The sequence below is a fragment of the Mauremys mutica genome, unplaced genomic scaffold (assembly GCF_020497125.1).
Source record: "Mauremys mutica isolate MM-2020 ecotype Southern unplaced genomic scaffold, ASM2049712v1 Super-Scaffold_339, whole genome shotgun sequence".
NCBI lineage: Eukaryota > Metazoa > Chordata > Testudines > Geoemydidae > Mauremys > Mauremys mutica.
The window spans coordinates 201,581-472,424 of NW_025423358.1; the positions used below are offsets into that span (position 1 = coordinate 201,581).

Genomic DNA, 270,844 nt, shown 5'->3' on the forward strand with positions numbered 1-270,844 from the left:
TCACGCTGGGGGCTCCCGTGGTCTGCAGGGACGGCCTATGCCTGGGGGGCCCTGCCCGGGGCCGGGTTATAACACAATGGGGGGTGCAGGGGCAGGACCAGTCTCGGGTCTGTAATCGCTGGGCAGACGGGCCCACGGAGGCCGCGTGTGGGGCCTTTGCTCACTCTGCTCCCGCCCTCTCCCTGTGCCGGGCCTTGTGACACCTCCCAGGGTGCCGGGCTGCGAGGCCCCTCACGACCCCCCGGCCCGGCCCAAGAGCCTTGTCTGGTCCTGTTGGGGGTCAGATCCCAACCCCCCCCCCCGGCATCACAACCTCCCCTCAGCCCTGGGCAGCTCAGCGATGCCCCCCCGCCCAGCAGCCCCCTGGGGCACCCAGCCCCGGCACTGCCCACTGGCCGAGTTCCCTGCTCCCCCCCAGAGCCCAGAACCCCCAGCTGAGCAGTGACCCCCAACCAGCCCCGCTCGGCCCCGGCCCGGCCAGGGGTTACAGAGAAAACCAGGCTGAGCTCATTGCCCAGAGCTGGGAGAAGGAGCCGCTGGAGTTCACGGGACAACGGGTGCGATGGAGAATAAACTGGGAACGCGCTTCCCAGCGCCCCGACGTCCCGAACCCGCCCCGGCAGCTCCTGCGGGGTTCAGCCCCCCCAGTGTCCGGCTCCCCCAGGCTCCCAGCCGGCCGGGCTCCGACGCTCCCTGCAGGAGACAAACCCGCTGGCAGCTGCTCCCCTCGGGGCAGGACCCTGGGTGCCCCCCGCACCCCACGATACCTCCCCCCCCAACCAGTGTCTGCTCTCAGAAACACGCCTCCCCCCCAGGGCGCTTTTCCTTCCCGGCTGCTTCCCTGGGGCTGGTGCAGACGCTGCTGGGGCCTGGCGAGCTCAGCACCACCCAGCGCCCCTGGAGCCGGGACCCGCCGGGAGCTGCCGGGGCAGCAGAGACGCCTGGTTCCCGGCTGGGGGCAAAGGGCAGAGACGGGGAAGTGGGGGAGGGAGCGGAGCTGGCACGAAGCCCCTCCCTTGGCCGGCCCAGCGCAGGGACGGGGCAGGGGGTGCGGCCCCTTTGGCACCGTGACCCCCCCTTCCCGACAGCCCTGCCTGCCCCGGGGGGATGGGGACTCACCCACCCCACCCCCTGCCCCACCCAGACACCGGGGGACGGGGGGCGGGGTAGCAATCCGGTCGCTGCAGGCTCAGGGGAGCTCGAGACGGACTCTGTAGCAAAGGCATCTCTGCCCCCCCCCCCCCACTGCTTCTCCAGGGTGGTCTGGCCCTGGTGGGGATGGGGGGGGCTACATGGGGGAGAAATCGTCCCCTGGGGGGCTGGGGCATGGAGGCCGGCAGGGCCCTGTACGAATCCGGCCTCGTCTGCAGCCAGGTACAAAGAGCAGCCGAGAAGCAGCCATTAGCTGAGGAGCAGGAAGTCACATCCCCACGTTCCATCCACCTCCTTAAACCAGTAACACCCGGGGACACTGAGTCCCACCCCCTCTGCATGCAGCCCCCTGGGAAACACAGAAAAAACAAGAAAATCCCCCACTTCGTCACGTGTTTAAGATAAATTGGTTTGGTTTTGTATTTTAAATTAAAAAAACAAACCAATGCCACTAAAACTCCATTTAAACCTCTCGTTCAAAGTTACAACACTAACAGCCCCTTGTGCCAGTCGCCGGCAGCTAGTGCAAGGAGCCATTTAACCCTTTGGGTACTTCCATGTTTTCTTATAAAGTTTAATATCTTTAAATAAGGACCAGAGAATGTGTTCCTGGCTGGGGCAGCCAGGACTGGAGAAATTCTGCATCCTCTTTTGGTAATTAATAGCAGCTAAGAACTGCAGGAAACCCCCAAAGTGACCAGACTGTGCACCTCTGAAGGAAAGGCCAGGGGTGAAATGTACAAAAAAGCAACGTCAGAAACACCGAGTTTCAAGGTGGCTCTGAGTGACCTGACGGTCACAGTGTTAAACCTTGCGATAAATGCTAGTGAGTAACCCCATAACCACATATAATGTGTATAATTAATGCTAAAAATGGTAATTAAAAGCAACTTTCATGTCAAAAGTCTCATGGTAATGCTGCCTCTCCACCATTACCTGTGAATAAACTTAACGCTTGGCACAGCAGAGAAACCGTTACAAACCTGGGCTGTTGTACAAGAGGGGAAACTGAGGCACACAACCTCATGAATTTGATAAATGACCAGTAGAATAATTCACCCTTTCCCTTTAAGGGTAAAACCAAGCCTGCCTATAAAACACAACAAGGAAAGTATGGGCGTTATTCTTCTGTTTTTCCTGCAGTCAGCAGGGAGATTTGTAGAAGGAAGGGGTATTTCTAAGCAAAAATCTGTCCCTACCCAGGGGGCTGGGAAACTGTTTTTTTGTTTTTCAGACACTCTACAAGTAAGCTGGTGCCAGCGGAAAAATAACCCAGAACACCAGGGGTCCACTGGCACGACAAATACTGTGTTGTGTGGTTTGTGTGGTTTGCCTTGTTGTTACTGTTATTTTGGTGAATATTGTACAAGGCGGGTTAACGCAAACAGCAGCAAGGTCAGTGCGTGGTACAACCTGCCTGCAGAGCGCGGTCTGCCCACGGCGGGAATCGAGCGACGTTCCGCGTCCCAGGAGAACACCAGCCGTCCCAGCCCCTGAATGGAGGGGTCCTCACCTGGCTTTGGCCAGCTGGGGCCCAGCCTGCTGCTATGGGGAACAAAAAATACAGAATGAAAATGGGTTTATTGCACACAAATAAAAAGCACAAAATGGGGGGTTAAAATGGGAATTAATAAATTCTGTGGAGTTCATCTTACAGCTGGACCCACAAAGGGAAAACAAGGACGCCCCGGCCTAGAACAGAACCACCACCGGGGGTTGGTCCTGCTTTGAGCAGCGGGTGGGACTAGATACCTCCTGAGGTCCCTTCCCACCCTGAGAGTCTCTGAACCATTGCTGCTCTCGCGAGCCAAATCCCCGATGTGACAGGGCAAGGGGAGGAAACACATGGACCGTCACACCCCCCAGTGGTGGTAATGAGGCAAATAAGAACCTGAAGGATTTACCCCTAGAAAAGTGTCCTACGAGCCCCCATGGGAATCCGGCAGTGTCGGTATGTGGAGGGGGGAGCCTAACCCGGTGAAAACTATCAAATGTATCAGGAAGCATTGCTTGGTATTCCTCAAAACATGCCATAATGAATGATAGTGGGACACAGTCATCCAGAGAGATGGTTTATCATGAAGGGACCCAAAAATATAACTCTGGTCTCCTGGGGTGCTTGGGTTATGGGGTTGTGATGAAGTGGGGGATTTTCTTGTGTTTTCCTTGTTTTCACAATGGTTTGCGTGCACAGGGGGTGGGGCTCAGTGTCCCCAGGTGTTACTGGTTTAACGAAGAGGGGGGGGAGAGGGAGTTTGTTGGGACACAGTGTTGGAGTCATTAGGCATATCCCTAGATAATTCAGGAGGGTAGAAAACCACAGTATTAATGAAGTCTTTCTGTACTAGGCCTGAATTGAACCAAAGTTATTTTATGCTGGTCTAAGAGTCCCTTTCTGTTAAATTCTAGTTGAATTCCCAAGTTAGAAGTGAGAATGGAATGTGTAACTGTTTCTTATCAGTACAACACGGACAGCAGGAGATAGTAAAAAGAGGCCCCCTTTTATTACTTGTGTTTAGTTTATAAAGAGGGGAGACAAGATAATAAATCCAGGAGTAAACCAAGCTAACAGCCTTGAAAAGTTACGAGATAAATTGTTTGCTGTCAAGGATGATTTAATCTGTTTGATGTAATTGTTAACTATACAAAGTGCCTATTATATGGGAGGGGACTAGAAGGGAGAAGGGGGGTAGGTGGGCAATGGGGGGTAATGAGAATGCCTTGTTGAAATCATGTATAAGAAGGGACACACAGCTTGCATCTGTGTGCAGGATCTGAGATTGCAATATCTCCCTGGCACCTTACTTGAGCTCAAATAAACTTTTTCTGCATTCTCCACCCTGGTGTGATAATTAGTGCGACGCACACCGGGCAACGAACCACTGTTTGCTGCCTCAGGCCTTTTGGGCCGGCAACAGTCTTGGCGTCCCTGGGTGGGCTCGAGGCAAAATTATGCCTTGCCCGGACTCCTCCAATGGCCGGTGGACGACAGTCACAGCCGATGCCAGCGCGCACCGGTGCTTTTACCGGGGGCCTCGGCAGGGACGTGTCAGACCGACCTTGGAAGGCACAACGGTGCAACGCACTCAGATAGTGGAGAAGCAGCTGCGGGCGACGGTGAGGAACCGGTCCTGTGGAAAAGGTAGGAACAGTTCAGTGCTGTTAACCTTTTGTTTGCCTGTTAAGACCTGGGGACGCCCAGTGTCTTCCCATAGGTATGGGGCAGGGATGGAGTACAGGCAGGGCACGGTGTATGCCCCCAGAATGCATTCTAGCAAATTGGAAAGTGTTTGGTTTGGATCCAATGATTAAGGGTAAACTAAAAAGGTTCTGTACAGTAGACTGGCCTCAATATCAACTAGAGAGCCAGGAAAGGTGGCCACCAGAAGGATCACTTAATTACAACATGATCCTTCAATTACTTTTGTTTTGTTAGCGAATGGGTAGCTTCTGAAGCTGTTTGTATAAAGAGCTCTTGTAAAAATCCCCCATCATATGCCCCAGAGCTGCACTGGGAGGAGGATTGTCCGTGGGAATAATGGTCTTGGTGTGTGTGTGTGTGTGTGTGTATACCAGTGTGAGTGTCTGTTACTGGAAGACGCCTGTGAAGCAAATGCTAATGATCAGGAGTAGTCTAACGCAAGCCCAGTAACTAGTGGATCTTTAGGAGATCCGACCCACGGTGGGCTGACTCAGCCTGGCATCGTCCGGCGAGGAAGCTGCCTGGGTCTAGGAATGTGTGAACCTATCTTCCCTCCCCCCCCCCCTTCCTTTCCGTGTGGGCTACTGACAGTCTGATCATCTCATTGAATGCAATTAGAGTATACGGCGCTGTCTCCCCCAGAGACTAGCCGACGCTCTTTGCTGAAGGGAGATGTAGAAGAGTCAGTCATTCTCGTTAATCTCTTCTGTGTGAGTGTCCTGTAGGGAGAGATTCTTAGTTTATGAGCCGCTAGCGCGGACAGGGCCCCCTCTCTGTGTGTGTAAGTGGAAAAGGGGGGAAGGGACAGTCTAAACGTTCTACCTCACCCCCTAAGGGTACCCCAGCATAGTACATGTACGTACATTATGGTCCTGAAACCTGCAGGTATTTAGAGAATTGGAATCTTTACACGCGTGAAAATCCATCTAAACAATGTCCATTAGAAGGTATCTTCAATCTAGATAAGATCATATATCTCAGAGGAGCTTTTAATTACCAAAGGAAAAGCCTCTGACACAGTGTGAGCAATTCGTCTAGGAATGGGTTAATTTGAAACTCGGCTAAGGCCAGAGATAAAGAGAGAGCTGCTCTGCGTATTAGGTCAGACTATGTTAAGTACAAAGAAAAATTGCTTTTAGCCCCAGCTGGCTGTGGGAAAATATAGACAGAGGTAAATTAAAGGTAATCTAAGTTACAGAACTGAGATTGCATTTGCAAAGCTTAATTGTTCAGTGAGATTTAGCAGTCTTTGCAATCCCAGAGTTGGTATGGCTTGGTGACCTGAACTGGAATCTCTGAAAGAGACACTGCAGGAGATTCCAGGGTGTAAAAGAACAGCTCTCCCAAGAGTGGAAGCATGTTGGAAATACTGGACAAGCTATATACAGAATAATCTCCCGTCCACCTATTCCCCTTCTCTGAATGTTATATACAGACGTGGTCAGTCTGGATACGTGTGAGTATTAAAGTGGCTTAAGGCTTGGGGAAGCTTTGGGGTTTGGTTATATGGTGTGTTTTATCCTCCCCCAACGTCCTGCAGTAGATAAATTGGTAACAGATTTGTCACAGTTTGGTGAGTAATTGAGAATGGGGGAGCCCTATAGAATTTACACCATCTATTTGTTTTACCTTTGTTATGTTGTGTTTCTTTTGTTTGGAACTGTTGGTGTTATATGTTGAGGATTGCATGATTAAAGGTGAGCCTACTCTCAGCTGCAGTAAGTCTGAGAACTAGAAAGGGGTTCTACCCCCAGTTGCAGCAGGACTGGGCAATAGAGTAGTTGGAGAAAAAGAACAAATATGTACTTGATAACTAGAATTGAGCAATTAAGAGCATAGATCATGACCCAGACAGCAACTCAAACCTGCGCCCAGGGCAAGTTGCAGGCTTTGAGACAGGATTTTCAGTTAGAAAAGGAAGCCCTGGCTAAGCAAGTACCAGTCCTTCAGGGACTTGCCAAAATTTAACTATTTGTGCTCAGCATACACCGTAACAGCAGTGTGTTTGCTACAAGAGGAGATTAAATAATTAAACACCAGTGGGCCATGTGTTTTGCCCAGGTGGCAAGCCTCACAAGGGAAGACTCGGGTAGTCTTGTGAGTTAAAATGTTTTAGGGAAAGAACGGTTCAGCTAGAAAAGAAGGATCGGGCCCAGGCAGGCAGGTAACAGACGGAGAGATTGGAAAACAAGTTGGAAACTTTTGAGGGTCTAGTGGAAGAAAGGAGTAAATAGGTATAAACATGGGGATTTCAAATATCCAGGAGGATACTTGTCATAGTGATTTAAGTTGAGAAAAGTGGTTGTTGGAGAAAACAAGTGAGTGATTTAAGGCAGTGTGAAAAGTTAACTCCGTAGTTGCTGGAGGGAACAGAAGTTGAACTTTGTAAAAATGCTAAAGAGAAAAATTCTTGGTGTTTTTGAAATGTTTGTAAATAAATTCAGGCAAAGACATTATTAGATTGCAATCATTTGGTTATAACCCATTTAGTTGAATTATCTAAAAAAATGTTTATATAGTGCTATGTAATTGAAATCTTATTAGTTCTAAAGGCACTATAAGTGATGATGTTTTCTTTCAGTGTTTAAAAGCAGGAATTAAAAGTACAAAGCAAGTCAGGAAGCATCTGTATTGATGCAAGTTATCTAACTGATAAAGTAGAAGTCACTGAGACCTAAGCTGCCTATGAAACATATATATAAAAATATGGGGTAATTCCCCTGTTTTGCCTGAAATCAACGAAGGTACTTGTATATTTTCAGTGATGATTGACTACCCAGAAAAGGTAGACTTCTGTTTTTGTCTTTCAGATAATCAGAGAAAACTGATGCTAGCTGAACAGCATTCAACATACCATGCCTTTGATGGCACAGTAAAATTATGTTTTATGTTCTGTCTTGTGGTGTTCGTCTCGTGGCCAAAATTGTTTTGTTTATAGGATGGTCTGGATTGGAATACAGATACTTGTTTTGTTCAACTTGGAATACAAAGTGCTTGGATAAATTGGGAAAAATGTGATATACTAAAGTCTAATACATCTCCTTAAGTAAGAGAAAGAGAAATTTTATTGGCCAAATCTTTTAATTGAAAATTGTTAGTAAAACTTGCATACCAATAGTTTTTGGAAGCAAGGACATGGAAAGTTAACCCACTCCCCATATTGTATTTGGATCCTTCTGGCTATCTCAGATTTCTAGCCAGAGGGCTGGGGATGGTGGGAAACTATTGGACTAGAGGCTCTATGAAATAAACTCGTCAAAGTGGGTGTGCTTGTCCTAGCTTGTTGTCCTAAAGCTTTGACGAAAGTTATTTTAGTAAAAGGATAGATGTGACAAACTTTAAATAATAAGACTAATGTACTGTATAAAGGCAATGTATATGTGTTCATTGTTAGAAAAAGATGTATAAGTGAAGGCTAAGTTTCCTTTGTAGGTTAAAAGAAGCCAAACAGGAAAAAGGAAGAAGAACGAGTTAACTGAGGAAAAATAGCTAACATGCTGAGTTTAAAGATAGGGCATTAGCCCCATTTCAGGACACTGCTCTCAGCTAAGACTTAGCTAACAACCAAGACAAGGGGGGGGGGCTTAAATGTGCCCACACAGCTGTAAAGTCTGCAAATCGCTGACAGGCACTAATGAAATGTGTTAGGTTTCTTTTTTACAGGTAAAGACAAACTACACAAAGACCCTAGGAGGCCTGCCACTTCTTGGAACCAGGAAACTGGATTAATGTAAAGCTCCACCAGCGAAAGACTGCTTTTGCTCTATGCTGGAAAGACCCTTATTAAGCCCTGCTGACCACCAACAGCGTTGTGCAGTGTCAGAATTCAGGATTTCCTGACCAAAAAGGACATTAAGGACTGACCCTGGTGTAGAAACCAAGAATTATACACTGGCAGGAAGAAATTTGTGGGGCCCCTGTTTGGGACTGTGGTGTTGATTGGTTTTTGGGGTTTGTTCTGCAGGCTGCGTCCTGTGGTTTGGGTGAATCCTCCAGCATGTATTGCTCACAAGGGGCTGCCATACGATTAGCACAACAGAAAGCCTGGGTTGTTTCCTCTGCAAGAAGAGGGAATTGACCAGATCTCTGTGGACTCAGGCCAATAATATAGCAACCATTTGAAATATTTTTAAAAAGCTGGGAACATGATAAGAAATTGGGCCAATTAGAAGGGGCCACTAGCCTTATTTTTAGAGCTCAGCTATCCCAAGGACAGGCTGGAGTTGGTGGCTTACATGTCATTTCCGCCCTTGGTTCTATGACCCAGAAGTTGCTGACAGAGATGGTATTGAGAATCACTGAGACTGGGAAGGTATTGCAGTGGGATCTGGTATATTTAGATGGATCTTGAGCACCAGACTTGGCCCACTGCCCTTACAGACTATCAGGAACCATCTGATCTGTGGTCAGGGGGATGACATACTTGGACACTTTCTGGATGGAAGTATGCACATTCACAATGCTCCTTCCAGGCATGTGGACCGGTTAGGGTGGGTGTGGGCTTCCACATACCGAATCCTACCGGGTCCATAGGGAGAATGAATGTGGGACTGAATACCCCAGCTCCCTAGAGTTTAATTGTTTTTTGTCTTCAAAGTATGAGAAAACTCAGCCAAATGTTTGTTGAGTATTCTCAAAGGGGGGGATTGTTGGAGTCATTAGGCATATCCCTAGATAATTCAGGAGGGTAGAAAACCACAGTATTAATGAAGTCTTTCTGTACTAGGCCTGAATTGAACCAAAGTTATTTTATGCTGGTCTAAGAGTCCCTTTCTGTTAAATTCTAGTTGAATTCCCAAGTTAGAAGTGAGAATGGAATGTGTAACTGTTTCTTATCAGTACAACACGGACAGCAGGAGATAGTAAAAAGAGGCCCCCTTTTATTACTTGTGTTTAGTTTATAAAGAGGGGAGACAAGATAATAAATCCAGGAGTAAACCAAGCTAACAGCCTTGAAAAGTTACGAGATAAATTGTTTGCTGTCAAGGATGATTTAATCTGTTTGATGTAATTGTTAACTATACAAAGTGCCTATTATATGGGAGGGGACTAGAAGGGAGAAGGGGGGTAGGTGGGCAATGGGGGGTAATGAGAATGCCTTGTTGAAATCATGTATAAGAAGGGACACACAGCTTGCATCTGTGTGCAGGATCTGAGATTGCAATATCTCCCTGGCACCTTACTTGAGCTCAAATAAACTTTTTCTGCATTCTCCACCCTGGTGTGATAATTAGTGCGACGCACACCGGGCAACGAACCACTGTTTGCTGCCTCAGGCCTTTTGGGCCGGCAACAACAGGACCGGAGAGGGACTCGGGACCCCGGCCCGGCCTGGAGGATGGAGACCCCAGCGACCGGTGACCTGGGGACCCGGAGACCCAGCTCAGGAGTCGCAGCCGGTTCTGGCCAGTGGGGACAATGGGCTGCGGGGAGAGGACCCCGGTGACCTGCCCAGCCGGCTCCAGCCAGAGGGGCCAGAGGGGGGCGGAGAGGAGACCCAGGCCCCAGTTTACGACCCTGTTTCCCTGGAGAGAAGCCAATGGACAGAGGGGGCCTGGGGCCGGGGGTATCGGGGGCCCAGCTGGGAAGCAGGGGGGCTCGGGGCTGCAGGGGGACTGGGATGTGCTGGGCTGAGGGAGCCAGGCCTGAGGCTGGAGAGTTTCCTGTGCTGAGGTCAGATGCTCAATAAACCTCCTGTGTTACGCTGGGGGAGAGTCGCTCCGGGCTAGAGAACAGGGTGGGGGGAGGGGGGGATCGTCCCCTTCGGGGGTGAGGAGGCCCCGGGGGGCCCAGAGCAAGGGGACTCCCTGAGGGGCCCACGGCAGAGACAGACACGCTGAGGCTCCGAGAGGTGCGGCTCCAAGAGGTGGAGGGGCCTGACCCCGAGAGAGAGAGGGGACCCCCGAGAAGGGCTGTCACACTGAAAGGGGCACCCCCCACGGACCGCACGGGGCCACACATGGGCTCGACCTGTGAATCTGTGTCAGGTGCACAAAGAAGCAGTTTCTCCTTATGTAAAAATGGATATTGGTAATATGATGTAGAATTTTAGTTCTAAGCTGGGGACGCACCAGTTGGAAGTAACGGAGGAGGAGAAGGACCTCGGAATCCTGGTTGATCGCAGGATGACTATGAGTCGGCAATGTGATGTGGCCGTTAAAAAAGCTAATGCGGTCTTGGGATGCATTAGGCGAGGTATTTCTAGTAGAGATAAGGAGGTGCTAGTCCCGTTATACAAGGCGTTGGTGAGACCTCATTTGGAGTACTGTGTGCAGTTTTGGTCTCCCATGTTTAAGAAGAATGAATTCAAACTGGAACGGGTACAAAGAAGGGCCACTAGAATGATCCGAGGAATGGAAGGCCTGTCGTATGAAAGGAGACTTGAGGAGCTCGGTTTGTTTTCCTTAACCAAAAGAAGGATAAGAGGAGATATGATTGTTCTCTTTAAATATATCAGAGGGATAAATACCAGGGAAGGAGAGGAATTATTTCAGCTCAGTGCTAATGTGGACATGAGGACAAACGGATATAAATTGTCAGTCAGGAAATTTAGGCTTGTAATTAGACGAAGGTTTCTAACCATCAGAGGAGTGCAATTCTGGAACAGCCTACCGAGGGAAACAGTGGGGGCGAAGGACCTCCATGACTTTAAGATTAAGCTGGATAAGTTTATGGAGGGGATGGTATGATAGGATAACGGGATTAGTCAATAGGTCAATAACATGCCACAATGGTAATTAGTACAAAGGGTCAATGATAGGATATTGTTAGCCTTTTTCCAGAGGGTGTCAAGTATCAGAGGGGTAGCTGTGTTAGTCTGGTTCTGTAGAAGCAGCAAAGAGTCCTGTGGCACCTTATAGACTAACAGACGTTTTGCAGCATGAGCTTTCGTGGGTGAATACCCACTTCTTCAGATGCAAGAGGGTCTGCTGGAGAGTCTTGCCCGCATGCTTGGGGTTCAGCTGACCGCCATATTTGGGGTCGGGAAGGAATTTTCCTCCAGGGTAGATTGGCAGTGGCCCTGGAGGTTTTTCGCCTTCCTCCGAAGCATGGGGCAGGGGTCGCTTGCTGGTGGATTATCTGCTACTAGAAGTCTTTAAATCATGATTTGGAGCATTCAACAGCAGAGTCAAGGGAGAGAATTATTTCAGGAGTGGGTGGATCGGCTTATGTGGCCTGCATCTTGCAGGAGGTCAGACTAGATGATCATAATGGTCCCTTCTGATCTTGAATTCTATGATTCTATGTTATAGACGTTAAACTGTATTCACCCATGACAGCTCATGCTCCAATCCGTCTGTTAGTCTCTAAGGTGCCCCAGGATTCTTTGCTGCTTTTACAGATCCAGACTAACACGGCTCCCCTCTGATACTGTGGAAGGAAGGTGCGTTTCCCCAGGACATGTGCAGTGTGTATTGTAGAAGGGGGAAAAGAAATGCGAACCAAACATGCTACTTAATTCAAATCCTGCCCGGGCTCCAGAAAGGGGCCAGCACAGGCAGCGTTTTCTGTTTCAAATCGCTGGGTGCTTTGGAAGCAGGAGTGGAAAGAAATCACAACTCGGATGGAAAGGGATCGTGTCCCTTTTAAGGCAGAGCAGGGATCAGCAACCTTTGCACAGGCTGTCAGGGAAATCCGCTGGCGGCCGGGACGGTTTGTTTACCTGCTGCAGCCGATCGCGGCTCCCGCTGGCTGCGGTTCGCCGCTCCAGGCCAATGAGGGCCGAGGGATGTGGCTGAACCCGTGGACGCGGCAGGTAAACAACCCGGCCCGGCCTGTCTCTGAGCTGCCGATGGCTTTGGGCCCAAAAGCAAACCGGAAAGTGTCTGTGCTGACGCAAACCACCCAACTCGAGAGAACGGCCTGTAAATGGCAGCACAAAGGACAGACCTGGTCAGCAAACAAACTACCTGAAACCCAAAGGCTCCAATTCTGACCCTCCAGAGGAAGGTGGGAAAAGGAGCCAAAGCTAAGAATAAGAGGAACAGGTTAACGCTAAGTAAAAAAGAGAGAGAGAGAGAGTGTGTGCGTGTGTACACAGTGCTGAAATCTGAAAACAGGTACAAAAGGGGTCGGCATATACGTGTAAGCGGGGGATGGTCCCGCTATTGTGGGGAACTTTCCTGGCTTCTGCACCACGCCGGTGAGCTGGGCTGCGAAAGGACCTGAGTCCTCGCTCCCACTTCCTTTACCCAGAGACCTGCCTGCCCTCGAGGGCTCCCCTGCCACTCTCCTGTCGGGCAGAGTCCTCGTAACCCCAACCAGGCTGGGCCCAGGATTCCTGGGGGGCTCAACCCCCAACCCTGCTGTGGTCACCTATGACAGAGGCCTGCTGTCCCCACTCCAGGGTATCCTCTCTCTGCATGGGGCACCTCCCTGACCTACTGATCATTTCAAACAATTTAAAGCAAATGCAAGTTATTTAATTAACAATTAATTAAAAAAAAAAGGACTAAGGAGACACGGGGAAGGTTAAAGGAAAACCCATCACCCTGCTCTGGGGCAGGGACCATCACAGACAGTGTCTCTGGACGTCAGGGCACTTCACAGTCTGTTCCTTGTAGGTCCCAGGCCTCCTTCTCAGGCCCTGGCTGAGCTGCAGGGACGCTGCGGGTGGGACACTTGCAATGGTGGTGGCCACACGCCTCCGGGCTTTGGGACCCTTCCCAGCGTCAGCCTCCCGCCGGGCTAAGATCCCCCTCCCAGCCTGGCCTGCAGGGACCCTTGGCTGGGGGAGTCTTTCTGCGCTGGGCCCTTTGCCCAGGGTCCCCCCCATCGTCGCTCTCCCTAGCTGCTCACCACACCCGGCTCCAGACTGCTCCAGCCCCCGCCCCAGCCCCAGCCCCAGCCCCCGCCCCAGCCCCAGCCCCACTCCTCTGCCTCGCCCCAGCCCCAGCCCCCACCCCAGCCCCAGCCCCACTCCTCTACCTCAGCACGGCTGCTGCTGCTGCTCTGCCTCCAGCTCCCTGGGCTGCTGCTCTGGCCCCTCGGGCTCTGCTCCCAGCTCAGCTCGGGCCCCTGCTCTCTCCTTAGCTCGGCCCCACCCTGTCTGACCCAGGCAATTCCAGCTCACACAGAGGATGGGACCCCCCTGACTCCCTGCTGAGCCGGCCCGTCCTGTCAGTCAGGCTGACCTGGAGCACTGGCCTCTCCCCATTGTTCCTGGGGACTGTCAGTCTCAGGCTCCTGATTCCCCATCGACCCCTCCCCTTTTAGTGCTGGGAGCCACCAACCAAACACCCCCATTGAGTGTTAGTAAGGGGGCAACAGTCCCCTTCCATATGCCTGACACCCCTACCCTTTAATTCACCCGAACCCCAAGGATGTCATTACATTAAAGCCTATTCAAAGATTTCAAGAGGACATTGAACACACTGGCCTCAAAAAATTCAGGTAGAACAAACAGATTTATTAACCACAGAGAGAAGTTTTAAGTGATTCTAAGTCAAAGCACAAGTCAGCTTTGGTCAAATGAAATAAAAGCAAAACACATTCTAAGCTGAGCTTAACCCTTTCAGTGCCTTTACAAACCTAGCTGCTTCTCACCACGGGCTGGTCGCCCCTCAGCCAGCCTCTCCCCTTAGATCAGCGCTTCAGTCGCTTGGTGCCAGTGTCTGGGGATGGAGGTGGAAGCGAGAGAACATGGCAAACGTCTCCCTTTTATCCTGTTCTTTCTTCCCTCCTGGCTTTGCCCCCCCCCCCGAGTCAGGTGAGCGTCACCTCATCGCAGCCCCTGACTGACCCAGGGCAGGGGGGTGACTCACTGGAGAGTCCAACAGACCCTTTGTGGCTGCCTGGGCCAGTGTCCCTTGTTCCCGTGAGGCTGGGCTGGGTTTGTCCCATACCTGCCCTGATGAGGTGTGAACCGCCCCTCTGCTCCTGGAGGGTTTTGCCTGGGCGGCTTTAAGCCATGAGGACACATTTTCAGCCTCATAACGATCTACATGAAATTACAGCCTGTAACAGCCATGCTCAGGGCATCAGGAGCCTGCCGAAGACGCCCGACGTGACAAACTTCACACTGGACGTGGTTTGAGCATTGGCCTGCTAACCCCAAGGTTGTGAGTTCAATCCTTGAGGGGGCCACTTAGGGATCTGGGGCAAAAATGGGTCCTGCTAGTGAAGGCAGGGGCTGGACTCGATGACCTTTCAAGGTCCCTTCCAGTCCCAGGAGATTGGTATATCTCCAATTATTACAATCATGTTATAAGGATGAACATGGGGGTGCAGGGTGTCCCCCGAGGCTCAGAGCGTCACATCCCTGCCCTGGCACAAGGAGCCTTGTCAGATGCCCGACCCCTCCCTCCGGCCATGGGTGACACAACCCCCACTCAGCCCTTGGCAGGTCCACAATCGGCACCCTCCCTCCCCCACCCCAGCCCCTGGCACTGCCCATTGGCCGAGTTCCCAGCTCCCCCCAGAGCCCAGAACCCCCAGCTGAGCAGTGACCCCCAACCCGCCCCGCTCGGCCCCGGCCCGGCCAGGGGTTACAGAGAAAACCAGGCTGAGCTCATTGCCCAGAGCTGGGAGAAGGAGCCGCTGGAGTTCACGGGACAACGGGTGAGATGGAGAATAAACTGGGAACTCGCTTCCCAGTGCCCCGAACCTGCCCCGGCAGCTCCTGCGGGGTTCAGCCCCCCCAGTGTCCAGCTCCCCCCGGCTCCCAGCCGGCCGGGCTCCAACGCTCCCTGCAGGAGACAAACCCGCTGGCAGCTGCTCCCCTCGGGGCAGGACCCTGGGTGCCCCCCACACCCCACGATACCTCTCCCCCCAGCCAGCGTCTGTCCTCAGAAACCCCCTCCCCACCCCGCACTGGGCGCTTTTCCCTCCTGGCTGCTTCCCTGGGCCTGGTGCAGATGCTGCTGGGGCCTGGCTCCGGGTGGAACCAGCCGCCTGGCGAGCTCAGCACCACCCAGCGCCCCCGGAGCCGGGCACAGAGAACGGCCTGGTACCTCCTGTCTGCCGGGGACGGGCCTGGCGCCTCCCGCTGCCTGGCTGGAACCAGCCCCTGGGACACAGGCCAGACACAGCTCCGGACGTGCTCCCGGCACACGGCACACCGCGGTCACCGCGCCCAGCGCTGCCGGCTCCGGGCAAGGACCTCCCGAGCCCCTTTGGGGGCTGGTCTGGAGACGTCAGGGCCGGGGGCCCCGTGAACCCCTCAGTGCCCTGTGCCCTCCGCCAGGGGTCCCGGGTCCCGGCTGGGCGGGTGGGTCGGCGTCGCTGCTCACAGCTCTGCAGGGGAGAACGGCCCCCGGGAGGGGAAGACGTGGGGCCGGGCACTGGGGGGAGGGTGGGGGGAAGCCCTGGGCAGGGACCCCTGGCCCTGGTTTGGGCACCAGCCGGGCACTGCGGAGACCCGGGTCTGAGTCCCTGCAGCCCCACAGACTCCCCGTGGGACCAGGCCGGTCACTGAGCCGCCCGGGCCCCTCCGAGCAGTGGGGAGCTCCCACGGCCTGGTGTGGGACACAGAGCGCCAGGCCCAGGTCAGGCGGGCAGAGAACAGGGCACGTGCCCCAGGCCGGGGGGTGTTTGGTCGTGAGACGTCACCAGCCGAATCCTGTGCTGGGCACAACGGAGCCGGAGCCAGTCACAGGCGCCGACTTTCTGATTTCCTCGCAGGGGCCCAGACGCTGCGGTGATGGGCCCAGGGAGCAGCATGGACAGACGGACGGACGGACGGACCCACGGGCCGGGCGGTGACTGTTCCTGCCCTTTAACGCGTCATCGACGGGACGTCGGGACCCAGGCTCAGGGACGCGCCTTTCCCAGCATGCCCCGGGCCCCTCCCAGCAGGCCCCGGGGGCAGGAGGGGGCGTCACTTCTTCAGCTCCTCGTACACGTCCGGCTGTCGGGGCTGCAGCGTCTGGGGGAAACGGGGACGATTCAGCCAGAGATGCCCCAGGGGAGAGCTGGGGACCCCACCCTGCAGGACCCAGCCCCCCAGCTCCCCCCACGGGCCCCAACAGCCCCTCCCGTCCTGGGGGGCCCATCCCTCCCCCCCCCAGTGCTGGGCCCCCCCAGCCCCTCCCCTCAGCCCTGGGGCTCCCGGCTGGTCCCCCTCTGGCTCACTCTGCCCCCCCGGGGGATGTGATAACCAGCCCCATTCCCAGCCATAGGGCTTCTGGGGGGGCAGCTCCCTCCTCCCTCCACTGGGTCCTACCCCCCTACGGGGGAGGATACAGGGGCCGGCGCTCACCTGGTACATGGGGCTGGGGTCAGGGGGGCTCCCAGGCTGGGCCTGCAGGAGACAGAGGCAAGAGGGTCGTTAGCACCAGACCCCGGAGACCCCACAGCCGAGCTCGGGGGGGACACCCTGGGACAGTCAATGGGACCCCGGGTTTGTGTAACCTCCCCACCTCCGCCCAAAGGGGACAGGGTAAACTGGCTGGGGGCTGCAGGTCCAGACTGAGGGGCACCCGCAGAGGAGGGGAATAGCGGGGGGGGGGGGCTGAGCCCTTGTCACTCACCACTGGCCCCGCCCCAGCTGTAGGGGGCAGGTTCTCGTACACTGGGATGGGTGCCTCGTTCTCCCTGGGGGTCTCATTCCGGCAGCGAGAGTCTGGGAGGAATCATCAGAGATGCTGGAATTGGGGTCCTGGTCCCAGCACCCCCTGCTCTAACCACTAAACCCCACTCCCCTCCCAGAGCCAGGGAGAGAACCCAGGAGTCCTGGCTTTCCAGGGGGAGGGGTGCTCTTACTCACAGAGGAAATAGACCAAGACTCCGACCAGCGCCGCTCCCGCCAGTGACCCGATGACGATCCCAGCGACGGCCCCAGCAGAGAGACCCGGACGAGGGGCGTCTGGAGGAGAGACTGGAGGGGGGTTGGGTCAGATGTTCAGCCACAATCCCCCCATCCCGCTCCCTGCAGCCCGGGACCCCTAGCGCTGTGCTGGGGCGTTGGTGCCAGAACTGGGATCCCTGTGTCTGCAGCACGTTGCTTCATTCCAGGGACTCACCCGTCCCTGTCACCCGCACGGCGACAGACGCCCAGGCAGTGCGGCCGGAGACGGGGTTGTGAGTCTGGACACAGACCCGGTGCGCGGCTGGGGGCCTGGAGCCAGCCCTTGGCTGATAGTGGGTACAGACTGACCCCCCCTCCACCCTCCCGCCAGAGCCATGGCCACACGCCCGGCCCAGGTGGGAACCAGCCGGAGGCGCCAGGGGGGCAGGAATCTGCTGTCTGAGCTGCAGTGGGGTGTGATGGGGGCGTCCCACAGAGAACAGATGCCCCAGAGGGGCAGGGACAGGACGGAGCCGGGAGGGAGAGACGGGCACAGCGCAGGGCACTCGACCTGCTGATCGGACGGGTCGGGCGTCGCTTGGAAGGCGACAGGCAGCGTCCGGCCCAGCTGCAGCACGACTGGGAGCAGCCCCCACAGGACAGAGCCCACGGGGTGGAGCTGGGCCCTGGGCCGGACCAGAGGGCAGGGGGATGTGGCTGGAGAGACAGTGAACTAGCCGAGAGTCCCCAGCACGGGGATCAGGATCGGCGCAGACAGTGACAGGCGACAGGGGGTGTCTGATCCGGACTGGAGACAGATGGGAGCGTCCCCTGGAGAACAGAGCTCGAGGGGTGAATCCAGAACACACCTGGAGAAGCCAGCCCCCAGGCTTCAGAGCCGGGGAGAGCCCAGGGTGCAGGAACGGCGCTGACCCACGGGGTTGGTGCACGGAGTGACAGAGCACGTCCCATGCAGACAAGGCACCCGGCAGGAGACAGGACAGACCCGCTGTGGCCAGGACGCTGGCTGGACAGACAGCAACGGAGGCCCCTGTGCTCTGTGTGTCTGAGACAGAGGCGGGCGTGGGACGCGGTGCCCGGCTACTCACCCAGCACCTCGATCGCCGCGTTAGCCGTGAGGCCAGTGACAGGGTTGTAAGCCTGGCACTTGTACGTGCCCAGATTTAACGTCGTCAGGTCAAAGGTCAAGCTGCTCCCGGTCTGGGGTAATTTGTTGCCATTGAGAAACCAGGAATAGCTCGGGGCTGGGACAGAGTCGGCGACACATGTCAGGGTCAGACGGGTCCCAAGAGTCAGGCTGACGGGTCCTGGAGGGTCTATCCTGGCGGATTCTGGCCCATCTACACACAATGGGAGAGGATCGTTGGGAAGGAGGGGACAGCAGAACAAGGTATAAATAGGTGAGTCTGGGGCCACTGTCATGAATAGTTAGTTAAGGGTTAAGTTCACCTGTAAAGGGTTAACACATAGTACCTAGTGTTGTGGAAAAAAAATTGACCACACCTTTAAATTTAGAATCAGGCAGCCTGAGGCACTTTATTGGAGTACAAGCATGCATGCAGGGAGAGGGTTAAGCTCCCCTCTGCCTGTTACAAATTTTACCAAGCTTATAAAGGTTAAAACCGCAAATTAGCATTTACTTAAAAGTTCCTTATTTAGGAGTATCAATTGTACCATTAGCAAGCTACTTCAGTTTTCTTCCATATATGGTGTTTCCTTTTATTGTTTCTGGGCAGTTTTCGTTGGTGGTCTGCCAGTCTTAAGACCCTTTCTTTGTGGTTACATTATACAGGCTAAAATTCATAAAGCAATCTAAAAACAAGCTGAACACTCCTTTCTTATTTCCTTCTTTTGGTTCCTCATTTTCCCTGAATGCCCTCTGTACAGATAAACATATTAAAAGCAGAAATGCAAACCTTGGCTTTATATATAACAATTGTCTAGACTATAGGCCTTTGGGCCTAATACAATAAATGCTGCAAGCAAATAATAACCTAGGCTGGACAGGGGGGGCAAATTTTCCCTATCACTAGTGAACACATGACCTGAGGACCAATCAGGGAAGAGAATTTGAAATTCCTAGGAGGGAACTTTTTCTCTCTGTTCGTGTGTGTGTGTTGTTCTTAGCCCTTTGGAGTTACAAGGGTCCAGATGTTTAATCAAGTCTTCTACAAGTTTCCATCTTTCTGAACTAATTTCTTCTAGTCAAGATAGTGAGTATTAGAAAGGTATTTGTGTCCTCATCTAATAATCCTATGTTTGCAATTCTGTGTGGTTGTTATTGATCATTCTTAATTCTGCCTGTATTGTTTGTACTGAGAAGGAGAGAGGATTCTCTCTAGAAATTAGTAAGGTTATACCCTATGAGTGTCCAGCTTGGACTCATAGAGATTGTGTATTTTCTTGTTTTTCTTTTAATAAATTCTTTCTATAAAGATTTGATTACATCCCTTCTACTGTGGATACAGAGGGAGGGGGCTGAGAGACTCTCTCTCGGTGGTGAGACAAGCTTATCTCCGGCAGAGAGGGGAGGGGGGAGGCTTCTCCCTCTGTGAGTTGATCTGTGTTTCCCCAGGGAACGTCTTTGGAAAGAGGAGGGGGGGGGAAACAGGGGTGTCTCGGCCCACGTGAATCGACCGAGTGGTGGCAGCAAAAAGGAGACCTACCCTTGGATTTAGGGTGGGGGGATACATGCTGGTCCTCAACTTGAAACCCCCCAGTTTCAAGTGAGGGTAAAACCATGACAGCCACACACCACCCCAGAAGCAGCCGCATCTCCGTGGCTGGGTGACGCTGCCAGGGCAGGGGCAGGGCGGCCGGGGGACGGGGCTGCAGTTACTCACAGGCCAGCGTCACGGTGCTGGGCTCGCTGCGTTTAGTGCAGACGGGGTTCCCGACCTCGCACTGGTAGGTCCCGGCGTCGCCCCAGGTGAAATTCTGCACCGTGAGGGTCCGTTTGTCAGGGGACAGCCCCAGCTGCTTGTTGGGTGCGATGTACGACCCGTTCTGGAGCCAGAGCACGGTGTCGGCGCTGGGGGAAGTGTTGCACATGAGGGTGAGGGTCCCATTCTCGGGCACCTGGGTTTGGTTCGGCATCACCGTGGGGGGGCTCTTACTCACAGAGGAAATAGAGCAAGACTCCAAGACTCCGACCAGCGCCGCCCACGCCAGTGACCCGATGACGATCTCAGCGACGGCCCCAGCAGAGAGACCTGGACGAGGGGCGTCTGGAGGAGAGACTGGAGGGGGGTTGAATCAGACGTTCAGCCACAATCCCCTCACCCCGCTCCCTGCAGCCCGGGCCCCCTAGCGCTGTGCTGGGGCGTTGGTGCCAGCACTGGGATCCCTGTGTCTGCAGCGCGTTGCTTCATACCAGGGACTCACCCGTCCCTGTCACCCGCACGGCGACAGACGCCCAGGCAGTGCGGCTGGTGACGGGGTTGTGAGTCTGGACACAGACCCGGTGCGTGGCTGGGGGCCTGGAGCCAGCCCGTAGGGTGACAGCGGGTACAGACCAACACCCCCCGCCAGAGCCATGGCCACACGCCCGGCCCAGGTGGGAACCAGCCGGAGGCGCCAGGGGGGCAGAAATCTGCTGTCTGAGCTGCAGTGGGGTGTGATGGGGGCGTCCCACAGAGAACAGATGCCCCAGAGGGGCAGGGACAGGACGGAGCCGGGAGGGAGAGACGGGCACAGCGCAGGGCACTCGACGTGCTGATCGGACGGGTCGGGCATCACTTGGAAGGCGACAGGCAGCGTCCGGCCCAGCTGCAGCACAACTGGAGCAGCCCCCACAGGACAGAGCCCACGGGGTGGAGCTGGGCCCTGGGCCGGACCAGAGGGCAGGGGGATGTGGCTGGAGAGACAGTGAACTAGCCGAGAGTCCCCAGCACGGGGATCAGGATCGGCGCAGACAGTGACAGGCGACAGGGGGTGTCTGATCCGGACTGGAGACAGACGGGAGCGTCCCCTGGAGAACAGAGCTCGAGGGGTGAATCCAGAACACACCTGGAGAAGCCAGCCCCCAGGCTTCAGAGCCGGGGAGAGCCCAGGGTGCAGGAACGGCGCTGACCCACGGGGTTGGTGCACGGAGTGACAGGGCACGTCCCATGCAGACAAGGCACCCGGCAGGAGACAGGACAGACCCGCTGTGGCCAGAACGCTGGCTGGACAGACAGCAACAGAGGCCCCTGTGCTCTGTGTGTCTGAGACAGATGCGGGCGTAAGGCGCGGTGCCCGGCTGCTCACCCAGCACCTCGATCGCCGCGTTAGCCGTGAGGCCAGTGACAGGGTTGTCAGCCTGGCACTTGTATGTGCCCAGATTTAACGTTGTCAGGTCAAAGGTCAAGCTGCTCCCGGTCTGGGGTAATTTGTTGCCATTGAGAAACCAGGAATAGCTCGGGGCTGGGACAGAGTCGGCGACACATGTCAGGGTCAGACGGGACCCAAGGGTCAGGTTGACGGGTCCTGGAGGGTCTATCCTGGCGGATTCTGGCCCATCTACACACAATGGGAGAGGATCGTTGGGAAGGAGGGGACCAGCAGAACAAGGTATAAATAGGTGCCGCACCCCACCCCAGAGGCAGCCGCATCTCTGTGGCTGGGTGATGCTGCCAGGGCAGGGGCAGCGCGGCCGGGGGACGGGGCTGCAGTTACTCACAGGCCAGCGTCACGGTGCTGGGCTCGCTGCGTTCAGTGCTGACAGGGTTCCCGACCTCGCACTGGTAGGTCCCGGCGTCGCCCCAGGTGAAATTCTGCACCGTGAGGGTCCGGTTGTCAGGGGACAGCCCCAGCCGCTTGTTGGGTGCGAGGTACGACCCGTTCTGGAGCCAGAGCATGGTGTCGGCGCTGGGGGAAGTGTTGCACGTGAGGGTGAGGGTCCCATTCTCAGGCACCTGGGTTTTGCTGGCCGTCACCGTGGGCTTGGCAAGCTTTTCTGTGCAGGGAACAGAGAGAGCGTTACCGTGTGTCCTGCCCCTCCATCCACCTGGGATTGGGGCCACCGCCCCGCGGGACTGGGGTAAGTGTCCTGTTGCCATTGCCCTGTGGTGTCGTGGGAAGGGTCCTTCACCCTTTGCCCCTCAGAGCTGTGGAGACGGGCAGTCGCCTTCTGGGCTCCGGCAGAGGGTCCCTCCCCGGCGTTGAGTATCACAGTTATTGGTGCCTCCCTGAGGCTCTGGATCCCGGAGCCCCGTTATTTTTAAAAGACTCTCGGCTGTTGTTGTACCAGATCCCAGGCTGCGTCCCGACAGCAGGATTTTCAAGCCGATCCCGTGACGGTTTGGGCCCGACTCAAGGGTCACAACCCCACAGGTCGCCTGGTGCTGCTGGCATTGCCCCGTGGCCACGGCCCTGTGCCGGTTCCTTGCCGTCCCCACTGACCTGGACGGCGCTGCCCATCCCAGACCCAGGGCGGGGGTGGGGTGACCTCGCTGGTGCATCGTGGGCAGTCAGCCAGAACCGCTCACCGTCCCCAGGGAGATCGGGGTGATGTCGTGGTGGGGACAGCTGCCCAGCCTAGCACTGCTCCCCATTCCTACCCAGCCCCATAGCTCAGCAAGGGCCTTGCAGCCCCAGGCCCCCTGGGTTCTCCCCACGGCCCACGAGAGTCTGACTGGGGAGGGGGCGTCTGGACTCCAGCGACAGGGTCATGGAAACCCCTCCAGTCTGTACCCCCTTCCCCGGGGGGCTGGTAACGTCCCCTCCCGTCTGCTCCCTCAGGGCAGCCCCATCCCCCTGTCTCCCTCCGAGCTCCCTGTCCTGCCCGCTGGCTAATTCACTCTCCAGCTCCCCTTGCTGGGGGGCTCCGAGCAGCGCGGGGGCCGTGGGGGGCAGGCGCGCCAGGAAGGAGCTGGTGAGTCCCAGGAGAGAATCAACAGAGCAAAGGAAGAAACAGCGGCTCAGAGACATGGTGCTTCCCCGCCCACCCCCACCCCCCGATCTGCCCCATCCGCTAGCGGCGGCTACCCACCCCCAGGAGGCAGCGCCGGGGCCAGCAGTGCCCAGATCTCAGGCGGGGACACAGACCCGGTGCGTGGCTGGGGGCCTGGAGCCAGCCCGTAGGCTGATAGCGGGTACAGACCAACACCCCCCGCCAGAGCCATGGCCACAGGCCCGGCCCAGGTGGGACCCAGCCGGAGGCGCCAGGGGGGCAGGAATCTGCTGTCTGAGCTGCAGTGGGGTGTGATGGGGGCGTCCCACAGAGGACAGATGCCACATGGGGCAGAGACAGGACGGAGCTGGGAGGGAGAGACGGGCACAGCGCAGGGCACTCGACGTGCTGATCGGACGGGTCGGGCATCACTTGGAAGGCGACAGGCAGCATCCGGCCCAGCTGCAGCACGGCTGGGAGCAGCCCCCACAGGACAGAGCCCACGGGGTGGAGCTGGGCCCTGGGCCGGACCAGAGCGCAGGGGGATGTGGCTGGAGAGACAGTGAAATAGCCGAGAGCCCCCAGCACGGGGAGCGGGATCGGCGCAGACAGTGACAGGCGACAGGGGGTGTCTGATCCAGACTGGAGACAGACAGGAGCGTCCCCTGGAGAACAGAGCCCGAGGGCAGAATCCAGAACACACCTGGAGAAGCCAGCCCCCAGGCTTCAGAGCCGGGGAGAGCCCAGGGCGCAGGAACGGCGCTGACCCATGGGGTTGGTGCACGGAGTGACAGGGCACGTCCCATGCAGAGAAGGCACCCGGCGGGAGACAGGACAGACCCGCTCTGGCCAGGGCACTGGCTGGACAGACAGCAAGGGAGGCCCCTGTGCTCTGTGTATCTGAGACAGACGCGGGTGTGGGGCACGGTGCCCAGCTACTCACCCAGCACCGTGGTGCTGGCCTGTGAGTAACTGCAGTCCCACCCCCGGCCGCCCTGCCCCTGGCCCTGCCGGCATCAACCAGCCACGGAGATGCGGCTGCCTCTGGGGTGGGGTGCGGCACCTATTTATACCTTGCTCTGCTGGTCCCCTCCTTCCCAACGATCCTCTCCCATTGTGTGTAGATGGGCCAGAATCTGCCAGGATAGACCCTCCAGGACCCGTCAACTTGACTCTTAGGTCCTGAGATGAACTGGGACTGTTCTTAATGTTTGCTCTGAATAGGGTGTTGGTGCCTCAGTGTCCCCTCTGCAGTTCTTAAGTATCCAGGTGGTGTGATAAGGGGGTGTGATTGCTGCAGAGCAAGGGGCCAGTGCACCTAAATGCCTGACACTGTCTCCTGGCAACTGATGGCCTGGGCCCCTCCTCTGCAAAGGTGCCAACTGAAGGTGTTGGAGACAAAGGGGTCAGGTGACCTCCTGGCCTGGGAAAGGAACTGAGCAGAGGAGGGGCTGGAGGGGGGGTCAGTCTGGGGCTGGCTGGGGACGAGGAGTGAGGGCAGACGTGGGGGTCTGGCTCACTGCCCCCCAGAATGGACCCGGCCGAGGGGTCCGGTTCGCGGTACCTACAAGCTCTGTGTTAGACCCTGTTCCTGTCATTGAATAAACCTCTGTGTCACTGGCTGGCTGAGAGTCACGTCTGACTGCGCCGTGGGGGGGCAGGACCCTGTGGCCCCCCCAGGACCCCGCTGGGGCGACTCGCTGTGGGAAGCGCACGGAGGGGCAGAGGAGGCTGAATGCTCCCAGGAGAGACCCAGGAGGTGAAGCCGGGGGAGCTTCTTGCCCTGCAGACAGGCTGCTCCGAGGGAGAGGAGGCTCCCAGAGTCCTGCCTGGCTTTGTGGGGAGCAGCTCCAGAGCAGCGCCCGGGGACCCCGTGACACCCAGCCCCTTGATCTCTGCGCTAGCCATGAGGCCGGTGACGGGGTTGTGAGCCCGGCACTTGTACGTGCCCAGCTGATCCAAGGTTGTGGGGTTAACGTTCAAGCTGCTCCCAGTCTCGTTAGTGTCGGTGCCGTTGAGAACCCAGCGATAGCTCGGGGCTGGGACGGAGTCAGAGACACACGTCAGGGTCAGAGGGGACCCGAGGGTCAGGGTGATGGGTCCTGGGGGGTCTATCCTGGCAGGCTGTAGCCCATCTACACAGAGAGGGAGGGGATTGGGGGGAGGATTGGCACCAGCAGGGCAAGGTATAAACAGCCCCCTGCCACACCCCAGAGGCAGCCGCATCTCCGTGGCTGGGTGATGCCGGCAGGGCCAGAGGGGCCAGGGGCCGGGGCTGCAGTTACTCACAAGCCAGTGTCATGGTGCTGGGCTCGCTGCGGTTGGTGCTGACGGGGTTCCCGACCTCGGACTGGTAGGTGCCGGCGTCGCCCCGGGTGACACCCAGCACCGTGAGGGTCCGGTTGTCAGGGGACAGCCCCAGCCGCTCACTGGGCGCGAGGGACGCCCCGTCCCGGAGCCAGAGCTGAGCCTGCTAATGCCCGGGAGACACTGACAGGCAGAGCCCCCCCTTCACGCCCACGATGAGCTGCCCCCGCTGGGCCTCGCCGGGCGGCTGGGTCAGGACTCGCACGCAGCGCCCGGGCGTTCGCCAGCTGCCTGGGCAGGTGCCAGCCCCCAGCTCTGGCTCTGGCCGTCCGGCTCCTGGATGCCAGCAGGTCCCAGCGCTCCCCCCGCCAAGCCCTCCAGGGCCAGCGCTGACCCCCCTGGGCTGGATATCAGCCCCCAGTACCTCCCCCGAGTCCCCCAGGGCCAGCGCCCCCCACCCTGCTGGGTGCTCTGGGTCCAGTTTCACCTTCAGGGACCAGTGAGTGTGACCCCAACAGCGCCTGGCTCCCCCCCCCCCCGCTGCAGACAGCCCGGGGGGGGCTGGATCTGGGGAGCCCTGGTGCAAAGGGCCCCCAGTGACATCATGAGTCCCCCTCCCCTGCAGGCTCCAAAAGTTAGAAAAGCAGCAGTAAAAGAGCAGGCGGGTCTGACCCCCACCAGCAAAGACACCTCTCCCCCCCCCGGGATACAGGGGTCTTCCCAGCATGCACCAGGGCACCGGGGGGGGGGGCTTATCTCCGCAGCTGGTCGCACACACCCCGCTGCGCAGCCTGCAGCTCTGGGGAAACAGGGCGGGGTCAGAGATGCCCCGGGGGATCTGGGGACACCCCCGCCCTGGGGAGCCAGACCCCCCCCCAGGCCCCCGACAGCCCCTCACCAGCCGGGCTCATCCCCGGGGGAGACGCCCAGAGCCCCGTCGCTGGGGCGGGGATGGGGGGGGGGGGGGGGACACGGACGGGATCAGCGCAGCTCCGGGGGTGGCACTTACCAGAGACGCGCAGATGCACCGTGGCGAGGCCGGGGCTGGTCGGGCTCAGTATCTGCACCGTGTAGTTCCCGGTGTCGCTGAGCGTTAACCCCGCGATGTGCAGGACGCAGCCCGGCCCCGCTGTCTCCCGCCCCGTGTGGGCCGGGCCGTTCTGCTGAGCGGGGTTTGGAGCTGGGTAGTAGGTGAGGATCCGGCTGGGTTCAGCAGCGGTCGCTGATCGGTACCAGCTGCAGGACCGCATGTCCTGTGGCGTTGGCTGCGGGGCCAGGCTGACGCCCCCTCCCAGCGCGGGGCTCGGCGGGGAGAGGACGATGGTCACTGGGGTCTGGGCCGGCGCCGGCTGGAGGCAGGAGCCCAGGACGGAGGCTGCGGGGGGGGGGGGGAGACCAGAGAGACTGATCCTATCTGGTGCCCCTCACTCCCGACCTGCAGCCCCTCTGCTTTCACTTGCACTGTCCCCTGTTCCAGCCCCGTGTGTCCGGGACACCTGGGTCCCCCCACCCCGGCTCCACCCTCCCAGGGACAAGGGGCCCCTCGCCAGGTGCTGCCCCGACACCTCTTCCTGCAGCGCGACCTGCCTCGACCCAGGGGCGGCGTCTCTGGGCCGGGACCCTGGAGTCCGGACCCAGAGGCAGGGCAGCCCCACGGGGCCCCTCCCGCCTCAGACTCCCCCCCGCCGCCTCGTCCGCCCACTTCCCCTTCGCTTGGGAGGAAGGAACCAGTGAGGGGAGGGGGAGGGGAAGGGTCTTCTCCCTTCTCCCCCCGGCCCCCGTGGGGTGGTACCTGGTCCCTGGGTCGCTGTGTGGGGCTGGTCCCGCCTGCTAGATCTGGGGGAGGGAGTTCAGTGAGGGGGGGCTGGGTGTGTCCCCCCCAGTGCTCTGGGACAGAGACACAAACAGCTGATCCCTGCTAATCCCCCCATGCAAAGCAGAAGCTGCGGGGAACAATGGGGCTTCTATGGGGCCCCCCGGGGCTTTGGGGCGCAGCCTCGGGTGGGACCCAGCCTGGGGAAGGAAGCGTCAGAGCCCCCTCCTGCTACCCCAGCCCTGGGGTGCCCCCACCCAGCTCGGCCGGTGCCCCTCAGTCCGACCCGCAGCCCCTCTGCTTTCTCCTATTGGAGGCTGTTGTGTCCCGGACACCTGGGTCCCACGGTCTCCCCCTCTGACCTGCCAGGAGAATCCCCGGCCAAGGGCCGCCCGGTCTGTGGGGGATTCGTCCCATCGCCCGTCGCTGCTGCGGGACCCGCCGGGAGCTGCCGGGGCAGCAGAGACGCCTGGTTCCCGGTTGGGGGCAAAGGGCAGAGACGGGGGGGGGGGAGGGAGCGGAGCTGGCACGAAGCCCCTCCCTTGCCCGGCCCAGCGCGGGGACGGGGCGGGGGTGCGGCCCCTTTGGCACCGTGACCCCCCCTTCCCGACAGCCCTGCCTGCCCCGGGGGGAGGGGGACTCACCCGCCCCCCCGCCCCCACCCGGACACCGGGGGAGGCGCGGGGGGGCAGGGTAGCATCACGGGATCTCCAGACGGACTCTCCAGGCCCCCCCCCACACTGCTCCTTCGACGGGGGTGGGGGGCGTCCGGCCCTGGGGGGAGGGGGTGTCTCACGAGGGAGAAATCGTCCCCTGGGGGGCTGGGGCGTGGAAGAGGACAGGGCCCCACAGCCTCCAGGAATCTCCCCCCCCAGATATCGCCCCCCAGTGGAGGTTGTGCAGAGGGGGGGGGCTCATCCCTGGAGGCCGCCCGTGGGAAGTGGGGGGGGAGAGAGACAGACCCCCCCCCCGTTCCCTCACAAACACACTATACACACCCACTCCCAGCTCTGCCGGTGCCCCTCACTCCCGACCCGCAGCCCCCTGCTACTGTAGCCCTGGGCTCCCCGCACCTGTCAGGACCAGCCCCTCCCACCTGCTGACCACTGTGGGGCTGTCCCGGGGGGGGCAGCTCTGCCCCATGTCCCGTCCCTGGCAGGCGGGTGGATCCCTGGTGCCCGGCAGGGTGTGAAGGGGGCTGTGCTGGGACCCAGAGCCTGGAGTGACTGGGCTTCTCCGGGGGGGGGGGGGAGGGGGTGAGTCAGGGCCAGGGATTGACTGGTCACGGGGCCCCCACCCTCCCTGTGAAGATCCCCCCCCCTGTGCAGTCAGCCAGGGCACGGCCAGGAGGAAAGTCGGACTCACTGAAAAGAGAAGCGGCCCAGAGACAGGGCACGTGGGGAACAGGGACCAGCAGAAACAGGCGACAGATGGACACAGACACCCCCACCCAGACCCAGCCTGACGGACAAGCTGGGGCACAAAGTCCAACCCAGCGCTGCCCGTCGGCTCCAAACACCCACTAAACCCGTCTCCTGGGGCGCCGGAACCTGACACGGCTCCCTGGGCCCCACCCCCAGCCCGGCCCCCCTGCAGCGAGGGGCAAAGCCCAGAGGGTCCCAGCACAGGGGTGCAAATCAGGCCTGGGCTGATCCCCGGTTCAGCAGGAGGGGGGCAGAGAGCTCCCTCCCCGGGGCAGCCCCTGTCCGGCTGAGCCCTGCGGGGGGCTGGGCTGTGCTTCACCAGCAGGGGGCAGCAGTGAGGGCCCAGCCCGGCCGGGCTCCGGCCCAGATGCACCCGGGTTCGGGTTGCCAGGCGTCCGGTCAGCGCTGGTGACTGGGCCATTAACAGGCCGGTCGGCGGCACCGCGGGGCCCGGGGCTGAGGCAGGTTCACTGCATGTCTTGGCTCCACGCGGCTCCGGAAAGCGACCAACCTGTCCGGCTCCCAGGTGCTGCTCCCACCCCAAGCGCCAGCCTGGCCGCGCCTCTGCCTAGGAGCCGGAGAACATGCCGGCTGCTTCCAGGAGCTGACTACAGGCACAGGCTGAAGGTGAGCATTGAAACCACACTTGCATTTCCACAGATCTGCTGTGCAAGGGGTTATATTTCTGCCAAGGATTGTGATCATTTCTGCTTGTTTACTGGGGTGCATGAAGAGGTGGCTGTACCTGGCCAAAAGGAATAAGTGAATCTGCCCATTTCCATCAGGAGGTGAGGGATGTATCCGCGTGTTTGTTAGCCTGCGGGACTAACCCCTGCGGTGCCTCTTGCTGGTGTCCTGGGAATTAGCTCGTTTCCAGCCTTGGAGCTCCCTCTGCAGGCCGGTGTCCCACTGCCACTGGCCCCTGCACCCCTCCCTGGTCTCCGGTGCCCCGTTATCTGGGGTGCAGCCCCTTGGCAGTAACCCCTCACTCTCGGGGTCTCCCCTCCCCGGGAAACCCCCACCTCACCTCAGTCATAGGCTACTGCCAGCCACCAACCAGCCCCGCGCCCTGGGGCCGACTGCAGTGTCAGCCACTCATCACCGGCAAGGGGGGCTGGACCTGCCGCCTCTGCCTACCCGTGGGCTGCCCCCGGCACCCCCAGTACCTGTTTGGCCTTATGCTAGGCCGCAGCCTGGGGGGTTTCCAGGCCAGAGCTCCCCAGATCCCATGGCCTTCCCCAGCCCCGCTCCACCCAGGCACCTTCTCTGGATCCCTGCAGCCAGGCCCGTCTCCCCCCACAGCTAGAAGGGCCTGTGTCTGCCCCTGGCTTCCCTCACTTTTATATAGGGCCAGCTGGGTCTGCCTGGGGCATGGCCCCGCTGGGGCTGCCCCCCCCACCAGCCCAGCCCCCTCCAAGGGCGGCTTTTAACCCTTCCAGGCCCACCCCGCTCAGTAGGGCACCGGAGGGGCCGTGTCTTCCCTCAGTTGAGGAAACGCAGGTCTTGCCTCTCCAGATGTGACTGACTTCGGAAATAAAGTCCGACATGGGACGCTGCCCGTCCAGCGGGCAGGGGAGCATCTTCCAGCTCTAGCAAATACACACCAGGCTTCAAAGTCAGGGCCATGGACTCCGCAGAGCAGCTCTGACCAGCCCAGGGGCGGGCAAACTTTCTGGCCTGAGGGCCACACTGGGGTTACGAAACGGTATGAGAGCCGGGTAGGGAAGGCTGAGCCTCCCCAAACAGCCTGGCCCCGCCCTGCTCCCTATCCTCCCCCTCCCACTTCCCGCCCCCAGACTGCCCCCCTCAGAACCCCCGACCCATCCAACTCCCCCTGCTCCTTGTCCCCAACCACCCCGTCCTGGGACCCCCTGTCCCTAACCCCCCCCGGGACCCCACACCTTATCCAACCCCCCTGCTCCCAGCCCCCCGACTGCCCCCCTCAGAACCCCTGACCCATCCAACTGCCCCTGCTCCTTCTCCCCTGACCACCCCCTCCTGGGACCCCCTGCCCCTAACCGCCCCCCCCGGGACCCCACACCTTATCCAACCCCCCTGCTCCCAGCCCCCTGACTGCCCCCCTCAGAACCCCCGACCCATCCAACCACCCCTGCTCCTTCTCCCCAACCACCCACCTCCTGGGACCCCCTGCCCCTAACCGCCCCCCCGGGACCCCACACCTTATCCAACCCCCCTGCTCCCAGCCCCCTGACTGCCCCCCTCAGAACCCCCGACCCATCCAACCACCCCTGCTCCTTCTCCCCACCCCACCACCTCCTGGGCCCCCCTGCCCCTAACCGCCCCCCCCGGGACCCCACACCTTATCCAACCCCCCTGCTCCCAGCCCCCCGACTGCCCCCCTCAGAACCCCCGACCCATCCAACTCCCCCTGCTCCTTGTCCCCTGACCACCCACCTCCTGGGACCCCCCACCGCTAGCCACCCCCCTGGTACCCCACACCTTATCCAACCCCCCTGCTCCTTGTCCCCTGACCGCCCACCTCCTGGGACCCCCTGCCCCTAACCGCCCCCCCGGGACCCCACACCTTATCCAACCACCCTGCTCCCAGCCCCCTGACTGCCCCCCTCAGAACCCCGACCCATCCAACTCCCCCTGCTCCTTGTCCCCAACCACCCCGTCCCGGGACCCCCTGCCCCTAACCCCCCCCCGGGACCCCACACCTTATCCAACCCCCCTGCTCCCAGCCCCCCAACTGCCCCCCTCAGAACCCCCGACCCATCCAACTGCCCCTGCTCCTTCTCCCCTGACCACCCACCTCCTGGGACCCCCTGCCCCTAACCCCCCCCGGGACCCCACACCTTATCCAACCCCCCTGCTCCTTGTCCCCTCACTGCCCCATCCCAGAACCCCCTCCCCTAGCCACCCCCCTGCTCCTTGTCCCCAACCGCCCCCTCCCAGGACCCCCGCCCCTAGCCATCCCCCCTGGCTCCCCGCCCCCCGGCTCCCCACCCCCCAGCTCCCCCCCCAGTTCCCCGCCCCCTTACCACACCGCTCAGAGCACCAGGACCGGCAGCCGCGTCACCGCGCGGTGTAGAGCACCGGGGCAGGCCGACGGCTCTTGCAGCCCCTCCGCCCAGAGCGCTGGCGGCCGGGTGAGCTGAGGCTGCGGGGCCGGGCACAGCGGGGGAGGGGCCGGGGTAGCCTCCCGGGGCAGGAGCTCAGGGGCCGGGCAGGAGGGTCCCGCGGCCGGATGTGGCCCGTGGGCCGTAGTTTGCTCAGCTCTGGACTGGGAGGTGAGCAATTTAGACCTTCTGGAAGCCAAATGATACTTAGCAAAAGGCCATTTCCCTTTATGTCTCTGAATAACTTGAAAGCAAAAACTATAAATAAAATTCTGTCGAACAGACGATTGCAGATGATCCGAATGCAAAACGGGAGGAGACCAGAGGTGGCCTTTCCCACTGGGAAGAAATGAGTGAAGGTAACTGCCCTGGCAAGAGGCCCACAGCGTGACAGCAACCAAGTGGCTATTAGCAGGTCTGGTTTTCCTTGCAGGTAGAAGAACGGCCACTGGTCTTAGCTGAGAGAGGAGGTGGCGAGGGAATATCTTTCATTGGACCAACGTCCGAGCTTTCGAGCTCCACTGAGCCCTTCCTCGGGCCTGGGAACGGTGCTCTGGGCTTTTCTACAGCGGCACAACGGCACAGGGATTCTCCCGTTGCTGTGGTTAATCCACCTCCCTGGGAGGTGGAGCTGGGTTGATGGCAGAATCCTTCCACCGAGCCGAGCCCCGTCTCCGCAGGGTTTAGATTCGCTTTGCAGGGAAGTTCCCTGCATCACCTGGGGGGGTGGATTTCTCACACCCCTGAGGGACATAGCTGGGTTTACCTAACTGTTTAATGTAGACCTTGCCTCCGAGTGTCCCAGCTACGTACAAGATGCAACAGATTGTCGAGCACAAGTAGTTAACATATATTCTAAGGCAGCGGTTCTCAAACTTTTGTACTGGTGACTGTGACGAATTTTCCTCCAGGGCAGATTGGCCAGAGACCCTGGAGGTTTTTCACCTTCCTCTGGGGCATTGAGCAGGGACCAGCCCTTAGGGCCATTTAGAAACAGACAATAACAAATAATAGAAAGTGAATCTGTCCCCGTTCGTCACTGCCTCTGTGCTTCTTTAAAAAAAATCTGCCCTCCCCCTCCCCCATGCACACGACCCTTCCCCATCTCTCTGCACACGGGACCTTCCCACCATGAGCAGCGTCACCCTCCCCCCACCCCAATCTCCCCACTTGTTTCCTTCCTTTTCCCTCCTTTTCCTGGGGCTATTTCCAGCAGATCTTTTCTTGTCTTTTCTCTGCTGTCTTTTGTTTTCCATCTTTTCTCTCCATTTACTTCCTGCAACGGGGTGGACTAGGCCAGAGGGCCCCTGTGGGAGGACGTAGGGTCCTGCCGCATTCGGCCCAGGAAAGGAGCAGTGGAGCTGAGCCCTCCAGACAGCCTAGAGAGACTGTGCAGGAAGCGACCAATCAGGGACAGGCTGCGGAAAGCAGCCAATCAGGGCTCAAGAGGACCCTATAAAAGGAGCTGCAGGGCAGAGCCAGTCAGTTTCCTGCTGGAGCTAGAGGAGTGTAGGGGGCTCTTGGCTGGCCCAAGGGAATGGCAGCGCCATGGACAGGGCAGGGCAGGGCAGGTCAGGGCGGGCGGTGAGTGAGGAGGAGCTCCCGGCTGGCGGCTGGGCCTGAACGTGGAAGAGCCAGCGGTAAGGGTGAGGTGCTGGCCAAGGCTGGGGCTGTGGGGAAGTGGCCCAGGGACGTAGCTGCTGTTCTTAGGATCCCTGGGCTGGGACCTGGAGCAGTGGGTGGGCCTGGGTCCCCTCCCCTCCCATGGGCCCCTGGGGAAGTGGGCTTGTGGTTGAAGTGTGATGCACCCCCAGAAGGGGAACTGAACGGCTGAGGCTCAGCTGGGGCCAGAAGAGACCCAGAGGGTGGAAATGCTCCTCTCCAGGGAGGGAGGAAGGACTCCCTGGCCTGATACTGTTTGGAGGCTGCAGAGACACTTGACCAGGGGGTGCTCATGAGAGGTGGGTGCCCCCCTGTTATATTTCCCTCTTTCCCTGGCTGTTCCCTGGTTGCCTCCCCTCCTGGGCCAAAGCTTCCCAATCTTCTGCCCTACTCCCCGGCTGCTTCTAATCGGCTCCGGGTGCTAACAAAGAAGCAAAGTCAGATTCAGATACTGTAGGAAGGAGTCTTCTAAAAACCCCTGTAGTAAAGGGACACGGTCACGGAGTGTGGGGGAGTCTGGGCCCTGCACCCCCGGCTTCCTGCGATTCCCCGGGACTCTCAGCCAGCCAGGGACACAGAAGGTTTATTAGATGACAGGAACACAGTCCCGAGCGGAGCGTGTAGGTACAACCAGGACCCTTCAATCAAGTCCTGGGGGGTTCAGGGAGCTTAGACCCCAGCTTGGGGTTCCCTGTGCTGCACCCCCTGAGCCCCAGGCTGAAAACAAAACCTCCTCCAGCAGCTCTCTCCCCCCTCCCCCCGGGGGCTCCTCCTCTCCTTTGTTCAGTCTCGTGGGCAGAAGGTGTCACTTCTCCCCACCCCCCTCCTGGCTCAGGTCACAGCTCAGGGAGCCTCCTTCCAGGGAAGTTCCCCGTCCCCAATGTAACCCCCTGCGACATTCCCAGGTCAAATCCGCCCGGCTCCCTGCTCCGTCAGAGATACTGACAAGCTCCCCCCTCAGGTGAAATCCCCCATGGTGCAGAGAGATAAGCCAAGGCCTGTGCCCCAGGTAAACTGCAAACCAGGGTTTAGCTCACCGCCGTTCACGCCCGAGCTCGGAGCTGTGCGCTCCACGGTAATGCAGAGGGGGGGCATTTCCCCGGCTCACCCCCATCAGACTCTGCTGCAGTAAGACACGTCCCCGTCCTTCGTACCCCTTCCGAGGGAAGCTGTGTGACTGTTCCCAGCTGTGAGGGGGAAGGAGAACAGGGGAACGTTCTAGCCCCAGGGACGTCAATGGGACCCGTAGCCCTGCTGAGCACAGGTCAAACAGAAGCACGGAGACTCCTCTCAGTTCAGTGCACATGGGGGGTGTTAGTTAACCAAGAGGTGAACTGCTGCGGGAATGACCTGCAGCTGGGAATGCTGGGGGGGGGTCAGCCGGGAGCACGTGACGGCAGGTGCTTGGAGGCAGAGCCGGGGGCAGATGCAGAGGGAGGTTGAGTTGGGTGCATTTCTAGGGGCTCGGTAGCCTGGTGGGAGGTAGGAAGGGACAGGAGCATTAGGCATTACCAGAGGGTCGGTGTCCTTTGGGAGAAGGAATGAGAAGTGGGCACCAGAAGTGAATGTACTTGTCCCAGGGACCTGTGTGGAGGAGCTGAGGACTGAGCTGACGTGTGCTTGGAGCTCTAAGGGGGAAACAATAAATCTGAGCACACCAGTAACAGCAGGCGCTGCTGTTCCTGGCCAGGTGCTGGGAAAAAACTGCTGCACCAAGAGGCCATCCAGGTGGCAGGTGCTGGTACAGTGCCCCCCCCCCCGCCCCGCCCCATGCAGCTGCCAGCTGGGCTATTCTCTAATCCCATCGCGTGCGGCAGAGAAGGGCCAGTGAACGCTGGGTTCTATGTAGTGTTTTATTTGGGCTGAATCTGTGCATCGCACTGGGGAGAAATGACGCCGTGTTAATTTATGCAAATGACAGATGTGCACTGGTTGCTCAGGGCCCCAGAGACACATCTCCTCTTTAATTGAGACCCAATCGAAAGCCCAGCATGGGGGGCCCCTCCCCTGACTGTAACGGACTCGGGACTGAGCTCCAGATGTTTTGTTTGGCAGGTTAGATCATGTCCAAATCCCACTGCTGGGGAATGTTCTCTGCCTGGTCCCATAAAGGTTCACAGGCGACTACCCATTCGTCCCCTAGCTGTTTGCCTCACCAATTCCCCGTTGTCCTGCCCAGGTTCTCCCATCCCTGTAACGTTCCCATGGGCTGGAAACAAGCCATTCTGCACTGGACAGCGGCGTGACCGCAGTGTTGCAGCAGGACCCCTGCGGAGAGTTGGCTGGATGTGAGGACTGAGCTCTCGCATGAGTGGAAGGCAGCACAAAACCCAACAGCCCCTCAGCTGTCGATAACAGACTGCCCCGAACATGGAAAGTGGGGCATGGTCCTATTAATCACCAATTACCACCAATCTTCTCAGAGGCTGCTGGTGGTGGGCGGGGTCTGGGACCTCTGTCAGACCCAGCTCACCCCACGGCTGGAAGGAAAAGCCGTGCTGAAGAGCCCCTGACTGCTTATGGAGTGTCAGGGGCTGTACTAAAGACCACATCCGACCGGTGTCTGGTGACGTAACCCCTTGGAAAGGAAGGTCCCTGAATCTGGGGGGTTTAGGGCCAGGCTAAGTCGTTATACGGAGATAGGCCTCAAACAGACAGGGAAGGAAACGTTGGGTTTCTAGAGCTTGGTGAACTCATGGGGAAATGGCACAATAAGTGGGTAAATAAATACGACTGCAGCCCTTTTAACAGCATTGCTACAATCTCTGGCTTCCTTGCCACTCCCCCTCCCGCCCATAAATAAATCCTGGGGTGGTCAAGTCACCCTGGCCCACCAGGCAATCACCGGTGACGCTGGGAATTTTTCCCCACAAAAACCTCTGCTGAAAAGTTTTCCTTCCTGCTCAGATTTCTGTTTCTGAAACTTTTTTTAAATGGACACTCTGAAAAAGTTCCCATTTTGTCAAAGAAGCAGAGTTCTGTGTGAAATGTTTGGCTGGGGAATGTGATTGACCTTTGTCTTACGTTGCTGAAATGCTACAGGCTGAGGCGCTTGCAGTAGCCATGGGGATATTTTAACAGTGGAAGCCTTTAATTATGTTAATGATTAATATGATCAGTACAGTGTGCCCTGTGCTGCTCCGTTTTACTGTTTTTATGCTGTCTCCGTTTTTAATTGCGATTGTCTGGCAGAGTTTAGTATTAAAAATGCAAATGGAAATTGGGGAATTTTCTCACTAGTTCCCATTTGTGAGATAAATGCATCGGTTGGCTGTTAAAATGATCCACAATGAAATAGTTAACGTAGACATTCACAATTTGGTACAGAATTAACACTTATGTTAAGATGCATTGAGCAGTTCACATATCTGAGCTGTTTCTGCTGCCTGCAGGCTCAGGATGACGGTGCTGCAGTAGGCAGGGCTTTTCTGACACCACAAAGGCCAGACACTTAGGCTGGGATTGTTAAAGGCATCGGTGGCGCTGTGGTGGCGGTGGTGGCTGTGGCTGTGGCGCTGTGGTGGCTGTGGCACTGTGGCAGCGGTGGTGCTGTGGCGGTGGCGCTGTTCAGTGCTGTCTGAAGTCAGCGGTTGGGCCAGAGTCAATCCCAGGGCTGTGGAACAAAAGGCAGGGGGTGGCGGCGGTGGTGGCACTGGCGGCGCTGTGGTGGCAGCTGTGGTGCTGCGGTGGTGGTGGCGGCTGTGGCTGTGGTGGTGGTGTGGTGGTGGTGGTGGTGGCTGTGGCGGCAGTGGTGTGGCAGTTCTGTGGCGGTGGTGGCTGTGGCACTGTGGTGGTGCTGTGGTGGCAGTGCTTAGCTGATGGAGCTGCGTAACATCTGTGTTTCAGGCTGCCTGCGCGCCCATTGCCTGGGCTGGGAGGTGTGATCTCTGCTCCAGGTACCATGGTGACTGACAGACAAGGTAGGTGAGGCAGGTAATCGCTTAATGAACCAACTTTTCTGGCTTTCAAGCCCCACAGAGCCCTTCAGGTCACAAGAAGCTGGAAAGCTTGTCTCTTCTGCAGGGGCGGCTCTAGACATTTCACCGCCCCAAGCATGGCGTCATGCCGCGGGGGGCGCTCTGCCAGTCGCTGGTCCTGCAGCTCCGGTAGTGTGCCTGCGGGAGGTCCACCAGAGCCGCGGGACCAGCGGACCCTCCGCAGGCATGCTGCCGAAGGCTGCCTGCCTGCTGCCCTCCCGGTGACCGGCAGAGCGCCCCCGCGGCATGCCGCCCCAGGCACACGCTTGGCATGCTGGGGCCTGGAGCCGCCCCTGGTTCTATCCCAAGCTCTGGGAAGGGGGGGGGGGGGCGGAAGCTGTTCCCCGTATAGGCCCTGTGGCTGAGAATGGGGCTGATTATCACATCCCCAGAGCAGGAGGGACAGAATTGGCCAGGGGGTGGGGAGACCCCAAGGGACGAGCTGGGAGCCCCAAGGCTGGCAGAGGGGCTCTGGGGGTCCCCAGCTGGGGATGTGGAGGGATGGGCCCCGGGGGGAGGCTATAGGGTCCTGGGGGTGGAACATGAGGGGATGGGCCCCCAGGGCGGGAAGGGGCTGTTGGGGCCATGTGGGGCTTGGGGGTCTGGGTCCCCAGGGGGAGGGGCTGTTAGGGCCCTGTGATGTTGGGGGTTTGGGTCCCCAGGGTGGGGGTGTCCCCAGCATCCTCTGGGGCATCTCTGGCTGACGCCTCCCAGTTTCCTCAGAGGCTGCAGCCTGGACAGAGGGATGTGTGTGTACGACCAGCTGCGGAGATGATGCCCCCTCCCCTCTGATGCCCTGGTGCATGCTGGGAAGACCCTTATATCGCAGGGTGGGGGTCTCTGATGGAGAGGGGGTCAAACCCACCTGCTCTTTTACAGCTGCTTTGCTAAGATCACTACCCCCCCCCCCCACTGCTGTCTGCAGTGGAGAGAGGTGGGGGGAGTCTGAGGGTAAAACTGGACCCCAGAGCACCCAGCGGGGGGGGGGGGGAGCGCAGGGACCGGCTGGCATCCAGCCCAGGCGGGAGGGGGTGGGGGCGGTCAGTTCTGGTTACTCCTGGGGTAATTCTGCACCAAAACATTAAACATTCTGGGCACAATATTTTAAAATTCTGTAAAATTCTCTATATTGTATTTGTTAAAGTAACACAAAATAATCACACCCTTTCCAGCTCTTTTGTTATCTTCTTTCATAAAGATTCAGGAAATGTTTTTTTGACAAGTCAATTCCTTACTGGGCATATCAACACAGAGCGCTGAGTAGTAATTCATTGAAACTGCAATGCAGAGCTGTATTGCCACACTCCCCACAAGCACCCTGAGCGGCGGGAGGGGAGGGAGGTGCCATGATCCCCACGGGGGGGGGGGGGCTCCATAGGGTTGCCAGGCGTCTGGTTTTTGCTCAGATTACCCAGTTGAAAAGGGACCCTGGCAGTGCCAGTCAGCACTGCCAACTGGGCCATTGAAAGTCCGGTCGATGGCACAGTGAGGCTATGGGAGGCTCCCTGCCTGCCCTGGCTCTGCACGGCTCTTGGAAGCGGCCAGCATGTCCCTGCAGCCCCTAGCGCCAGGTGCAATCAGGTAATCTCCGTGCACCACCTCCATCCTGAAGGCCGGCTCCGCAGCTCCCATTGGTTGGGAACCGCAGCCAATGGGGACTGCAGGGGCAGTGCCTGCAGGTGCGGTTAGCGTGCTGTCACGGGGTCCCCGGGCGCTGCTCTGGAGCTGCTCCCCACCAAGCCAGGCAGGACTCTGGGAGCCTCCTCTCCCTCGGAGCAGCCTGTCTGCAGGGCAAGACGCTCCCACGGCTTCACCTCCTGGGTCTCTCCTTGGAGCATTCAGCATCCTCTGCCCCTCCGTGCGCTTCCCACAGCGAGTCGCCCAGGCGGGGTCCTGGGGGGGCCACAGGGTCCTGCCCCCCCACTGCGCAGTCAGACGTGACTCTCAGCCAGCCGGGGACACAGAGGTTTATTCGAGGACAGGAACAGGGGCTAACACAGAGCTTGTAGCCGAGAACTGGACCCCTCGGCCAGGTCCATTCTGGGGGGCAGTGAGCCAGACCCCCACATCTGCCCTCACTCCTCGTCCCCAGCCAGCTCCAGACTGACCCCCCCCTCCAGCCCCCCCTTCTCTGCTCAGCTCCTTCCCCGGGCCAGGAGGTCACCTGACACCCTTTGTTCTCCCCTCCCCTTTAGCATCCCCTTGCAGGGGGGAAGGGCCCCGGCCATTAGTTGCCAGGCGACAGTGTCGGCCATTTACACACACTGGCCTTTATCCCACCACCTAGAGACTTAAGAAATGCAGAGGGGAAACTGAGGCACCCACACAGTATTCAGAGGAAACATTAAGAACAGTCCCACTTCGTCACACGTGCACCTCGCAGATCCCCCTGGCTGCGCCTCCACCTAGGAGCCGGACATGCTGGCTGCTTCTGGGAGCAGCACAGAGCCAGGGCAGGCAGGGAACCTGCCTTAGTCCCGCAGTGCCACTGCCTGGGAGCCGCCTGAGGTAAGTGCTGCCTGGCCGGAGTCCGCACCCCAAATCCCCTGCCCCAGGCCGGAACCCCCTCCTGCACCCTAACTCCATCCCAGACCCTGCACCTGACACCCCCACCTGCACCCCAACCCCCTGCCCCAGACCTGAGCCCCTCCCGGAGCCCGCACCCGACACCGCCTTCTGCATCCCAACCCCCTGCCCCAGCCCGTAGCCCCCTCCCACACCCTGAGGCCTCATTTCTGGCCCCACCCAGAGCCCAGAACCCCAGCTGGAGCCTTCACCCCTCCCGCATCCTCAGTTAATCACCCTCCCCCCACAGCGGCCGAAGGGGAAATGGGCGGTTGCAGCTGGGAAGGGAAGTCTGAGCCGGGAGGGGCCCCGTGGGGCTGTTCTGCCTGTGGGACCTGCTCTCAGTGCAGCTGCCCCCTGCCCGGTTCAAGGCGGGTCCTGGTGCAGCAAAGGGCGATGGGGCAAACCCCCACCAGACCGGGTGGCCCCTGGAGAGGGATTCTCTTGGCAGGTGAGAAGGGGAGACCCAGGTGTCCAGGACACAAATGCATCCAATAGAGAACAGCAGAAACGAAGGTAGAGGGGCTGTGGGTTGGGAGGGAGGGAGGGGCTCTGGCAGAGGTGGGGGGGGAGACCAGGGCTGGGAGAGCAGGGGGCTGCGGGTCGGGAGTGAGGGTCGGATCGGACCACAGATGGGGGGGCCCATTGTGTTGTGCTGCACAGACCCCGACCCATATCAGGGACCTTTCTCGCTCTTGCTGATTTTCTGCTCATCTCCGTCTGTCCCCTTGCCTGGGCTGGGGTCCTGGGGAAGGTGTTTGGAATGATTCTGTCGCCAGCTGATGTCGCTGTCTGTGTCCCTGGTGCAGCCCCAGCCTGGGGGTCCCGTTCCCCAGGGGCAGGATCCCCCAGTCGGGGGCCGAGCTCTGGAAGGCCGGGCAGGGACCGGCCCAGGCAGGGCCGTTCTTAGGATTTATGGGGCCCTGTGCAGTGTTATTAAACTGGTGCCTGTGCCCGACGGCAGCCCGGGCTCACATGCGTATTTTAGATAAGGGCGGGGGGGGGGGGTCTTTTGAAGGATTTATTAGGAAAACTGTGTGTCTGAAGAGCCAAGCGTTTAAGGCTAACGGTGAATACACAGATTGTGCATCTAAACATCTCTGCAAGGATTTGTTAGAGGTGATTTTATAATCTTCTGCAACACACCAACGAAATGTCTTTAAAGCACATTTTAACCTCAGCTCCTGCAGAGTGACGTGTTCGGAGTGACTATGACGGTGACACACAGCTGGTTTTGTCAGTAAATTCAGAACCTGTCAGTGTATCCCTGGGGGTCGGCAATGGCTTCGTTACCCACACTGGCTCTTTAGCAGTTTCACTGTTGTGCTGATGGGCCCGGCAGGCTGGAGGCTTTTTCACTTTCAGTTCCTAGATCCCCTCGGAGGAACCTCACCAGGCTGCAGCGGCCGGGGATGGTGGTAAGCTGGTGCGTCCCGGTACGTCGTACCGGCAAGAGCCGGTGCACTCTACCAGGGCAGAGCGGCTCCCCCGGCAGCCATTTAAAGGGCTTGGGGCCCCTTTAAATCGCTCAGAAACCAGTGACTGGGCAGGATTTTTGCAGTTCCTTCTCAACTGCATGGAACTAGTCCCTAGATTGCTGGGGAGGGGGGGAACCCAAACACCTATGAAACATTTAAAGATTTTAACTCAAAAACCATCCCTATAGCTAGTGAGAGCAAACACCTTCCACTTCCTAGAGTTCTGAAATTTCCTATATTTCAAATTGCCTTGTGCTGCCCCACCAGCCGGTCCCCCTGCCCCGTGCCCCCAGCAGCGCCCCGCCAGCCGGTCCCCCTGCCCCGTGCCCCCAGCAGCGCCCCGCCAGCCGGTCCCCCTGCCCCGTGCCCCCAGCAGCGCCCCGCCAGCCGGTCCCCCTGCCCTGCGCCTCCAGCAGCGCCCCGCCAGCGGCCGGAGTCCCGGCCCTTTAAATAGCCACCAGGGTCCTGCTGCCGCCTCCTCAGGGATCCGGCAGCAGGGCTTGGGGATGATTTAAAGGGCCAGGGCTCTAGCCACTGGCGGGGTGCTGCTGGACGCACGAGGCAGAGGGGACCAGCAGGTGGGGCGCTGCTGGGGGCACGGGGCAGGGGGACCAGCAGGCGGGGCACTGCTGGAGGCGTGAGGCAGAGGGGACCAGCAGGCGGGGCGCTGCTGGGGGCACGGGGCAGGGGGACCGGCTGGCGGGGCGCTGCTGGGGGCACGGGGCAGGGGGACCGGCTGGCGGGGCGCTGCTGGGGGCACGGGGCAGGGGGACCGGCTGGCGGGGCGCTGCTGGGGGCATGGGGCAGGGGGACCGGCTGGCGGGGCAGCACAAGGCAATTTGAAATATAGGAAATTTCAGAACTCCAGAAAGTGGAAGGTGTTTGCTCTCACTAGCTATGGGGATGGTTTTTGAGTGAAAATCTTTAAATGTTTCATAGGCGTTTGGGTCCCCCCCCCTCCCCAGCAATCTAGGGACTAGTTCCATGCAGTTGAGAAGGAACTGCAAAAATCCTGCCCAGTTGGTGGTTTTTGAAGGATTTAAAGGGCTCCCACTGCTGCTACCTGCGGGGCCCTTTAAATCACCACCGGAGTCCGGCTGCTGGACTCCTGGGCAGGGCCGCCCAGAGGATTCTGGGGGCCCGGGGTCTTCAGCGGCGGGGGGCCCTTCCATTCCAGGACCCCCGCCGAAGTGCCCCGAAGACCCGCGGCGGGAGCCCCCCGCCGCCGAATTACCGCCGAAGCCGGACCCGCCGCCGAAGTGCAGCCCGGTCTTCGGCGGTAATTCGGCGGTGGCGGGGGAGTCCCGCCACGGGTCTTCAGGGCACTTTGGCTGCGGGTCCCGGAAGGGAAGGGCCCCCCCCGCCGCCGAATTACCGCCGAAGACCGGGCTGAACTTCGGCAGCGGGTCTCGCTCCGTCTTCGGCAGTAATTCGCCAGCAGGGGGTCCTTCCGCCCCGGAGTGGAAGGATCCCCCGCCGGCGAAGACCGGGAGCAGAAGAAGCTCCTGCACCCGGCCCTGCAAGAGTTTTCCGGGCCCCCTGGAGCGAGTGAGGGACCCCGCTCCAGGGCCCCCGAAAAACTCTCGTGGGGGCCCCTGTGGGGCCCGGGGCCTGGGGCAAATTGCCCCTCTTGCCCCCCCCCCCCTCTCTGGGCGGCCCTGCTCCTGGGTAGCCACAGTGGGGCTCCTGGCTGCTGCTACTGCAGCAGAGCCCAGGGGCCGTTAAAGCTCCACCAGAGCCTGGGGTGGCAGCTGGCAGCCCCACCCCCTCCGATGATGATGATTTAAAGTGCCTGGGGTAGGGCAGCTAGAGCCCCAAGCCCTTTAAACCACCCCAGCTCTGGGCCTCCCAGCCGCCTGCACAGCGAGTAGCTCCAGGTGATTTAAAGAGCCTGGGGATTTAAAGGCCCCGCCTCCTCCGGCTGAGGCCCCGCCCCCTCCCAATGACTCCGGGTACCAGCAAGTCCTTTAAGTTACTTTCACCCCTGGTGGGAGCCTGCGGGAAGGGTCGGAGCAGGGGTAGGAAGGGGGCCCTGACTGCGCCCCGGCCCCTCGCTGCCCCACTGAGACTCTCCTCCCCCCCACAGCCTCCGTCCTGGGCTCCTGCCTCCAGCCGGCGCCGGCCCAGACCCCAGTGACCATCGTCCTCACCCCGCCGAGCCCCGCGCTGGGAGGGGGCGTCAGCCTGGCCCCGCAGCCAACGCCACAGGACTTGCGGTCCTGCAGCTGGTACCGATCAGCGCCCGCTGCTGAACCCAGCCGGATCCTCACCTACTACCCAACCCCCCTGGTTCAGCAGAACGGCCCGGCCCACACGGGGCGGGAGACAGCGGGGCCGGGCTGCGTCCTGCACATCGCGGGGTTAACGCTCAGCGACACCGGGAACTACACGGTGCAGATACTGAGCCCGACCAGCCCCGGCCTCGGCTCGGTGCATCTGCGCGTCTCTGGTAAGTGCCACCCCCGGAGCTGCGCTGATCCCAGGTCGTGTCCCCCCCGCCATCCCCTCCCGAGCGACGGGGCTCTGGGCGTCTCCCCGGGGATGAGCCCGGCTGGTGAGGGGCTGTCGGGGGCCTGGGGGGGGGTCTGGCCCCCCAGGGCGGGGGTGTCCCCAGATCCCCCGGGGCATCTCTGACCCCTCCCTGTTTCCCCAGAGCTGCGCAGCGGGGTGTGTGCGGCCAGCTGCGGAGATGAGCCCCCCCCCCCCCCCAGGTGCCCTGGTGCATGCTGGGAAAAACCCTGTATCACCGGGGGGTCAGACCCACCTGCTCTTTCACAGCTGCTTTGCTCAGTTCACAAACCGCCCCGCCCCCATCGGCCTGGCGTTCCGGAGCCTGCGGGGGAGGGGGGCTCATGATGTCACTGTGGGGCCTTTGCACCAGGGCTCCCCAGACCCAGCCCCCCCCCCCCCGGGCTGTCTGCAGCCGGGGGGGGAGGGGGAGCCGGGCGCTGTTGGGGTCACACTCGCTGGTCCCTGAAGGTGAAACTGGACCCAGAGCACCCAGCATGGGGGGAAGGGTGGCCCCGGGGGTCTCAATGGGGGGCACTGGGGGCTGACATCCAGCCTGGAGGGCTCGGCTGGGGGCGAGGGGGCTGCTGGGACCAGCTGGCATCCAGCCATGGGGGGGCGCTGGCCCTGGGGGCTCGGGGGGGCACTGGGGGCTGACATCCAGCCCAGGTGTGGGGGGGTCAGCGCTTGTCCTGGGGACTGCGGGAGCTGGGCCAGGATGCTGGTTCTGGAGCAGGAACCGGGCAGCCAGAGCTGGGGGCTGGCACCTGCCCAGGGGGCTGGCACCTGCCCAGGCAGCTGGCGAACGCCCGGGCGCTGCGTGCGAGTCCTGACCCAGCCGCCCGGCGAGGCCCAGCGGGCGCAGCTCATTGTGGGGGCGAAGGGGGGGCTCTGCCTGACAGTGTCTCCCAGGCATTAGCAGGCTCAGCTCTGGCTCCGGGACGGGGCGTCCCTCGCGCCCAGAGAGCGGTTGGGGCTGTCCCCTGACATCCAGCCACTCCCCACAGTGACTCTCTCTGTTCCCAGAAATCCTGCCCAAGCCCACGGTGACGCCCGGCCAAATCCAGGTGCTGGAGGACGGGACCTTCACCCTCAGGTGTAACAGCTCCCCCAGCGCCGACACCGTGCTCTGGCTCCGGGACGGGGCGTCCCTCGCGCCCAGTGAGCGGCTGGGGCTGTCCGCTGACAACCGGACCCTCACGGTGCTGGGTGTCACCCGGGGCGACGCTGGCACCTACCAGTGCGAGGTCGGGAACCCCGTCAGCACTGAACGCAGCGAGCCCAGCACCGTGACGCTGGCCTGTGAGTAACTGCAGCCCTGGCCGCGCTGCCCCTGCCCTGGCAGCGTCACCCAGCCACGGAGATGCGGCTGCCTCTGGGGGGTGGTGGCTGTTATACAGGGATCCCAGTGCTGGCCCCAGAGCCCCCGAGTGGTGCTAGTGACTGTGCAGCGGGTGTGGGGCTCAGTAGGGGGCGCTCTCCCTCTGCAGGCCCCAGCACCGTGCTAGGGGGTGCTGGGCTGCAGGGAGTGGGGTGGGGGGATTGTGGCTGTAACGTGTGATCCAACCCCCCTCCAGTCTCTCCTCCAGACGCCCCTCGTCCAGGTCTCTCTACTGGGGCCGTTGCCGGGATCATCATCGGGTCACTGGCCGGGGTAGCGCTGGTCGGAACCGGGGTCTATTTCCTCTGTGAGTAACAGCTCCCTGCCTGCCGGAGAGCCAGGACTCCTGGGTTCTATCCCCAGCTCCGGGAGGGGAGGGTGGTCTGGTGGGTTAGAGTGGGGGGGGCTGGGAGCCAGCACCCCAATTCCAGCACCTTTGATGTCCCCCCCCCCCCTCAGGTTCAGGCCACCGGAGCAAGACCCCCAGGCGGAGCGAGATGACCCCCCCAGAGTACGAGAACCTGCCCCCTGCAGCCCGGGCGGGCCCAGTGGTGAGTGACAGGTGCTCAGGTCTCCTGCTGTCCCAGCCCTGGGGTCCCCCCTTCCCAGACCTGGGCGGGGGTGTCACAGCTCTGCAGGCCCAGTGCCCTCGCCCGGCTCTGGGACATTCCCTGGGGACCCCGTTAGCCTGTCAACCCTCCTTGGGGTCCCACTCTCCCTGGGGTCAGCCCCTCGGCTTCCCAGTGCCGACCCTCGGAGCCTGCAGCCCCTGGGTCGTGCCGGGAGCCCCGCAGCGAGTCCTGTGGGTAGGACACGGCGGTGCTGGAACAGTTTTTGGAGTGGGGGTGCTGAGCTGTCTCCCCCTCACCCCGTCCGTGCCCCTCATCACCCCCTGGAGCCGGGGTTGGGAGCAGGGCCATGGCTTGGGGAGTGGGGGTGGGGGACGCAGACAGGTGTGAGGTGGCAGAGGCTGGGGCCACAGCAGGGGGTGTGTGGAGCCCCTGGCATGGGGCTGACGGCTGGGTCCCCGCATGCAGGGCCGGTGGCTGAGCGGGACCCGGGGCCGGCAGCAGAGCCCCCGGGCAGCAGCAGGGCCAGTGGCCGGGACACAGGACGGCAGGGACACAGGGCGACAGGGCGCGGAGCCGGTGGCTGGGACGCCAGGCGCAAAGTCTGGTGCCCCTCCTGGTCCTGCCCTCCCCCAACGGGCTCCTAAGGGGGCCGGGACATCCCTGGGCATTTCTTGCTAGGCACCAAATGCCCAGGCAATGGGAGGGGCCGTTGTCTTCTGGGGCTCTCCATGGGCCCAGGCCCCAGGCAGCCTGGCGTGGGTCAGGCTGGTCTCTGCAAGGAGAGAAGAACCCTTCCCCCCACCTCATTAACCAGGCACCGCCTAGGGGAAACTGAGGCACACATAATCGTCATCCAAAATGTTACGATAAATTCCTGCTCTATCCCATGGGGCCCTCACTCCCAACCTGCAGCCCCTGCTAGCCCAGCCCTGCCCCCCACAGCTCTGCTGGTGCCCCTCACTCCCGACCCACAGCCCTCTCCCTTTTCCACTCTCTCTCCGTGGGGGTCAGGAGTGTCCCAGTTTCCTGGGGCTCATCAGCTCCCCTCTCCCCTGGGGTTGGCTCAGGGGGTCTCTCAGGTCCAGTGACCCACCTGCCTCATTCTCTTCCGCAGGCCCCACCTGGGAGCCCCCCTGACACCAGCCCCACGTATGAGGTAAGTGCCAGCCCGGGGGGGGTCCAAACTCAATGTGGGGAGAGGGGAGCTGCCCCCCATACAGGCCCTGTGGGAGGGAGGGAGCCCCGTGTTGGGGGGAGGCTATAGGGTACCAGGGGGAGGAATGTGGGGAGAGGGGCCCCCGGGGCTGTTGGGGCCGGAGGGGGTGGGCTCCATGGGGGAAGGGTCCCCAGCTCCCCCTGTAACATTCTCTGACCCCTCCCCATTCCCCCAGATGCTGCAGCCCGGACAGCGGGACGTGTACGACCAGCTGCGGAGATGAGCCCCCCAGTGCCCTGGTGCATGCTGGGAAGACCCCTGTATTGGGGGTGGGGGTGTCAGTCCCACCTGCTCTTTTACAGCCATTTTGCTAAGTTCCCTACCCCCCACCCCACCCTGGGGGGGTCACTAGTCCTGGGGGGCTCTGGGACAGGCTGGCATCCAGCCTGGGGGGGAGGGGCCCCCCCTCAGCCTTTGGACCCAGCCAAGGGCCAAGGAAGCGGCTGGAGGAGAGAGACGCTGGGGTCCCGCTGCGGGGGGGCTCCCCGAGGTCTCTCCCCAGGGGGCCCCTGGCTGACCCCAGAGCGGTTGCAGTGTCACAGGAACCCAGCGCAGCCCTGGCCATGTGCCCCCATGGGGGGGGGGGGCGAGCGCAGCCGTGGGGTCTGGGAGCGCAGGAGAGGGGGGCGAGCCAGGGGCTCTGCTGTCTGTGAGCCAGGCCGGATGGGACCAGTCCCTCAGTCTGAGCTTCTGTGTCCCACCAGCCCCCCAGCCCCCACTGGCTCCACCCAGCGCCCGAAGTCAGAGCAAAGTGTCACTGCCCCCAGGGCCCAGCCTGTTCTGTGCGACGGGCGGGGCCCGGAGGGAGCAGGTGCCGCAGGGCGGGGGATGGAGTGACAGAGACCCAGAGACCCCCGGCCAGTGACCCGCCCCCCCCCCCACGCTGCAGAGGGAGGGGAACCCCCCACGGGCCCTGCCAATCTGAGCGGGGGGAAAAACCTTCCTGAGCCCAGACATGGTGACCAGCTGGACACGACGTGTGAGCAAGGACCAGCGAACCCAGCACCGGTGAGAGATGCTCGGTGCCACGCAGAGCCCAGGCCCCCCAGGTCCGGTGCCGAGGCCAGGCCAGGCCACCTCCGTGCTTCGCAGGAAGGAGATGATAACCTCCCAGAATATATATATATATATATATATATATATAGAGAGAGAGAGAGAGAGAGATATAGAGATATAGAGAGAGAGAGAGAGAGAGAGAGCGCGTGTGTGTGTGCGTCCCCCTGCCTGACGAGACCCTGAAGCATGAGCATTAGCAACCTGAGACATAAACCAGACATGACCCCGGCGCTGCTCAGCCCAGCCCTTGGCCCGGCCCCATCACACGCTCCCCCCCCCCCCCCTGTCGGTTTGTCCAGCTCTCTGGTAACACTGATTATCGCCCTCTGATGGGTAGAAACCGTCTAGTGTCCGGCCTGGTCTGTGCCCCCAGGGTCCTTTGGCTGAACTATCCCCTCCACCCCCCCCCGGGGAGTTACACCCCCACGGCGGTTACTGCCAGCGCTCAGCCCCCCCGCCCCCCCCCACCAAACGCCCCAAGCTCCCAGGGCCCTCTCCTAGGACAGACCCTCCCGCCCAGCCCAGCAGCGCCTCTGCCCCGGCTCCCGGCCACGTTCCCCTTTCTCTGCACGGGGACAGAGCGGCCGCCCGGCTCCAAGCCGGGGGCTCACCAGGGCGTGGCCAGTGGGACTGATCCGGCCGCGCTGCAGGACAGACCTGAGCCATCCTCGGCCTGCCGGGCTTGCAGCCACATTGGGGGGGACTCTCCGTTATCCTGCGACTGCCCCGCACGCCCAGGGCTCCCGCGTCCTCTGTCCCGGCCCCGCTGAGCCCCCAGCTGGAGAGAAAATCTTGTTCTTTGCCCCTAAGCACGTGCCCGGGGGCCCTGCACGGTCGGCGTTCAGCCCGTGGCTGTCGCTCCAGCCGGCCGGGTCCTCCAGCTCCTCCTGGGTAAGGGTCCCGGCCCCCCCGCAGTGCCGCTGCCCCCAGCTTTGTATCACCAGCAAATGTTGGGTGCCCCCGCCCACGTCGTGCCCCACGGTCCTTAATAAACTAGTGACAGAGCCTGGTCCCCAGACGGAGCCGCACGGACGCCTGTAGCAACCTCCCTCCTGGCCAGTGAGTCTCCGCTCAGCACCTCCCACGGCTTTTGCCCATCACTGGCTCCTGACCCAGCACACGCAGCATGGGGGGGGTCCCCAGCGCCCCTCACTGGCTCCTGACCCAGCACACACAGCATGGGGGGGTCCCCAGCACCCCGACAGCGGGGAAGAATTCCCCACGGGGCTCCGTGGCAGATGCTTTACTGAACGCCAGGTGTGTGAGCTCCGCGGCTCGTCCCTTCGCCGACCAGTCGGTTATTGGCCCAAAGCAGAACCCGGGTGAGTCTGGGCGCCCGCGTCTGTCACGGAGTGTGGGGGAGTCCGGCCCTGCACCCCTCTTCCTGGGACTCCCAGTGACTCTCAGCCAGCCAGTAACACAGAAGGTTTATTGGACAACAGGAACACAGGATACAGCAGAGCTCGTGTTCAGAGCCAGGACCCCTCAATCTGGCCTTTCTGGGGGTTCAGGGTGTCTGGGTTCCAGCCTAGGTTCCCCTGCAAACCCACCACCCAGCTCCCAAACCGAAAACTGACCCAACCCTCCGCACTCAGCTCCTCTCCTTTGTCTAGCTCCCGGGCAGAGGTGTCGATCTCCCCTCCCCCCTGCCTAGCTCATGTTACAGGCTGAATAGCTGTCTCTCACCTAAATCCTCCCTGGCTCTCCCATCTCCCCCTGCAGACAGTCCCTACTCCATCACAGCGTCATGTTAGGGCCCCGTTCCCAGGTACCGCCGCGTGCGCTGTGTGTGGGCAGCCCGGCCGCTCAGTACCGGCCGGAGCCCCATTTCCCCTTTCTGTGCCAGGAGTGTATGTCCTGGGACCTCCAACTCGGCAAGTACCCAGGGCCCAACGCCAGCCTGGGGCATGTCCACCCGGCTGTGACAGGAGTTGTGGGAGCGCGAATAGAGACCCAGGCTCATGCCAAGGAGAGCCTGGGGCATGCTGGGAGCCCAGTGCATGCTGGGAGGCCTCACAAAAAACCCTGAAAATGTGACCCAGATATGACCAGTGCTGCCTGAGTCTGCAGAGGGCCTGAGCCGATCGCTCTGGGAGAGCCAACAGTTGCCCCATTCCTGGCTCTGTGATGTTAACTCTGGCCCCTACTGACAACAGGGCTGTGCTGTTAACACTTTGGTATCTGGTGACTTGGGAGCATCTAGCCAATGGGTCAACCTCCTAGCTCTGCCCCAGTGGTTTCCCCAGGAATTTAAATTAGGGGGGGGGGGTGTTCGAATTTACAGAGGGGGTGTCAGGACCAATGAGATATATAAAAGAGATACGAATAAAGTAAATGTTTTGTTAGGATTATGCAAATTTAACATAAGAATAATGCAAGTTAGACTAAAACACATAACAGGTCTAGATTTCTAAAAAAATATACATTTAAAAAAATATTTAATTTAAATTGACTTTTGAAAAGTAAGTCATGATGGGTTAAGAGGAAAGTCCTCTCATGGATCAGTAACTGGTTAAAAGATGGAAAACAAAGGGTAGGAATAACTGGTCAGTTTTCAGAATGGAGAGAGATAAATAGTGGTATCCCTGAGGGGTCGGTACTGGGACCAGCGCTGTTCAATATATTCATAAATAATCTGGAAAAATGGGTAAACAGTGAGGTGGCAAAATTTGCAGATGATACAAAACTATTCAAGATAGTTAAGTCCCAGGCAGACTGCGAAGAATTACAGAGGGATCTCATAAAACTGGGTGACTGGGCAACAAAAATGGCAGATGAAATTTAATGTTGATAAATGCAAAGTAATGTACATTGGAAAACAATCTCAACTATGCTTACAAAATGAAGGAGTCTGAATTAGCTGTTAACACTCAAGAAAGATCTTGCAGTCATTGTGGATAGTTCTCTGAAAATACTGACTGCCGCTGCACACTGAGTGGATGATTCCCAACATTCTGTTTGCTTTTTTAAAAAGAACTGGAGCACTTGTGGCACCTTAGAGACTAACAAATCTATTTGAGCATAAGCTTTCGTGGGCTACAGTCCACTTCATCGGATGTAGCCCACGAAAGCTTATGTTCTTTTTGCAATACAGACTAACACGGCTGCTACTCTGAAACCTTTGCTTTTTAAAGAAAGGGATAGATAAGAAGACAGAAAATATCATATTGCCTCTATATAAATCCATGGCACATGTACACCTTGAATACTGTGTGCAGATCTGGTTACCCCATCCCAAAAAAGACATACTGGAAATGCAAAAGGTACAGAGATGGGCAACTAAAATGATTAGGGGTATGAAACAGGAGAAGAAATTAAAATGACTGGGAATTTTCAGCTTAGAAAAGAGACGACTAAGGGGGGATATACTAGAGGTCTATAAAATCTTGACTGATGTGAAGAAAGTGAATAAAGTAAATGTTTTGTTAGGATAATGCAAATTTAACATAAGGAAAATGCAAGTTACACCAAAACACATAACAGATCTAGATTTCTAAAAATATATATATAATTTAAAAAAAATGTATTTAATTTAAATTGACTTTTGAAAAGTAAGCCATCATGGGGTAAGAGGGAAGATCCTCTCATGGATCAGTAACTGGTTAAAAGATTGGAAACAAAGGGTAGGAATAAATTATCAGTTTTCAGAATGGAGAGAGATAAATAGTGGTATCCTTGAGGGGTCAGTACTGGGACCAGTCCTATTCAACATATTCATCTGGAAAAATGGGTAAACAGTGAGGTGGCAAAATTTGAAGATGATACAAAACTATTCAAGATAGTTAAGTCCCAGGCAGACTGCGAAGAGCTACAAAGGGATCTCACAAAACTGGGTGACTGGGCAACAAAATGGCAAATTAAATTCAGTGTTGATAAATGCAAAGTACTGCACATTGGAAAGCAATCTCAACTATACATACAAAATGATGGCATCTGAATTAGCTGTTAACACTCAAGGAAGAGATCTTGGAGTCATTGTGGATAGTTCTCTGAAAACATCCACTCCATGTGCAGCAACAGTCACAAAAGCAAACAATGTTGGGAATCATTAAGAAAGGGGTCAAGTATCAGCGGGGTAGCCGTGTTAGTCTGGTTCTGTAGAAGCAGCAAAGAATCCTGTGGCACCTTATAGACTAACAGACGTTTTGCAGCATGAGCTTTCGTGGGTGAATACCCACTTCTTCGGATGCAAGTGCTCCTTGCATCCGAAGAAGTGGGTATTCACCCACGAAAGCTCATGCTGCAAAACGTCTGTTAGTCTATAAGGTGCCACAGGATTCTTTGCTGCTTCATTAAGAAAGGGATAGATAATAAGACAGAAAATATCATATTGCCTCTATATAAATCCATGGTACGTGCACACCTTGAATAGTGTGTGCAGATCTGGTCACCCATCCTAAAAATATATATATTGGAACTGGAAAAGGTACAGAGATGGGCAACTAAAATGATGAGGGGTATGAAACAGGAGGAGAGATTAAAGTGACTGGGAATTTTCAGCTTAGAAAAGAGATGACTAATGGGGATATGATAGAAGTCTACAAAATCTTGACTGGTGCGAAGAAAGTGAATAAGGAAATTTTATTTAATCCTTCACATAACACAAGAACTAGCAGTCACCCAATGAAATTAATAGGCAGCAGGTTTAAAAAAACAACAAAAGGAAGTATTTCTTCACACAATATAAAGTCAAGCCAGGGAACTCTTTGCCAGGGGATGCTGTGAAGACCAAAACTATAACAGGATTAAAAAAGAACTAGATAAATTCCTGGAGAACAGGTCCATGTGTGGCTATTAGCCAGGATGAGAGGGATGCAACGCCATGCTCTGAGTGTCCCTAGCCTGTTTGCCAGAAGCTGGGAATGGATCACTTGATGATTCCCTGTTCTATTCATTCCCTCTGAAGCACCTGGCCTTGACCACTGTTGTAAGACAGGGCACTGGGCTATATGGACCATGGGTCTGACCCAGTATGACCATTCTTATATAAAAATTAATTATAATAAAAATGTTTAGTACAGAAATTCCCCAACATAATGACCTCCCAAGATAGCAACAATGTGAGATAACAACCTTGGCAAATAATGCATTTTAAAAATCTTGACCTACTGGGAAACATATTTATATAAGTTTCCATTCCCAGTCACAAATCTAGCATTCTGGAGCAAAGTGACTAAAATATAGTCCAGCAAACAAATGTTTATTTAACATGCCCCTCACTTTTCCCTCCACCGCACCCCACTCACCGGTGTTGCCCTTGGCCAGTGGAGACTCAGAGTTCAGAGGTGCTTTCACGTGAGTACACCTTCCAGGTGGGGGACAAAAAGGCACAGTTTGCTCTGGCCACGGCTGTTCGTTGTGCCACCGTTCACTCCACCGCTCTGTTGCCAATGGCCCTGCACAGTCACCTTCTGCTGTCACCTACCACTGTGACCTCTGCGAGTTGGTCTCTTGAGGTTCCACCAGCTCTCAGTGATTTCAGCTGAGCCCTCAGTGCAGGAACTTCGCTGCTAGTGCAGTCTGGGCTGTCTCTTACACAAAAACACTGTACCCACAGGAACACTGTCCCCACAACAGGACTAAGCACTTAGACCTGATTGTCAGTGATTTTGGCTGCAGTGGTCACTTAACAGAACAAAAGACTTTCTATGGAGCCTAATCAGCTCTGTCTTTAAACAGTGGAGAGGGACAGGTCCCCACCCTCTCTCTTAATGCCTTCAAATCATCACAGGCTACAGTTCTACTGCCCTTTACTCATACAATAAGAACAACATTTCATCCCCCCTTCCCCCCCACATTCAAGTGGTTTGTAACCCAGCCAAAGTCTATCACTTGGCCAACACAGCTCTGTGTGCTGGATCCCTAGGTAGATTAGGTGTGAATGTAAATACAGTCTGGCCCTGAAGCCTTAGCCCCCAGCTCATCACTAGCTGTCAGGGAGAGCTCATTTAGCCTTTGCTTACAAATCATCATTTGAAATTATTAGGTTGGCCAACATCACCGAAATGAATGCACTGACACTGTCATAAAACCCAACAGCTATATAAGGAAGCAAGGAAGCTAGTCTATGTTCATACTTTTCAAATCTATGATACTTTTTCAGATACACATATTTTATCATACACTGTATAAGCTTTTAAAGTGTTTATTAATGTTTCAGTTCAAATTCAGATTTCTAAACAGTCACTAAATTGGTATGTAACTAGCTCACAAAACTGGGGGGGGTGGTTGGGAAAATTCAGGGGGGGTGAACCCCCCCCTGGGGGCAGTGTAGGGAAATGACTGCTGCTGGGGCCTGGCTCCAGGTGGAACCAACCGCCTGGCGAGCTCGGCACCACCCAGCGCCCCCGGAGCCTGGCACAGAGAGAACGGCCCGGTGCCTCCTGTCTGCCAGGGATGGGCCTGGTGCCTCCCACTGCCCAGCTGGAACCAGCCCCTGGGACCCAGGCCAGACACAGCTCCATCCGTGCCCCCGGCACATGGCTCGACATGGTCACCGCGCCCAGTGCTGCCGTCTTGGGGCAGGGACCTCCCGACCCCTCTGGGGGCTGGTCTGGAGACGTCAGAGCCAGGGTCCTGGGCACGGACCCCTGGCCCTGGTTTGGGCATCAGCTGGGCACTGGGGAGACCCGGGTCTGAGTCCCTGCAGCCCCACAGACTCCCCGTGGGACCAGGCCGGTCACTGAGCCGCCCGGGCCCCTCCGTGCAGTCAGTGGGGAGAATGGCCCAGCCCCACACCGGGTGGGGACAAGGCCTCGCAGGGGCCCAGACGCTGCGGTGATGGTGCCAGGGAAGCACCAGGCCGGGCGGTGACTGTTCCTGCCCTTTAACGCTTCATCGACGGGACGTCGGGACCCAGGCTCAGGGACGGGCCTTTCCCAGCAGGCCCCGGGCCCCTCCCAGCAGGCCCCGGGGGCAGGAGGGGGCGTCACTTCTTCAGCTCCTCGTACACGTCCGGCTGTCGGGGCTGCAGCGTCTGGGGGAAATAGGGACGATTCAGCCAGAGACGCCCCAGAGGAGAGTTGGGGACCCCACCCTGCAGGACCCAGCCCCCAGCTCCCCCCACGGGGCTACGACAGCCCCTCCCATCCTGGGGCCCCATCCCTCTCCCCCAGTGCTGGGCCCCCCCAGCCCCTCCCCTCAGCCCTGGGGCTCCCGGCTGGTCCCCCTCTGGCTCACTCTGCCCCCCCCCGCCCCCAGCTCTGGGATGTGATAACCAGGCCCATTCCCAGCGTTAGGGCTTGTTGGGGGGGCAGCTCCCCCCTCCCCCCGCTGGGTCCTACCCCCCTACGGGGGAGGATACAGGGGCCGGCGCTCACCTGGTACGTGGGGCTGGGGTCAGGGGGGCTCCTGGGCTTGGCCTGGGGGAGACAGAGGCAAGAGGGTCGTTAGCACCAGACCCCAGAGATGCCCCAGCTGAGCTTGGGAGGGAGGGAGGGGACGACCCTGGGACAGTCAATGGGACCCCGGGTTTGTGTAACCCCCCCACCCCCGCCCAAAGGGGACAGGGTAAGCTTGCTGGGGGCTGCGGGTCCAGATTGAGGGGCACCCGCAGAGGAGGGGGTGGGCCTGGAATAGCGGGGAGGGGCTGAGCCCTTGTCACTCACCACTGGCCCCGCCCAGGCTGTCGGGGGCTGGTTCTCGTACACTGGGACGGGTGCCTCGTTCTCCCTGGGGGTCTCGTTCCGGCAGCGAGAGTCTGGAACGAATCACCAGAGGTGCTGGAATTGGGGCCTTGACTTCCAGCCCCCCCTGCTCTAACCACTAAACCCCACTCCCCTCCCAGAGCCGGGGAGAGAACCCAGGAGTCCTGGCTCCCAGCCCCCCTGGTCTAACCACCAGCCCCCACTCCCCTCCCAGAGCCGGGGAGAGAACCCAGGAGTCCTGGCTCCCTGCCCTCCCGCTCTAACCCACCAGCCCCCACTCCCCTCCCAGAGCCGGGGAGAGAACCCAGGAGTCCTGGGTCCGGGGGGTGGGGTCTGTTACTCACAGAGGAAATAGGCCCCGACTCCGACCAGCGCCGTCCCCACCAATGACCCGATGACGATCCCAGCCATAGCCCCAGCAGAGAGACCTGAAGTAGCACCTGGGGGAGGGGGGTCAGGAGGAGAGACATGGGGGTGTGTTTGGATCAGTGGTTCAGCCACAATCCCCCCACGCGGCTCCCTGCAGCCCGGGCCCCCCAGCACCCATTGGGGGCAACACTGACTGCCAGGGGAGAGCGCCCCCTATTGAGCCACTGCCCTGCTCCCTGCAGCCCGGGCCCCCCTAGCGCTGTGCTGGGGCGTTGGTGCCAGAACTGGGATCCCTGTGTCTGCAGCACGTTGCTTCACACCAGGGACTCACCCGTCCCTGTCACCCGCACGGCGACAGACGCCCAGGCAGTGCGGCCGGTGACGGGGTTGTGAGCCCGGCACTCGTACGTGCCCTGCTGAGCCCAGATCGTGAGGTTAAAGGTCCAGCTGCTCCCGGTCTCCTTAGTGTCGGTGCCGTTGAGAACCCAGCGATAGCTCGGGCCTGGGACGGAGTCGGCGACGCACGTCAGGGTCAGAGGGGACCCGAGGGTCAGGTTGATGGGTCCTGGCGGGTCTATCCTGGCAGAGTCTGGCCCATCTGCAGGAAGAGAAGAGATCAGGGGATGGATTGCGGGTCCCGTGTAAATAGCCGCTGTGCCTCAAACCAGAGATGGCTGCATCTCAGCACTAGGCCAGAGAAGCTTGTATAAACAGCCCCCATTATCCACTCCAGAGGCAGCTGCATCTCAGCAGCAGGGAAGAGGCCCTCCATAAACTTGCCCTGTGCCCCATGCTGGGGCGGGGGTGCATCTCCGTGGCTGGGCGATGCCGGCAGGGCCAGGGGCAGGGCGGCCGGGGGACAGGGCTGCAGTTACTCACAGGCCAGTGTCACGTTGCTGGGCTCGCTGCGGTTGGTGCTGACGGGGTTCTTGACCTCGCACTGGTAGGTCCCGGCGTCGTCCCGGGTGACACCCAGCACCGTGAGGGTCCGGTTGTCAGGAGACAGCATCAGCCGCTCACTGGGCGCGAGGGACGCCCCGTCCCGGAGCCAGAGCACGGTGTCGGCGCTGGGGGAGCTGTTACACCTGAGGGTGAAGGTCCCGTTCTCCAGCACCTGGATTTGGCCGGGCGTCACCGTGGGCTTGGGCAGGATTTCTGGGAACAGAGAGAGTCACTGGGGGGAGCAGCACAATGGGATTCCTGCCCCACGGGGGATTCAGACCCAGCTGCCTGGCAGCAGTAGTGAGCTGTTACCCAGCCGCAAACTTTAGTGTAGGGCTACTTGGGAAAGACTCCTGGTTCGATCCCAGCTCTGGGAGGGGGAGGGGGGTCTGAGCCAGGACTCCTGGGTTCCTCTGTCCCAGCTCTGGGGGGTGGGGCGTGTGAGCTGTGTGGGGAGGTCTGTGTACCTGGCACAGGGGGGCCTGGAGGCCCATGCGATGCAGAGAATCAATCCCAACAGCGATCGCAGCGCCTGGGGTCGGGGTCACTCCCTGTCTATGTTCAGGTCCACGTAGGCTGGGGCAGGTTCTGGCTCCCAGTTCAGGGAGGGAAAAGGGGGGGCTGGGGGCCCAGAGCCCCACAGCTTGGGGGGGTCACCGTCTCTCAGGTGCTGGGGTACCTGGGTTGCCCCATGGTGTCTGAGTTTGGGGGAAGGTTCCCCCCGTGACCTAGCCGGGTTCTTCCCAAGGGGGAGACGCCCAGAGCCCCATCGCTGGGGCGGGGATTGGAAGGGGCAGGACCCGGGGTCAGTGCAGCTCCCGGGGTGACACTTACCAGAGCCGCGCAGAACCACCGTGGCGAGGACACGGCTAGTCGGGCTCCGTATCTGCACCGTGCTCGGCGGGATGATGGTCACTGGGGTCTGGGCCAGGGCCAGCTGGAGGCAGGAGCCCAGGACGGAGGCTGCGGGGGGAGACCAGAGAGACTGATACTAACTGGTGCCCCTCACTCCCGACCTGCAGCCCCTCTGCTTTCACTTGCACTGTCCCCTGTTCCAGCCCTGGGTGTCCGGGACACCTGAGTCCCATGGTCCCCCCTCCCCCCGGTCTCTCAGGGATTTGCCCCATTGCTGTTTGCTGCAGTGGGACCCGCCTGGGTCTGTGCGTGAGGCTGGATCTGGGGGGGGAGGGAGTTTGGGGAGGGAGCTGGGTGTGTCCCCCCCCCCCAGTGCTCTGGGACAGAGAGACACAAACAAACAGCTGATCCCTGCTAATCCCCTCATGCAAAGCAGGAGCTGTGGGAACAATGCAGCATCTGATGGGTCCCACCCCAGGGCTGTGGGGCGCAGCCTCGGGGAGCCCAGGGATGGAACCAGCCTGGGGCAGGAAGCATCGGACTCTGCTCCTGCCAGCCAAACCCTGGGCTCCCCCCCAGCTCTGCAAGTGCCCCTCAATCCTGACCCACAGACCCCTGCTAGCCTGGCTCCCCCCAGTTCTGCCGGTGCCCCTCACTCCTGACCTGCAGCCACTCTACTGTCATTTGAAATGGTGCCTGTTGGAGGCCTTTGTGTCCCGGACACCTGGGTCCCACAGTCTCCCCCTCTGACCTGCCAGGAGAATCCCTGTCCAAGGGCCGCCCGGTCTGTGGGGGATTCGCCCCATCGCCCGTCGCTGCTGCGGGACCCGCCGGGAGCTGCCAGGGCAGCAGAGACGCCTGGTTCCCAGGTGGAGTGGAGCTGGCACGAAGCACCTCCCTTGCCCAGCCCAGTGCAGGGGGTGCGGCCCCTTTGGCACCCTGCCCCCCCTTTCCGACAGCCCTGCCTGTCTCCACTGCTGGGGGGGGGTGACTCATCTTCCCCCCAGCTCACATGTGGGGGGGTAAATCCAGTCCCCACCGTGGGATGCAAACCTGATATGGGCTCTCCAGGGCAACTGCTCCCGTCCCCAGGGAGGGGGCTGGTCCTGGGAGGTGCGGGGGGGGGCGGTTCACACTGGTGGGGGATTGTCCCGGGGGGGTTAATGCCTGGCACAGGATAGGCCCCCCAGCCCCTGGGGATGTGCACTCCCCACCCTGGGTCCCCCCAGGTACCCCCCAGTAGGGGGAGTGTCGATGGAGGAATCATCCCTGGAGACCCCCAAGGAGGGGGGCAGAGCGAGACACCCCCTGGGGAGGGGGGCAGAGCGAGACACCCCCTGGGGAGGAGGGAGAGACACCAGGGATGGGGGGGGGAGCACAGACAGGGATCTGGGACAGCTGGGAGGTAAAGTTCCCCCCAGCTCCTGGATGGGACGGACCCGCTCGGGGGGGGGGGGGCGAGGTGCAGGACACAGAGCATAAGGCACCTGCACCCAGACAGACGCACAGAGGTGGGGGGAAGGGAACCAGCCTCCCCCCGCAACCTGGGGTGGGTGCGTATCTCACAGACTCACACAGAGCAGGGCCCCACCCCCACCCCCCGGCTCCCTGCACCCTTCGGTCCGTCGCTCGGGGAGTTCGCCCCAAGGCTGTACGTGGGGACGGGGGGCTCACCCCCCCGCCCCGATCGGGCACGGAAGCATTGGGGGAGGGGGGAGCCCCAAATCCCAAGTCAGTGTGTGTGTCCCCCCCAATCGCCAGAGCGGCTCAGCAGATCCCGAGATCTCACCCCGCAGCTCCTACCGGCGCTGGGGATTCAGCCCCACGTGTCCCGGGTCCCCCCGACGTGCTGTGATTTGTCCCCAGGCGCGGGGAGTCCCTGTGTTCCCTGCCCCCCTCCCAGTGTGGTGAGAGTTGGGACTGGGGTGAGCAGGCGGCCAGTGGCCAGACGGGGCCGGTGTCCTGGATGCTGCTGCCATGAATGGGAACCTGCCAAACCTGCGGAGATTGTCCATGGTTTATCGGCTGGTATCCCCAGCCCCCCCCCCCCCCCCATCACAGGTTCTCGCAGCCTCTCCTTCCCCACAGCCTCCAGCCGGTGCCGGCCCAGCCCCCGACCCCAGAACCCCAAGCTGGAGCGGACGCGGCCCCCTGGCCCAGCACCCCTGGGCTGCAGCCGGCACCGCTCAGCGACCGCTGCTGAAAACAGGGGCCTCAGTTACTGCCCCCGCAAGTCACCCTGCTCGGACCCACGGCCCCTGCGCATCGCAGGGTTAACGCGCCCCGCCCAGCCCCCCCGCACCGGACGGATCTGCCTGTCTATGGTGGTGCCTCCCCGCCCCCACTGCCCCATTGTTCTCCCGCCTGCCCCGGGGCCCATTCTGCCAGGCGCTGCACACGGGACAGAGCCTGCACCGAGTAGCTAAGGGGGATGGGGGGAATCCAGGACGCCAGGTCCCTTCCCACAGAAACATCGGTGAGTGCTGACTCCAATGCCCCAGTGTGACACTAGGGGGCGCTGGGCTGCAAGGAACGGGGGCACAGAGAGAACCCAGGAGTCCTGGCTCCCAGCCCTCCCCAGCTCTAACCCACTGGATAGATGTCTTCAGGTCACCAGGGCCTGATGAAATGCATCGGAGCATAGTCAAGGAGCTGACTGAGGAGATATCTGAGCCATTAGTGATTATCTTTGAAAAGTCCTGGGAGACGGGAGAGATTCCAGAAGACTGGAAAGGGGCAAATCTAGTGCTCATTATAACAAGGGAAATAAGGACCAACCAGGGAATTACAGATCAGTCAGCTTAACTTCTGTGCCAGGAAAGATAATGGAGCAAATAATTAAGCAATCAGTTTGCAAACACCTAGAAGATAATAAGGTGATAAGCAACAGTCAGGATGGATTTGTCCAGAACAAATCATGCCAAACCAACCTGAGAGCTTCCTCTGGCAGGGTAACAAGCTTGTGGATGGGGGAGGGCGGTACATGTGGTATATCCTGACTCTGTCTCGCAGGACCTTCTCCTAAACAAACTAGGGAAATGCAACCTAGATGGAGCTACTGTAAGGTGGGTGCAAACCTGGTTGGAAACCTGTTCCCAGAGAGTAGTGTGGCAAGGCACCTTCTCAGTCTCCCCAGCCTCTGCTGCTTTTAGCCCTGGTGAGACAGGCTTGGGTAATGCAGGCCCCCTTAGGACACAAGGGGAGTCTGCTACCCGTCTCTCCACCAGTCCTGTTTAAAGTATTTTTACTCCCTTGAGGGAGAGAGCACTGCCTCGCCTCCTGGTGAGGCTCACGGTCTTGCTGCTCCAGCACTCCTGGCAGCAGGGCTCTTTCTCTCTCTGCTTCCCCCAGGAGGGGTTTAAAAAGGTCTCAGGCAGCCCCAAGTTGGAATCAGCTGATCCTAATTAACCTCAGGCCGCTCCCCCTCAGCTGATTCTAATTTGCTACCTTGGTAACCCTTTCTCAGCTGAACCTGATTGACCTGTCCCAGTTGATAAGGAGGAGGGGCCTTTTAACCCTCTGGGACTGACTCCTACTCCCCCTCCCCTTGCAGCTCTCTGTCCTGAGTTTATCACAGTAGCTATCAGTGGTTCACAGTCAGGGCATCATGAGAGGGGTCCCGCAGGGACTGGTTCTGGGTCCAGTTCTGTTCAATATCTTCATCAATGATTTAGATAATGGCATAGAGAATACAGGACACTTATAAAGTTTGTGGATGATACCAAGCTGGGTGGGAGGGGTTGCAAATGCTTTGGAGGATAGGATTAAAATTCAAAATGATCTGGACAAAGTGGAGAAATGGTCTGAAGTCAATAGGATGAAATTCAATAAGGACAAATGCAAAGTGCTCCACGTAGGAAGGAACGATCAGTTGCACACGTACAAAATGGGAAATGACTGCCTAGGAGGGAGCACTGCGGAAAGGGATCTGGGCGTCAGAGTGGACCACAAGCTAAATACGAGTCAACAGTGTAACGCTGTTGCAAAAAAAGCCAACGTCATTCTGGGCTGTATTAGCAGGAGTGTTGTAAGCAAGACTCAAGCCGTAATTCCTCCATTCGACTCTGTGCTGATTAGGCCTCAGCTGCAGTATTGTGTCCAGGTCTGGGCGCCACATTTCAGGAAAGATGTGGACAAATTGGAGAAAGCCCAGAGAAGAGCAACAAAAATGATTAACGGTCTAGAAAACATGAGCTATGAGGGAAGATTATAAAAATTGGTTTTGTTTAGTCTGGAAAAGAGAGACTGAGAGGGGACATGAGAACAGTTTTCAAGTATGGAAAAGGTTGTTACAAGGAGGAGGAAGGAAAATTGTTTTTCTTCATCTCTGAGGACAGGACCAGAAGCAATGGGCTGAAATTGCAGCAAGGGCGGGTTAGGGTGAACGTTAGAAAAGACGCCCTGGCTGTCAGGGTGGCTCAGCCCTGGAACATGTAGCACGGGGTGGGGGGTGGAATCTCCCTCATTGGGGATTTTTAAGCGCAGGCTGGACGAACCCCTGTCAGGGCTGGTCTAGGTCAGGGATGGCCAACCGGAGCCTGAGAATGAGCAAGAATTTACCAACGTACATTGCCAAAGAGCCCCCCCATCAGCTCCCCCACCCAGCGCCTCCCACCGGCCGGCAGCCCCATGGATCAGCGCCTCCCCCTCCCACCCTGCACCTCCTGATCAGCTGCTTCATGGTGTGCAGGAGGCTGGGGGGGGGGAGCGAGAGCACGGCCGGCTCAGGGGAGGGGGCGGGAGGGGGGTGGGGGCGCAGGGCCTGTGGCAGGGGCAGGGGTTGAGCACTGAGCGCCCCCCCCCGCACATTGGAAAGTTGGCGCCTGTCGCTCCAGCCCCTACAAGCAGCCGCATATTCACTTCTGCAGCGTGAGCCGCACGCGGCTCCGGAGCCGCACGCTGGCCTCCCTGGTCTGATCATCCTCAGTCCTGCCACGAGGGCAGGGGACTCTCGAGGTCCCTTCCTGTCCTGTGATTCTGTGACCCCCCTGCCTGAGCCGGGGATGGAACCCAGGCCCCCGGTGTGGGGCAGTGTTTGGGGCTGGGGGACCCCGGCTCCTAGAGGTGTCACAAGGCCCCAGCTCCTCCCCCCCCCCCCGCTCCCCGGCAGGGCCCATCGGCCACTGGGGGAAGTGTCCCAAGAGCCAGTGGGGGAGGGGCAGCAAGTTGGGTAAGAAACTCACTGAGCAACAGCGGGGGGGTGGGGGGGGGATCATGGAGCCCTGAATCCTGGGGGGAGGAGGGGGCAACTCAGAGCCCTGAACCCGGGGGCGGTTGGGGGGGGCTGTTTCCATCTCCTGGCTCCTCCCCCCTCCCTTTTGCCGTCACATTCCTACCCCCCTCCCCCGCTGGGTGCGGGGCCTGGGGGGCAGGAGCAGCGAGGAGCCTGGGTATGGGGGCCGTGGGGGCCGTGGGGACGGGGGCGGGGTACAGAGTGGGGGGGGCAGGAGCCTGGGCGTGTTGCTGTGGGGACGGGGGCGGGGTACAGAGTGGGGGGGGGCAGGAGCCTGGGCGTGTGGCCGTGGGGGCTGTGGGGAGGGGGGCGGGGTACAGAGTGGGGGGGGCAGGAGCCTGGGTGTGTTGCCGGGGGGGCTGTGGGGACGGGGGCGGGGCACAGAGTGGGGGGGGCCGGAGCCTGGGCGTGGGGGCCGTGTTGCCGTGGGGACGGGGGCGGGGCACAGAGCGGGGGGGGGGCAGGAGCCTGGGCATGGGGGCCGGGGGGGCCGTGGGGACGGGGGCGGGGTACAGAGCGGGGGGGGGCAGGGCTCCGTTGCTCTGTGGGTTTCTTTCTTACCCAACATCCCTCCCCTGGGGCCTGTTGGGCAACCCCCCCCCCCCCGCCCATCCCTGCCCTTCCCCCACCCCGGGATTCCCCAGCCGGGCTCCCTCAGCCCAACCCGCCTGCTCAACCCCAGCACAGACGGGACATGGGGCATCTCCCAGGCGCCCCCCACGCCCACCCCTGGGCCAGCTCCTCGACAGGCCCAATGCTGGCAGGTGAGCGGGGGGGGGGGGGAGAACTGGGATAGGAAGGGGCTGCGGGTCAGGAGTGAGGGGCACCAGCAGAGCTGGGGGCGGGGGAGCCCATGGTTGGAATAGCCAGGGGCTGCGGGTCAGGAGTGAGGGGCACCAGCGGAGCTGAGGGCGGGGGAGCCCACGGTTGGAATAGCCAGGGGCTGCGGGTCAGGAGTGAGGGGCACCAGCGGAGCTGGGGGCGGGGGAGCCCACGGTTGGAATAGCCAGGGGCTGCGGGTCAGGAGTGAGGGGCACCAGCAGAGCTGGGGGCGGGGGAGCCCACGGTTGGAATAGCCAGGGGCTGCGGGTCAGGAGTGAGGGGCACCAGCAGAGCTGGGGGCGGGGGAGCCCACGGTTGGAATAGCCAGGGGCTGCGGGTCAGGAGTGAGGGGCACCAGCGGAGCTGAGGGGTTCCCATTTCTGACACCCTCCCCTCTCCCACAGTCTGTGTCCTGTTCTCCTGCCTCCCACTGGCCAGCGCTGTTGATTTTGGGGTGGCAGTGGTGCCCCCCCACCCCACGGTGGGGCAGACGGTGACCCTGCTGGTGGGGGGGGCCCGGGGAGTCGCCCAGAGCTGCACCTGGTACCGCAGAACCTCCACAGCCGAGTCCGCTCGGATCCTGACCTTCACCTCCCCAGACACGCGGAGCCAGGGACCGGCGTCCACGGGGCGCGAGACCCTGGGGGGTGACTGCTCCCTGCGCATCGCGGGGTTAACCCCCCAGGATGATGGGAGCTTCACCCTCGTCATCCGCGCCAGGGGCCGGTCCCACGCGCTCTTTGTGCGCCTGCAGCTCGCCGGTAAGAGCAAGAAGGGGCACCGTGGGGCGGGGGGCTCAGCAGGGGGCGCTGTGGGGTGGGGGGGCTCAGCAGGGGGCACCTTGGGGCGGGGAGCTGGGTGGGGGTGCTGCAGGTCAGGGTGGGGGGCTCAGCAGGGGGCACTGTGGGGCGGAGGGCTCAGCAGGGGGCACCATGGGGCAGGGAGCGGGGTGGGGGCGCTGTGGGGTAGGGGGCTCAGCAGGGGGCGCCGTGGGGCGGGGGGCTCAGCAGGGGGTGCCGTGGGGTGGGGGGCTCAGCAGGGGGCGCTGTGGGGCAGGGAGCGGGGTGGGGGCGCTGTGGGGTAGGGGGCTCAGCAGGGGGCGCCGTGGGGGGGGCTCAGCAGGGGGGGCCGTGGGGTGGGGGGCTCAGCAGGGGGCGCTGTGGGGCAGGGAGCGGGGTGGGGGCACTGTGGGGTGGGGGGCTCAGCAGGGGGCGCCGTGGGGCGGAGGGCTCAGCAGGGGGCGCTGTGGGGCAGGGAGCTGGGTGGGGGCGCTGTGGGGTGGGGGGCTCAGCAGGGGGCGCCGTGGGGTAGGGGGCTCAGCAGGGGGCACCGTGGGGCAGGGAGCTGGGTGGGGGCGCTGTGGGGCGGAGGGCTCAGCAGGGGGCGCCGTGGGGCGGAGGGCTCAGCAGGGGGTGCTGTGGGGTAGGGGTTCCGCATGGGGCGCCATGGGGCAGGGAGCTGGGTGGGGGCGCCGTGGGGTGGAGGGCTCAGCAGGGGGCGCCGTGGGGCAGGGAGCGGGGTGGGGGGCACCGTGGGGCAAGGGGGTGGGGCAGCGGGTTGCTCCATGGGGGGGGCTGTCTCCCACCGATGCTCTTTGTTCGCAGGGTGACCGGACGGTGTCTGGATTTGCTGCCCCCCACCAGGGGGTCCTGGGGCTGGTACCGGATCCCAGACCCCTCCCCCACATCCCCCAAGTGCCCCCTCCCCAGACCCTTCCCAAATCTGCCCCCCAACAACCTCAATAAAAGCCTGGGAACTGAGCCACAGCCTGGAGTTTGTGTCGGGGGGGGGGAATGGGGGGTGGGGGGCAGGGCCCAGCTGTAGGGGGGCCGGGTGCATGGGGTAGGTGGGGGGGCTGTGTGATGGGGGGTCCCGAGCCTCTCCCCCCCCCCCCGCCGTTGCCAGGTCCCTCTTGGCCCCCGGCAGGGAGTGGGTGACCCCCCCCGCTCCAGGGGCGCCGAGGGACCAGAGCGATGGAGCCGGGGGGCTGGAGACCCCCAAGGGGGAACCTCCCCTATCGCCCCCTCCCACCCGCAGACAAGGGCGGGGGGGGGCTCGTAGCGGCCCCAGGTCCCAGCCTTGCGCCTCTGCCCAAACTCCAGCCTGGGAGGGGGGGGGGCAGCGTTAACCCCTAGAACACGCCCCCCCCCCCCCGGCTACGCACTGACTGGGGGCGGGGGGGGCTCATTCGGCGTCCCGGCTCCGGAGTGGCTCCAGCCCCACCCAATCCGGTGTGTGCGCGGAGCGGGGGGAGGCGCCCACTGCCCCCCCCCCCGCTCACCTGCCAGTTCCCGCCCCTGCTACGAGCTGCCCCGTTGTGGCCCATTTCCTGGGGGGGGGCATATGGGGGAGGGGGTTAAGGACCCCCCAGATTGAGGGATTCCCGGCGGGGGGGGCATGGGGGAGGAGGGGCCGGCTGTGCTGCAGGGGTGGGGGGCAGAGACAGGCTGCCCACAGTGGGAGAGGGGGAGGGGCAGCAGGGGGGAAGATCTCTGGGGTGGGGGAGAGGAGAGGGGCCAGGGGGTGGGGGGGGGAGAAAGGGGGCAGGTTCCCAGGGCAGAGGGGGAAGGGCCGGGGGGGTGTCACAGGGTCTGGCCTATGCCCCAGCTTGCAAGCGGCCTCTTGGGCCCGACCCCTCACTGGGCCAGGGGCCCCTGGGTTGGACAGGGGCCCGTGGGCTCCAGGACTGGGCCACCAGCCCCAGCCCCCCTCCCCCTGAGGGTCTCTGCGGGGGGGAGGCGGGACCCTGCAGGCGTGAGGCCCCTGGGGCAGTGGCAGCGACCCAGCCCCTGCGCAGAGCCAGGGGCCCCACTCAGCCCGGAGAGGCAGCCGGTAGCCATGGCCCGGCCCGGCCCTGACCCAGTCCATGGCCGGCTCGTCCTGCCCCTCACGCGGCCCCTGTCTGGGGGCGTCCTGCTGCCGGGGTGGGGGGGCTTGGTCAGTCCTCAGGGCAGCGCTTTGCCGCCTGGACCAGCCCATTCCCCACAGACGCCCCACCTCCCGCACGGCTCATGTAGGGGACTGAGCCCTTTTTCCAGTCCAGAGGGAAACTGAGGCACAGGTAGGGCGACCAGATGTCCCGATTTTATAGGGACAGTCCTGATTTTTGGGTCTTTTTCTTATACAGGCAGGGCTGGGCTGGCAGGGGGCTGCGGGTCAGGAGTGAGGGGCACTGGCAGAGCTGGGGGCAGGGGCAGGGCTGGGCTGGCAGGGGGCTGCGGGTCAGGATTGAGGGGCACTGGCAGAGCTGGGGGCAGGGCTGGGCTGGGCTGGCAGGGGGCTGTGGGTCAGGATTGAGGGGCACTGGCAGAGCTGGGCAGGATCCCAGGGTTTGGCTGGCAGGGGCTGCGGGTCGGGAGTGAGGGGCATCAGCAGAGCTGGGGGGGATCCCAGGGCTGGGCTAGCAGGGGCTGCGGGTCGGGAGTGAGGGGCATCAGCAGAGCTGGGGGGGGGCAGGGCTGAGCTAGCAGGGGCTGTGGGTCAGGAGTGAGGGGTACCGGCAGAGCTGGGCATGTCCCACCTCTAACGTACTCTCCCCCACCCCCCAGTCTGTGTCTTGTTTTCCAGCCTCCTGCCAGCCGGGGCCAGTCCCCGTGGGAGCTGTGCTGGGGTCCGGCCTTCACTGGGGGGAGACGCCAGCCCCCGACTGCTCCCTGCGCATCACAGGGGTAACCCCCCAGGACAGCGGGGGCTACACCCTCATCTGCCAGGCCAGCGGGCGCGACGCCGAGGCCTTCGGGCACCTGTGGATCTCTGGTAAGAGCAACGGGGGCCGTGGAGGCAAGAACAGGGCAGGGGTCTCAGCAGGGGGCGCCCTGGGGCAGGGGGGGCTCAGCAGGGGGCGCCCTGGGGCAGGGGGGGCTCAGCAGGGGATTTGGGGGGGTCTGTGACCCTTCCCCCGCTGAAGTCTCATCTTTTCCAGGTTGACCGGATGGGGCCGGGATCCGCCCCCAATGGGGCCAGCAAGAATTGGGGTGGGAGTGACCAGGCTCCCAGCGACAGGGCCGGCTCCAGATACAGCCGCGATCGGCAGCACTTCGGGGGCAGCTCTACCGCCGGCTTCGTTCTTCGGTGGCAATTCAGCAGCGGGTCCTTCGCTCCAAGGGACTGAGGGACCCGCCCCCAAAGACCCGGACGTGCTGCCCTAGGGACCTGCTGCCTGCGCTGGTGCCTGGAGCCGGCCCTGACCAGCGACCCCCCTTATCCCCCCCTGAACCTCAATAAAAGTCTTTGGCAGCTGAGCTCGGCCTGGCACTGGGGGGGGGGTGTCTCTGTGTAATGGCAGCCCCCTAAGTCTCCATCCCACCCCCCCAAGCCAGAGCAGAGCAGAAGGGAGACTGTCTCAGAGGAACAAGGTTTAATAGTGGGGTGGGGGCGCCCCCCATCTGCTCCCAACACCGGCCTCCAGCTCTTCCTCCAGCGATTTGATCCTGGCTCCGGCGTCAGAGGGAGCCCAGGCAGGGCTCCGGGAGGCTGGGTTTGGGGGTGGGGGGGTCCCTGAAGATGCTGATGGGGGGGATCCCCAGGGTGCAAGGTCTGGCCCGGAGGCTGAGGGTGGGAGTTCTCCTGGGGGGTTATCACTGCTGGGGGGAGGGGGTGTCTCTAGGGGTTTCCATGGATGCTGGGAGGGGATCCCTTTGGGAGGGCCAAGGGTGCTGTGGAGGGTTCCCAGGTTTGCTGAGGGGTACCCCACTGGGGGGTGCTCAGGCTCTGTGTGGGTGCAGCTGCCCATTGGGGTCCCTGGAAGAGGACCGTACCCCAGTTTTTCTATGGGTGTTCCCCAGGGTAGGGGGTTCCCCATGGGTGGGGTCCTTGTGGTCAGGGATCCCAACTGTGGGGACCCTCAGGGAGTTCCCCATGGCAGGGGGTGTCCCTGGGTGGCTCCTCGTTGGGGGGATTTCCCATGGTGGGGGGCATCCCTGGGCGGTGCCCTGTTAGGGGGGTCCCCCCCTGTGGCCTCTGCGGCTGGCGTCACCTCTGGATCTGGGCATACACGGACTCGGCTCGCTTCAGCAGCTCCTGCCAGGGGAGAGGGGCCGTTAGGGACAGACAGACATGGGGGAGGATCCCGGACACACGGACCCTCCCAGCCCCTCATACCCCACTCCCAGGAGGCTGAACTGCGGGGACTCACCGTGTAGTTGGGGTCTGGCTGGGGAGGCAAGGGGATGGCCTGCAAGACAGACATGGGGGAGGGGAGAGAGATTCGTTATAACCGGCCTTTGACCCCAACCCTCTCCAGGATCCCCCCTGCCCCCAAGCAGGGAACAGACCCCAGGGGCAGGAGGCAGGGGGATGGGCAGGGTGGTACCTGGCAATGACCGGGGGCAGCATGCCAGGAGTTCAAGGGGGGCAGTGCCCATAGGGTCCCCAGGGGGGCAGTGCTTGGCCCAGCCTCACTCACCGGGGGAGCTTGGGGGTCAGTTTCAGGGTTTCTCCCCTCCGGCTGCGGCAACTCCAAGGGAGACTCCATCACCTCGTAAATCGGCTCCATGTCATCTGGAGAGAGAACGGGAGATAGAACCCAGGCGTCCGGGCTCTCAGCCCCACCCCCAAGCCCCACCCCCGGGCTGTGACTCACCCCTGGCAGATCTTTGTGGTTTCTTCCCTTTGGGATCCAGTTTTCCTGTGGAGCTAAACAGAGCCGGGAGCTGACATGACAATCCCAAGGGAATCCCCACCCCACCTCACCAGGTGTCCTAGCTTCCAGCACCCCTCCTCCCTCCCGCTCTAACCTACTACACCCCACTCCCCTCCCAGAGCCAGGGAGAGAACCCAGGAGTCCTGGCTCCCTGCCCTCCTCCCTCCCGCTCTAACCCACTACACCCCACTCCCCTCCCAGAGCCAGGGAGAGAACCCAGGAGTCCTGGCTCCCTGCCCTCCTCCCTCCCGCTCTAACCCACTACACCCCACTCCCCTCCCAGAGCCAGGGAGAGAACCCAGGCGTCCTGGTTCCCAGCCCTGCCTCACACCCTCCAACTGTAACCACTAGACCCCGCTCCCCTCCCAGAGCAGGGGGTCGGACCCAGGAGTCCTGGCTCCTAGCCCCCCCCAACCCACTAGACCCTGCTCCCCTCCCAGAGCTGGGGGTCGGACCCAGGAGTCCTGGCTCCTAGACCCCCCCCAACCCACTAGACCCCGCTCCCCTCCCAGAGCCAAAGAGAGAACCCAGGCATCCTACCCCCCTCCCCCGTGCTTACCCTCTGGCCAGGTCCGACCTGCGCAGGACGAGGTGGTAGATGACCACGGCTCCCAGAGCTCCGGTCAGCAAAATCCCAACCACGACCCCCGCCACCACCCAGCCCAGGACCTGCGGGGTGCTGGGGGCCGCTGTGGCCGGGGGAGGCCCTGTGCCTGAGCCCGGGGGGAGCAGTGTCCTTGGACCCAGGGTGGTCGCTGGTGCTGCAAGGAAGAGAATTGGGGAGAAGTTAGTGTTGGGGGGACCTGGGGCTTGGGGGGACCAAGCCCAGGGGGTCCCTGTGGACAGAGCAGAGTCCTGGGCTGGGGGAACGAGGGGGGCTAATGGGGTTTGGGGAGGGATCACCCTCTGGCTCCCCCTGGGGGCTGAAGGGTTGGGGGTCCCTGGGGCAGTCCATGCGGGGGATGGGGGGGTCTCCAAGACTGTCCCTGGGAGGTGGGGGAGTCTATGGGGGAGTCCCTGGAGGGATGGAGGCCATGGGGGGTATGGAGAGGGGGAAGGGGTGATGCGGGGGCTCTGGGGAGTCCCCGGGGGGGTCTCTAACCAGCCTGCAGTCAACACCCTCCCATGGACCAGGCCTCTCGGCCGCTCTCCGGAGCAGGACTCTGGGGAATGACCAGTGGCCGGGCCAGGCCCCACCGCCAGCGCCAGCCGAGTACCCTCGTGTGTGCTTTGGGCCTGGACACGGAGCAGACCCAGCGGCTGACAGGCGACCGAGCCGGTGCAGCTGGGGCTGAGGATCCGGAACCGGGACCTGTCCCCAGCATTCGCCAACAGCCCCTTCGGCTTGAGGCCCTATCGCTGCCCGGGGCGCCTGCCCGCAAGGGGCTGTGGACAGCTCCGAGCGCGCCGCCTGCCTGCAGCCATGATCTGCGGGGGGCCCACGGGGCTCTCGGCTGGCCCAGGGTTCTCTAGACAGGGGCTCGCTCCCGTGAGGAGAGTCTGACGCCTGTAAACCAGCCCGCCCAGCTCCGTGAATTTCCCCCCCCGAGCCAGGACCAGGGGCCCCGTGTGCACGCGGCTATGGCCACGGAAGAATTCTTCCCCTGACTCCACGGCTGCCGCTCCGGGGGCTGGGCTGACCAGGCTGACAGGAGCGAGCGTCTCTGCTACACACGGCAGGGCCTAGCCACGGCAGCACAGACCTGCCAAGGAGCTCACCCGACCCTGGTGTGACCCGTTCAGCACAGGCCACCCGCACGCTGCGCTGTTCTCAGCTTTACGGCCCAGCCACAGAAACGTCCCAGATAAACGGTTACACGCCCCACCCGGACAATGCCGGACGAGCTGGGGAACGGGCTGTTAACGAAGGCTACGTACAACCAGCGCGTTCTGGGCCAGAGGAGCCGACACGTTCCGTGGTGCCTTACGAAGCCATCGGGACGTGTAGCTCTGCTGTGCACGTCACCCCTAGGGCGACCCAGTGGCTGGTCCAGAGCCGACGAAGCCACAGCCAGAATTAAGCCAACCCAGCCCCTGGGACAGGCGCACTGAGCTAGCCACTGGCGCTTGGAGAGGTGGGTTGTGAACATGGATGGACCAGCCCCTTCCGGCACTGCAGGTCACGTCCGCACAATGGTGCCACGTCGCTCAGGTGACCCAGCCGTGCGGCACGAGTGGCAGCTGCACGCGGAGACCCTCACGTCCGAAGTTCCTACTGGACGTCTCGCAGCAGCGCGGGGATAACCCAGCGTGGGGATGGAGCCACGGGCCGCTGATTCCTTCGTTGCTGTCTCAGGCTGGCGACAGACCAAGCGAGTGAGTCGAACGGGTTTATATCACGGCAGTGCGATGAGCCACTAACGGAGGCCGGAGCCCTGCACGAGGGGAAGGGACGTGCCAGAGAGACTGCAGAGAGCGTGGCCTGCTGGTGGGGCAAGCACAGGCTGGGCAGAGAGCAGGCCATGGGAAGTCACTGCCCCAGCTGGCTGCAGCCTGGAACAGAGCCAGTGGGTGGCCAGTGCCTGGTCCCTCGTGCCCCACACAAAACGCGGTGGCTCATCGTGGCTCACCCCAGCCAGGAGGTTTTGCACCGAAACTCTGGAGTTTCCCACTATTGCAAGATGCCGTAGAGGAGACAACTTGTTTCCTGTCTGGCTGAGGAGAAGGCACAGCTCACACCCTGGCTGGATGCTTCCAACCTGGCTTTCCAGCTGGCCCCCGACGCTATGCTGGGCAGGGACCAGGCCAGACTGCCGAGCAGCACTCGATCGTATCCAACAGCCTGTGCCTCACTCCCCGCGACAGAGCATCTCGCGGAGAGCCTGGCCCAGGAGAACACCCCCCACGGGTCACTGCTAGCGCCGCTCCGCTGGGCAGGGCTCTGGGTAGAGACAGCAGCGAATCCAGAGACTAGAAAGGATCCAGCTGTTCTATACACAGCGCCCTGAGCGAGTCACCTGGTGACCGTCCGTCTATCGCCCCGGCGCTCTCCGGTCATTGCAGGAGTGAGGGCAGAACCCACCCATGCCAGGTCCAGCTGATCCGCGGCACAGGCTCAGGTCCGGAACGCGTGTAAGCGCCTCGCTCCCACTGATCAGGCAAGGTTTACTCTGGTACTGTCCCCTGCGAGGGCTGCCTGGGCTTCACGTCTCCAGCCGGGCGCGCCTGAGCGAAACCCTCTGACGGGCTGAGCTCCGTGCGGGCTGTTGGCATCGCGTCAGCGAGTTTAGTCGTAGTGGTGTAGACGCGACTCTGCGTCAGTAAGTACACGAGGGTGCTGAGGCGGGACAAGCTCAGCCCAGGCTGAGTCCGACAGGCAAAGCCACGGCAAGAATCCCAGTGTTTAACAGAACTGAGCCTGCCACACACACAGACTCTGCGGCTCCGGACGAAAGGTCCGAATTGGTTTGTGAGCCGCAGGTTGCACCACCAAGTGCACCATCCCTGGAGGCCTGCGGCCTCCCGCCCTGCCTGTTTCCTGGGGTTTAATGCGCAATAGCCCTGACGTGCACAACTGGCCCCTTGGCTCTGGCAACAGCCGACAAGGCCATGCAGTACCGTGGCTCCATTTCCAAACCCCACCGGAGCACTGGCTGCCTGACTTGCAGTCTCAGCCCAGACCCGTGTAGTGGGAGAGCAGCTGCCTCTGACTGAACGGAAGGGCCTGATTGTCCCTGATCATTGTCACACCTCTGCTGGGGCGCAGTGCGGGCCGTCCCGAACGCTGTCTGCCAGCTCTCCGTTGCTTTCAGTGTTTTGCTGCTAAACTCGTCCGCTTCTAGGAATTGTCTGGCCGAAGGGGACGGACGGAGCCAAAGCCCAGCAGAAAAATGAGCCGAGGTAACCGGCTCACTCTTTAGCCCATGTGAGTTTTAGAACCTAGCCTGCCCACCGGGTCGTGGAGGGGCCGTTGTGCTGGGTACCCTGGGGGACGGGTGGATCCCTGCAGAGGGTCCCAGAGGGTGGGGGTGTCTCTGGGATGTGATTTACCAACCACCTGCAGCCCCACCCTGTTCCTCTCACACCTCGGGGGGATGGACGTGTCGGGGGGGGCATGGGAGATTGGGGGTGTCTGGGGGAAGGCGCAGGCCGTGGAGGGGCCACTCACCGCTCACCCGCAGCTCCACGGTGCCCTTCTCGCTGGCCTGCGGCACCAGCTGCAGAGCGACCTGGTAGGTGCCGCTGTCATTGGCCTGGGCGCCCCGGAGGAGCAGAGACCCGTTGGGAAAGCCAACCTCGCGGCCCGTGAACTGCACCCCGTTGCGCTGGGGGCGCTCCTGCCCCGGGGAGTAGCTGAAGATGCGGGTGCTGCCATCAGCCAGCCGCCCCCGGTACCAGTCGAAGTGACGCAGGGGATCCAGGCCGGCTTCCACGGACAGAATGACGTTCTGCCCGACGGACGGAGCCTCCGGGATCACGTGCACCACAACAGTACAAACCACAGGGCGGGGACCCCAGCACAACAGGAGACAGCCTGGCGGGACAGGGAGAGGAAGAGAGATGGTGAAAGTGCCCCTCACTCCCGAACTGCAGCCCCTGCCAGCCCAGCCCTGAGCGCCCCCCACAGCTCTGCCAGTGCCCCTCACTCCCGACCCGCAGCCCCCTGCTAGCCCAGCCCAGGGCTCCCCCTACACAGCTCTGCTGGTGCCCCTCACTCCCAACCCGCAGCCCCTGCTAGCCCAGCCCTGAGCTCCCCCCACAGTTCTGCTGGTGCCCCTCACTCCCGAACCGCAGCCCCTGCCAGCCCAGCCCTGAGCTCCCCCCACAGCTCTGCCAGTGCCCCTCACTCCCAACCCGCAGCCCCCTGCTAGCCCAGCCCTGGGCTCCCCCTACACAGCTCTGCTGGTGCCCCTCACTCCCAACCCGCAGCCCCTGCTAGCCCAGCCCAGGGCTCCCCCTACACAGCTCTGCCGGTACCCCTCACTCCCGACCCGCAGCTCCTGCTAGCCCAGCCCTAAGCTCCCCCCACAGTTCTGCCGGTGCCCCTCACTCCCGACCCACAGACCCTGCTAGCCCAGCCCAGGGCTCCCCCTACACACTGCTCTGTGTCTCACCTGCAATCAGAACCCCCTTATATGGGGTGTTCCGGACACAAGGCCCTCCCATCCTCCCCGGAGGCAGGAGCAGAGGGGAGGGTCCCAGTCTGTGGAGAGAGGAGAAGGCACCTGAGGGAGGGTCCCAGTCGGATGCCTGGGTCCCTTTGCTGAAGTGCCTTTACCAAGGGTCCCAGGCTCAGCTCCTCTGATGGGCTTTGGATGTGGGATCTCTGCCGGCCTCCCGCGGGGGCGGCAGCAGCACGAGAGCTGCTCAACCCGTCTGGCCCTGAGTCACCCAGAGCCTGGAACGTGGGATGGGAGGCGGGTGCCCTGGTGCGGAGCCCAGGAAGGTGCCTGGGAAACAGACGGGGGGGGGGGGGGAGCACCCTGTGCATCAAAAATAAGGGGAGAGAACCCAGGAGTCCTGGCTCCCAGCCCCTTCCCTCCACTCTAGCCACTAGACCCCACTCTCCTCCCAGAGCTGAGAGAGAACCCAGGAGTCCTGGCCCCAGGCCCCCACCACCAGACCCCCTTCCTTTACCGGGGGGGGGGGGGGGAAAGAACCCAGGAGTCCTGGCCCCCAGCTGTAGGTGCCTGTGTCTTACCAGGTGCTGAGCCCACCCCCTCGGGTGGCCGGTGGGGCGGGCGGTAGGTCGGTCTCTCTGTCCGTCTCCTCCCGGCTCTGGCTCCCTCCCCCGCGGGGCCCAGGCGGGGCCGGACCTGCACCCTTCGCCTGTTCGCGGCGGCTCTGCGCTGCTCGGGGGGGGGGGTCGGTGCAATCAGACCCCCCCCGCCCGCATAACACGGACACGCCCCGCCCCCAGCGTCCGGTCCAACCCCCCCCCCCGCCGGTTCAGTCTATGGCGGTTCACTGGGGAGCAGAGATCTCGGGGGTGGGGGTCGGGCTCCAGCCACACCCCGGGGCCCCGCCCCCAACCCCGCTGAGGAATCCCGGCCCCTCCGGGCACCTAAGAAAGTGGGGGGGGCCTCCCCCCTCTCCATCCTACTGAGTCAAGCCCCCTCCTCCCAGCACAGCGCCCCCCGCTGAGCCCCTCCCCACGGAACAGCGCCCCCCGCCGAGCCCGCCCCACGGAACAGCGCCCCCCGCTGAGCCCCTCCCCACGGAACAGCGCCCCCCGCTGAGCCCCCCCCCCACGGAACAGCGCCCCCTGCCGAGCCCCCCCAGCACAGCGCCCCCCGCCGAGCCCCTCCCCACGGAACAGCGCCCCCCGCTGAGCCCCCCCCCCACCGCACAGCGCCCCCTGCCGAGCCCCCCGACAGCACCGCGCCCCCCGCCCAGCCCCCCCAGCACAGTGCCCCCCGCCGAGCCCCTCCCCACGGAACAGCGCCCCCCGCCGAGCCCCCCCCACAGCACAGCGCCCCTCGCTGAGCCCCCCCCACGGAACAGCGCCCCCTGCCGAGCCCCTCCCCAGCACAGCGCCCCCCGCCGAGCCCCCCCAGCACAGTGCCCCCCGCCGAGCCCCCCCACACAGCACAGCGCCCCCCGCTGAGCCCCCCCACGGAACAGCGCCCCCTGCCGAGCCCCCCCACAGCACAGCGCCCCCCGCCGAGCCCCCTCCCCACTGAACAGCGCCCCCTGGTGAGCCCCCCCAGCACAGCGCCTCCCGCTGAGCCCCCCCTCCCCACGGATCAGCGCCCCCTGCCGAGCCCCCCAGCACAGCGTCCCACACCAAGCCTACGTCCCCACAGCGCCCCCTACCGAGCCCCAACCCGTCCCCACAGCACAGCGCCCCCTGCCGAGTCCTCACCCCCCTGCCCGCAGCGCACCCTGCAGAGCCCCCCCCCCTCCCCACAGCACAGCCCCCCCCCCCGCCCTAGACCCATTCCCAGCCAGGGCGGCTTTAGGAAGTGCGGGGCCCAATTCAAACATTTCCCGCGGGGCCCCAGCAGGGATGACTAAAAAAAAAAAAAAGTAAAAAAAAGCCTTTCGTTTCCTAGCAACCGGTTCCCTATAAAAAGTTCTGATTTAAGGGATGTGCCACAGTAGGTATGTTTTGTACCAATAGGGTCACCGTACGTCTGGATGGCGATTTAAGAATAAAAAAGCCTGACATGTCCGGGAAGATACGGCTGCACGTTAACTCTACCTAAAGTTCTTTTTTAAAAGCTGGGCCTGACCTAGAACTGAGCTTCGTGTCACACGTGTGGGTCCCTGCCGCTCCCTGGGGGGGGGGGGGGTGCTAGGGTGACCCGATGCCCCGATTTTATAGGGACAGTCCTGATTTTTGGGTCTTTTTCTTATATAGGCTCCTATTACCCCCCACCCCTGTTCCAATTTTTCACACTTGCTGTCTGGTCACCCTAGGGTGTGCACATGGCTGGGTCCCAGCTGCTCCCTGGGAACTACAGGGCACCAGTGGACATGGGGCTGGCAGCAGGCAGGGCAGTGGGTGCGGGGCTGGAGCCAGGGCAGTGGGTGCAGGGCTGGCTGGAGACAGGGGCTGGCTGGAGACAAGGGCTGGCTGGAGACAGGGGCTGACTGCGGGCAGAGGGTGCAGGGCTGGCTGGAGACAGGGGCTGACTGCGGGCAGGGCAGGGGGTGCGGGGCTGGAGCCAGGGCAGTGGGTGCAGGGCTGGCTGGAGACAGGGGCTGACTGCGGGCAGGGCAGGGGGGGCAGGGCTGGAGACAGGGCAGTGGGTGCAGGGCTGGCTGCAGGCAGGGGCTGGTGCGGGCAGGGCAGGGGGTGCAGCAGGGGCTGGTGCAGGCAGGGCAGGGGGTGCGGGGCTGGAGCCAGGGCAGTGGGTGCAGGGCTGGCTGGAGACAGGGGCTGGTGCGGGCAGGGCAGGGGGTGCGGGGCTGGCTGCAGGCAGGGGCTGGTGCAGGCAGGGCAGGGGGTGCGGGGCTGGAGCCAGGGCAGTGGGTGCAGGGCTGGCTGGAGACAGGGGCTGGCTGGAGACAGGGGCTGGTGCAGGCAGGGCAGGGGGGGCAGGGCTGGAGCCAGGGCAGAGGGTGCAGGGCTGGCTGCAGGCAGGGGCTGGTGCAGGCAGGGCAGGGGGTGCGGGGCTGGAGCCAGGGCAGGGGGTGCAGGGCTGGCTGCAGGCAGGGGCTGGTGCAGGCAGGGCAGGGGGTGCGGGGCTGGAGCCAGGGCAGGGGGTGCAGGGCTGGCTGGAGACAGGGGCTGGTGTGGGCAGGGCAGGGGGTGCGGGGCTGGAGCCAGGGCAGGGGGTGCAGGGCTGGCTGGAGACAGGGGCTGGTGCGGGCAGGGCAGGGGGTGCGGGGCTGGAGCCAGGGCAGGGGGTGCAGGGCTGGCTGGAGACAGGGGCTGGGGTGGGCAGGGCAGGGGGTGCGGGGCTGGAGCCAGGGCAGGGGGTGCAGGGCTGGCTGGAGACAGGGGCTGGTGTGGGCAGGGCTGGCTGCAGGCAGGGGCTGGTGCAGCCAGGGCAGGGGGTGCGGGGCTGGAAACAGGGCAGTGGGTGCAGGGCTGGCTGCAGGCAGGGGCTGGTGCGGGCAGGGCAGGGGGTGCGGGGCTGGAGACAGGGCAGTGGGTGCAGGGCTGGCTGGAGACAGGGGCTGGTGCGGGCAGGGCAGGGGGTGCGGGGCTGGAGCCAGGGCAGTGGGTGCAGGGCTGGCTGCAGGCAGGGGCTGGTGCGGGCAGGGCAGGGGGTGCAGCAGGGGCTGGCTGCGGGCAGGGGGTGCGGGTACAGGGGGTACCGCCCACCCTGTACGGTAAGTGACCCTTCCTCCTTCCTCCCCCACCGGGGTAGCAGCAGCAGCCCGGGGCTCGGGGGCTATTTAAAGGGCCCGGGGCTCCCCTGCTTCCACCCCCCAGCCCTGTAAACAGCCGCGGGAGCCCTGGGGAAGCGGTGGGGCTCTGGTGGCAATTGAAAGGGCCTGGGGCTCCCACCCCGGTACAGGGCCCCGGCTCTTGCCGGTACCAGTCCCAGGGCTTGGGCGCGGGGCCCGATTCAGGGGAATTGGTTGAACTGGCCTAAAGCCGGCCCTGTCCCAGTGGCACAGCAGCGCCCGCCGCCCGCCCTGCTCCCTCCCCCTCTCCTGAGCACCCCGACACTGCTGCAGCCTGGCTCCACCTGAGACAAGCAGGAGCCCCCCTGTGGGCCCCCCCTCCCTGCAGTGCGGGGGGGTGGTCAGGCTGCACCTTGTCCCGCCTCCATCCAACCAGCCGCCCCGCCCGCTCCCACAGGGGCCCTCTACAGAGCCGGACAAATGCGCGTTTCCGCATTTCACCACCAGGGGTCCTCATGGGTCCATGGAGGAACTCACCCCCCAAGCTCGTCTGCATCCCTCGAGGCAGGGGCCGGCCAGAGAAGAGGGGGCGTGACGGCCCAAGCGGCCCGGACTCCTGGGTTCTATCCCAGCTACAGGCAGCGAGTGGAGGTATAGGGGGCTGGGAGCCAGGACTCCTGGGTTCTCTCCCCAGCTCTGGGAGGGGAGTGGGGGCTGGTGGTTAGAGCAGCAGGCATTGGGAACCAGGACTCCTGGGTTCTTCTCTCTCTGGCTTGGGGAGTGGGGTGGGGTCTGGTGGTTAGAGCAGGGGGGGCTGGGAGCCAGGACTCCTGGGTTCTATCCCTGGCTCTAGGAGGGGACTGGGAATCAGGACACTCCCAGCTGCCTTTTTGCATTCTCACCCACCAGGTCTTTGCACACTCACCACCATTCTCCTGTGGTCACACTCACCCTCCAGCACTCACCACCAATTTCTGTCAGCTGTCTGTCCTTGCACACACACACCCTTGTACCCTCACCACTGATCTTTGCACACTCATGCAAGGATGCACTCTCTGACCCTTCTTGCACTCGCACATACCCTGACACATCCACCACCCACTCCTTGCACACGTACCCACAGTGGTGCACTCACTGCACAGCTGTGTGCGCTGTCACCCCCCTTTGACACTGGTGCCTGCTCACACACTCATCCTTGTGCTCCCCTGCAGAACACGGCCTCTCGGGGATGGGTGGGGGGTCCCTGCTCACCCAACCTGACCCCCACTCCCAGCTCCTCCCCCCCCCAGTGGGGGATGCAGGATGCCGAGCAGGGACTTTCCAAACCCATCACTTCTGGTAAATCGGATCCTGCTTCCAGGGGCGGAGCCCGGGAGAAGGGGGGGCTGTTTGAAGGAGTTATGGGCGGGGGGTACATGGACGGGGGAAGCAGGGCAGAGGTGCACAGAGAGCTGAAAGATTGGTGGTTGGGCCCTGTCCCTCTGTGCTGGGCTGGGGACAGCCGGCTGTTCTCTCTGTTTGCAGGGTTTTCTGTGTTCTGCACCTCCACAGCCTGGCACTTCTCACTCACATGCACCCGTGGGACAAGGACCTGGCTGGGGGGGGACAACAGTGTCACTGCAGGGGTGCAGTGGGAGTGGGGGCAGGGGTCACTGAAGGGGAAGTAGGGAGGGGTCACTGCAGGGGGAGCAGTGGGAGTGGGGGCAGGGGCCACTGAAGGGGGAGCAGTGGGGATGCAGGGAGGGGTCACTGCAGTGGGGATGCAAAGCAGGTGTCACTGCAGGGTTGCCATGGGAGTGGGGGAAGAGGTCACTGCAGGGGTGCAGTGGGGATGCAGGATGGGGTCACTGCAGGGGTGCAGTGAGAGTGGGGGCAGGGGTCACTGCAGGTAGGAGCAGTGGAGATGCAGGGCAGAGTTCACTTCAGGAGGAGCAGTGGGGGTGGGGCAGGGTCACTGCACTGGGGAGTAGTGGAGATGTAGGGCAGGAGTCACTCCAGGGGGGAGCAGGGGAGATGTTGGGAGGGGTCACTGGAATGGGGATGCGGGCAGGGGTCACTGCAGGAGGAGCAGTGGGGGTGGGGCAGAGTCACTGCAATGGGGAGCAGTGGGAATGCAGGGCAGGGTCACTGCAGGGGTGCAATGGGAGTGGGGGCAGGGGGGAGCAGGGGAGATGCAGGGCAGGGTCACTGCAGGGGGAGCAGTGGGGGTGGGCAGGGTCACTGCAGGGGTGCAGTGGGAGTGGGGGCAGGCGTCACTGCAGGGGGGAGCAGGGGAGATGCAGGGCAGGGTCACTGCAGGGGGAGCAGTGGGGATGCAGGGAGGGGTCACTGGAATGGGGATGCAGGCAGGGGTTATTGCAGGGGGAGCAGTGGAGGTGGGGCAGGATCACTGCACTGGGGAGTAGTGGAGATGCAGGGCAGGAGTCACTCCAGGGGGGAGCAGGGGAGATGAAGGGAGGGGTCACTGCAGGAGGAGCAGTGGGGGTGGGGCAGAGTCACTGCAATGGGGAGCAGTGGGGATGCAGGGCAGGGTCACTGCAGGGGTGCAGTGGGAGTGGGGGCAGGGGGGAGCAGGGGAGATGCAGGGCAGGGTCACTGCAGGGGGAGTAGTGGGGGTGGGGGCAGGCATCACTGCAGGGGGGAGCAGGGGAGATGCAGGGCAGGGTCACTGCAGGGGGAGCAGTGGGGGTGGGCAGGGTCACTGCAGGGGTGCAGTGGGAGTGGGGGCAGGCGTCACTGCAGGGGGGAGCAGGGGAGATGCAGGGCAGGGTCACTGCAGGGGGAGCAGTGGGGATGCAGGGAGGGGTCACTGGAATGGGGATGCAGGCAGGGGTTATTGCAGGGGGAGCAGTGGGGGTGGGGCAGGATCACTGCACTGGGGAGCAGTGGGGATGCAGGGCAGGGGTCACTGCTGGGGGGAGTGGTGGAGCCGGGGGGGGGGAGGTAAATTATCTACCTCCCCACCCCAGGAAATTCCCTACTGGTTCAACAGGGCAAAGTCTTCCACGGGCCATCCCGCCCCTGTATACCCAACCACTGCTCCTAGAATCCCCTGCTTCCCCATCCCCCAGCCATGGGGTCCCCATGTCTCTGTTCTCCCCCCAGCCTCAGTGACTCAGCCCTTTGCAGTGGGCTCAGGACCCATCCCTGCCACCGGGGCAGGAGCAACACGGATGTGACAGAGTCCTTGGGGGAGGGGTGGGAGCCAGGACTCCTGGGTTCCATTCTCAGCTGTGCTGGTGACTCGCTGTGAGTTGTAGCTGAGTCACTCCCTCGGTTTCCCCAGCTGTATTTGGGGTCACAGCCTGAGCCAGGGGCTGGCAGTGGTGGGGGCCTGGCTGGGCCCAGGACATGGTCCCTCACACCCTGGCCATTTCTCAGGCTCTGGGAGGGGAGGCAGGGAGGGATGGGGGGGCGCAGAGGGGCCTGGAGGACTGTGGGGGAGAGATTGAAGGAGGGAGGGATGGGGCTGTGGGGGAGCTGGAGGGGGTGAGTGGGGATGGGAGGGGTGGAAGGAGGGAGGGATGGGGGTGTGGGGGAGCTGGAGGGGGTGAGTGGGGATGGGGAGGGGTGGAGGGAGGGGTGTGGGGGAGGAGTGGAAGGAGGGAGGGGCAGGGTGTGTGGGAGCTGGAGGGGGTGAGTGGAGATGGGGAGGGGTGGAAGGAGGGAGGGATGGGGCTGTGGGGGATCTGGAGGGGGTGAGTGGGAATGGGGAGGGGTGGAAGGAGGGAGGGATGGGGGTGTGGGGGAGCTGGAGGGGGTGAGTGGGGATGGGGAGGGGTGGAAGGAGGGAGGGATGGGGGTGTGGGGGAGTTGGAGGGGGTGAGTGGAGATGGGGAGGGATGGAAGGAGGGAGGGATGGGGGTGTGGGGGCGCTGGAGGGGGAGAGTGGTGATGGGGAGGGGTGGAAGGAGGGCGGGATGGGGTGTGGGGGAGTTGGAGGGGGTGAGTGGAGATGGGGAGGGGTGGAAGGAGGGGTGAGGGGGAGGGGTGGAAGGAGGGAGGGAAGCGCTGTGGGGGAGCTGGAGGGGTAGAGTGGGGATGGGGAGGGGTGGAAGGAGGGAGGGATGGGGGTGTGGGGGAGCTGGAGGGGGCGAGTGGAGATGGGGGGTGGAAGGAGGGAGGGGCAGGGTGTGGGGGAGTTGGAGGGGGTGAGTGGGGATGGGGAGGGGTGGAAGGAGGGAGGGATGGGGGTGTGGGGGAGCTGGAGGGGGTGAGTGGGGATGGTGCGGCGTGGGCAGAGCGGTGTGGGGGAGCTGGAGCTGGTGAGTGGGGATGGGGAGGGGTGGAAGGAGGGAGGGATGGGGATGTGGGGGAGCTGGAGGGGGTGAGTGGGGATGGGGCGGGGTGGGCAGAGGGGTGTGGGGGAGGGGTGGAAGGAGGGCGGGATGGGGGTGTGGGGGAGCTGGAGGGGGTGAGTGGGTATGGGGAGGGGTGGAAGGAGGGGTGTGGGGGAGGGGTGGAAGGAGGGAGGGATGGGGCTGTGGGGGAGCTGGAGGGGGTGAGTGGGGATGGGGAGGGATGGAAGGAGGGAGGGGCAGGGTGTGTGGGAGCTGGAGGGGGCGAGTGGAGATGGGGAGGGGTGGGCAGAGGGGTGTGGGGGAGGGATGGGGTTTGGGGGAGCTGGAGGGGGTGAGTGGGGATGGGGAGGGGTGGAAGGAGGGGTGTGGGGGAGGGGTGGAAGGAGGGAGGGATGGGGGTGTGGGGGCGCTGTAGGGGGTGACTGGAGAAGGGGAGGGGTGGAACGAGGGAGGGACGGGGTGTGGGGGAGCTGGAGGGGGTGAGTGGGGATGGGGAGGGGTGGGCAGAGGGGTGTAGGGGAGGGACGGGGGTGTGGGGGCGCTCGAGGGGGGTGGGTGGGGATGGGGAGGGGTGGGCAGAGGGGTGTGGGGGAGGGACGGGGGTGTGGGGGCGCTCGAGGGGGGTGAGTGGGGATGGGGAGCGGGGGAAGGAGAAGCGTGTTGGGGGAAGGTGGGGGAGGGCGGACTGAGACGCATCCACCCGCAGCTCCCTGGGGCTCTCCAGTGACTCTGGATTCACCCCGGGGTGACTCAGACCTGCCCCTGCCCCCAGCATCTCCCCTGGGAGCTCGTGTTCCCGGCCCTGCTGCTGCCCCCAGCCATGGTCCCCGAGGGAGAATCCACCCCCCGAGACCCCCTGGCTCCCCCCCCCCCCCCACTAAGCAAGGGGCCGCTTTGAGCGGCTGGGCCCTGGTCAATGGCTGAATCTGCGCATGGCTGGCGGGGGGGGGGGGGGGGGGCTGGCCCCAGGGCCCTGCTGCCCCGAGCCGGGCCCCGGAGCAGGGCCGGGGGCCGACGGGCCGGGCGCGCTCTGCGGGGGTGCCAGGGAGCCCTGCACGGAGGGCCCGCCCCGCAGCCCCCGTCTCTCCGTGCCAGGGGCGGGGCGTGGAAGGGGTTAACCGTGTCCCGAACGGGACCTCCCCGCTCCTCCCTCCTCCGCCGAGCCCGGGGCGTTCCCTGCTGCCCCCCCTTCCGGGGCGTTTCCGGTGGGGGGGGAGAGTCCGGGAAGCGGGCGGTGCGCCCTGGGCGCACTCTTGGCACGGGGCCCTGGGCGCACCGGGGCTCCCCTGCTGGCGCTGGCGCTGGCGCTGCCGCTCCTGGGGGCGGGCGAGGGGCGGGGCGGGGGCCGTAACTCTCCACCCCAAGCCCGGGGGGAGGCGGCTCTGAAAGTCCCTAGCGTTCAGCTGAGCGGCCGGGGAAGTCCCGGTGGCCCTTCCTCTACCCCGGCTGCCTGCTGCAGCCGCCCTGGCTTCAGTCGGGGGCTGTGGGCACCCACGGGGCAGCCAGGCCGCCCCCTCCCTGCGCGCCCGCTCCCTGGAGGTGCCCGGCGCTGCAGGGGGCACCTGCTGAGGCCATGAGCTCGCAAAAGGGCCGAACGGGGTTTGGCTGGTGACCTCTCGCCCACACGGGGGGCAAAGGACCCAGGAGACCGAGCGGCGTTTGGCTGGTGACCCCCCCTCACGCCCACCCCGGGGGCACAGGACCCAGGAGACCGAGCCGGTTGGGCTGGCGACCCCTCCCCCACTGTGGGGGCAAGGACCCCGGCGCCCGAGGAATGGCGGAGGAGATGCCCGTGGACCTGAGGACGTGGCGGAAGGGGGACAGCCCTGAGTGCCAGGGGAGCGGGGTTCCCCGTCCCAAAGACCCCGGGGGGCAGCGGGCTCCTCAGGGCAGCCGGCCATTCCCTGCACCCTGGCCCGGCGCCCCGGGGGGGCCAAGGACTCCTCCCCCCCACCTCGGGGCGCCGAGTCCGGGGCCCCCCGACGAGGGGGGCAGGAAAGCAGAGACCTCGCTGCCCCTGCGCAAACGCCGCTACGCAGTGCGGGGACCGGGCTGGGAGCGGCCGGGGCCCCCGGCCGGGAAGGTGCCCAAGACGGAGAGCGACGGGGGGCAGGAGGGCGCCTCCGGGGGGCAGCATCCCCCCTTCTGCAACGGCTACTGCCCCCCCTACGTGGCTGTGGAGTACGCCCGCCTGCCAGCTCCCTACCTCATAGGTGGGTGACCCCCGCCCCTGCGCCCCGCTCCCCGCCCCACATCGCCCCCGCGGGGGACCCCCGGCTCCTTCCTTTCCCTGCAGACATCCGGCGCCTCCCCAGATGCTGGCGGGTGGCCAGGACAGGTCCCACGGGCTGGAGACCCTCCCGCGCCCAGACGCCGGGGGCCCGGGAAATGGGCTGGGGGCGGTGGAGGAGAGTCCGTGTCCTTGGCCTCAGGGGCCGGGTGAGGATTTCAGTAACGCGATTGCTCAAACGTAGCACTGGCCCCGGACTCCTGGGTCCCTTGGGGGAGGGGTCATGGAGAGGAGCCCCAAGAGGTGCTGGTCCCGGACTCCTGGGTCCCTAGGGACCGGTTATGGGGGAGACCACAAGAGGTGCTGGCCCCGGACTCCTGGGTCCCTAAGGACGGGTTATGGGGGAGACCCCAGGAGGTGCTGGTCCCGGACTCCTGGGTCCCTAGGGACCGGTTATGGGGGAGACAACAAGAGGTGCTGGTCCCGGACTCCTGGGTCCCTAGGGACCGGTTATGGGGGAGACCTTAGGAGGTGCTGGCCCTGGACTCCTGGGTCCCTTGCGATGTCTAAGGGGGATCCCTTCTTTCGCTCACGCACCCCCATTCTTCTCCCCCCACCAGGTCTGACCGGACCCTTCCTGGTCCCGGAGCGGGCCCCCTTCTTCCACCCTGTGGCCCCCCACCCCCTACTGCCGGCCCCTCTGCTGGGGCGCCCCGCCACTCCCTACCCCCTTCTCTGCCCCCTGCAGACACAGATAGCTGCTGACATCGCTACGGCGACCAAGCAGGACGAGGATGGAGACACGTAAGTGTGTGGGGGGGTTGAAATAGGGGGTGAGTTTAAATAGCCCTGGGCCCCCAGCACGGACATGGGGGCAAGGGGCCCATCTGCGAGCCCAGACAGAGCGAGCCAGCCCGGCTGGGAAGGGGAATCCCCGGCCCGTCTGTGTAGCCCTCCCCCATCCCGGTCCCACCCCCTGCCGACGTTTTCTTCCTGCGTAATGGTCCCGTGGCTCAAACTTCTTACTGGAAGGGGAGGGGGATAGATTTCCTCCCCGGCTTCCTCTTCCTCCACCCCCCGCACCCCCCCCCCCGCGCCTGGCTGGGCACTGCTGCAGGGAAGATCACAGTGCTGGGTTCTTGGCTTGGCAGTGACAGGGCACTGTTCCTGGGGAAGCTCGCAGCACTGGGCAGGGCCGGCTTTAGGAAGTGCGGGGCCCAATTCGAACAGTTTTGACGGGGCCCCAGAAAGGATGACTTAAAACAACAACAACAAAAAACACGTAAAAAAACATGTGGGGCTTGTACTCACCGGGCGGTGCTCCGAGTCTTCGGTGCCACTTCGGCAGTGGGTCCTTCACTCTCTCCGGGTCTTCGGCGGCACTGAAGGACCCGCCGCCGAAGTGCTGCCGAAGACCCAGAGCGAGTGAAGGACCTGCCGCCGAAGTGCCGCTGAAGACCTGGAGCGCCGTCGGGTGAGTAAAAATTAAAAAGGTGCCTCTAGCCAGGGAAGGGATTCTCACTGGGTGCGGGGCCCTCTTAGGCGTGGGGCCCGATTCGGGGGAATTGGTGGAATAGGCATAAAGCCGGCCCTGGCACTGGGTTCCCAGCTGGGCAGTGACATGGCACTATTCCTGGGGAAGCTCGCAGCGCTGGGTTCCCGGCTGGGCACTGTGGTGGGGGAAGCTCGCAGCACTGGGTTCCTGGCTGGGCAGTGACAGGGCACTGTCACAGAGGAAGCTCACAGCACTGGGTTCCCAGCTGGGCAGTGACAGGGCACTGTTCCTGGGGAAGCTCGCAGCACTGGGTTCCCGACAGGGCACTGTGGTGAGGGAAGCTCACAGCTCTGGGTTCCTGGCTGAGCAGTGATAGGGCACTGTCATGGGGGGAAGCTCGCAGCACTGGGTGCCCGGCTGGGCAGTGACAGGGCACTGTCACAGAGGAAGCTCACAGCACTGGGTTACTGGCTTGGCAGTGACAGGGCACTGTTCCTGGGGCAGCTCGCAGCACTGGGTTCCCGACAGGGCACTGTGGCAGGGAAGCTCACAGCTCTGGGTTCCTGGCTGAGCAGTGACAGGGCACTGTCATGGGGGGAAGCTCGCAGCACTGGGTTCCCAGCTGGGCAGTGACAGGGCACTGTTCCTGGGGCAGCTCGCAGCACTGGGTTCCCGACAGGGCACTGTGGCAGGGAAGCTCACAGCGCTGGGTTCCCGGCTGGGCACTGTGGTGGGGGAAGCTCGCAGCGCTGGGTTCCTAGCTGAGCAGTGACAGGGCACTGTCATGGGGGGAAGCTCACAGCACTGGGTGCCCGGCTGGGCAGTGACAGGGCACTGTCACAGAGGAAGCTCACAGCACTGGGTGCCCGGCTGGGCAGTGACAGGGCACTGTCACAGAGGAAGCTCACAGCACTGGGTTCCCGACAGGGCACTGTGGCAGGGAAGCTCACAGCGCTGGGTTCCCGACAGGGCACTGTGGTGGGGGAAGCTTGCAGCACTCGGTTCCCAGTTGGGCAGGAACAGGGCACTGTCATGGGGGGAAGCTCGCAGCACTGGGTTCCCAGTTGGGCAGGAACAGGGCACTGTCGTGGAAAACCTCGCAGCGCTGGGTTCCCAGCTGGGCAGTGACAGGGCACTGTTCCCGGGGAAGCTCACAGCACTGGGTTCCCGACAGGGCACTGTGGCAGGGAAGCTCACAGCGCTGGGTTCCCGACAGGGCACTGTGGTGAGGGAAGCTCACAGCTCTGGGTTCCCAGTTGGGCAGTGACAGGGCACTGTTCCCGGGGAAGCTCACAGCACTGGGTTCCCGACAGGGCACTGTGGCAGGGAAGCTCACAGCGCTGGGTTCCCGACAGGGCACTGTGGTGAGGGAAGCTCACAGCTCTGGGTTCCCAGCTGGGCAGTGACAGGGCACTGTTCCTGGGGCAGCTCGCAGCGCTGCAGCCTCCCAAGCCTGAGCTGCCAGTGGATATCGAAAGTGGCCTGTTTGAGACAGGAAGTGGAGGTCAGCGGGCGGCTGGGAGCTTTTACTGGAAGCCCGGAGTCGAGGACCCCCCCCCCCCGTTCGGGGCGCGCTGATGAGAGGTTTCCTTTTATCGTAATTCGCTGCTGGAGCGATTCTCTGAAATCACCTGCGACCTTGGGGAGGGGGGGGCGGCAGAGAGGGGCCAGGGCTGGGGGGCAGAGCGGGGAGCGGCGGGAGGGGTGAGCTGGGGTGACCGGGCTCTGGGGGCAGGACATGGGATGGAGGGGGAGAGCTGGGCGAAGGGAGCCAAGGGGTGGGGAGGGTGAGGTGGAGGATGGGGGGGTCTCAGGCCCAGTGGGGACGATGTGGGGCAGGGCGGGGACCTGGCGAACATTGCAGCGCTTGTTCTAAGCGGCACCAGTAACAGATCGGGAAGGGCAGCGTCTCTGCGGGGTGGGGGGGGACTCCAGTAACTTGCTGCACCCGCGGATCTAGCTGGCGTCGGCCCGGGGTTACCAGGGAGCTGCTGGTGCGGGGGGGGGGCTCTCTGGGGCGCTGCCCGGGGCTGAGCCCCCAGCTGGGATGGGGCTGGGGGTTCCCGGGACACGGTTGCAGCTGCTGCTCTAGCCAGAACCTACCTGGGAGTTTCTGTGGCTGGGGGAGGGGAGAGGAACTTTCTGCGGAGCGGGGGGGGGAACCCTGAGGAGGTTCTACCCCCCCCCAGTGACGGTCTCCCCCCCCCCCCCCCCACAGGGCTCTGCACATCGCTGTGGCCCAGGGGAACCTGCCCGTTGCCCAGCGCCTGGTCAGCCTCTTCCTGCAGGGTCAGCGGGACCTGGACGTTTACAACAACCTGCGGCAGGTCAGTGCGGGGGGCGGGGGTCCCGGCGGGGCGGGCTGGGGGGCGGGTTGGGGGCTCTGATACCAGCGGGGCAGGATGGGGGGGCGGGTTGGGGGCTCTGATACCAGCGGGGCGGGCTGGGGGCCCGATACCAGGCTGGCCCCTGGCCGATGGGGGGTGGGGGAGGGGTCAGTGCGGGGGGCGGGGGTCCCAGCGGGGCAGGATGGGGGGGGGCGGGATGGGGGCCCCGATAGCAGCGGGGCGGGCTGGGGGGCTCCGATACCAGCGGGGCAGGATGGGGGGGCGGGGGTCCCGGCGGGGCGGGCTGGGGGCCCCGATACCAGCGGGGCAGGATGGGGGGGCGGGCTGGGGGCCCCGATACCAGCGGGGCAGGATGGGGGGGACGGGGGTCCCAGCGGGGCAGGATGGGGGGCGGGCTGGGGGCCCCGATACCAGCGGGGCAGGATGGGGGGGACGGGGGTCCCAGCGGGGCAGGATGGGGGGGCGGGCTGGGGGCTCTGATACCAGCGGGGCAGGATGGGGGGGCGGGAGTCCCGGGGGGCGGGCTGGGGGCCCCGATACCAGGCTGGCCCCTGGCCGATGGGGGGTGGGGGAGGGGTCAGTGCGGGGGGCGGGGGTCCCAGCGGGGCTGGATGGGGGGGCGGGGGCCCCGGGGGGGCGGGCTGGGGGCCCCGATACCAGCGGGGCTGGATGGGGGGGCGGGGGTCCCGGCGGGGCGGGCTGGATGCGGGGGCTGGGGGCCCCGATACCCGGCTGGCCCTGCCCGATGGGGGGAGCTGGGTATCGGGGAGGGGGGTGACCCCGACCTGCCCCTGGCAGGTGGCACCAGGCTGACGGGGGGGCGGGGCGGGGGGGGACCCGGGCGCGGCGTTCCCAGAACCCACGTGCCCAGCCCCGCCCCGCCCCAGCGCAGACGGGACTTTCCCCGACAACTTCCTCCCCCGTTGCCTGGGCGACGCCCCGGGTCAGAGCCTGAGTCACGGGGGCGGGGACGCGGACAGACGGACGGACAAACCCAGGCGCACCTGGCACCGGGAGCCCCGCAGGGACGGGACACAGAGCGGGTCGCAGGCAAACGCTGCAGCGCTGGCCCCTCTCCCTCCGGCTCCTTGCACCATTCCCAGGGCACTGGGGCACGCCGCCTTGCACACTCACCATGCACGGCTGAGACACACGCTCAGACACTCCCACTCCCTGCAACACGCTCATGCACCAGGGCATGCTGCATTCCACACTCACGGTGCACTGGTGTGACACACACACTGTGACACGCGCTCAGACACACTCGCTCCCTGCAACGAGCGTGTTCACGGACTTCCACAGGCATCGCACACTCCCACTGCGATGGCCCCACGCGCCGGTCACACACACACGCACGCACACTCGCTGCGGTGCACTTGCTGGCTCTCACAGAGACACGGCTTGCTGGGACGTGCTCACTCACACACACCATGGCACCTGTGCACACTCTTACACGCTCATCCCCCCACCCCATCCCCAGAGCCCAGAAGGAGCCGCCAGCTCCATCCTATGGACAGGTGGCCTCACTCCCGACCCGCTGCCCCCAGTTACCCCAGTCCTGGGCTCCCCCCAGTCCCATGTTGTGTGCCCCATTTCCCGTAAACCACCACCTGAGCCAGCTCCAGCCCCTTCTCAGAAGCGTCTGCGTCAACGTGGCTGGCGCCGGGGGCTGCGGTTAGCACCGTCGGGACCGGGCAGCTTCCTCTGGTTACAGGGTGTGCACCAGCCGCTCGCAGCTTGCATGTCTCCGTGCTGTAAGCTTTGCTGTGGCAATGCCCTGCCTGTGTCCCCGGCTGGGAAACCCCCTGGTGCTGCGAGCTTCCTTGTGTGTGCCCCCAGCTGGGACCCACTGCCAGACGTTGTGAGCTTCCCTGCAGCAGTGCCTTGTGCCTCTCCCCCCTCAGACTCCCTTGCACCTGGCGGTGATCACCACCCAGCCATCCCTGGTGAAGCTGCTGCTCTCGCACGGGGCGTCCCCGATGGCACTGGACCGACACGGACAAACGTCGGTGCACCTGGCCTGCGAGCACGGCAGCCCCCGATGCCTGCGTGAGCTGCTAGAGTGGGGCAGCAGCCGACCTGAGCTGGAGGCCCGGAACTACGAGGGTGAGAAGGCTGGGAGGGGATGGGGGGGGGGGCAGACTGGGGTTGGGAGGGGTGGATGCAGGGATGGGGGATACTGGGGTCAGGAGGGGGTGGGGGAGGGCGCTTGTGGTTTTGAGAATTTTTCCAAACAGCTGAGAACTGGGACCAGAATCTATGGAAAAGCCTAAAGGCCCCCCCCCAAGCCAGGCCAGCACCCCCCCACCGTCCCTCCTCCTTGTGCCTCTCTCACCCCCCCCCCCCATTCTCTCCCCCCAGGTCTCACCCCCCTGCACGTCTCTGTGGCCACCTCGAACCGGGACACGGTGCTGCTGCTGCTGGAGCACGGGGCGGACATCGATGCTGTGGTGAGCATGGGGGCGCCTACCCCCACCCCACAGACATGGTGCACGGGGGGCTGGGTACGGGGAAGCGCATCCCCTCCAACCCCCCCCCACCACACACACACAACTGGGGTTGGGTACAGTGGTTGGGAAGGGAATGCAGAGCTGGGAGAGAACTGTGCGAACTGAGGGGGGATTTCCGGGGGGGTTGTGTGTATGTGTGACTGGCGGGGGGGGGAACCTGTCTGTACCTGACGGGTCAGACCCTGCTGTGCACTCCACACAGGACATCAAGAGCGGCCGCTCCCCCTTGCTCCATGCCGTGGAGAACAACAGCCTGGACATGGTGGAGCTGCTAATACAGGTGAGGGCCAGCCCCCCTCCCCCCCCACATCTGGCCCCTGACCCCTCTCCCTCCCTTCAGCTCCCCCAAATGTCCCCTTGCCCCAACCAGATTCCTGTCACTGTCCCCCCAAACCCTGTCCCCTCCCAGCCACCTCACCTGGTGCCCTGCCCTCCCCTGGACAGGACACTCAGGGCAGGGGGGCGTTGTCTGTCCTGTCTCACCGCCCGTCTCTTCTCTCCCCGCCCTGGCAGAATGGGGCAAATGTCAACGCGCAGTCGTATGCGGGGTGCACGGCGCTGCACGTAGCCAGTGGGCGGGGGCTGCTGGACGCCCTGCGGCTGCTGGTGCGGAACGGGGCCGACTGCGGGATCAAGAACTATCACAACGACACGGCGCTCATGGTGGCCAAGAACCGGCGGGTGAGTGGGGGGACCCTGGGGGGCTGAGCAGGGGCTGGGGAGGGTTGGCAGGACGGGGGGGACCCTGGGGGGTGAGCAGAGGGCTGGGGTAGGTCGGCAGGACATGGGGGGAATGCTGGGGGGGTGAGAAGGGGGCTGGGGAGGGTCGGCAGGACATGGGGGGACCCTGCAGGGTGAGAAGGGGGCTGGGGAGGGTCGGCAGGAGGACACGGGGGGCTGCACAAAGAGGCCCCGGGGGGATTATGGGGAGGGAGAGGCTGGGGGTACGGAGGCTTGGAGGTAGGGAGAGTGGGGGCCATGGGGATGAAGGGAAGCAGGGATGGGAGGGGCCACTGCTGCCATGTGGGGATTGGGGGAGTTAAGGGGTCTTGGGGTGGGCCTGGGGGGGCTCCCAGCAGGACAGGGTAACACCCTCCATCCCCCGTTCCCAGGTGATTGACATCCTGAGGGGAAAGGCCTCCCGGCCTCCCCCAGCCTCCGACTGTACCCGGGACGGGGCCTCCCCGGCACCCAGTTCAGCCAGCTCCCCTGGCGCCCGCCTGACCCCCAATGGTGAGTGCTCCCCCCCAATGCCCCTGGCGCCCGCCTGACCCCCAACGGTGAGTGCTGCCCCCCAATGCCCCTGGCGCCCGCCTGACCCCCAACGGTGAGTGCTGCCCCCCCAATGCCCCTGGCGCCCGCCTGACCCCCAACGGTGAGTGCTGCCCCCCAATGCCCCTGGTGCCCGCCTGACCCCCAATGGTGAGTGCTGCCCCCCAATGCCCCTGGCGCCCGCCTGACCCCCAACGGTGAGTGCTGCCCCCCCAATGCCCCTGGCGCCCGCCTGACCCCCAACGGTGAGTGCTGCCCCCCAATGCCCCTGGCGCCCGCCTGACCCCCAGCAGTAACACCCCACTGGCCCCCTTAGCCCATGTGCCCCCCCCCGAGCTCCCGGAGCCCCCTGGGGAGTCCCCGTCTGAAGGTCACGCTCTGCTCCACCTGCCCATGACCCCTGGAGCCAGCCCCAGGGGGAGATGCACCGACCCCCTCCCAGCTGCGGGCTCCCTGGGGAGGGCCAAGAGTTTCCCAGGGGGCACTGGGAGGACCCAAGGGTTCTGGGGGGAGGGGTTGAGATCTCGGGGGGGGGGGGAGGTTCCAGGTTCCCCTTTGGGGGGGGTTCTGGGGCTGATTCCTGATGCCCCCTTTCTCTCCCCCCAGGTCTGCCCAGCGCCTCCCCTGGCTCCCCACCGTCTGCCCCAAGCCCTCCGCACACCCCAGGAGCCTGCAGAACTGCCCCAACCAATCAGAGACCAGAAACTGCTGAGCCAGCCAATGGGGCATCAACACCAGGCCCCCTCCATGGGGTGAAGCTGGAGGGAAACATGCCCCCGCCCACCCTGGGGCAGCCAATGGGCTCTGCCACTGCCCCCAAGCCCTTTCTGCGATTGGCCGAAAGCCTGCTGGAGCCTGCCCTCCATGGTGCCATCTACCCAATTGCGTCTCCTGGCCAGGACACCTCAACCAATCACCTCTCGCTGCTGCCTGGCGCCTTTCACCCGTCCATTGTCCAGGGGCTGCCACCCAATCGGATTCACCTGAGAGGTGTTGGGCTGGACCAGTCACGGACTCCGTGTGGGGCAGGGAGCCCACCCGCGGGTGTGGCCGAGGGGCAGTGGCTTCGCAGCAGGGACAGCGGGGGCAGCTGACAGCGGAGTCCTGGGGGCAGCCGCCCCTCCCAACCCAGGGACCCCAGGGGACTCGCCCTGGGGATGTAGCACTGGGATGACTGGCTCCTAGAGGACCCTGTGTCTCTGTTCCTGAGGGACCCAGGCATCCGGGCCTCCTGGGGGGACCCCCACGGCCAGCGACAGCTGCCTACTCTCCTATGGGACCCAGGAGTCCGGGCATCACCCCGTGTTCCTGTGAGACCCAGGTGTCTGGCTGTCTCCATGGAGGGGGAACCCATATGCTCCTATGGGGCCAAGCGGCCTGGCCAGCTCCGTGCCCGGGTCAAGGCCTGAAGAGAGGAGTGTCCGACAGGCCCCCTTGCATTCGCCTCCCCCCGCCTGGGGTGGGGGAAGGGGGCAGTGTCTCCTCTTTCTGCCCCCCCCCCCGGGAGCCAGCACAGGGTGGCGCTGCCAGGACCCCTGCCCCAAAACGGGGCCAGAGCCACAAGCAGCCCCTGGGGAGGTCGCAGCTAAAGCCGGGATGGAGTCAGCGGAACTCAGCTGGGGGGAACCTGGGGGGGGGGATTGGCTGCACTGAGACTGGACTCGCAGGGGCCCTGTATGCCCCCCGAAAGGCTGCTGGGAGCTAAGCCCAGCCCCCACCCCCCATTCACTAGCATTAACCCTCCTGCTCCCAGGCTGCCCCCTCGGTGCTCTCCTGGATGCAGAAGCAGGTGGGTGGGGGATCCGGCCCCCCCACCTCAGAGTTGCCGCCAGTCACTGATACTTGAATCTCCTGGGGTGGGGGGGGTGTTGTGGTTTGGGGGTAACTTATGAGGGTCTTTTCTAAGCCGCTAATAAAATATTTTTTGTATTTTTTATCCTGAGACTGAAAGACTTAGGGGGCGCTATGGGGCTGGGTGGGGCCGGTGGGGCTGATGGGGGGGCGCTATGGGGCTGGGTGGGGCCGGTGGGGCTGAGGGGGGGCGCTATGGGGCTGGACAGGCCCATGAGACTGATGGGGGGCGCTATGGGGCTGGATGGGCCCGTGGGGCTGATGGGGGGCGCTATGGGGCTGGACAGGGTGCATGGGGCTGATGGTGGGGGCTGGACAGGCCCGTGGGGCTAATGGGAGGTGCTGTGGAGCTGGACGGGGCCCTGGGGATGATGGGGGGGAGGCTATGGGGCTGGACGGGCCCATGGGGCTGATGGGGGCGGTGCTATGGGGCTGGATGGGGCCGGTGGGGCTGATGGGGGGTGCTATGGGGCTGGACAGGCCCATGAGACTGATGGGGGGCGCTATGGGGCTGGACAGGCCCGTGGGGCTGCTGGGGGGCGCTATGGGGCTGGATGGCCCCGTGGGGCTGATGGGGGGCGCTATGGGGCTGGAAGGGCCCGTGGGGCTTATGGGGGGGCGCAATGGGGCTGGACAGGTGCATGGGGCTGATGGGGGGTGCGATGGGGCTGGACGGGCCCATGGGGCTAATGGGGGCGGTGCTATGGGGCTGATGGGGGGGGCGCTATGGGGCTGGACAGGTGCATGGGGCTGATGGGGGGCGCTATGGGGCTGGATGGGCCCGTGGGGCTGATGGGGGTGCGATATGGGGCTGGACAGGTGCATGGGGCTGATGGGGGGCGCTATGGGGCTGGATGGGCCCGTGGGGCTGCTGGGGGCGCTGTGGGGATGGATGGGCCCGTGGGGCTGATGGGGGGGGCGCTATGGGGCTGGATGGGCCCGTGGGGCTGATGGGGGGGCGCTATGGGGCTGGACGGGCCCATGGGGCTAATGGGGGCGGTGCTATGGGGCTGATGGGGGGGGCGCTATGGGGCTGGACGGGCCTGTGGGGCTGGTACAATTGTTTCCAAGGATCATCCAGGCAGCGGCGCCACCTGGTGGCCGAAGGGAGGATTGCGGGCGGGTTCCAGCCTCGCCCCCGGGGCAGGGGCAGGCGAGGCCACAGGTGAGTCAGCGGCACCTGGAATTACAGGTAGGTTCAGGCCCGGGGCGGGTTCCCGGCTGCTCCCCCTCCCCCCCCCGCGACAGGAAATCACCCAGAGAGCTGCACAGGGTGTGACAGAACTGACAGCCAGTGCCCCTCACTCCCGACCCGCAGCCCCCCCAGGGCTCCTCCCTCCCCAGCTCTGCCGGTGCCCCTCACTCCCGACCCGCAGCCCCCTGCCAGCCCAGCCCTGGGCTCCCCCTAGCTCTGCCGGTGCCCCTCACTCCCGACCCGCAGCCCCCCAGCCACCCAGGGCTCCTCCCTCCCCAGCTCTGCCGGTGCCCCTCACTCCCGACCCGCAGCCACCCAGGGCTCCTCCCTCCCCAGCTCTGCCGGTGCCTCTCATTCCCGACCCACAGCCCCCTGCCAGCCCAGCCCTGGGCTCCCCTTAGCTCTGCCGGTGCCCCTCACTCCCGACCCGCAGCCCCCCGGCCACCCAGGGCTCCTCCCTCCCCAGCTCTGCCGGTGCCCCTCACTCCCGACCCGCAGCCACCCAGGGCTCCTCCCTCCCCAGCTCTGCCGGTGCCCCTCACTCCCGACCCGCAGCCCCCCAGCCACCCAGGGCTCCTCCCTCCCCAGCTCTGCCGGTGCCCCTCACCCCCGACCCGCAGCCCCCCGGCCACCCAGGGCTCCTCCCTCCCCAGCTCTGCCGGTGCCCCTCACCCCCGACCCGCAGCCCCCCGGCCACCCAGGGGCTCCTCCCTCCCCAGCTCTGCCGGTGCCCCTCACCCCCGACCCGCAGCCTCCCCAGGGCTCCTCCCTCCCCAGCTCTGCCAGTGCCCCTCAGCCCTGACCCGCAGCCCCTGCCAGCCCAGCCCCGGGCTCCCCAGCGCCCCTGACTCCTAGATCCAAATGCCCCAGAGCTGCAGGTTCACACTTGCTCTGACAGGTGCGTAGTGTGTAAAAACGCCCCCACACTCCCTCCCATCTCCTCAGTGGGGGGGAGGGGAGTGACCTGTCCGGATGTGACAGGAGGGGGGGCTCAAGGCCTTGCCTGTGGCCCTCTTCTGAAGCTGCTTGTTTGTGTCGCTTCCTCTACATTTTTCTCTCGCTTTGTCTTGTTCTTTTCTTCGTTCCCTCCTTCCCTCCCCCTCGGTCAGACCCGCCCTGCCCAACCCTGGGTGCAGGAAGCACCGTCTCTCCCCTCCGGCCTTTCGCCAGCTGCCATGGCTGCTGCAGGGGGACCAGGGGCCCGGCGGGGCCCCTTCGCCCTGGGCGCCGCCGCTCGGCGCTCGCTGGACAAGGCCCTACAGGGGCTGGAGAAGTTGCAGCGGCTGGTGGAGCAGCCGGGGCTGGGGCTGAGGAACAGCCCCCCCTGCCTGCTCCAGCTCCTGCCCCAGATGCGCCAGCACCTGCTGCTGATCCGGGGCCAGCCTGGGGCCAGCCTGAGCTGCCTCTGGGAGGCCGGCTACTTCCCTGTCTACATCAACAACCTGCAGCGCAAGGTCAAGCAGGCCACCAAGCTCTTCAAGGGAGACCCGGCCGGAATTTTCCAGGAGGGGTCGGCCTCCAGGTACTGGCCCCAAGGGGGCACCGTGGGGCAAGGAGGCAGGGAGAGATGGGAAGCCCAGGGCTGGGCTGGCAGGGGCTGCGGGTCGGGAGTGAGGGGCACCGGCAGGGCTGGGCTAGCAGGGGTCTGCGAGTCGGGAGTGAGGGGCACCGGCAGGGCTGGGCTAGCAGGGGTCTGCGAGTCGGGAGTGAGGGGCACTGGCAGAGGTGTGGGGATGTGGGGAGCCCAGAGCTGGGCTAGTGGGGGGCTGCGGGTCAGGAGTGAGGGGCACTGGCAGAGCTAGGTTGGGGGAGCCCAGGGCTGGGATAGCAGGGTGAGGGGAGCTGGCAGAGCTGAGGGAGGGACCCCAGAGCTGGGCTAGTGGGGGGCTGCGGGTCAGGAGTGAGGGGCACTGGCAGAGCTAGGTTGGGGGAGCCCAGGGCTGGGATAGCAGGGTGAGGGGAGCTGGCAGAGCTGAGGGAGGGACCCCAGAGCTGGGCTAGCGGGGGGCTGCGGGTTGGGAGTGAGGGGCACCTGCCCGTAGGGAGAGGCTGTCCACGCCTGTTGGACTCTGGTGAAAGGGTGCGGCCCCGAGTTACTGAGTAACCAGCTCCTATCGCAGCGGAAGCAGAAACAGAACCAACAACAGAAAACGCCCAGATCCAGGGGCCTGGCTCCCCGCACTGCCAACCCCCATCCTCCCCATCCCAGCCTGGGTTCCCCCCCCAGCTCTGCTGGTGCCCCTCACTCCTGACCCGCAGCCCCTGCATCCCAGCCTGGGTTCCCCCCCCAGCTCTGCTGGTGCCTCTCACTCCCGACCTCTCCCCAATGTACAAACCATCTTTCCTTCCCAGTGTCTGTTTCTGGGTGCCTGGAGTGGACATTGTGGGGTGGGGCAGGTGTCTGGGGTTGTCCGGCTCCAGTAGCATCTCTGGGCCTCTTTGATGCTACAGAGAAACTGCCCTCCTCCCCTTCCCGTCCGGCCGCACCCCAAGTGTTTCCTGTTGACTGTGGTGGGGGAGGGGAGAGTGGACCCCATTCTCCCCCCTGCTCCCATCTCTTCCCTCAGGAGGATGCTGACCAAGCTGTCGCTGATCTTCAGCCACATGCTGGGGGAGCTCCGAGCCCTGATCCCCAACGGGCAGGACGAGGGGCACCAGTACCAGCCCAGCCAGCCGCCCGCCAAGGCCTTCTGGAGAGGGACATGGGGGGCACGGTGAGATCCCTGATACCTCCATTCCCCAGCTACCCCCCACTATTCCTCTCCCAGCCCCCTGCTGAGACATGGACTCCCCGGTATCCCTGCCCCACTGCTCTCCTCCCCCCGCTTGCCCCCCAGGTAGCCCCTTCACCTCTCCCACCCGGATACCCCCTTCTTCCCCAGAGTCTCCCAACCCCCCATCAGCCCCATGGGCTCATCCCCCCTCACTGCCCCCTGCCCCCACAGGAGCCTGGTGTCGTGGAGCGAGTTCCAGGCAGGGCTGCAGCGGGTTCACCCCGTGGCGCCCGGCCCCATGGCCGCGGCCCTGAGAGCCACCATGGACCTGACCTGCAGCGACCATGTGTCCATCTTCGAGTTCGACATCTTCACTCGCCTCTTCCAGGTACAGGTGGGGGGAGGCAGGGCTGGGCACGGGGGGCCAAGCTGTGGAGATGAGGGCTAGGAGGGGTAGTCGTCCCCCGCACACCTGCTCCCTCCATCCTTCCCCTCCCCAGCACATCCTCCATCCCCCCACCTGTCCCTCCCCTGGGCTCCATGGCCCCAGATTGCGGGGGGCGGGGGCAGCTGCTGTGACCAATGCCCCGCCAGCCGGCTTCGCTCTAGTCTCGCCCCCACCCACCTTCGAGCAGGGCCCAGGAGCTGGCCTTGATCCCCAGCAGGATGTGGCGTGTCTATCCCCGCTCAAGCTGAGCTGACCCGTGGGCGGGGGGGTTTCCGGCTCAGCAGCAGCAGAGCTGCAGCAGGGTGGGGGTGGGGGGAGAGATGCAGGGCAGATGGGATGGAGGAGTTGCCCCCTGGCAGCACAGAAAGGCAATGGGGGTCTCGGGGGGAGGGGGGTGTGTGTGCAAGACCTCGGCATCCAGCGCGACCCTTGTGCCCCTGCAGCCCTGGCCCACGCTGCTAAAGAACTGGACCCACCTGGCAGTGACGCACCCGGGCTACGTGGCCTTCCTGACCTACGACGAAGTGAGGGCGCGGCTGCAAACCTACTGCAACAAGCCGGGCAGGTAGGGACTCCTGGGCGGGGGGGAGTGGGGAGCGCCCCCTGCTGGTCCCTGCCCCACTCCCTGCAGCCCAGACCCCCTAGTGCCGCCCTGGTGCCAGCATTGACTGCCGGGGGAAAGCGCCTCCTGCTGGGCCCCACCCCAGTCCCTGCAGCCCAGACCCCCTAGCGCCCACTGGGGCCAGCACTGACTGCCGGGGGAGAGCGCCCCCTGCTGGCCCCCACCCCACTCCCTGCAGCCCAGACCCCCTAGTGACCATTGGGGCCAGCACTGACTGCCGGGGGAGAGCGCCCCTGCTGGCCCCCACCCCACTCCCTGCAGCCCAGACCCCCTAGTGACCATTGGGGCCAGCACTGACTGCCGGGGGAGAGCGCCCCCTGCTGGCCCCCACCCCACTCCCTGAAGCCTCTACCCACTTGTGCCCCCCCCAGGCTTTGGGGTCACCCTCTGCCGCTGACCCTGTTTCCCCCCCAGCTATGTGTTTCGGCTCAGTTGCACGCGGCTGGGGCAGTGGGCCATCGGCTACGTGAGCCGGGACGGGAGCATCCTGCAGACCATCCCCCAGGACAGACCCCTCTTCCAGGCTCTGATCGAGGGGCACAAGGAGGGCTTGTGAGTGGGGGCCTGGCAGGGAGGGGGTGGCCGGGAGTGAGGCACAGCTCGGGGCCCTGCTGGGCAGATCAGGGCAGGGACCTGGGGGGGCAGAATCCAGTTATGTGCCCGGAGTCTGGTGTGGTCTGGAACTTGGGCCCGGGTCATTGTTTCTGCGTTGGGCAGGATGGGTCTGGATTTGGTGGGTCAGTTCTGGCCGGGCTGAGTTGGGTTGGTTCGAGTCGGCTCTGGCCAAGGTTGGTTCTGGTCAGGGCCGTGTGGGTTTCATTCTGTGTCGGTTCGGGCTCAGGTTACTCGGATTTAGAGAGCACGATACTGACCCGCTGGGTCCGGGTGTGGATCTGTGGGGGGTTCTGGTCAGACCAGGCTGGTTCTGACAGTTTCCGCCCCCCACAGTTACCTGTATCCAGATGGGAAGAACGTGAATCCGGACCTGACGGAGCTGACAGAACCGACGGCTCAGAACCGGATCGAGGTCTCACCGGTCAGTACCGGGCTGCTCCACCCCAGCCTTGTCCCCACCCCGAGCCCCCTGTCCTGGTGCCCTCCCAGCCCCCTGAGCCCAGCCCAGCCTCACCCTCCCTCTCCCCCAGGACCAAGCCCAGCTCTACTCCCAGATGGGATCCACCTTCCAGCTCTGTAAAATCTGCGCTGAGAACGACAAGGATGTTCGGCTCCAGCCATGTGGGCACCTGCTGTGCAGGGACTGCCTGAACGCCTGGCAGGTGAGTCTGACCCCTGACCCCTGCTGTGCAGGGACTGCCTAAACGCCTGGCAGGTGAGTCTGACCTCTGACCCCTGACCCCTGCTGTGCAGGGACTGCCTAAACGCCTGGCAGGTGAGTCTGACCCCTGACCCCTGACCCCTGCTGTGTGGGGACTGCCTGAACGCCTGGCAGGGGAGTCTGACCTCTGACCCCTGACCCCTGCTGTGCAGGGACAGCCTGAATGCCTGGCAGGTGAGTCTGACCTCTGACCCCTGACCCCTGCTGTGCAGGGACTGCCTAAACGCCTGGCAGGTGAGTCTGACCCTTGACCCCTGCTGTGTGGGGACTGCCTAAACACCTGGCAGGTGAGTCTGACCCTTGACCCCTGCTGTGTGGGGACTGCCTGAACGCCTGGCAGGTGAGTCTGACCCCTGACCCCTGACCCCTGCTGTGTGGGGACTGCCTGAATGCCTGGCAGGTGAGTCTGACCCCTGACCCCTGCTGTGCAGGGACAGCCTGAATGCCTGGCAGGTGAGTCTGACCCTTGACCCCTGCTGTGTGGGGACTGCCTAAACGCCTGGCAGATCAGTCTGACCCTTGACCTCTCACCCTGGTGTGACCCCTGACCCTGCAGTGTGGTGACTGCACAAGAACCAGGAAGGTCAGCCTGACCTCTGGCCCCTACCCCCACTGTATGACCCCTGACCTCTGACCCTGCTGTGCCTGAGCCCCCAGCAGGTCGCTGGGACCCCAGCCCCATTGTGGGGTGCCTGGGAGCCTGGCAGTTGTGAAAACCAGCCAGGCCTGTGACCTCTGACCCCTGACCCCAGCTCCCCACCCTCTGCCCCTGACACCCCCGTCTCCTCCCAGCAAGTGCAGACCCCGACCTGCCCCTTCTGCCGCCGGGAGATCCAGGGGCATGAGGAGATTCGCATCGACCCCGTCGGCGGGCAGGGGGCGGGGGCGGCTCCGGATGAGGATGACGACGACCTGGAGGATGTGGAGTCGGTGCTGCGGGAGCTGGCGGCCCTGAGGAAGGTGGGGGCTGGGGGAGGTGAGGGGCAGGGGATGGGGGATGAGGAGACAGGAGGAAGGTGGGGGGCTGGGGACACCGGAGGTGCGAGGGGGGCAGTGAGGGGAAGTACATGGGGGCGATGAGGAGACAGGAGGAAGGTGGGGGGCTGGGGACACCGGAGGGGTGCGGGGGGCAGTGAGGGGCAGGGGCTGGGGGGGATGAGGAGACAGGAGGAAGGTGGGGGGCTGGGGACACCGGAGGGGTGAGGGGGGCAGTGGGGGGCAGGGGAGGGGGGGGATGAGGAGACAGGAGGAAGGTGGGGGGCTGGGACACCGGAGGGGTGCGGGGGGCAGTGAGGGGCAGGGGATGGGGGGGATGAGGAGACAGGAGGAAGGTGGGGGGCTGGGGACACCGGAGGGGTGAGGGGGGCAGTGGGTGGCAGGGGATGGGGGGAAGAGGAGACAGGAGGAAGGTGGGGGGCTGGGGACACCGGAGGGGTGAGGGGGGCAGTGAGGGGCAGGGGCTGGGGGGGATGAGGAGACAGGAGGAAGGTGGGGGGCTGGGACACCGGAGGTGCGAGGGGGGCAGTGAGGGGCAGGGGATGGGGGGGGATGAGGAGACAGGAGGAAGGTGGGGGGCTGGGGACACCAGAGGGGTGAGGGGGGCAGTGAGGGGCAGGGGCTGGGGGGGATGAGGAGACAGGAGGAAGGTGGGGGGCTGGGGACACCGGAGGGGTGAGGGGGGCAGTGAGGGGCAGGGGATGGGGGGGATGAGGAGACAGGAGGAAGGTGGGGGGCTGGGACACCGGAGGGGGACAGTGGGTGGCAGGGGATGGGGGGGATGGAGGAAGGTGGGGGGCTGGGACACCGGGGGCAGGGGATGGGGGCCAAGGAGATGGGAGGCGTGGAGCAGGGGCGGGGAGGGGGCGGGGAGACAGAAGGGGGATGTAGGGGTTGCAGGAAGAGCTGGAGCGACCCTCACCTCTGTCTCCCGCCCACAGGCAGGGCATCCTGCATTCCCCCCCTGCCTGGACCCTGAGGTGCCTGGTCCTCCCGTCCCCCCCCGGCTGGATCTGCTCCAGCCCAGGGACCCGGACCCCACAGCCCAGGTGAGCGACGCTGGCTGGGAGGCAACCGGAGTGAGGGCACAAGGGGCAAGGGAATGTGGGTGAGTGTGCGACAGCGAGTGTGCAAGGTGCCTCCCCTCTAGTGTAACCGTGTCCCCCTCTATCTCCAGGACCTCCCACTGCCCCCCTTGGGCCACCCCAGCCAGAACCCCAGTGACTGGATCCGGCATCGGCCGCTGCCCCCCCGCCCCAGGCCCCGGGGGCCCCCTGCCCCGCCCCTCTCCCACGGGCCTGAGGAGCCCAGCTGATGGGGGGGCAGGTGGGGGGGGGTTGACAGCACCAGAGACACAGTGAGTCATGGGGGGGGCAGACGGACGTGGGAGGCAGATGGAAGGGGAAGAGGGGGTGGGACAGCCTCCGTTCTCCCTTCCTCGAACCACAGCTCTATCTTCAACCCCACCGACCCAGGTGACCAGAGAACCCAGGAGACCGGGTGACTCCAGCTCAGCTCCCCGCACAGCACAGCCAGGGTGAGTCTGTCCTGCTGCCCCGCAGCCCCCCTCCACTTGCTCCAGCCCCTGGTTCCCGCACCGACCCCCTCACTGCCCGTCTGTCTCTCTCTCATTCTAGGTCACCCCCCCAGGACTCCCAGCCAGACCCTTGCAGACCCCCCCAGGACCCACCGCCAGCGAGGGGGAGGGGTGACCCTGTACTGACCCTGGGGCCTCGACCCATGGCCTCCTATGGACGGCTGAGTCCCAGGCCCCCAGTCAGTACCGCACAGAGACCCCCCGACCGATGACCCAGAGACCAGCCAGACCCCAGAAAGACGCGACACTTGTGGGATCCACGGCTGGGGGGATTGAGCGGCACCGGGGTGGGGGCTGGGGATTGTTTAACTGGGGGGTGTCTGGACTCCTGCAACTCAAAGAGAAGCAATAAAACAGGTGAAAGGACGGGATGGCCCATCCGTCTGTCCCCTCTGGGTCTGGGCCCGTCTGCCCCCCCAGACCCCCTGTCTGCGCCACAGCCCTCCCCGGGGGCAGGGGGGGAAACGGCTGATGCCAGCTGCGGCCACCAGGTGTCACCAGCACCCCATGGCAGACCAGCTGCGGGATGAGGGACAGACAGACAGACCCTGCTGACCCCCGACCCCCTCTGCCCTTTCAGCCCTCCCCCACACCAACCCCAGCCCCCCACGTGGCCCCGTGCTCCTGCCCCCCTGCAGGAGGGGGTTAACCTTGGGGCTCCACATCTGGGGGTGGCCCTAGAACAGGGGGATGGAAGGCAGGTGACGCCCCCTCCTTGGGGGGGAGCAGGGGCTGTGCACAGCAGCTGGGGGTAGGGGTATCGCTGGGCAAGGCGGGGGGCGTTGAGCAGTGAGGAGGGGTGAAGGCGGGTGCAGCTGGGCCCATGGGGAGCTCCCAGCCCTGCCCCCCAGCAGGGATCGATTCCCTGCACCCCCCCACCCCCACCCCCCGGGGATGTGAGCTCATCTCAGTTCCAGGAACAGCTCGATCAACGAGCAGTGGAGCTGGAGGCTGGGGTGGGGGAGGGGTCCCTGTGGGGGCACAGATGGAGGATTCTGGGCTGCAGGTGGGAGATTTGGGGAGGCAGAGGTGGGGAGAACCCAAGCGCTGGAGGATGGGTCCCTGCAGGGCGGGGGGTGTGTGTGGCATGGGAGCCTAGGGCCAGAGCTATGGGGCTAAGACCCTCCCCCATGAGGGTCCACCCCCCACCTCTGACTTGCTTGGAGGGGCTGGTCCATGCTCTGCCCCACCCCCACTTCCCACCGCACACCCCTCAAGCCCCCTTTATCAGTCAGCCCCCTCCCCAGCTCCCCCAGAGCAGCCTCAGCTGGGTCCCCCATGGGAGGAAGCTGCACCCTGACAGGAACAACCCAGCCACTGCTGTTCCCCGGTATATTCCTCTCTTCCCCCTGCAGCATCTCTGCACTCTGCTCTCCCGCACTGGGAGCCCCAGCTTTCATCAGCATTTATAGCTGCAGCCGCTCTCCACTTCCCCCACCCCACCCAGCCCTGGCTGGGGAGAGCAGAGCCCACCCCCTTGTCCCCCCTTAGGGGCTGTGAGGGAGCCTCAGGGGGAAGGGGGAGGTTTATGCAGGGAGCCCAGATGGCTCATCCAGAGCAAGCCCCCCCATTGCTATAACCGCGGGGGTGGGGGGTGTCCCCAGGGCAGCAGGAGGCTGTTTCCCTGGGGTTGGCAGGAAGCAACTGGGCCAACCCATTGATTGTGGGGGAGGCAACATTGCTGGGGGGCGGGAGGGGGAAAGCGATAAGGAGTGACAGAGCCTGGGCTCCCCTCCCACAGCTCTGCCGGTGCCCCTCACTCCTGACCTGCAGCCCCTGCTAGCCCAGCCATGGGCTCCCCCCGCAGCCCTGCCAGTGCCCCTCACTCCTGACCCGCAGCCCCTGCTAGCCCAGCCATGGGCTCCCCTCCCACAGCTCTGCCGGTGCCCCTCACTCCCGACCCGCAGCCCCTGCTAGCCCAGCCATGGGCTCCCCTCCCACAGCTCTGCCGGTGCCCCTCACTCCTGACCCGCAGCCCCTGCTAGCCCAGCCACGGGCTCCCCCCGCAACCCTGCCAGTGCCTCTCACTCCCGACCCACAGCCCTCCCCCTGCTCCTGTTTTGTGGGGCTGGTGCTTGACTGGGTTTATGAGCCTGTTAATGACTTTGCTCTGTTTGTTGCTGACGGCAGCCTCCTGGCAGCCCATTAAATCTGCCTGGCTCATTAGCCAGCCTTGTGCCCACGTGCCCACAGGGCCGCCCAGAGGATTCCGGGGGCCCGGGGTCTTCGGCGGTGGGGGGCCCTTCCGTTCCGGGACCCGCCACCAAAGTGCCCTGAAGACCCGCGGCGGGGCCACCCCCCCCCGCCGAATTACCGCCGAAGCCGGACCCGCCGCCGAAGTGCAGCGGTAATTCGGAGGGGGGGCCCCGCCGCAGGTCTTCAGGGCACTTCGGCGGTGGGTCCCGGAACGGAAGGGCCCCCCCGCCGCCGAATTACCGCCGGAGCCGGACCCACCGCCGAAGTGCAGCGGTAATTCGGAGGGGGGCCCCCGCCGCAGGTCTTCAGGGCACTTGGGCAGCGGGTCCCGGAATGGAAGGGCCCCCCGCCGCCGAATTACCGCCGAAGACCGAGCTGAACTTCAGCGGCGGGTCCCGCTCCGTCTTCGGCGGTAATTCGCCAGCGGGGGGTCCTTCCGCCCCGGAGCGGAAGGACCCCCCCGCCGGCAAAGACCGGGAGCGGAGAAGCTCCTGCGCCCGGCCCCGCAAGAGTTTTCTGGCCCCCCCGGAGGGAGTGAAGGACCCCGCTCCAGGGGCCCCGAAAAACTCTGGTGGGGGCCCCTGTGGGGCTCGGGGCCTGGGGCAAATTGCCCTTCTTGGTCCCCCCTCTGGGCGGACCTGCGTGCCCATACCCCCATCTCCCCCCCTTCCCACAGGTTGCTCTGGCTCTGTGCCAGGGGGCTGCAGTGTTGGGGTGTCTGTGCTGTATACTGGTGAGGGGGCCATGCCAGCTGGTGGGGCTGGGTGTCCTTTACTGGGTGGGGCATGTGCCCTGTGCTGGGATTGGGGGGGAAATACTAGGTGGGGGCAGGGAGCCATAACCGGGGGTGGGGAGGGGATGCTGGGTGGCTTGTGGATTTGTCAGCAGGGTCTGGATGAGCTCCCTAGCTGGGGGAGCAGGGTCAGGCCCTACCCATGTTTGCACTGATGCTGGCTCTGCCTGGTGAGCCCACACGTTGGCCAAAGGATCTTGCAGGTTACAAGTCGCGCCACGTTTCAGAGTGGAGCCGTGTTAGTCTGGATCAGCAACAACAACAAGGAGCCCTTGTGGCACCTTAGAGACTAACACATTTATTTGGGCATAAGCTTTCGTGGGCTGGAACCCACTTCATCGGATGCATGGAGTGAAAAATTCAGTAGGCAGGTATGAATACACAGCACCTGAAACGCTGGGCGTTGCCTTACCAAGTCGGGGGTCAGTGCGAACGAGGCAAATTCACTCAGGGTGGATGTGGCCCACTCCCAACAGCTGACAAGGTGTGAGTGGGAAACGGAGGCCGTGCCAGGGTCATGGTGGGTGTTATCCTGATTGTACAGCACAGGGCAGCAGACCTGTGCTTAGCCTGCCCGACGGTGGGGAAGGGGTCACCCTAGATCAATGGTCCCCAGTGTGGGGCACGCCCATGTTCAAGGGGCACAGCAGGGCCAGGGCCAGCACCCACAGGTGCCAGGGAAGGGGAGCCCCTGGCTCCTGGGCGCATGGGCAGATTACATTACAGGTAAGGGGCTGTTTGGGGACCACTGCCCAGCCTGAGCCCCACTTGCTACCCGGCGGGGTTGGGGGAGGGGGGGGATAGTGGCCTGCCTAAAGCTGTCTAGGTGCTGTTTGAGTTTCTCCTCGCTGGTGTCCCAAGGCCAGAGCTGGCTAGAGGCCCTGGAGATCTGTTGTTTCTGGCTGGCGATTGCTAGAGGTGAGTCGCTGACGCTGACCAGGCCAGGGGTCAGACAGGCAGGGCTTAGCCCTGGTGTGGGGCCAGCGCTGACTCAAAGGCCGATGCCCAGGCTGTGCTGGCAGTGAGGTTCCTGCCAGCCGGTGTAGGCGCTGAGCTGCAATCCCTGCAGACCTGGGATCAACGGTTCGCCCTCCGAACGTGGCATCGCAGAGGCCATGAGCACCCCGGCAGCAGGGAAATGCAGCAGAGGGAGTTGCAAACAGCTGGGTGAGGAGGTGCACAGCGACCAGAGACACTGCGTGATGCCCCCCGCTTTCTGGGGTCGCAGGCACACCCCTGTGAACACCCCCCTGACCTCTGGGTTTCTCCGCTAGCCAAGGACAGCAGTGGTGAGTGTGTGTGAAAGGGGCAATCGTTCATCAGCCTTGCCCACCACAAGGTGGGAAACTGAGGCACAGGACCCTGCCCAACACACTGCGGGGCTGGGTTTGTGTAGTGACGCCTGCGTTTCACCTGCCGGTGTGTAGTTTTCCCTAACGCTGGGGTCCTGGCGCCTTTGAACGGAAGTTCTTTGTTGTGCATGTGAGGGAACGTGGGGCCGCAGTGCTGCCAGGGGGGTGCACACGTGTCCCAGGTTACTGACTGGGGGCTTGAGCCGGGTCAGTGCTGGATGCGTAAGAGAAGCCCTAGTTAGTGACCGGGCCCTGTTGCTGCCAACGCTGCGTGGCAGGAGGTTACAGAATTTTTATGGGGAATTCCCGCCCACTCTGGGCTTTGGGGTGCCTGTTCCTGCCTCCTCTGCAGGGCCCCCCTTCCAAGGCACAGGGGCTGTCCTGTTCCCTGTTCCTCCCGCGGGAGACTGGCTGGCACAGGCGACAATCCAGGCCCATTTGTGGCGGCTGCATCCGGAGCCACACATGGGGTCAAAGGGCAAATCACTGAGCCAGCACAAGGAAATGAGCAGCCTCTCCCCCCTTCTTCCACCCCCGCTAAACAACTTCAGCCCACTCCCCTCCTAGGAGGGGGTGTTAAACCCAGGAGTCCTGGCTCCCAGCCCCCCTGCTCTAACCCAGCAGCCCCCACTCCCCTCCTGGAGCAGGGAGAGAACCCAGGAGTCCTGGCTCCCAGCCCCCCTGCTCTAACCCAGCAGCCCCCACTCCCCTCCTGGAGCAGGGAGAGAACCCAGGAGTCCTGGCTCCCAGCCCCCCTGCTCTAACCCACTAGCCCCCACTCCCCTCCCAGAGCCAGGGAGAGAACCCAGGAGTCCTGGCTCCCAGCCCCACCCCTGCTCTAACCACTAGACCCCACTCCCCTCCCAGAGCCAGGGAGAGAACCCAGGAGTCCTGGCTCCCAGCCCCCCCTGATCTAACCACCAGCCCCCACTCCCCTCCTGGAGCAGGGAGAGAACCCAGGAGTCCTGGCTCCCAGCCCCCCCTGCTCTAACCACTAGACCCCACTCCCCTCCTGGAGCAGGGAGAGAACCCAGGAGTCCTGGCTCCCAGCGTCCCCTGCTCTAACCCACTAGCCCCCACTTCCCTCCTGGAGCAGGGAGAGAACCCAGGAGTCCTGGCTCCCAGCCTCCCCTGCTCTAACCCACTAGCCCCCACTCCCCTCCTGGAGCAGGGAGAGAACCCAGGAGTCCTGGCTCCCAGCCCCCCTGCTCTAACCCACCAGCCCCCACTCCCCTCCTGGAGCAGGGAGAGAACCCAGGAGTCCTGCTGCTCTTTTTCCAGTGCTGCTCCCGAGCTGCGCCCGCCGCTCCAAGCCTGTTGTGCGGATGCGGCGCTAACCGGCAGCTAATGCTTTAATTTCCTTCTCTGCCGTGGGAGGATGCGGCTGGGCGAAGCCTCCTCTGCATTCCCCACATCCCCGCACCCCCTAGCTAACCCCTGACATTGGCGCCCCGAGGGGGCCGGGCTCCCAGGCTGGGCAGCAGCTGGGGGGCGGGGGGAACTGGGCTGCGTCAGAAATAACCCAGGCTGTCAGGTGCCTGGCTCCAGCAGGATGCCTGGTTTCCTGCCCCATGCACTTCGCCCCCTGAGCTGTCGGACTAGGGGGTGACCACTCAGGAGCCCAGTTATCCACAGCCTGAGATCGGCTACACAGACCCTCCTGCCCCGCCCTGGCCGAGATCGGGGCCCCAGTCGCACCGGGTGCTGCACAGCCCAGGGCCAGCGCCTGGCACAGAGCGAGGGGGCAGGCGTGTGGGACAGAAACTAGATTGGCCCAGCTGCCCCCTCAGCAGTTGGCAACGCCCCCCCCCCCCACTAGTAGCTGGGTGTGCAGCTGGCATCGGCCAGCCCTGCCTCACTGACGTTTCGTACCGGGCACAGAAAGGTCAGCCCGAGGGGCTGCAGCACAGATCAGACACACACACGCCAAGGGGGGGCTGGGCCTAGTGGTTAGACCGGGGGAGGGGGGGTTGGGAGCCAGGACTCCTGGGTTCTATCGGGGCTCTGGGAGGGGAGTGGGGTCTAGTGGGTTAGAGCAGGGGGGCTGGGAGCCAGGACTCTTGGGTTCTCTCCCTGGCTGTACCAGTGGGGAGAAAGCCCAGCCCACATGGTGCTGCCTGGTCCCTGCATGTAGCTGCTGAGGTTTCCATAGCATGGGCTCCCCGGGGACAGGGGTGGGGGAGGAAATGCCTTTTCCAGCCCCTCTGCCAGGAAAACGGGGACTTGTGCAGGACAAAATCCCACAGGCGCCCCTTAGCCAACCTCCTTCCAGCACGCACGCCCGCGCGGGGGAAAGCCCCTGGCCCATGCCACACTCCCTGCCCAGATTAGCTGACTGGCTTTGGCCACAGCCCAACCTGCAGCCTTGTGTCGCCCTGGCCCTATCGGCATCTCTCAGCCCTCAGGGGCCCCAGTGTACCGGGGGGTGGGTGGGCTGCAAACCTGCCCAGCAGGGCTACAAGAAGGGGCCATGTCCCCCCTGCCTACAGCCATTGCACCCCCCCCCTTGGCTCATGCTGGCTGGCGCTGCTCTAAACGATGGCAGGAAGTTTACATGCGCCCTGCATCCAGGCAGAGGTTAGCACAGGTTTGTGGTGGGGTGTGGACTGGCCTGTCCTTGCACCTGCCTCAGGCCGTTCCCTCTCCCCTGGCACCCCCCCACGCAAGCCCGCTCCCCTGGCACCCCCCCCACGCAAGCCCGCTCCCCTGGCACCCCCCCCACGCAAGCCCGCTCCCCTGGCACCCCCCCCCCATGCTGTTCCCACTCATTCCGTGCCAGTCTCACGCCCGCGTTGCCGGCCTCGCACCGTTCCCGTCCCCACTCCCCGCGCACTGGTTTAAATGGCTTCGCTTTTCACCGGTTCTGCAACTGCAAGCGAACCCCCAGCGCCCGTGAGGCCCAGAGCCTAAAATCCCCCACCGCATCCCCCCTCCTTGGGAAATCCCCCTCGCTGGCCCAGGAGCAGCTCCCTGCAGGAGCTGGGACAAGGGGGTGGGGGCAGAGGCATCCTCTGTTTACACCCCCCCCAGGCACAGGGAGTTCAAAGGGGCCCAGCGCCAGGCGGGGGGGGGTGGGTGGGGTGGGGGCAGGAAATGCCTCTCCGAGCAGGAGAGGAAGCGCGGTACAGACAGGAGCCAGGTGGGGGGAGGCGTTACAATCTTTAATACCCAGCCTCAGTGTAAAGTGGGGGGGGGGCAGCAGGCAACAGGCAGAACAATGGGGGGGGCGCTGGAGCTGCAGGGGGGTAGGGTGACCAGATGTCCTGATATTCGGGGCTTTGTCTTACGTAGCTGCCTATGACCCCCTGCCCCCCTTGCTTGCTGGTCACCCTATGTGGGGGGCTTGGGGACTAGACAGACCAGCCCCAGGGGAGGGGGGGAAATTCACCCCTAGGGCTCTTCCTGGGAGGGCGGGTGGCCCATGCCGGGGGGCGGGGGGGGGGGTTGCTCAGAGGATGCTGCCCCCTGCTGGCAGGCTGGGAAAAGGGGGGCCGAGGCTCCTAGCCCCATCCCCTTCTGGGGGAGCTGTGAGGGTGCCCCTGAGACAGGGGGACAAGGGCGCTGGGATGGGGCATCGTCAGGCCTGGAATGATGGGGGGGCTGGATAATCCTGGTGGGGGGAGGGCCTGTGCTCCCCCCATGGTGGCCCCTAGGGCTGGGGGCAGGAAAGAGCCATAAATAGCCCCCAGTTGGGTTCAAGGGGGGGAGGGGTCAGCACAATGGACTGCAGCTCCGCAGGGTGGGGGATGGGGCAGGGCCCCCATGGCTGCAGCAGGGGCCCAGGTCTTTCATTGGGGGAGGGTCCCAGGCTCTGGGTGCCATGGGAGCAGGAAGGTGGAGGTCGGGGGGATCCCATGAAGGGGTTAGTAGAGCTGGGCTCCGGGGGGGGGCACCCCTTCTCAGGGCTTCCCCAGTTCCCCCCCAGCTCCACTGCCCCCAACAGACATTGCAGTAAAATAAACACCAGTGTCACGACTAGGGAAGGTCCTGGGGGGGGCACAGATAGGAACAGACCCCTTGGGGGGCAGCAGAACCACCCCCAAAACGCTGCTAAACAAACAGGTCTCGTAAAAAAAACATTCACAACCAGAGATAAATACAATATGGCGGGGGGGGGGGTAGGTGCTGGGGGACACAGGGAAGGGCAGAGATGGGGGGAGGGGTGTGTTCTGGGGTACCAATGCTGGAGGTGAGGGAGGGAAGGCGATGGGGGGCTGCTACCATGAGTGGTTGGACCCTAGGGGCATGTGCTGTGGGTAAGCGGGGGCCTGAGGGTGCCAGTGCTGGGGGGTCGCAGGGGATGTGGGTCAGGAGGTGCTGTGGGAGGGTTGGATGGAACATGCCCGCCTGGCCTTGACCCCCATAACTGGGGACAGGTGAGGGTCTCCCCTTTCTCCAGATGCTGTGGGGAGCAGGGAATCCATGAGAGTGGAGCCCATAGGCGGACAGTGTGCTGGGGGGCAGGGGAGTCCATGGGGGACAGGAGGGAGCCCCCCATGGCAGCTGAAAAGGTCTCTTGATATAAACCAGGCATTGAAACAAAAAGAACTCGGGGGATGGAGTAAATGTCCCCCGCAGCCCCTGGGGGGAAACAGAGGGGACAAAATCCATCTCTCCCAGCCGGCTGCCGTCCCAGCCTCCTCCTCCTCTGCGGGGGTTCCCAGTACAGCCATCTGCTGGGGCAGGGCTCAGCACTGGGGGAGGAGGGGAGAGTCACACACTGCCCCCATGTCCCAAACCCATCCCCCACCCCACCCCAGCCAGTCACAACCCCACTCTCCTTCTCCGCCTCCCCCCCGGAGGACAGCGACCCCCAACTCCGCCAGGGTCTCCACCCCAGCGCCCCAAGGGAGGGTCTCCCCCACCCTCCCCTCCATCTCCAAAGCCGCAGGCCCCCCACCTCAGGCCTCCCGCTGCCCATCCAGGGCCCTTCACCCATTTCACCTCATTCTGCCCCAGCAGCGCCCCCCAGCTCACCTCGTGACCCCCGTCGCCCCCCCCAGCGCCCCCGCTCGGGCTCAGCAGCCCCGTCTGCTCGTTCCGTTTGTCCGTCTTCATCTCCACAGCCGGGTCCTCCGCGCCGCCCTCCTTGGGTGTCCTGCGGGATGGAGGGGGGGTGAACCCCACGGGGTGCAGACAGACAGATGGGGGACAAGGGAAACAGAGGGGGTGGGCATGGGGGGACCTCACACAGGGATTTCTGCCACCCCCCAGGCAGGGGGAGGGGAGGGAGAGGAAGGTTCTCGACAATCTCTCCCCCTCCCCCCCGGGCAGGTGTCCCCGCGCTGCATGCAGTCGAGGGGGGAGGGGTGTTTTGGTTGGGGGGGTTGTGGGAGTTGGGGGGGGTCACTCACAGTGATCTCTTCTCCCCCGCCCCACAGGGCAGGTGTCCCCGCGCTGCATGCAGTCGAGGGGGGAGGGGTGTTTTGGTTGGGGGGGTTGTGGGAGTTGGGGGGGGTCACTCACAGTGATCTCTTCTCCCCCGCCCCACAGGGCAGGTGTCCCCGGCGCTGCATGCAGTCGAGGGGGGAGGGGTGTTTTGGTTGGGGGGGTTGTGGGAGTTGGGGGGGGTCACTCACAGTGATCTCTTCTCCCCCGCCCCACAGGGCAGGTGTCCCCGGCGCTGCATGCAGTAGAAGAAGCCAACGATGAGCAGGAGCAGCAGGACACAGACCACGACAGCCACAACCGCAGCGCCGCTGCCACCCTGGGGCTCAGGACCCCCCGCTGCAGGGAGAGAGGGGGTGGTGAGCCCGGACGCCTGGGTCCCTTATGCTCCCCCCCAGCACTGCTGCCCCCTGGGGCTCAGAACTCCCCACTGCGGGGAGAGACGGGGTGGTGAGCCCGGACGCCTGGGTCCCTTATGCTCCCCCCCAGCACTGCTGCCCCCTGGAGCTCAGAACCCCCCACTGCGGGGCGAGAGGGGGTGGTGAGCCCGGACGCCTGGGTCCCTTACGCTCCCCCCTCCAGCACTGCTGCCCCCTGGGGCTCAGAACCCCCCACTGTGGGGAGGGGATTGAGCCCAGATGCCTGGGTCCCCTACATTCCCCGCAAACCACTGCTACCCCCTGGGGCTCAGAGCCCCCCCCCACTGTGGGAAAGGGGGTGAGCCTGGACACCTGGGTCCCCTACACTCCCCCCCCAGCACTGCTGCCCCCTGGGGCTCAGAGCCCCCCCACTGTTGGAAACGGGGTGAGCCCGGACGCCTGGGTCCCTGTGATGGGGTGTCTGACCCAGGCTGGCAATGACAGGGGAGCCCAATTAGCCCATTCTGACACCAGGAGGGAGACGTGTGATTACGGATCAGACCCAGCTGGGGAGAAGCAGGCCAAGGAAGGCCTGAGGGCGGTGAGCAGGGGGCCGAAGGGTCTATGCAGCCCCATGTGCGGCCAATCCCCGAGAGAGGCCAGGCGAGCGCAGCCTGCGACGGACGCTGGGACCAGGCCAAGGTAGGAGTCGCAGGGGGATGTGACAGGCTGTGGCTGGAACACAGGCCTGGGGCTCCCTGACCATGCTCGTGAGGACGGTGGCTGGTGAGCCCAGATCGGGGTCACAGGCTTGGTCCTCGGGCCCCCCGACTTTGGGGTTTCGTTTGGACTCTGTTCCTGGGGAAGGAGCCAGGCGCCGAGTGCCCCGGCTGGACGGGGGGTGATGGAGACGGACCGGGATGCCCAGGTGCACAGCAGTGACTAAACTGTCTAGAGCCCCCCGCCCCAGGGATCAGAGACCCCCACTGCAGGGAGACAAAGGGGTCCCGCCTTTGCCCCACGCCCACCTGGGCAGGTCTGGGCTTGGCACCCAATAGGGTTAATCCCCCCCCACATCCCACCAACACCCACCTGTCCGGAGCACGGGGTCCCCTGGGCAGCATGAACCAGAGGGAGAAGGAGGTTAGTGGGAGCAGGACCCCCAGAACCCCCTGGGGCTCCACCCCCATGGTGCCAGACACTGCCTGGGGGGCACAGCTGCTCCTGGCATCACCCCCCCCACCCCCCAGCCCCATGGGAAAGGGGCACTCACCTGCCGGGGGGGAAGAGGAGGGGGTAGCTGCTGGGGGTTCTGCCACGGGAGGGAAAGACAGACAGACAGACAGGTCAGTGCCCAGATGGAGCGATGCCCCCACCTCCCAATTACCTCCTGCTCTGTTTCCCTGCTACCCCTTCCTGACCCCCACCCCAGTCCCCCCACCTACCTGCCCCCACTCAGAGCTCCCCCCTGCAGCCCCAATCCCACCCCCCACTCACCGATTTCCAGGGTGAAGTGCTGCGTGGCCTCCCCGAACCGGTTCCTGGCCTGGCACCAGATCCCGGACTTGGCCAGCGCCGCCGTCACCTCCACCGTCACCTCGCTCGTCACCCGGTTCCCCGTGCCGCTCACCACCGGCTGAGGGGAGACGGGGCGGTGAGGGACCCTCTCCCAGCTCTGGACACGGCCCTGTGGGGTTCCTGCCACTCTGGGGGTGTCTGTGCTGCTCGCTGGCACCAGACCTGTGGATTCGCTGTTTCCAAGCCCCGAGCGTCACAGCTGCACAGACTTTCTGCCTCGGGGCTGCAGCGTAACCTGCGTCCACACTACGGGGCTTGGACCCTCACAGCCCGCGCGGGGAGTTCTCCCCCACTCCTAGCAGGGTCCTAGGACCTGGGTCCCGAGCACTCGCTGGCCCGAGTCAGACCAGTGTGTGTGTGGACAGAAGCAGGGGCTTGGGCTCAAACCTGAGTCACAGCCTGGGCTCAGTGGGCCATGTAGACACACCTTTGGGGGCAGGTACACATCCCCGCACCAGGGCGCCCAGATCCTCCCTGCTGCCCCCCAGCTCTATGCACCTGCCCCAACTCCTCTGCCCCCCCAAGTGCCCCTCCCCTATGGGGCTCTTCCTGCCCTGTCTGGCTGTTCGGGGGGGCGAGGGAGGTGTCACTGGCAGTCACCCCAGGACAGAGCAGCAGATCAAGTCCCTGCCTCCAGCACATATGGCTGGGGGGGGGGGGGGGGGCTCGAATCGTGCTGCCTCACACGGCTGTGTGTGCAGCACAGGGGGCGTCACCCCCACACGTGCCCGCTGCACGAGGGGTCACTGCAAACACCCCCCCACCAGGCCGAGAGCCACTTCACAAGGCCTTTGCCGAGAGGCAGCGGGGGCTGGGGGGCTGCGCTGCAGCAGTGAGACCCAGGTCCTGGGGGTGAGGGGGAAGGTCATGACCGCCGTGTGGCCACCCAGTGCTGCCCCCCTCCCCCCCAGTTCCCAGGCCCAGCTCAGTCACGAAGGCTTGACTCCTCTGAAGCTGCCGACAGTGCAGCTGTCACTGGAGCAGCTGGGCCTTGGGGGCAGAGGGGAGCTCCCTGCCAGGGCGGGGAGCAGCCCAGGCTGGGTGGGGGGGTGCAGTGCAGGCACGCAGGAGGGGGCTGCTCTACAGGGACCTCCCCATCCTGTGCCCCCCTCCCCTCCCCACCACCCCGGGCCATGTGCCAAGACATCCCTGCAGCATCCAACTCCGCCCTCCCTAGGCCCCAGCCCCCTGAGCCCCCCGCTGCACCAGGTCCCCTCCCCCTGCCCCCTCACCTTCACCCCCGGCAGGCTCCAGCTGAGCTCTGGCTCAGGGTGTCCCACAGCGGAGCAGGTCAGCTGGATGTGCTGCCCCTCGCCTGGGAGCCGGTGCTGGGTCGGGCGCTCCTCCATCTCCGGCTTCCCTGGGGAAGGGGCAAAGTCAGAGAAGGGGGCATCCCCTGGGCCCCACGTCAACTCTGCCCCCCCAGCTCCCTGCACCCAGGGACCCCCAGCTGGCCCCAGAGACATGCCCCCTGCTCCCCTGCCACTGCTCCTCCCCAGGTACCAGCCCCCAGCTGCCCTGGCACAGACCCCCTCCCATGCTGCCACCAGGCATCCCCCAACCCCAGTTCCTGGCCCCAGGGAGCCCCACCCTGCATCCCCAGGTTCCTGGACACCCCCCACTCTGCCCCTCTCCCTGGGCATCACTGCCCCCTCTCTCATAAGGGGACACCCCAGAGCCCTGCGTCCCCCTAGCCTGGAATATCTCCGCCCCCCCCCCCACGGCACCCAGCCACTCCAGGGCTCCCCAGGCACAGCCCCCTGCTGTATGGTTCTGAGCCAGGGCCTGTCCACCACCTCTGCCCTGTCACCCCCCGGGGGATACAGGACAACCAGCTTTGTCCGGCACAGCAGGGCAGGCGGCGGGGGCGAGGAGAGGCTAGAACGGATAGGTCGGAATGGACGAGTCTGTGCCCACAATGCTCCATGGCCGGACAGGGAGGATCAGAAGTGGCGGAGATGCCGGAGCACGTCTGGAGGGTGGATTCTTGGTCTGATGCTCCTGCCCACGAGGGCTCTGCCAATGCTCGACGGTACCAGGCAACCCTCCGCATGTTCTCTGATGCTCTCACCCCCTGGGCCCCATCCTGTCCGTCAGGGGCATGAAAAATCCAGCTCCTCAGTGCATGGCTTTGCTGGCAAACGCCCCCATCCCCTGGTGTAGACGCAGCCGTGCCGCTGCCGGCATCACTAACGTCCTTGCAGGAGGTGGTGCGGCTCTGCCTTACGCTGCGTCCACACTGGGGGCTCTGCCCAGAAAGCGACGCAGGGCGGAGACGAGGCCTTGGGAATTCGACGTTGATTTCAATAGGTCGTGCTGCGTACACCCTACAGATCTGCCACCCTAGCCCCTGTACTGCCACCCCATGCCCTGTCCCAGCTGGGGGGCACCGGGGGGAGCTCCGTACCTTCCACGGTAACCTGGACGGTCTGGTCCCGCTGCAGCCCTGGCACGCTGGGCACGGAGGCCTCGCAGGTGTAAGTGCCGGCCACGTGGTATGAGACCGAGTGCAGGGTGTGGGTGCCACCGTGAGCCACTCGCTCCTTACCCTGCAATGAGAGCGGACACTAGGGGGCGCTGTGCTGCATGGAGCAGGGTGGGAGCTCAGTAGGGGGCGCTCTGCCCTGGCAGTCAGTGCTGGCTCCAATGCCCCCATATGGAACTAGCGGGGGCTGCATGGCAGGGAGTGGGATGGGGGCTCAGTAGGAGCAGGTTCCCCAAAATCAGCTATTATCCAGAAAAATCAGTTTGTGAGATTTCTGCCTCATTTCACCCCAGAGGTGGCTGCATCTCAGTGCCAGGCGAGGGATCCCTGTATAAACAGCCCCCACACCCCACCCCAGGGGTGGCTGCTGGGGGGAGGGTCCTTGTATAAACAGGCCCCTCTGTAGGGCCTGCCGATGCCTAGTCAAGCCCCGGTGGATCTCACCTTCCTCCACACCAGTTTCGGGGGCTGGGAGCCCTGTCCGGAGCAGGTGAGTGTGACGTCTCCACCCAGGGGCACTGTCACTCGTCTGCCTGGGTGCAGGGTCAGGGGGTCCAGGTCTGTTGGGGGAGAGAGAGGGGCAGGGATGCACTAAGCTGTATTGTAGAAGGCTCCTCAAAACATACCTGTGTGAGCATCCCAAGCCAGCTCCCTGGGGCACTCACCACCCCTCCCCTCCCACCCCCTGGGGCACTCACCCCCCCATGTCAACTGTGTCTCCCAGCAGCCCCTGGGGCACTCACCCCCCTGATGTCAACTGTATTTCCCAGCAGCCCATGGGGCACTCACCCCCCTGATGTCAACTGTATTTCCCAGCAGCCCATGGGGCACTCCCAGTGGGGTGCGGGGGAGAGGAGGGGATGGCGTATCTCCCAGCAGCCCCTGGGGCACTCACAGTGGGGGGGGGGGAAGGAGGGGATGGCGTATCTCCCAGCAGCCCCATGGGCACTCACAGTGGGGGGGGGGGGGACGGAGGGGATGGCGTATCTCCCAGCAGCCCCATGGGCACTCACAGTGGCGGAGGGGGAAGGAGGGGATGGCGTATCTCCCAGCAGCCCCTGGGGCACTCACAGTGTGGGGGGGAAGGAGGGGATGGCGTATCTCCCAGCAGCCCCTGGGACACTCACAGTGGGGGGGGGGAAGGAGGGGATGGCGTATCTCCCAGCAGCCCCTGGGACACTCACAGTGGGGCGGGGGAAGGGGGGGATGGCGTATCTCCCAGCAGCCCCTGGGGCACTCACAGTGGGGGGGGGGAAGGAGGGGATGGCGTATCTCCCAGCAGCCCCTGGGGCACTCACAGTGGGGGGGGGGGGGAAGGAGGGGATGGCGTATCTCCCCGCGGCCCCTGGGGCACTCACAGTGGCGGGGGGGGGAAGGAGGGGATGGCGTATCTCCCAGCAGCCCCTGGGGCACTCACAGTGGGGTGGGGGAAGGAGGGGATGGCGTATCTCCCAGCAGCCCCATGGGCACTCACAGTGGGGGGGGGACGGAGGGGATGGCGTATCTCCCAGCAGCCCCTGGGGCACTCACAGTGGGGGGGGGAGGGGATGGCGTATCTCCCAGCAGCCCCTGGGGCACTCACAGTGGGGGGGGGGAGGAGGGGATGGCGTATCTCCCAGCAGCCCCTGGGGCACTCACAGTGGGGGGCGGAAGGAGGGGATGGCGTATCTCCCAGCAGCCCCTGGGGCACTCACAGTGGGGGGGGGAAGGAGGGGATGGCGTATCTCCCAGCAGCCCCTCCGGCACTCACAGTGGGGGGGCGGAGGAGGGGATGGCGTATCTCCCAGCAGCCCCATGGGCACTCACAGTGGGGGGGGGAAGGAGGGGATGGCGTAAAACCCAGCAGCCCCAGGTGCCGACACAGGGGGGGGGGTGGCGAGGAGGGGATGGCGTATCTCCCAGCCGCCCCTGGGGCACTCACAGTGGGGGGGGGGAAGGAGGGGATGGCGTATCTCCCAGCAGCCCCTGGGGCACTCACAGTGGGGGGGGAGGAGAGGAGGGGATGGCGTATCTCCCAGCAGCCCCTGGGGCACTCACAGTGGGGGGGGGGAAGGAGTGGATGGCGTATCTCCCAGCAGCCCCTGGGGCACTCACAGGGGGGGGGGGAGGAGGGGATGGCGTATCTCCCAGCAGCCCCTGGGGCACTCACAGTTGACGTGGATGGTCACCTCCTTCTCCAGCTGCACCTCAGGGGGGCTGTCGAAGTCCAGCACCTGGCACCGGTAGGTCCCGCTGTTGGCCCTGGAAACGCTGGGCAGGGTCAGGACCCCGTCCTGCTTGGTGGCCAGTTCCATGACCTTGGAGGCCTGGGGGGATGGGGAGGTGTTCAGGGCAGTCCGGTAACCCTCCCTGGGCTCAGCCCCACGGGGCCCGGGCACCCTCACCACCCCCACAGGGCTCAGCTGCCCGGGGAAGCCTGGTATCTCCCACCCCTGGGGCCTGGGCGGCCTGGTATGCCCCTGTCCGAGGCTGGGCACCACCCATACCTGCACCCGGTAGAAGATGTACTCCGGCTCCGGCTGCCCATCCCCCCGGCACCGCAGCCTCACGTCGTCCCCCTCCTTGATCACCAGGGGAGACTCCAGCAGGAACTCCACGTTCTCCGTGAAATCTGGGGGCAAGGGGGGGCCAAAGGTCATGAGTTAACACCGCTACCCCCAGTGTGTGTGTGTGGGGGTTACAGAGCAGCAGCAGGAGTGTGAGTGTGTGACCGAGTGCATGCAAGGAAGGGTCTCTGCACAGGCAATAGCCTCTTTCACAGACCCCAAGGCCAGAAGGCGCCACTGTGACCATCTGGTCTGACCCCCGGCATAGTGCGGGCCAGAGACCTGCTCCCGAATCATTCCTGTGGCTGATCTCCCAGGAAACAGCCTGTCTTGGTTTAAAAATCAGCAGTAGCAGAGAATCCACCACGGCCCCTAGTAGGTTGTTCAATCCTGAACATTGCAAATTTCTGTCTGAATTTGTCTAGCTGCAGCTTCCAGCCGCTGGGGCGTGTCAGACCTTCCTCTGCCTGACTGAAGAGCCCGCTAGCAAATATTTGTTCCCCAGGTAGAGGCTTGGACTGGGATCACGTCACCCCTTTGCCTTCTCTCTGTGAGGCTAAATAGCCTTGAATTCTGAGGCAATCACTACAAGGCAGGTTTTCTGACATTTTCATCGTTCTCTGGCTGTTCTCTGACCCCTCCAATCGACCAACATCCTCCTGGACCCAGGATCCCAGCAGTGGTTAGAGGGAAAATAACCTCTCTGCTCCTACTGGCGGTTTCCCTTTTTACGCCTCCCAGGATTGCAGGACCTCTTTTGGCCACAGCTTTGCACCGGGAGCTCACATTCAGCTGCTTATCCGCCCCCAAAATCTTTTTCAGAGTTGTTGCTTCCCAGGACCCTCCCGTAAGGATGGCCGAGATTCCCAGATGTGTGCACTGACATTTTGCCATAGTTAAATGCTGGTGCCCAGCTTACCGAGTGAGCCGGATTTCTCTGACTCAGTGACTCGTCCTCTTCAGTATTTACCACTCCCCCAATTTTTGTGTCATCAGCAAACTTTATCCGGCAGGATTTTGTTTTATTCCAGGTCACTGACAAAAATGTGAAATAGCACAGACCTCTGCAGGCCTCACCGGAAACCCACCAGCTCGAGGACAATTCCCCGTTTAGTTACGTTTTGTGATCTATCAGTTAGCCAGTTTTTAATCCAGCTAATGTGCACTGTGTTCATTTCCTATCTTTCTAGATTTGTAATCAGAACATCCTGTGGTACCAAGCCAAAATCCTTACAGAAGTCTAAGTCCATCACGTCAACACTGTTATCTTGAGCAATCAAACTTGTCATCTCATCAAAAACAGGTACCAAGTTAGCTTGACAGGATCTATATTGCATAGACCCCTGATGATTCATATTAACTACATCACCCTCCTTTAATTCCTTGTTAATCGAGTCCTCTATCAGCCACTCTGTTATCTTGCCCAGGATCCAGGTCAGGCTGACAGGCCTATAACTACCTGGATCATCCTGTTTAAAAACTGGCACAACCTTTTCTTTCTTCCAGTCTTTTGGACCTTCCCTGGGGCTCCAGACTTCTTGAAAATCAGCATTAACAGCAGCTCCTTTAAACTCTGGGATGAGACTTATCTGGTTCTGCTGACTTAAAAGGTTTAACCTTAGTAGCTTTTGTTTAACATCCTTCAGAGATACTAGTGGAATGGAAAGAATGTTATTACCAAGTGATAAGATATAATCTGTTTTACCCCAAATACAGAGCAGAAATGTCTACCGAGCATGTCTGCGTTTTCTGCATTATTAGTGATAATTCTACCTTTTCCATATAGTAACAGACCAATACCACTGTCAGGATGAGTTTTAAAAAATGTATTAGGAACAAAACTCATAATCGTCCTTAACTCTACTGGCCACAGATGTCTCCTAGCATCCCTTTGCTTCCCCAATCAATTTCCTACAGTTCCTAACTTCTGATTTATATTCATTCCTATCAACTTCCCCTTTCTTCCATTTATATTTATATACATAAATTTTATAGTTGCCTTTCATTTTCCCTCTAAACAAGGTTGTTTTTTTAACCAGCACAGCTTTCTTCCTCAGTTGTGGAATTGTGGTTTTTGGGAATCACGTAAGGTGTTCTTAAATTATTCCCCTGTTTCTGTGCAGCAGTTGCAAGATGCTTGTGCAAAGGCTTTTGCACAAGAACCCCATGATGCACATACACCAGGAAGAGCCAATGACGTGTGTGAGTGGAGAGACTGCAGGCCAGGGCTGCACTCACAGCACTATGCCAGGCTGAACGTCTTACAGACGGTACTGGCTGAACTGGTGCTTCTGCACACAAGCGTGTGCAAGGTCTGTGTCCCTGCATATAGTTGTGCAAGGCCACGGGACGTTTCCAGTCTTGGTGCGTGTGTCAGGGTCAGTACCAATGGAAGCCTAGTGTCCCTGTGCATGCACACAAACACACTCGTGCAAGGCTAGCATCCTCGTGCACGTGCCATACCTGTGCCAGCGCACTCAGTACTGCCAGTGTCCTGGGGGTGCGAGGGTTACTCACAGTGCAGCACGAGGCTGAAGCGCTCTGAGGTGGTGTTGCCCACCTTCCCCTGGGGCAGCGGGTACTGGACCAGGCACTGGAACTGGGCATCCTTGTCGGCCTTGCTGGGGCGCAGATAGAGGGTGCTGGACACAGACTGCAGCCCTGAGGCCTCCTTCACGGAGCGAGACACCACGTACATGTCTGGGGGGAGAGCAGAGGGGTCAGCACAGGGGTCGGTGCGGGGGGGACAAGAACACAGCGCAGAGCACACAGGGGTCAGCATGTGGGGGGACGAGAGCACAGGGGTCGGTGCAGGAGGGGACGAGAACACAGGGGCCGGCGTGGGGCAGGGGGCGCAGAGATCAGGGCAGGGGGACATGGGAGCACAGGGGCCGGCGTGGGGCAGGGAGCGCAGAGCTCAGGGCGAGGGGCAGGAAGCGCAGATGTCAGGGCAGAGGGGACGAGAGTGTGGGAACACAGGGGTCAGAGTGTGGGGGGGTGAGAGCACAGGGGCTGGCGTGGGGCAGGGGGCGCAGAGGTCAGGGCAGGGGGCAGTGGGGAGAGCAGGGGTCAGAGTGTGGGGGGGTGAGAGCACAGGGGCCGGCGTGGGGCAGGGGGCGCAGAGGTCAGGGCAGGGGGACATGGGAGCGCAGGGCAGGGGGCGCAGATGTCAGGGCGGAGGGGACGAGAGTGTGGGAACACAGGGGTCAGAGTGTGGGGGGGTGAGAGCACAGGGGCTGGCGTGGGGCAGGGGGCGCAGATGTCAGGGCAGGGGGACATGGGAGCACAGGGGCCGGCGTGGGGCAGGGGGCGCAGAGCTCAGGGCGTGGGGCAGGGGGCGCAGATGTCAGGGCAGAGGGGATGAGAGTGTGGGAACACAGGGGTCAGAGTGTGGGGGGGTGAGAGCAGAGGGGCCGGCGTGGGGCAGGGGGCGCAGAGCTCAGGGCAGGGGGACATGGGAGCACAGGGGCCGGCGTGGGGCAGGGGGCGCAGAGCTCAGGGCGTGGGGCAGGGGGCGCAGAGATCAGGGCAGGGGGTCATGGGAGCACAGGGGCCGGCGTGGGGCAGGGGGCGCAGAGATCAGGGCCTGGGGCAGGGGAGAGAGCAGGGGTCAGAGTGTGGGGGGGTGAGAGCACAGGGGCCGGCGTGGGGCAGGGGGCGCAGAGCTCAGGGCAGGGGGACATGGGAGCACAGGGGCCGGCGTGGGGCAGGGGGCGCAGAGCTCAGGGCGTGGGGCAGGGGGCGCAGATGTCAGGGCGGAGGGGACGAGAGTGTGGGAACACAGGGGTCAGAGCGTGGGGGGGTGAGATCACAGGGGCCGGCGTGGGGCAGGGGGCGCAGAGCTCAGGGCGTGGGGCAGGGGGCGCAGAGATCAGGGCAGGGGGACATGGGAGCACAGGGGCCGGCGTGGGGCAGGGGGCGCAGAGCTCAGGGCGTGGGGCAGGGGGCGCAGAGATCAGGGCAGGGGGACATGGGAGCACAGGGGCCGGCGTGGGGCAGGGGGCGCAGAGCTCAGGGCGTGGGGCAGGGGGCGCAGATGTCAGGGCAGAGGGGACGAGAGTGTGGGAACACAGGGGTCAGAGCATGGGGGGGTGAGATCACAGGGGCCGGCGTGGGGCAGGGGGCGCAGAGCTCAGGGCAGGGGGACATGGGAGCACAGGGGCCGGCGTGGGGCAGGGGGCGCAGAGCTCAGGGCGGGGGGCAGTGGGAGCACAGGGGCCGGCGTGGGGCAGGGGGCGCAGAGCTCAGGGCGTGGGTCAGGGGGAGCAGATGTCAGGGCGGAGGGGACGAGAGTGTGGGAACACAGGGGTCAGAGCGTGGGGGGGTGAGATCACAGGGGCCGGCGTGGGGCAGGGGGCGCAGAGCTCAGGGCGTGGGGCAGGGGGCGCAGAGGTCAGGGCAGGGGGACATGGGAGCACAGGGGCCGGCGTGGGGCAGGGGGCGCAGAGCTCAGGGCGTGGGGCAGGGGGCGCAGAGATCAGGGCAGGGGGACATGGGAGCACAGGGGCCGGCGTGGGGCAGGGGGCGCAGAGCTCAGGGCGTGGGGCAGGGGGCGCAGATGTCAGGGCAGAGGGGACGAGAGTGTGGGAACACAGGGGTCAGAGCGTGGGGGGGTGAGATCACAGGGGCCGGCGTGGGGCAGGGGGCGCAGAGCTCAGGGCAGGGGGACATGGGAGCACAGGGGCCGGCGTGGGGCAGGGAGCGCAGAGATCAGGGCAGGGGGACGTGGGAGCACAGGGGCCGGCGTGGGGCAGGGGGCGCAGAGCTCAGGGCAGGGGGACATGGGAGCACAGGGGCCGGCGTGGGGCAGGGGGCGCAGAGCTCAGGGCGTGGGGCAGTGGAGAGAGCAGGGGCAGCACAAGTAGGCGTTTGGGGAACGCGGCTGTTGGGGAGGTGGGCGAGGGGCAAACGGGGGGGGTCCCGGCAATCAGGCAGGGGAGAGCCAGAGGGGCCCAGCAGCAGCGGGGAGGGGCCCGGGGTGGGGGGGGGGGGAGTTGTCTCTGTTACCGTCATTGCGTTCAGTGGGCGCTTCCAGGCGGGCCCCATCCTTGAACCAGCTGATGGTGGGGGAGGGGTTGGCGTTCCGGCTGCTGCAGGTGGCGATCTGGGCACAGGCACATGACATCACTCCCAGCACAGCCCCCCCTTACCCAGCCCCCCTCCCCCCTCACGCAGTGCAGGGACCCCCAGTCAGAGGGAGGTGCCAGGGGCTTGGGACCCCAGTTCCAGAGTGCTGGGTCTGAGTGACCCTCATGAACTGTGGGACCCGACTCCCACCCAGGGAAGGGCCCCCGCTCCCCCAGCTTGGCACCACCCCGTCCGCTCGGTCGCCTCACCTCGGACACCGACCGCTCCATCACGGACAGGATCCCGGGGTTAGCTGTGAGCTCCGGGGGTTCGGGGGGTTCTGCGGGGAGGAGAGCGCGCAAGCGTGAAAACAGAACCGAACCGCACCGGGCCAGGCTGCTGCACAGAACCGGGCCAGACCTGGCTAGGCCCAGCGTGCCCAGCGGGGAGCAATGCGGTGACAGTTACAGAGAACAGGTTCAGCGAGTGGGCGTGTGTGCACAGAACCCCGCCGGGGAGGGGGCTGCAGGGCGAGGGTCAATCGACTCCTGCCCCGTGGAGGCACGAGCAGCCTGGGCTGCAGGGTCACACGTGCAGATGGACGTGCAAGGGACCGGCGTGCAAGGCCCATTCCCTGTAGCATCCATGTCCCTGCACCCACACACAAGTGAGTGGGATCCCTGGGCCTGCCTCAGCGAGCTTGGCCAGAGGCAGCTGCACCCACGGAGCTAGCCCCAAGCTCGCAGGCAGGGGGCTTGCACAAGGAGGAGAGGCTGGCTGGGCCGGCGTGGGGGGCTGAGGGAAGAGGGTGCACTCCCAAGGAAGGGGTGTGGGGTGCAGCGAAGGAGGTGCAGTGCCAGCAGGGGGGAGGGTGTCTACCACCAGCCTGAGAGGGGAAGCTGCGGGGTGCCAGGGCACATGGGGGGGGTCTCTCTCACCGTACACCCGGAGCTGGGCCACCCCCTCGGCGCTGCCTGCGGCCCCTGCTGTCACCTGGCAGGAGAAGGCCCGCTCGTCGCTCACGTCGGCCTTCAGCAGGACCAGGCTGAGATCGGGGTCCATGTGGACACGGTCTGAGTACTCGGTGCCCTGGTCCACCTCCCCACGGTCCCCCTCGCTGTAAGCCACACGCCGCCTCTCCCCGTCCCGGTCCGTCTGGGGGGAGGGGAACAGAGTTAGTGACTCCCCCCTTGCACAAGCGTGTGTGGGATTCACCCCAATGCCCCCTCCTCGCATACATGTGTGAGAGAGTCACCCCCAACAGCTCCCTCGCACATGCATGTGTGGGACACCCCCTTCGCAGCCCTCTCTCTCTCTCTCACACACACACAGGATTCATCCCCGCACTCACGTCACATCCATCCTCCCCTATGGGATTCTCACACCCCCTTTGAGCACAATTGGATTCACACCCACAGCTCCCCCAGGCAGTAGCATAACCCCCACCACGTACAGCGAATCTCCCCGGCCCCCCAGGTGAGGATTCACACCAGCCTCCCCCATGACACCCTCCCTCCGCTGCTTGCACGTGCGTGCCAGGATACTCACGATGAACCATTCCACCAGGCGGGTGTCAGGTGACCCGGTGATACTGTGCGTGCAGGGGATGGTGACCGGGGATCCCAGCAGCACCTCGAGCTGCGCTGGCACTGAGATCTGCACCACAGCCAGGCAGCCTGGGGGGCAGGATGCGGAGAATGAGTGAGATAGGGCCCATAGTTCCCACAAGACCAAGAGCACCCCTGGATGCTCCCTATGGCCCAGTATGGCCAACCCCCCCCCCCCCCGTGGCTCCTTATCCCCCTCCTCCGGTCCCGGAGAATCAATAACCTCCCTCTGGCTTGGTATCCCCACGCCCTCTTCCGTCCCACACAGTCCTGCCCCTAGAGCTCTGCCGATCTTAGGAGCTGGGGGATGGGTGAGGGGCGGGGATGGGGTGAGAGGAGGGAGCGGGGGCAGAGGAAGTGGGAGACTGAAGGGGGTGAGGGGAGGTGGAGGTGGTGGAGGAGAAACCAAATCATAGAATCATAGAACTGGAAGGGACCTCGCGAGATCATCTAGTCCAGTCCCCTGCACTCAAGGCAGGACTAAGTATTATCTAGACCATCCCTGGGGCAGGGGTTTGTCTAACCTGCTCTTAAACATCTCCAAGGATGGAGATTCCACAACATGTTCCAGTGCTTAACCACCCTGACAGTTCCCTAATGTCCAACCTAAACCGCCCTTGCTGCAATTCAAGCCCATTGCTTCTTGTCCTGTCCTCAGAGGTTAAGAACAATTTTTCTCCCTCCTCCTTGTAACAACCTTTTATGTACTTGAAAACTGTTATCGTGTCCCCTCTCAGGCTTCTCTTCTCCAAACTAAACAAAACCAATTTTTTCAATCTTCCCTCATAGCTCATGTTTTCTAGACCGTTAATCATTTTTGTTGCTCTTCTCTGGACTTTCTCCAATTTGTCCACATCTTTCTTGAAATGTGGCACCCAGAACTGGACACAATACTCCAGCTGAGGCCTGATCAGTGCCAAGTAGAACGGAAGAATCACTGCTTGAGTCTTGCTTACAACACTCCTGTTAATACATCCCAAAACGATGTTTGCTTTTTTTGCAACAGTGTTACACTGTTGACTCATATTTAGCTTGTGGTCCACTATGACGCCCAGATCCCTTTCCGCAGTGCTCCTTCCTAGGCAGTCATTTCCCATTTTGTATGTGTGCAACTGATTGTTCCTTCCTACGTGGAGCACTTTGCATTTGTCCTTATTGAATTTCATCCTATTGACTTCAGACCATTTCTCTGGTTTGTCCAGATCATTTTGAATTTTAATCCTATCCTCCAAAGCACTTGCAATCCCTACCAGCTTGGTATCATCCACAAACTTTATAAGTGTACTGTATTCTCTATGCCATTATCTAAATCATTGATGAAGATATTGAACAGAACTGGACCAAGAACCCATCCCTATGGGACCCCAGTAGTTATGCCCCTTCAGCATGACTGCAAACCATCGATAACTACTCTCTGGGAATGGTTTTCCAGATAGTTCTGCATCCACCTTGTAGTAGCTCCATCTAGGTTGTATTTCCCTAGTTTGTTAATGAGAAGGTCATGTGAGACTGTATCAAAAGCCTGACTAAAGTCAAGATATAACACGTCTACCACTTCCCCCCATCCACAAGGCTTGTTTCACTGTCAAAGAAAACTATCAGGTTGGTTTGACATGATTTGTTCTTGACAACTCCATGCTGACTGTTATTTATCACCTCATTATCTTCTATGTGTTTGCAAATTGATTTCTTAATTATTTGCTCCATTATCTTTCCGGGCACAGAAGTTAAGCTCACTGGTCAGTAATTCCCCAGGTTGTCCTTATTTCCCTTGTTATAATGAGCACTAGATTTGCCCTTTTCCAGTCTTCTGGAATCTCTCCCATCTCCCAGGACTTTTCAAAGATAATTGCTAACGGCTCAGATATCTCCTCAGTCAGCTCCTTGACTATTCTAGGATGCATTTCATCAGGTCCTGGTGACTTGGAGACATCTAACTTGTCTAAGTAATTTTTGACTTGTTCTTTCCCTATTTTAGACTCTGATCCTACCTCATTTTCACTGACATTCACTATGTTAGACGTCCAATTGCCACCAACCTCCTTGGTGAAAACCAAAACAAAGACGTCATTAAGGACCTCTGCCATTTCCGCATTTTCTGTTACTGTCTTTCCCCCTCACTGAGTAACAGGCTCACTCTGTCCTTGATCTTCCTCTTGCTTCTCATGTATTTGTAGAGTTTCCTTGTTTCCTTTTATGTCCCTAGCTAGTTTGATCTTGTTTTGTGCCTTGGCCTTTCTAATTTTGTCCCTACATACTTGTGTTATTTGTTTATATTCATCCTTTGTAATTTGACCGAGTTCTCACTTTTTGTAGGACTCTTGTTTGAGTTTTAGATCATTGAAGATCTCCTGGTTAAGCCAGGTGGTCTTTTGCCAGACTTCATATCCTTCCTACACAGTGGGGTAGTTTCCTCTTCTGCCCTTAATAACGTCTCTTTGAAAAACTGCCAATTGTCTTCACTTGTTTCTCCCCTTAGACTTGCTTCCCTTGGGATTTTACCTACTAACTCCCTGAGTTTGCTAAAGTCGCCTTCTTGAAATCCATTGTCTTTATTGTGCTGTTCTCCCTCCTACCATTCCTTAGAATCATGAACTCTACCATTTCGTGATCACTTTCACCCAAGTTGCCTTCCACTTTCAAATTCTCAACCAGTTCCTCACTATTTGTCATAATCAAATCTAGAATAGCCTCCCCCCAGTAGTTTTCTCCATCTTCTGAAATATGGCCTTCTGTTAATTCGTTTAGCTAAGAACCGGAGACAGACCTCCTTCAAAGTCAGCCTGATTACCTTTTGTTCTGCAAGGAAATCCCAACTTGTCAAAGAGGACATGAAATTGTATAAAAGATACTTGGGTCCTTCATCGGGGAAGTTTGAGTGACAAGCCTGAGGTCCCAGTTATGCTGGTATGCCTTGAATATGATATTTAGACATTGGACTATAATCTATTAACTGAATTCTAAAGGAACTCTGCAACTACAAAGCTCACCATCTCTGCCATGAGTCTGAACCTCGGTGAATTGAACTCGGATCTGTATGTATATTGATCTTTTAGCCATACTCTCTCTCTCATTTTTTAATAAATTTTAGTTTAGTTAATAAGAATTGGCTGTAGCATGTGTTTGGGTAAGATCTGAAACATTCGTTAACCTGACAGGTGATGTGTCTGATCCTTTGGGATTGGTAGAATCTTTTCTTTTACATGATGAAATAAGATTTACAGAAATGTTCATCATATTTGACGTGGGTACCGGGATGGAGGCCTCAGGCTGGGCGCTTTAAGGGAACTGTGTGGTTTGGACTCCTGAGTAACCAGGCAGGTAATAAAGAAGCTGTTTTATGCTGGTTGGTGAATCTAAGTATTGGAATATCCACCAGCTTTTTGGGGGTTTGGCTGCCTCATTCTTTGCAGTTCACTCTGAGTGACCACAGCTGGCCCCCACTAGGACCCTGGTCACGAGGTGGAGTCATACTTGGATACACACTCCCACGGGTTAATTGGGTTTTTGGATAAGAACCACACACTTGTCAAAATTTAATTTTGATATTGGAGAGTTTAAGGGTTAAAAATCAGTTACAGTGAGTGACCCCTGATCAAGATCCTGACAGAAAAAGCCTGGAAGAATTGTGCTCACAGAGGGGGTTGTCTTTTAAGAAAAAGGCCCCAGAGCAGGAACTGAAAAATCTGTTACTAGCCAGTGATAAGGAATCAGACCCCGTGAAAATGCTTGCGGTGAGAAACCAGCACCTAGAACTTGAACATAAGCAAAAGATAGCTGATATGGAAGGAGAAGCTGCTGAAAGTGAACGCCTGTGTTTTGAACATGAACAGAGAATGGCAGATATTCGACTGCAGGAACTAGAAGCTAAGGCAAAAGTGAACAGACAAACTCCAACTCAAGAGAATAAAGGAACAACAGGAACTGTATCATCCTGGAAAGCCAGCTCCTCTCACCAGCAAAGATGGGGATAGAATCTCTCCAGTTTGTAGCGATGTTGGTAGGTTGTTTGACTCTAAGCAGTTGTCTGTGTGTAACCAAATATACCCCAAGACTGCCACCTTTTACTGGGAGCTCGGGTGAAGGTAACCCCATAACGTGTGCAGAGAATGTAAACGTCAATGGCAAAAGCTGTTTAGGGCAATGTACAGCTTCTAACATCACTCTTGTTAAAGCAGATCTTGTCAAAGAGGAAGATTATTTACCAAATCAGAGTGTGAATATTGTGATCCTCTATGAATTTATTGTACATGTGCCTTTAGCCAGAATCCATCGTGACTGGAATGGGGTTGAACGTGAAGTTATAGCTGGTGTAAGGAAGATATTGTTGATTGGGGATGATATTAACACTTTGTTCAGTCGAGCTGATGACATAAACCAGCCACAGGAAAGAACTAATCCTGAACCTGTGTCTACCGGGGCAAGGATTTGCCTATGGAGGGTTTCTCCAAGTGTTTGTCTGAGGAAGATGGCTGTTTATCTGTGCAAAGAAGCCGTGCATAGGTGGAAGAAATTTCGGAGTGTCTGTCTGGGCTCTCAGAAGTGAATCTGACATTAGATAGGACTCAGGAAGATGGTTCTCTAGAGCTAATTAAAGTTGGTGACCAGGTGAAAGCCGTAACTGAGGAAGGAAGGGGGACATGTTGGTGAGCAATACATTGCTGGCCAGTAAAGCTTGGGAAAGTCGGCCTGGCCCAGGTAACAGTGATGTGCTTAAAGCAGCTCAGTGGAATAAGACCATTTGTGGAAAACAGCCGTTCGTCTGTTAAGGGAGGGGACGGCAAAGAGAGTTTAGATGAGCACAATTCTCCACACTGGTCACAGGTAAGGGGTAGGTCTAGGGATACTCCTCTTCCACTAACCTGTTCTTCCCAAACGGCTGATTAGACAAAGCCGTCAGCTCAGAAGGCTGCCCCGGCTCATCGGGGTGGCTCCCCACTGGGACCCCGGGCACAGGGTGGGTAAAGCGGGGAGACGGGAGGAGTGATTGGAGTTGGGGGGGAAGTTAGGGGGAGAAGGGAGGGGGTGAAGGGAGTGGGGGGGTTAGGGGAGAAGGGAGGGTGTGGGGGGTTAGGGGGAGAAGGGAGGGGGTGATGGGAGTGGGGGAGAAGCAAGGGGGCGAAGGGAGTGACGGGTTAGGGGGAGAAGGGAGGGGTGTAGGGGGGATTAGGGGGAGAAGGGAGGTGTAGGGGGGGTAGGGGAGAAGGGAGGTGTGGGGGGGTTAGGGGGAGAAGGGAGGGGGTGAAGGGAGTGGCGGGTTAGGGGGAGAAGGAAGGTGGGGGGGGGTAGGGGGTGATGGGAGTGGCGGGTCAGGGGGAGAGGGGAGGTGTGTGGGGGGTTAGGGGGAGAAGGGAGGTGTGGGGGGGTAGAGGGAGAAGGGAGGTGTGGGGGGGGTTAGGGGGAGAAGGGAGGGGGTGAAGGGAGTGGCAGGTTAGGGGGAGAAGGAAGGGGTGTGGGCGGGTTAGGGGGAGAAGGGAGGGGGTGAAGGGAGTGGTGGGTTAGGGGGAGAAGGGAGGTGTGTGGGGGGGTTAGGGGGAGAAGGGAGGTGTGGGGGGGGTTCGGGGGCGATGGGCGGGGGGGAAGGGAGTGGCGGGTTCGGGGGAGAAGGGAGGGGTGGGGGAGGTTAGGGGGAGAAGGGAGGTGTGTGGGGGGGTTAGGGGGAGAAGGGAGGTGTGGGGGGGGTTAGGGGGAGAAGGGAGGGGGTGAAGGGAGTGGCGGGTTAGGGGGAGAAGGGAGGTGTGTGGGGGGGTTAGGGGGAGAAGGGAGGTGTGTGGGGGGTGAGGGGGACAAGGGAGGTGTGGGGGGGGTTAGGGGGAGAAGGGAGGGGGTGAAGGGAGTGGCACGTTAGGGCGCGAAGGTAGGTGAGAGTCACGCGGTTAGAGGGAGAAGGGAGGTGTGGGGGGGGTTAGGGGGAGAAGGGAGGGGGTGAAGGGAGTGGCAGGTTAGGGGGAGAAGGAAGGTGTGTGGGCGGGTTAGGGGGAGAAGGGAGGTGTGGGGGTGTTAGGGGGTGAAGGGAGGTGTGGGCGGGTTAGGGGGAGAAGGAAGGTGTGGGGGGGTTAGGGGGAGAAGGGAGGGGGTGAAGGGAGTGGTGGGTTAGGGGGAGAAGGGAGGTGTGTGGGGGGTTAGGGGGTGAAGGGAGGTGTGGGCGGGTTAGGGGGAGAAAGAAGGTGTGGGGGGGGTAGGGGGAGAAGGGAGGGGGTGAAGGGAGTGGCGGGTTAGGGGGAGAAGGGAGGTGTGTGGGGGGGGTTAGGGGGAGAAGGAAGGTGTGGGGGGGGTTAGGGGGAGAAGGGAGGTGTGGGCGGGTTAGGGGGAGAAGGGAGGTGTGTGGGGGGGTTAGGGGGAGAAAGAAGGTGTGTGGGGTTAGGGGGAGAAGGGAGGGGGTGAAGGGAGTGGTGGGTTAGGGGGAGAAGGGAGGTGTGGGCGGGTTAGGGGGAGAAGGGAGGTGTGTGGGGGGTTAGGGGGTGAAGGGAGGGGGTGAAGGGAGTGGTGGGTTAGGGGGAGAAGGGAGGTGTTGGGGGGGTTAGGGGGAGAAGGGAGGTGTGGGGGGGGTTAGGGGGAGAAGGGAGGTGTGGGGGGGTTAGGGGGTGAAGGGAGGTGTGTGGGGGGGTTAGGGGGAGAAGGGAGGGGGTGAAGGGAGTGGCGTGTTCGGGGAGAAGCGAAGGGGGCAGTGGGAGGAGCAGGGGAGGTGGGGAAGGAGCGTCAGCCGGCAGCAGCTGTTTGAGATTCCAGGCCGGTCCGGCTAAGCTGGGTCTTTGTTTCAGGGTCTTGTCGACACAGACAAGTGCCAGAAACACTCAGTGCCAGGGACACGCTGGGAGAGACCGACCCTGGGGGCGGGGGCCGGGGGGAGACCGACCCTGGGGGCGGGGGCCGGGGGGAGACCGACCCTGGGGGCGGGGGCTGGGGGGAGACAGACCCTGGGGGCAGGACAGACAGAAGGAAGAGACCCGGGTGGGACAGAGGTATCACTACGATGCAGGGAAGATTATGGACTGGAGAGGCAGGGAGCCCCCCACCCCCGGCACTGAGGTGGGCGGGGGGGGGGGCATGGGCAGGCACTTGGCACAGATGGGTGGGGGCATTCACTTGTTTTCCTTCCTGGAAGTAGCTGGGTGATGAGAGGCTTGCCTGGGGTGAGAGGCTGGGCGACAGGGGCCTCGCACTGGTTGGGTGTGTAACACACACAGGAACACTAACACACTCGCAGGTTTGCAGGCAGACACACACTGGCCTGCACACTCTGTGCCCTCCTAACCCTGTCACACACACAATTCAGCCGCACTTTGCTGGCAGGACACACTAGCCAAGCACCAGAGGGCCAGCTTCCCCCCCCCCCACACACACACACATACCAGCCATCACATACTCAAGCACTCACACGCCCACTCAAAGATTTGCACACACACACTCCCACGCACACCCCTCCGGCTGTAGACTCCCAGGTGTGTTTACACGCTCAGGCTTGCACAGGGAAACGCACCTGCATGCAGGCATTAAAACGCCCCCTGCTCGGATACAATTGCATGCACTCTTCCCAACTCCTCCTAAGAGCCCCACTCTGCACCCCCATCTCCAGAGACCGGCCCAGCTGGGACCCAGGCTCCCGGATCAGGGCTCGGACCCTGCCCCTGGTGTGCAGCTAGAACAGTGGGAAGAGCGAATCCCAGGGCATGGCTCTATGGGGACGCAGAGCCCACGGCACTCAGGGGCAGGGGGGCTAGGGGGACAAGTCCCGGTTCTAGTGGCTAGGGGGATGAACCCATAGCACTTGGGGGAAGGGGGGGCTGGATCTCAGTGCTAACGCGCGGGGGAGGGAAAGGGGGGGCTGGGAGGTAATTTTTGCTGCGCTGGCAAGGCGCCTGCAGGGGAGCGGAGCCGAGCTGGGCTGGTGCTTCGGTGCTGTTGGTGAGAAACGGGGGTGGGTGTTTTCCAGACACTTTATTTCTGTTCCCCTTTGTTCCCCTCCCCTGTCTGTCTCATCCCCACCAGCTGAGACCCGACCTCCATCCGTCTGGGCTCAGGCTGGGCGGCTGCTGGCGACTGGGAGGCCAGTGACAGATTAGCCTCGTTAGCAGAGCCCCCGCCGGGGGACAGGACGGTGACAGCTGGTACCATGGAGGCCATGAAGCAAAAGCCCTGGCCAATGCCAGACCCGAGCCATGGGGCCAGAGGAGGCTATGAGGTGGGGGCAGGGACACACCCACCCACCCCGCCCCTGCCCCACACAGTGAGGGGGTCTGAATAAATCCCAAACTTTGCCTAACCTATAACAAAGGGCATCAGGGATGGGAACCCAGGAGTCTTGGTTCCCAGCCCCTCCCCTCCCACTCTAACCCACTAGACCCCCAGCCTGGAAAGAACCCAGGAGTCCTGACTCCACCTCCCCAGCTCTCACCCACTAGGCCTCTGCTCTTACAGACACTTTCCCCAGCTGGTTTCAGAGCCCACCCCTGGCGGGGTTCTTCCCTTTAATCCCCAGAGAACGTGCTCCCCACGTTCCGTCTGGGCTCCAGACACTGGTGGATTAGGCCCCCTCCCAGGGGGACCACCCTGGGGCCCTGGCTGGGCCGATTGTTGGAGGGTCTATGGGCCCAGAGGATGGGACTCCAGACACCCTGCCTGTGGGGGCTCCCGTGTCTCCAGAGCACTGGGGAGGAAGGGGTTACAGGCCAGGCAGGAAGGAGCTGGGAGCAGATTAAACAGTAACAGGTGCTGCTGACCCAGGGAGCAGCTGTCACTGCCTGAACCCGAGCTGGGCAGCAGGAGCTGAGGTGGGGTGGGGAGCAGGAGCTGGGACCCTCCTGCCCCCTGCACACAGTGGGGCACATTCCCTCCACCACATACAGCCAGGGGACTGGGATGGGCGTCTACTCCCACACGCGTGCCAGGGGCCCAGCCAGCCTATCTACGCACATGCAAAGGGGCACATTGGTGCATGTGTGTGCGAAGGGCCCAGCCAGCCTAGTCACGTGTGTGCCAAGGGGAACAGAACACACTGGTGCATGTGTGCAAAGGGCCCAGCCAGCCTATTCACGTGTGCGCCAAGGGGAACAGAACACACTGGTGCATGTGTGTGCAAAGGGCCCAGCCAGCCTATTCACGTGTGTGCCAAGGGGAACAGAACACACTGGTGCATGTGTGTGCAAAGGGCCCAGCCAGCCTATTCACGTGTGTGCCACGGGGAACAGAACACACTGGTGCATGTGTGTGAAGGGCCCAGCCAGCCTATTCACGTGTGTGCCAAGGGGAACAGAACACACTGGTGCATGTGTGCGAAGGGCCCAGCCAGCCTATTCACGTGTGCGCCAAGGGGAACAGAACACACTGGTGCATGTGTGCGAAGGGCCCAGCCAGCCTATTCACGTGTGTGCCACGGGGAACAGAACACACTGGTGCATGTGTGTGCAAAGGGCCCAGCCAGCCTATTCACGTGTGTGCCAAGGGGAACAGAACACACTGGTGCATGTGTGTGCAAAGGGCCCAGCCAGTCCTATTCACGTGTGTGCCACGGGGAACAGAACACACTGGTGCATGTGTGTGCAAAGGGCCCAGCCAGCCTATTCACGTGTGTGCCAAGGGGAACAGAACACACTGGTGCATGTGTGTGAAGGGCCCAGCCAGCCTATTCACGTGTGTGCCACGGGGAACAGAACACACTGGTGCATGTGTGTGCAAAGGGCCCAGCCAGCCTATTCACGTGTGTGCCAAGGGGAACAGAACACACTGGTGCATGTGTGTGAAGGGCCCAGCCAGCCTATTCACGTGTGTGCCAAGGGGAACAGAACACACTGGTGCATGTGTGTGCAAAGGGCCCAGCCAGCCTATTCACGTGTGTGCCAAGGGGAACAGAACACACTGGTGCATGTGTGTGCAAAGGGCCCAGCCAGTCCTATTCACGTGTGTGCCAAGGGGAACAGAACACACTGGTGCATGTGTGTGAAGGGCCCAGCCAGCCTATTCACGTGTGTGCCAAGGGGAACAGAACACACTGGTGCATGTGTGTGCAAAGGGCCCAGCCAGTCCTATCCAGACATGCGCCGAGGGGCACAGGACATGCTCAGTGGTGCATGTGTGTGCACAGGACCCAGGGTGCACTCGACCCATCCGTGTGCAAGGGGCGGGCTCAGGACACGCTCCTGTGAGTACATACAGCCAAGGGCACAGCCTGCCATCCATGCCACCCACCCAGTGGCGCTGGCATCCTGGGAAGGATTCTCCGCTCCCTACTCTCCATGTCCGTTCATTGCACCAGCTCCACCCCCAGCCCGGGGTCTCCCCCCTACCCTGCTCCCCCACCCCCGGCCTGTGCTGCCGTGAGAAAGTCCAGGTCCAAGGCCTGGCTATGAATAGCATCGCCCAGCCCCGAAGTCCCAGAGCAGCTAGAAATAACCCCGGTGAAGGACTTTCCTACTATCTGTCCGGTGGGGGTGTGCAGAGCGGGACTGTTTATCTGCTGCTTCCCAGACCATGGACTGCCTGGCATGGCACGCAGCCCTGAGTCACGCCCAGCTACCCTGGCTAATTAACATGGGGAGCCCCGGGCGGGCGCCTCTGCCAGACAGAGCTCCAGACGTCCAGACCCATGGGGACAGGCAGCAAGGAGCAGAGGGAGGGGCTGGGGGCCAGGACTCCTGGGTTCTCTCCCTGGCTCTGGGAGGGGAGTGGGGTCTGGTGGTTAGAGCAGGGAGGGCTGGGGGCCAGGACTCCTGGGTTCTCTCCCTGGTTCTGGGAGGGGAGTGGGGTCTGGTGGGTTGGTGTGGGGCCAGGGCTGGGGACCGGGACTCTCCCCGACTGTTCAGAGGGGCTGTGTCCCGCACTGCAAAGACAACCAGGGAAAGATGAGAGCTGGGGAGAGGGAGCCAGGTGGGTAGGGGGGCAGGTGCTGAGCAGCGAAGGGTATCCCTTGTGCAATGGGACCATGCTGGCAGGCACCTGAAACCCTGTCTCCTACCCTCCCCCACATGCCCCAGGGCACAGAGCAGGGCAGGGAGGATGGCCCTGGGGGGCCTACAGCCGCCCCTGGGCAGTGCAGTGGTGGGGGTGTGGAGGAGACCGGCCGGCTCCACTCAGACACACCTGGGTGATGTTATCAGGGCGCAGGCTGGAATGTGCATGGCTGGGGGCGGGGAAGCGCCAGCTGGGGCAGAGACGTCGCCTGCCCCTGCCTGAGAGCACCGAGCGGAACCAGTCTCACCCCCCACCCCCGGCCAGGCTGATCTCGGTGCAGCCCCCCTGTGGAGCCCACTGCGACACTGAACCATGCAATGTGCCCCCCTTCCTGGGCCAATCTCCGGGTGCACAGGCCCCCTCACTCCACCATCTGCACCATGCAGCCACACTCCAATCCCTCCCCCGGCTCGGCCTGGCCAATCTCAGCATGCTTCCCCCCCCCCCCCCCGGCACTGGCTGTGCCAAGGCACGGGCCCCACCCGGCTGTGCCAAGGCAGCCGTCTCTCTCCCCCACTCCCCACCCGGAGGCCAGGTTGGTCTCCCTAGGCCACACTAAGTGTGGTTCTTCAGGGAGAGTCTCCCATTTTCCCAGCCCTGGGGCTGGGCTGGGACCCAACTGTTCTGTGCTGGGGCCAGGCTGGGGGAGAGGGGACCCCGTTTGTGCTGCGCCAGGGTGGGCGGAGTGGGGCTGCCAGGCGCAGAGCCCAGGAGGCTGGGAAAAGCTACCGCAGGGGCCAGGAATGCAGGCGGCAGGAGCAGAGCAAACAACGGGCTGGGGCATGTTTGGGTAGAGATGGGCGGGGGAGGCAGCTCCCAAACCCACCCCCCTCCAGGCATCCCTGCCTCATTCCAGCTCCCCCTCCCAGCACCCACCCATCCACCTCCCTGACAGCTGCCAACACTCATATCTGCCCACCCGTGCCAGCCCCCAGCGCCGCCAGCATCCACAGAGCCCTGAGCCAGGGGCGCGACCTCCAGCATTCCAGAAACCAGGGGGAGCCGGGACTGCCGGGTTCTACCTCCAGCTCTGGGAGGGGAGTGGGGTCTAGTGGTTAGAGGAGGCAGGGCTGGGAGCCAGGATTGCCGGGTTCTACCCCCAGCTCTGGGAGGGGGAGTGGGGTCTAGGGGTTAGAGGAGGCAGGGCTGGGAGCCAGGATTGCCGGGTTCTACCCCCAGCTCTGGGAGGGGAGTGGGGTCTAGGGGTTAGAGGAGGCAGGGCTGGGAGCCAGGATTGCCGGGTTCTACCCCCAGCTCTGGGAGGGGAGTGGGGTCTAGGGGTTAGAGGAGGCAGGGCTGGGAGCCAGGACTGCTGGGTTTTCTCCCAGCTCTGGTACAGGAGTTCATGCTGCACGCAGAGGGGAGAGCAGTACCCCCCCCCCCCCCCCCGCACACACACAAATAATTGCTGTGGCTTTTCTCATCTTGTCACCTGGCTGGTGAGTGACTGAACACAAAGTCACTGATCCCCAGAAATGTGCCAGGGTGTGTGTGGGGTGCTGGAGGGCAGGTGGGGAGAGGAGTGGGGAGGGGGTGAGGAAGGTTTGCAGCGGGAGAGGGGACAGGCTGAAGGGGCACAAGGGATGGGTGGGAGAGGGGGAGATCACACTAAATTCCCTTTGACCTTCCCAGACCCCTTTAAATCCCCCACTGCTTTTAAACCATTAATTAAAGGGGGGGTCTCTCTAACAAGGGGCTCTGCCCCCCCATCCAGACCCAGCTACAAAGATAATGGGGGGGGGGCTGAGCCATCAGCCCCCCAAACCCAGCCCCCCACCCTACACAGCGTCCCCTCCCTCTGCCCTCCCCGTACACCCAGCCCCCCAACCTACAGTTACCCCTGCCCCTGTCCTCCCCCCACACCGCAGCCCGCAACTACCCCTCCTCCCACACCAGCCCCCCACCCTACTCAGCTACAGCTCCCCTGCACCCCCCACTCTACACAGCTACCCCTCCCCCTGCCCTCCCCCCACCCTACACAGCCTCCCCTTCCCCGCATCCCCCCACACCAGCCCCCACCCTACACAGCTTCCCCTCCCCCTGCCCTCCCCAGCCCCCGCTCCTCTGCCCCGGCGAGGGGGAGAAGGGTCCTGCCAGGGGGCTCAGCCTGGCAGGTGACTGTTCCAGGGATGGGGATTGTGCCCCCTGGCCCCGGCAGGGAGGGGCGGAGACGAGACCCGGGGAGCCCCTGCCGGGTGAGGCGGGAGCAGCCCAGGGTCGGGGTGGGGGGGGGCAGAGGGGCTCGCAGATGCCCCCCCAATCCCAGACTAAAGTTCACATTGCGGGGGGGGGGGGGGGGCTCTGGGGCACGGGCTGGGCAGCGGAGGGGCCTGAGGGTCCAGCGCCTGGGGCGGCCGGGGCGCACGGTGAGGGGCGCCCGGTGCCTACCTGGGCGACCGATCAGAGCCAGAAGCAGGAGGCCCCGCAGCGGGCAGCCGGACTGGCCCATGGTGTCCGCGGCCGGGAGAAACTGTAAGTAACTCCCGGAGCCCGTCCCGGACTCCAGCCCCCCGAGCCCGGCTCGCCCCGCCCCCGAGCCCGGCTTGCTCCGCCCCCGACCCCCGGAGCCCGGCTCGCCCGGCCCCCAAACACCCCCTGCCCAGAGAGGGCGGGGACTACGGGCCGTGCGAGCCGGGACCCCTGCAGCCCTCACCCCACCAGGGACCCCCGCCCCCTAAAGCCCATTGGATCCCCTTCTCCCCGGCCAGCCCCACTCCCCGCCTTAGCCTGCCTCCCCCCTCGCCCCTGCAAGGCCCTGCCCCTGCCCTTCTCCCCATCTAACCCCGCAGCGCCTCCTGCTGAATCCCGGGGCAAGGGGTCCCTCCCGCTGTCGGGGTGATAGCCAAGGGTCAGGGTCTGCACCGGGGGAACCGACCGGCCACTGGAGCCCTGGGTTCTTCCCAGGCCCGTTGGGATCCGTTTACCACTCAGACAGGCCCAAGTAGGTCTGGTATCCAGACCCTGACAGGCCTGGGGAGAACCCAGGAGTCCTGGGTGCCAGCTCCCTCCTCCTCTAACCCACTGGACCCCACCCCACTCCCAGAGACAGAACCCAGGAGTCCTGGCTCCCAGCCCCCACAACACCCACAAGCCAGGGACAGAACCCAGGAGTCCTGGATCCCAGCCCCCACCCCACCCCACAGCCAGGGACAGAACCAGGAGTCCTGGCTCCCAGCCCCCACAACACCCACAAGCCAGGGACAGAACCCAGGAGTCCTGGATCCCAGCCCCCACCTCACCCCACCCCACAGCCAGGGACAGAACCAGGAGTCCTGGCTCCCAGCCCAACCCCACAGCCAGGGAAAGAACCAGGAGTCCTGGCTCCCAACCCCCACCCCACCCCACAGCCAGGGACAGAACCAGGAGTTCTGGCTCCCAGCCCCCACAACACCCACAAGCCAGGGACAGAACCCAGGAGTCCTGGATCCCAGCCCCCACCTCACCCCACCCCACAGCCAGGGACAGAACCAGGAGTCCTGGCTCCCAGCCCCCACCCCACAGCCAGGGACAGAACCCAGGAGTCCTGGCTCCCCCATCCCATCCATCCAAGACCACTTCCAGCCCAGGGCCTGACCTTTCTTTGCTCTCAACATGCTGCCACCTGCCCCTCACCTTCCCCTTCCAGAGGCTGCATATTCCACATTCCTGTCTCAGGGTCTGGGGGCATCCCCCAAACCTGGGTCAAAGGTCACCCCTGACTGGGGGAAAGGCCAGGATTGGTGACAGCGAGCGCAAAGGGAGGGGATGGAGAATGGGACATGGGGCCTTTCCCCTCTAGGAGGCGCCGGCGTCGATCTGGCCCCAGGGTGCTGGGAGGATGGGGGCACTGGCTGGGCTGGGGAGCTGATCCCCTGTAGTGCTGCTTAGCTGGGCCCGGAAGTGTGTTTCCACCTCCCCTGCCTGCTCTCTGCAGCCCTGGGCCAGGGCCAGGGGGTGGGGGGGCTGGGCTGCCAGCCCAGAGCTGGGGATTAATGGCAGCCTGGCTGGCAGCAGCCCCACAGCACACTGCAAATCACGAGCCTGGTGCATCAGAGACATCCCACCGGGCCCCCCAACCTGGTGCAGGGCACTGAGCATCATGGGAGCAGCCCCCTAGGGTACCCCAGCCCACCCTGCCCCCCTTCCCTGGATCTGCTCCCTCTGGTCTGGGAGCCCTTTGTTTCAGGGAGGTTGTAATCTGAGCCGGCTGAACCTGGCCGCCTGCGCTTTGCCTTGTAGGCTTGCGGGGTGTGTGACAGAGAGAGGGGGAGAGAGACACCAGGCAGGTAAGCATGAGGAATGGGTGAATGGGTGTGCATTCACAAATCCATGTGTGCAAGAAGCACACTCGCAAGTGTCCACAAAGAAGTGTTCACGAGTGTGCATGAGTGTGTGAAGCGGTAGGGAGCTGTGTGAGTGTGTACAAAGCTGGGGTAGTGTTCTGCACGGGGGGATGCCCAGGAGGCTCTGGCTGATGTGCAGAGGAGGGTGTATCAGGAACTAAGCTGCAGGCCCCGTGGTTAGGCCGGGCCTGAGGGATGGAGCCAGAGTTGGTCGTCAGGAACCGTGGCCAGGGCCAGGACACAGGAATCAGGAACAAAGCGAGGAAGCAGGAGCCAGGCACAGACAGGCCTCAGGCACCCAGCCAGCTGAAAGGGGAAAGGCTGACGCAGGGGCCCAGCCAGCACTGGTGTGCCCATTAACACACACACACACACACACACACACACACACACACACACACAAGCAAGCTGGGCTAAGTCAGACCCGGGTCACAGCCAGACACTAGCAGACACATCAATTAACACCTATGCGTGCACACACGCACACACACACACACACACAAACACACACACCCACAGACACACCCACAAACTGGGCTGAGTCAGACCCAGGGGCACAGCCGGACACTAGCACACACATCAATGAACACCTACATGTGCACACGCACACACACACACACACACACACACTGGGCTGGGTCAGACCCAAGGTCACAGTCAGACTCTAGCACACACATCAATGCACACCTATGCGCGCACACACACACATTGGGCTGGGTCAGACCCAGGGGCACAGCCAGCACTAGTGTGCCCATTCTCTCTCTCTCTCTCTCTCTCTCTCTCTCTCTCTCTCTCTCTCTCTCTCACACACACACACACACACACACACACAGGGCTGGCTCAGCCAGACACTGGTGTGCACACTAGCACATGCACTAGTGCACACGTGCACACACTGGGCTGGGTCAGAGCCAGGGGCCCAACAGCACCCGCAGCTCTTGCAGGGCCGAGCTGGGATCCTGCGGCTCCGTTGGTTCATCACAGGCAGCAGCGTCACCGTGTGGCCAGTCCAAGAAATGCGCAGGGATGGAGCCGCCGGGAAAGTCCCCCGGTTGTCGTTTTCCCAAAGGGGCTGGCGGGGGCAGCAGGAGCCAACCAGCGCTGCCCGGGGGGGGGGGGCATTTCCCCAGGCCCCACTGTGGGGCCCCCACGAGAATATCGTATTTTATAGTCTTGCAACTTTGTTTTATGGAACAGGGCCCCAAAATTGCTTTGCCCCAGGCCCCCTGAACCCTCTGGGCGGCCCTGGAGCCAGGCGCCTCTGCGAGTTGTGCCCAGTATTGGGGTGAAGGCTCAGGGCTGGGAGCCTCACATCCTGGGTTCTGTCCCCGGCTCCATGTCGGGTGACCACCTTGTACGTTGCCCAGGGCCTTTCAGCGGGGATAAGGCAAAGCGCCACATTGATTGGTAATACAGGTATCAGTCCACACTGTGTCCTACGCACAGGAGATAGAACTTGGGTCATGTTTTCACCCCTCTTAGCTCATAGAGCCGAGAAGCGATTACACTCACACTCACACACACACACACGCACACACACTCACACGCACACACACAAGCGCACACACTCACACTCTCACATGCGCACACACACGCGCACACACTCACACACACACACACACACACACACACTCCGTCTTGTTGTTGTTACCAAGTAGTTGCTCCCCTTAACTTCACTGGCCAGGTGAGTTAGATGGGGGAGGGGATGGAGCCGGGCTTCTGCCGATCCGGATCGATGCTCCCATGTTGACGAGACCCGGGGTCCTCTGCAAGACACCTCACATTTATAGCAGCTTCCCTCTCATGCAAATCTGTACCAGATTCAAAATCCATGTTTGTGTCCATTGGTCCTTTGTGCTGCTTCTCTCTGGGTGCTGTCCCAATGCTGTTCAAAGAGGGTGTTTTCAAAAGCAGGTGCTGGTGGCTTCTAACCCCCAAGGCCGTCAGTATGTCTGCTCTTCGCCAGTCAGCCCACTGGACAGGTTTTATTGTCCTGGGTCTGGCTTCCATCCCCTCTCCAAGGGCTGCAGCTGTCTGGAGATGCTGCCTTCCATGCCTTGCTCAGGCACACCTCGTTCATTCGACGGGGCAACTGATTAAAACGGGGGGTGGGAGGGGGGATCTTATTCTACTCTGAGCAAAAAGACATTTTTCTTCTACCTTGACTATCCTTAGGGGCGATAACATTGTACCCAGGCTCGATACAAAGTTTCTAGATAAGGATTTGATGCAAAGTTCCTATATCAAAGGACTTGATACCAAGTTGTTTGACAACAGAGGTTACGTACGGAAAGACTTAACGCAAGGTTCTATGAAGAGGCACAATGCAAAGTCACATGACAACGATACACACTTCTGTGAAGATGCTTCATGCAGAGATTTATCTACAGCCAGACAGCAAATGTGAAACAATCGGGACGGGGGTGGGGGGTAATAGGAGCCTATATAAGAAAAAGACCCAAAAACTGGGACTTTCCCTATAAAATCAGGACATCTGGTCACTCTAGTAGTGTGAGGGGAGTGGGGGCTGGTGGTTAGAGCGGGGGGGCTGGGAGCCAGGACTCCTGGGTTTTCTCCCCGGCTCTGGGAGGGGAGTGGGGGCTGGTACTTAGAGCAGGGGGGGCTGGGAGCCAGGACTCCTGGGTTCTGTCCCCGGCTCTGGGAGGGGAGTGGGGGCTGGTGGTTAGAGCGGGGGGGCTGGGAGCCAGGACTCCTGGGTTTTCTCCCCGGCTCTGGGAGGGGAGTGGGGGCTGGTACTTAGAGCAGGGGGGGCTGGGAGCCAGGACTCCTGGGTTCTGTCCCCGGCTCTGGGAGGGGAGTGGGGGCTGGTGGTTAGAGCAGGGGGGGCTGGGAGCCAGGACTCCTGGGTTTTCTCCCCAGCTCTGGGAGGGGAATGGGGGCTGGTGGTTAGAGCAGGGGGGGCTGGGAGCCAGGACTCCTGGGTTTTCTCCCCAGCTCTGGGAGGGGAATGGGGGCTGGTACGTAGAGCAGGGAGGGCTGGGAGCCAGGACTCCTGGGTTCTGTCCCTGGCTCTGGGAGGGGAGTGGGGGCTGGTGGGTTAGAGCAGGGGGGGCTGGGAGCCAGGACTCCTGGGTTTTCTCCCCAGCTCTGGGAGGGGAGTAGGGGCTGGTGGGTTAGAGCAGGGGGGGCTGGGAACCAGGACTCCTGGGTTCTCTCCCCAGCTCTGGGAGGGGAGTGGGGGGGCTGGTGGGTTAGAGCAGACAGGCTGGGAGCCAGGACTCCTGGGTTCTCTCCCTGGTTCTGCCACTAATGCTGTGTGCATCCCCGTTGAGCTGCCTCTATTAACCCAGTGGCAGCATGTCTATGATGCATTGGCATTGAGACAGTGGCAGGTGCTGTGAGTGGTGAGCCCAACGTGGAAGCCCACCGGAGCAGCGGGCGCCAGGGATAATTACCCTGATGATGAAGGAGAAGACACTTGTCTGCAGCAGGAGCCCTTTTCTAACTCGTCCCAAAGCCCCAGCATCTCCAGCACACCCACTTCGTCTCTCCCCCAGCACTGGGCACACTTGGTCCTGATCATGGGTCTGTCTACAAGGACCAACATGCGAGGGGGGTTTGCAAACAGAAGCTCTTGAATGTCACAGGCCAAGGCAGAGCTGGGAGCTGGAGCCTGAGAGTCTGACTGGGATAAGGGGCCATGTCTCAGTGAGACGGGCAGAGCTTCCCCATGGAGCAGCTGCCCCCCCGGGAGGGACCTCCAGCCTGCCTCTGTCTCCCTCTGCACTGGCCTGTGAAGCCAAAGAGACCCCGGCCCCATGCTGGCATCCTGGGACGTGCTGGTGGGGAAGCAAACCTGACAGGGCCTCCACGCTTGTCTCGGGGCTCGTCCACACTGGAACGTGAGTTCGGACTAAGGGAGGGTGAGGACTGAAAGTGCCACAACTGTTGCGGAATCACTTTAAACGTGGATTCAGATCCGTGGGGGCTGAGCAAGGGAAGGGGAGCGGCTCGGGGTTCACAGGCAGCGTCGCTTGGGACAGCAGCAAAAGCCACAAAGCCCAAGACTGAACTGAAATCAGTGGCTGTACCCCCCCGTCACTTCATACACACACCCTGTGTGTGTCCCACAATCCCCTCGCACACACACCCTGTGTGTCCCCCATCACAATCCCCTCATACACACACCCTGTGTGTCCCACAATCCCCTCGCACACACACCCTGTGTGTCCCACAATCCCCTCACACACACACCCTGTGTGTCCCCCATCACAATCCCCTCACACACACACCATGTCCCCCCCCACACAATCCCTCCCACAGACCCTGTGTCCCCCCAGCCCACTCTTCTCCCACCCCCACCCCATATATAAAAAGTTAAATTTCAGTGTCAGAAGGACCCAGCTGGTCCTCAGCTGGTGTAAACTGGTGACAGCCCCTTGGGCTGGATGGTCGTTTACTGATTGACCCCCCAGCTGGGCTCTGGGCCCACTGACTCCAATGGAGCCAAGGCCGATTTACACCAGCTGGGCTCTGGCCCAGGAAAGGAGCTCCCCCCGCAGGACTCCGGAAGCAGACACAGGCTCTGTGGTATCCCAGCTCATCCAGTGACGGGCCCACCAGCAAACCCTGAACTTGAGACAAAGCAATTAAGACTCAGAAGCAGGAACTGGCTGTAATGGCGTGGAAGAGGGGTACAGAGCCGTGTATCCTGGAGCTGGAAGTTGGGGTCCTGGTGACTGCTGCGGTGGGACCAGACCCCAAGGACTCTAGCTGGAAGCAAACCCAACCTGAGTGAAAGGGGCGGGGGGGAGGGGGATTTTGCTGGCCAGTGAAAGGTCTCTCATAGCTGGTAGCTGTGAGCCCACAGCTGGATCAGGGTCTCTTTCCCTTTTGGGGGACACAGGAGTGTCTGCCCCAGAGGGGAACCCAGAGAGGAATTTCAGGTATCCTGCCTCCACCATGGTCAGTGTTCAAGGCTCTGGCAGTAAGTTCAGGAGGCGGGTGTGACCTTGCAGCCCATATGGTTTTATAAAAATATGCTAATGAGTGAATATAGTGTAACTGGAATATGCTTCATGCAAAAGGTCTCTTGTAAGTCATCATTACAAAGCTTATAATCCACTGAGTGTGATCATCCTGTTACCCTGCCCATCAAGGCAGGAATGTAGCTGAGGTGCGAACCTGGCGTGTTTGTCTCTGACCCTGCCCATCCCCGGTGGTAGGCTCCCAAGGGGCCTTGCAGTGACCCCAACCCTAACTCTGCTCCTTTAACCAAGGTTAGGACACTGAGATTGGGGGACCCCTGTTGTGATAGGGGCTGCACAGACACTCGCTAACAGGGTGGTCTGCCCCCTTTAAGGAGGCAGGATCCCTGGGGTCAGCCATCCCTTTAAGCAACAGGTGTTCAAGGGAGCAGCTACCCAGGTGGGGAATGGTGCCAGATGTCAGTTAGGAGCCACCGGAACATGCAAAAACCCTCCTTTGGGCCCCTCCTCGGGGCTGAGTGCAGGCAGATATCTGGGGAGGGTCCCTGTCTGCATCATGCCCAGCCCCATGGAGGGGGGCTGTGGACCCTGAACCACAGGGTGGGGGTGTGAGTCCAGGCAGGAGGCCGGTAGGAAAATCTCTCCACTGAGGTCAGGGGCTGGCTGAGCTCCCTGGTGCAGAGGGACCCGGGAGCTGGGAACCAGGGTGAAGCAGCAGCCCAAGGGGGTTGGGGCCGGGCCTGAGAGGCTGTGCTGGGCTGAACTGACAGAACAAATCAGCCCCCAGAACGGGGGACGTTGTCCCAAGTGCTTCTGGCTGTGAGTGAGGAACTGACTGCAGGGGCCCTGCAGGGGCCCCTTGTGCCACAAGGGGGCGTGCTCTGGGTCAGCGCTGCCACCCCCTGGCTGAGATGGGCACTTGTGTTGTGCTGATCCTTGCAGAGACCCCCTGGAGCAGGGCACCCCTTTGTGCTGGGGGCTGCACAGAGCCCCTGAGATGGGGGTCCCCATGGTGCTCGGTGCTGCACAGAGCAGCCCCCCGTCGCTGCAGAGACACCGTGGGATGGCCCCTGCCTTGACCAGCTCACAGTCTCAAAGCCAAAGGCAGGATCACGCTCCAGCTGGGAGCGGAGGCCTGGACAGCAGCAGGGACTGGCCTGAGAGCTCCCAGGGAGTCATCAGCGGAGCTGGGAATTGAACCCAGGAGTCCGGGGGCCAGCCTGGAGCCTGAACCATCAGGGCAGCCTGGCCCCGCTTTGGATCCAGCCCAGGTGGGGCTTTTCCCCCAGGCAGCACTGACTGATCTGGCCCTGGGGCAGGGCTGTGGGGAAGGGACATGGGTCTTTTCTCTATCACCCCCCTGTTCCCTAACTGCCTAGCAGGAATGGGGGATTGGGCAAGTCACCCTGAGAGGGCTGCTGGCTCAGCAGGCACCCGATCAAGGGGCAGATGGGGGTCTGGGATATTGGGGTGTAGGTCTCCCAAGGAAGGTAACCAATCCACATTCAGTGAGTTGTGCAAGGAGAGGCCACACTCCTCCAGTCTCAGCTAGGGTGGGCACCATTCCCGGGGCCCCAGGACTCCTGGGTTCTATCCGTGGCTCTGGGAGGGGAGTGGGGTCTGGAGGGTTGAGGGGGGCATGCCCGGGAGCCAGGACTCCTGGGTTCTATCCCTGGCTCTGGGAGGGGAGTGGGGTCTGGAGAGTTGAGGGGGGCATGCCCGGGAGCCAGGACTCCTGGGTTCTATCCCTGGCTCTGGGAGGGGAGTGGGGTCTGGAGAGTTGAGGGGGGCATGCCCGGGAGCCAGGACTCCTGGGTTCTATCCCTGGCTCTGGGAGGGGAGTGGGGTCTGGAGAGTTGAGGGGGGCATGCCCGGGAGCCAGGACTCCTGGGTTCTATCCCTGGCTCTGGGAGGGGAGTAGGGTCTGGAGGGTTGAGGGGGGCATGCCCGGGAGCCAGGACTCCTGGGTTCTATCCATGGCTCTGGGAGGGGAGTGAGGTATGTCCGGGAGCCCGGACTCCTGGGTTCTCTCCCTGGCTCTGGGAGGGGAGTGGGGTCTGGAGGGTTGAGGGGGGCATGCCCGGGAGCCAGGACTCCTGGGTTCTATCCGTGGCTCTGGGAGGGGAGTGGGGTCTGGAGGGTTGAGGGGGGCATGCCCGGGAGCCAGGACTCCTGGGTTCTATCCGTGGCTCTGGGAGGGGAGTGGGGTCTGGAGGGTTGAGGGGGGCATGCCCGGGAGCCAGGACTCCTGGGTTCTCTCCCTGGCTCTGGGAGGGGAGTGGGGTCTGGAGGGTTGAGGGGGGCATGCCCGGGAGCCAGGACTCCTGGGTTCTCTCCCTTAGCTTGATACAGCCCCTTCCTGCTCAGCCCGGCCCTTGGGGACCCAGCCCCCCAGCTGTACAGGCTAGTCCCGGCTGATACTTATCCCGGCCGGCAGGGGGCTCCTGGGCCTGCCTGACGCCAGCGGACGGGGGGGGGGGGGGGGGGGGGGGGCGAGAGGGGTGCGGGCAGGGCCCGGATGCACCTGAGACGGGGGGGGGGGGAGTTCTCTGCCCCTGCCGGGGGTCTGGGGTGCGGCCCCCCCGGCGGTGCCCTGGTCCGCAGGCGCGTCTGGCACCGGCCCCTGAGCCGCGATTCCGCCGCGGGGGCCTTGGGTCCAGGCCTGACCGTGGAGGGGGGTTTAGGGGCAGGGCGGCGCCTGACCCCGGGGTGTCCCCGCCTGGGGACCCCCCCGTGCGGGCTGGGGGGAGGCAGGGGGCGGGTCCGCGCCGCTGAGCGCCGGGCTGGGGGGAGGGGGGACTGCGCCGCGGGTCCTAAGGCCCGGGGCCGGGTCGGAGCCCCCCGAGTCCCCAGGCCGGGCGGGGCCGCGGGCCGGAGCCCCCCGAGTCCCCAGGCCGGGCGGGGGCGCGGGCCGGAGCCCCCCGAGTCCCCAGGCTGGGCGGGGGCCGGGCCGGAGCCCCCCGAGTCCCCAGGCTGGGCGGGGGCCGGGCCGGAGCCCCCCGAGTCCCCAGGCCGGGCGGGGTCGAGCCGGCCCGGGCGGGGCGGGGCCAGCGCTGGGGCCGGGCCGGGCGCATGACGGGGCTGGGCACGGGCAGGAGGGCGCAGAGGGGAGCGGCGCCGGCAGGAGAGAGGGACGCGGCCGGACACCGAGCCGGGGTCGGGAGGGGCGAGCCGAGCTCGAGCCCAGCGGGGCCCCCCTGCGTCCCATGGGCTCGCCCGGCAGCCTTGTCTTCTGGAGCCTGCTGAGCGGTAAGGGCTGGCTGCGGGGGGAGGCGTCCTCCGCGGTCCCTCCTGCGCCCCCAGATCCCTCCTGCGCCTCCCATCCCTCGGCCCCCCTCCCTCCTGCACCCCCAGATCCCCCGAGCTCTCCGGCGTCCCCCCGAGCCCTCCTGCGCCCCCAGATCCCTCCTGCGTCTCCCATCCCTCGGCCCCCCATTCCTCCAGCTCTCCAGCACCCCCAGATCCCCCGAGCTCTCCGGCGTTTCCTATCCCTCGCCCCCATCCCTCCTGCGCCCCCAGATCCCCCGAGCTCTCCGGCGTCTCCTATCCCTCGCCCCCATCCCTCCAGCACCCCCAGATCCCTCCTGGGTCTCCCATCCCTCGGCCCCCCTCCCTCCTGCGTCCCCCCTCTACTCGCCCCGAGGCGCCCCAGTCCCGTCCCTGCATCTCCATCTCCAGGCTTTGCTATGCCCCCCCCCCCCCCGAGTTCTGCCGTCTCACCCCTGTCCCGCGGCCCCCTCGGTCCTGCTCCCACCCCCGAACTCCGGCCCTTGGCCTCTGCCCTCTCCAGCTCCCTCCGCCCCCCGATAAACTTTCTCAGTTCCCAAGATGGCGAGGTTCAGGGAACCTGTTTCTCTGGCTGGGTGCCGGGGGGGGGGCGTAGCCTTCGGACTCTGATCAACTGAAGGGGGGGGGGGGTCAGTGCCTATTATTCCCCTTCCGCCCTAAGGAATGCGGGGAATTTCAGCCCGTTTACCCGGCAGCTCCCCCGACTGGAGCATGGGGGCGGGGTCCTGCCCCCCCTTGTCCCGGGGCGCGTAGCGGCGGTGGGTGGGGTCCGGCCCCCCCCCCTTGTCCCGGGGCGCGTAGCGGCGGGGGGTGGGGTCCGGCCCCCCCCCTTGTCCCGGGGCGCGTAGCGGCGGGGGGTGGGGTCCGGCCCCCCCCCCTTGTCCCGGGGCGCGTAGCGGCGGGGGGTGGGGTCCGGCCCCCCCCCTTGTCCCGGGGCGCGTAGCGGCGGGGGGTGGGGTCCGGCCCCCCCCCCTTGTCCCGGGGCGCGTAGCGGCGGGGGGTGGGGTGAGGGTGCTTGTGTCTGTTCCAGACCTGGCTGTTGGGTGGTTGCTGGGATATCGCGTCCCGCCCCCCGTGAAAAGCGCTTTGCTCGCAGCCAGAGGGGCCGGACAGCGGCTGCTGGCGCAGGGGCCGGCTCCGCCTTGGCTCTGGGGGGTGGGTCCTGCGGGAACAGCTGTGAGAAGTCACCGGATCCCAGGCCAGCCCGGGGCGTTGGCGCAAGAGAAAAACGGTATCGCAGAAACTGTGGATCTAGGGAAAAGTGAACCTGAAACCAAAACTGGCCAACAGGGAGTGACTCCGCTAAACTCACTCTGCTTTCATCTCCGTGTAAACACCAGGCTAGCAGGGCCCCTAAACCTGACACCGACCCCTCCCCCGTGCTCTAGCTGGGATACCTGGGGTCGGTTGTTCTGCCCCTGTGACATAGGCCTTGTCCATATTCGTAGGTTTTGCCTCTGTCGCCAAACTGGTCTAGCTGACATGGCAACCAGGACTGGCGATTCCTTGGCCCCGCCCTGCGCTGGGTAGAGCCCGGTCCCTGTTCTGCTGGGCAATGGGACCCTGCAGTCCAGCTGTCTAGGACCCCAGATCCGGTCCCCCTGGAGCCTGCAGCTGTGTAAACGGGACCTGGGAATTCTGTTATAGGCGGTATCACCACTTCCTGTTCTGCGAAGCAGAATGAGCTGTGTGGGTGGCACCTTTATCCTGGTCCGTGTGCCTGCTAGGCCTTACTCTGGAGCAATTCACCAAGGAGTGTGCGGGGGTTTTAAATCAAGGTGGCAATTTTAAAATCTAGATGGGTTTAAACAATGGCTGTACTTCAATTGGAGTTATTGCGGGGCAGGTCTCTGGCCTGTGTCGGCCAGGAGGTCAGACCAGATGGTCCCAAGGGCCTTTCTGGCCTTGGGCTCTATTGTACCACTGGCTTCTAGTGGAGACCGAGTGTGTGGCACACCACAGACCTCTGCCAGCCTAGCCCTGCCACTCAGGGATGTGAAGAGGTCACTGTCCCGGTCCAGCCCACGCTGCCGCTCGCTCAGTGAAAGCTCTGCCTGTGTGTGCTGCAGTCACGCCCAGTTGCTGTGTAGACGCACCCCACACCCACGTCTCGGTCCCCCACCTGTAATATGGGGATGTGCTCTTTTCCCCAGCTCACGGGGCGTGGGGGATAAACGCGGCTAGGACAGCAAAGGAGGCTGTATAATGCCATAGCGCAGCCCTGTCCTTGTTTCCTATAGGGCTGCTCTGCCATTTTAGCCAGAAACAAATCTTGCCTCTGAAGTCTTTTTTTTTTTTTCTTAGTCTAAACAGCCCCCCGGCTTTCCAAGGGAAACGGGAACTCCTGGGAAAATTTCGTTTTCTTTGTGGGTTTTTGACAAAATGGATTGAAAATTTGCAATTTTTTTTGGATTTTTCTGGGTTGACCTGGAGGGAAAACAGCAAAACAACCCCTCCCCCCAAACCATAGACCCCAGGAAACTGGAATCTTAGCTTGGTTGGAAAATGCTTTAGAACATAAGAACCGCTGTATTGGGTCAGACCAAAAGTCCATCTAGTCCAGTGTCCTGTCTTCTGACAGCGGCCAGTGCCAGGTGCCCCAGAGGGAATGAACAGAACCGGGAATCAGCAAGTGATCCATCCCCTGTTGCCCATTCCCAGCTTCCGGCAAACTGAGGCCAAGGACACCATCCCTGCCCAGCCTGGCTTTGTGGAATGAAAACTCCTGACTGTTTTCCAGCACCCCCAGTTCCAGCACCTACGCATTGGTCTGACCCCGCTTGGCTGCTCCGAGCACCCCAGCTGTTCTTGTGGGAGACGTGCAGTGCTGCGGGTCCTGGCGTCGGTGTGTCCCTCGCTGCTGCTGGAAATGTCAGTCGCTGAAAGGGAGGGAGAGGAAGCCAAATGTAACTTGGGGGCTGAATTGTGTGATGTCTCCATCGCACTGCCGGCCCCTGTGTGTACAGGGGATGGACCCTACACACACACGGCTCCTTTCTGCAGCACCTGCATGTGCTCAGCTTCAGCCAGTGCGACTGTTGGCCTGAGGCAGGTCTAGCAGAGAGAGGCCCCCTGAGCCGAGCACACCCTACCCTGGACTGACCCTCTGCCAGCTGGCTGCCTGTTTCCCTGGTCTGGTGGCAGGCTGCCGGGTTGGGGGCCAGTACAGGTGCTGTCTAGGGACACTGGGCGCACCCCCTGCACAGGGCAGTTCTGCAGGAGGGTAGGGAGCTTTTGCAGTACACCCAGGGGCTCTAGATGTCAGATATTCTGCTGAGAGGAAGGCAGGGTGCGTGCAGTGTGTTTAGGGAACACTCTGCGGGCACAGGTCCTGCCGGGCAGTCACTGTGTGTACAGCTGTGCTGTAGGGAGACAGGTTGTGGGGAGGAGGGTGTGTAGGAATGGAGGGTGTGTACAGTTTGTATTGGGCACCGAGTGTGCCGGGGGTCACCCTGTGCTTAGGAAGTGCAGGTCTCCCTGCTCCAGGGGGCCCAGTGCGCTCTAGCCCACAGGTTCCCACACTCCTTTTGCTGCACCCTCTTTTGGAGTTTGGTGTCCCATGAAGGCCCCTGTCCCCCTGGGGAGGGAGACGCAGCCCCTGTGTGGCGAGGACAGCTGGAAAAGGAGGACAGCCAGGTGGGGGCGGGGGGCGGAGAGCGAGTCCCCACACACCCGCTGCGCCCACCAGGCAGCAGCTGCTCCAGTGGCCCACAGAGCTGGGCCCCACTGCTGGACTGGGATTTTGAGCTGCTGGGCCCGGTTGCAGCACGGCAGGGGTTTGGCACCGTGACGTGGGCAGCTGTGCCAAACCCAAGCCATGCTGAGCCCTGCGTGCCGCCTTGTCCTGCCCAGCCCCAGTCCGGTCCCTGGAAACCTCAGGTGCCTTGGTCATTGAAAACCCAGCAGCCCCACTCCCCTCCCCCTGAGCCCAGCACAGCCTGCCTGAGCCAGACACACAGGCCTGGCATTAGCATGAGAAAGGCAGGCTCAGGGCCCAGCCTGGGAGCATTAACCCCTTCCTCTCCTGCCGGCCACACTGGGAAACCCCTGGATGCTCAGGCAGTTGGAGCTCATGAAAAGCCCCTGGACTGCCCCTCTGGGCTCCTGTGACAGCACTCAGATTCATCCTGCTCCATGAATCACACCCCTCCGCCCCTTCTGTTGGGGGGGAGGGTGTCTGTATGCACTGGTGCGAACACTAGAGCCTGTCCTACAAGTAGCTGTTTTCCTTGGGAGATGTAAAAAAATAACCCCCTTCCAAATGTCTTATGAAAGTTTCCCCTGAAGAATGTTCGGGGTTTTGACAGAAAAATTAAATGTTTGGGAGGGATGGAGACTGGGCTCTGGGGCAGGGTTATAGAGAATGGGGCTTTTTGAAAATATATATATTTTTAATCTATTTTCACCAAAAGTGGAGAGGAATTGGTCAAACCCAGGCATCGCACTGGGCAGCTCCTTGTTTTCGGCAAAGCTGAGTTTGCAAAAATCACGTTTCAATGGGAAAACAGCAAAGAGTCTTGTGGCACCTTATAGACTAACAGACGTGTTGGAGCATGAGCTTTCATGGGTGAATACCCACTTCGTCGGATGCACCCACGAAAGCTCATGCTCCAAAACGTCTGTTAGTCTATAAGGTGCCACAAGACTCTTAGTCTGGATCTGTAAAAGCAGCAAACACAGCTCCCCCTCTGATACTTGTTTCAGTGGGAGAGAACTGCAGCACTAGAACCAGCTGCAAGGAATGGAGTGTCGACACCCCCGCCCCCAGTGCAGACTGGGTCAGAATCCCCATCAAGCAGCTCTGCACATCTGCCCCCTTCTGCCTGGGGTGACGGGGCCAATGTGTGCGGGGTGCTCAGGCTGTGGTCTCCTCGCTGAAGCTGCAGCTGGGCCATAGAAGGGTCCGTGTTGTCGCTGCTGCACAGCAGATTCCCCCCCCCCCCATGTTGAGCTGGAGTGAATCCCAGAGGTCCTGTCCACTGAGCAGGATTTGACATAAGAATGGCCACACTGGGTCAGACCAAAGGTCCATCAAGCCCAGTATCATGTCCTCTGACAGTGGCCAACGGCAGGTGCCCCAGATGGAATGAACAGAACAGGTAACCATCAAGTGACCCCTCCCCTGTCGCCCATTCCCAGCTTCTGGCAAACAAGGCTAGGGACCCTATCCCTGCCCATCCTGGCTAATAGCCATTGATGGACCTATCCTCCGTGAATCTATCTAGCTTAATTTTGAACCCCGTTATAGTATTGGCCTTCACAACACCCTCTGGCAAGGAGTTCCAGAGGTTGACAGTGTGTTGTGTGAATAAATAGTGTTTGTTTTAAACCTGCTACCTATTAATTTCATTTGGTGGCCCCTTGTTCTTGTATTATGAGAAGGAGTAAATAACACTTCCTTATTTACTTTCTCTACACCACTCATGATTTTATAGGGCTCTGTCATATCTCCCCTTAGTTGCCTCATTTCCAAGCTGAAAATTTGAGTCTGGAGCATCCAGGAGCTTGCAAAGATCTGTGGACTTGGCTGGCCTCTCTGCAGCCCTGTGAGGTTGGGAACTGCCCCAATCCACAGATGGGAAAACAGAGGGATGGGGAGATTCAGTGACTTGTACCAGACTAGAACCCAGGCTTGGCACCTCGCCTACGGGCAGAGCCGGTGAGCCTGGCGTCATTTGTATTGTGACAGCAGCACCTGTCCACCCCTATCGTGCTGGGTGCTGCAGGGGCCCCGGGGGTGGTCTCTACCCAAAGAGCTCAGTCTGAATAGCCAGAGGGGATCGCCCTCCCCTCGCTACCCGTGGGATCGTAGGCCCAGGAAGAGGCAGCGGCTGGCTGGTGACAGAGCTGGTATGTCACGGCCCAGACTATACCAATAGTTAGAAGCCAGCCACCAAAAAGACCACTGGTGCCAGGGACGGTGCGGGAGGTTGCGGGGCCATGGCAGAGATGTTGCCTGCTCTGGCCCCTTTGCACTGGGGCCCTGCTGCATTGGGACAAGCAGCCAATGCAAAGCCCATTGACTTTGTTTGCACTGACCGAAGGGAGTGGGAGAGGCTGCAGGGAGCAGCTGCATCCCAGTACTGTCCGTCCCTGGGTGGAGCCCACTCCATAGTTCCCCCTGCCCCTGTCCCCCTCCCACCCTCTGCCTTTCAGCAGCCACTCCCCCGCCTCCTTCTTCCAGCCCTAATCCCAGCTCCGCCCTGCCTTTGTCTCCAATGCACCAACATTCCTCAGATACCCTGGCCAGGGGACAGCATGCCCACCGCCTGCATTAGTGGGGAATGGGAGCTGGGAGCCCCGGGCTCCTGGGTTCTATCCCAGCTCTGGGAGGGGAGTAGGGTCTGGTGGGTTAGAGCAGGGGGGCTGGGAGCCCGGACTCCTGGGTTCTATCCCAGCTCTGGGAGGGGAGTAGGGTCTGGTGGGTTAGAGCAGGGGGGGCTGGGAGCCCGGACTCCTGGGTTCTATCCCAGCTCTGGGAGGGGAGTAGGGTCTGGTGGGTTCGAGCAGGGGGGCTGGGAGCCCGGACTCCTGGGTTCTATCCCAGCTCTGGGAGGGGAGTAGGGTCTGGTGGGTTCGAGCAGGGGGGCTGGGAGCCCGGACTCCTGGGTTCTATCCCAGCTCTGGGAGGGGAGTAGGGTCTGGTGGGTTCGAGCAGGGGGGCTGGGAGCCCGGACTCCTGGGTTCTCTCAGTGGGTTGGTGTTTAGAGTGGGGGTTGTGTTGTAGCTCTGTTTGCTGTGTCTGGCAGTGGCAGGCGTACAGGCCCTGGTGTGGGGGAGGGAGGAGGAGCGGGCTCCTCGATAATGAACTGAAGAGATGAGCTGTGAAGCGCTGTCTCTGCTTGTTGAGATCTCCCTGAACTGCATGGTCCCCCTGGGCCCTGCGGGACAGGGAGCGTAATCCTGGCGGACGTGCAACCCCCACCCCGCGCCTCAGCTGCGATGCTGCCTTCCTGGAAGTGACTCTTGGACAGAGATGGGGGCTCGTTGCAGCGGCAAGGCAAGGGACATGGCTGCATAATGTGGGGAGCCTGCTCTGTCCTCTGCAGCTACAGTCCTGAGCCAGGACTCCTGGGTTCTAACCCCAGCTCGGGGGTGGGGGGGGGTGTCTCGTGGTTAGAGCGGGGGGATGGGGGGTGAGAGCCAGGACTCCTGGGTTCTATCTGTAAGGTTAGCCAAGTGTCCTTCCTGCTTGTCCATCGGTTTTCTGTCTGTAAAATGGGGATACCTGCCCCCCCCCTTGCCATTGGGCACCTGCCTCTCTGAAGTGCAGAGTTGCGTCTCAGGGTATGGCTACATTGATCCTTCAGTGCTGGCCTTGGAGTGGTAGGGCTGTGACTGGCTTCCCAGGGAAGGGACTCAGGGAGCAGGGACAGGTCTGCCAGGGTGGTGGGTGCAGTTGTAGGGAGATTGCAGGGACCCCTCCCTTCTGTTACTCTCTCAAGGGCTCCTCTGCCCCCTGCTGACCTGCGGACAGCTCCACCTTCTCCCAACCTATCACCTGCCCCACAATCTCTGGTCTGCCTTCCAGCGGGTTCGTTCTCTCCCCCACCCTGTCCGCAGTCTGGCACCAGGCAATTAGGTGAATGGGTGTGGCTGCTGCCAGCCCCGCTCCATTGAAACGCTTTGTCTGCCTGCTGCAACTACATCAAACAGCACTTCCCTCTGCTCTGGCTGCACTGCTCCACCCTCACCATGCAGGGCAGCTTCCTGGTGGGTGACCTACTTCTCCCCTCCCCCATCATTTGCATGTATTTAAAAAACCAGGAAGAATCAAAATCTCCCCCTGTCCCAGGGGCCGCTTGCTGCATCTTGTGGGTTATATTTTATTGATTGGCCTGGGACAACCCCCCCCCCCCCCCCCCCCGTTCCCCTTCCCGGATTCCCCAGGGCTGCAGCCTCTCCTCCAGCCGATTGCACAGGACTGGATGGGCTTCACGGTTCAGACACTGGGTTCAGCAGGGTTCTCTCTGGGAGCGGAGTGGGGTCTAGTTAGGGTGACCAGATGGCAAGTGTGAAACATTGGGATGGGGTGGGGAGTAATAGATGCCTATGTAAGACAAAGCCCAGAATATCGGGACTGTCCCTCTGAAATCAGGACATCTGATCGCCCTCGGTCTAGTGGTTAGGGGAGGGAGAGTCAGGAGCCAGGACTCCTGGTTTCTTTCCCAGCTTTGGGCCACAGGGTGGCCATGGGCAAGTCACAATCCTCAGGTGTATAAATAGGGGAGCTGAGAGGAGGAGTCGGGAGGCGATTTTACCTCTGTCCTGGTGAGAGGGATCCTGGAATCCTGCGTCCCGTTCTGGGGGCGCATGTGGAAAAGCTGAAGAGGGGACAGAAGAGCCCCAGAAACGATCTGTGGCTGGAGGAAAAGGTCTGATGGGGAGAGATGGACGCCGCCCAGTCTCCTGAGCTTCTCAGATGAAGGTTGAGAGCTGACTTGGTTCTGGGGTCTGAGTGCCGCCCCGGGAAGAAATCCTGCGAGCTGAAGCCTCTGAGCTAGCGAAGAAAGGCGGAGGAGCCGGTGCTGGGGGCTGCAGGCAGACAGATCCCAGCTGAGACAGAGGGCACCAGTCTGACATTGAGGGGGCATCACTAGGGGAACAAACTCCCGAGGGCCGTGGCTCCATCTCGGACCCAGAACGGGGCCCTTTCTGGAAGGGGCTTTCACCGAATGCGGCTATTGGGCTCAGTGCAGGGTCACTGGGTGAAACTCGCTGGCCTGCGGTGGCCCCTCTGGGGATGGGGAATGGCCCCTCTGGCCTCAGAATCTATAAAAACGACAGTTGCTTCTGCGCGTGGTTTCCCCACCCGTTGGGTGTAAGGAAGGCAGCTCAGGCTGGCAGCTTGTATCCTGGAAAGGTTTCGAGCGTCGCCTGGGCATGAACTTCCGGTTAGCGAATCATAGAATCGTAGGGCTGGACGGGACCTCGCGAGATCATCTAGTCCAGTCCCTGCACTCAAGGCAGGACTAAGTATTATCCAGACCATCCCTGACAGGGGTTTGTCCAACCTGCTCTTAAAAATCCCCAGAGATGGAGATTCCACAACCTCCCTGGGCAGTTCATTCCAGTGCTTCACCCCCCGGACAGGTAGGGAGTTTTTCCTAATGCCCAACCTGACCCGCCCTGGCTGCAAGTCCATTGCTGCTTGTCCCAGCCTGAGAGGTTATGGACGATATCTTTTCTCCCTCCTCGAAAGCTGTTCTCCTGGCCCCTCTCAGGCTTCTCTTCTCCAGACCAAACAAACCCCATTTTTTTTCAATCTTCCCTCCTAGCTCATGTTCTCTAGACCTTTCATCATTTTTGTTGCTCTTCTCTGGGCTTTCTCCAATTTGTCCAGATCTTTCCTGAAATGTGGGACACGATCCTCCAGTTGAGGCCTAATCAGCACGGAGCAGAGCGGAAGAATCACTTCTCGTGTCTTGTTTACAACACTCCTGCTAAGACAGCCCAGAATGACGTTGGCTTTTTATGCAACTGTTACACGGTTGACTCATATTTAGCTTGTGGTCCACTATGGCCCCCAGATCCCTTTTCGCAGGACTCCTTCCTGGGCAGTCATTTCCCATTTATTGTGTATGCAACTGGTTGTTCCTAAGTGGAGGACTTTGCATTTGTCCTTGTTGAATTTCATCCTATTTACTTCAGACCATTTCTCTGGTTTGTCCAGATCATTGTGAATTTTAATCCTAGCCTCCAAAGCACTTGCAACCCCTCCCAGCTTGGTATCGTCCACATACTTTGTAAGTGTACTCTCTGTGCCATTATCTGAATGATTGAGGAAGAACATTGAACAGAACCTGACCCAGGACCGATCCCTGTGGATAGCTGGCAGTAAATCTGTATTCATTAAGGATTAGTGTGTCCTTTGTATAGTCGTGGCTGTGAGGGGCATTGCACAGACCAGTCTAAAGGCCACCTGAGCACAGTCGAGGCAGGGGAATGCGCTCAGGTCCCCAGAGCCCTTTGGGGTGACTCCCTGCCCCCATCCCAGATCGGAGATCACCCCCTTGAGACAGTTGGTGGCCAGGGAACTGCCTCCTGCCAGCCCACGGACGCTGCAAGTCTCGTGTTTGGTTCCCTGCATCCTGGCAGAGCTGGGGATGTGAAGGGCTTCTGTGTCGGGGCCTGTGTGGGCTGCTCACCCTCTGCAGTAGTGCCGAGAGGCTGCATTTGGGGGGAGAGACACATGATGAGACAGTCCCTGCCCCGCAGACCTGAGGGCCTCAGTGCGCGTTAGTGTCATCCCTGTGTTAACGCTCGGCTGCAGAGGATGAGTCGCTGTGTGTCGTTCCCTGGCCTGGGTTATTCATAGATCGTCCAAGCCAGAAGGGACTGTTGTGAATATCTTGTCTGACCTGCCGTGTGAGGCCAGCCAGGAGGGCAAACTAGTTAACAGTGGGCCCCTATCCATTCTTGTAGCTAGAGCTATTGGGCCCCTGCTCCTCCCAGAGGCAGGGAGGGAACCCAGGAGTCCTGGCTCCCAGCCCCCCTGCTCCAACCACTAGACCCAACTCCCCTCCCAGAGGTAGGGGGTAGAACCCAGGAGTCCTGGCTCCCAGCCCCCCTGCTCCAACCTCTAGACCCAACTCCCCTCCCAGAGGTGGGGGTAGAACCCAGGAGTCCTGGCTCCCAGCCCCTAACAATGGCTGGAGTGCCGCCTCCCCCACCTATGCATGGGTGTCTCTTGTCATCCTCTCTTCCCAATGCCTGTTTCCATCTGGCTGCTGTCCCACCCCACGCCCCTGCTGAACACCCAGAACTTCAGGGCCTTGTCAGTCCCCCTCCCCCTGGTTGGCCAAGACGGCCCCCCCAGTGCCTGAACTGCCCAGTGGGAAGGGGCCTTTTATATGTAACCTGCCTCTTCCTGCTGCTGGAGCCGAGCTGCTAGTGAGCCGTCCCCGTGCTGCGGTCCACAGAGCTCTGCAGCGAGCTGCTAGCCCCCTCCCTGGCTCGCCCACTGCGGGTGCATGCAGCTGCTGGGGCTGCTGCTGTCTGATCCTGTTGACTCAGCTGGAGGCCCCGTTCCTGCAGGGAGAGGGAAAATCAGAGACAGTCCTGGTCCCCCTTCTCTGTTCACTTCATCCTCCCCAAATGTTCCTGATGAGGAACAGGTGTCTCTTGCCACCACAGTTTGGGGGCGTGGGCATGGCTGGCAATACCAGCTGCTTGCCTTTACCTTGTACCTGCTGTGCTGAGATGCGGCTGCTTCTGGGGTGGGGCATGGGGGCTGCTTATACAGGGCTGTCTTGCCTGGCGCTGAGATCCCCCTCGGGGAGGGGGGGCATTTAATAGCAACACAACAGTGCTGTTTAGCAACGTAGACTTGAGAAGGGAAGAGAGAGGGAGGTTTGGGTTAGGGACTGTAGTTATAAAGCCAGGAAAAAGGGGTTAACCAAGCCCCTGCTAAGTCCAGGTTGATCTCAGCTCAGTCGGGGTCTCTGGGAGCTTCCCCGAGCACTGGAGGAGATAATGCAGCTCTGCAATTACCCTCTGCTGCCTCCTTTTCGGTTTCAGGTTTTTGTTTTCCCCCTCATGTAAAACTGAATTTTTAATGCTCCCGCCTCACGCTTGATCTGGTTTCTTATTAAATTAGGGGCCGCTTCATTCACGCTCTTCGAATTAGACTGACTGTGGCGCGCAGCTCGAGATGGCTCTGTCGCTTCCCATTACGGGCAGGGGGTCTGCGTGCCCGGCTCACTGGGATAATCGTCCTACAGAGGGACGAATCCTAAGAGAGGGCTCTGAAAGCCGGGGCGGAGCGGAGAGGGGCTTGGGGGTGGGAGTGTTTGCCAGGCTAGTCCCTCACCAGCTATGGCTATTTTTAAACTATCTGTGTGTCTGTCCCATTGGCCATGTGTCCTCTGTGTGCCTCTTTCTCTCTTGCAAAGATCCCTTAGCTGACTGGGAACAAAAAAAGCCTTTTCTTCTGCAGCAAAATCATCAGGCAAAAAATCTGCCTGGAGCCTTTTTCCTCTCTCGTTTCTCAAACTGATCTTAGTGGAGCACAGAGATGGTGCAATTAGGGTTTGTTTTTCCACAGGGCTAAGGGGCCCCACTCCCCCTGCCGCGCCGGGTGCTGCACAGACCTGGCCCTCCCAGCCGAAATGCAGTGGAGGGACTGGGCATGATTCTGGTGGGGGGGGGGGGGGGTTCCAGCTGTGTTGGGTGCTGTACTGGCTCCCACCAGCTGTGATCGAAATGGGTCCCCCCCATTGTGCCGGATGCTGTTCAGCCCCCCAAGTAGAGATCAGGGACCTCTATTGTGCTGGGTGTTAGCCCCCCCTGGCTGAGTTTGGGGGCCCCCCATTGTGCCTGGTGCTGCCCCCCTTGGCAGAGATCGGAAGGGCCCCCAATGAGGCTCGGTGCTGGGCAGACACATAGCTAGGCGCAATCCTTGGCCCAAAATGTTCGCAGTCGAAGTGGCCCAAGGCAGAATCATCTCCCCATGTTACAGCTGGGAAGTGAGGTTCTGGGAGCCACAGGGACTGGCCCTGGTCACACGGGGAGCTAGCAGCAGGGCTGGGGAAGTGAACCCAGGTGTCCTGAGCCCCAACCCACAATGCGAGTTCTCTTTGAAGGGGCTGAAGAGGGGAAATTGCAGCCCAAAATGTTATGGTTTGGCTGAGCTAGCGGAGGGAGGGAGTTGCGAGTGGCTCCCACAGCCAGCCTGAGAGAGGGGTGCTGGGAGGGGGGGTGGGGTCTAGTGGTTAGAGCCGGGGGGGAGGGGGCTGGGACTCAGGACTCCTGGGTTCTATCCAGGCTGTGGTGTGCTGAGTCAGGCCAGCCACAGTGATTAAAGTATGACCAATTCTTTCCCCGTCCCTGTTCAGGGAGTGGGAGCTTCCCTAGCTCTGATCTCTCTGTCCTTTACTCCCTGCTGACCCAGGCACGTTGCTTTCCCTTTTCTGCATTGGGTGTGTGTGTGTGCGCGTGTGTGCGCGGAAACAGTGTCCCATGTCCTCCCAGCCAAACAGGAAGGCTGCTGTGGCAGGGACAATAGGTTATTGTCTGTGAAGCAGAGGAGCTGACACCTTACCCAGCAGCCTGGAAATGCTGGGAGAACTGGGCTGCAGGGGATATGCGGCCTGTGTGTGTGTGTGTTGGATTTGCATCCATGTCCCCCAAATCCCTGCCCAGATACCACGCTCTGAGTGCCCCCAGCCTGGATGGACACCGGCTCACAGCTCTGCTGGAGGAGGAGAATGGGCCAGTCATTAATGGGGCTGGACTGGGAGTCAGGACTCCTGGGCTCTGTCCCCAGCTCTGGTGGGGTCTAGTGGTTAGAGCAGGGGGGCTGGGAGCCAGGACTCCTAGGTTCTCTCCTGGGCTCTGGGAGGGGAGTGGGGTCTGGTGCTTAGAGCAGGGGGCTGGGAGCCAGGGCTCGGGGGTCTGTGCCCTGCTCTGGGAGGGGAGTCATGTCTAGTGGTTAGAACGGGGCTGGGAGCTAGGACTCCTGGGTTCCATTCATAGCTTTGCTGCCAACTCACTATGTGATGGTGGTGAGTCATTTACCAGCTGTGTCTGGTGAGTAACAGGTTTTCTGAGGTATGAAGCATTTATTAGCAGTTTGTTTCCTCCCCCCGGGGCCAGCAGGGAGCTGCTGCCACTGACGGCACCAGGCCTGGGTCTGGCACACGGCTGTAGTACAAGGTGTTGGTTAGTTCCCGTGAGGTTGTGGGCCCGGTTGGGGCGGGAGCCGTGATCTCTCGGAGGATAGGTGGGGCTGTGTGTGAGAGTCTACCAAGGGGGAATCCCCATCTGGGAGCAGCGGGGCGGGGGGGGGAGGCACGGCTTTTCCTATGCATGGGGTATTCTAAGTCTTGCAGTGGTCTGGGACGGGGTGTGTGTGAGGGAGGTGGTGGCTGGCAGGCCTCGTACTGCTGTCTGCTCTGGGAACGGGTGTCAGGACAGGCGCAAGGAGATAAGCTGCAGCTCTGGGGCAAACCCAAACCCGTCCCAGGACACCCAGAGAGCTGGCACGACTTCAGCTGAAGGGAGGAAGCCTTTGTGTGAGAGCGTTGGACAGGTGTGTATCGGTGCATGCAGGTGTGGGGGTGTGGCTAGAACGTGTGTGTGTCCGTGTCGGAATACAATGGCACGTCGGACAGACAGATGGCCAAGGGAGCCAGGAGTCCTCGTTTCTCTCTCTGGGAGGGGAGTGGGGTCCAGTGGGTCAGATCAGGAGGGTCTGGGAGAGGAGACTCCTGAGTTCCATCCCAGCTCTGGGAGCGGCGTTGGGTCCAGCGGCTGGAGTAGGCCATTCCCTCCCCCCCGCTAACTGGCTCTCTCTCCCCCCACCCAGTGGTGCTGACCCAGCGGGTGAAGGTCCGGAATGAGGTCACGGGCTACGTGGGCGATGAGGCCATGCTGCAGTGCCTCTTCCCCGCCTCCAGCCCCGACATCAAGGTCAGCCAGGTTACCTGGATGAAGGAGATGGGCAGCAAGAAGCAGAACGTGGCTGTCTACCTCCCGGACCACAAGCCCAACTTCCCCTTGGACAACAGCGGCAGGATCCGGTTTCTGAACGTCTCCCTGCAGGACGCCACGCTGATCATCCAGCCCTTGCGCATGAGTGACGAGGGGACCTACGTCTGTGAATTCGCCACCTACCCTCATGGCAACGAGGACGGGGTCACCACGCTCAGCATCCTGGGTGAGGGGTGCACGGGGTCTGGCCCTGGGGGCGCCCAAGATGGGGAACTGGTTGTGGGGGGGAATGGCACATGGGGTCCTTCCCCTCTAGGGTGTGCCAATCCCGCCCCAGGCAGGGGACTGGCTGGGGGAGGAGGGGATGAGATACAGGCCTTCCCCTCTAGGGGGCGCGGGCTCTGATCTGGGGAAGGGCGTATGGGGCTGACGGTTTGGCCTGCGGGTCCCATCTTCTCAGTGAATGGTCTGTGAGGATGCCCCTGGGATCAGATGCAGCCTGTGCTGCTCCCAGGGCAGGGGAAGTGGTGAAATCGGTGCCTCGGGCCTCCTCATACCTGTGTCTGACGTGGGCAGAACTGCCTGTGCTAATTGCTTTAATTAACGATGGGGAAAGTATCATAAGGCATGGCTACCGAGGCGGGAAAGGGATTTTCAGGGACGGGATCGTGGCTAGGAGGGTCGGGCGGGGGGGCTCGGACTCGAGACTCCTGGTTCAGCTCCCATGGAGCTTGTCCCAGTCCAATCTCTGTGCAGCGCCCGGTGCGATGGGGCCCCCGATCTTGGCTGGAGGAGTCTGGGGAACCCCGCTGGCTAACCCTGCCTTCTGGTTCCCCCAGCCAGGCCCACCAACACGGCAGAGTCGCGGAAGGTGGTGGTGGGTAACACCACGATCCCGGTGGCTGTCTGCACCTCAGCCAACGGCAAACCCCCCGCCCACATCAAGTGGATCGCCAACCTCCCCGGCATCTACAATGCCTCCGAGGTGACCAACGGAGACGGCACCGTCACCGTCACCAGCCAGTTCAACATGGTGCCCACGGCGGCGTTAGACCAGCAGCAAATCACCTGCGTCATCAGCCAGAGGACACTGGCTGTGCCGGAGAACATCCCTGTCACGCTGTCTGTGCTGTGTGAGTGATGGGGCCAGGGCTCCTGGATCCCATCCCCAGCTCTGGGAGGGGAGTGCGGGCTGGTGGGTTGGAGGTGTGGGGGAGCTGGGAGCCAGGACTCCTGGGTTCTCTCCCAGCTCTGGGAGGGGAGTGGGGGCTGGTGGTTAGAGCAGGGGAGGCTGGGAGCCAGGACTCCTGGGTTCTCTCCCTGTCCCTGGTGGGGGAGTGGTGTCTAGCGGGATAGAGTGGGGGGAGGGGCTGGGAGCCAGGACTCCTGGGTTCTTTCCATGGCTGTGGGGCAGGCATAGCTTGGGCCCCAAAGGCAGCTGGCAGAGTCTGACCGACCCCTCTGCTCTCTCCACAGACCCGCCACAAGTCACTATTGATGGCTATGATGACAACTGGTACGTGAGCCGGAGTGAGGCCGTGCTGAGATGCGCCGCCAAAGGGAACCCCAAACCCACCCATTACTCCTGGAGCACGTGAGTCCCTGCACAGGCCCATGGGGGAGGAGATGCTGCTGTTAGACCCCCCCCACCCCCCAAACACACTGGCCGACTCCTAGATTGGGGTCTGGTGGGTTAGAGCAGGGGGGCTGGGAGCCAGGACTCCTGGGTTCTCTCCCTGGCTCTGGGAGGCGAGTGGAGCCTAGCGGATTAGAGCAGAGGGGCTGGGAGCCAGGACTCCTGGGTTCTCTCCCTGGCTCTGGGAGGGGAGTGGGGTCTGGTGGGTTAGAGCAGGGGGGCTGGGGGCCAGGACTCCTGGGTTCTCTCCCTGGCTCTGGGAGGGGAGTGGGGTCTGGTGGGTTAGAGCAGGGGGGCTGGGAGCCAGGACTCCTGGGTTCTCTCCCTGGCTCTGGGGCGGGGGAGTGGGGTCTAACGGGTTAGAGCAGGGGGGCTGGGAGCCAGGACTCCTGGGTTCTCTCCCTGGCTCTGGGAGGCGAGTGGAGCCTAGCGGATTAGAGCAGAGGGGCTGGAAGGCAGTGTTCCCTCTAATTTTTCCCACCCATGTGTGGAATGAATTTTGTTATGTACACAGATATGGAGGGGATGTGTGACACATCACCTCCATATTGGTGTATGGTACATAACAAAATTCGTGTGAGGGTGGGGCTGAGGGGTTCAGAGTTATGGGAGTGGGCTCAGGGCTGGGGGAGGTGAAGTCTCCAGCTGGGGGGGCAGGCTCTGGGGTGGGGCCGAGGATGAGGGGTTTGGGGTGCAGGCTGCCCTGGGGCTACGGCAAGGAGAGAGGACTCCCCCCAGCCCTCTCTCCCTGCAGCAGCACCTGGGCTTGGGGGAGCGGGGTGCCTTTCCCACAGCCGTGGCACGAGCTGGGACTGGGTTGGGACCGGGGGAGCGGTGCGTCTCCCTCAGCCACAGCAGGTCTGAGGCAGGGCTGGGTTGGGTCCAGGGCTGGGGGAGAGGAATCTCTCCCCGCTGCAGCAATGAGCACCTGCACAGTGCTTAATAGGGTGCTGCGTGGCTGCACAGCTCGGAGGGAACTTAGGCTGGGAGCCAGGACTCCTGGGTTCTGTCCTTGGCTCTGCGGAGTGGGGTCTAGCGGGTTAGAGCAGGGGGGCTGGGAGCCAGGACTCCTGGGTTCTGTCCTTGGCTCGGGGGGAGGGGAGTGGGGTCTAGCGGGTTAGAGCAGGGGGGCTGGGAGCCAGGACTCCTGGGTTCTGTCCTTGGCTCTGTGAAGGGAGTGGGGTCTATCGGGTCAGAGCAGGGGGGCTGGGAGCCAGGACTCCTGGGTTCTCTCCCTGGCTCGGGGGGGGGACGGGGGCAGTGGGGTCTAACGGGTGAGAGCAGGGGGGCTGGGAGCCAGGACTCCTGGGTTCTCTCCCGGCTCTGGGAGGGGAGTGGGGTCTGGTGGGTTAGAGCAGGGGGGCTGGGAGCCAGGACTCCTGGGTTCTCTCCCTGGCTCTGGGAGGGGAGTGGGGTCTGGTGGGTTAGACCAGGGGGGCTGGGAGCCAGGACTCCTGGGTTCTCTCCCTGGCTCTGGGGCGGGGGAGTGGGGTCTAACGGGTTAGAGCAGGGGGGCTGGGAGCCAGGACTCCTGGGTTCTCTCCCTGGCTCTGGGAGGCGAGTGGAGCCTAGCGGATTAGAGCAGAGGGGCTGGGAGCCAGGACTCCTGGGTTCTGTCCTTGGCTCTGTGAAGGGAGTGGGGTCTAGCGGGTCAGAGCAGGGGGGCTGGGAGCCAGGACTCCTGGGTTCTCTCCCTGGCTCGGGGGGGGGGGGGGAGTGGTGCCTAGCGGGTGAGAGCAGGGGGGCTGGGAGCCAGGACTCCTGGGTTCTGTCCTTGGCTCTGTGAAGGGAGTGGGGTCTAGCGGGTCAGAGCAGGGGGGCTGGGAGCCAGGACTCCTGGGTTCTGTCCTTGGCTCGGGGGGAGGGGAGTGGGGTCTAGCGGGTCAGAGCAGGGGGGCTGGGAGCCAGGACTCCTGGGTTCTCTCCCTGGCTCTGGGGGGGTGGGGGAGTGGGGTCTAACGGGTTAGAGCAGGGGGGCTGGGAGCCAGGACTCCTGGGTTCTCTCCCCGGCTCTGGGGGGGCGGGGGGGGGGAATGGGGTCTAGCGGGTTAGAGCAGGGGGGCTGGGAGCCAGGACTCCTGGGTTCTCTCCCCGGCTCTGGGAGGGGAGGGGGCTGGGAGCCAGGACTCCTGGGTTCTGCCCCCGTCGTGGAAGAAGGGATGGTCCAGGGTCCAAAGGGATTACATTGAAAGGTGGGGTGGCAGGTCCTGGGTCACGGTGCTGCTCCCATCGGGAGGAGGAAATGAAAACCTAAACCAGCTCGCAAACCTGTTTTTCTAGGTTGTGAGAGGCCTCAGGTCCTTTTCTGCTGGGTAGCGCCAGGCTAGCAAGGGGCGCTGGCAGTGTCTGTGGGCGGGCCCCTCACCCTGGGCTGGCCTGTCCCGTCCCTGTGGAAGTCTCGGCTGGCTGGGAGGGGGCTGTCTCTTTCTGTCCCTGCTTCTTCGAGGCCTGGGAAGCTGATGGGTCTGAACCAGTTCATCTCCCCCCCCCCGGGAGGAACAGCTGCACTCGACACCCCCCCCCCCCCCCCAGCCACTGCTAGGTCAGGGCACCCAGCTGCTGGGTCACTCGGAGGCCGGGCTGAAGGGAGAGTGGCTGGGGTGGGGGTCAGTGCCTGGCAGCCCATCAGAGGGGTTATCTGGGGGGCCCCACCTAGCCCCTGGCACAGAGCTCAGAACTGTTGTGCCAGTGGCTGCGCACCGCCCCCTGGGTCTCCCTCTGCCCCCTGCTCCTCATGGTGTGATGGCAGCAAGTATCTTAGGGGTTGTTCTTGCTTTGAATGCACACCTGGAGGAGTCAAATGGCTAGAGCAGGGGGTGGGGCGGCTGGGAGCCAGGACTCCTGGGTTCTATCCCAGCTCTGGGAGGGGAGTGGGGGCTGGTGGGTTAGAGCGGGGGAGGGGGGGCTGGGAGCCAGGACTCCTGGGTTCTATCCCAGCTCTGGGAGGGGAGTGGGGGCTGGTGGGGGGGCGGGGCTGGGAGCCAGGACTCCTAGGTTCTATCCCAGCTCTGGGAGGGGAGTGGGGGCTGGTGGGTTAGAGCGGGGGAGGGGGGGCTGGGAGCCAGGACTCCAGGGTTCTGTCCCAGCTCTGGGAGGGGAGTGGGGGCTGGTGGGGTGGCAGGGCTGGGAGCCAGGACTCCTGGGTTCTATCCCAGCTCTGGGAGGGGAGTGGGGGCTGGTGGGTTAGAGCGGGGGAGGGGGGGCTGGGAGCCAGGACTCCTGGGTTCTATCCCAGCTGTGGGAGGGGAGTGGGGGCTGGTGGGGGGGCGGGGCTGGGAGCCAGGACTCCTGGGTTCTATCCCAGCTCTGGGAGGGGAGTGGGGGCTGGTGGGTTAGAGCGGGGGAGGGGGGGCTGGGAGCCAGGACTCCTGGGTTCTCTCCCAGCTCTGGGAGGGGAGTGGGGGCTGGTGGGGGGGCGGGGCTGGGAGCCAGGACTCCTGGGTTCTATCCCAGCTCTGGCAGGGGAGTGGGGGCTGGTGGGTTAGAGCGGGGGAGGGGGGCTGGGAGCCAGGACTCCTGGGTTCTATCCCAGCTCTGGGAGGGGAGTGGTGGCTGGGGGGGGCTGGGAGCCAGGACTCCTGGGTTCTATCCCAGCTCTGGGAGGGGAGTGGTGGCTGGGGGGCTGGGAGCCAGGACTCCTGGGTTCTATCCCAGCTCTGGGAGGGGAGTGGTGGCTGGGGGGGGGGGGGGGGCTGGGGGGTGGGTTCTGTCCCCGGCTCTGGGAGGGAAGTGGGGTCTAGTACGTAGAGCATGGGAGGGGGCTGGGAGCCAGGACAAACCCCAGGTCTGAGAAGGATGTGGGGTGGGTATGCTGGGAGTCAGACCCCCTGCCCTGGTCTCTAACCAGTCTCTCCCCTCCCCTCCCTTCCCCCAGCCCCAGTGGGTCACTGCCCTCCACGGTGCAGGTACAGGGCGACCGGCTGGTGGTGCAGTCAGTGGATGTGGCGGTGAACACGACCTTCATCTGCCAGGTCACTAATAGTGTGGGGACGACACGGGTCGAGCAGACCGTCCTGGTGCGAGGTGAGTGTGCGGGGGTCCTTCCCCGGTGGCTGAGAATGGGCGGTGTCCCCTCCCCCAGCAGGGTGACTGGTGTGTGATCTGGGTCCAGGGTCTGTTCAAAGGGCTGGAGGAGCTCAGGGTGGGGGTGGGAGGCTTGTCCAGGGCTGGGGGGGGGTCTGTGCGCCAGGGGGTGGGGGGCTGCCAGGGGAAGGTGGCGGGGTCTCATGCGGGGATATTGGGGAAGTTCCAGGGCGTGGGGCTCCCAGGAGTGCGGGAAGGGTGTCTCTGTCATGCCCTGGGAGGCGAAGGGGCCCATCCTGTGGGGGAGAAGGTGTCCCTGCAAATGCCCCCCCCTTCACCCCTGCTTCATCCCCTCTCCCCACGGCATTGCTCTGGTTCCTGCTTGAGCCCATGCCCTGTGAGCGAAGGAGGGGCTGCGAGGGGGTGCAAAGACCCTGCTTAACGGGTGGAAGCTGCTTGGGGAACGTGTTACACCTCATGGTCTTTTCTGGGGGTGTGGTGGGCTCTCCCACACCCCTGCGGGAAGCTGCAGGCTCTTCTCCCCACTCCCTCACCTCCTCAGGGGTCCCACAGCCCGGGAGCTGGGGTAATCTCCCCCAATGAGTCGGGGCGAGGCTGGCCTCAGGACTCCTGGGTTCTCTCTCTGGTTCCTAGGGGTGGGAGGCAGGGTCTCGTAGATTAAGCTGGGGGCTGGGCTGGGCTGGCGTCAGGACTCCTGGGTCCTGTTCCTGGCCCCTCCCGCTGTTACTGCTCTGGTGGTGACTGGGCAGCATTGCGGGGATGGGGATGCCTGTGACTGTCCTGTGCCAAATAATTATCTGCCCTGAGGATTTGCACCCAGGTGCGAGGCTCCTGCAGCAGCCAGGCTTTGTGGGCCATGCAGCATGTGTGAGCGTTAGCATGGGGTCAAGGGGGGACAGTTAATACCCAAGTGCATTGTGGGAGGGCAGGGCAAACCAGGTGCATTGTGGGGGAGTGTGTGTGTGGCATATATCGCTAACCAGGTGCATTGTGGGGCAGGAGATGGGGGATGTGCCATTAGCCAGATGCAGGGGGGAGCAGAGGGTGAGGCATGTGCCAACCGCCGGTTGCATTATGGAGAGGGGGATGGGGGCTTGGTGTGTGCCAACAGCCAGGTGGGGTGGGGGTGGGGCATGTGCCAACAGCCAGGTGCATTGTGGGGGATGGGCATGCAGGGGCCCAGGTGCATTGTGGGCTTGGGCAGGGTGTGAGTTTGTGGACACTGGGCAGAGTGGGGAAGGGAGGGGAGACCCCGTCTTGGCCCCAGGAGGACCCGGCTCTGCATGGAAGCGCCGCCTCAGATGACAAAGGGGTCGCCACGACCCTCCCCCTCACCCCCAATGGCTCCATCCGCGGCTCTTCTGCCCAGCGGCACGTGGCGAGCAACACCCCCTCCCCCGAAGCTTGGAGAGTGACCCCCTGCCCCCATCTTTTCTCTACTCCAGAGCACCCCATGATGCTGCAGAGCAGCGCCGGAGCCGTTGCTGGGGGTCTCGTCGGGGGTATCCTGGCCCTCGCCCTGCTCGGGGCTCTGGTATTCTTCCTGCTCCGCCGGCGTCGCGCCCGACCCCCTGTCAAGGGTGCCTATGACCCCACCACCCGCGTCTTTGGCAATGGGGCTGCTCCGCCCCCCAACTTAATCTACCGCCCCAACTCGGAGCTGGACCGGCCCCTCAGGGCCACGCCGGGTGAGGGGGCCCCCGGGGAGTGGCCCGGCCCCTACAGCTACCCCGGCCAGCGGCACGAGGAGGAGGAGGAGCGGCTTGACGAGGTGGGGCCCATGGTGCGGCTCAGCGCCCACCCCGGGCAGGGCGCTCCGAGCGGCTACGAGGACGACGACATGGAGTCACAGCACGACGGGTCCATCATCTCCAAGACGGCTGTCTACGTGTGACCGCCCTGCCCTGGAGGGAGCCGAGACAATGGCGGGTGAACCCCTCGCAGGCGAGGATGAGAGAGTCTGGGGAGCAGAGACGGATTAACTCAGGGGGCTGCGGAAACTTCCAGGGGGCGACAGGCTGCTGGGGGGCCATGGATGCTGGACTCCTGACTCGTGATCCCGCCAGCCCCAGGCAGTAGGCGGGTCTCGGCTGCCTGGCCAGGTGGGGGGAGATGCGCCCTTGTGTTGGGGGAAAGGCTCCGTTGACACCCATGTGCTGGGATGCGGACGCTGTGCTCTAGGTGAACACATGGGGCGGGGGACCCTGGAGTGCTGGGGAGGGGGGCAGGAAGGTTCGTGCTGATGCCTTGGGTTTTGTACAATACAGTAGTTCCTGAGCCAGGGGGTGGGGGATGGGGGAACACAGACCCTCCCCCTTTAAAAGGGGACCCCTGCAGCTCCCTGGATTCAGGATGTGATTTGCCTGATTCTGCGCCACCTGGAATGAGAGCGGGAGAGTGGGTGTGATTCCCTCCCCGTTTGGGGGGCTTCCTCGAGGCGCACCCTATGTCGGTGACCTGGCCTAGCGAGTGCTGCTGCTCCATTGTCTGCCAGTGTCTGTGACACACACTGCTTACACCCCTCCCTGCACTGTTCTCCCCGTCCCCCCGCTGTCCCCCCGCTGTGTCTTACGGTGCCAGCTACTCCGCCCCCCCCGGTGTAAATATCCCGAGCCCCCGAGAGCGGTTATGTTCCCAGTGTACTGGTTGCTATGGCACCGTCACCGTCTGTCTCCATTTTGTGTGTAATAAAGTCTCCTTGGAGCCCAGGCCCAGCCCTGTCTCTTCTCATTGCTGGGCGGGACGGGGGCTGAAAAGAGTGTTGATGGGGGTGGGGCGCAGCACCAAGGGCTGCGCAGGTGGTGAGGGGAAGAGTCTGCGTTATTGGGGGGGTCATGTGCATAAAGGCAGGTGTGTGCGGGGCCAAGGCGGGCGTGCTGGGGGGGGCGCGGGGCCAAGGCGGGCGTGCTGGGGGGGTGCGGTGCCAAGGTGGGCGTGCTGGGGGGGCGCGGGGCCAAGGCGGGCGTGCTGGGGGGGCGCGGTGCCAAGGCGGGCGTGCTGGGGGGGCACGGTGCCAAGGCAGGTGTGCTGGGGGCTCATACAGGAGGTGAGTGGGGGAGGGCACGTGCCTTACTGCAGGGTGTGCTGGGGGGGTGCGGTGCCAAGGTGGGGGTGCTGGGGGGGTGCAGTGGCAAGGCGGGGGTGCTGGGGGGGCGTGGTGCCAAGGCGGGGGTGCTGGGGGGGTGCGGTGCCAAGGCAGGCGTGCTGGGGGGTGCAGTGGCAAGGCAGGTGTGCTGGGGGCTCATAGAGGAGGTGAGTGGGGGAGGGCGCGTGCCTTACTGCAGGGTGTGCTGGGGGGGCGCGGTGCCAAGGCGGGCGTGCTGGTGGGGTGCGGGGCCAAGGCGGGCGTGCTGGGGGGTGCAGTGGCAAGGCGGGGGTGCTGGGGGGGTGCGGGGCCAAGGCGGGCGTGCTGGGGGGGTGCAGTGCCAAGGCGGGTGTGCTGGGGGGGTCACGGTGCCATGGCAGGTGTGCTGGGGGCTCATAGAGGAGGTGAGTGGGGGAGGGCACGTGCCTTACTGCAGGGTGTGCTGGGGGGGTGCGGTGGCAAGGCGGGGGTGCTGGGGGGGTGCAGTGGCAAGGCGGGGGTGCTGGGGGGGTGCGGTGCCAAGGCAGGGGTGCTGGGGGGGTGCGGGGCCAAGGCAGGTGTGCTGGGGGCTCATACAGGAGGTGAGTGGGGGAGGGCGCGTGCCTTACTGCAGGGTGGGCGTGGGAGGGAGCCGGCCGGGGGCACACTGGAAATGCATTGTTAGCAGGATGAGGGGTGTCTATGGGGTATTGTGCTGGAGGGGTAAAGAAGCGGGGGGGGGGGTGTATATGGGGACAGCGAATCACCAACCATCTAGAAATGGCCAGAAACGACTTCTGTGGGCAAGAAAAAACCCAAACTTTCCAACTGAAACAGCTGGTGCTTTTCGTTGTGCGGTCACAGAAATTTCCTTTTTAATCAACACAAAACAAAAAATCCCCCCCCAGGGGGAGGGGTGGGAACATCAGACCCCCCACAGCTCCCACGCAGTGTCTGGGCCGACGGGAAGCGCCAGTGGGACCTGCTTCCCAAACCCAGCCTGCTGTGGGGCGGTTGGGAAACCCGAGAAGTGCCCGTTTTATTGGTGGTAGCCAGGTCGGTGGCCGGCTCTGGGGGTCGCCCGGCTCTGTCAGCACCGCACTCATTCTGCCGTTTGTCTTGTGCCCGGCTCCCTGTTGTGCCTTCCTAGAGTCTGGGCCGGGCGGGAGCTCGTCTGACGGGGGAAGGGTCGGCCTGGGGGCCCATTGCCTCTGGCTGGGGACTGGGCCCACCCTGGGGAACTGGGGAGGCCTGTGGGTGTCGCTGCAGGTGTCTGTGGTTTCAGGCCTGCGTCACCACAAGCAGCATCCGCTCAGGTGTGAAATGTGGTTTATGGTTCGAGCAGAGGAGCTGGGGCCAGGTGTCAGGGGTGGGGGAGCCGGGACACCAGTAAGGGGCCCCCAGACTGGCTTGCTCTCCTGGGTTCTGTATTGGGGCTCCTCCCCACACTCCTCCGTTTGAGGATCCCTCCCTAATTCTCTGCTGCCCCCCTCCCGCTGCCACCCCCCTCCCCCACTGCCGGGATCCCCCTAATGCTTTGTGACCTGGGCGGCGAGTGCCGCCCACCCAGGCTGGAGGAGCTGGGGAGACACGGGCTCTGTGATCTGTTGTGGGACCTGTCCCCCCCACCCCCCATGCTGCTCTCGCACGGCTTTGCAGGCCTGGGGCAGCCCCCCTCCAGCCCCCATGTCCCTTGGGAGCTTGTGGTGTCAGTTCAGCAGTTCTGCGGTTGGTTTTTGGCTGACCTGGTCCTGACCTGGCAGCTCCGGCTTTGAAGAGACAGTTCCCACAGCACTGGAAAGGCCTGGGACCTGCCCCCCAGCCCAGGGTCCGAGCTGCTGCCTTTGGGCTGAGGCTGAGGGCCCATCTAGCCCAGCGTCCTGTCTCCCATCTGGTGCTGTGTCAGAGGGGAGGTGCGAGAACCCTGCAGGGTGGTGACTGGCCACTCCCCCCACCCCTCAGGCAGGTCTCATCCTGACCCTCCCAGAGATCGGTGTCACACCCGCCCCGGGGTGTATAGGGGGGTTAGTACCTTGCCAGAAGCTGCTGGTGTTTTCCCTGGGTGACTCCCCATGTCTGGTAGCAGCGAGTTCCAAGTCGCTTCCTTTCATCCCCTGGGAATCTCCTGCCTGACGTCCCCTTGGCTAAGCCAGGGGTTGGGGCAGACAGGGACCCCACCCCCCGCAGGAGCCTCAGTCTTGCTGACTCACAGCAGGGGGCTGGGACACCTGTCTCGCCCGGCTGCAGCCCCAAGGGTAGAATGGGGCGGGGGGCTGAGGGCAGCTTTTGTAGGTGCCTAAAGACCAATTAACTGAAGCCCTCCCAAGGGCTGGGAGCTGAAGGGTAACAGCAGCCGTACTGGGGCCATTCCCCTTTTACATGAGTGCAGCCCCCCAATCCCTGCAGGGGACCGGCCCTGGGGAGCTGAGGCTGAAGCTGCCTGAGCTAAAAATAGCACCTGCCCCTCTCCCAGCCCTGGGCTGGGCTCTAGATCTGGGGGGATGGGCTGGTCACAGCCTGTGGGGTGGGTGCAGGCTGGGGGAGGGCATGCCAGGCAGGGTGCAGGGATGGAGTATATGCCAGGTAGGGGACTTTGTGTGGGATGAGGTCATGACAACAGGAGGGGTGCTTGCTTGCAGGGGGCCTCTGTGGGGTTGGTGGAGTGCATGCTAGGCAGGGGGTCTCTGGGGTTGGGGGGTGCATGCTAGGCAGGGGGTCTCTGGGGGGTTGGTAGGGGGTGCATGCTAGGCAGGGGGGTGGGGTGGGGTGCATGCTAGGCAGGGGGCCTCTGTGGGGTTGGTGGAGTGCATGCTAGGCAGGGGGTCTCTGTGGGGTTGGTAGGGTGCTGGCTAGGCAGGGGGTCTCTGGGGTTGGTGGAGTGCATGCTAGGCAGGGGGTCTCTGTGGGGTTGGTAGGGTGCTGGCTAGGCAGGGGGGTCTCTGGGGTTGGTGGAGTGCATGCTAGGCAGGGGGTCTCTGGGGGGTTGGTAGGGGGTGCATGCTAGGCAGGGGGTTGGGGTGGGGTGCATGCTAGGCAGGGGGTCTCTGGGGTTGGAGGGTGCATGCTAGGCAGGGGGTCTCGGGTTGGTGGAGTGCATGCTAGGCAGGGGGTCTCTGGGGGGTTGGTAGGGGGTGCATGCTAGGCAGGGGGTAGGGGTGGGGTGCATGCTAGGCAGGGGGTCTCTGGGGTTGGAGGGTGCATGCTAGGCAGGGGGTCTCTGGGGGGCTGGTGGAGTGCATGCTAGGCAGGGGGTCTCTGTGGGGTTGGTAGGGTGCTGGCTAGGCAGGGGGTCTCTGGGGTTGGTGGAGTGCATGCTAGGCAGGGGGTCTCTGTGGGGTTGGTAGGGTGCTAGCTAGGCAGGGGGTCTCTGGGGTTGGTGGAGTGCATGCTAGGCAGGAGGTCTCTGGGGGGTTGGTAGGGGGTGCATGCTAGGCAGGGGGTCTCTGGGGGGTTGGTAGGGGGTGCATGCTAGGCAGGGGGTTGGGGTGGGGTGCATGCTAGGCAGGGGGTCTCTGGGGGGTGGGGTGCATGCTAGGCAGGGGGTTGCTGTAGGGCAGGGGGAATGGCAGTCAGGTGCCGGGACTGTGCTCAGCTCCCTGCCTGCCGCTCTCTGCAGCCCAAGGGGAATCCCTTGGGGTGAAGGCAGAAGTGAAAGGGCGAGTCCTCAAGCACCGGTGGGTGACGCCATCCCCGTCTCTGCCCGTTCCTGGAAGTCCTGTGACTTCCTCTCTGCAGCTCTCCTGAGCTGCGGACTAGTGTGGTGTATAAATAGCCCATGTTTATTCCTGGCGGAGAAGTGGGACTGCAGGGAGAAGTGGGGATTTTCCAGGGCTCAACGGCAAGGGGAGGATGCCTGGAGGTTAGAGACACGTGTAGCCCACCTGTGTGTGTGCAGCGCCTGGCGCGGGGGGCTCCTGCTCTGTGACCTCTCTCTGGCATCTGTCTGAGCCTGTAGGGGTCGCACTCCATGTCGTGTAGCGTTTCTTCCAAAAAACCGCAGGCTACAACTTCCCTTTTGTAAAGTGCGCAAGCCGAGCCCCTCCCCTCCCATCAGCCCGTGACCCCGGGAGCTGGGGGTTATGGGGCATCCCCCCACCGTGGCCCATCTCTCCCAGGGGTTGTGGAGTTAGCAGGGAGCTGTTGGATTCTGCAGCTGCCTGTAGCAATTGCTCAGCTGCTGAAGGATCAGCAGATGGTTCAGTAATGTGTGGAGCCTTTGGATCCACCTGTAGCAAGCGCAGGTGGGGCTGACCAGGAGCGAATTCCTGTCCCGCCTGGGCTCTTCCCCAGTGACTGTAACTGCGGAGTCACACGGACAAGTTTGTTTTTCTGTTTATGCAGAGGGGGAAGCACCAAGCCGGAGCCTGGTGTCCTGTTTCGGTTTCATCAAAACATTTCTAGGGAAACACCATTTCCCTCCCCTCCCACCCTGGCTGTTTCCTGCCAAGAGAGGGGAGGGTGGGAGAAACTGTCCAGCCAGCTCCCACCTCGTGCTGCGCAGCCGGGGAGGAAACGCGCTTTGCTGTCCCGCTCCTCCCGCAGCGGCTGTCCCCACACAGAGCGCGAGCCCCCTGCAGCCTCACCCCTGCCGGGCCTTTGCCCCATGGGCCCACCCTAAGGGACATGAAGGCTGGCGGGGGGAGCAGGGGATGGAACTCTGGGCTCCTGGGCAAGGGCCTAACCATTGGACAATCCTGCCTTCCCTTTAGGAGAGGGTCACTAGCCTGGCATCCTATCACCCTCCCTGCCCAGTGCCTGTGGACTCTGGTAATGTGCCCCTCAAGGAAGTGTCCTCTGATCCCTGAATCTCAGGGTCGGGGAGCTGGGGGACTGGGGTTTGCAAAGTTGGAGGTCTCAGCTGGGGGAGTCTTGGGGCCCCACAGCCCAGGAGGGGACTGGGGGTCTCAGCTGGGGGAGTCTTGGGGCCCCACAGCCCAGGAGGGAGCTGGGGGGTCTCAGCTGGGGGAGTCTTGGGGCCCCACAGCCCAGGAGGGGACTGGGGGTCTCAGCTGGGGGAGTCTTGGGGCCCCACAGCCCAGGGGGAGCTGGGGGTTCTCAGCTGGGGGAGTCTTGGGGCCCCACAGCCCAGGAGGGGACTGGGGGTCTCAGCTGGGGGTGGTCTTGGCCCCAGAGCCCAGGAGGGAGGTGGGGTCCCAGGCCCATGGCACCCGTGGGGGCAGGGGCTGAGGGGCGGATGAGAGCTGGGCACACCCCAAGGCTGAGGGTGAAACCTGCAGTTCACCAGTCCATCTGCAGCTGTGCATGGCCACGCAGGGGGGTGCTGAGTCTGGGGTCACGTAAACACCAGTTTGGAGCCCATGGGGGGGGGCGCACTGATGCTTGGGGGGGGAAGAACCAGTGCTTGTCTGCAAGTGGGGGGGATGGGAGCTGTGGGGGGGCTGGCTGCGCGCCAAGGGAGTCGGACTTTGTTCCCACGGGGGAGGCGGCGAGATAAGATAAGGGGACTGCTGCATTCCCAGCCCTGGCGATGGGAGGAGGCGATGGGGGGCCCTGGGTGCGTGTTTCATTGCTTTGGTATTTCATCTGCACACAGTGAAACTTGGCTCCGATTCCCCCCACGTCAGCGGCGGGGGAGGGGGAACGCTGAGACGGCCCCTCCCCCGGGGAGAGCTGATGGGTTTGGGATCCCATGAGTCACCTGCTGCCATCCCGGCACAGGCACCAAAGGCCTCCCCCCCCCCCCCCCAGTGTCTCAGCAGAGACCTGGCTGTGCCCTCAGGAGTGGGGGCTAGTGGTTAGAGCCGGGAAGGGGGCTGGGAGCCAGGACTCCTGGGTTCTATCCTGGCTCTGGGAGGGGAGAGGTGCTAAGTACTGAGCATCTGCCCTGTGAAAAACCAGGCTCCTTTTTCAGGGGTGTTGAGGTGGGGGCCCAAAATTACCAGGCCCTTTTGGAAATCTCGGCCACTGTCTGTAACGTGGGGAGAGTGTTGTTCTTACTGACGTGTGTTGTGGGAGGCTCGAGAGGCGCAAGTGTGGGGGCCTCACGTGGTGCCAGGCACTGCACAGATCCCAGCTCAGACGGGGGCTCCCCGTCCGGCTGGGTACTGAATCGTTCCTGCTCGAAGTCGGGAAGACAGCAGAGCTCTTACCCCATTTCCCAGCTGAGAACTGGCTTCCGAGAGAGGCGGGGACTGGACCAAGGTTAGCCAGGGAGTCAGCGCCAGCTGGGAACAGCACCCAGGAGTCCTGAGACCCAGCCCTGTTGCTTACGCTCTACCTACCCTCCCCGGCAGAGGAGGAGACTCCACTGACATAAACCGCCCTGGGCAGCCCTAGGAGCTGGCAGAGTTCGAGTTACAAGTGCCGGTTAAACCCTCTGCCTTGGGTCATGTCAGCTCTCACCTGGTGAGAATTGAGGGGCTTCCCCATGGCCAGGGACCCCCATAATGGCAGGGTTTCCGGGGCAGCCTTTGGGGACGTCTCACTAAGGGAGCCTGACGCAGGGTTGCTGGATGGGGTGAGGCCAGGCCCAGGCCAGCCTGGCCCTCCTGGCTCTGAGATGCCTGGCTCCACGGGGGTTTCTGCAACATGGCAACTTGAAAGCCTCCCCCCCCACTGCCCCCCCCCCAACAAAATGAAACGGCCTGGCTGAGTTGCGGCAAAGCAGCCGGCGCTCCCAGCTGCTTGTGCATAATGCATGGGCCTGTGTGTAATTCTGGGTTCTCCCTGGAGAGCAGCGGGAAGGGGAGTTTGCAGGCTGGAGAACTGGGAGGTGGGGGGGTTCTGCACCCCCCCAAGCCTTGTGCTCAGGAACAGAACCCAGGAGTCCTGGCACCCAGCCCCGCCCCCCCTCTAACCCACTAGACCCCACTCCCTTCTCAGAGCTGGGAATGGGACCCAGGAGTCCCCACGGCGAGGGTAGAAGCCTGTTCCCAGCCCATCACGCTCATGCAATGAACCCCTCCTCCCCCGCCCCCGGCAGCCACACTCAGTGTAGCGGGGCTGGGGGGGGAGGGGGGGTCAGCTCCTTTGGGGAGGTCCCACCTGGTCCAGCGCCTGGTGCTGGGCCCACAGACTGGATAGTGCGGCCCGGCAGCGCCACCTGGTGGGCTCCTGAGGGCGGGGCCAGAGTGAGCAGCTGGGACCCTGGGGGCTGGGGGTGCCTGGCCCAATGGGTCAGGGGTTAGGGCTGGGAGGGGGACAGGGGCTGGCCTGAGGGAGGGGGGCTGGGGGGCACTGGAGGGTGGGTGAGGTCAGGGGCAGGTCTGTGATGCTGGGGCTGTGGAGGGGATGCAGGATCCTGAGGAAGGTTCCTTCATGCCCATGGGACGCCCTGGGGGGCCACATAGAGGCCAGGGGAGTGACAGCCCCCCCCCCCCCCGCTCACACTCCCTCTTCCTTTCTCTCCTAGCCCAGCCCAACATGGCTGGCGCGGGCACCACGGGGGGCATCATCGGCGGCATCATTGCTGCCATCGTGGCCGTGGCTGTGGTGGCCACTGGGGTCCTGATTTTCCGCCAGCAGCAGAAAAATCGCACAGAGCAGGACAACGAGGAGTGAGCGACTCGGGGCTCGGCGAGCAGGGCGGGCCTGGGGTGCAGGGGTTGGGGTTTGGGGAACAGGGTGGGTCTGGGGGTGCAGGGGTCAGGGTTTGGGGAACAGGGCAGTGTTTGGGGGTGCAGGGGTTGGGGTTAGAGGGGAACATAGTGGTGTCTGGAGGTGCAGGGGTCAGGGTTTGAGGGTTCGGGGAACAGGGCAGTGTCTGGGGGTGCAGGAGTCAGGGTTTGAGGGTTCAGGGAACATGGTGTCTGGGGGTGCAGGGTTTGGGGAACAGGGCAGTATCTGTAGGCGCAGGGGTTGGGGTTTGAGGGGAACATAGTGGTGTCTGGAGGTACAGGGGTCAGGGTTTGAGAGTTTGGGGAACATGATGGTTTCTGGGGGTGCAGGGGTCAGGGTTTGGGGAACAGGGCAGTGTTTGGGGGTGCAGGGGTTGGGGTTTGAGGGGAACATAGTGGTGTCTGGAGGTACAGGGGTCAGGGTTTGGGGAACAGGGCAGTGTCTGGGGGTGCAGAGGTCAGGGTTTGAGGGTTTGGGGAACACGGTGATTTCTGAGGGTGCAGGGGTCAGGGTTTGAGGGTTTGGGGAACAGGGCAGTGTCTGGGGGTGCAGGGGTCAGGGTTTGAGAGTTTGGGGAACACGATGGTTTCTGGGGGTGCAGGGGTCAGGGTTTGAGGGTTTGGGGAACACGGTGATTTCTGAGGGTGCAGGGGTCAGGGTTTGAGGGTTCGGGGAACACAATGGTTTCTGGGGGTGCAGGAGTCAGGGTTTGAGGGTTCAGGGAACATGGTGGTGTATGGGGGTGCAGGGGTCAGGGTTTGGGGGTTCAGGGAACATGGTGTCTGGGGGTGCAGGGTTTGGGGAACAGGGCAGTATCTGTGGGCACAGGGGTTGGGGCTCGGCAAACAGGGTGGTGTCTGGGGACATAGGGTTTGGGGTTCAGGGAACAGGGCAGTGTCTGGGGGTGCTGGGGTCAGGGAACAGGGCAAAATGGGGACCGAGGGGTCGGCATTCGGCGAACAGAGGAGGGTCTGGGGTGCAGGGGTTGGGGTTCAGGGAACAGGGCAGTGTCTGGGGGTGCAGGGATTGGGGTTCAGGGAACAGGGCAATGTCTGGGGGTGTAGGGGTTGGGGAAAAGGGTGATGTCTGGGGGTACAGGAGTTGGGGTTTGGGCAGGAAGATCAGGGGAGGGGGCTCGGAGAGTGTCCGAGAATCAGAGCTTGGGGGATGGAATCTGGGAGTCAGAGGTATAGGGGGGTTTGGGAGTTCTGAGGGGTGGAGGAGGAGAGGGGGTGGAAGTGAGGAAGGGGAGGGGGTCAGTGTGGGGGAAGGGTGATGAGGGTCAGGAAGGAAATTTGGGAAGGGGTTCAGGGACATGCTTTCCCCTCCCTGCCCTGACCCACACTAACCCCTCTGCCTCCGTCTCCCCCACCCCCCAGCCTGGATGGGCCTCCAGCCTACAAGCCGCCCCCGCCCCAGAAGAAGATTGAGGACCCTGAGGGGGTAGGTGCCACATCTCTGCTACCTCCAGGGAGCAGGGGGGATGTATCTAGCGGGGAGCAGGGTGGGGGCTGGGAGGCAGGACTCCTGGGTTCTCTCCCCGGCTCGGATGAGCAGCCCAGCACACTGCTGGCTCTGGCCTGGTTCAATGTGTCTGGTTCATTCCAGGTCTCTAATCCCCCCGAGGCTGAGAACATCCCACTGAAAGCCGCCTACTTCGAGCCCAGCATTGCAGCAGATCCCACAGAGCCGGTAATTACTGGGACAGGGTGCAGGGTCTTGGGGAGGGGAGTCAGGTGCCCAATCCTCTCAACTAGGATTACCCCTGACAAGAACAACCAGGTCGGACTGGAAACTCCTCTGGGAATCTCTGCCCCAGCTCTAACCAAAACATCCCTCTCCCCTTTCAGAGCTGGGGACAGAACCCAGGAGTTCTGGCTCACAGCCCCCACTGCTCTGACCCACCAGACCCCACTCCCCTCCCAGTGCCAGGGAGAGAATCCAGGAATCCTGGATCCCAGACACCCCCAACCCCTGCTCTAACCACAAGACCCCACTCTCCTCCAAAAGTCAGGGATAGAACCCCGGAGTCCTAGCTTCCAGCCCCTCTACTCTAACCCACTAGACTCCACTTCCCGCCCATAGCTGAGCATAAAACCCAGGAGTCCTGGCTCCCAGCCCCCACTGCTCTAACCCACTAGTCCATCCATCTGTCTGTGAGCCCAGAGGATCCCTTAGGGGTCGGTGACCCTGCTGCCCACCCCATCTGTCCATCCATCCATCTTGCAGGACCTACCGCGGTACCATGAGCTGCCTACGCTGGAGGACAAGGAGCCAGCGGCAACCAGGGGGCTCAGCCTGGAGGACGAATACCTGGACCAGATTAACCCAATCTATGATGCCCTGTCCTTCGCCTCTGGGGAGGGTGCCCCTGAGCAGGGATTCATTATGTCCCGGGCCTTGTACGTCTGACAGCCTGGCACAAATGGACACGTGTCTCCCTGGATAGACAGACAGCTCCCTTCCCCACTCCCTGCGGCTCCCCCGGCCCTGTACTTGAGACCCCAACCTAGGTGCTCCCTAGGGTTTTGGGGAAGTTCTCTGGCCTGTTATATGGGACATCAGGCTAGATGATCCCAATGGGCCCTTGAAATCTTAGTCCCCACCCCCACCACTCCCTGGGATCCCCAGTCGCGGAGAGACACATGGCTCTCCGGACAGCTGTACAGCTCCCTGCCTCACCCCCACTGCTCCCTGAGCCATGTATGTCTGAGATTGCCCCACCCAGTTGGACACAGGGGGCCCCCTTGAGACACCTGGCTCTGCCCACAGCTCCCTGGACTGACACTGGTGCCTGGCTCACCAACCCAGCTGGGCTCCTGTCCTGCCCTCAGCAGGTCTGGGCAGGGCCGCCCAGAGGATTCCGGGGGCCCGGGGTCTTCGGTGGCGGGGGGCCCTTCCGTTCCGGGACCCGCCGCCAAAGTGCCCCGAAGACCCGCGGCGGGAGCCCCCCGCCGCCGAATTACCGCCGAAGCGGGACCCGCCGCCGAAGCGCAGCCTGGTCTTCGGCGGTAATTCGGTGGCGGGGGGGGGTTCCCGCCGCGGGCCGTCGGGGCACTTCGGCGGCGGGTCCCGGAACAGAAGGGGCCCCCCACCGCCGAAGACCGGGCTGCGCTTCGACCGCGGCGGGTCCCGCTTCTTCTCCCCCCCCCCCCCCCCCGGCCGCCGCTTCGCCCCCCCCCCGCCTGGCCCCGGCCGCCGCGTCTCCCCCCCCACACCCGCCGCCTGGCCCCGGCCGCCTCTTCTCTCCCCCCCCCCCGCCCGGCCCCGGCCCCCGCTTCTCCCCCCCCGGCCCCAGCCTCGGCCCCGGCCCCCGCTTCTCCCCCCGGCCCCGGCCTCGGCCTCTTACCGAGCGCGTCGCCGGCAGGGCCTGAGCTCCGTCCCGCTCAGAGCCGCGTGGTGAGGGGGCGGGGCTGTGAGCTCCACGCCGAGCGGAGGCAGCTGCCCCGCCCCCTCCCCACGGCGCTCTGAGCGGGACGGGGCTCAGGCCCCGTTGGAGCTCCCAGCCCCGCCCCCTCACCACGCGGCTCGGATTGGGGCGGGGCTCAGGGGCTCGGCCGGAGTCTCGGCGCTTGATGCGCCGAGGCTCCAGGAGAGGGGCGGAGGCGGGAGCCTCCGCTCTTCTCTTGGGGGCCCCTGCGGAGCCCGGGGCCCGGGGCAAATTGCCCCCTTTGCCCCCCCCTCTGGGCGGCCCTGGGTCTGGGGGTCTGGCCTAAGGGGCAAAGCAGGGTGTTGGGGCCTGAGAGGGGTCTGGAGGCCTCAGTGCCAGAAGTCTGGATTTGCCCAAGCTCAGGACTCATCCTCCCCCTCTCCATGCCAGGGGAACGGTCTCTCCTTGCCTTGTGTCTGAGCCATGATGGGTGGGAGGCAGCATCTTCCCCTGGCCAGGCATGAGGGTGACTGGAGCTACTGTAGGAGCAGCTCCCTGCTTCTGCTGCTGCTAGCAGGACGGGGTAGGGGAGTAGAGTCGCTGTGGGGCTGGTTCCCTGTCCACACACCGGTGGGTCAGTCCATTCACTGCTGCGAGGAGCTGCCATTTATTGCAAGGAGCAAGTGTGGGGAGGATGCAACCCAGCCTGGAGTCTCTACTTGAATTTCATCATTGGCCCAGACAGGATCCCTGCCTCAGGGACTCCCCAGCCCAGCTGGGTTGGGGGCCCTGCCATCAGCTCCTCCTCCCTCCTGCTTCTGAGCCCTGTCCCGGTCCCTGCTGTACAGCCACCTTCCATGGGGGATCTGATAATGTGAAGGGGTTTTTGTGTTACTAACTTGATTGTCTCTAAATAAGGCTGCTGCTTTCTCCCTCCACACGGGTGTCAAATTAGAGATGGGGGGTTAGCAGCTTCTTTTTGTGCCTTTGCAGACACCCTGAGTGAACAGGGTGATTAGTGCCTTTGATACCACTACTGACCGACTGGGTTTGGGGTTTTAGCGGCTGCGCTGGTGCCTTCGGAACCACTACTGAGCAAATGGGCCTGGAGCTTTAGCTGCTGCCCTGGTGCCTTCAGAACCACTACTGACCGACTGGGTTTGGGGTTTTAGCGGCTGCCTTCGGAACCACTACTGAGCGACTGGGTTTGGGGTTTTAGCAGCTGCCTTCGATACCACTACTGAGCGACTGGGTTTGGGGTTTTAGCAGCTGCCTTCGGAACCACTACTGACCGACTGGGTTTGGGGTTTTAGCAGCTGCCTTCGATACCACTACTGAGCGACTGGGTTTGGGGTTTTAGCGGCTGCGCTGGTGCCTTCGGAACCACTACTGAGCAAATGGGCCTGGAGCTTTAGCTGCTGCCCTGGTGCCTTCAGAACCACTACTGAGCAACTGGGTTTGGGGTTTTAGCGGCTGCCTTCGGAACCACTACTGAGCGACTGGGTTTGGACTGGGATTTTGTTTTTTGTATTTGCTGTTTCTTAAAATAAATGTTTCTAAACCAGTGCTGGTGGCATTTCTCCCTCTTTGGCTGGGAACAGCCACAAGAGCTGCTGTCTTGGGGGAGGGGGAGAGCAGCAGGGAAGGCCTTGAAACTGACATCCAAGGGAGGGGGTAGCTATGGGTGGCTGGATGCTGCTGGGGGTGAGCCTAAAATCCACTGTCCCTCTGGAGGACCCCCTATGAATATTATGTGGAGGGGCTGGACACTGCCATGCTCTGGGGGGGAGGGGCTGCTGCACCTTGCTGTTTTAGGGCTCTGAGGGGGAGCTTGGACACTGCCGTCATCTGGGGAGGGGGCCCTGCCGTCCGGGGGAGGGCAGGGGCTGGACACTGCCAGCCTCTGGGGGAAAGGGGGGGGGCTGGACACTGCCAACATTGGGGGGAGCCTTGACACTGCCATCAGAGGGAAGGGGGCTGGACAATGACAGTCTCTGGGAGTCCCAGGGGGCTGAACACTGCTACCCTGGGGGGGGGGGGAAAGGGGGAGCTAGACATGGCTATTCCCTGGGGGAGCCTGGACACTGCCAATTTCCTGGGGGAAGGGGGGCCTGGACGCTGCCATTCCCGGCGGGGGGAGGGGCTGGACACTGCCAGCCTCTGGGGAGGACACTAGAATCCAGGCCCCGGGAGGTTCCCTCACTCCCGCCCCGATACCTATGGGGGGGCCTGGAAACCGCTCCCTTTCGGGGGGCGGGGCGGTATTTGGCTCCGCCTCCAAAATGGCGACGCCAGAGCCCGCACGCCCCCGCGGACTCTGGCTGCCGCGGTGCATGCTGGGACCATGCCGGCGCCCTGACCTTGCGGCCGCACCGTGCAACCGAACCTGCTGCCCTCGGGCCCCGCCTCTGGGGGGGCGGCCAATCAGGAGCAGCTCCTGGGCCTGGCCTCGCCTCCTATGGACTCCAGCCAACGGGAAGGCGGCCTGGGGAAGGGGCAAGGCACGGTGACACAGTGGCCAATAGAGATGTGATATCGCGGGGAGGGGCGGGACACACCCAGGTCTGTCCAATAGCGATGGCTCGTGGGGGCGGGACCCGTAGAGACTCTACCCAATGACGATCCATCATATGCCGGAACAGGCGGGACATGGAGGGGCAACAGTCCATGAGGTCAGGGAATTCCGGAAGAGAGCGGAACTTTATCCACCCTTAGCCAATGGATATACACGATAGAGGCGGAGGGGCGGAGTCTAGGTCAGAGCTGGCCAATGGCGGCGTAGAGGAGGCGGGGCTTAGGCAGCGGTGCAGGCGGGTTCGGGTGTCTCCCGGCTCCGGCTGCTGCTGCCGCCGCCTCGTGAGTCTGGGGCCAGGCGGGAATCAGGCCAGGCGGGCGCTGGAGGGGCGGTGTCGGGATAGGCGGCCCCCGGGAAGGTACCGGAGGGGCGATGGGGGCGGGGCCGGTGAACTCGGGGGGGGCGCGGGGCAGGTGAACTCGGGGGGGGGGGTCGAGGGGCAGGTGAACACGGGGGGGGGATCGAGGAGCAGGTGAACTCGGGGGGGGATCGAGGGGCGCGGGGCAGGTGAACTCGGGGGGGGGCGAGGGGCAGGTGAACTCGGGGGGGGTCGAGGGGCGCGGGGCAGGTGAACTGGGGGGGGTCGAGGGGAGCGGGGCAGGTGAACTCGGGGGGGTCGCAGGGCAGGTGAACTGGGGGGGATCGAGGGGCGGGGGCAGGTGAACTCGGGGGGGGGATAGAGGGGGGCGGGGACCGTGAACACGAGGTGTGGAAAGAAGGCCGCGCGGGCAGGTGAACTCGGGGGGGGATCGAGGGGCAGGTGAACTGGGGGGGATCGAGGGGCGGGGGCAGGTGAACTCGGGGGGGTCGCAGGGCAGGTGAACTCGGGGGGGGATCGAGGGGCCGGTGAACTGGGGGGGATCGAGGGGTGTGGGGCAGGTGAACTCGGGGGGGGGGGATCGACGAGCAGGTGAACTCGGGGGGGATCGAGGGGCACGGGGCAGGTGAACGCGGGGGGGGTCGAGGGGCAGGTGAACTCGGGGGGGGTCGAGGGGCAGGTGAACTCGGGGGGGGCGCGGGGCAGGTGAACTGGGGGGGGATTGAGGAGCAGGTGAACTCGGGGGGATCGAGGGGCGCGGGGCAGGTGAACTCGGGGGGGGGCTTGAGGAGCAGGTGAACTCGGGGGGGAGCGAGGGGCACGGGGCAGGTGAACTCACGGGGGGTCGAGGGGCAGGTGAACTCGGGGGGGGGCGCGGGGCAGGTGAACTGGGGGGGGATCGAGGAGCAGGTGAACTCGGGGGGATCGAGGGGCGCGGGGCAGGTGAACTCGGGGGGGGCGCGGGGCAGGTGAACTGGGGGGGGATCGAGGAGCAGGTGAACTCGGGGGGGGATTGAGGGGTGCGGGGCAGGTGAAATCGAGGGGCGCGGAGCAGGTGAAGTCGGGGGGATTGAGGGGCACAGGTCAGATGAACGTGGGGGGGGTTGTCGAGGGCCAGGTGGGGTCACGGTTGAGGCAGGGGGACCCTGGCAGTGTCTGGGGAGCAGGAAGCTGTTGGAACACGCCAGGGGGCATCAAACAGGATCGGCTGTTGGTGGGATAGATACACCCATGGGGGGTATTGGGGTGTTGCAATAGTCAGACCCCAATGGGGGCAGGGTGGGTGATGTGGGCCATGGGAAGCCAGTGTCAATAAGGGTATTGTGGCAAATGTCTCTGGAGCTTGGGGGTGTTGTGGGCAGGTGAACCCTGTTTGGGGAGGGGGTATTGAGGTTGACAGTCTCAGGAGGGAATATTGGAGGGTGGGGGGCAGATGGAGCTGGGGATACATGGAGACCAGTATCAGGGCAGACTGGGGGAGGTATCAGTTTGGGGTGCATATCCTGGACAGATGGGGTAGTATGGATTGGGGGGTATTCAGGGCATGGGAGGTATATTGAGAGGTATCTGGTGCTGCACACCCCTTCTCAACACTGCTCTCTGTTCTCTCCACAGCCCCCCACCATGGGTAACGTCCTGGCTGCCAGCTCCCCCACACCCTCCCCCACCATGCCGAGTCCTGGATCTGGGCTGGTGTCAGTGCCTCCTGGCTTCACCATGCCCCCCGTCAGCGGGCTGGGCCCTCCTGCGCAGGAGCAGCCGGAGGAGAAGGGGGATCGGCTGCCCAACCCAGGCACCTTTGAGGAATGTCACCGCAAGTGCAAAGGTGAAAGCCTAGCACCCATTGTCTGCGCGTGCACACACCCACACACACATCAGCCTCAGTCCTGGCACCTTCAAGGAATGTTACCCCAAGTGCAGCAGCCTCAGCCAGGTGGACAGGTCCCCGGGGGAGAGGGGAGGATACCAGGCTGGACAGCCCAAGGGTCTGATTGGGGGAAGGGAGTTACCAGCAGGCTGCAGGGGCCCATTGGGTGAAGGCATGCTGGGCTGGATGGGCTCAGTTCTGACTCTCGCAGTCTCTTCCCCAGAATTGTTCCCCATCCAGATGGAAGGTGTGAAACTGACACTGAATAAAGGTCTTAGCAACCATTTCCAGGTAAGGGCTGTGCCCTCTGGTGAGGCAGGGTTTGGGGTGGAGATTGAGGGGGGTGAGGCTGTAGCCCAGGAGGATGTGGGAGCTGAGGGGGCTGGGCAGAGATGTGCCCACTACGGGGGGGCGGGGGTGCAGATTGAGGGCAGCCGGCTTCAGCGATGTTACTGAGCATTCTCTGCAAGCCGAGCAGTAAACGTGGTGGGGCACGTGACCCCAAATCTCCTGATCCCATGTGTCGCGTCTGGGGCTGGGTGAGGTTGTGGGCTGGTGCTTTCTGTGTGAGGTACTTATCTGGCGCCCTTCATCGCTGTATCTGACCCCTTGCAGTCTAGTGCATTCATCCCCATGCGTCCTGGGAGGCAAGCAAGGTGACTGTCCGCATGTGAGATGGGAGCCAAGGCCCAGAGAGATGCAGTCACTTTAGGGACCTGAACCCGGGTCTCCCATGCCGGCGTCCCTGGGCTGCCCTACCCTCTGGCTGCAGGAATAGAACCATGGGGCTAGAAGGGACGTCGTCTAGTGCAGGGGTTCTCAACCTTTTTCTTTCTGAGGCCCCCCCGACAGGCTATAAAAATTCCATGGCCCGTCTGCCACAACCACTGGTTTTCTGCCTATAAAAGCCGGGGCCGGCGTTAGGGGGCCGCAAGCAGGGCAGTTGTCCTGGGTCCCATGCCACAGGGGGCCCCCTGAAGCTGAGTTGCTCGAGCTTCGACTTTCTGTCCTGGGCCCCAAGAAGTCTGAAGCCGGCCCTGCTTGGCGGACACCCTGAAACCAGCTCGCGGCCCGGCAGTGGGTCCCAGACCCCTGGCTGAGAACCACTAGTCTAGTGTAACCCCTGCCAAGATGCAGGATTTGGTGGGCCCTGCTTACTCTGCCTGCTCTCCCCAGGTGAATCACAGCGTCGCTCTCAGCACTGTGGGCGACTCCAACTACCACTTCGGGGTCACCTATGTGGGCACCAAGCAGCTCAGCCCCACAGAGGTGAGTGGGGGGGTGTGGACTTAGCCGGCCGGGAGCCAGTGCTGGGGTGGGGGGGGCCGTGTGTGTTGGGGGGAGAGTTGTTAATCTGGACGTGGGGCTAGGGGCTGTCGATTCAGACAGGACGGGCGAGGCAGGCGGCTCTGGGGGGGGCAGTGTGTGTTTGGGGGGGAGAGTTGTTAATCTGGACGGGGGGGTTGGGGCTGTCGATTCAGACAGTGGGGGCGAGGCAGGCGGCTCTGGGTGGGGGGGGCAGTGTGTGCTGGGGGGAGAGTTGGGGCTGTCGATTCAGACAGTGGGGACGAGGCAGGCGGCTGTGGGTGGGGGGGGCAGTGTGTGTTGGGGGGAGAGTTGTTAATCTGGACGTGGGGGTTGGGGCTGTCGATTCAGACAGTGGGGACGAGGCAGGCGGCTCTGGGTGGGGGGGGCAGTGTGTGTTGGCGGGAGAGTTGTTAATCTGGACGTGGGGGTTGGGGCTGTCGATTCAGACAGTGGGGGCGAGGCAGGCGGCTCTGGGTGGTGGGGAGGAGTGTGTGTTTGGGGGGGAGAGTTGTTAATCTGGACGTGGGGGTTGGGGCTGTCGATTCAGACAGTGGGGACGAGGCAGGCGGCTGTGGGTGGGGGGGGCAGTGTGTGTTGGGGGGAGAGTTGTTAATCTGGACGTGGGGGTTGGGGCTGTCGATTCAGACAGTGGGGACGAGGCAGGCGGCTCTGGGTGGGGGGGGGCAGTGTGTGTTGGGGGGAGAGTTGTTAATCTGGACGTGGGGGTTGGGGCTGTCGATTCAGACAGTGGGGGCGAGGCAGGCGGCTCTGGGTGGGGGTGGGGCAGAGGGATGCTGTTGCCCTGATATGGGGTGGGGCTGTTACTCGACTATATTTCACCCCCTTGTGCCCCTTCCAGGCCTTCCCGGTGCTGGTGGGCGACATGGACAACAGTGGCAGCCTCAATGCCCAGATCATCCACCAGCTCTCGACCCGGCTGCGCTCCAAGGTGGCCTTCCAGGTACGCTGCGCACCGTGGGTCCTTCTCTGAGCCCGCCCCTTCACGTATACGTGTGTGTGAGTGTGTGAGAGAGAGAGAGAGAGAGCGAGAGAGAGAGAGAGCATCTGTGTGCCACCCCCCCGTGGGGCCTTCTCTCAGCCCACCCCTTCATGTTCGTGTGTGTGTGTGTGTGTGACCATCTGTGTGCCCCCCCTGCCACCCTCCAGCACACGCACACCCGCCACAGGTCCTTCTCTCAGCCCACCCCTTCATGTACATGTGTGTGTGTGTGTGTGTGTCAGAGCATCTGTGTGTTCCCCCCGTGGGTCCTTCTCTCAGCCCACTCCTTCACGGGTGTGTGTGTGTGTGTGTCTCAGAGCATCTGTGTGTTTCCCCCCAACACACGCACCCTCCCACAGGTCCTTCTCTCAGCCCACCCCTTCACGGTGTGTGTGTGTGTGTGTGAGAGAGAGAGAGAGAGAGAAAGCATCTGTGTATTTCCCCCCCCCCCCTGATCCTTATCTCAGCCCGCCCCTTCACGGGTGTGTTTGTCAGAGCATCTGTGCCCCCCCACCAACACACGTACACCCCCCATGGGTCCTTCTCTCAGCCCGCCCCTTCACGGGGGTGTGTGTGTGTGTCAGAGCATCTGTGTGCCCCCCTCCCCCGAAGCACACGCACACCCCCCACGGGTCCTTCTCTCAGCCCGCCCCTTCACGGGGTGTGTGTGTGTGTGTGTGTCAAAGCGTTGTCTGTGTATTCCCTCCCCCCCGCCCCGTGGATCCTTATCTCAGCCTGCCCCGTTGCGAGGTGCATATGGGTGTGTGGGTGTCAGAGCATCTGTGTATTCTCCTCGCAGTTTAAGGTAGTGGTGTTACCTGGTAAAAGGCAGCGGGGACGTCAGTGGCGGGTTTAGAGTTAGTGGGGCCCTGTGCACAGCTTCATTTTGAGGGACCCAGCCAAGAGAGGGAACATTCTCTCTTATCTCCCCCCCATTTTTCATTTCTTTTTTTCTTCATCCTTCTCCTATATTATAACTAATAGGAAGTAAATGAAAATAAAGTGAGGTAGCTTGATTGGGCCAGGAGGTTGGGGTGCAGGAAGTGGTGCGGGGATCGGGCTCTGGGAGGGAGTTTGGGTGTGGGCTTGAGGCAGGGGGTTGGCGTGCGGGAGGGGTCGGGGGGATGGCGGCTCCCAAAGCAACTGGCACACTCCTCTGGCAGCGGCTCCTAGGCAGGGGGGCCAGGGGAATCTGCGCCACTGCCTGCAGGTGTGGCCCCTGCAGCTCCCATTGGCCGCAGTTCCTGGGAGTGGAGGGAGGGAGGCAGTGTGGGCAGGGAACCACCTTAGCCCTGCTGCATTGCTGCTGGCACATTTCTGTGTGCCCCTGGTCGGGGGGGTGGGGGCTGCAGGTCTCTGTGTGCTGGCGGGGGCAGGATGCAGAGCCACCCCCTCCCCCCCCGCCGACCAGGGGCACGCAAAGACGTGCCAGCAGCCGGGCGCTTCCGGGAGCGGCGTGGGGCCACTGGCCACAGAATGCAGGCAGCCTGGCTGCCTGAACTCTGCTGCGCTGCTGGCCAAGACTCGGGGGCAGGTTGTCAGAGGAGGTTTGTCCTGCATTGTGGGTACCCCCCATCATTGAGGGCCCCACTGTTTCTTTCATGGTAAATCCGCCTCTGGGGGATGTGCCTCCTGGGGGTTGCCCCAGTCTCATCATGTGCCCCCCACTCTCATTCCAGACACAGCAGTCCAAGTTCGTGAACTGGCAGGTGGATGGAGAGTATCGGGGGGAGGATTTCACGGCGGCAGTGACGCTGGGAAACCCCGACGTCCTGGTGGGCTCAGGTGAGAGCCCCATTCCCACCTCTGAAGCCCCTGCTCTGAAATTCTACCCAGTCTCTGCAGTCCCCCGCCAGCTTGGCTCCTGCCTCCCCTTCTCCATTCACAGCCCCTGACTCCTCCACTTCCCCTCCCTCCACCTCCCCAACCTGGCCCCTGCCTACATCACCACTAGTCTGAACCCTGCCCCTTGCAACCTCCTGGGCCCCGCCCCAGCTGACCAGTCTCTCTTCGCAGGGATCCTGGTAGCCCATTACCTACAGAGCATCACGCCCTGCCTGGCGCTGGGCGGCGAGCTGGTCTATCACCGCCGGCCAGGAGAGGAGGGCACCGTCATGTCTCTGGCTGGGAAATACACAGGTACTTGGGGGACGGGGGCAGGACGTAGCCAGGACTCCTGGGTTCTATCCCGAGCTCCAGCAGGGGAGTGGGGTGTAGTGAGTTAGAGCAGGGGGACTGGGAGTCGAGACTCCTGGGTTCTCTTCCCTAGCTCAGGGCTTCGGTGGGGGCCCCACTCGGACACTCACCCACTCGTCCCTTCTCCCCACAGCACCGAACTGGATTGGGACCTTGACGGTGGGACAAGCAGGGGCCCATGCAACCTACTACCATAAAGCCAATGACCAGGTATGTGGTGCTCAGAGGCTCCCGTTCCCGTCTGGCTCCCCCTTTGACGTGAGGGCGGGGCGTCGGCTCCCAGCCTGGGAGCAAGGGGTGGGGGCAGGGGCCGTGTGGAGCGCTAGGTATAACTGAGCTGCTGGGGTGCACAGCTGAGAGCCTGGGCAGGCAGGGAGTGGGGGGTGTCCTGCCCCAGGAACACTCGATGCTGCTCCAGATTGTCTGCAAGCCTGGAGGCTGCCATCCCATTGGGGAAGGCTGGGGCTGGGACTGGGTGGCGAGGGCTGGGATTACGTTGGGGGTGGGTGGTCTGGGATAGTGTTTGGGGAGGGTGGGGTCCCGTGGGGGAGGGGCGGAAGCTGGGGGGCTGGGGTCCTGTGGGGGAGGGGCGGAAGCCTGGGGGGCTGGGGTCCTGTGGGGGAGGGGCGGAAGCCGGGGGGGCTGGGGTCCCGTGGGGGAGGGGCGGAAGCCGGGGGCTGGGGTCCTGTGGGGGAGGGGCGGAAGCCGGGGGGCTGGGGTCCCACTGGGCGATTGGCAGCTCTGCTCCCCAGACTCTCCCTGCTCCCCTCAGCTGCAGGTGGGGGTGGAGTTTGAGGCCAGCACGCGCATGCAGGACACGAGCGTCTCCTTTGGCTACCAGCTCGACTTGCCCAAGGCCAACCTGCTCTTCAAAGGTACCGCGGCCCCGGGCTGCCCTCCCCCCCCCCCCCCCGGGCTGCCCTCCCCCCCCCCCACCGTGCCCCGGGCTGCCCCCCCCTCCCCCCCCGCGCCCCGGGCTGCCCCCCCCCCCCCCCCCGCGCCCCGGGCCGCCCCCCCCCCCCCCCCCCCCGCGCCCCGGGCCGCCCCCCCCCCCCCCCCCCCCCCCGCCCCGGGCTGCCCCCCTCCCCCCCCCGCGCCCCGGGCTGCCCTCCCCCCCCTGCACCTGGTGCCCCGGGCTGCCCTCCCTCCCCCCCCTCGTGCCCCGGGCTGCCCTCCCCCCCCCTGCACCTGGTGCCCCGGGCTGCCCTCCCCCCCCCCCGGGCCCCGGGCGGCCCGTCCCCCGCTGTGCCCCGCGCCCCAGCCTCTCCCAGTGCCACTAACGCCGCTCTCTGCCGCAGGCTCTGTGGACAGTAATTGGATCGTGGGTGCGGTGCTGGAGAAGAAGCTGCTGCCACTGCCCCTGACGCTGGCCATGGGGGCCTTCCTGAACCACCGCAAGAACAAGTTCCAGTGCGGCTTCGGCCTCACCATTGGCTAGAGCCCTCTCCTCCTCCTCCTCCACCAGCCCTCCTGCCCCCAGTCCCAGTGTCCCCCCCCCAATCTGCCCTGCGGTTTGAGCTGCCCTGGGACCCTTTGCCCCACCCACCCGTGCTGGTGCTGCCCAGTTCAGCCCTGGGGTGTGGGGCTCCAGCCCCTTTACTGCCCCATGCAGGCACCTCCCCCGAGGGCCCCGGGATAGGTCCTGACAGAGCCCAGGGGTCTGATCCCCAGGGCGAGCCCCTTAGTTTGGCGGATCTGGCACTGTCCTGTCCCAGTCACCTTGTCTGCTCCTCGGGACAGGTCCCTGGGGGCTGCTGAGCCCCCAACACAAGGTTCGACCCTCTGTCCCCAGGGGCTGCTGGAAAATGGGGAGCCGGCTGGTGCAGAGTCAGTGGCTGCTGGGGCGCTGAGGAGGTGCCTGGCCGCCATATCCCAGCAGCCCCTGGTGGGAGGGCAGGCGCAACCCTCCCTGCCTCGGGGCGGGGACCCAGTATCTTGGACTTGGGGCTGCGGGCTGTCCTGGGACAGCAGGTAGGGAGGGTGCGTGGGAATCCAGTGACAGGATAACCCCCCACCTGATTCCCTGTGCTGACATCCTTCCTCACCAGAGGGCGCTGTGACCTCAGGAACGGCCCTGCCCCGGAGCAGCGGGACGGGGGCTGGCTCTGTCCTGGGGCTGGGGTCGCTGGGCCTGTTGCACTGAGCGGGGAGCGGGGCTGGGTGGGTCTCGCCCTCAGCTGGTGGGGGTACACTGACCCTGCAGCTGCCCGCCAGGAGGGGTTGGATCCCTCCCCAAAGCCGCCCCCATCTCGGTGCAGCTGTGGGGAGATTCTCTCTCCCGCTCTCTGTGCCATCTACACCCCTCCCTTGCATCGCTGGGGTACCAGTGGCTCTGCAGCCTCTCACCTCACACCCCAGGGAGCTGTGGGGCAGACTCTATGCCTGGGGTGATGGGGCCACAACCTCTGGCTGCTGCACCCCAGCTCCCCTGCTCAATCCTACCCCGCCCCTCCCAGCCGATACTGATCCAGAGAGACACAAGGGACCTATGGAGTGCTCTCTGCACCCCCACGGATTGGGGGTCTGTGTCTGTGCCCCCCTGACAGGAGGAGCAGCAGTTTGGGGGGCGCTGCCTGCATCCCATCCCCACCCAGCAGCACTGAGGAAGACCAGCGCTTTGAGGGAGGGGTCCTGTCAGCCCCCCAAGCAGCACCAGGAGGAGCAGCAGATGTCGCGGGGGGGGGTGTCCCAGCAGCACCTGGAGGAGCAGTGCACTGGGGGATCCTCCTTAGCCCCACCAGGAGGAGCAGCAGATTGGGGAGGAATCCCCAGCAGCACCTGGAGGAGCAGTGGATTGGTGGGTCCCTCTCAGCCCCCCCACCAGTACCAGGAGGAGCAGCGGATCGGGGGATCCCACCACCAGTACCAGGAGGAGCAGCGGATCGGGGGATCCCCCCACCAGTACCAGGAGGAGCAGCGGATCGGGGGATCCCACCACTACCAGGACAAGCGGTGGATTGGGGGTTCCTCGACCCTGCCATTAGAGAGACTGCATGTAAATCATGTTTATAAGTTATGGGAACTGAAGGATCTTTTATAGAGAACCTCAAAACAGCGCCCCCTCCCCCCATGACTTTGGAAATGTCCAGTCTGAATAAACCTCCCAGCACTGGGCACCATCTTCAACTACTTCTGTCTCACAAAGGGGGGGGTGAAGCACTGCTGAAGACCTCCCCCTCCCATGGGGTGGGGGGGGGTTGCTGAGTCTTGAGTATGAACCCCCCAAACCCCTTGAGACATGGGCCCGAGGAGGGGCAGGCCGTGGAGTAGAGGTGGGGGTGGGGTGATAAGGAGAGCCTGGGGTGGGGGGGAGTCTGGACAGGGAGTGTGAAGGGGGAGGCTTGGGGAGGGGGGATTGAGATCTGGGGGGCAGTAGTAGGAGAGGAAGCCCAAGGAGGTGGGAACCAGGTCCAGTGTCCTTTTTGGAGGCCCGAAGGCTGGTATATCTGGCCCCAGCGCCCCATGGCAGGGATCCTCGTGGAAACGCGCCTGCGAGCACACACACCCTGGCTAATCGTGGATGCAGGCATTGGGACAGAGTCCTGGTGAGTAGGGGCAGGGCATCGACGAGATTGATACTGGCCACCATGTCCAGTTCTGGCGCTCGTGCTGCCCATAGGGGTTGGAGGAGAACCCCCCCGAACAAGCTGAGAGCTAAGCCAGCGGCCCCCAGCGAAGGGCTGTGGAGTTCTGCAAGGAGAAGGCTGGGCTAGAAGGATCAAGCTGAGGCCAGGGGTTTGGCCAGCAGTGGGCTGTCCAGGCTCGCTGGGCGAGGGCCTGGAGCTGGGGGAAAAGGCTAGAGCAAGGGGAAACCTCTCCTGGGGAGAAGTCGTCACTGGGGGGTTCTGAATCCAGATGGGAGCAGCGTGTGAGCAGTCTGCTCTGGCTCAGCCAGGTGCTGGCGTTGCTGGGGGGGGAGGCACCTGCCTGGGTTGTGCAGGGGTTCTCAGCCCGGTGGGTCAATGCGCCTGTCTGGACAGGCTGCCGTACAGCAAGGACTGCATGGCAATAGGGCTGGGGCACAGGAACACGGAGAGCAGAGGGGTCAGTGTGATGGGACTGTGCACCCCAGTGGTGAGGCTGGGAGGCAGCATTGGCAGGGCAAGCGATTCACCTATTGCTAGCGAGCGAAAAGTGCTGACGCTTGGCTCCGATGGGGCAGGTGAGAGCCACCCTCCAGCAAGGGTCATGTGCTGCCATTTGGGACTGAGCCCTGGGTTTCTATCAGTCATGTCTGTAGCTGAGGCCAGGCTGCTCCATGGCACAGGGCTTTCTTGGCATCTCCTGGGGCTGCCGCAGTTCCTCATTGACCAGACATTGGCCCTGAGAGTGGTGAGGCTTGGAGAGGGGAAGGGTTGCAGGAGAGGGCAGCAGGTAGTGCTAGGAATGGAGGGGTGCACGGGTTTAACGGGGAGTCTGGTGGTGGAGGATTGAAGCACATGGAGACCAGGGCCCCTGCAGCCTGGGCTCCCAGCACAATGGGCTCCGGGGCTGGATTTTATTACAAGGAATTTTTAAAAATGTATTTAATCAAAACCCCTTTTCCTGGCATGAGGTGCTTAGAATCCCCCACCCAGCTGTTGAAGCGAATGATTGGGGTGCTGCAGTCCTGCCCCAGGAATGGTACCACCTTAGCGCAGGGATTATGGCCGGGTTGCTGCATGCAGCAGAGATTCACCCCCTTCTCCCCGCCAGAATTGTGCAAGAAGCAGTGCAGAGCTGTTTTGCCATCAGAATGGTGAGGAAGCTGGTGCTGCTGCCTTGAACTTCCACGGCCCCGGTTTCCAGGCCGCCTCTCCCAAGTCCTGCCAGTAGCTCTCGCCAGCAGGGTAAGTGGCAGCACAAGGGGCAGGGCTTTGGTGTACGACCATTCCCAAGACCTGCCCTAGTGCTCCGATTGCATCTCCCCCCATTGGCTTCCAACTCTGCTTCCTGTCACAAGGTGAGGCTGTGGCCTGTCCCCACCCCAGAATTGGGTGCAGAGGGGTGACGAGGCGGAGGCATGGTGTGTGAGCGGATGGCCCTGACCAATGCCAGGCTTGATTGGTGGTCACCCCAAGAGCCCCTCCACATGCTCTCCCGGTGCAGTGCAGGTGCCAGTGTCTGACTGCTCACCTGCTATGTCAGGGAGCAGTCAGCCCCGGGGTACAGAGCAGCCTGGGCGCTACACATCCCTGCCGGGCCCTGCAGTGATGACAAGCTGCATGAGGCAGGGCTAGGTTGAATGGGGGTTATGAGTTTTTACTGGGGTGTCTCTCAGGGCCCAAGGCCCGGCCAGACTTTTCAAAGGGCTCTCTCAGCACGTCAGGTGCTGCACACATAAAATCCAACCCTTTGCCTAGCAAAACATGGGGATTCCCAGCTGTCGCAGCCAGAAAGGACTGGCTAACCCAGGCTGCAGAATCCCCACCCGGCAGCTGCTCTTGCAGCCAGCTCAGTGACTGGCGCCACCTCGCCATTTTAAGACTCCGAGTACTGGAGAACCTAACCCTAAGTCCCACAAGAGCTATGTGGGATACTCAGCCCCCAGTGCAGGAGTCATCCTGACCCCACTAGAAATCAGCTTGACCCTGGAATCAGGCAGATTTCTATTCTTGCCAAAATGAAGGCATTAGCCCAGGGGTAGGCGACCTATGACATGCGTGCCGAACGTGGCATGTGAGCTGATTTTCAGTGGCAGTGACACTACCCGCCTGGTTCATGGCCACCGGTCTGGGGGGGGCTCTGCATTTTAATTTATTTTTAAATGAAGCTTCTTAAACATTTTAAAGACCTTATTTACTTAACAAACAATAGTTCAGTTATATGTTATAGACGTGTTGAAAGAGACCTTCTAAAACGTTAAAACATATGACTGGCGTGCGAAACCTTAAATTAGAGTGAATAAATGAAGACTTGGCACAGCACTTCTGAAAGGTTGCTGACCCCTGCACTAGCCTAGCCCTGGCCAGCCCATCCAGCTGGGGAGTGAGCCAAACTTTTGGCCTCAATCACATCCTCTGGCAATGAGTTCCACAGTTAAACTAGGACAAGCCACTTTTCCATTTCCCCCCCCAACACCCACACACATACTCTGGTCTATCAGTCCTAAGAATGACCACACTGGGTCAGACCAAAGGCCCATCCAGCCCAGTGTCCTGTCTTCCGACAGTGGCCAGTGCCAGGTGGCCCAGAGGGAATGAACAGAACAGGGAACATCAAGTGACCCATCCCCTGTCGCCCATTCCCAGCTCCTGGCAAAGAGATGTTATGGCACCACCCCTGCCCATCCTGGCTAATAGCCACTGATGGACCTGTCCTCCATGAACGTATCTAGTTCTGCTTTGAACCCTGTTCAAAAAAGGCACTGGGGGTTTGCTGCAATCACAGCTAAGGGGCCTGGCCCTCGGGCCAAGCCCCTCATAGCAGCAGGCAAAGCCACAACTGGCACTAGCACCCTGGCCATGGTACCACGCCGGGCGGAGCGCCTTGGTACAAATTGCCGCTGGGCTGTGCACCGCAGACAGCAATGCCAAGGAGGCAGTGGGTGGGAGAACCTCTGGGAGGGCCGTGGAAACATGCTGCTGACAGGAGAGCAGTCACCCCACGCACCCGTCCAGTAACCACATCCTGTCGCCGGTTGTGTAACCAGCCAGCCTCGCTCCTCTTGGCGGGGCCGGGAAAGGGAAGTGAGAGGGTCACAGGGCAGCTGTGCAGTCCGCCCCCCTCCTCATGTCTGTATCTCTCCCTGCACTGCTGGCTCAGCCCAGCTCCCCAGAGCCAGCCGGCATCACAGCTCGGCCGTGCTCCTCCCTGCTGCAGCACTTTGACCCACTCAGCCTGGAGAACATGGCCCAGCCATGACTCCCCCGTGACCTGAGTGGGTAGCACGGGAGGTTACTGGCGGGTAAAGCCCTGTATCCCTGCTCCAGGCTGGGGGTGGCATGTGCTGAGCCCTGAGTGAGGGCAGCTGGGCCCCGGCCCTACTGGGGTCACGGGGTGAGACTCAGTGCTGGGTCAGACAGTCTGTGATAAGCCAGGGCCAGCGCTGCGGCAGGAGAGGGGTGGCCAGGGCTAATGGGGGAAGGAGGAGACACTTGTATCAGGGCCCTGAGCTTGGGGGAACCCCAAAATGTCTGCAATTGAGTGAAATGGATGGGGCCTCAGCCCGCATGCTGGGCCTGGCCAGACCGACACAGGCCAGGAAGGTGGGGGACGGGATCAGCCATCCCTGCGCCTTGGTGCCTCGCTGTTGCCATAATGCCGTAGCCTTGGCACTGCGCTGGCCCCTCCTGTGAGCTGGCAGAGCTGGGCCCGGTGGACTCTGGCCAGGCCAGGCTGTTTCAGTGCCACGTTGGAGGGTGATGTGGATGGGCCAGGAGGGAGCCAAAGGACACTTTGTGATAAGGTCCCGGGCAGGCAGGCAGGCAGGAGGGGAGGTGGAGCGAGGAAGGGGAGGGGTGGAGAGCTGGCTGTGGGGGGAGGGGGATACCAGGCCATGACAAGCTAATAGGAAAGGCTAGGAGTCTCCCCCCCCCCCCCCCCAGCCCTGAGACCAGCTGATGGAAAGGGGGGGGGGCTGGGAGCCAGGACTCCGGGGTTCTCGCCCTGGCTCTGGGCTGGGAGTGGGGACCAGTGGGTTTAAGCATGATGGTACTTTAAGATCTGACATTCCCATTCTCTCCACCTCAGTGGAGCTGGGCCAGTTTACACCAGCAGAGAATCTGGCCCAGGATGAACTGGCTGGAGGCAGCTGCTCTTCTCCCCAAGCCAGGCTAGGCTCGGTCTGGGGGCAGGACGGGGCTCCAAGGATGTCGCCCTGGATGGATGACAAACCGAGCAGAGGTACGCCCCAGGCCTTCGGGCTCTCCTCTGACTGGCTGCCCCTCCCTGGGGCTGGACGGGCCTTGAGAGGAGATAAGAGGGAATTCTCTGTGGTTATTGCCTGTCCCTGGGTTATAAATACGGGGAGCAGTGCGGCAGGAGGGCCTGCTGGAGGAGACGGGGACCTGGCAGCCGGCAGAGCAAGGTAAGGCCAGGCAGGGCTTGGAGAGGGGCTAAGCAGCTTGTCTGCTAGCGGCAGGGCTCATGGAGTCGCTGCTGGACTCAGGCAGGATATAAACGCTGTTGGTTTGTGTGGAGAACGGCTCCTGGTGGTGGGATGGGTCCCGCCAACCTCAAGCTGGGGCTCAGCCACCCTGTTCTTCAGCGCTGGCAATACAAGCGGCTGCGGATCCCAAACTGCTCAGCCTCTCGCATGCCATGGGCCCTTCTGAAAAGCCAGACACTTATTTTGGTGCCTAATCAGGGGCTGCACTTTCTGGGCATCCTGGCGCCCGAGGGCCCAATTCACCTCACACTGTTTGCATCAGGGTAGAATGCTGCCATCCCGGGTCGCGGCATTTCCCCCTGTGCACAGGTATAAATGGGTTTGATTTTAAAATATCCCCCTGAAAACTCAAAACACAGTGGTGCCTGGTGACCAAGGCCAGCCGCAGCAGAGAGAGTTGCTTTCACCCCCAGGCAGGGGGCTGGTTCCCTCTGGGTCCTTGTGACTCCAGTTTTACAAGGAGCTGCTGGGTGGGAGAAGGCCCCTGGAAAGATTTTAAAGCAACGTGTCTAAACCCAGCTATGATTGATTAACCACCCCGCCCCAATGAGTCTAATCAAGGCAGCACAGCTTTCGATTCAATTATTCACTGCCCATCATCACCCCCCTGGGACTGACTGTTCCCCCTCCTGCCGAGCCCAGGGTCTGCAGCCAGGGGTTCCTCGCAGTCACCTCCCGCACTGGACTAGGATGGCAGAAAGAGCTTGTGATCAGGTGCGAGGGTTAACGCGTGACAGGAGGTGCTGCTGGCAGGGCCGGAAGAACCCCCATCCCAGTCTGCTCCCCCTCTGCTCTAACCCTCTTTCCTCCATCGCACCAGGGTCTCAGGGAAGCTCCCAGCATGAAGCTTTTTGCCCTCGTCCTGACACTGGCCGTCCTGGCAGGTGAGTGCGTCTTGGTGCAGGCCTGCCCCTGCCCCGCTGGGGGATCCTCTGCCTGGGACCCTACACTGAGTTACACAGCGGCCTCGAGCCACAGACACACCTAGGCACACACGCACGCAGGTAGAGAATGGGCCGTGTTACAAGGGGGAGCTGGGACGTGTGGTAAACACACTGGGCTGGGGCTCAGGACTTCTTGGTTCAGTTCCCTGCTCTGCTGCAGACTCCCTGGGTAGCCCTGGAGATGCCCCTGAATCTCTCTGGGCCTCAGCTCCCATCTGTAAAATATGGAGAATAATCCTGCCTTCCTCTATTAGGGCAGCTATTCAGGACAGGGGCCATCTCTCACTGTGTGTGTGCAGCACCCGGCACAGTGGGAAGCTCCAGGCTTGGTCGGGGTCTTGGCAGTATTGGGCACAGTGGGGAGCCCCGGGCTCGGTCGGGGTCTGGGCCGCGCCCGGCACGGCGGGGAGCCCCGGGCTCGGTCAGAGTCTGGGCCGCACCCAGCACGGCGGGGAGCCCCGAGCTCGGTCGGGGTCTGGGCCGCGCCCGGCACGGCGGGGAGCCCCGGGCTCGGTCAGAGTCTGGGCCACGCCCGGCACGGCGGGGAGCCCCTGGCTTGGTCGGGGTCTGGGCCGTCCCCGGCACGGTGGGGAGCTCCGGGCTCGGTCGGGGTCTGGGCAGTGCCCAGCACAGTGGGGGCTCCTGATTTCCAACAAGAACCTGAAAATTTCCCAAAGTGACTCTCATAAAGCAACACAGGGAGTCGATTGCAGAGCCTGGAGTTGGCCCCAGGAATCCTGAGCCCCAGCCCAGAGTTGTAACTCCAGCCCCTCCTGGCAGAGACAGGTAGCTCTGTAGAGCCCCTTCTCTGAGTCTCTCCAGGGCGGGTCTGCGGCCTCCAGTGACAGGGTCTTGCTGGGGATTTCTGTCACCCCACAGGCAGCCAGGCCTCTCTCCTCAGCGATGAGCCCACACCGAGGTTGGAGCAGGTCCGGGAAGCCTTCTGGGAGTACGTGGCCAAAGCCACCAGTTCCACCGAGAAAACCATGGAGCTGATCCGTAAATCGGAGCTGGGCCAAGAGATCAAGTGAGAACCCTGCACTGACTTGTGGGGGGAGCCCTACCTTGGGGACTGGGAGCCTCCCATCCTCCCAATGGACCCAGAGCAGATGGGGGAGGTTAGTCACCCCCCTGACTGCAGCCCTCACACCTCGGCTTCTGGGCTCAGGAAACCCCTGGCCCTCACTGGGATCCAGCCTGGCCAGGAGATGCCCAGGGCGCTGGGGATTCAGCAGCAGCTGCTCTGCTCTTTGAGTCTGAACTGAGCCCATGTCCAGGATGACAGGGCCTCGCGTCTCCACCTGGCCACCCCTCTGAGCCAGCCAGTCCCCCCGACCCTGGGGCTGGATCGGAGCCAGAGCCCTATAGAGGGGAAAGGCCCCCATGACTCATTCCCCACCCTCTGAGTCAACCAGACCCCTGGCCTGGAGCCAGATCAGAGCCAGAGCCCCATAGAAGGAGAGGCCCCATGTCCCCTATTCCCCTGGGCCAGCCAGTCCCCCCGACCCTGGGGCTGGATCGGAGCCAGAGCCCCATAGAGGGGCAAGGCCCTGTCCCCCATTCCCTTCTCACCCGCTCACCCGTCCCCACAGCAGCCGCATCAGCCACAGCCTGGTGGCTGCCAACAGCTATGGCACAGAGCTGCAGAAGCAGCTGCCTCCTGGGGCCCAGGAGCTGGTGGCCAAGCTGAGCAAGGACACAGAGCTGCTGATGCAGAAGATTGCAGGGGACCTGCAGGAGCTGAACCAGAAGGTGCAGCCATACACTGAGGAGCTGCAGCAGAAGGTGCAGCAGAGCGTGGAGGAGCTGCAGGCTCGGCTGGCGCCCTATGCCGAGGGGCTGCTGGAGCAGGCAGAGCAGCGAGCTGAGACCCTGCGCCGCAGCTTGGTGGCTGGCACACAAGAGTTGAGCGAGAAGCTGCAGCAGAACGTGGAGGAGCTGCGCAGCCAGCTGGGTCCTTACACCCAGGAGCTGAGCGGGCGGCTGCAGCAGCACGTGCAGGAATTCCAGCAGGGGCTGGAGCCCTACGTGCAGAAGCTGCAGGGGAGCCTTAGCCAGGGCGTGCAGCACGTCCGTCGCAACCTGCACCCCTACGCCGAGGACCTGCGCCAGAAGCTCAACCCCTACGCCGAAGACCTGCAGGGGCGGCTGGGCTCCCTCTGGGCTTCCTTCCTGCAGCACTTCCAGTGAGGGGCCTGCGCTGGTGGGGAGATGAGAACACAGAGCCAGGTGGGCGGGGTTGAGACACGGACCCCATCCATCCATGGGACTGGGGGATGGGAGCACAGACCCCATCCGTGCATGGAGCCTTCAGAGGTCACAGGTGCTTGAGAGGGGACAGCCTCTCCTCTAAGAGCCCCTGACATGCCCAGGGTCCCTGTCCCATCACCCCTAGTCACTCCCTGTGTCTGTAACAACCTCCCGGGGCTCAATAAACCACCTGCTGATTAATCACCCCATGTGCTGCTGCTGTGGCTGCATCCTTGGGGGAGGGGATCAGCTGTTATAATCCAGCTCCGGTCCATGAGGCGCAAGCCAGGGGCATGATCATGGACATGTGACAGGGGAAATAGGGCTGTCTCCTGGGGGGAGGCTTTTCCCCTTCGAAACTCTCCCCACGGTGATCCCTGTAAACCTCTCCCCTAGGGCTTGCGCTATCCCTGCCCTGCTGTGACCTCCCGATAAACAGCTCTGCCCAGTGTTACTCACAAACTTTCCTCACCATGCTGTCTGCAGTGCAGGCCCACTGGGGCTGGCACTGCCTGTGAGTGGGGAGCCCCTCTCCCACTGAGCCTCCCCCCGCCCTGCAGCACAGGCCCCCGGCTCTGCATTGGAGCCAGCACTGCCTGTTGGGGGAGCACCTCCTACTGCCCCCACACATACACCCCACTCTGCAGCACCGGCCCCCAGCACTGCATTGGAGCCAGCACTGCCTGTGAGGGGGGAGCCCCTCTCCCACTGAGCCTCCCCACTGCTCTGCAGCACAGGCCCCTGGCACTGCCTTGGAGCCAGCACTGCCTGTTGGGGGAGCACCTCCTACTGCCCCCACACATACACCCCACTCTGCAGCACCGGCCCCCAGCACTGCATTGGAGCCAGCACTGCCTGTGAGGGGGGAGCCCCTCTCCCACTGAGCCTCCCCACTGCTCTGCAGCACAGGCCCCCAGCACTGCATTGGAGCCAGCACTGCCTGTGAGGGGGGAGCACCTCCTACTGCCCCCACACATACACCCCACTCTGCAGCACAGGTCCCCGGCACTGCATTGGAGCCAGCACTGCCTGTTGGGGGAGCACCTCCTACTGCCCCCACACATACACCCCACTCTGCAGCACAGGCCCCCGGCACTGCATTGGAGCCAGCACTGCCTGTGAGGGGGGAGCACCTCCTACTGAGCACCTCACACATACACCCCGCTCTGCAGCACTGGTCCCCTGGCGCTAGGGTTGCCAACTGTCTAATCACAGAAACCCAAACACCCTTGCCCTGCCCCGCCCCAGATCTGGGCTGGGGTCGAGGGGTTCGGAGTGTGGAAGGGGGCTCTGGGCTGAGCCTGGGGCAGGGGTTTGGGGTGCAAGCTCTGGGAGGGAGTTTGGGTGCTTGGAGGGGGCTCAGGGCTGGGGAAGGGGGTTGGGGGTGTGGGGTGCAGGCTCAGGGCTGGGGCAGGGAATTGGGGTACAGGAGGGGTGTAGCTGCTGGTGGGAGGCTGGCTGAACAGAGAGGGCTTCTGGCTCTGGTTGGCCATTGGGCACATCAGACACCACAATATTTACCTGGCAGCAGGGAGTGCCGGGTGCTGGGGGCTGTCGGGACCTTTATTTAAGGCACGACCGTGACTAGATGCTGCTGGCAGTCCTGCTCCGGGCCACGTGGACTCTGTGCAGCACCTTTTGCTGCCACAGGCAACAGTGTGGGGCTACTTTGTCATGACTTTTTTTTCCCCCTTTAACTTTGCAAATCTGTGGGCAGAGGGGGCGCGATGTCCCTGCTAACAGAGACGCTGCTATTCTGAGGCATCCTTGGAGGGGCGTGGGGGGGAATCATTGCTGCCAGTGGCACAGGTGGGAGGGGGAAGGGTGCACCAGCTCTGATCCAGCCCCAGGGCAGGGAAGTGGCTGGCTCAGGGTGGCAGCCTGGGCACTGAGCTGTCAGAAGGATGGGGACTGGCTGATGTGGGGGAGGGAATATGGCACCTTTGACATCCCGGGGGCTCCAGTGCTAAGCCTGCCCAAGGGCGGGGGATGGAGGCTGGGGAAGTGGGGGGTGTCACAGGATGTGGACACTGCGCAGACACCCGGGGTTGTGCCGTCCTCCATTTGCGCCAGCCCAGGCAGCACCAAGTGCGCGTCTCGGCCCTCTCCCCTGGACCGGAGGGGCGCAGAGGGCTCCCTCCCGTGAGGCCTCTGTGTTACTGGATCCCTCTCGTGGGGCTTCCTGCCTGCTCCTTGGCCCAGCCAGCCAGCCTGAGTGTCTCATTCCCGCCACCAGCCTTCTGAAGGGGAGCTAATTAACGCTGGCATGAGCAGAGCAAGGCCTCACGTGTTCACACACACCCTGTCCCAGGGGCTATAGGGCCTTATTTTCCCTCTGAACGGCACCATTGCACCAGGAGGGCGGCGGGGGGGGGGGGCCCTTCAAAAGGGGCGGCGACAGGGCTGTTACTGAACTTGAGGGAGCGTCTCGGGAAGTGGGGACTTGTTGCTACAGCTCTGTGCAGAACTCGACATGGTGGCCCGGGAACACTTTTTACAGTGGGGGTGCTGAAAGCCCCCCCTTACCTCTGGCTGTGTCCCCTCTCCCCAGAGCTGGGGCCAGGACCGGGCTGTGGCTCTGGGAAGGGTGGGTGGGTGGGGCTGAGGATGGGACCACAGCTGGGACTGGGAGCAGAGCCCCGGGTGTGGGGCCGGTGGCTGGGACCCCATGCAAAACCTGGGGGTGCTGCAGCACGCCTGCATCCCTAGTTCCTATGCCTATGGGCCAGGGTGGGGCAGTGTAGGGGAAGAGATGGAGCGAGAGCAATTTAGAATGTAAGCTGGGGGATGCACTGGGGTGGGGCAGTTTAAAGAGAGCACAGGGGTGGGGCATGTATAAGGGGGGGATGGTTCAGGGGGAACATTGCGGGGGAGGTTGAGCAGTTTGTGGGGAGTGGGTAATTGGGGCCTTGCCCCTCTACAGGCCTGGTGCCCTCCTGCGCTGTGGGGGATTGACACCCCAAGCCCCCATCCCCAGAGATGCAGCAGGACCACACATCACTGCATGATCAAACAGCCGGTTTATTGAGTGATGGACGGCCGTATGGGGCAGGGAGCCTTACAGAGGAGGTGTGCCCCCTCAATCCTGGGGGATTGCCTTGGGCTCCAGGTATGGACGAGGCCTATGAGGCACCCCCACTGGTCTCTTCACTGAAACACTGCATGAGGGCGTCCCAGCGGGAGTTCAGCCAGCCGTGCAAGTCCTCAGCATAGGGGCTGAGCTTCTGGTGCAGGTCCCTGGCGTAGGCTGCCAGGCCACCCTCGAACTCCTGCAGCCCCAGCTCCTGGGCATAGGAGCCCAGCTGCTCCTGCAGCTCCACCCTAGACGGGATGATGCTGGACACCTTGCTACCAAGCAGGGTCTTGCTATAGTGCTCCACCATCTCCAGTGGCCCCTCGGTATAGGACACCAGGACAGCATGCAGCTGCGTCTTGTAGGGCCGCACCATCCTATCCCATACCCAACGCACTGACCCTGACAAACTTTCTTCCACCTGCCCGCTCAGGTTCTTCAGCTGCTCCTTGGCCGTGGGGGGCACCTTACGGTCTAGGTCATCCAAGAAGTTAGAAATTTTCCTAGTGAGTCTCCATGCACTGCAAAGAAAGGGAAGCAGCTTAGAGTGACTCCCCCTCTGGGCTGCTGGCTCTGTCTGACCCCAAGGCAGAAGGTTTGGCTGGATTGGGAGGTGTCAGCAGGGGCGGCTCTATAAATTAGGGCGCCCCAAGCAGGGCGCCGCGCTGTGCCGCCCTTCCCCGGTCCCGCGGCCGGGGCAGAAGTGTCTGCGGCGGGTGCGCTGGTCCCGGCTCCAGTGGAGCTTCCGCAGGCATGCCTGCGGGAACTCCGTCGGAGCCGCGGGACCAGCGCACCCGCCGCAGTCATGCCTGCGGGAGCTCAACCGGAGCCGCGGGAAGAGGGGACCCACCGCAGTCATGCCTGCGGCAGGTCCGCTCGTCCCGGGCTCCGGTGGACCTCCCACAGGCATGACTGCGGAAGGTCCGCCGGAGCCAAGTGCCGCCCCCCCCCCCCCGGGAAAGGGCCGCCCCACGCGCCTGCTTGGCGCGCTGGGGTCTGGAGCCGGCCCTGGGTGTCAGGGAGGGGAATGTGGGCCCAGGGCAGGGGGACTGGCTGGCTCGTGGAGGTTGGGAATGTGATATGGGTCCTCCCCACCCCCAGTGTTGCTGGCTTTGATCTGGCCCCAGCCCCCAGGTCAAGGGTGCTGGTTGTCCCAGCGGCATTGGGCCCTGCCATGCCAAATAATGGACACAATTCTGCCTGAGAGAAAAAGCCCCCCTGCTGAATTGCCAGCGTCCCTGGGGTTGGCCTGGCTAATCCCTGCTGAGCTCGTGGGGCTTGCTGGGCCTGCAGCCAGGGGTGTGACACTAACCCCTCTGCGCTGGGCAAGGCCGGCTCCAGGGGTTTTGCTGCCCCAAGCAGCCAAAAAAACAAAAACAAAGCCGCGATCGCGCTCTGCGGCAATTCAGCGGGAGGCCCTTCGCTCCGAGCGGGAGTGAGGGACCCACCGCTGAATTGCCGCTGAATCCCTGAAAGTGCTGCCCTGCTCCGGAGTTGCCGCCCCAAGCACCTGCTTGATAAGCTGGTGCCTGGAGCCGGCCCTGGCTCTGGGTCCCAGGCATGGATGGGGGGGCTCCCAAACCCCGCCTCCAAGTCAGGGAAGGCGCCTCACTCGATCTCCTGGGCCAGCTCGGATTTCTGGCTCAGCTCCGCGAGCGTTCTGAGAAGTTGCTCCAGGTAACGTTCGATGGCGTCTGCAACCTGGTCCAGCCTTGGCCTGGGTTCCTCACCGAGGGGAGAGGCCTTGGCGCCTGGGAAAAGAAAGGGATCCCCAGTGAGACAGTGTCACTGCAGGCCCCAGGCTGCCTTGGCCTGGAGAGACCCACTGAGCTACCGCTCCCTGGAAGAAGGGACACATGGTAACTGCACTGGGATGCAGCTCAGGACTCCTGGGTTCCAACCAGCTCTGGGAGAGGAATGGGGTCTAGTGGTTACTGCAGAGGGGCTGGGAGCCCGGCCTCCTGGCTTCTATCCCAGCTTTGCCACAGACTCCTGATAAAGCATTGGGACACTGGGACTGGCAGACTGGATCAGCCCCATGGTTTGTCAAGGCCAGTATCTAGAAGCTGGCACCCAGTGGTTCAGGGGAATGTGCAAGAACCCCGCAGTAGCTGATATGGGTATTTTTCCTCCTCACCCTAATAGTTAGCACTGGGGCAGCCAGGTTTATGCGCCTCCCAAATCTCTAAGTATGGTCATTCTGGATACTCCCATTATCCATAGAAATGCCTCTGTGAATCCTGCGAAGATCTTGGCATCTGCAACTTCCTGTGACAGTCGTTCCACTGGTTCTGAATTCATCACCTGCACTGCCATTGATTGTCCCCCTGTCCTAATGGTAGGAGCTGGGGGAACAGAGTATCCTGATCCCCTGCAGTCGATCAGAGACCTGCTTATTGGAGATGAGTTCCCTGAGCACCCTTCACCTGCTGAGCACCTAGTGGATAATAGGCTTCTAAGGCAGAGGTTCTCAAACTGTGGTCCGTGGACCACCAGTGGTCCATGAGCTCCACTAATTAGGTGCCTGGACCCTGGAGAAGACGCACCTGTAAGGTGAGGGGGTGGCCTTGGGGGGAATAGGGGGTAGATGGGAGGGGTCAGTGGGGTCAGAAGAGGGGATGGGAGGAATTTGGGACATGCAGGGCTGCGGCGGCCAGAGCAAGAGGCGACTTTCCCCAGCTCCAGGGCTGTGGCTGCCGGGGAGAGACGTCCGTCTTTTCCAACCTCAGCTCGGGGGCTGGTGTGGGGGAAGATACACCCTCCTTCCCAGCCCCAGCTCAGAGGCTGCCGTGGCTCCCGAGACCCCCCCACCCTTCCCAGCCCCAACTTGGGGGCTGCCACGGCAGGGCTGAGAGGGCACATCTATCGCCTTAGACAGGTCAGACTACTGATGTTAAAATATGAGTTGTGTGCTTTTATTTGTAGAACAAAAAATTTATTGTTTATTTTTATATAGTGCTTTTATCCAAAGTGCTTTACAATGGTTAGCTAACAGTACAAACGACATTTGAAAAGAGCATTAAGTGGTCCGCTGAGACTCTCAGCAATTTTCAAGTGGTCAGTGAAAAAAAAAGTTGCGAACCACTGTTCTAAGCAATAGCCAACAGAGCTTTGTCAAGAAGAAATCATGCCCAGACAGTTCCTTCTTTGTCAGGGTTACTGGGCTAGTGGCCAGAGGGGAAGCTGTAGCTGTGATTATAGCTTGATTTTTTCATAAGGCTTTTGATACAGTCCCATGTGACAGTCTCAGAAGCAAACCAGGGAAGTGTGGTCTAGAGGAAATTGCTATAAGGTGGGTGCAAAAGTGGCTGACAGATCACCCTCAAAGGGTGGTTATCAATGATGCGCTTGTCAAACTGGAGGGGGGTCCCATAGGGTCCCAGTGGGGTCCCAAAGGGGGTCTGTCCTGGGTTCAGTACTAGTCAATATTTTCATTAATGACTTGGAGAATGGAGTGGGTAATATGCTTAAACATTTGCAGATGACACCAAGCTGGGAGGGGTTGCAAGCACTTTGGAGGACAGGATTAGAATTCAAAATGACCTTGTTGATTTCTGCCCAATTCTCCAATTTATCATGATTAAATTCAATAAAGGCAAGTGCAAAGTACTTAATTTAGGAAGGAAAAGTGAAATGAACAACAACAAAATGGGGAATAACTGGCTAGGCGGTAGTACTGCTGAAAATGATCTGGGGGTTAGCGTGGATCACAAATTGAATATGAGCCAACAATGTGATGCAGCTGCAAAAAAGGTTGATATCATTCTGGGGTGTATTAATAGGAGTGTGCAATGTAAGACATAGGAGGTGACTGTCCCACTCTATTTAGCACTGGTGAGCTCTAGGTTTACTTGGAGTTGCCTCGGAACAGGGGGCTGCACTAGATGAACTCCTGAGGTGCCTTCCAGGGTTCATTTCTCTGATTCATTCAGGCTGACTGAAAGAGCAATTAAATATCCCTTTTTGTAGTGAGAACTGATATCAGAGAAGCCACTGCCCAAGACACGCACCAGATGGGTAAGGCCTGAGCAGACACTTAGCTGTGTGGGCCAAGGGGTTTCCATAGTGACTGATTTCAAATGCAGGGGATGGGGCACTGGTTGGCAGCAGCGGTGTATGTCTGTGTGTATCAAAGGCACAAAGCTGGCAGACAGGGAGAGATGCTTGTTGTGAGCATTGGCCTGGGAGGGAACAGAGCTAGGGCTCCTTGGAGCACAGAGCTGGTGGACAGGCAAGCTTGGATTTCTGAAAAAGGAAACCGCCTGCTCTTGTATGTTCCTGCTGTGTTCAGGGAAAAGGAATTCTGTGCCCATTCTCTGTAAATCAAGAGGATTGTACCAAAAATGAGACCTGACTCTCACCATCGATTTGGAGCCTTGCCAGAGAGATATTGTCTGCCTGTTGTAGAAGGAGACAATACGTTTATCACATCCCCTTTTATCTGTCTCCTTTTTAGACAACATGCCCAGTGTTTTCATCCTCTCCTCCCAGACTCTGGCTCCCTCTCTTTGCCTGTCTTTGAGCCCCCACCGATTCTCCAATACCCTTTTTACACCAATGCAAAGTGTTTACACCGGGGTGTGTGCGTGGATTTTTCCGCTGCTCTGACAGTGTTCCAGTCAACCAGCGTTCACACCCGTGAGGCACATCACAGTTCTGATCTGGATGTGTCTTACACCGTATGCAAATTGTTTTACATACTAAAGGGTTAGACAACTGCCAGAAACATCCAAGTCCTGAGACTCCCCAGCGGGTGCTCTGCCTGATTGAATGGGTCAGGAAACAGAGCGCCTCGCTGAATGCTTAGCAAAGCAGGGTCTTCCCAGAGCTGGGAAAGGCTCAGTCGGCTACACTGTTTCTAATTCATGTTTCCTGCTCCCCCAAATCCAAGCTGCATTCCCTCCCCGTCTCCCCCGCTCCTGTGACCGAGTCTCTATCAGGTACTTTAGTGGTTTCCACTTGGAAAGTCAAAGTTGATTCCTGTGGGAGAAGGTACCCAAAAGATCTGGCTTCCAGGCAGAGGGATCCCCACACACACTGTCAGCCAGCGCCCCGTGGGGCTGCACCGAGACACACTCACCTAGCACGGCCAGGAACAGGACAGCAGCGAGAAGCTTCATGCTGGGAGTTTCCCGGAGAACCTGGCAGGATGGAGGAAAGAGACAAGTTAGAGCCAAGGGGGAGTGGATGGGGTAACAGCCCTGTCACCCACGCCTCCTCCTGTCACTCATTAACCTCAGCACCATCCCCAGATGACCTGGCCATGAGCTCTGTCTACAGTCCAATGCTGGGGGTAGGGCTTTGGGCTCCCAGCCCCCGAAATGAAACCGCCTGGGCTGGTGCTGCCCAGAAAGCCCTGATCTGAGACTAAAAGAACAGCAGGACTTGTGGACCTTAGAGACTAACAAATTTATTTGAGCACAAGCTTTCGTGGGCTGAGACTGTTCTCTCCATCCCCACAGCTAAAGCGCTCATCATCCCACGGTTCAATTGCTGCTGCAGCCTTCTCTCTGGCCTGACAAATACGGTCTGGCCCCACTCATATCCATTCAGAATGCTGCCTGCTGCAAAGATCATGTTCTTTTGGCCAAAACAATGGGCTATCTCTCCTCTCTGGCTGGCTCCTCTTCTCTATGGTAGTGTTACACCTCTGACCCAAGCAGCTAATCCAAGTTTGGGGCCCCGGCGATGTCCCAGCTGGGAGTACAAATTCATGATGGAGTCCGATATTGTCTTGAATGCAGCCTTGTTTATTCACAGAGCGTACAAAGTCCTGCTTCTGCAAACTAGAACTAGCAGGAGAAATGAAAACCCCAAACAATACTCAGAGCTTGTCTGCACTTCAAGCACTGCAGCTGCACCGCTGAAGCATGTAGTGAAGACACTATGTATGTCGGCGGTAGCGCTTCTCCCACCTGTGCAGGTACTCCACCTCCCCGAGAGGTGGTAGCTATGTCCACAGAAGAAGCCCTCCCATCGACATAGGGCTGTGTACAGGGGGAGTTCGGTCAGTATAACTGCATCATTCGGGTTTTCCACACTCCTGAGTGACGTAACTAGACTAACGTAAGTTCAGCATGTAGAGCAGGGCTCGGCCAAAGGCCCTTTCCCCATCCAGTTTAAAACTCTCTAGGGGGTTCACAACGCCGTGGTTTTAGGTGTGAGGGCTTGTAATTAATGTACCCTGACAGTTATATTAATTGAAGGTGAGTTCACACCCAGTCTCAGAGGTCTGTGACCCATGCAGTCCCCAGTTTCTCTCAGCATAACAATACGAAGCATAAGCTATTTATTTTCACTTCCATGGCCTTGTGACAGTTACTGGTGGCCCCCCTTAATAGCTTACAAGCGGCCAGTAGAGGGAAGCAGAAGCCTCACGTACACAGTAACCTAAACTTTTAAACTATCTTTCATTCTCTGCCTTAAAGCAAAAGAAACTAGCTCCAAACTGGTTTTCACTAACCAAATAACAAAAACATGGGGTCTGGCAACCACCAATCAAGTGTTAATACAGCAAAGGTCTTTGTCTAAATGTGTATAAAGGATCTGTAAAACTTGTGTAAAACAGAGTTTTTGTATTTTGATACAGAGCTCTCCTTTCTTCTGCAGAATAAAGCATCTTTTCCTGATCCCTGTCAGGCTGTTATTGGCTCTCGGCTAGGCAAACCCGGTATTTCAGTAACAGCCTTCCACATCATATCTTCACCCTACCTGTCCAGTTTCATTCAGTAGCAGATCATGAGTCCCCACCTCCACGGGCCTGTGCTGTCCACTTCCATCACTCGCCTGTCCTAATCCTAAGCACGTCCCCGGTGCTTTCTGCCATGGGCCCCTCACATGGGGGAGGCGAGCCCTATAAACACTCACAAAGCAAGTCTCAACCTCATTCTCCACCTTCACATCCCTCCTCAGCACTCACCTTCCCAATGAGGCCTACAGATGACACCAGCCAGGCCCAGACCACAGCCTGTCATGTTGACTCCTATTGTCTCGTTGTCTCCTTGTCCGGCTGTTTCCATTCGCTGTCCCTTGTCATGTATTGTAAACTCTGCGGGGCAGGGACTGTCCTCCTGTGCTGTGCTTGTCCTGCGCTAGCAGACAGGGTCCCGGTGCTACCGTAATACACCTAATGTACAGCGCTAGCACACTGTGGGCCTGGTGCACGAGGAAGCTCCTTGGCGCTACCATAATTCACCTATTAAAAATAATTATAAGAGACAGTCAAACACTGTCACTTGTATCAGCTGAATTCATTGTCCCCTCAGGGCTTCCTTGCGTCTTTCCATTCCTCACCCCCATGCCTCTAAGTGCCACCCTTGCAGCCGCCTCTGTTTCAGGGACACCCTGTATCTCTCCCCATTGCCCGCCTGGCAGGGCTTCTGTGAGACCTCCATTCTCCCCTCCTCCCACACCAGGGTCCCACATTCTCTCCCAAGTGCAAGGGCTGTGTGCATGCCACCCTTCCGGCTCCCCACCATCATCATTTGTCTGGAAAATAATTCATCCAAGTGTCACCATGTTCCATGCTATTGGGATGCTGGGCGGGGGGGTTGTTATGCTGGAAGGAGTTAATGGTACCGCCAACCAGCTGTTTAATCAACAGCCAGTTGCAGAGGCTTAGGCCTTGGCTTTGCTATTCAGATGGCAGGAGCTTCATATCTTCCCCGTTTCTCCCCCAGCCCCCAACCCCCCCACCCCACACCCATGCGCGCGCTTTTCACTTTTCCAATTTTCCATCCATGCCAAGAAATGCCCTGAAATTTTGGAAGCGATTGGGTGCAATGTTCAAAAGTTACCCTGTAACAGACTGACATGGAAATACCACCAAGTCACGCATCAGGTCTTTGCAAGGTCGCTAGCTCGCTGTTGCCCCTCTTGCAACCCCTTTTCACTGGCTCAGGAACTGTCCTTTTGTTCTATGTCTGCACTGTAGTGCTTGCCACATGGCTCCTGCACTACCAGTAACACAGAAATATAAGGATAATAACATCAGGCAAACACTAACGCAATGCACATGCTGCTGGCGGCCTCGCTGCAGGCCCATCTCCCTCCCAGCTCTGATCGGGTCTCATGATCGCTCGCTCACTATGAATCATCCTTGCTGACTTGTTTACTGGGACTGCTGAGCTCAGCTACAGGGTTCTCCCAAACTGCCTCCAGCTTGGAACCCAGGGCAGAAATCAGTTGCTGCTGCCAGAACTGGGCTCAGGCCCCCATGAGTGTCTGGACTTTGGAACTGGGACCTCCGAAAACGTGGCATGGAGCCAGGAGAACTATTACCCAGCTTTGCCACTGACCTGCTAATCCTTTCCCCTTCCTGGGCCTCAGTTTCGCCTCCTCCCACTGCGATTTTAAACTCTGTTAGGCAGGGCCCAGGGACCTTTGGTGTGTCTACGCTGCAGCTGGGAGGGTGCTTCCCAGCATGGGTACCCAGACACCTGCTAGCTGTGCTCAAGCTAACGCGCTAGCAGCACAAGCAGCGGCTCAGGCGAGCCACCTATGGAATGTGCCCAGGGGATCAGAGGTGGGTACTTGGGTAGCTAGCCCAAGCCACTGTCTGTGCCGCAGAGCCCACAAGGCTGTTTTTGGTGCACTAGCTCCAGCAGAGCTAGTGTTTGTCTGTCTACTTGTACTGGGAAGCAGACACCATCCCAGCTGCAGTGTAGAGTTACCCTGTGTGTCTTCGCAGAACCTGGCACAGGATGCTGGGAGTCAGGGCTCCTAGCTCTGGGAAGGGTGTGGGGGCTAGTGGGTTAGAACAGGACCGCCCGGAGGGGGCAAGTGGGGCAATTTGCCCCGGGCCCCACAGGGGCCCCGCGAGCCTTGGCCGAGAATCCCTTCCCTGCTAGAGGCGCCTTTTTAATTTTTACTCACCCAGTGGTGGTCCGGGTCTTTGGCAGCACTTTGGTGGTGGGTCCTTCAGTGCTGCCAAAGGACCCGCCGCCGCCACAGACTCGGAGCGCCGCCCGGTGAGTACAAGCGCCGCAGTGGGTGGTGCCTTTTTTCATGTCCACTCCCCCACTTTGCCCCAGGCCCCCTGAATCCTCTGGGCAGCCCTGGGATAGAATGAAGGTTGGTGACTGGCAGTCAGGACTCCTGGGTTCTGTCCCCAGCTCAGGGATAGGAGTGGGGGCTGGCAGTCAGGACTCCTGGGTTCTCTCCCCAGCTCTGGGATAGGAGTGGGGGCTGGCAGTCAGAACTCCTGGGTTCTGTGCCTGGCTCTGGGAGGGGCGTGGGGTCCAGTGGGTCAGAGTAGGGATAGGGATGGGAGCCAGGACTCCTGGGTTCTCCCTCTGGGAGGGAAGCAGGGGAGACATGGGAATCTGGCTCTGTGTGACTGAGCGAGTCACATCTGTCTGCCACTTGACAGACCCACCCTTTTAAAATGGGGGTGGTGATGCCAACTGGTGCCCCCCCCAGATCTGTGGGTGAAACATGCTACAAAACACATTCTCTGGTTATTTATTGTCTCCTCTCCGCTTGGGCACAGGGAAACCATGTTTCCAGGGAAGGGGGTTGTTGACACTAGCAGAGGATTTGCAGTCAGGTGGGGAAGCCTAAGGGAGATGGGGAATGTGGGAAGGAGATGAGGCTGCAGCTGGATCGAGGAATGCAGTTTAACAAGGGGGGCTCGAACGGGGTCAGGAGTTCAAGTGAAAGAGCTGCAGGGGCAGAAATGGGCTGGAAATCCTGGCTCCACACCACAAAGGAATGCGCAGAGGTTGGAGCCCAGTGATCTGTGATCAGAAGCAGAGTCCTCTGCTGACACAACAGCGCTGATAAGGCCTAGGCCACAGGGCCGTACTGACAGCAAACTGCAGCCTCAGGGACCTTCCCTCCCACTTTGCAGCTGGAGATATTTACTGGCCTGTAGTTTTCTTCCCAGCAAACCGGGAGGGTGCCACGTTGGGGCATCCAGCGATAGAGCCTGACTTCGGCCTGCCTGACACTGCATGTAATAATCCCTTGTGGAAAGGAAGGGCAAAGTCAGCCAGGCTCCTGCACAAATCTCTAACCCAGAAACCAACAGCATTTAATATAGAATCAGCCTTTGTTATGCAAATAAGGGTCTAGTACATAATTACAGCCCCAGGGCAGGTCCCAGTCAGGTGGGTCTGGAAACCAATTTTCTGTTTATCTGTTTGGAAAAACAAACCCTGGAGACATTTTGTCCATGTCACCGTGTGCGGTGACAGCATCACCCTGAACCTGGCTCGCACTGCTACGCAGGGTTACCCTGGGTCAGCAGCTGGATGGGAGACACGCTCAGGGAGTGGGTCGCTCTTCCCGGGCAGTCAGTGTTGGTTCGGATGCTCCAGCTTGGCGGCTGGGGGGGGGGGGGGTGCTTTCCTGTCTCAGTCAGTGCTGACCCCAGTGTGGCAGGCGGGGGTGGGGGGAAGGGCACTGTCTGTCACAGTGCAGGGCAATTGCAATTGGATGGAGACCCACCTCGCTCCCCTCTGAGCAGGAGATTCCCAGGGTGCACAGCTCCCTGCCTTCACCCCGTTCCCCCGCAAAGCCGGCTGCTTAGCACACCTTGTTTTCCCTTCGGAGCCGGGTAGCACAGGGATTCCTATGGAGCCACCCAGCTCTTTGTAAGCAGCCAACATTCGTCTTAAGGTACAAGCATTACGGAAAAAACCCAAAGAACCTACACGCATGCTAATGAGCTGAGCAGGAGCCCCCCCCCGAGGAACTCTGGCAGGAGCAGTGCATGTGGTTACCAGCTCAGAACGCTCCCAGTCTTAGGGGGCCTCATGCAGCCCAGTCCTTCCAACCTTTCCCAAAGGACTGGGGCCCCCCGTGCGGAGCAGGGTCCCCTCAGTTTGCTGGACCACGAAGATGCACTGGGAAAGGAGCAGATCTCCCAATCAGCAGCCACACCACAGTCTCTGGCTTTTTTTGAGATTTCATAATCTCACCAGTTCACTGTTCACCAGTGCTTCCAGCTGAAACTAAATAAATTCCTGCTTTGGGCACAAGGTACCAGGGGCCTTTTCTTCTTTATGACCTAAATTTATGCGACCTCCTCAATCCAGCATGAAGTCTCAGTGCCCCCCCAATCCAGCATGAGGTCTTAGCACCCCCATACACAGAGCACGTGGTCTCAGCACCCCCCCCACACCCAGCATGAGGTCTCAGCGCCCCCTACACATGGCACCACAGCACGAGGTCTCAGCACCCCCCCCCACACCCAGCATGAGGTCTCAGCGCCCCCTACACATGGCACCACAGCACGAGGTCTCAGCACCCCCCCCACACCCAGCATGAGGTCTCAGCGCCCCCTACACATGGCACCACAGCACGAGGTCTCAGCACCCCCCCCCCCCACACCCAGCATGAGGTCTCAGTGCCTCCCCCCCAGCCCCACGTCTCAGGCCCCACCGCCCCAGCCTGTGACACTTGGACACTTTGTATTCTCCTTTGCAACCAGGACAAAAATGCTGATGCGGGCTAGTGCCCTCGATGTCTGTCCCCGAGAGGGGGGGGGGGGGGGCTCTCTCCTCTCCCTCCTGCCCCCTCCCAGTGTGGGGGGGGTCTGCTCCCCGGGGGAGATAAGAGTCCTAGACCTGGTGGGGTGGGGCAGACTGCGCAGGGCGAGGGGAAGAGATTGTGTCTGTCTGTCGGTCTGTCTCCTTCCTCCTCCCCAGCAAGTAGAGGGTTAACACTTTCTCCAAAGGGGAAGCTGTCCGGGCCCCATGCAGGGTATGGGGGGGGGAGGGAGTAACCTTCGCCCCCTCCAGCTGCATTGGCGAGTTTGTGCTGGCTCGGTCCTCCCCTCCCCTCCCCCCCCTGTGGGTATTTAAGGCAGCGAGTGGGGCTGGTGGCACTTTAGAGCCCAGGACTAGGAGCTCATAGAGGTGAGGGCAGGGGGCAATGGAGATACACCCTAAGGAGTAATGGGGTGGTGCAGCCCAGAGGAGAAGGGTGAGGGGCAGGTGGGGTGCAGCCCAGAGGAGACGGGTGAGGGGCAGGTGGGGTGCAGCCCAGAGGAGAAGGGTGAGGGGCAGGTGGGGTGCAGCCCAGAGGAGAAGGGTGAGGGGCAGGTGGGGTGCAGCCCAGAGGAGAAGGGTGAGGGGCAGTGGTAGCAGTGGGTGGGGCTGGGGGTTGCAGCCTCGCAGAGGCTGGTGAGGGGCAGGCTTTGGGGCAGGCAGGGTGCAGCCCAGAGGAGTGGGAGGACGGATGGGGGGCAGCCCAGAGGTGAGGGCTGAGGGACAGGATTAAGGGTAGAAGTGGATGCAGCCCAGAGGGGCAAGGGCTTTCCTTGGGATAGGGTGGTTGGCCTAGCAGATGGACCTGGCTTCCTACATGCTGTGCACTCTAGCTTGTATCCGCTGTGGGGGACCCATGAGGGGTGTTAGGTCCCACCCTCCCTGCTGTCATTCACCCCAGCCCCTTCCTTCTCTCCCTGCAGGCAAAGCTGCAGCCATGAAGGTTTGGATTGTGCTGCTCGGGGCAACTCTGCTGGCAGGTAAATGGCTTGTTCAGTTCATCTCCCCACCAGGGCAGGGCTGGAAACTCCCCTTCGGGTGTCGATCAGGAGTAACCCCATTGGAGTCATGGGGACTGGTTCCCTTTTCATGCACCACGGTGTAAATCAGCAGTGTGACCCAGTGGGTAGGGGTCCTGCCTGGAGACTGCTGGTTTCTATCTCCAGCTCTGGGAGGGGAGTGGGGACTGATGGATTAGTGCTGGGAGCCAGGAGTCATGGGTTCTATCCCTAACTCTGCTACTGACTTGCCCATGACCCTGGGTGAGTTTCCCAATGGGCGACCCAACCCATGTTAGCTGTTACTATCAACTGTTACCAGGCAGTAAAGGCCAAGCCAAGACTGTAATTTTACCATGAGATCAACCAGCAGCAGGGTGCAGCGCTGACCTGCCTAGCTACCTCCTGGTAAACAGTCCGGCGCCTTGTCTCCAACAGGAGCGTCCAGCAGGCTGGTGATCCCTATTGTGTGTTAGTTATTGCATTGTAAAAACACCACCTGTTGCTATGAGGACACAGCCCCAACCCTTCCTCACAGCTCGTCTGGTCTCTTTCGACTGGTGACCCCCTTCGGGGAGGGACTGTCTCCTACTGTGTGTTTTGTACAATGCCTGGCACAACAAAGCCCCTGATCCCTGTCAGGATCTGCAGCGCCCGGCACGACGGGGCCCCTGATCTCGGCCGGGGGTCTGGGCGGCGTCCTGCACAATGGGGTCCCTGATCGCGGCGGGGGTCTGGGCGGTGCCCGGCATGACAAGGCCCCTGATCGCGGCGGCGGTCTGGGCGGTGCCTGGCATGACAGGGCCCCTGATCGCGCCGGGGGTCTGGGCGGCGTCCTGCACAATGGGGTCCCTGATCGCGGCGGGGGTCTGGGCGGTGCCCGGCATGACAAGGCCCCTGATCGCGGCGGGGGTCTGGGCGGTGCCTGGCATGACGGGGCCCCCGATCTCAGTGGGGGTCTGGGCGGTGCCTGGCATGACGGGGCCCCTGATCACGGCGGGGGTCTGGGCGGTGCCTGGCATGACGGGGCCCCTGATCACGGCGGGGGTCTGGGCGGTGCCTGGCATGACGGGGCCCCTGATCACGGCGGGGGTCTGGGCGGTGCCTGGCATGACGGGGGCCCTGATCTCAGTCAGTCTGGGTGACGCCCAGCACGACGGGGCACCTGATCACGGCGGGGGTCTGGGCGGTGCCCGGCATGACGAGGCCCCTGATCGCGGCGGGGGTCTGGGCGGTGCCTGGCATGACGGGGCCCCTGATCACGGTGGGGGTCTGGGCGGTGCCTGGCATGACGGGGTCCCCGATCTCAGTGGGGGTCTGGGCGGCGCCCGGCATGATGGGGCCCCTGATCACGGCGGGGGTCTGGGCGGCGCCCGGCATGACGGGGCCCCCGATCGCGGCGGGGGTCTGGGCGGTGCCTGGCATGATGGGGTCCCCGATCTCAGTGGGGGTCTGGGCGGTGCCTGACATGACGGGGCCCCTGATCGCGGTGGGGGTCTGGGCGGCGCCCGGCATGACGGGGCCCCCGATCTCAGTGGGGGTCTGGGCGGTGCCTGGCATGACGGGGCCCCTGATCACGGCGGGGGTCTGGGCGGTGCCTGGCATGACGGGGTCCCCGATCTCAGTGGGGGTCTGGGCGGTGCCTGGCATGACGGGGTCCCCGATCTCAGTGGGGGTCTGGGCGGTGCCCGGCATGACGGGGCCCCTGATCACGGCGGGGGTCTGGGCGGTGCCTGGCATGACGGGGCCCCTGATCGCGGCGGGGGTCTGGGCGGTGCCTGGCATGACGGGGCCCCCGATCTCAGTGGGGGTCTGGGCGGTGCCAGGCATGACGGGGCCCCTGATCACGGCGGGGGTCTGGGCGGTGCCTGGCATGACGGGGCCCCTGATCACGGCGGGGGTCTGGGCGGTGCCTGGCATGACGGGGCCCCTGATCACGGCGGGGGTCTGGGCGGTGCCTGGCATGACGGGGTCCCCGATCTCAGTGGGGGTCTGGGCGGTGCCCGGCATGACGGGGCCCCTGATCACGGCGGGGGTCTGGGCGGCGCCCGGCATGACGGGGCCCCCGATCTCAGTGGGGGTCTGGGCGGTGCCTGGCATGACGGGGCCCCTGATCACGGCGGGGGTCTGGGCGGTGCCTGGCATGACGGGGCCCCTGATCTCAGTCAGTCTGTGCAGGACTGGCAGGGATAAGAGGCTGGGTTACATGGACACCGGGTCTGACCCCCAGTGTGGCTCCAGGGTTACACAGGAGGTCAGACCCAACTCTTTACCTGCAAACTCTGCCCCTCCAGGCTGCCAGGCCAACCCAATCGTCCAGGATGAACCCAAGACTAAGTGGGAAGAGGCCGTGAACGTCTTCTGGAACTACCTTTCCAAGGTGGGACAAGCCGCAGACAATGTGACCGCCCAGATCAAGAGCTCCCAGCTCAGCAAGGAACTGGAGTGAGTGACCCTGCGGCTCAGAGTCAGATGGGTGGGGCCAGGACACAAAGCAGCAGGGGCCTGTGCCCCCTGGAGAGGCTGATATTTCTGCTGGGAACAATGCTGGGCTTTGGCTAAGTGCTGGGTGCCAGGCTGTGCTGAGAAGCACCAGGTTTGGCTGGTGCACACCATGCCCGTGGGTGTTGCTGCCGCTTTGCCATAATGGCGGGTTGGGAGCATTCCTAGCGGAGCGTATGAGGGGATGCCCAGTCAAGGGCCACAACCTGGGGCACAGAGGGGGTGATGTGGGGATCTTTGGGGAGCCCTCAGTGCCCTGATGGAGAGCGGGGTTTGGATGGGTGTCACCAGAGCCCTGCATGGGCTCATCACAGATACCATGGCCAGGGTGGGGGATGGTGCAAGCCAAGACGCCCCAGCTCTGACTCCCCGGTCCCTCCCCAGCGGGCTGATCACCGACACCATGGCTGAAGTGGAGGTGTACAGAGAACAGCTGCGGGCCCGGTTCGGCCCCTACGCCCAGGAGGCCCAGCAGCGCCTGGGCAGCGAGGTAGCGGCGCTGACGGGGAAGCTGCGGGCTGACATGGAGGAGGCCAAGGGCCGGTTGGTGCAGTACACGGGCGACGTGCGCTTGATGTTCGACCAGAACCTGGAGGAGGTGCGGGCCCGAGTTGGCATGTACCTGCGCAAGCTGCGCAAGCGCCTGGGCAAAGACACTGAGGAGCTGCGCCGCAAGATGGCCGCCTATGCTGGCGAGGTGCAGGCCCACACTGACCATCAGGTGGATGCTGTGCGCCAGGGCCTGCAGCCCCTAATCGACAGCATCCGTGACAAGGGACAGCAGCGTCTGGAAGCCCTGAGCCAGGCCCTGGGTGAGCAGAGCCAGAAGGTGCGCGATAGCCTGGGCCCCCGGGCCCAGGAGCTGCATGGGCACCTGCAGGAGAAGGCTGAGGAGGTGCGGAGCTCCGTAGAGCAGGCTGCTGAGCAGGTCCGCCAGTGGTTTGCACCCTTCCTGCAGGACGTCCGTGCCCAGTTACAGACCCTGGTGGAGAAGCTGCAAGGGAAACCCCAGCTGTAACAGCCTCTGCTCACCCCACACTGTGGCCCCCCGACAGCCCAGAACCCTGGCAATCCAGGGGCCTGCATTCCCAGGCCCCCACAGTACAGCGCTGCCCACTGACACCATGGAGCTAGCCATGGAGGTCTGTGACTCCCCAGCGAACAGGCATGAGTCACTTCACCTGCTAAGCCCGCTCCAGACCTCCCGCAGGGGCCCAGTTCTTCCTTGCCCCGTGCATGAACCCCAGTGCATAGCCATTGCCACTCCGACCCTGCACTCACACTTGGGACTGGTGGGACAACCATGGATCTGGCCCTGAGCTGCTTTTGTGCACGCCCTGGAGAAATGAGAGGGGCTAACCTCCACCCATCCCATTCTCCCCTCTCTAACCACAGCTGAACGTGATACCCCTATCCCACCCTGCTGTTAGATCTCCTGTGTTCACCAGTGCTTCCAGCTGAAACTAAATAAATTCCTGCTTTGGGCACAAGGTACCAGGGGCCTTTTCTTCTTTATGACCTAAATTTATGCGACACACACATTCAGATCCCCAGCTGCTGTCAATCAGCCATAGCTCCACTGAAGTCAGTGGGGCCAGACCCTGGCCAACTGGCATCGTTCCATGGGCCACAGGTACAAGAAGTCCTCCCATTGCTATCCCATATTGCATTGCTCCATTCAGAATTGACCAATCTGGCCCCCTTGCTGCTGTCCACTGTCTAGGCTGGTGTATGGATGTGAGCATGGCAGCAGGAGTGTTTACCTCTGTATTTGGCACAGGTATGATCGCTGCTGGAATCCTGTGTGCAGTTCTGGGGCCCATGATGCAAGAAGGATACTGATGAACTGGGGAGGGTTCAGTCCAGAGAAGCGCCATGAGAGTGATTAAAGAATTAGCAAAGCTGCCTTGTAGTGACAGACTCAGAGAGCTCAAGCTATTTAGCATAACAAACAGAAGGTTAAGGGGTGACTTGATCCCGGTCTGTACTAATGGGCTCCTCAGGTCTCACACACTCCAGTGGCTGGAAGTTGAAGCTAGATAACGTCAGACAGTAATAAACCACTGGAACAATTTACCAAGGGTCGTGCTGGATTCTCCGTCACTGGCAATTTTTTAACCAAGATGTTTTTCTAATAGTTCTGCTCTGGGAATCTCTGTGGGACAGGTCAGTGGCGTGTGCTATGCAAGCGGTCAGACTAGATGAGCTGAATGGTCCCGTCTGGCCTCAGAATCGATGAATTCGCTGCAAACATGGTATTGGTTCAACTAATCTGATGAGTTCAGCAGATCCTGGTGCCGCAGCAGGGTGTGACCAAGCCCCCAGCCTACCCGCCAACACTCATTGCTGCTTTCCCCTGCATCCCCCCTCCCAGCTGTGTGCGGGATCACAACAGATGCGCCCAACCCCCCATACACAGACACGGCCCTTAGCTTGGGGCCCTCTGGGTTCTGACTTGCCCCAGATGCTTATCTTCAGTGGGAAATGCTGCTAACCAGCCCCACCCCGATCCCTCCCTAAACGCCCACAACCAAGTCTGTTGGGTAAGGTCTCTCACCATTGGCTCCGGGGGAGTTACGTCAGCAGGAAATTTGGCCCATTGTGTTTCAAAGGACTTCCCCAGCTCTGCTCCAGCCCCACTGGAGAACACGCCCCCCCCCCCCCGATATCCCCACCGCAGCAGGTGTGTCTGATCCATGGATGGTTTCTTTGGGGTGTCAGGTGGAAGTTAAAATGGTTCCTTCTCCCTTCACCATAATAGCAAATAAACAAGCTGTTTTTGTGAAGCCAGAGGCCCGGAGAACGAGCACATGTAGGTTATAAACATCCCACGCTGTGCCCTGGAACACCGCTGTCCGTGGGCCTCTCAAGCCAAGCTGTGACTGTTCAACACACATTTATATTGGCTTCATCACAACCACAACTTTTCTAAGCACCAGGAAACTTCCTCAGGCAAAACAAAGTTCCACTCCTGCCTCAGCATTTCAGCCACAGCCTCTTTATTAGCCTTGTTATTCCAGCTAAACTCATGTCATTTGAGATGCAAATGTGAGCCAGTGGGGTGCCGAGTGCCTTTTACATTTCAGCCGGGGTTAAGTTCAGGTTGTCTCCCAAAGGGCTGGTGTTCTGTAGTGTTAAAGAGCCCCACGCCCCACCCCACAGGCAGCTCAGCTCAGGGCACAGGGCCTCTGTATAAAGAGCCCCCCCAAGCCCACCCCAGAGGCAGCTGAATTTTAGTGCCCCAAGAGGCGACCCTGGATGCCCTAGGCTTCATCTCAGTGCTGGAGGAGGGGGTCCCTGTGTAAACAGACCCTCTCATTTCTGGACTCCACATACAAGTTGGGGGTAAAATGTCTCTGTTGATGCTGGCGTGACCACTCAACCCCCATCATAGGCTGTGGCTCCATACAGACAGCAGCCTGCTCAATGGAGCAGGGTACAACCCCACCCCCACCTTTCCTGCCTTCCCCCCCTCCCCGTGCCCTCCCTCGGGAATAATTTGCCATTGCCCTGCACCATCCACAGTCACTCACACCACTGGCAATTGCTGCTGGTCTCACTTGGTGGTGCTTTGCACTTACTGTGCCCTGGCGGAGAAGACTGGACAGAAGTGACACCTTCAGAACAGGTTTCCAAGGGGCAGCCGTGCTAGTCTGTATCAGTAAACCCACAAGGACGCCTCATTGTTTTTACCTTCAGGCCAGGGGCTAGCTAAGCAGCATAGGCCTTAGTTTACACTAGTGAAAAGTGGATCCACTTCCTTTTTCTGGTGTGAGCAACCACACAGTGGGCAGGGAGCTGGGGAGCTGGGCACAGGCTGTTTTATCTTCCCCTGTTCTCAGCAGCTGCAAAGCCACCTCACAAATAGCTAATTCACAGTGGCTGATATTGCTAAGGCAGAGGCATCGCCAGGGGCCGCTGTCACACACACACGCTTCCAAGGGCTGAGGGTTGGAGCAAGGTTTGACTCTTGGGAAGCTAAGCCGTGTGGCTGTTAGTTTGCGACTATGCAAAGTTCTGCCTAGAGGAAGCTTTGGGAGCCAGGGAGCTGTGCAAGGCAGAGTGGTGCCAGGGGGACTGGTGGTGATTCCTGGGAGAAGGGCTTTCCCAACGTATTGTTTGCTCACCATTGTTCCAGGACTAGGTGTTGGTGGGTAAATAAAGCCGGTTCAAGTTAAACTATACTCAGGTTCTATGTCTACTAATAATCTGACATGCAGGGCCTGGGACACCTGCTGCCACTGTCTGGAAGTGATGCACCATACTGGGCTCAGTGCAGGGGGAACTGGGTGAAAGAATGTGGCCTGTTTTAGGCTGGATAGAATGGTCCCATCTCAGGCTCTGTGAGTGTAATGCTGACAGCTCCCGGTCATCAGCGGGCAGGATCAAACCTGGGACCTCAGTGCATGAGCCTCTACAGCAGTGGTCCCCAATGCGGTGCTCGTGTGTGCCACATTTATGTGTACTCACCGAGTGCCTAGCAGGGGAGAGAAGCTGCGGCCCCGTGCCTGCCAAGGACAGAGAACTCCGGGGCTGCAGGCTGCGGGCACCAGTGTTCTCGGTCTCTGGCAAGCGCAGGGCTGCAGCTTCTCTCTGGCTTCTCTCCGTGCTGCCCAGAACTGCCAAAAAAAAAAAAACCCCACCTGCTCAGACTCTGCCATCCCAGGAATGGACGGAATGCCACCCCAGGCACGTGCTTGCTCCGCTGGGGCCTGGAGCCGGCTCTGTATGTGAGTATTCTTCCACTGCACTGATGCTGCTGTTTTCTTGTGCTTTGCGATATACTGTTTTTTTAACATTTTGCCCCAAAATGAGTGGTTCAGATAAAAGACAATGTACATATTATTTCAACACCGAGTGGGAAGAATCCTACTGTTTTATTGAAAATAAAGGGAAATGTGTTTGCTTATTGTGTGGTGGTACTGTTGCAGTGCTGAAAAAACATAATTTCGAATGCCATTTCCAAACTAGTCACAGCTCTTTTGACATTAGCCATCCACTTAAATCTGAGCTGAGAAAGAAGAAAATTAATCAATTCAAATCAAACCTATCTGCCCAGCAATCTGTTTTTACTAGACAAGTGGTAAAGTCTAAAAGTGCTAAAATTACTCATCTGCTCTCAAAGAAGAAAAAACCCTTTCAAGATGGTGAATTGAGAAGCATTTTTGATTGGTGCTGATTGCCTGTTACAAAAATTTCCTAGTAAGTGTGAGATTTTGTCGGCAATACAAGACTTGCAGTTATCAGACAACACAGTTACAAGGAGGATACATGCAATTTCAAGTGACATGCAAACTCAGCTAACGGATGACTTGGAAATCTGTGACTGGTTTTCACTGCAGTTCGATGAGTCGACAGATATATCAGATACAGCGCAGTTGGCAATTATGGTGAGGATGGTATTTAGTGACTTCACCGTAAAAGAAGAGTTACTAAAAATATTGCCTATGAAAGGGTGAACAAAGGGTGAGGACATCTATAATTTATTCAAATCATACACAACCTCAATTAGTATGCCACTACACAAGCTGTCTGCGATCACCACTGATGGGCACCAGCGATGATGGGCAGCGCCAATGGATTCATTGCACTCTGCAAGAAGAATGAATCCTTTCCGAACTTTATGTCTTATCATTGCATTATCCACCAAGAAGCTTTGTGCTTCAAAGATCTTTCTTTTCAACATGTCATGAATGTCGTTATTAAAATAATTAACTCTATTCAATCAAAACCTTTGCAACACCGACTTTTTAAGGCCTTGTTGGAAGATGTTGATGATAAACAATCTGATCTTATCTTGCACACAGAAGTACAATGGCTGAACAAAGATAAAGTTCTTGCATGTTTTTTAAGCCTAATTGAAGAGATCAAAGAATTTCTGAAGTCCACAAATTAGAACTTTGAGCAACTAGAAGACTCCAGCTGGTTAATGGACTTGGCTTTTCTTGCCGACATCACTGACAAATTGAACATTTTAAATCTTGAGCTTCTGGGAAAAGATAAACATGTGGCTCAAATGATAGGTTCTGTAAAATAATTCAAAGCAAAACTGATCTTGTGGATGTCACATATGAAGACGAAGTCTCTCATACATTTCCCAAGCATGAAGAAAATGGTATGGGACAGTGATTTTAACCCTTCACCATTTGTTATCCACATTCAAACACGTCTGGAACAATTTGAAAAGAGATTTCAACAGTTCACAATCATTGAGCCTGTAGTTGCCTTTCTTGTGAATCCTTTTACTTGCCAAGTAGAGGTAACAGAAATGGCTACATCAATTGCAAGTCTCATTCAAGTAATAACAGAAGACGTGGAACTGGAGATTATGGACCTTCAAAATGATATTGTTCTAAAATCCTGCGCAACAGATGAAAACTTTTGGAATCTGGTTTACCAGAAAAAGTTTCCCGCCTTAAAAAATGTAGCATACAAAATAAAATCTTATTTTGGTTCCACTTATCTGTGCGAAGTTCTGTTTTCAACAATGAACATCATAAAATCATAATACAGATCTTGGCTTACAGAGGTCCATCTTGACGATTGCTAATATCATCCTACTCTCCCAACTACGAAAAATTGGCTGAAGAAATGCCGTGCCAAAAATCACTTTATTAGAAAAACCATGTGAATTAATGATACCTATTTTCCATTAAGTGCCGATGAGCGCGTATGGTTAACTTGTGTTTAACTTTTTTTCATATTTGTTTGTTTGTTTTTGAAATCCAGATACAAGTAACAATACAAAGAATATTTTTAATTAACCATAACTGGCTATCTATGTTAAAGTAAGAATAATAAATATATTTGGACCAGCAGTTCAACAATGTTTTACTTTTTTAAAATAAATAAGATGAAAACTGTTTGTGATATTTATTTTGTAAAAACTCCTTAATTTTTCTTACAGGTAGGTAAAAAAGAGCAAATTCACATGGTAAGGTGAAAGAGTAATTGCCAAATAATTTAATTAATAACATATACATGTAGAATTACCTTTTTAATTTTATGGATTCATATATTATATCATATTAAATATGATTTTTTAAAATTATTTAATGTACAAATACAAAATAAGCCTTGAAAAATTGTTGGTGCCCGCTGAGCTAAAATCCACCTGGCTGTTGGCTAAGGCCGTAGGGCAGACTCATTTTATCTCTCTAACCCTAACCCTAAGTGGTCTCAGTGCCATTAGATGGGACACAACACCACACACAGGAGGTGTGTGTGTTACACGAGCACCCAGCCTCTGCTGCAGTCTAGGGCTGTGGGTTTTCTTAGGAACACCAGGCGCTGGGGCCCATCTGGGGCATTTCTAGGCCAAGCCTTTGGAAAGTGCTGGTGCCATCTGACTTTGTTTTGCAACCAGCACTGGGGTTTGGCTTGTGAATGACTCAGCCACGGCCTGAGCTTTCACAATCCGAAACCTCAAGCTGAAAAAAGAAAACGCCAGGGAGGGGAGGACGGAATTGGGTTTCTCAGCAAAAACAAAGCCTTTGCCAATGTGGGCTGCTTATACGAAAACAAGGAGCTGGCGATACAGACTTTGCCAGGAGGGGTTACTAGCGGGCAGAGCTCAAGCAGCCTGGAGCAGAGTGTGTGGGACTGCAGGGGGATGAACCGAGCTTCAGAGCACTGAACGCAGATAACCCCCAGCTCTAGCAGGGCTCTTCCGAGCCAGACCCCACAGGGACCCCGTCAGCCTGGGGCGCCCATCCCAGTGGAGTTAGGCAGAGACAGCGATGGAGCCGAGCCGGCATCCCCTGGGTCTGAACAGTGCAAATGCCTGAGGGGGGAGGAAGGGGGAGGGGGAGGCAGCTGCAGAGGAGACAAAAAGGAGATTCCTTAGGGAAAGGCTATTGGGAAACAAGTCCTAACACTGGGTGGGGAGAGATTCGGGGAACGGGGGTGGGGGTGGGGGCTGGTCCTAGGTTTGCCAGTTTTGGTTGGACAAATCCCTGCAGATTTCCTCATGACACGATCTTTAATGAAAGATTAAGCTTTAATTCCTGGAATCTCCAGGACAATTCCTGGAGGGTCGACACCCTGGGGGGTCCCCTCCCAGGGAGGAGGGCTAGGGCTCTGTGAGCTGGGGGAGGGGGGAAATCCCCTCCTGGGGGAAGGCTGAGAGCCCTAGATCTGGGAGGGGGGGTGGGATCTGTGAGCTGGGGGGATCCTCTCCTGGGGGAAGGGCTGGGAGCCCCAGATTGGTGGGGGGGGGAGGTCTGTGAGCGCAGGGGAAGGACTGGGGGAAGGATTGGGAGCCCCAGATCTGGGGGGGGGGTCTGTGAGCTGGGGGGATCCTCTCCTGGGGGAAGGGCTGGGAGCCCCAGATCTGGGGAGGGGGGGCAGCGTGAGCGCAGGGAATCACTTGCCTGGGGGAAGTGTCAGGAGACCCATCACTCCAGCTTTGCTGGGCCACCCTGTGGACAGGTAGGAGGCTCCTGACAATGGAGTTTTCCAGCAGCGCCTCCAGCCAAACCACCTCCACTCCTGAACCAGGAGCAGCAGGAGCCTGGCTCAGTTCACACAGTCCTGGCAGGCACTGGACGCTCTTAGTGCAGCTCTGGCCAAATGGGTCTTTCCTCAAAGGTTCCAGGAAGCTCCAAGTCCACAGACCTTGGATCAGAGACAGCATCTGCAGGTGGGGCCGGCTGGGTCAGTCACAGCCTGGCCCTCCGCCCCGAGGGTGGGTAGACTAGAGGGGATGTCCCTGTTGGTGGCATCGACTGTCAGCAATAACAACAGCCCCACCCCAGGGCATGCGTGGCTTGTAGGGGATGAGCCCCCCTGCCCCAGAATCAGGGGCGGCTCTACGTTTTTGGCCGCCCCAAGCAGTCATGCGCGGGAGGCGCCCCGGAGCCGCGGGAGCAGCGGACCTCCCGCGGGCATGACTGCAGAGGGACCGCTGGTCCCGCGTGGCTCGGCTGGACCTCCCGCGGCTGCGGACGGTTCACGGGTCCGCAGCTCCGCTTGAGCTGCCGCACTCATGCCTGCGGGAGGTCCAGCCAAGCCGCGGGACGAGCGCCCCCTCCGCAGTCATGCCTGCGGCAGGTCCAGTCGTCCCGGGGCTCCGGTGGACCTCCTGCAGGCATGACTGCGGCAGGTCCGCCGGCCCAGCCTGCCGCCCCCCCCCCCCGGCCGCAGGGGACGCCCCCTAGATTTTGCCGCCCTAGGCACCAGCTTGTTTTGCTGGTGCCTAGAGCCGCCCCTGCCCAGAATAGACTGTAGGGGACCATCCCAGCCCCTTTCCCTCCCCTCCCCTGCACTTTTTAGAATCATAGAACATCAGGGTGGGAAGGGACCTCAGGAGGTATCTAGTCAAACCCCTGCTCAAAGCAGGACCAATCCCCAGACAGATTTTTGCCCCAAATTCCTAAGTGGCCCCCTCAAGGATTGAGCTCACAAGCCTGGGTTTAGCAGGCCAATGCTCAAATCACTGAGCTATCTCTCCCCCATCCTTTCACTTATCCAGTCCTGACTGACTTTCTTTAACCGCCCCGCCCCCCCCCCCCACTGTGTCCGTCTGTCTGTGTCCGTCTCGCTCGGCAGAAGTGGCATTAGTTTCACTGAAGCTGTGGTTTACAGTAGGTTTGTTTAAGGTGATAAAAATATGGATGAAGCTGAACTGAAATGACTCCTGAGCTTGCAACATTTGGGGTGTTTTCTTACATCTCCAGCTCCTGGAGTCCTGTGATGTATGGGAGACTCTTGGCTTTAATTTAAACAAATTCAGTACATTTCTGGCCCCCTGGCTTTGGAGAAAAACTGGAACGTGCTACCACGGCAGGCTCAGACACCAGAGGGCAAAGCAGGAGGCAGCGCTGGCGGAGGGGGGACTTGTGGAGGCTACAGCCACCCAAAACTTGCCTTAGACCCCATCCCTTGACCATAGCAGCTACCGCTCTCCAGCCACCCAGCTCTGAAGGCAGAGCAGTGAGAGTAGGGGCTGCTGACTGGGTGCCCAGTTCCAGCAGCAGCAGAGAAATGAGCCTGAGTGGTGGGCTGGGGTGCCCGAGAACAGCCCCCAGCCTGTGTCCCCACCCATAAGGGTGCGCTGTCCAGGGCAGGAGGGTCTGGGCTCCCCACAGAAGCCCAGACTGACCCGTTCTGGCCCAGGTTCCTGGGCCCCTCCCACTGCATTCGCTGCTCCCCAGGGCCCCGAAGCCAGGTCCCTCTGCCTGGGCAGCTCTTACTGGTTGTGAGCAGCCAGCACCCTGGTCTCTGAGCTGACGGGGGCAGGGCCATGGAGAGGGATGGGGGCCTCATGGCAAGGACGGGCACAGCGCCCCCAGTTTTGTCTGGCCCATCTCAGCCCCCCTCCCCCCACCAGGATGAGGCTGGTGCTGCACCATATTATCATTATTTTTATTACCACAGAGCACAGGGACCCTAGTGCCCCATTGCGTTAGGTGCTGCACAGACAGAGCAAAGAGCTGGTCCCTGCCCCACGGCGCTTACAGTCCTAGTATCAGAGCAGAGACGCTGCCTGGGGGAGCGCAAGGAAACACAGAGAGAGTAATGGAGCAGAGCCCAGCAGATTCTGGGTTTACAGCTTCAGGGCTTTTCAGCTGAGCTCCTGTTTCTTTGGGGTCTGGTGCATGCGATTAGCCTGGGGGGGCTGGCGATCCCGAGGGCAGGGGCGGCTCCAGGCACCAGCGCTCCAAGCCGTGGGGAGCGCGCTGCTGGTCGCCGCTAGGGCGGCAGGCAGGGTGCCTTCGGCGGCGTGCCTGCGGAGGGTCTGTTGGTCCTGCGGCACGCCTGCGGGAGGTCCGCCAAAGCCGTGGGACCAGCGGACCAGTGTAAGCCCCCCCCCAGCTAAATGGGCGCTTCTGGAGGATAACAACAGAGTCCCAGCGGGGGAGTAGCTGGATCTGCACCCCAAACAAGGTGCTGGAGGGGCGGGGCACACTGCCCCTTCCCTGCGCCATGCTCATTGTCTGTTTGCTCCACACCACACCCCCGAGCCCTCCCCCCCGGCCTTCCCGGCTTCACTCTGCCCCTGCTCCCTGCCCCTCACCTCCCCTGCCTTTGCCCCCTACCCCCTTCCCTTTTCTTCTCATTTAGTTGATCTCCTACGAAATCCAGCCAAGCCTAGACACCAAAACCATGCCATTTGCGGCTAGTGCGTTGGTCATGGGGCTGGGGTGTTCGACCCCCTTCCCACGCCCTGTGGCTGTCTGACAGGGCCTGTCCCCCATGCTGTTTGTGCAGAACCCGGCACCCCCCTGGTCTCGGGGGTCCTTAGGTATGGCCATGGGCCCTTGATTTGTAATAACAGCTCTTCCCCCACCCCAGGCTGCTCCCCAGCTGGGATTTCATTTCCCCATGGCACAGACTAATAATTAAGAGGCCTTGGAAGGGAGGGACGGGAGGGCTCAGGTTCCTCTCCACCAGGCAGAGGGGGCGGATGACGGAGGCAGGATGGTTTATAGGGAGCTGGAGCTCGGGAAGCTGCATCCCAGCTGCGGAGATTGCTTAATTCCAGCTGCAGTGAGTGGGGCTGGGCTGGTGTTTGGGGCTCAGTGGGGCTGTTGTGGCGTGTGGAGGCAGTGGGACTGGAGCGGTGTGCAAAGAGGGGAATGGGGGCTCGTTGGCCAAGATGGGGGACCTAGTGTGTAGAGGCGGGGGCTCGGTGGGGTTGGGAGGGGAATCTGGGGGACCTGGTGTGGAGAGGAGGTGGCTCAGTGGGATGAGGAGCGGGAGAGGGGCCTGGGGGATACAGTTGAGTAGATTGCAGGCTTGGGGCTGAAACTCCCTGAGTGGGGGAAGTGGGGTCTCTGTAGAAAGGAGGCAGTGGGCTCCATCTGGGGTGAGAGGGGTGTCTGTGTGTGGTGGGGGGGATCAGGGGTACTGGAACAATTTTTATACTGGGGGTGCTGAGAGACATTGAACCAAACTGCAAACACTGGATTTAATGGAAACCACTTCAAGCCAGGGGGTGCAGCAGCACCCCTAGTTCTAGCACCTATAGGGGGACCACTGTAGGATCAGGAGAGGAAGTGGCGTCTGTGGGGAGGAGGCAGTGGGGTCCATGTGGCGTGGGGGGGGGGGGTTGTGTGTGTGTGGACACTGTAGGATCAGGGGAGGAAGTGGGGGTCTGTGGGGAGGAGGCACTTGGGTCCATGTGGGGTGGGGGGGTGTCCATGTGGGGGGGCACTGCAGGATCAGGGGAGGAAGTGGGATCTGTGTGGGCCGAGGCGGTGTCCGTGTGGGGGGGCACTGTAGGATCAGGGAGGAAGTGGGGTCTGTGGGGAAGGAAGGCAGTGGGGTCCATGTGGGGCTGAGGGGGTGTCCGTGTGTGTGGGCACTGTAGGATCAGGGGAGGAAGTGGGGTCTGTGTGGGCCGAGGCAGAGGGAGCCATGTGGGATGGGGAGGTGTCCGTGTGGGGGGGCACTGAAGGATCGGGGAGGAGGTGGGGTCTGTGGGGAAGGAAGGCAGTGGGGTCCATGTGGGGCTGAGGGGGTGTCCGTGTGTGTGGGCACTGTAGGATCAGGGGAGGAAGTGGGGTCTGTGTGGGCCGAGGCAGAGGGAGCCATGTGGGATGGGGAGGTGTCCGTGTGGGGGGGCACTGTAGGATCGGGGAGGAAGTGGGGTCTGTGGGGAGGGAAGGCAGTGGGGTCCATGTGGGTCTGGGGGGGTTGTGTGTGTGTGGGCACTGTAGGATCAGGGGAGGAAGTGGGGTCTGTGGGCAGGAGGCAGTTGGGTCCATGTGGGGTGGGAGGTGTACATGTGGGGGGGCACTGCAGGATCAGGGGAGGAAGTGGGGTCCATGTGGGGTGGGGGGGTGTCCATGGGGGAGCATTTCAGGATCAGGGGAGGAAGTGGGGTCTGTGTGGGGCGAGACACTGGGGTCCATGTGGGGTGAGGGGTGTCCATGTGTGTGGGGGCACTGTAGCGGATCAGGGGAGGCAGTGGGGTCTGTGGGGAGGGGAGGCAGTGGGGTCCATGTGGGGCTGAGGGGGTGTCCATGGGGGGCACTGTAGAATCAGGGGAGGAAGTGGGGTCTGTGTGGGGCGAGGCAGTGGGGTCCATGTGGGGTGGGGGTGTGTCCATGTGTGTGGGGGCACTGTAGGATCAGGGGAGGCAGTTGGGTCCATGTGGTGCTGAGGGGGTGTCCATGGCAGGGCACTGTAGCGGATCAGGGGAGGAAGTGGGGGTCTGTGGGGAGGAGGCACTTGGGTCCATGTGGGGTGGGGGGGTGTCCATGTGGGGGGGCACTGCAGGATCAGGGGAGGCAGTGGGGTCCATGTGGCGGGGGGGGTGTCCATGCGGTGGCCAATGATGGATCAGGGGAGGAAGTGGAGTATGGGGGGGCAGTGGGGTCCATGTGGGGTGCGGGGGGTGTCCATGGGGGGGCACTGTAGCGGATCAGGGGAGGAAGTGGGGTCTGTGGGGAGGGGAGGCAGTGGGGTCCATGTGGGGTGGGGGGGTGTCCATGGGGGGGCACTGTAGCGGATCGGGGGAGGCAGTGGGGTCTGTGGGGAGGGGAGGCAGTGGGGTCCATGTGGCGCTGGAGGAGGTGTCTATGGGGGGCCATTGCAGGATCAGGGGAGGAAGTGGAGTATGGGGGGGCAGTGGGGTCCATGTGGGGTTGGGTGGGTGTCCATGGCAGGGCACTGTAGCGGATCAGGGGAGGAAGTGGGGTCTGTGGGGAGGGGAGGCAGTGGGGTCCATGTGGGGCTGAGGGGGTGTCCATGTGTGTGGGGGCACTGTAGGATCAGGGGAGGCAGTTGGGTCCATGTGGCGCTGAGGGGGTGTCCATGGGGGGGCACTGTAGCGGATCAGGGGAGGCAGTGGGGGTCTGTGGGCAGGAGGCAGTTGGGTCCATGTGGGGTGGGGGGTGTCCATGTGGGGGGCCATTGCAGGATCAGGGGAGGAAGTGGAGTATGGGGGGGCAGTGGGGTCCATGTGGGGTTGGGTGGGTGTCTCAGCAAGGGCTGTGTAACCCCCAGTCAGAGGCACTGGCTGGGTCCCTTCCCCAGGGTAGGTCGTGCATTTGGGACCAGTCTCGAGGTCACATCCACCTTCCCCGCCCCACCGCACAGGGACACCCCAAGCCCAGTGACCATGCGGCCCGCAGTGTCCATCGCTCTGATCCTCGTGGCTCTGACGGTCCTGGCAGGTAAGGGCCCCGATTCCTCAGGGAAGCAGAGCTGGGGGAGCGGGGGTCTCAGAGCCTGGGGGAGGCGATCCTGCATGTGAGAGGGGAGGGAGGGGCCGGGGAAGGGTGTGGGCCAGGGCGAGGGGGGAGCAGAGAGCATGTCAGACCAGTCTATCCTGTCTCTGCCTCGCCCATGGTGGGCAGGACTGATCTTTGCTGCGTGTTCATGCAGCGCCCGCCACCATGGGACCAACAGCTGCCCTGGCAACTCCTCAGTAGAGATTATAAATAAACGTGGCTCAGGGATGCCTGGGATCTTGTCTGCAACAGCTGGGCTCATTGAAACCAGGCCATGCATTTTGTGCCTGCAGTGTGCCAGGTGTGTGCGCACATGCGTGCAATGTGCCAGGGTGTGCGTGGATGTACAGTGTACTCTGTGTGTGTGGGCATGTACACTGTGCCGTGTGTGTGGGGGGGTGGGTGTAAAACCACAAATAGGAGCAGCTCCACATCTGAGGCAAATTACATCTCTGAGCTGCCAGAACCAAACAGTTGCCCTGAGACATCTGGCAAAAGCAAAAACCTCCACAGGCTGCTACTCAGCAATGCAGCTCCAAGCACCCCAGTGTCTGGCGGAGTCTGGGGTGGGCAGGGTAAGAGAGTGCGATGCCTGGTCTGGCATTTAAAGATGGTCAAGGGTCATTAATCTCAAGTAACACAAAGTCTCGCAGGGGCTTCAGAGCCAGGTACCAGAAGCAGAGAAGCTAACTGTGAAAAGGGCTGAGAGTTCGCCCTGTGACAAGCATGTTTCAGAGACTGTGGAGAAACACCTCCAAGGCACAGAATGACGAGATCAGGGCCCCATCATGCTGGGCACTGTACTGACCCAGGCAAAGAGCTGAGCATGTACATGCACACATGCCCCTGGCACATTGCACGCACATGCACACACGCACATGCACACACACATTGTACATGCACTCACACAAACACCCCTCCTCCTCCAGCACATTGCACACACATGCACACATGGAACATTGTATGTGCACGCACACAAACACATGCCCTGGCACATTGCACAGGTGTGGTGGGTTGAGTTTGGGCAGTAGGCAGTTGTTCTCCGTCTCCCTTTCAGACTCTGCTCAGGGTGAACCGACAGAGCCAACCCTGACCCAAAAGTTTGAGAAGTTCCAGAACAAGCTGCAGGCCTTTGCTGAGAGCATTGCAGATAAAACCAAAGCTGCCTTCCAAGAACTGCATCACAGCGAGTTCAGCGAAAAGACCCGGTGAGTCACTGGGGCCTCAGTGGGGAGGCAGGGCTCCTGCAGAAACCAGTGACACTGAGGCTATGGCTACACTTGCACGGCAGCGCTTTGAAGCACTAAGTGTAGTCAAAGCGCCAGCGCTGGGAGAGAGCTCTCCCAGCGCTGTCCGTACTCCACCTCCCTGTGGGGAATAACGTACAGCGGCTTTGACCACACTGGCGCTTTGCAGCACCGCAATTTGCAGCGCTGGAGAGGGTGTGTTTTCACACCCTGCTGCAGCGCTGCAAATTTGCAAGTGTAGCCAAGGCCTGACTGTCCCCTGGAGCTAAGCAGAGGTGGGGCCTGTTCCAGGATAGGCTGGGAGACTGAAGTGGCACACTGGGGATGCTTCAGGGTTAGGGTTTGCACGGGGGGGAAGGTGCTGCTGGAGACCCTCTTCCCAGCCCCACCCACACAATCAGCTACAGTCAATTGTGCAGTGCCATGACCCCACCCCGCTCTGGTCTCACAGGACAGATGACATTGTAAATGATGTTGACATTTAAATTAGCATTGCTGAGCACCAGAGTTAACTCCTCAGTGAGATCCCCTTCAGGCTATCTGCAGACTCAGGCAGATGTCACTGCATTGGTCACACTTGGGACAGATCCCCCCTCTTGGAGCTGAGGCAGGGACTGGCGCTCACGCTGTGTGTGCAGCACCTGGCACAACAGGAGCACCTGATCTCAGACAGGGCCAATGCGGTGCTGGCAGGATGGGAGCTTGATCTTGGTAAGGGTCTGTGCAGCCCTTGGTGGCACTATGGGGCCCAATAGCTAGTGAAATATGAATAATGTATCATGTGAAGCAATCCCATGGGAAGTGCTGTGAAATCCTGCTGGCTGAAAGGCGCAGCAGATACACTAGTATGATTTAGTTCACAGTTGGGTCTGAGCTGGCCTCATTATCCTCACAGCTCCCAGGAGAGGCCACTACACTAGAAAGGAAACACCCATTCCTTAGCCATGTGTGAAAATCAATGTAATTAACTATAATGACCAGGTGGCTGCTGAGATTTCCCAGCATCTACCAGGCTCTGTCCCCAGAGGGATGCTGGCTCTATGAGCCACCCCTAGCTGGTAAAGTGTCAGAAATCAGGGCAGCTTTGCACTGTTCACAACGGCAAAGCCCAGGGCTTCCCAGCCAGCCCCTTTACAAAGCCCCCAGTCATCCCCGTAGCAGCATCTATGGAGGTGAGAGTGTGGGAGGAAGTGCAGGATCCTAATACCACTGGCTGATGTTGCCTCTGCCTCCCCATGTCTTACAGGAACTGGTTCTCTGAGCAATTCCAGACCTTAAAGGAGAAGTTCAATGAGAAGTTTTCCAGGGACTGATCTGACTGAAAGGGTTTTTTTCTGCAAAGCTCACAGGCAATTCCTGGGGTACTGGTCCCCTTGAAGAGATCATGCTGGGAGGGGAACCCAGGGTTGGCACCCAAGTTCTTGTTTTCTATTGCTTTTGTTGTAGCCATGAATAAATGCTCATTGCCTTAGTGCTGGGTTTGTATCCAGGGGTTGCTTGGTCGTTCCTGCACAGAACACGCTCCTTATGTCTCAGCCTCACTTTGCTTTTTCCGTCCTGTTATTCTCAGCGCCCCCTCACGCTTGTCGCATGGATCACCTGAAATCATTCTCTGGTACCTGGTGTTCATGCAGTTGACGTTGCCTCTCATGTCAGCTCCCTTGCCCCTTACCTGTCCCTTATCCAAACTGAGCAGGTTTTGCCTTTTCAGTCTCTCCTAACAGCCCAAGTCCAGTGATTTCTGTGCCACTGTTCTGAATTCCCTCCAGTTTGTCACCGCTCTGGGCCTGAGACCAGGATTCTAACTGCAGGACACAGCAGAGGATTTGGGACCTTTCCTGCACATCCCTGTCACTGTCACAACCTTTATCGCATGTGCGGCTTATATAGTGCTGGCCTATAGAGAATAGATCCATATACATGTGTGGCCACCATTCTCCAGCTCTGGTAAAGGATGCAAAAAAACTGTAGAGGGTGCAAAAAATAGCTGCAAAAATTATCCGAATACACAAAACTCTTCCTAGAATAAAAGCCTCACAGGGAGCGACTGACGGGGCCAATCTGTTTCACTGATTAAAAAGACTAGCAAGGGATGACTTGATTGAGGTATAAAAGCACATTCACAGAGGCAGCAGGGAGAAAATAGCAGGTACTAAAGGGCTCTTTTACCCAGCGGAGAAAGACAGACCAAGACCCAGCAGCTGGAAGTTAAAGGCAGACACATTTAAATTAGAAACCAGGTGCAAATTTGAACAGTGAAGGTAGTTACCCTTTGGCACAAACTCCCAAGGGAAATGGTGGATTCTCCATCCCTTGATGGTGCCTTGGTGGAAGATGCTTTAGTCCAATGCAAGTTATTGAGCTCAGTGGAGGGGTAACTGGGTGCAGTTCTCTGACCTGTGTTATGCAGGAAGTCAGAGTAGATGATCTAATGGTCCCTTTGGGCTCAGTATTTATTCATTGAGCCAGAGGGTTATTTTTTTAAAGACTGACATTTAGGCAGAAGTGGCGAGGGGCGAGTGTGTTGGGAGTGAGGGTTGGGGTGTACAGTAACTCGTCACTTAACATCGTCCCATTACGTTGCTGATCAATTAGTGTTCGATGAGGCTGTCAGTCTGTGGGTTCGACGAGGCCATCAGTCTGTGGATGGTAGGCTGAGGTTCAAAGGGCCTGTATGTGGAGCATTGCACACAGGACCTTCATCATGTTTGACACAAAGCGGGTTCCTTGATCCGTTAAGATCTCTTTGGGTATCCTTACCCTAGAGAAAATTTGAATTATTCCTTCACTATGATCTTGGACATTGTGTTGCATAGGGGTATGGCTTCTGGGTATCAGGTGGCGTAGTCCAGACCAACAAGCACACACTGATGGCCTTGGGCCGGCTTCTCCAGTGGGCCTATCAGGTCCATGGCTATCCTCTCAAACGCGACTTCAGTAATTGGCAGAGGTAATAGAGGGGCCCTTAGTGCGGTTGTGGGCCATGTATTGATATTCTGGGCAGGAGGTGCAATATCGTCTGACCTCCATATACACTCCTGGTCAAAAGAACCTTCGTAGGATTCAGTCCAGGGTTTTATCTGTCCCTAGATGTCCTCCAAACAAATGGCTATGAGCTAGGCCCAACACTGCTCCCTGGTGTCTTTGAGGCACCAGGAGCTGCTTCACTTCTTGCTCTTGCATTTGGACTACTCTATATAACAGATCCCTTCCTATCACGAAGTATGCTTCGTGTTTCCCCTCCACTGGAACCCCATTCACCTCAACTATCACCCTTCTAATATTGTCATACAGCGGATCATGGGCTTGGTCTTGCCCCAAATTTCTAAATGAGGGCCCAATATGCTCAAAACCAAGGGGACCTATTTCTGTTTCCCCTCCAGGGTTGGCCTCAGTGGAACTGGGTCCAGCTTCTGGCTCGTCAACAACCTGAGTTGCCCCCATGCCAGCTGGACAAGATTGCCTCCTTACGAACGCAACCTTCTGGTCCTGGTTCCCAACCTTTTGTCCGCCCTTCTCTCTCGCCTAGTTTTCCGGGGCTTCCCAGTTTCAGAGAACAAGTCCTGGGCAAATTCAGAGAAAAATGGGAGATGACTACGTACCGAGGCCACAGTATCACTCCTGGGATCACTATCCTCCTTGCGGCCACCCCCCAGAAGTAGATTCCCAAACCCTGGGAAGTCTTGTCCTATGAGGACTGGATATGGGAGTTTAGGGACCACCCCCACCGTCACCCATGTGGTACTCCTCTGAACTTCAATTTGTACAGGGATGGTTGGATAGTAGTTGACAGTGCCATGTACACAGGTTATCCCTGTGTGTGTTTAGCCAAGACAATTGGTCCTGTCTGACTAGTTTCCTTGAGACCAGCGTGACGGCACTCCCGGAGTCCACCAATGCAATGGTCTTTATGCCATTCATCTATGCATCCGAAGAAGTGAGCTGCAGCTCACGAAAGCTCATGCTAAAATAAATTTGTTAGTCTTTAAGGTGCCACAAGTACTCCTATATTTTTACGGCGTGTGTGTGATTTACCCTGCCCTGGGATGGTTCTCAATGCCAATGCTATCTCACCCCTGACGCCATGTGTAGCCAGGCACCCCTTCTGCCTCGCCGGATTCAGCGCTCCCTCCTCTGGCATTGACAGGGCCTGGGGTCAATCGGCCCCACTCTGGAGCATGTCTGTCTTCCCTCTTCGGGGTTTGTTTCTCAGAGCCTTTGGGTAGGCCTTGGGACAGGCCTGAGGAGTGCTCCTCTGCCAAACAAAGGGGAAATGTCTATAATGCACTGAACAAAAGGGGAATACCTTTCCCTGGCCCCCTCACTGGGTCAGGTGTTGTCCTGTCGCTGGCCCCAGGGTGTCAGTCCCTCCCCTAAACAGGCACTGGGTTTTGGGGGTCTCCCATATGGGGAGGAGCGCAGTCTCGCACTGGAGAAGCTGATCCCCCTGCTGCCTCCAGCCTTGCAGCTGTTTGTCGCCCTCGCAAGGAGAGAGGTTTTAACAGGTTTCAGGCAGCCCTTACTTGGACTCAGGTGTCCCTAACTGACCTGAAGTAACCCCTTTCCCAGCTTGTAGGAAAAAGGGCCTTTAGCATTCTAGGGCTAACGTACCTGTTTTCCTGAAAAAAAAATTCCCTGGAACCTAACCCCCCATTTACATTAATTCTTCTGAGGAAATTGGATTAGCTCAACATTGTTTTACTTAAAGTAGCATTTTTCAAGACCGTAACTACCACGTTAAGCGAGAAGTTACTGTATGTGACTCTCACAGGAAAATCTTTAACACAATAAATACTGGTTTCAGAGTAGCAGCCGTGTTAGTCTGTAGCCGCAAAAAAACCCAAAAAAACCAGGAGTACTTGTGGCACCTTAAAGACTAACAAATTTATTTTAGCATGAGCTTTCGTGAGCTAAAGCTCACTTCTTCGGATGCATCCGAATTCTCATGAAAGCTCATGCTAAAATAAATTTGTTAGTCTTTAAGGCGCCACAAGTACTCCTGTTTTTTTTTTTTTTTACAATAAATACTGACACTAAAGGCAGAGACCGGCCACTAGGGGGCTCTCTAAACCCACCAATAAAGGCAGAACAAGATCTAATGGCAGAGAGTCAAGGTGGGGAAATTTGAAACTGGAAACACAGCCCGGATTTGTAACCGTGTGAGGAAACAGCCACTGGAACAACCTATCTGGGGTGTCACTTTAAATCAAGACGGGGGTGGGGAAGGGGTCTTTCTTAGCCCCAAACTGCACTACAAACTTATCAGCAGGGGTGAAAGTAACTTACAGGACTTACCGGTACTGCCGGAGTCCCGAGGGGGCGTGGCTTCATCTGGAAGAGGCGTGGCCTCAAGATTTAAAGGCCGTGGGGCACCAGCTGTGGCTGGGAGCCCCAGGGCATTTAAATCAATCTGGGGCTCCCAGCTGCAGAGGTGGCTGGGAGCCCCCACGGCTCAGGGGCAAATTAAAAGGCTGCCAGAGCTGCGGGCAGGATTTAAAGGGTCCAGAGCTCCTGCGTCTGTGGGGAACCCCGAGCCTTGCTGGGCTAGGGCTGGGATTTAAAGGGCCCAGAGCTCCTGCCGCTGCGGGAAGCTCTGAGCCCTTTAAATCCGGCCCCAGTCCAGCCGCGGGGCCGCGGAGCCGCGGGCAGGATTTAAAGGGCTCTGGGCTGCCTGCAGCCGCGGGAGCTCTGAGCCCTTTAAATCCCGGCCCCAGCCTGGCTGCCTGAGTCGCGGGCGGGATTCAAAGGGCTCTGGGCTACCTGCTGCAGCCGGGAGCCCAGAGCCCTTTAAATCCCTGCTGCGGAAGCTGGTGCGGTCCGGCACGGTGTACTGGCTCTTGCCGGTACGCCGTACCAGACCGTACCGGCTTACTTTCACCTCTGCTTATGAGCCACATCACGTAGCCGTGTTAGTCTAATCTGTAAAAGCAGCAAAGAGTCCTGTGGCACCTTATAGACTAACAGATGTATTGGAGCATGAGCTTTCATGGGTGAATACCCACTTTGTCAGACGTCACCCATGAAAGCTCATGCTCCAATACATCTGTTAGTTTATAAGGTGCCACACCACTCCTTGTTGCTATCACATAGTTAGACTGGCCTAATCCCTGGTGTAGACTATGTTGTCAGGCGGGGTTCTCCCACCCTGGGAGGTGGTGTCCCTGCATTGCCGCTGGCGTAGGTAACATAGAAGCTGCTAAGCACTGCAGAAGTGCAGGTGTAGACAAGCCCTTAGATCCAGCCCCAACATCTCGTCTCCATTGCCCTGCTGCATGCATTGACTGCAGGGAAGTGAATCTGGGTTTGCACTTTGCAGCAGCCTTCAGTTCACCCCCAAGACGGGCTGCCAACACTCCCTCATTACAAGGGGCAGCCCTTATTTTTCCATTTCTGTCCAACAAGATCGGGAGTTGCTGGGTGCTGCAAAAAAGCAGCAAGAAACACCCCTGGCGAATGGAGGTGAGCCGTGCTTAGTATTATTATTAGTAATAATGATGATAATATCAGGAGTGCGGGGAGCAGGCTAAGAAAACAGTCCCTTATTTTGGCAATATAGTGGTGGCACTCCTAACCACAAGTCGCTGAGGGTGGCCTAGGTTAAGCAGGGCTGGAGAGATGATCACAGGGCTCCTTTCAGAGGCTCAGCTCCTCAGCTGCTGTAAATCTCTTTGTGACCCACCCGATTGTGTTTTAAACTGCTCCAGAAAAGCTGGTTGATAAATTACCAGGAGCAAATATTGCAAAAGCTCTGAGCAAAGTGACCTTGGGAGCAGGAGTTTATCTCCCAGCAACCTCATCCTTTGGGACACTTAAATAAACAGCCCTTTGGACCCCCCAGAGGTCGGCAGCCTGTCGGAAAGCAGCTGACCTCGCTGTCTGTGCTTGGAGTGCCTGTTCCACACACAGATTCTGCACCAGTAGCTTTAATTTGGGGTTTTTAATGAGATAGTTACACCAGTACAACTCCTAATGTGGGTGCAGTTATATCAATATAACCGTGCCTTGTTCTGGGTTGGCTTATTCCCCTTCCCTAAGGGAGCAACTATACAGGCTCCTTTATGCTGCCAGACCTGCCTCCAGGGCAGGGGAGTTGTGCCACTTTCCATATACAGGCAGAGTTCAAGTGGTAGAACTTGTGTGTGCAGAGGAAGGCTCAGAGCAGCTGATGGATTGTCAGCTTTTTGGGGTGGGCCTGTCATCCTGGTCTGGGTGTGGAGGGCGTCCTGGACCGTGACTGCCACTCCCCCGCACACGGGCAATGCAGATAACAGGAGTTGGGCTGTACTGAGCATGCTGTGTTGAATTGCCCCTTTGGCTACAGGAGGGAGCTGTGGGGAGGGGATGGTGGGAGCATGAATCCTGATGGTGTTTGTGCGAGAGGCCACTCTTGTATGCAGCACAGGGATGGTTGATGGGTGAGAGCCCCATGCATAGGGGAAGCTCTAGGATGGGATGGTGGGAGGAACAGCCTTGCAGGGGGAGAGAGAGAGACCAATAATATTTCATAAAAGCAGCAAAGAGTCTTGTGGCACCTTATAGACTAACAGACGTTTTGGAGCATGAGCTTTCCTGGGTGAATACCCACTTCGTCGGATGCATGTAGTGGAAATTTCCAGGGGCAGGTATATATAAGCAAGCAAGAAGCAAGCTAGAGATAACGAGGTTAGTTCAATCAGGGAGAATGAGGCCCTCTTCTAGCAGCTGAGGTGTGAAAACCAAGAGAGAAGAAACTGGTTCTGTAGTTGGCAAGCCATTCACAGTCTTTGTTTAATCCTGAGCTGATGGTGTCAAATTTACAGATGAACTGAAGCTCAGCAGTTTCTCTTTGAAGTCTGGTCCTGAAGTTTTTTTTGCTGCAGGATGGCCACCTTAAGATCTGCTATTGTGTGTCCAGGGAGGCTGAAGTGCTCTCCTACAGGTTTTTGTATATTGCCATTCCTAATATCTGATTTCTGTCCATTTATCCTTTTCCTTAGAGACTGTCCAGTTTGGCCGATGTACATAGCAGAGGGGCATTGCTGGCATATGATGGCGTATATTACATTGGTGGACGTGCAGGTGAATGAACCGGTGATGGTGTGGCTGATCTGGTTAGGTTGGAAGAGACGCATAAGAGGAAGGCACTGGAGGCATAAGGCGATACAGCAACATGACTGGGACACAGAACGGAGACTAGCTGCTTGTCATCCTTTTTCTTAACACAAACTCTCGCTCTGCACATGGCTGGCAGTAAAAGGGACAGATTTACAAAGGTGCACAGCAGTTCCCAGGAGCATCCACTGTTCTCAACAAGGGCAGATCAATGGGGGATTCCCTGTAATGCTCAATGGGGAGGGGGAAACAGTCCCTTCCTGGGCAGATATCTGATAATATGATGCGAGGCAGCCAGAGAGGGAGGGAGGTAGCTAGCTAGCGAGACAGATAGATAGGTAGGTAGGTAGATGGGAGGTGGAGGTGTGTGTGGATGGATCATTCCCGTTAAGCTGCACCTTTCCATGCCCTCACCCTGCCAGTGGCATTGGTGCCGTCTCTGATCCATGCCCCCCCCCCCATGTATTGACACTGATCTGGCCCCGAGAGTGTTTGTGTTGCATGATTATTATTATTCCAGGTTTAGAAGCTGGGGAAGAGTCTGAAGGTTCCAGGACACCCCCTCTTCTCTGCAGCTTCGCCTCTGGCACAATGGGCCACCGCAGCCCCACCTGGGCTCTCCTGATGGCTCTGGCTACTGGTTTCAGGGAATGGCTACACTACACTCAGAGGTGTCGCGGCTGCTCTGGTAGAGCTACCTGCACGAGCTTTCATTCAGCTAGCCCAGCTCAACCAGCACCGGAGAAGCAGCCGTGTGCGCTACAAACATGACACTGTACCCGGGGCCCCCATTGAAGCCTGCACCCTACAGCTCATGCTGAAGCCCCTCACTGCATCTTGTAGCTAATGCTAGCTAGGCTGGCTATGCCTACCTGGCGCAAAGAAAAGCCCAGAGCCTTAACTGTCGAAGATGTCCTTTAAAAACAATGAGCATGCCCACCATCTGTGCAGCCTTTCTGGCTGGAGTTTAATTTCACGGGGACCCTGAGAAACAGGAAGCTGGAAGCTGGAATGACTGTCTTAGGATCATGCAGCATTGCTATAGCCATGTTGGTCCAGACTATTAGAGACACCGGGTGGGTGGCTTTTATTGGACCAACTTCTGCTGGTGAAAGAGACAAGCTTTTGAGCTTGCCCAGATCACTTACCTCACCCGCCCTGTCTCTCTCAAGGTCACAGAGTGAGCCAGGACAGCCCCTCCCCCACTCTAACCCACTAGACCCCCCCTCCCCTCCCAAAGCTGGGGATAGAACCCAGGAGTCCTGGCCCCCAGCCCATGCCGTGAGGCGGGATGCATTACTAAGGGCTTGTCTACATTGGCACTTTACAGCCCTGCAACTTTCTCACTCGGGGCCGTGAAAAAACACCCTCGAGTGCTGCAAGTTTCAGCCCTGTAAAGTGCAAGTGTAGACAGTGCCCCAGCGCTGGGAGCTTTTCCCCGGTGGAGGTGGTTTTTTTAGATTGCTTTAACGTTGCCAGTGCAGAGCCACCCAGAGGATTCAGGGGACCTGGGGCAAAGCAATTCCAGGGGCCCTTTCCATTAAAAAAAGTTGCAAAACTATAGAATATTATATTCTTGTGGGGGCCCCTGCGGGGCCTGGGGCAAATTTCCCCCCTGATCCCTCCCCGGGCGACCCTGTGCCAGTGAAGACGTGCCCTAAGTCAGCCATCTGTGCACACAAGCAGCATCTGCACGTCCATAACGTCCGTGCCAGGGAAATCCCCTAATTGGGCGACGTGGTGTGGGAACCAAATAGCCTCAGCCTCACTCAGCAGGAGGGAATGGGGACACCCCACCCAGGGCAGAGGCCCAGCACATGGGGCTGGAAGTGGGACATAAGGATTTCCTAGACTGTATGGGAGTTAATTGTGGCCTAGGCTGCTCCCTTGCACCAGGGTGAATTTCACCATGGAAGGCCTGGCTGGATCATCCTTGGGCTGCAGTCCCTGGGTGCTGGAATCTGTGCTGTTTGAGCCCCTCCGGGAGAGTGTAGGAAACTCTGTGCTTCCACTGAAGGGCCTGGGGGGTGTCTCTGATGTTTCATTGAGGGGCCAGGGAGAAGGAGCTGGGGTGGAGGGGCCTGGGGGTCTCTGACGTTCCATTGAAGGGGCCTGGAGTAGGGTCTTGGGGGTGGCAAGGTGCGGGGGAAAGGCAGGCTGAGGGGGTGGGGAAGTAGGGTGATGGACCTGGGGGGAGTGAGGGAGGGACAGGTCCCACAGGCTGCCTGCTGAGTGGTGGGGGGTTTCCCCACTCACTGAGTCAGTATAATTCTGACTCAGTCCCACCCTTAGGGACACGGGAGAAGGGTGCGGGGGGGGGGGGGGGTTATGTGCCCTTGGTCAGTCAGTTGCTCTCAGGTCAAAGGGCCAGGCCTGGCTGTGTTTGCTTGGAGTTTGACCTGGGATGGTGAGGTTGTGTCATTGATGGAGCTGCTTTTGGGAAAGGGGGGTTAAGAGATTTCACAAACACTCTATAAATGTGCTGGCCAGGCCCTTGGAGCCACAGTGAGCAGCAGCCTCCAGCCGCCCGTGAGTACCTCTCCTGTGGGGTCACACAGCCTGCCTGCCTCTCAGCTGGGCCGTAATGCCCTGGCTCCCAGAGTGCCTGGGGGCTGGAGCAACCTCTGCTGGATTGATATCTCCCCCTGATCCCTGCATCCTGACCTGGAAAAGCCACGAGGGAAGCAGCCGCCACTCAAGGCTGGGAGCCTGGGGCCCAACAGGGGATTTTCCTAGGAACAGGCAGCCCCGAGGGGGTTGCGTGGCTTCCCTGGCCTATGAGCCCAAGGTTCTGTTTCTCCTTTACCAGCTGTACATGTTTTATTTGGTTTGTAGGTTTCTGTACCTTGCTCGAGTCTCAGGAAGGAGCCACGTTCTCTACGACAGGTATGATCCCTAGTCACCCCAGGGCCTGGATCCCACTGCCAGCCCAATGGAAGTGGAAGCTAGATACATTCAGGCCAGTAACCATACAGCGAGAGGGACTGAGGACAGTTGTGGAGCTCCCCCTCCCTTGGTGTCTGTAAACAGAGCACAGGCATTTCAGCTAAACCATCTGCTCTGGCTTACCCAGGGCCAGGAGGATGCAGGAGTCACTGGGAGGGGCTCTGGCCGGGGTTATGCAGGATTTCACATCAATGAATGTCTGAATCTGCACCCCACGCCCTGTGTTGTGCTTTACAGGTGTGCAAAGTGTGTGTGCAAAGCTCCCATCCCAAGTCAGCAGGGTCAGCAGCTCCCACCCAAATGGCAGGACTGGACACAGGGCAGCACAGGGAATCAGCTCCCAGGAAGATGCTGGCACCTTGGTCTCTCCTGGTCACTGCCTTGAGCACACAACAATTTAGTCTCCTGAGGACTGAAATGCTTTGGTTTAACTAAAGTCTCTGGACTCAATAGACAAGTGTCTGGATTAAACTGAATGGAGCATGATATATAGGAGGTCAGATTGGATGATCTGATGGTCTCTTTTGGCCTTAAACTCTGCGAGACAGAGAACTACTGGGTGCACAATCAGCCTGTGGAACTCCCTGACACAAGAGGGCACTGAGGACAATTGCTCAGCAGGATTCTGACAAGGATGGGACATTCCTATGGAGAATATGAATATCCAGAGCTGTGATAAAGATTTAAAAAATGAGAGGTTTGGCACCCCCTGCTATGGGGCATGAGCCACCCCCTCTCTCACAGAGGTTGGGATGCCTACCAGGCGCGTGCTGCTGATGGAGGCAGGGGGCTGGGCTGGATGGATGTGACTCAGGTTGGGAATCCCAACAGTGTTTCAGGAACTATGCTGTACGGAACAACCCTGAGCCAGCTTTGTGGGCCTGGGATGTGGGCTGGATGGGAGCTACCATATTTCCCATTCTTGATGTCCGCTGGTGTGAGCTCGTCCCCAGTGCGATAAGTGAGGGTGGGAGGAAGGGGCTAGGCTCAGCTCTGCCCACTCTGACTTTCTGCGCACACACCCAGTGCACAGGGCGAAAGCGGCATTAACCTGAGGGTTTCATTTTCCAGCAAATATGGGGCGGATGGATCTGAAAATTGCAGTGGCCTTCGTCCTGCTGCTGTTTCTCTGCACTGGTAAGAGATGTTGGTGGGTGGTAGATTCCCTGAACCCGGAGATGCAGGTTAAATTCCTCCTGATGATGTCTAGAGAGATGATGTCTCCTCTCATTCCCCTACTCCAGAGCACGTTATTCCTCCTCCCCATTTCCAGTTGAGGGGTTGTATCCAGGACCAGGGAAAACCTGAGGATGCAGCCCAATATTTGCCAAAGTGGCTGCTGATTTTAGGGCCTGATTTTCAGAGCTGCTGAGCTCCTGGCGCTCCCCCAGCTTTCCCTGGAGTTAGGGGCTGCTCAGCCCTAGACTTCCTCTTTGTGGTTTTCCTCAAAAAAAAGTCCCCCAAATGTTTTTTTCACCAGAACTGAAATTTCCAAGGAAATGTCCAATTTCAATGACATTTCTTGGATTTTTGCCCCAAACGGAAAACAGAACCTTGGTCTCTGGCAACTGAAAGCCAACAACCAGTAACAACAAAGTTGCAGTTAAAAAATGAAAAACAGGAGAATGAGGGTAAAGAAAAATGAAAACATCTTTGTTGGAATCAATTTTTATCATGAGAACAAATGCCTGTTCTCTGCTAGCTCCAGAACGAGTTGCCCTAAAGCACTGGCAAACTCTCATCCTGAGGGTCTGTTAGGGAAGCATCTCTCAGCCTTTTCTCAGCAGTGACCCCTTATTCAAAATAAAAGTGATCCCCTATTGGTACAAAAGTGGGAGTTAAAAATACAACGGCTACATTTGACCTTACACGTCAGTAGTTTTGGCTAGCATGAAGTTATTCTAGAAATGCTACTTTCTTTGCTTTAGAATTGTGATACAATTGTACCGCACTACAACACAATTTAGAATTGTAATACAATTTTCAGTGCCCCACAGCCCCCCTCGTTTGCCTTTCAAGACCCTTCTGGGGCTTGCAACCCACACATTGATAAACACTGTGTTTGATTTTATGATGCATCTGAGCAATGGCTGCCTCTCCTAGCTTGTGTTTAGCATGTCATTCACACACCAAAAGTGGAGGCTTTCATCTGTCCGGCTGGAAATAGGCTGATTTCCTTTCTGCATTAAACACAAACTTCCTTCCAGCCAGTGTTTGCTGTTGCGTGTTGGTGCAGGAACAGCATCTTGCGTGGAATGGATGTCTGTGGTGCAAGAATGGTACTGGGATATTTGTGACAGGTGCTTTGCACATCAAGGGATCACGAGGATTCAGCTTTTCCAGTCTGTCTCATGTATCGGGGGCGGGGGGGGGAGTAGCCGTGTTAGTCTGTATTCACAAAAACAACGAGGAGTACGGTGGCACCTTAAAGACTAACAGATTTATTTGAGCATAAGCTTTCATGGGTAAAAAAAAACACTTCTTCAGAGGCATGGAGTGAAAATTACAGATGCAGGCATAAATATACTGACACATGAAGAGGAGGGAGTTACCTTACAAGTGGAGAACCAGTGTTAACAAGGCCAATTCAGTCAGGGTGGTTGTGGTCCACTCCCAATAACTGATGAGGAGATGTCAATACCAAGAGAGAGAAAACTGCTTTTGTAGTGAGCCAGCCACTCCCAGTCCCTATTCAAGCCCAAATTAATGGTGTTATGTTTGCAAATGAATTGTAGCTCTGCAGTTTTTCTTTTAAGTCTGTTTTTGAAGTATTTTTGTTGTAGGATGGCTACTTTTAAATCTGTTATTGAATGTCCAGGGAGACTGAAGTGTTCTCCTACTGGCTTTTGTATGTTACCATTCCTGTTGTCTGATTTGTGTCCATTTATTCTGTTACATAGAGACTGTCCAGTTTGGCCAATGTTTGTCTCCTGTCTTTCCAATACCAGTGTAAAAGCAGCTACCACCCTGGGCATGGCCCCTCCTCCCCTAGAGAGACCTGAGCCCCATTTTCTGTCTCTGCAGAGGCTGCCAGTTATCGGCTGCAGAAGCGAGAGGCTCGGGACTCATTCTCCCAGATCCAGGAGGTTGCCAAGAGTTACTGGGAGCGGCTGAATTCAGCGGTCCAGGGCTGGCTGGACAGTGTCAAATCTTGGTAAGGGGTAGGCAGAGTGCAAGTGTAACCCACCCCTCTCCTGGGTGTGGGGTTCTGTCCCATGCAGTGGCACCAAGACCACTTAAAGAGAGAGATAAAATGAGTCTGCTCTACAGCCTTAGCTAAGAACCAGTTGGCTTTTAGCTCATGTGGTAGATAGAGACTCATGCACTAAGTTCCAGAGGTCCCAGGTTTGATCCTGCCTGCTGATGACTGGGGTCTGTCAGTATTATACAAGCAGAGATTAAATCTGGAGGAAGCCACCAGCATGGTTGGTCTTTCCAGGCAGTGTTACCTGGAACAAGTATACCCTGAAAGGGAGTGGTTTGGGAGCTGGTGGTCTCTGACTCCCCACAGACAAAGGGTTTGCTCTGTTGGTGACATAAAGCCCTGGAGAATCCCATATGGGTTACAATCCTGGGCGTGCAGAGATGCAAAGAGCATGCACTAGTTGTGACCTAACGGCCCTTCCCCATTTCTGGGGGCTGATTCCCAATCACCTTCCTTCCTGCAATTGGGGCAGGTGGGTTGAAGCTGCCTTTCTGGTTCTTGAAGTTTGAAACTCTGCAGGGTCCAGCTCAGGCCCTGGTATGGCTGCTTTAAATTAATGGAGATATCCTGTCTCCTAGAGCTGGAAGGGATCTTGAAAGGTCATGGAGTCCAGCCCCTGCCTTCACTAGCAGGACCAAGTACTAATTTTGCCCCAGATCCCTAAGTGGCCCCCTCAAAGATTGAACTCACAACCCTGGGTTTATCAGGCCAATGTTCAAACCACTGAGCTATCCCTCCCCCCGTATATGCAGATGATACAAAACTACTCAAGATAGTTAAGTCCCAAGCAGACTGCAAAGAGCTACAAAGGTATCTCACAAAATTGGGTAATTGGGCAAAAAAATGGCAGATGAAATTCAATGTTGACAAGTGCAAAGTAATGCACATTGGAAAATATAATCCCAACTATATATATAAAATAATGGGGTCTAACTTAGCAGTTACCACTCAAGAAAGAGACCTTAGAGTCATTGTGGATAGTTCTCTGAAAACATCCACTCAATGTGCAGCGGCAGTCAAAATGTTGGGAATCATTAAGAAAGAGATAGATAATAAGACAGAAAATATATTGCCTCTATATAAATCCATGGTACACCCACATCTTGAATACTGCATGCAGATGTGGTCGCTCCATCTCAAAAAAGATATTTTGGAATTGGAAAAGGTTCAGAAAAGTACAACAAAAATGATTAAGGGTATGGAATGGCTGCCATAAGAGGAGAGATTATTAAGACTGGGACTTTTCAGCTTACAAAAATGATGACTAAGCGGAGAATATGATGGCGGTCTATAAAATCATGACTGGTGTGGAGAAAGTAAATAAGGAAGTGTTATTTACTCCTTCTCATAACACAAGAACTAGGAGTTAATAAATGAAATTACTAGGCAGCAGTTTTAAAGCAAACAAAAGGAAGTATTTTTTCACACAACGCACAGTCAACCTGTGGAACTTCTTGCCGGAGGAGGTTGTGAAGGCCAAGACTATAACAAGGTTCAAAAAAGAACTAGATAAGTTCATGGAGGATAGGTCCATCAATGGCTATTAGCCAGGATGGGCAGGGATGGTGTCCCTAGCCTGTTTGCCAGAAGCTGGGAATGGGCGACAGGGGATGGATCACTTGATGATCATCTGTCTGTTCAGTCCCTTTGGGGCACCCGGCATTGGCCACTACTGGAAGACAGGACACTGGGCTAGATGGACCTTTGCTCTGACCCAGTATGGCCGTTCTTATGTTCTTATGCTCTGCTTTTCCTGGCTCTCTCTGGGCCCTGGGAAGCAGAGATGGATGCTATGACTCCAACATGGCATTCTATCCCGTTTGGGAAGGGCCTCTCAGCAGGGCACATTAACAGACAGCTGTCCCTACCTATCTGAAGCCCCTCTATGCTGCCCAAATGGCATGAAAGGGCCCTAGGGTGCATAGGAAGCAGGGCCCATGTGTCAGTGATTTTTCAGGGTTCCATGGCTGGATTTGGTGCTGGTTTTACTCTAACCATGGGCTGTATTTAATAACGATGCTGACAGCGCAGACCATCCCACAGGGACCAGGGTCCAACCCTCTCACGTGGCGTCTCCTCATCCCCTCCACTTTCCTTCCCAGGGAAATCTACGAAAAAACCACATCGGCTGCGGGGACCTACACAGAAATCCTGAAGGACCAGGTTTACCATTGGTGGCATGGGGAGCAGTAACATATGCTGCCGTCCACCCCATCCCCATCCCCATCCCCATCCCCATCCCCTCCCCGCTGCCATTCCTACAGGGACAAGCCAGGATAGCAAGCAGGTTCCTCTGTGTTCATATTTGTTCACATGCTGACACTTTTCTGCTTATAGAGTCAATAAAGCAAATTCCCTTGCCTGGCTCCATTCGCTGCTGCGTGTGTGGATCTGTGAGTGACACAGAATTTGGCGTGTATGGGGCTCACTCAGAGTCTTAATTATAACTGCACCTCCCATCCCATTACCCCTGTCTTCAGATACTGGGAGGAAACTGAGGCACAGCGATGGCACGTGAGGAGTAAGGTGCAGACAGAGGAACAGAACCCATAACTCCTGACTCCCCCCTCATTCTCCACCACGTTGAGACTAGAACACAGGCGTCCTGGCTCCCAGCCCCCTTCACTCTAACCATTAGAACCCACTTCACCCAAGCATCAGGCACAGAACCCAGGCATCCTACCTCCCAGCACCCTCCCGTTCTGACTGACTGGACCCCACTCCCTCCAAGAGCTGGGAGTGGAAAAGGTCATACTGCAAACTTGTTCTAGCGCCTAAATTTCCTCCCTGTGTGAAGCTAGCTGCCACTGAGGGGTTTGGGGTGGGCCTGTCTGTTTCATTAAGGGGTTGAGTGATCAGTGCTAATGTTGTGCTTAAAGTACTGCACAGGATCTTTTCAGGGGACATAAGGCAATGCCCCACATTTATTGGTAATACATGTATCAATCAACACTGTATCATATGCATAGGAGATATATTACACTCATGCACTTACACACACACACAAGCACACTCTGTCTTGTTGTTGTTACCAACTAGTTGCTCCCCTTAACTTCACTGGCCAGGTGAGTTAGATGGGGGAGGGGGTGGAGCCGGGCTTCTGCGGGTCCGCATTGATGCTCCCATGTTGACGAGACCCGGGGTCCTCTGCAAGACACCTCACATTTATAGCAGCTTCCCTCTCATGCAAATCTGTACCAGATTCAAAATCCATGTCTGTGTCCATTGGTCCTTTGTGCTGCTTCTCTCTGGGTGCTGTCCCAATGCTGTTCAAAGAGGGTGTTTTCAAAAGAAGGTGCTCGCTTCTAACGCCCCTCCCCTCCCCTCCCCCTGAGGCCGTCAATATGTCTGCTCTTCTTTAGTGAGGCCACTTGACAAGTTTTATTGTCCTTGGGTCTGGCTTCCATCCCCTCTCCAACTGTTGCAGCTGTCTGGAGATGCTGCCTTCCATGCCTTGCTCAGGCACACCTCGTTCATTCTATCTTGTTCTACTAGCAAAAAGACATTTTTCTTCTACTTTAACTATCCGTAGGGGCTATAACATTATACCAAGGCTCAATACAAAGTTTTCTATATAAGGATCTGATACAAAGTTGTGTGACAAAGTCATATGAAAGTTCTATGAAGATGCTTAATGCAGAGATTTATCCACACTAAAACTGCAAAGGCACATTGAGCTGTACACACAAAGCCTTGCACACCCAGAGCCATACATCCCCACATACATGCCCATAAAAAACTCATCCACAAATACGCAAACACTCACCCCCACCTGCCTACACACCCCAGGCAGTCTTACACATACACACCCAATCTCAATATCCACACAGAGCGATACATACACATCTCTCAGTATCTACACAGAGCGATCCCTACACATAAACACCCAGACCGTTCCCCCAACACTTTTTTTTGTATGCAAGTCCCTCTTGTGAATGGGATGGTGAGTCTGGGAGACTGACAAAGTGATAAATAGGGAAGCTTTAGGGTGTAACACAGGTGACTGCGTGGGGGGAATTTAAACTGCATCATGTGGAGACCAGAGGGAAGATTTAGGGTGTAACACATGGGTCTGGTAGGGAGATTTAGGTTGTAACACACCAGGATAATTACAGGTCAGAGACTTCAGGTGTGGGGAAAGGGAGGCAGAGACTTCTGGGGACTTTGCACCCAGTGAGCAAGAATCCAGCAGGTGTGACCCAGCCCCAACCCAGCCTTTATTTTGGGCGCCTCTCCACCCCACCCACAGCCCCAGGCCATCATTTATGCAGCTTTAAGTTTCCTGGACAAGCAGAACAGCCAGAGCAGCCCTGATGCTTAGGAGAGCAAGATGCAGCGCAGGAGAGGTGCCAAAGCACAGTACTGCCAGGCCTCCCGCTCCATCCAAGCCCTCTAACCCTTGGGGAGAAGGGTTGTGTTCTCAGCCTCTCTCCTGTGCTGGACGATGGGGCAAGGTTCGCATGCAAACCGCTCTGCACTTTTCCCTAGTGTGCGTCTGTGCCAGTGTGTTTAGATGAGGGAGCATCATGCGTGTGCGCGCATGCACACACGTACGCACAATGCACACATGGCTGATATATCGGCAGGGTGTGGATGTGGATGAGTCCGTATCTGTGCCGCATGCATGAATAGTGTGGGGAGGGGGGTGTAGGCATGACCTGCCTCATTCCTCTACATGTTGCTTAAATGGCAGGCTGATGAAGTCCTTAGCAGAGGCAGCATCCTCTGTGCTGACCCTTCCTACTTGGGTCTGAAGTTATGCAGGGATTCACATGGGACATGATGGATGCCTGTGCTCTGAACACTTACTTTTAAGGATTCACTGCATGTATCTATTGGGTTTCTGGGAAACGGGGCGGGGTGGACCCCTGCTCCTGCCCTGAAGGGGTCAAAAACAGCCTTGGGAAGGGGCTGTGGCTGGAGAAATCAGCTTTTAGGCTGGGCTGATTGGGGGAAGTGGCTGCCCCACACTGAGCAACAGGGCCTTATAGGAAGGCCAGGGAAGCCAGAAGGTACTGGGGGTTGCAGAGGGCAGCGCAGGGATAGGCCAAGGCAGCAGGTCCAAACCCTCCTGGCCAGTGATGAGTAGGCTGATACTGCAGCCTGTCCCAGGGCGTGGGGCTAGACAATGACTGGCAGTAGCCATATACTGAGGCAAGGTGGGGCTAGTGGGTGGGGGTTCCCCGGGGAGGGGAGACCCTGAGAGAGAGGGGTTACTGCCAGGGGGCAGCACCCTATGTAAAAGGGCTCCGGGTCCAGGGAGGGACACAGGGGCCAAGAGGACAGGCAGATCACTGGCCTGCAGAGGGCTCTCTGGAGCTGGAACTGAGCTAATTCCCAGCAGGAGGCGCTGCAGGGGTGAATCCGCCCATCTACATTGCACTTTGCCCAAGGCTGCCACCCTGGGAGTTGTCTTGCTCCTACTTATAAGACATGACCTGGTGTATCCAGGGATTTGTAAGTGTAGACTTTGGTGTACACTGTTGGGTGCCTGCTGGCACTGGCTACTGGGTCTGTGGGCCCCCTGCAGCTTCTGGAGGTATGTAACTGGAACAAACATGGCACTGTGAAGTGATGCAGTGACTCTGTGTCTGTGACTCAAACGGGGGTGCCTCCTGGGGTATACACGGGAATTTCTGTCTCAAATTGGGACAAAAAGTCTAAGTCTACATTTTTCATGGAATGAAGTATTCTGAAATATTCCAGTTTGGAAACATGAAAAGGACGCTGTTTAAAGTAAAGGGTAAAATGTTTCATTTCAATAGGATTGAAAGGGTTTGTTTAGCTAACATTAAAACATTCACTCCCTGGCATGATCCCTCTCTCACTCACCCCTTGACTGTGCCTTACTGATTGCACTTGTACAGCACCCAGCACAAAGGGCTGTCCACCTAGGTGGGATCTGGAGGTGCTTCTGCACTACAAAATAACAGTGCCCTGTAAATTTAAAACATCTGACTAGGACTACTGCATGAGCACAGAGCACTCTGCATTGAATGGCAATTTACAAGCCTCATTCCATAGCGATGCAGAAAGAAACGCGCTTTGCTCTGTGAGGGCTGGTCTACATTACGTGGCGGGGGGGGAATCGATCTAAGATACACAACTTCAGCTACGTGAATAGCATAGCTGAAGTTGTGTATCTTAGATTGAGTTACCTACCGTCCTCACGGCACGGGATCGATGCCCGCGGCTCCCCCTGTTGACTCCGCTACCGCCGTTCGGGTTGGTGGAGTTCCGGAGTCAACAGGAGCGCATTCGGGGCTCGATATATCGCGTCTAGATGAGACGTGATATATCGATCCCCGAGAAATCGATTGCTACCCGCCGATATGGCCGGTAGTGAAGACGTACCCTAAGACACAAGAGATGGTAAATTCTCAGCATAGTGGGTGGGTTTGTGCCCATGTCCCTTTGGTGTTTATTTCTCCCATGTAGGAGAAGGGTGGTTGAGGTCAGCCCTTTGGAGATGCATTTAACAATGTTTAATATGCTAACAATTAAATGAAAGAGAAAGTGGCCCAATAATCCCGATAATACCACCACCACCAGGGTCACTCACTGGAAAATCAAACACTGATAAGAGCTTGTTCTGGCTACTGGTGTTAGTTACTTTCCCTTGTCAGAGCCAAGAAAATGACGACATGTCCAATGTGCTCTCCGAGCCAGGCGGCACCAGGGTTGGGGTTCAGTCCTGGGCTCTGAGGAGAGTGATCAATGACCACTGGCCATTCAAGATTGTGGGCTTGCTAGAAATGCAGAGTTACAATCATATTGGGACATGAACTACCCCATGCTTATAGCAACAGAGGGGTAGAGGGAGAGTTGTATCTGCAGTTGCCTGTTCAGCACAAGGAAAGTCACCCCAGTGCAGCAGGCAGCTCAGAGCAGATGTACCTCTAGAGAGGTATGTTGATGAGGCTTTCCGGGACACTGTAGAATTGTCCCACCTCCGGTCAGACAGCCCCTGCACTGTTGAGGAGGATGAAAGGCCCAGGGAAACAGAGCAGTCAATGGGAACAGAGGGAAACCTTCCCATAGTTGGGACCCTCCTTCCAGATGGTGCTGGGGTTGCCTCTGACACTGAGGTTGCCTCTCCAGGGGAGGGAACTCCAGTTGCTAGGAAAAGGCAGGTGTTAGTAATGGGAGATTCGATCATTAGAAACGTAGATAGCTGGGTTTGTGATGTCTGGGAGAACTGAATGGTGCGAAGGTTGCGGATCTCTCAAGGCATCTAGACAGACTTATGTGTAGTGCTGGGGAGGAGCCGGTGGTCGTGGTACATGTAGGTACCAATGACATAGGGAAGAGTAGGAGAGACGTCCTGGAGGCCAAATTTAGGCTGCTAGGGAAGAGACTAAAATCCAGGACCTCTATGGTGGCATTCTCAGATATGCTCCCAGTTCCATGCGCAGGGCCAGGTAGGCAGGCAAAGCTTAAGAGTCTCAATGCGTGGCTGAGACGATGGTATAGAGAGGAGGGGTTTACATTCATTAGGAACTGGGGAAACTTTTGGGATGGGGGGAGCCTATACAGGAGAGATGGGCTCCACCTAAACCAAAGTGGAACCAGACTGCTGGCACTAAACATTAGAAAGGTTGAAGAGCAGTTTTTAAACTAGGAGATGGGGGGGAAACCCGATGGCTGCAGAGGAGCATGTGGATCGGACACAGACTTCTCTTAGGGGAGAGTCTATTGATAGAGAATCTCCAGGTTATATTCAGGAGAAGAGGATGGAAGAGGATAATGTAAGGGCCCGATGAGATGATAAACATTCACATAAAAAAGAATCTGACACATCAGAAAAGGGCAGACAAATAAACAGTGACAAGTTTTTAAAGTGCATGTACACAAATGCTAGAAGTCTAAATAATAAGATGGGTGAACTAGAGTGCCTTGTGCTAGACGAGGATATAGATATAATAGGTATCACAGAAACCTGGTGGACTGACAGCAGTCAATGGGACACAATCATTCCGGGGTACAAAATATATCGGAAGGACAGAACGGGTCATGCGGGGGGGGGGAAAGGGGGGCGTGGCACTATATGTGAAAGAAAATGTAGAATCAAATGAAGTAAAAATCTTAAGCGAATCCACATGTTCCATAGAATCTCTGTGGATAGAAATTTCATGCTCTAATAAGAATATAACATTAGGGATCTGTTATCGACCACCTGACCAGGACAGTGATAGCCTCTCTAATTTCCCTTGGCATTTCATCATCACTATCAAAATTAAGAACTCAATAATAATGGGGGGATTTCAATTATCCCTGTATTGACTGGGAACATTTCACTTCAGAAGTTAAAAGGTACAGTGACTAAAGTGAAATCCCTGAGGCCCAAGTTCAATGTATACCCCACATTAAAAAACACAGTAAAAGAACCAAAAAAGAGCCACCATGGCTTAACAACCATGTAAAAGAAGCTGTGAGAGATAAAGACTTCCTTTAAAAAGTGGAAGTCAAATCCTAGTGAGGCAAATAGAAAGGAGCATAAACACTGCCAAATTAAGTGCAAGAGTGTAATAAGAAAAGCCAAAGAGGAGTTTTGAAGAACACTAGAGGAGGTTTTGGAATTAATTGATAAACTCAACATAAACAAGTCACCGGGACCAGATGGCATTCACCCAAGAGTTCTGAAAGAACTCAAATGTGACGTTTGCAGAACTATTAACTAAGGTTTGTAAGTTGTCCTTTAAAATTGGCTTCTGTACCCAATGACTGGAAGTTAGCTACTGTAACACCAATAGTTAAAAAAGGTTCTAGAGGTGATCCCGGCAATTACAGACCGGTAAGTCTAATGTCGGTACCGGGCAAATTAGTCGAAACAATAGTTAAGAATAAAATTGTCAGACACATAGAAAACCATAAACTGTTGAGCAATAGTCAACATGGGTTCTGTAAAGGGAAATTGTGTCTTACTAATCTGTTAGAGTTCTTTGAAGGGGTCAACAAACATGTGGACAGGGGGATCCAGTGGACATAGTGTACTCAGATTTCCACAAATCCTTAGACAAGGTCCCTCACCAAAGGCTCTTACGTAAATTAAGCTGTCATGGGATAAAAGGGAAGGTCCTTTCATGGTCTGAGAACTGGTTAAAAGACAGGGAACAAAGGGTAGGAATTAATGTTGACTTCTCAGAATGGAGAGGGGTGTTCTCCAAGGGTCAGTCCTCGGACCAATCCTGTTCAACTTATTCATAAATGATCTGGAGAAAGGGGTTAACAGTGAGGTGGCAAAGTTTGCAGATGATATTAAACTGCTCCAGATAGTTAAGACCAAAGCAGACTGTGAAGAACTTCAAAAAGATCTCACAAAACTAAGTGATTGGGCAACAAAATGGCAAATGAAATTTCATGTGGATAAATGTAAAGCAATGCACATTGGAAAAAATAACCCCAACTATACATACAATATGATAGGGGCTAATTTAGCTACAACGAGTCAGGAAAAAGATCTTGGAGTCATCGTGGATAGTTCTCTGAAGATGTCCACGCAGTGTGCAGAGGCGGTCAAAAAAGCAAACAGGATGTTAGGAATCATTAAAAAAGGGGATAGAGAATAAGACAGAGAATATATTATTGCCCTTATATAAATCTATGGTACGCCCACATCTCGACTACTGCGTACAGATGTGGTCTCCTCATCTCAAAAAAGATATACTGGCATTAGAAAAGGTTCAGAAAAGGGCACCTAGAATGATTAGGGGTTTGGAGAGGGTCCCATATGAGGAAAGATTAAAGAGGCTAGGACTCTTCAGCTTGGAAAAGAGGAGACTAAGGGGGGATATGATAGAGGTATATAAATCATGAGTGATGTGGAGAAAGTGGATAAGGAAAAGTTATTTACTTATTCCCATAATACAAGAACTAGGGGTCACCAAATGAAATTAATAGGCAGCAGATTTAAAAGAAATAAAAGGAAGTTCTTCCTCACGCAACGCACAGTCAACTTGTGGAACTCCTTACCTGAGGAGGCTAGGACTATAACAGCGTTTAAAAGGGAACTGGATAAATTCACAGTGGTTAAGTCCGTTAATGGCTATTAGCCAGGATGGGTAAGGAATGGTGTCCCTAGCCTCTGTTTGTCAGAGGGTGGAGATGGATGGCAGGAGAGAGATCACTTGATCATTGCCTGTTAGGTTCACTCCCTCTGGGGCACCTGGCATTGGCCCCTGTCAGGTAGACAGGATACTGGGCTAGATGGACCTTTGGTCTGAACCTGGGACGGCCGTTCTTATGTGCTTATGGACCTTTCAGGCCTGTCTAGCTAGGTCCTTCTGTGGCCTGAAGCCGGGTGGTTATCCACTCCTGCCCTGAGGGGTTTAAAAAGTGGCCTGAGAGGGCTTGAAAGCTGCAGCTCTAAAAGCTGGGCTCACTGGGGAAGCGGCCACAGGTGGGCCGCATCCTAATCAGGCCACAGCTGGCCTGTATAAAAGGCCAGGGAAGCCAGGAGCCCAGTCAGTCTCTCTCTGCCTGTAGAGGGAGAAGGGCCTGGCTGCAGGGAGCTGGAGACAGGGTACCTGAGTGGAGCAGGGCTGGGGACAGGCTGAGGAGCTCCAGCCTGGAAAGCCCCAGGCTGTGGCCTAGTATAAGGTCAACAGGTACTGGGGGTTACAGGGGGCAGCCCAGGGGTAGGCAAAGGCAGCAGGTCCAAACCCCTTTGCTTATGATGAGTGGCTGATACTGCAGTCTGCCCCAGTGAATGTGGGCTAGATGGGAGAATCTGGGCAATAGCCAAAACTGAGGCGAAGTGGGGATAGTGGGTTGGGGGTTCCCAGGGAGGGGAGACCTCAGACTGATGGGTTATGCCAGGGAGCAGCACCCCAGGTAAAAGGGCACTGGGTCCAGGGAGGGACATGAGGACAGGCGATCACAGGCCTGCAGAGGGCGCTCCAGAGCTGGAGTGAGCTAATTCCCTGAGAGACCAGTAGGAGGCGCTGCAGGGGTGAGTCCGCTCAATCTACAGGCCCCGATCCTCTCTCAGGGCTTTTCTACACTATAGGTTAGATTAGTATAATTTATATCACTCAGGAATGGGAATAAGCCACCCCCGGAGCAGCATAAATTACACTGACCTAAGCGCCAGTGTGGACAATGCTATGACATAGCTACCGCCTCTTGCGGAGGTGGTTTTGTTATGCCGATGGCGGCTGCACCACTGTAGTGCTTCTAGTGTAGACTAGCCTTCAGTCCTCACCCCCAGGGGGCAGCAGGTAACACTGTCCCTCTTAGACGATGGGGACCAAAGCTCAGAAAGATTCAGTGACTCAGCTGAGATCAACACAGAGAGTCTCTGGCAGAACCAGGATCAAACCCAGGAGTGGGGCTGGGCAGAAAACTGGTTCCCACCCAGCTCAGGAGAATTAACAACATTCAAAATTTCTCTCCCATCTCAGATTGGGATGAAAAGTCACAACTGTAAATATTTTGTGACTCAAAAATTGGAAATAATTTTTGGTTCAGGTCAAAGTGTGATGTTGCACTCTATATGATCTTATGAAAATATGCTGATGAGTGTGAATATAATGTAAGTGGAACATGCTTGTATATTATATATTAATGTAAAAGGTATCATTACAAATCTTATACTCTACTATGTGTGGTCATCCTATTTGTATAAGTGTGTAGATGAGCACTTCGTTCTCGTGGTACAAATTCACCGGAGACCACTCTTTCACACACCAGTGCCCTTCTATTTCCCAGTATTTTCCCACCACCACATATATACAGCTCAACATCAGTCAGGTAGCCCCTTAGAGAACAGCTTTGCTCTTACAGCAGCTGGGAGCAACAGGCCCTCGCTTTCCTGTCTCTCTCCCTGCCCCATTCCTTCCTGCTCGCTTTATAGGCCTTCCTCTCAGCAGGCTCACAGGAGATTGCTCTCAGGCTCCTTTCATGAGCCACACCCTGCCAGCTCCAGCCAGTTCCCCTTGATGGGAGCTACGCTAGCAGGTTCTGAGCTAACAGGGGCTGGTTCAGTGCCTCTTAAGCCAGCAACCTGTTACAAAGTCACTCTTGTGTCTAAAACTGTATCACACCCTGTCACTCTTCTATCTAAAACTAGACATATAAAATATAACTCTGAGGTCCTATTGTAGTTATGCAAAGTGTGGGCCATTAATGATGGTTTGGAATCTTGATGGCTCCCATTAACCAGGACAATTCACTGTAGATGGCTCTGTTTTACTTGTAAGTCTTCCTGTATACGTGTGTGCTGGCAAGTGGGTAATGAAGTCTTACAGTGACATGTGATCATGTCACCTGAACTAGAATCCATCTTTAACCTGGTGCTTTTACATTGAGGAGAGTTGGTGGGAACCCAGACAGGGACAAAGGATTCCCACCTTATGCAAAAGATATATAAGGGGGCGGAACAGAACAAAAAGGGAACCATCATGAGAAATCCCCTAGCTACCACCTGAGCTGGAACAAGGGCTGTACCAGGGGGAAAGGATTGTGCCCAGACTAGGAAGGTGTCAAGTCTGAGAAAGAAACTTATTGAAACATCTCTGAGGGTGAGATTTTATCTGTATTCAGTTTTATTACTGGATTAGGCTTAGACTTGCATATTTTATTTTATTTTGCTTGGTAATTCACTTTGTTCTCTCTGCTATTACTTGGAACCACTTAAATCCTACTTTCTGTATTTAATAAAATCACTTTTTACTTATTAATTAACCCAGAGTCTGTATTAATACGGGGGGAGGGGGGCGGGGGCAAACAGCTGCGCATCTCTCTCTCTCAGTGTTATAGAGGGCGAACAATTTGAGTTTACCCTGTATGAACTTTATACAGGGTAACACAGATTTATTTGGGGTTTGGACCCCATTGGGAGTTGGGCATCTGAGTATTAAAGACAGGCACACTTCTTAAGTTGCTTTCAGTTAAGTCTGCAGCTTTGGGGCACGTGGTTCAGAGCCAGGGTCTGTGTTGGAGCAGACGGGCATGTCTGGCTCAGCAAGACGGTGCTGGACTCCCAGGCTGGCAGGAAAAGCAAGGCAGAAGTCGTCTTGTCACATCAGTTGGCAGCCGCAAGGGGGTTTCTGTGATCCAACCGTGACACACAGATTTTGTTTTAGTAAATCTAGAACATTGTGTTTCAATTTACCTTATTTTCATTTCTCTTTTTTTTAGTGAAAATGTACCATCCCTTTAAAACAAAAAGTTAGTTTGACTCAAAAAGCTGAAACTTACTGGGTCTACAGTTTTGAAATTGTTTTAGCCAAAAATGTTTCAAGTTGAGTGTGACGTTGCACTCCTTATGCTTTCTAAAAATATGTGAATATGATGTAACTGGAATATGCTTTATGTGAAAGGTCTCTTATTAGGTATCATTACAAAGCTTATGATCTACTGAGTGTATTCATCCCATTTGTTTGCATGTATTATCTCTATGTTTGGAGTTAGGAGAATAAGATATAAACTTGTATTACTGATGTAAACTTATGAAATGGAAGCCATTAAGGGTGTTTCAGAATCAATCATTTGTAAATGGCTCTTATGGCGGGCTGCCGAGCCTTGGCTGGTGGAGTTGACATGCCCAATGCCTATTTATCACCTCCAGCCCATGTGTTAAAAGTTGAGTTGCACTGGGCGAATTTCATCCAAATGGCATAGGAAGCAGGTCCTGTCCTGAACTAATTTTAGCCCCAGTTCCCTCCTCTGCAGCAAACCCCTCCCCAAGGGAATGCAGCAGGTGGAACAGACAGTTATTTACCTGGGGAGACAGATGTGGTTTTTGTTTCTAAATTCAGTCCCTAATCACTGACAGCTGTTGAATCACGTGGACAGTTCATCTTGTATAAACCCACACCATTCTTGTGCCCAGCTCAGCCTGGCACCATGGAGATCATCTTGTTCGCTCTTCTGCTGAGCGCCACAGGTAACTGCTCTCCGTATTGGCCTCTCCTTTCTCTTGTTCTAACTCCCCCAGGCTAATCCCCATCCATCCTCTTTGCTTGCAGCAGCCTCACAGCTGGAGGATGATGATAAGATAATAGGTGGCTATGAGTGCTCGCCCCACTCCCAGCCCTGGCAGGTCTATTTCACCTATGGCTCTGGCAACCGCTGGTGTGGGGGGTCACTCATCAATGAGTGGTGGATCGTCTCAGCAGCTCATTGCTACTTAAGGTGAGTAGACTGGTGCATCAGTAGAGCAGTTTGGGAGGATTCGTCCCTGTCCTAGCACAAGGCACAGGCCCCTTTGGGTAGGAAGCAAGTTTTCAGTGGGACCCAGGCCTTGTGGGTGTTATGTGGGGGCCTAGGTTGTATTTCCCAAGCAACTGAATTATGGGAAACACTGTGGTGCAGTTGCAAAAAAGGCTAATATAATTCTAGGGTGTATTAGCAGGAGTGTTGCATGTCAGAACAAGGAACCGGGGAGGCTTCAGCTGATGTCGTGGGCCCAAAGCTGGATGCCACACTTTAGGAAAGATGTGGACAAGCTGGAGAGAGTCCAGAGGATCAAAGGACTTCTGAGGAGAGGCTAAAACAACTGGGCATGTTTAGGTTTGAGAAAAGAAGCCTAAGGGAGGCGCCTGATAACAAAGAGGGGTGTTATAAAGAAGCCAGTGATCAGTTGTTTTCCCTGTCCACTGAAGGTAGGACAAGAAGCAATGGGTGTAATCAGCAGCAAGGCAGATTTATCTTAGATATTATGAAAACCTTCTAACTCTCGGGATAGTTAGGCACTGGAACAGACTCCAAGGGAGAGTGTGGGGTCCTCATCAATGGAAGGTTTAAGAACAGGCTGAACAAACACAAGTCAGGCCTGGTTTCCGGTTACTTGGTCTTGCCTCAGTGCAGGAGGCTGGATGTGATGACTTCTCGAGGTCTCTCCCAGCCCAGCATTTCTGTGACTCTGTGGCTGTTCCCTGCAGGCCCAGTACCCTGGTGGCTCATCTCGGGGAGCATGACACCAGTGCAGACGAGGGCACTGAGCAGCATATCCAGGTGGCCAAAGCCATCCAGTTCCCCCAGTACCACCAATACAGCTCGGATAATGACATCATGCTGGTGAAGCTAGCCCAACCGGCCCGGTTCGGTGCCTACGTGCAGCCCATCCCCATCTCCAAGAGCTGCCCTGTGGCAGGGACGAAGTGCCTGGTCTCTGGCTGGGGGAACATGCTGACATCTGGGGGTAAGTTATAGTGGAGACAACTTCAGCTCAGGGAGTATCTGCAAGGGGGAAGGGGTCATCAGCAATAATCCTGACTTACACCAACTCCAGTGGGGTTACTCCTGACTTACACTAGCATGGGTGATGGGGAATCAGGCCCCATATGATGGGTGCTTCCCTGCATTGAATAGTCTGTGGCATTAGATCCCCATTTCTCTCCATTCTCTCTCCTCCCCAGTTCAGTACGCGGATGTCCTACAATGTCTGAATGTGCCCATCCTCCCTGACTCTGCCTGCCGTGCCGCCTACCCCGGTGACATCACCAAGAACATGTTCTGTGCTGGCTACATAGAAGGGGGCAAGGACTCTTGCCAGGTATGGAGGGAGCGGCTGGTTCGGTTTGTGGTGTGTGGGGAGGTTGCCTTTCATTCAGCTGCCCTGGGGTTCAAAGCAAATGCTATTTCCTCAGTACATGGCAAGCAATCACCGTGCTTGGGTTTTGCAAGTACAAGGACAATGAGCTCTAGACATGTGTCCTGAGGATGTGAGGATCGGGTGATCATGATGTCATTGGCATCATTATAGGGTGCACTTGCATGTTTCTGGGATATTTCCTCTCAGTAGAGCCAGGTGTCTCTGTGTGCGTGTGTACGCGAGTGATAAGGTGTTCATGTGTGCAGAGGCATACGGGCGGGTTTGTGCAGAGAGGTGTGTATGTCAAGGGGTTTGTACACATTCCTATTTACAGAAGGCGGTGTGTGTGTAAGTGTGTGCGCACAGGGGTGTCTGTGTGCTACTATACATACATACATTTGCTGGTTCTGGGATGTCCCAGCAAGGGCATGTGTGAGGGAGAAGGATGTGGGGTCTGGGCTGGGCCGGTCTTCCCTCTGTTACCAACATCCCCTGGACCTGGGCTGACAGCCACGTCAGCCCTAGGCGGTGACTCCTAGTCGCTTGGGCACAGTTCTCTTGCCAGATTCTAACGGGGGGGGGGCCCCAAACATTTTGGCCCGAGGTCACATTGGGGTTGCAAAGCTGTATGGAGGGCTGTGTAGGGAAGGCTGTGCCTCCTCAAACAGCCTGGCCCCTGCCCCCATCCGCCCCTCCCACTTCCTGCCCCCGACCCAGCCAACCCCCCCTGCTCTTTGTCCCCTATCTGCCCCCTGGGATCCCACCCCTTATCCAACCCCCCCTGCTCCCAGTCCCCTGACTGCCCCCCACCCTCTTTCCACACCCCCACCCCCTCAACAGGCCCCCTGGGACTCCCATGCTTATCCAACCCCCATCCCGTTCTCCATCCCTGTCCCTTGACCACCTCTCCCCCCACCCCCAGCGCTGGCCCCCTTACCATGTCGCTCAGAGCAGCATGTCTGGCAGCCGTGCTGCCTGGCAGGAGCCAGACATGCTCCCGCACTGCTCTCCAGGAGCGTGTAATTCCACGGCCCAGAGCAGTGCTTGCATGGCAGCGTGGCAGGGGGGACAGCAGGGGAGGAGCCGGTGGTAGCCTCCCCAGCCAGGAGCTCAGGGGCCGGGCAGGATGGTCCCACGGGCTGGATTTGGCCCGTGGGCCGTATTTTGCCCACCTCTGTTCTAATGCCATGCCTGCACAACTCTTTGTTCTCTGCAGGGAGACTCCGGTGGGCCAGTGGTCTATAATGGAGAGCTGATGGGGGTGGTGTCCTGGGGCATCGGGTGTGCCCAGAAGAACTACCCTGGCGTCTATGCCACAGTGTGTAACTACGTATCCTGGATTGAGGAGGTCATCGCCAACAAACTGACATGCGCAACTGTAGAGTACCTCTCCTGGCAGAGAGGCTGTGTTCAGACCTCCCATCCCGCTTTGCCTGCTGCCTGGATAAATGTGATTGAAACCTTCTCAGTAAAACAGGGGGGCTGCCGTGACACCAGGAAACCCAGTAGGGAAGACCCAAGATGCTTATGAGAGGAGCATCAAATGTGGCTATGAAATCCCAACTCATCAATAAAACTCAGTTCCTACATCCTGCCTGAATTCTTGGCATTTTTAGCCCAAATCAGGGCTTGCGTCCCACACTGGTATTGTTATAATTAGATGAATATTATGGTAGCAAGCAGATTGCCTCAGGAGGCCCCTGCTGGGCTTAGAGTTGTACAGACAACACCCAGCCAAAACTGACAAAGCCAGGTCCCCGTTCTATAGCTGGGGAATTGAGCTGACGAGAGATTCAGTGACTTGCCCTAAGGGGGTCTGAGCTGTGAATTGGCTGCAGGTAGCTGTTAGTTCCAGCAGATGCCCCTGCTGCATTAAATCATGGACTATCAGGGTTGGAAGGGACCTCAGGGAGGCCATTTATTCTAGTCCAATGTCCTGCTCAGAGCAGGACCAATCCCCAGACAGATTTTTACCCCAGTTCCCTAAATGCCCCCTCGAGGATCGAGCTCACAACCCTGGGTATAGCAGGCTAATGCTCAAAGCACTGAGCTCTCCCTCCCCCCAAAGGTCATTGTGTCCAGCCTCCTGCCTTCATTAGCATGGACCAAGTATTGATTTTTGCCCCAGATCCCTAAGTCCTATGGGTCTGAGTGGGGTGGGGGGCTAGGACTCATCGGGAACAGCCTAGGAGGCTGGCAATATATAGCATGTCCCTAGTGTGCAAGTCACTGAGAATCTCATCCACTTCAGTAATGCCTTTGCCTGGGTTTTGCCAGGACTCCTGGGTTCTAGCCCCAGCGTCCTCAAGGAGTCACCAGCTCTTCCTTGCAGAAGTGTTGTGAAAGCGTTTTACAAATATCAGTCACCACAGATGGCAACAGGGGACAGATGCATAAAAGAAGGGAAGCTTGTGGAGGAGGGGAGCCTCCCTGGTGGAGGTGTGAAGTCCCATGCCCCAGAACCGCAGCAGCTGTGAAAGGTGGCCTTCCCCCAGCTAGGGCTCCTGGCTGAGTGCTTCCAGGAGTATTCACATGCAGATTGTGAGCTCTCAGGGCAGGGACACCTTGTTATCCTACAGCAGGGGCTGGCATAGCAGGGCCTTGTCCCCAGGCTAAGGCTTCTTGGCCCCTACTGCAAATCACCTGAAAATAAATGGCTCTGTGGCCATGCAAGGCATCCTAAGAACACATGGACATCGCAGTTCCCAGTCTGCATTTCCTCCCTTGTCCGCATGGAGTATGGCCCAACAAGTCTAGGGGAGCCCGAGTGACTGCACAGGTGCATACGAACCTGAACTATGTTAGTTATGCTAACCCTAACCCCCAGATCCTCCCCCGACG

General features: G+C 60.5%; 14 protein-coding genes across 28 annotated transcripts; 10 read left to right on the forward strand and 4 right to left on the reverse strand.

The window, feature by feature from the left end:
* Positions 1–15,191: 15,191 nt before the first annotated feature.
* Positions 15,192–58,680, reverse strand: LOC123361600 (basement membrane-specific heparan sulfate proteoglycan core protein-like). Its single transcript, XM_045001607.1, has 23 exons — positions 58,580–58,680; positions 57,808–57,936; positions 56,911–57,186; positions 56,363–56,629; positions 56,007–56,102; positions 55,624–55,715; positions 55,336–55,377; positions 54,949–54,992; positions 45,886–45,994; positions 44,780–45,025; positions 44,048–44,116; positions 26,291–26,630; positions 25,490–25,617; positions 25,264–25,444; positions 24,855–25,013; positions 21,763–22,182; positions 21,351–21,602; positions 19,946–20,341; positions 18,191–18,442; positions 17,061–17,171; positions 16,825–16,916; positions 16,554–16,595; positions 15,192–16,220 (listed from the first exon to the last, which is right to left on the reverse strand). Exons 1-23 carry the CDS (start codon positions 58,632–58,634, stop codon positions 16,173–16,175), a joined length of 3,846 nt encoding a protein of 1,281 aa, XP_044857542.1. The 5' UTR covers positions 58,635–58,680; the 3' UTR covers positions 15,192–16,172.
* On the forward strand, positions 33,349–48,084 carry LOC123361619 (carcinoembryonic antigen-related cell adhesion molecule 1-like). Of its 3 annotated transcripts, XM_045001653.1 has the most exons (9): positions 33,349–33,562; positions 35,443–35,551; positions 37,110–37,183; positions 43,370–43,732; positions 44,818–45,093; positions 45,369–45,479; positions 45,632–45,723; positions 46,859–46,900; positions 47,136–48,084. In XM_045001653.1, exons 1-9 carry the CDS (start codon positions 33,556–33,558, stop codon positions 47,181–47,183), a joined length of 1,122 nt encoding a protein of 373 aa, XP_044857588.1. In that variant the 5' UTR covers positions 33,349–33,555; the 3' UTR covers positions 47,184–48,084. The 3 variants fall into 3 exon arrangements, with proteins under 3 accessions (XP_044857588.1, XP_044857589.1, XP_044857590.1); XM_045001654.1 differs by lacking the exons at positions 33,349–33,562; positions 35,443–35,551; positions 37,110–37,183 and adding an exon at positions 40,090–40,256; XM_045001655.1 differs by lacking the exons at positions 33,349–33,562; positions 35,443–35,551; positions 37,110–37,183 and adding an exon at positions 43,208–43,235.
* A 9,548-nt stretch (positions 58,681–68,228) lies between the features above and the next one.
* On the reverse strand, positions 68,229–75,345 carry CEACAM19 (CEA cell adhesion molecule 19). 2 transcript variants are annotated; one of them, XM_045001639.1, is made up of 8 exons: positions 75,166–75,345; positions 74,579–74,667; positions 73,633–73,998; positions 70,084–70,285; positions 69,465–69,517; positions 69,288–69,382; positions 69,018–69,056; positions 68,229–68,902 (listed from the first exon to the last, which is right to left on the reverse strand). In XM_045001639.1, the coding sequence occupies exons 2-8, from the start codon at positions 74,628–74,630 to the stop codon at positions 68,855–68,857; spliced, it is 855 nt and encodes a 284-aa protein (XP_044857574.1). In that variant the 5' UTR covers positions 74,631–74,667; positions 75,166–75,345; the 3' UTR covers positions 68,229–68,854. The 2 variants fall into 2 exon arrangements, with proteins under 2 accessions (XP_044857574.1, XP_044857575.1); XM_045001640.1 differs by lacking the exon at positions 75,166–75,345 and having other exon boundaries at positions 74,579–74,895.
* An 8,633-nt stretch (positions 75,346–83,978) lies between these two features.
* Positions 83,979–94,358, forward strand: BCL3 (BCL3 transcription coactivator). The gene is made up of 9 exons (XM_045001596.1): positions 83,979–84,780; positions 85,418–85,601; positions 88,511–88,619; positions 90,545–90,746; positions 91,002–91,090; positions 91,353–91,430; positions 91,664–91,831; positions 92,263–92,383; positions 93,029–94,358. Exons 1-9 carry the CDS (start codon positions 84,342–84,344, stop codon positions 93,514–93,516), a joined length of 1,878 nt encoding a protein of 625 aa, XP_044857531.1. The 5' UTR covers positions 83,979–84,341; the 3' UTR covers positions 93,517–94,358.
* Positions 94,359–96,582: 2,224 nt separating this feature from the next.
* Positions 96,583–103,547, forward strand: CBLC (Cbl proto-oncogene C). 6 transcript variants are annotated; one of them, XM_045001625.1, is made up of 12 exons: positions 96,583–96,990; positions 98,036–98,182; positions 98,414–98,570; positions 99,074–99,195; positions 99,667–99,804; positions 100,201–100,288; positions 100,398–100,529; positions 101,381–101,548; positions 102,530–102,633; positions 102,762–102,941; positions 103,060–103,121; positions 103,222–103,290. In XM_045001625.1, the coding sequence occupies exons 1-11, from the start codon at positions 96,644–96,646 to the stop codon at positions 103,061–103,063; spliced, it is 1,587 nt and encodes a 528-aa protein (XP_044857560.1). In that variant the 5' UTR covers positions 96,583–96,643; the 3' UTR covers positions 103,064–103,121; positions 103,222–103,290. The 6 variants fall into 6 exon arrangements, with proteins under 6 accessions (XP_044857560.1, XP_044857564.1, XP_044857565.1 ...); XM_045001626.1 differs by having other exon boundaries at positions 96,585–96,990; positions 102,526–102,633; XM_045001629.1 differs by lacking the exon at positions 102,762–102,941 and having other exon boundaries at positions 103,222–103,299.
* Positions 103,548–110,661: 7,114 nt separating this feature from the next.
* Positions 110,662–140,016, reverse strand: BCAM (basal cell adhesion molecule (Lutheran blood group)). Of its 2 annotated transcripts, XM_045001617.1 has the most exons (16): positions 139,888–140,016; positions 126,494–126,621; positions 125,884–126,100; positions 125,215–125,285; positions 124,886–124,982; positions 122,396–122,578; positions 119,819–119,943; positions 119,482–119,638; positions 117,777–117,892; positions 117,255–117,396; positions 116,080–116,207; positions 114,767–114,905; positions 114,543–114,581; positions 113,102–113,249; positions 112,500–112,620; positions 110,663–112,216 (listed from the first exon to the last, which is right to left on the reverse strand). In XM_045001617.1, exons 1-16 carry the CDS (start codon positions 139,946–139,948, stop codon positions 112,211–112,213), a joined length of 1,878 nt encoding a protein of 625 aa, XP_044857552.1. In that variant the 5' UTR covers positions 139,949–140,016; the 3' UTR covers positions 110,663–112,210. The 2 variants fall into 2 exon arrangements, with proteins under 2 accessions (XP_044857553.1, XP_044857552.1); XM_045001618.1 differs by lacking the exon at positions 114,543–114,581 and having other exon boundaries at positions 110,662–112,216.
* Positions 140,017–149,861: 9,845 nt separating this feature from the next.
* On the forward strand, positions 149,862–183,649 carry NECTIN2 (nectin cell adhesion molecule 2). 3 transcript variants are annotated; one of them, XM_045001610.1, is made up of 9 exons: positions 149,862–150,019; positions 164,367–164,717; positions 165,331–165,624; positions 165,968–166,085; positions 170,002–170,150; positions 180,608–180,752; positions 182,193–182,256; positions 182,422–182,505; positions 183,043–183,649. In XM_045001610.1, the coding sequence occupies exons 1-9, from the start codon at positions 149,977–149,979 to the stop codon at positions 183,223–183,225; spliced, it is 1,431 nt and encodes a 476-aa protein (XP_044857545.1). In that variant the 5' UTR covers positions 149,862–149,976; the 3' UTR covers positions 183,226–183,649. The 3 variants fall into 3 exon arrangements, with proteins under 3 accessions (XP_044857545.1, XP_044857546.1, XP_044857547.1); XM_045001612.1 differs by lacking the exon at positions 149,862–150,019 and adding an exon at positions 163,854–164,090; XM_045001611.1 differs by lacking the exons at positions 180,608–180,752; positions 182,193–182,256; positions 182,422–182,505; positions 183,043–183,649 and adding an exon at positions 171,617–172,880.
* Positions 183,650–186,967: 3,318 nt separating this feature from the next.
* Positions 186,968–195,033, forward strand: TOMM40 (translocase of outer mitochondrial membrane 40). Its single transcript, XM_045001661.1, has 10 exons — positions 186,968–187,116; positions 188,692–188,902; positions 189,168–189,235; positions 190,121–190,213; positions 191,112–191,213; positions 192,932–193,037; positions 193,269–193,391; positions 193,582–193,658; positions 194,221–194,323; positions 194,747–195,033. Exons 2-10 carry the CDS (start codon positions 188,701–188,703, stop codon positions 194,884–194,886), a joined length of 1,014 nt encoding a protein of 337 aa, XP_044857596.1. The 5' UTR covers positions 186,968–187,116; positions 188,692–188,700; the 3' UTR covers positions 194,887–195,033.
* Positions 195,034–201,354: 6,321 nt separating this feature from the next.
* Positions 201,355–204,940, forward strand: LOC123361625 (apolipoprotein A-IV-like). The gene is made up of 4 exons (XM_045001662.1): positions 201,355–201,456; positions 202,358–202,421; positions 203,361–203,508; positions 204,074–204,940. Exons 2-4 carry the CDS (start codon positions 202,379–202,381, stop codon positions 204,669–204,671), a joined length of 789 nt encoding a protein of 262 aa, XP_044857597.1. The 5' UTR covers positions 201,355–201,456; positions 202,358–202,378; the 3' UTR covers positions 204,672–204,940.
* Positions 204,941–207,732: 2,792 nt separating this feature from the next.
* On the reverse strand, positions 207,733–213,040 carry LOC123361598 (apolipoprotein A-IV-like). Its single transcript, XM_045001601.1, has 3 exons — positions 212,885–213,040; positions 209,417–209,555; positions 207,733–208,325 (listed from the first exon to the last, which is right to left on the reverse strand). Exons 1-3 carry the CDS (start codon positions 212,922–212,924, stop codon positions 207,854–207,856), a joined length of 651 nt encoding a protein of 216 aa, XP_044857536.1. The 5' UTR covers positions 212,925–213,040; the 3' UTR covers positions 207,733–207,853.
* Positions 213,041–219,601: 6,561 nt separating this feature from the next.
* On the forward strand, positions 219,602–224,290 carry APOE (apolipoprotein E). The gene is made up of 4 exons (XM_045001657.1): positions 219,602–219,665; positions 220,220–220,276; positions 222,589–222,739; positions 223,181–224,290. The coding sequence occupies exons 2-4, from the start codon at positions 220,234–220,236 to the stop codon at positions 223,812–223,814; spliced, it is 828 nt and encodes a 275-aa protein (XP_044857592.1). The 5' UTR covers positions 219,602–219,665; positions 220,220–220,233; the 3' UTR covers positions 223,815–224,290.
* Positions 224,291–234,189: 9,899 nt separating this feature from the next.
* On the forward strand, positions 234,190–239,708 carry LOC123361613 (apolipoprotein C-I-like). 4 transcript variants are annotated; one of them, XM_045001634.1, is made up of 4 exons: positions 234,190–234,286; positions 236,843–236,919; positions 238,034–238,184; positions 239,470–239,708. In XM_045001634.1, the coding sequence occupies exons 2-4, from the start codon at positions 236,865–236,867 to the stop codon at positions 239,534–239,536; spliced, it is 273 nt and encodes a 90-aa protein (XP_044857569.1). In that variant the 5' UTR covers positions 234,190–234,286; positions 236,843–236,864; the 3' UTR covers positions 239,537–239,708. The 4 variants fall into 4 exon arrangements, with proteins under 4 accessions (XP_044857569.1, XP_044857571.1, XP_044857570.1 ...); XM_045001636.1 differs by having other exon boundaries at positions 234,222–234,286; positions 236,780–236,919; XM_045001635.1 differs by having other exon boundaries at positions 234,247–234,286; positions 236,750–236,919.
* Positions 239,709–248,772: 9,064 nt separating this feature from the next.
* LOC123361607 (apolipoprotein C-II-like) lies at positions 248,773–254,835 on the forward strand. Its single transcript, XM_045001621.1, has 5 exons — positions 248,773–248,843; positions 249,150–249,200; positions 250,332–250,397; positions 252,285–252,414; positions 254,568–254,835. Exons 1-5 carry the CDS (start codon positions 248,792–248,794, stop codon positions 254,656–254,658), a joined length of 390 nt encoding a protein of 129 aa, XP_044857556.1. The 5' UTR covers positions 248,773–248,791; the 3' UTR covers positions 254,659–254,835.
* Positions 254,836–266,069: 11,234 nt separating this feature from the next.
* Positions 266,070–269,534, forward strand: LOC123361601 (trypsin-like). The gene is made up of 5 exons (XM_045001608.1): positions 266,070–266,353; positions 266,436–266,601; positions 267,351–267,610; positions 267,828–267,964; positions 269,220–269,534. Exons 1-5 carry the CDS (start codon positions 266,314–266,316, stop codon positions 269,532–269,534), a joined length of 918 nt encoding a protein of 305 aa, XP_044857543.1. The 5' UTR covers positions 266,070–266,313.
* The last annotated feature ends 1,310 nt before the right edge of the window (positions 269,535–270,844 follow it).

What these genes read in the sequence shown, in the direction of transcription:
- LOC123361625 (XM_045001662.1), top strand. Translation starts at nt 202,379, where the DNA reads ATGAAGCTTTTTGCCCTCGTCCTGACACTGGCCGTCCTGGCAG. An exon ending in GACACTGGCCGTCCTGGCAG is followed by an intron (nt 202,422 to 203,360) that starts GTGAGTGCGTCT and finishes GTCACCCCACAG; the next exon opens with GCAGCCAGGCCTCTCTCCTC. An exon ending in GAGCTGGGCCAAGAGATCAA is followed by an intron (nt 203,509 to 204,073) that starts GTGAGAACCCTG and finishes CCGTCCCCACAG; the next exon opens with CAGCCGCATCAGCCACAGCC.
- LOC123361600 (XM_045001607.1), bottom strand. Translation starts at nt 58,634, where the DNA reads ATGGGGCGAATCCCCCACAGACCGGGCGGCCCTTGGACAGGGATTCTC. An exon ending in GTGTACGAGGAGCTGAAGAA is followed by an intron (nt 45,995 to 54,948) that starts GTGACGCCCCCT and finishes AAACTGTTCCAG; the next exon opens with CACCGCCGTGTCCTACCCAC. An exon ending in CAGCACCGTGACGCTGGCCT is followed by an intron (nt 18,443 to 19,945) that starts GTGAGTAACTGC and finishes CATTGTGTGTAG; the next exon opens with ATGGGCCAGAATCCGCCAGG.
- NECTIN2 (XM_045001610.1), top strand. Translation starts at nt 149,977, where the DNA reads ATGGGCTCGCCCGGCAGCCTTGTCTTCTGGAGCCTGCTGAGCG. An exon ending in CTTCTGGAGCCTGCTGAGCG is followed by an intron (nt 150,020 to 164,366) that starts GTAAGGGCTGGC and finishes CCCCCCACCCAG; the next exon opens with TGGTGCTGACCCAGCGGGTG. An exon ending in CACCACGCTCAGCATCCTGG is followed by an intron (nt 164,718 to 165,330) that starts GTGAGGGGTGCA and finishes TGGTTCCCCCAG; the next exon opens with CCAGGCCCACCAACACGGCA.
- CBLC (XM_045001624.1), top strand. Translation starts at nt 96,644, where the DNA reads ATGGCTGCTGCAGGGGGACCAGGGGCCCGGCGGGGCCCCTTCGCCCTG. An exon ending in ACTGCCTGAACGCCTGGCAG is followed by an intron (nt 100,530 to 101,380) that starts GTGAGTCTGACC and finishes GTCTCCTCCCAG; the next exon opens with CAAGTGCAGACCCCGACCTG. An exon ending in CCCCGCACAGCACAGCCAGG is followed by an intron (nt 103,122 to 103,221) that starts GTGAGTCTGTCC and finishes CTCTCATTCTAG; the next exon opens with GTCACCCCCCCAGGACTCCC.
- LOC123361598 (XM_045001601.1), bottom strand. Translation starts at nt 212,924, where the DNA reads ATGAAGCTTCTCGCTGCTGTCCTGTTCCTGGCCGTGCTAG. An exon ending in CCTGTTCCTGGCCGTGCTAG is followed by an intron (nt 209,556 to 212,884) that starts GTGAGTGTGTCT and finishes TTCTTTTCCCAG; the next exon opens with GCGCCAAGGCCTCTCCCCTC. An exon ending in GAGCTGGCCCAGGAGATCGA is followed by an intron (nt 208,326 to 209,416) that starts GTGAGGCGCCTT and finishes CTTTCTTTGCAG; the next exon opens with TGCATGGAGACTCACTAGGA.
- LOC123361619 (XM_045001653.1), top strand. An exon ending in CTGCGGAGAGTTGGCTGGAT is followed by an intron (nt 35,552 to 37,109) that starts GTGAGGACTGAG and finishes TCTGTGTTTCAG; the next exon opens with GCTGCCTGCGCGCCCATTGC. An exon ending in CATGGTGACTGACAGACAAG is followed by an intron (nt 37,184 to 43,369) that starts GTAGGTGAGGCA and finishes TCCCCCCCACAG; the next exon opens with CCTCCGTCCTGGGCTCCTGC.
- LOC123361601 (XM_045001608.1), top strand. Translation starts at nt 266,314, where the DNA reads ATGGAGATCATCTTGTTCGCTCTTCTGCTGAGCGCCACAG. An exon ending in TCTTCTGCTGAGCGCCACAG is followed by an intron (nt 266,354 to 266,435) that starts GTAACTGCTCTC and finishes CTTTGCTTGCAG; the next exon opens with CAGCCTCACAGCTGGAGGAT. An exon ending in GGGGCAAGGACTCTTGCCAG is followed by an intron (nt 267,965 to 269,219) that starts GTATGGAGGGAG and finishes TGTTCTCTGCAG; the next exon opens with GGAGACTCCGGTGGGCCAGT.
- LOC123361613 (XM_045001634.1), top strand. Translation starts at nt 236,865, where the DNA reads ATGCGGCCCGCAGTGTCCATCGCTCTGATCCTCGTGGCTCTGACGGTC. An exon ending in GGCTCTGACGGTCCTGGCAG is followed by an intron (nt 236,920 to 238,033) that starts GTAAGGGCCCCG and finishes TCTCCCTTTCAG; the next exon opens with ACTCTGCTCAGGGTGAACCG. An exon ending in GAGTTCAGCGAAAAGACCCG is followed by an intron (nt 238,185 to 239,469) that starts GTGAGTCACTGG and finishes CATGTCTTACAG; the next exon opens with GAACTGGTTCTCTGAGCAAT.
- TOMM40 (XM_045001661.1), top strand. Translation starts at nt 188,701, where the DNA reads ATGGGTAACGTCCTGGCTGCCAGCTCCCCCACACCCTCCCCCACCATG. An exon ending in AGCAGCTCAGCCCCACAGAG is followed by an intron (nt 190,214 to 191,111) that starts GTGAGTGGGGGG and finishes TGCCCCTTCCAG; the next exon opens with GCCTTCCCGGTGCTGGTGGG. An exon ending in TCTGGCTGGGAAATACACAG is followed by an intron (nt 193,392 to 193,581) that starts GTACTTGGGGGA and finishes TTCTCCCCACAG; the next exon opens with CACCGAACTGGATTGGGACC.
- BCL3 (XM_045001596.1), top strand. Translation starts at nt 84,342, where the DNA reads ATGGCGGAGGAGATGCCCGTGGACCTGAGGACGTGGCGGAAGGGGGAC. An exon ending in GGGCGGACATCGATGCTGTG is followed by an intron (nt 91,091 to 91,352) that starts GTGAGCATGGGG and finishes CACTCCACACAG; the next exon opens with GACATCAAGAGCGGCCGCTC. An exon ending in TGGTGGAGCTGCTAATACAG is followed by an intron (nt 91,431 to 91,663) that starts GTGAGGGCCAGC and finishes CCGCCCTGGCAG; the next exon opens with AATGGGGCAAATGTCAACGC.
- APOE (XM_045001657.1), top strand. Translation starts at nt 220,234, where the DNA reads ATGAAGGTTTGGATTGTGCTGCTCGGGGCAACTCTGCTGGCAG. An exon ending in CGGGGCAACTCTGCTGGCAG is followed by an intron (nt 220,277 to 222,588) that starts GTAAATGGCTTG and finishes CTGCCCCTCCAG; the next exon opens with GCTGCCAGGCCAACCCAATC. An exon ending in CAGCTCAGCAAGGAACTGGA is followed by an intron (nt 222,740 to 223,180) that starts GTGAGTGACCCT and finishes GTCCCTCCCCAG; the next exon opens with CGGGCTGATCACCGACACCA.
- LOC123361607 (XM_045001621.1), top strand. Translation starts at nt 248,792, where the DNA reads ATGTGCTGGCCAGGCCCTTGGAGCCACAGTGAGCAGCAGCCTCCAGCC. An exon ending in GCAGCAGCCTCCAGCCGCCC is followed by an intron (nt 248,844 to 249,149) that starts GTGAGTACCTCT and finishes TTTGGTTTGTAG; the next exon opens with GTTTCTGTACCTTGCTCGAG. An exon ending in CTGGACAGTGTCAAATCTTG is followed by an intron (nt 252,415 to 254,567) that starts GTAAGGGGTAGG and finishes TTTCCTTCCCAG; the next exon opens with GGAAATCTACGAAAAAACCA.
- BCAM (XM_045001617.1), bottom strand. Translation starts at nt 139,948, where the DNA reads ATGGGCCAGTCCGGCTGCCCGCTGCGGGGCCTCCTGCTTCTGGCTCTG. An exon ending in CTTCAGCCTCGTGCTGCACT is followed by an intron (nt 119,944 to 122,395) that starts GTGAGTAACCCT and finishes CCTTGCCCCCAG; the next exon opens with ATTTCACGGAGAACGTGGAG. An exon ending in CGTCCAGGTTACCGTGGAAG is followed by an intron (nt 116,208 to 117,254) that starts GTACGGAGCTCC and finishes CCCCTTCCCCAG; the next exon opens with GGAAGCCGGAGATGGAGGAG.
- CEACAM19 (XM_045001639.1), bottom strand. Translation starts at nt 74,630, where the DNA reads ATGGGAGGGCCTTGTGTCCGGAACACCCCATATAAGGGGGTTCTGATT. An exon ending in AGGTCGGACCTGGCCAGAGG is followed by an intron (nt 69,518 to 70,083) that starts GTAAGCACGGGG and finishes GGCTCTGTTTAG; the next exon opens with CTCCACAGGAAAACTGGATC. An exon ending in CTGACCCCCAAGCTCCCCCG is followed by an intron (nt 69,057 to 69,287) that starts GTGAGTGAGGCT and finishes TCTGTCTTGCAG; the next exon opens with GCCATCCCCTTGCCTCCCCA.